Source organism: Python bivittatus, unplaced genomic scaffold, assembly GCF_059951505.1.
Source record: "Python bivittatus isolate LINGU-HERP-01145 unplaced genomic scaffold, Pbiv_v1 ctg000340_np1212, whole genome shotgun sequence".
NCBI classification, from domain to species: domain Eukaryota; kingdom Metazoa; phylum Chordata; class Lepidosauria; order Squamata; family Pythonidae; genus Python; species Python bivittatus.
In genome coordinates, this window is record NW_028277056.1 from 4,301,758 (window position 1) to 4,516,413 (window position 214,656).

Consider the following 214,656-nt stretch of genomic DNA (forward strand, 5'->3'; position numbering starts at 1 on the left):
GCCACCGGTCATTGTGGTGCTGGCAGGGGTTGGAAGGGGGTCTGAGTCAGTTCCTGGAAAATCAGGCTTCCAGCACTCACATCGAGGGCTGTTTTCACCTCCGGAAAGCTAAGGAACCACATCTCCAAGATAGCAAATAATGGTTCCTGGGATGTTGCAGAGAAGGAGGCCATTGCCAGCCAGGCCAGGTCTGTGGGCTCTGTATGTTGTGTGCACCCAACCCAGCCATCTTGGTTTGTCAATCTTAGCTTGTGCCTTAGGCTGTGGAACAGTCCTAAACAACTGTGGTGTCCTGCCCCCGCCAGCCTTCTAAGATTCCCAGATATACCCCCCCCAATCAGAAGTGCACAGGCTCTCTCCCTTTTTTTTAATTATAATTTTTATTAAAGATTTACACAGAAATGAAAGATAAGCACAAAATAATATAAAGTAGAAAGAAAAAAGATAAGAAAAGTCTGAAAAATAGGGCAAGTAAAACCAAAAAGGAGAAAGAAATCTAAAGAAAAAGAAAAGATATATAAAGAAGCCATTTCTGATTTTCTTTACAGCAGCACAAACTTCTTTTTTCTCTTCCCTCTTTAAGGTTACATCCTACTTCCCTTCTTCCCCTATTCAACCCTTTTCCATCAGCAAATCCATAAATCACCAGCTTACTTTTTCCCGTTTTCAGCAAAAAAAACCCCTAAGAAGTTTCCGGTCTTTATTAAAAAGACCTCTTCTCTGATCCCTGCCCAAACCGGTCCATTGTGCCGTTTCTGCAACGTCCCTCCTCTTCCCAACCCAGACCTCCATCGTAGGGGAATGCATATTTTTATTACCGTCACTGGCCAGAATGGCAACAAAGACACATTCAAAGTAAAAATAAAGTCAACACAAAACAAGATCAGATATTACCGCGGGTGGTGGGTTCGTCGGCGGATAATAAGGGCCTGCGTAATTTTACAGGCAGCATAAGAGCGTTTAGCTGCGCTCAAGGAGACGGAATCACACTGATCTGTGCCCAAAAAGACCATTCAAGATGCCTCATTGAAGGCTTTTCAGCACTTCCCCGCTCGTGCATCCGACAGCGCGGCTCGCGGCTCAGCGGCTCTCCGCCCAGGTGTTCCCCGCACCGCTTCCAGCCGAGCCGGGACGCTCGCCCCGCCGGCCCCCGCTCCGGATCCAACCTCAGCCCTGGTTCAGCTCGCAGCGCCGACCCGCGCCGGGTGGACCGTCCACGCAGCCTGGCTTCGGCAGCCCCGGCCCGGGACGGCGGGCTGGAGGCCCCTCTCCCCCCGGCAGGCCCTCGCCCCCCCCGGCGCAGCGCCCCCTCCCTCGTTCCGCGGTCGAGCCCCGGCGGCGGTGGCATCACAATCCCCGCGCGCCACGCGCGGCCGCAACCGCCGCCGCGGCCACGACTCCGCCCCGCCCCGCCGCGCCGGGCCCCTCCGCCGGCCCTGCTCCGCCCCTCCAGGTGCTATAAAGGAGGCGCGGCGGGCGCTGGGCTCGCGGAGACGGTCGACCCTCGCCCCGGCGGAGAGGAGGAGATCGGAGCGGCCGCAGTCCCGCGCCCCCTTTGGCCGAGTCCGCCCGGCATGGGTCGCAGCTGGAGGGCGCAGCTTTGAAGCCATGAAGACGCTAATCGCTGCCTACGCGGGCGTCCTGCGAGGTAGGCGCCGGCGGCGGAGGGGTGGGCGGCGGGGGGCGCGGATCTGTGCTGGGCGCGCAGCCCCTTCTCCGCCTGGTGGCTGCTGGAGAAATCGGCGCCCGTAAAGGCTGTCACGGGAGCCGAAGGATCGTCCCCCCAAATTTACACACTTGAAGCGACCCCTCTGAGTGTGCAAGCGAAGACCCTCGTGGGAGCAATCCACACGGTCTCGCTCTGCCTTCCTCTGGAGGGCATCCTTGGCCAGGACCTGAAGCCCTGGGGTGGGAGTGGGCTGTTCTTTTGGACGACTCGAGGTGAGGACGATGAAGAATGAGGATGATGGTTTGGGGGACCCCCCTTATTTTGCTTGCACGCGTTGGCAACTCGGGCAGAGGGCGAAAGGTTAAACGCGGGTGACCCGGGGAGGAAATGTAGGAGGGGTGAATGTCGGTTCCCTGGTGGCATTTTCTTTAGAAATGATTTAACAAAAAAGGATACCAGAAATTGGAGAACAAGAGCTGAGTAAATGTGCTGCAGTAAAACGCTGCTTTGGAGAGCCGATTTGCTTTTCCGGTGATTTTGGGTTGAGCAGAACTGGGGTGGGAGGATGATGATCCTTTGGGGGGCTCTTGGGGCTTCAGTTTCCATGCGTTTGCCTGCCCCATCTTATCCTAGCTAGAGGTTAGTTTTCTGCCCTTTCTGGCTGGTGTTAGGTTGGTGTTTATTGGTTCAGGACAGTGTTTCTCAACCTTGGCAGCTTGAAGATGCGTGGACTTCAACTCCACGCTTCAACTTCAGCTGGCTGGGGAATTCTGGGAGTTGAAGTCCACGCATCTTCAAGCCGCCAAGGTTGAGAAACACTGCTTTAGGAGCTAGACTTACGCAGGGGCTGGATTCTCTCCACTTGCTTACACAGGACTCCAGGGTGCCCACCCTAAATACCAAGCATGGTTAGTTTTGAATGTTGGTTAGTTTTTCGGGACTTAGAAAATCTTGAACTTAGAAAATGGGTTCAATCTGGACCTTAGCAAAGGGTGTTCTGTGAACTCAGCCTGGGGGAGGTATACCTGGGGATGGCCGGAACAATCCCCCCAATCAACATAAAGTATTTTTTCCTTGGGTTGTAACAATTTTAAAAACAGGTCAGGTCGTGCTGGGTGGCAATTCTGGGAATGGTACTCCCTGCAGGATGCAGGGTTGTGGAGTAGTGGAGCTTCCATGCGCTCACGCAGTCTACCTCTGATTACAGATGCTGTTTCTGCTAGGAATCCCTAGAAGGTTATTTTTTCCTAGGAGAGCAGAGGTCCGGTCTTCTGATTCAGCCAGTTTGGTCTTCATTATCTTTTTAAACCCAGTTGGTTGTTCTGGAGTTCTGTATGAAATATCTGGAAGCTATGATGAAATCAACAAGGTGTTAGTAAATGGAGGCTTATAGATAAACCCGGGGAGAGGTGAACTTTAGACTCTCCAAATCCTGTTTGACTCCCTCTCCAATTGCCCAGGTATTTGGGCAGTGCCAGCAAGGCCGGGGCGAAGATCCACTTGCCAAAACCCACAAGCTGGCGCACCGTGGTTCTCGGCAGGGGAGAAGGGTCTGATCCGCAGGACCTTTGAGTGTGCAACTGTGGTGGGTGAATCCCTCTTTGTAGCGACGCTCTTCTGCAGAGTCCCCCAGTCAGCCATTCATACAAGATTCTTGGTTACGTTAACTAACCTGGGGAGATAATTTCCCCACTAAATCCCATCAGATGACAGGAAGACTATCTCCCCCCCCCCAAAAAAAGAATCAAGCGCTTGAATAGGAGTGCCTGACAGGTGTGTTTTGGTATAGCAGAGGTTCATAGTTTGGGCAGGACGTAGATTGCATGTTCTGGGGCAGCTGACTTATGGACCTCTGCAAACATCTGCTTAGCCACTGTGCGGTCGTGGACTGCTTGCTGGTGGATCTGATCCAGCGAGATAAATGGTGTTCTGGGTTAGGACTGCTAGATCTGGGTTAGGAAACCACAGGATTGCTGGGTGTTTGTAACATGGGATAACCCAACAAAGAAACTCAGTGCTTGCTTAATGTGGTAGCTTTGGGGGATGATCAACTCAGGGCTTACTATTGATGCACAGACCCAACCAATCAGGGTTTCTCAACCTTGGCAACGTTAAGACGGGTGGACTTCAACTCCCAGAATTCCCCAGCCAGCATATGCTGGCTGGGGAATTCTGGGAGTTGAAGTCCACCCGTCTTAACGTTGCCAAGGTTGAGAAACCCTGCAATCAATAGTGAAAAAGACAGGAAAATATCTGCAAATATCGTCTTTTCAAAACCCACTCTTGAAGTGGTCCATTTGGCAGAAATTCAGCAGGGTGACAATTGGGTCTTTAGTGGGGCTGTCTGTTCTGTCGAACTGATTCTGGAGGAAACTAAACTGATCAACTGGCCTTTTTCTAGGGATTAAAAACACAGTCAGGTTTTAGAAAACACTCAGAAAAGATGATTTTCCTAGCCTCATTCATGCCAGTGCCTTGGATATGAGTCGACATGAATTGAAATGCTGCTGTTGCCAGAAGAAAAATATGTTTGGGGTGAAGTCTGAGAAAACAGACTTTTTAAAAAAAAGCAATTTCTTCTGTACTAGCCCTGCTTCAAATATCTGTGAAAACAGCAACAAAAACTATTGGAAATGTACATGTTTGCATGCTGTTCTTTTATCCTTGCATTTTATATGTTCAAATCTAGTTATGGAGAGCTTTCTCTGATAAATTTTTGCAACTCTTTTAGAATTTCTCTCTTTTAATGGAGAGGCAGGCTTAATTACGTGTTCGTGTTAGGCGGGTTAGTCTATGTAGCGAAAAATCAGAGGGAGTTTGATAGCCTCCTTTCAGGTTTTATTAAAAGGAATAGTTTTTTTTGTGAACTGCGGCTTCACCAAAGCTTTTACCTTTGAATAGAATTTAATGATAGTCTGAAAAGATGCTACCGGTTTCCTGGTGTTCAGTAAAGCTAACCTGATTCTTAAAGTTGCAGATTTCCCCAGTTGTATTGGCCTAATTCCAATAATCGTAGGATTATTTTAGGTCTGTCTGTCAGGGCCCCATTGCACTTGCGTTCTCGTTTAGAGTACTGTCTGTTATCAGCCTGGTTTTTCTGCTGTAGTCCTCCTCTGCAGTTGTCCAGTCCTTGGGCATATCTGCTGCTGCTGGAGTTGGCCTGAATCCTGGCAAGTTGATGTATGGTTAGGTAAAACAGGCAGGTGAGATCAGGTGTAACGGGCCGTGAGAATAACCTTGAGGGCCAGGACCAAGAGCCGTGGCCTAGACAACGGTAGTATTCCTTTTTCTTGGTTTTGATGTCCTGGTCTGGACTACCTTGAAGGACAGACGTCAGATAAGATCTTTTGGAGAGGGAACATTATCTAGGAGGCTTAATGACTCAGCAAGAGCTGGAAGAACATCTCTGTAACCTGGTGTGGAGGAGCATAGAGATGACCTTGGAGAAGGTGTTTGGCAATCATTAGTAAAACTTGAGCTTAGCCTGGGAAAACGGGAAAGTGTGAGGAAGAAACTCAAGATTGCCCTGCCTTGACTCGCTTTGGGATGAGTGGGAAGGAAGGGAAAACACAGGCTTTCAAGATCCTGCTATTATGGCCTAGATCAGTGTTTCTCAACCTTAGCAACTTTAAGATGTGTAGATTTCAACTCCCAGAATCCCCTAGCCAGTACTGGTGGACTTCAGCTCCCAGAATCCCCCAGGCAGCATGGGGAGTTCTGGGAGCTGAAGTCCACACACCTTCAAGTTGCCAAGGTTGAAAAACACTGGGTTAAGGTGTTGGGCTGCCATTGGGGATAACTCCCCACTGACTTTGGACCCCTTCTCTCTCACTTCAATCCATCCTACCTCCAAGGGTTGTTGTGCTGGGGAAAACAATAAAAAGCAGGACTGTTATGTGCATCATCTTGAGGAAATGATAGGATATAAACTGAATGGATAAATAAATAAATTGGCGTAGCTTGGAAGCTGTTTGGGGCAGAGGCGTGTGGGTAAATGATAGCAATTTCTGAAAACATTAAAACTTTAAAACCTGGCATGCGATGGGCTCTCTTACGTAGGAACATAAACTGTGCAGATGTTTTCTTGGCCACCTGCTGGAAGCCAAGGGTCCTAGTCAATTTGCCTGAAATGCACACAGAGACAGCGGCCTGTTGTTAACGGTTCATTCCACCTGGAAAAAAACTTGCAGAACAAGCTCACCTTAATAGCGCTTGCTAAAGATACGATCTTCGTTCCCTGGAGCTCCAGGAGAAACGCCTGAGAGCAGCTGAAACCTCGTCAGCTTTTTTCAAGACAGGGTGACTTGATTGCCAAGATTAATGGTCACCTCTGAGCTAAATGTAAAAATGCAACCTCTGGTTTTGGCTGGAGAGGCAGCTATCTTTTTCTCACCCAGATGTATGGGCTCCGAATCGCTGCCCCCTTTTGGTTCATGGCTCTGGATGCAGGCTTGGGTTTGGATCCTACCCCTTGTCTATGTGGGGTGAAGTTTGAGCGACATGCAATCTCCGAGAACTGGCATTGGACGGTGATTCTTCATGTGGCCAAATGGGGAAAAGTTAGAACCCTAGAGTTGGAAGGGACTTTAAAGGCCACTTAGCCCAACTCCCGCTACTCAGTGTAGCCTCAGTGAATGGAGGAAAGCCTTCATGATGGAGAACTCACCATTTCATGTGGCAGTCTGTTCCACTGGTTAACGGCTCACACATACAGTCAGGAAGCTCTTCCTGACATTTGGTCTGAATTTCCTTCCTCATAGTCTTGGTTCTGATCCTGCCCTCCGGGGCCACAGAAAATAAATCTACTCCCTCTCCTTTAACCAGATCAATTTGTATTTTGTTAGTTGTCATGTATTAATGTACATGAATTAATTCAAAAGATAAAATATAAACTGCCTGTTGAGTCAAGCTCAACCCTTGGTGACCTATACAGATGCGTTCAGGCACATCTAGCTGCTGCCTCTTTAAATTTGCACATGTCTCTGCCTGCCCGCCTTTTTCTTCCTCTCTGTCTCCCTGCCTTGACTTTAAGGGAGACGTTATGCTGGTCTCTGACCGTAATAAAGACTTGATTTCATTTGATTTGATTTGAAGGAAGGAGAAACTGAAGAATGACTAGAAAAAGATGGAGGGTCACTCCATTAATAATCTTAGGTCAGCTGTGCAATACGCCAGTCTTACATGCGTATTTCTAGGAAGTGGTTCCCAGATTGAAAAAGGTTTTGGAGACCGGCATGTAAATAGCCAGCTGCAACTTTATCATCATCAGCAAAGAGACCTGCCTCCTCGCCAGATTATAAGAAGGCTGTTGGATGAAGAATTGGAAAGTCTCTGTCATAACATACCCAGGAATATGTTAGTTCTAAACAGGAAATTAAAGTATTAGTCCAGTAACTGAACTACAGGTAGTCCTCAACTTATGACCATTTATTTAACAATTGTTCAAAGTTACGATGGCACTAAAAAGTGACTTACGACCAGTCCTCACACTTATGACCATTGCAGTGTCCCTGCAGTCATGTGATCAAAATTCAGGTGCGTGGCAGCTGGCATGTATTTATGACTTTTGCAGTGTCCTGGGGTCACATGATGGCCATTTGCAACCTTCCCAGGGGGCTTCCAACAAGCAAAGTCAATGGGGGAAGCCGGATTTATTTAATGACTGCAGCAAAAAGGGCTGTAAAATTGGACGTGACTCACTTAATGACCACATCGCTTAGTGACGGAGGTTCCGGTCCCAATTGTGGTAAGTCAAGGACTACCTGTGATTCCTTCCTTTTCATTTTAGTACGTTTTGCTAAAGAAATTGGTGAGAATTGTGCTTGCAAACACTCACTTTCAGTTTTAGGTAGCTGACAAAGAGCCCGACAATATTTGTTGGCTGTACACTTACTTTCAGGGAAGGCTTTCTGTACCACTGAAGCCATAGTTAATGTGTTAAGGATCATTAAAGAATGCTGCATTCAGACCACAGGGGTCCCCTAGTTCTTGAATTGACCCATTTTCATTGAAGCATAAAGTAACCAAGCATAGCCACTGTCCAACTCCTACTCCCATTAAATCCTGCTAACTATGAGCCGCTTTGCCAATCAGGAACAAACCTAGTTACTGCATTTGCACAACCTGCTAGCTAATCTCAAGTTCTTTTTTAAACATGAGTTAGTTTCTTTGTGGTTTAGTGTGTTGTGCCAGCTCAGACCGTTTTCTTAGTTTATGGCAGTGTTGTCCAAACTTGGCCACTTTAAGATGAGTGGACTTCAACTCCCAGAATTCCCCAGCCAGCTTTGCTGGCTGGGGAATTCTGGGAGTTGAAGTCCACTCATCTTAAAGTGGCCAAGTTTGGACAACACTGGTTTATGGTTCAGTAAGTTGTGTGAACCCAGAAAAAGGGTTAGCTTCATAACAAGCGTTCCGGGCGAGGGAAACCATTTTTTGAAGCTCTGTCTGCAAAGCTCCAGTTACAAACACTGCAGACTTCAGTCGAAGGACAGAGGTTTTTTGGAGCATGAGCAAATCCTCATCAGACTACATTGTCCTCTATTAGGTATTGTTTGATTTTTCTTCCAAGTTGCACGGAGAGAGTCCACTCTCTTATCTTTGTGGCTTTGTGCCACCAAAGAGTTTTTCATGATAAACACACACTGGGCAGCCCCAGCGGAGATCAGATTTCACCAGCTCCTTGGATGCTTGCCCGAGAACCAGGTGGAGTAGAATAAAGATAGCTTACTGGAGTTTATATGGGCAGCGTTAAATACGGCATGGGTGTGAAAAGGAAAGCAAAATGTGCCTTCTTGCTAACCGTAAGGAAACAGCAATTATGTCCTGGTTGCATTTGGTAGAAAATGCAGCGGCAAGACTATTGGCGGGGCAATGCCACCAGTGTGGAATGACACCTGTATTAATGGTGCTGTGTCGGTTGTCAAGTCAGCTTCCAGGTCTAGCTCAAAGTGCTGGTTGTTACCTTCAGACCCTAAACAGCACAACCATGGGCTGACTTAGCATCACCTCGCCAAGACTGAATCTGTGTGATGGGATGGAATGATGAAGGCCAGGCTCAGGGAGATAAACATTTTCTTAGTTCGCCGGAGGAGCGTGGGAGCTACAAGAGGATGAGACTGGCACCTCCCTGAGGAAGTCACAATGTTGTGGCTGGCATTACTTGGGAGCTGGGGTTTCAGTCTGGGAAGATTCTTGCTAGAGGTTGTAGCTAATAAACATAGCTGAACTGAATTTGCATTGTCTCTTGGAGTTCCTGACAATCTGCTCCCTTGCAGAACGCCTGCTCCAAGCCCCCCCTCCATGCAAGGATATGACCAAACACCCCCTCCCCAGAAATAGGTGCACCCCAACCTTGTTATAATTCCATAAGCAAGTTCACGCCAGTCCCAGAAGGTAGACCAGACCACGAAATCAGCTCCCCAGGAAGAATGAAACTACTTTTATGATAGCCAGTCTCAAGAGAGGTAGTGTTAGCTTTCTGGTGGAGCACATTTTTTGTGGGGAGGGGGTATTTGAGCAAGAGGGGTCGGCTACAGAGGTGTGCCTCATCTTGCCCGCATCCTACAGCCTTCCTGGGGGAGGGGGCTTTGAGCTGGTCTTCAGCAGGTGAGCAGATTCAATCTCGGCAAGGTGGTTGGTTGGCCGTTGGGAGAACAGACCGCTGGGCGAGATGGGCCAGGGGTCTCATCCAACAGGGCGCTGCTTATATTATGTTCTTATGGCCCACCACCTTTGACAGGAGTCATGCCACAAATTAGCTGTCCGTGGAGGGCCGCGTTATGACTTTTCGGGTCCCTAGGCACATAATCTCCATTTCCTTACAGTTTCTGAGAAGGTTTCCTGACCTGGTCTACTGCAAAGGGCTTAAAGCAGTGTTGTCGAAACTTGGCCACTTTAAGATGAGTGGACTTCAACTCCCAGAATTGGGATGCTGGCTGGGGAATTCTGGGAGTTGAAGTCCACTCATCTTAAAGTGGCCAAGTTTCGACAACACTGGCTTAAAGCTTGGGGTGGTGATATGCCTACAATGTGCTTAACCACTTCAAAGACCTAGTAGCCGCTTTTGCTTACCATGTAATCTTATCTGATTTCAATCCTGGCCAGTTTGTTATGACTTGGCGGTTGGGAGGACCAAGCCTGCTTAACTGGTTTATGCCAGGTCCAAACATGAGTTAATTCTGCAATCAGGTTGCGCGTGTTGTCCAAGAGCACTCATGACCTCAAAGGTCTTGCCTTCTCGATTTAAACAAGGGACGCGTTGCCATTCCCCTCTGCCAATCTTCCTCCATCTCAAAGTCCCAACTGGCTGGGGATCCTGGGAGTTGTTGTCCCAACATCCCTGGAGGGCATCGGGTTCAGAAGGCTGCCGTGTGCGTTTCGTTGGGGAGGAGAAAGATCACTTAGGGCATCTCTTGGGATTGTAGGTCCCCAGCAGCTTGCGAAACAATTCAGTGACGTGGGACTCCAGTTTTTATTTCTCTTTCTCATTTTATCCCTGTTGGAAGAAAGCTGTGGAATTCTCCTTCTTCCTCTTTCGTCGGCAGTGCGGGGTTTAATCAGCTGAGCATTCTGGATCTGCATGAATAAACAGCTGAGGCATGTTGGCTTGGAAACAGGCAATTTCAAAAATAATCTTTGGACAACGTGGCTGCTTTTTCTTCACGGAGCTGAGATATGGGGCAGCAAATCGGGCCGGTTGTGAACGAACGCCAGGGCCAATGGTGATGCTATGGCAATGGCTGAAACCAGAGATTGCAACCAAGCCAGGGTCTCTCTCTATTCTGGGTTCAGCTCAAACCATGAGCTGTTGGCATGGTCATCTCAGGATCTCTAACACGGTACCTGTGAGCTCCAGGTGTTTCAGCAGATTCCTCCTTGGGCACCCTAGTTTTTAAACTTCGTCAAGGTTGTTTTAATTTTTAAACAAAATTGCAAATGACTCTTTCACGCCGTGAAGCAAAACGCCTGCCTCCAGGTTGGTCCTCATCTTAAGCATGTGCTTGTTGATGTTCTTAGAAAAAGTTAGGTGGGTTTTGCTTATTTTCTCAGGAAAAAAAAAGATAAGCAGGGAATTGGTTGTCAGCATCCTGTAGGGGTGGAGTGGGTGATAGGGACGAACCTCATCAAGTTAATTCTGTAGTTCGTGTTTCTGGGGAATTCTGGGAGTTGAAGCCCACCCATCTTCAAGTCGCCAAGGTTGAGAAACACTGCTGTAGTTTGACATTTTGTGAATGAGCACATTTTCTTCTTTTCTTTCAGCATTAAGGCAGGCTTTGAGCAATCCTAGTTATGCTTGTTGACCCTTGAAGGTTGGACCACTGACAGTTGATGACTTGGGGTGTTGGGGAAACTGAGCTCCTCCAGAGGTTTTGGAAAACTTCAATCCCAGCAACCTCAGCCAACATGGTGAATGGGGGGGAATGCTGGGAGTTGTAGTTCAGCATCTTCTGGAGGGCCTTAGGATCCCTGCCCCTGTAGCTCTGAACCATGGTGTGGTGCTACATCTGAACTCAGCCAGCATTACAACTGATTTAGCTATAGAAGTAGATTTCTGCACCAGGAAGGAGTTGGACTAGTTGATCTCTGTGATCCCTTCTGATCCTTACGTTCTATGTTTCTTGCCTATTGGAGATGGCGTTTCTCCGTTGACCAAACTGGGTGAAAAGGACTGTGCAGAGCGGGCAATTTGTCCACAATTTAATGGCAGGGCCAGCCCATGAATTTTTGCCAGCTTTTCTTAAAGGACCCTGCTGGTCTCCAAAATTAATGCTAAAAAGGTGGCTGAAAATCAGGCAAGATATAGGCCTTCTCCCAGGAACTGAAATGACTGAAATGTAGTAGGCTTGGAGTTGTTTTGTACAGTGGGTGTTTGGGGCAGGATGTAATGTTGGTAAACTGTGATCATGGCTTGCTATGCATCAGTTGCTTCAACTGAGCATTGCTTGATGGGTCACCAAGGTGACATTTCTCAGCTGAGAAAGTCATTGCCCGTAGCAACCTCTCTTTCTCCTGTTCCCTGCACACTGGCCTGAAATGTGGGAAGGTTAAGTTGCATACAGTTGCAGGTGGGAATCTGAGATCTTGAAACGGGAGAGGACCTACTTTTGTGTGTGTGTGTGTGTGTTTTTCCCCTTGGAACTAACCAAAAGGCTACTAAGGGAAAAAACAGGCTTGAAATGGAAAGGACGAGGAGTGCAGAAATGTGCACCGTGAAAATGCTTGTGCAACAACGCTTGTAAATAGTCGCAAGAACAAATAGACTTCTGGCTGCCAAGAGGAAATGACATTCATTGTTTTTCTCTCTCAGCTTTGGGGTTTTACTGGTGGCATCTGAGCTGGTTTTGATGCCTTCGGTTGGCTTTTCTGTGCAGACAGCCAGCCGGGGGCTTTTCCTGAGTTTTTTCCCCAGGCACATGAACCACTTGCCAGGTAGGTGGGATTGTCCCCCCCCCCCCCGCCCCAAAGCTGCAAGGCTGCTTTTGGCCAGAGAACCTAGGACCAAAATGTGCCTTCTTGGTGTTGATCTGACCCAGGAATGCCTGCAGAAACCTCCCTTGGAGCCCACAAGGGTTTAAGGAGATTTGTTTTTTTTGGGGGGGGGGGCATTGCTGTTGCTGTTATTGTTTGATTTGATGCATTATTTTTTAACAGAGTCAGCTGGAGTCAGGCGACATCCAAGTCAACTAAATAAATAAATGGGGCTGGATGGATACCTTTAAATGTTCACATTTGAAGGCATCCATTCTACCCTGAAAATTCCTCCTTTAGCCCCGGAAACAGAGAAAGAAGGGTCTGAAAATATCACCCCCCACCCAGGACCATAGCCTGGGAGGCTAAAGAATACCCTCCTAATTTTTTGCCCCTTTAATTTTGGTGGCGAAAGAGCTGCCTGAGACAAGCACCCCCAATTCCTTAACCATGCCCCAAAATGTTCTGGGTTAGCTATGTTGCTCACTTGGGCACCATCACAACATAACAGGGCACAACAGCTGCAACCTCCCGGAAGGCCTCAGTGAAAAACAAGGTTGCCAGTTCACTGAGGTCTCCAGGGGGGTCAAAAAAGTCAAGATGGGGACCACAATCACACCATCCGCTCTTTTTTAAGCGCTGCAACTCACAAAAGCCTGTGGCTTTTAATAACGTTGGTTGGGGATATATTAGTGCTAACAGGCTTCTTCTGATTTGCCGCCCTAGACTAACCCAGCTCTCCTACAATGCAAGTGTGTAGCTTGTAAACTGCTATTTGGTTATTTTAATGTGCAAAATAAATTAAAAGAGAAAACGTACGAAATGGAGACTTTGCTTGGTTTGCGGAATAAGGGCATGGTAATGTCTCTGGGCGGATGCTTTGCTAGTTGAATGGAAGCCTTTTTTAGTTGCATTCCCAGGGTCTAACCCAGTGTTTCTCAACCTCGGCACCTTTAAGACATGTGGACTTCAACTCCCAGAATTCCCCAGCCAGCATTGCTGGCTGGGGAATTCTGGGAGTTGAAGTCCACATGTCTTAAAGGTGCCGAGGTTGAGAAACACTGGTCTAACCCTTGAGTTTTACTTCAAAGTGCAACCCCGTTGCTTTTGTATGGAATGCAAAGCCGCTTAGGTTGAGGCTGCTGGTGCAGTGCAATTGCACGGGGGCAGAGATGAAAAAAATAAAAAATCCCTTAGCTTTGAAATGTTTCTTGCTGTGTTCTGATGGATGATGGATTGGATTTTGTAAATTGGTATTCCACTTTTCTTCCTAGACATTTGGCGATGCGCAGGTATGACACCAATGTGACAAGGAATGTTGGGCTGCGAGGGAGTGGTGATTGCTCCTAGGTCAGGAAATTCGAACCCAGATCCCTTTGCAACGGTCGGAACCTCAGACCTTTGCCCTGTAATGATTTGGACTGATCAATAGGGAGTACGTTTTATAGATTGGCCAGAAAATAACGTGTTGGCTTCTTGATGTTCTCTGAGTTTCTCTAACTGCAGATGTTTCATTACCAGCTAGGTAACCTATGATTTTCAAGCCCAAAATATACCGCCAATAAGTGTTAGTTTTCAAGCAGAACACTGAGAACCCAACAATTATATGTATATTCTCCAAAATGGCAAACTCTGAAGTACAGATGCATTCTTTCAATGTCAGGGACAGGCCATCTCCAGCTTTCCCTTGCTTTAAGATTACAAAATCTTGTGTTGTTGGGGAAGGACAGAGGGGTAATTCCCCAAGGTTCTGGTTGACTCAGGACTAGAATGAATGAGTTGTAGATTTGAATGAATTGGCTGTATCCATACAACATGTTTAAACCAGGTCATTTAAAGACCTACCAGCTGCATTTGCTCTACATGCAAAGCTTAGCCCATGTTCATCTCGTTGGTTTGCTTGTTGAGCTTAGCTTGTCCAAATCCAAACTCTTTGGTTCATTTATGGTTCAACGTGGTGTGCCAACCAGAAAGTGGATTCATCCAGTAACCAAGTTAAGTGTGTTGTAGGAACCCGGCTGTTGCATATGTCTGAATACTAAAAAGCAGATAGTCCTGAGAAAGCGAGATCCTTTCAGTCACTTGCTTCAAGGAAAAAAAAATCACTAGTGCACCCCTAGAATTTACTGATTCTGAGGAAAAGAGATGTGGTGTTGCTGGTTCAAAGATGCCTTGCCAAGAAGAAATGTTGCTTGCTGCAAACACAGACAGACCTTTTTGGCCTCTTGTTCTCTGTCCCACAGACTCCCACTTCCCTGTTACAAGCCCTAATCATTCCAAAATACTTAAGTGCTCAACCAAAAGCAAGATCTGGCTTTCAGTTTGTTTGACATTTCCAGTGACTTTGGGGATTGGTCAATGTATAACTATCAGATTGTGGAGGAGAAAAAACTTGCAAACAGCCCTTTCCTATCACAGTCCATTTGTAAGCAAGTTCAGAGGACAGAGTGACCTTCTCTTCCTCTAAGGAAATAGTGTAAATACTTTGTTGGATCTTCTGTGGTCAACTTCCTCCATTCTGTACATGCTTCTAGGCTGTTTCCTTAGACCAGTGTTTCTCAACCTTGGCAACTTGAAGATGTGTGGACTTCAACTCCCAGAATTCCCCAGCTGGGGAATTCTGGGAGTTGAAGTCCACACATCTTCAAGTTGCTAAGGCTGAGAAACACTGCCTTAGACTTAGCTCACCTTGAGCCTTTTCCCATTTACATCTGAGCGTGGCACCAAATGTGAAGACGTTTCATTACCCGACTAGGTAACATCTTACAGAACACCTCCTCGCCAGCAATCAACACCCAGATAAGCAGGGATTAACACCAGGATTAACACCAGACAAACAAGCAAGCAGTAAACAACAGCCTAATCTAGGAACTACCAAGGAAAAAACAACTCCCCCACCAACATTGAGAGGGCATGCCACTGTATATAAACAGAGAGCAAACCCCACTCCCTTGTAGCACTGAAGATGTTACTTAGTTGGGTAACGAAACGTCTACAAGAAAACAACCCAGTTCAGAGAACACCAAGAACTCCTCAATGGCCATCGTGTTCATTCACAAGGGTGCACAGCTGAAACAAGAGGTGCATTGCAGCCTGTTTTTCCAATGTGAAGCTGGAATATTTGCTCCAGAGTAAACGTTGCTTTGGGCCAAATGTTCTTGACTTGAGCCTCAAAGATTGGAGGTGAATCTGATATCAGGGCAAACTGACCACACTGGCAGTCACTTGGGAATGTGGAGGGTCAAATGCATCTGGAAGGGATTGGTTGAGGAAGCCTTTGGAAATGACTCAATAGACTGACTTCTCTTCCTTTCTCCTTTCAGGGACGGGTTCCAGCATCCTTTCAACTCTTCAGGATCTCTCTTGGCTGTCCAAGTCGAAAATTGAGAAGCAACTGCAGATCATTTCAGTGCTACAATGGGTGATCTCATTCCTTGCTATGGGTAAGGAAGTCTTCTTGTCTCAAACACTGAAACTTTAGGTGTGGTGTTGTTTGAAGATATGGATGCATTGATCACCAAAGGTGCCTTCAAGAGAGAGCCCAAACACTTTGGTCTTGGTAGCCTAGTTGAAATATGGGCTGTGTTCAGACAATGCACTTAACTAGATCATAGTCTAAGATCTGGCAGCTTCCTCAAGATTAAGTATGCTTCAGCTTTTTTTGCAGCTTAGCACATTGCATAAGCCTCTGTTGTTGGTTACCTTATGGTTCAATGTCTTGTCTGAATACAGAAAATCAATTATTTCAGTAATATGGTTGAATGTGATGTACAAACCCAGCCTTGTCCACTGTCATCTCACTGAGCTTATCCCCATGATCAAATAGAGCATTGATAGGATCTTGGTTTAGATGGACTGTGTCTTCAAGATTCTCCATGTTCTTGCTTCAGATGCAGCAGCTGAGGAACAAAAGCTCTCCTGATATTAGGCTACAACTCCTCCAAATCTGTTAGTATCAGCCAGGTTGGTTGGGACTGTAGACCGGCAAGTCCACAAATTCCTCTCCTTCAAACTGTAGGTCGCCTTATGACCAGGAAACTCTGGCCAGACAGAACTGGGCTTTCTGAATTGCTAGAAAGGACATATTCCCCACCCTTCCCCTTTCTTCTTTTGCCCGTAACTATCACACTTGGACCCCTTGCCACTGCCTTCAGTTGGGAAACTAATAATGCACTGTACCTTTTTGAGGCCTTAAGGTGGACAGAAGATGACCTGGAAAATGAAGCTAAGGGCGTCCAAGAGGCAGAAGAACAGCCAAGATGGGGATGGATATTTGGTTGATTGAAATGGGAAATGTCAAGTTCTAACTCCTTTCTTCCTTAAATTCAGATCCCAGGAGATCTTTTTCCTGGTTGTTCAGCCTTTGCATTAACCCTGGATAATTATCCATGATTTCCAGGGCAGAAAGGGGGTGGGTGCCCACCCTGAGCCAAAGGACTTGGACACCTGGCCCAAGTTTTATTTACACCGTGATCCAACCTGTGAGTGTGACCGTGACTTCTCAAGGCCATTTTGTGGGGAATGGAGGAGGCAGGGCTCCACCCTACCTGGAACACATGAGTTTTCCACAGACATCCAAACATGTTTGTGAAAAACTGGCTTCATGTCCGGTGTTTTTCTCCCCAGGGGTAACAACATCTCAGTTTTTGCCTCAGTTTCAAAGGATCAAGTGTCATTTTCATGATGATGTCTTTGGGCTCTCCCACAGATCTTCCTGGGCTGAAGTGAAGTTGGATCATTTGTGGGGACCTTGTCCTTGGCTCTGCCTGTGGTGGTGTGAGCCGGACCACCAGTGTTAACCCATCATATGATGTCTTTCTTTGGGCAGATCGTAGTAGGTGAACACCCCAATTGTGGTTTGTTAACCTGGTTTGTGAACTGCACCTGTATCTGTATGGTCTGTGAGAAAGGTGTGGGGGTTAGACTGCTATGGCAAGAACTGCCTGCCCCTCCATTCCTGGTTCACATCCCAAAAGATTGCTTAATGGTGAGCCACCTTCCTTTCTTTGTTTTTTACACAAGATGCCTTGCAAAGGTCCTGGGCTGTGATTCCCAGGATTCCCAGCCAGCACGGCCTCTGCCTGGGGAATTCTGGGAGTTGAAGACTAACACTGCTTGGGGGCGGCAGGTGTATTTGTGAGTTTCGCCCCTTCCTTTGGCCAGCTTAAGTGGCCCTGTCCTTGGGGTGGGAAGATGACTCAGAATACGTGCCAGCTTCTCTGCACTTGGGCAGCCGAAGTCTTGGCAGGGGGGATTGTTAAATAAATACTGGGTCACTTCTCAAAAAATAGAATGCATTGCTGCTAGGCGATATTATTGCAACATGAGATGGCCCAAAGGAGCAGCTTGGAGTACCATCAGTGCTGGCCAAAGAGAGAGAGGATGCCCATTTAAATTGAAAAATAGAATTCTGTGCCAAGATGCAATTGGGGTTTGATAGAACTCATTCAGGGGAAGTGGGGTCTGGTGGGGGCCATGTTAACTGGAAACTGGGTGGGTTCTGGCTGGGACGTTCCCCAAAGTATTTCACTGTTGTGCTAAGCAAAAGTTTGGGATCCTCTGTTGGATCTGTTGGTCATTTGGCTGCTGTTGAAGGAGAAGGAGGCACATTTGAAGCTCCAAGGGGTGCCCCCAGATTGCCTGGCGGAAATCTGACCGCAGAAAAATTCCTTGCTACCTTTAGCAGTGGAGTATGACTGTATTGTCCCTCCACCCTGCTTCTGGTCGTCCTCTTGTTCAACAATAAATACCCCTGTATAAATCTATGGAAGAGGTATACTATTATGGAAACCTATGCATAGTACTAAAAATGATTAAATACAAATGGCTAGACAATAGATAAAATCCCTACATTCCTAAAATCTACAGATATGTCAAACTGAATGCCAGCTTCAGTTAATTTCTGCCAAGGTTGAGAAGCACTGTCCTAATGAAAGGGCTGTGAGATGAGTTGATCCAACTTCACTGTTATGACTTCGTCTTGCCCCAGCAGGGCATCAGCCACGGTGGCATTGGCCACAGGGGCATAAGAAGCCCTCTTTGAGAAAGCTGGCATTCCTGGCTCTGCCCAGTCTTCATTGAGCCCCACCTTGCAGCCTCAGATTCTCTGGGCAAGTAAACACGTTCATTGCTGCAAGGGCTGGTTTTTCCCCTTCAGGGTATAAAGTGCACATCAATTGCAGAGGAATTTTAGGGAAATTCCTCCCCTTTGCAGCCCAGGTAGCTTTTTAGCTTCAGGCACTGAACATCTACTTTTCCACCAGGCGGGTGGCGCATGATACGGATGTGCTGGTGTGCAAACGGGAGCTTTCTTATCGCTCCCCTTGCTGTCGGCTGTGCGTGGCACTTTTATTATCCTTTAGGGCAGGGTTCAGCAGAGAAAATTAATTAATTCGTTGGTTTATTTATAATTTTGACTTTGATGGCGGCCTCCTGGGATGTGCCTTTGGGTTACTGGCTTACAAGGGTTAAAAAGAACCATAGACATGAATAAGATTCAAACTAGAATAGAAATGGCCACGGTGAGTGGGAACCACGACAATTAAAAACCGACAACTCAAAACATAGATGGAAAGAAATCTGCACTCTTTCAATCAATTTCGGAAAGGTCTTTATATTGTAAAAATGAGAAGGTGGAAGGATATTTTCCTGTGGGAATCAAGATTTAATGATACATTTAAGGATTGAATTATTTTATATTAATATCGTATGGATCTTCCCCCCCCTTTTCCTTTGTTTCTTCCCCTTCTTCAATTTAGTTTATTTTAATCCCTGTAACGTTTGCATTTTTAAATAACAATTGTCACTGATGTATTCTTTCATTAGTTTGTTATTCTTCACTAATAAATGTAGATAGATTACAATTAAAAATAGAACAGAGTGAGAAGTCCTGAGCGCTTCATGAAGTCCTTGGGTTCGAGCTGAAATGGGGGCATCTGTAGGATGAGGGGATTGGAAAAAAAGATGCTTTTAACTGCGTAGGTAAGGAAAGATCAAATTCAAAAATCAGGGCCAGGCTCTGTAGAGAAAAAAGTCCCCCGGTTTTTCCCTAGTGCGTCCCTAGGGGAGAGGCGATGGGGCAGAAGTTGCTCTGTGCGCATATCTTCCCAGCATGCACTCGGGAGCTTATGCATAATTTTTTTGCTTAGTGTTACTTATGGTGGATCAGGTGTTGAATTGGCACTGGGGAGACCCAGGTTGTAGTCCAGTGTTTCTCAAACTTGGCGAGTTTAAGATGGGTGGACTTCAACTCCCAGAATTCCCCAGCCAGCCATGCTGGCTGGGGAATTCTGGGAGTTGAAGTCCACCCGTCTTAAACTCGCCAAGTTTGAGAAACACTGTTTATGTCCAACTTCAGCCATGGAATCTCCCTGGGTGATTTGGGCCAGTCCCTCTCTTTCAGTCCAACCTACCTCACAGGGTCGTTGTTCAGGGGAAAAAAGGGGAGGAGGGAACACGGCGTACACCGTCTTTTGCTCCTGTACGAAAGGCAGAATAGAAGTCTGTCAAATAAATACATGAATAAATCGACCCGCCTTACCACTCAGACCTTCAGGCACCTTATGACAGAGGACTTCCTCCATTTTATCCCGCGACCCTGTAAGGTAGGCTGATCTGAGCGTGAACTCTGTGGCTGATGGGGACGGAATCGGGTGCCCGTTCTCCAGATTCAGCTTTAAAACCACTATATTGCACTACGTGGCTTCCAGGTAGGTGGTGCTCGGGAAAGTAATCTTGCAATGGCGCTGCTGACTTCAACCGAGTCGTCAACTTGGAATTTATTCCTTTTCATATTTCATTTTGGATCTATCTCTCTTGGAGCCAAAATGCAGGCTGGGTTGAGCAAAATCAACGGTATTAGACAGCAGGATAGTCCATCCAGGTTCTTCTGGGTTTTTACTGGGACGGGAAGCTTGGAACCTGTCTGAAAAAATAGGGGTGGAGCTGTTTAGTACTGGAGAGGAGACCACCAGGAGATCCCAGGTCATAGGCTAGACCGGCAGAAGGCAATGGTAAACCACTTACTGAACATGTCCTTGTTAAGATACGCATCCATGAAGTTCACCAACACTTGATCTGCATTCAAAGGAGGCGTAATTCATTTCCTTGCTCTGGGAATGTCTTCTCTCCTTTTCCTTGATAAGCTTTTGGTAAGCTTTTTTCCGCTTACGGAAAAGGCGTTGTCTGCAATTTTTTCTTCAGGGGGAAAAAAAGCAGCTTTGGGTTTGTGGAAAATATTTGCTTGGGGAGCTGCAGATCGCTTTGGAGGATGGTTTGGGGGCAGAAGCTGCGCAGAGAACTCTCAGCCGCTGAAACCTGAAGTCAGAAAATCCAGTTTTCCTGTGGGAAATCGTTGAAATCCGGAATGCTTCACAACTTGGGTTAATTCTCTCTTCTTCTCTTTCCCTCTCGTCTTCCAGGTATTATTTGCACCATTATCCTTGTATATATACTCTGCACAGACTGTTGGCTTATAGCAGTCCTGTACTTGGCGTGGTACGCCTTTGACTGGGACACTCCTAGGAAAGGTAAGGTGGGTGGTTTTGCAGATTTTAAAAACTGTTTTAAGCTATAATGCCTTTTTTCCTTCTTTAAAAGAGTTCTTTAGCACTTCCCACTCCAAGCAAACCACAACACCTTGAAGTGGTTTACAACAGAATGCAAACAATCTAAACCAGTGTTTCTCAACCTTGACCACTGGAAGATGGGTGGACTTCAACTCCCAGAATTCCCCAGCCAGCATGGCTGGCTGGGGAATTCTGGGAGTTGAAGTCCACCCATCTTCCAGTGGCCAAGGTTGAGAAACATTGCTCTGTATGGCTAGGTTGAATCATATGTTAAAGCAGTGTTTTTCAACCTTGGCCGCTGGAAGATGTGTGGACTTCAACTCCAACAAGTTGAAATCCACACACCTTCAGGTAGCCAAGATTGAGAAACACTGTGTTAAAGGATTGAGCTAGAGGTAGTCCTCGACTTACGACGGCAATTAGGTCTGGAATTTCCGTCGCTAAGCCATGCAGTCATAAAGCATGCCCGCATCCCTTAGCGAAGGCATTCCCTGCAGTCCTGGTTGCCGTCATTAACCAAATCCCACGGTCGTTAGGTGAGGCAACTTCTGGCTGGCTTCCCACAACCAAAGTCAGTGGGGAAGCCAGCAGTTGCAAGTGCCAGGCTGGCTGGTGGGTAAGTGGGTACTGCCGGGTGGCGTAGGGCGCGAGGGGGTGTGGGAGAGGCACAGCACGGGTTGGGGAGGGGGTGTGAGGAGGTCACAAAAGGCGTGGGTTGGGGAGGGTGTGTGGGGGTGTGCAAGAGGCACTGTGTGGGTCGGGGAGGATGCACAGGGGTGTGTGGCAGTGTGCGAGAGATGCCGTGCGGGTCCGGGAGGGTGCGTGGGGATGTGGCGTGAGTCCGCAAGACTATTATTATTATTGCTGTTGTTGTTGTTGAAATTAGGCCGAAGACCTGGGTATAAGGATATGTTTTAAGCACCACTTTACTTCATCATCATCATCATCTTCATCTTACAGTACTTATAGCAGTGTTGTCCAAACTTGGCCCCTTTAAGATGGGTGGACTTCAACTCCCAGAATTCCCCAGCCAGCATGGGACTGGGGAATTCTGGGAGTTGAAGTCCACTCATCTTAAAGGGGCCAAGTTTGGACAACACTGACTTACAGCCTGCCCCGTTCCCAAACCTCACTGGACAGCGTACAGCATCAAAGACAAAGAAATCCGAAAAACCTAATGAACGACCGCCAAATCGGAACGGTGTCAAAAGTCCCCCCAAAAGTGAAGAGAAGCCCCAAAGGACATTTCCATTTAGGGAAGTGCTTAAAGCCGATCTTCCTACCCACGTATTTTAAAACCTTCGGCCCTTCCCTTATTGGCTTTTTCGCCGGTGCCCGCGTCGATGCTCGTTATTCTGTTTCTGTAATAACTGCAAATAAGCTTCATCGGCGTGACGTTCGGCTGCGCGTCCCTCGTCCAGATCCTCTGCCAACCCTTTTTCTCTCTTTATTTTTCCAAAGCCGGAAGAAGATCGCAGTGGATTAGGAACTGGGCCATCTGGAGATACTTCCGTGACTACTTTCCAATCCGAGTGAGTTGGTGGGATGTGCATCAGCAACAGAAGAGAGAGCCCATTTCACTAAAATCAGTGTTGTCCAAACTTGGCCACTTTAAGATGAGTGGACTTCAACTCCCAGAATTCCCCAGCCAGCATCCCAATTCTGGGAGTTGAAGTCCACTCACCTTAAAGTGGCCAAGTTTGGACAACACTGACTTAGGTGTTAAAGAGCTTTGGGGTTTTAGTGGGATCCGTAGTTTGCAAATTCCCAGACAAGTGTAACGATGCATCACGGGCTAACGTGCAACTCGAAATGCAGCTGTTAGTGGACTCGGCTTTTCTTGAACGTTTGGGCCTAGTTTTGCTCACCTTGTTTGTAAGAGAGGTGAACTTGAAGCAGAGCTTAAAAAGGCGATGTGATGGAGTGATTTTCCTGTCCTTTAGGTTGGGGTGCTCCTTTGCAAACCCTCTGGCCTTTCAGTTTTAGAATTATTTATTCATTTATCTTGCACCTCGAAGGTGGCTTAGGGTAAGTCTCTCCTGATTTTATCCCAACAACGACAACCCTGAGAAGTAGGTGGGGCTAAGAGTGAGTGGTCCAAAGCCATCCCAGCAAAAGGGGCTGAATTTGGATCAGTTCAGCCCCACATCTTAATCCCTGTTCCGTCCTGACTCAGATGGCTTTCTTTGTGGTGCCTTTTCCTTTCTTTGCCCTCACTGACCCTGCCTTTACTTGCTTATCCTGCATTTTCCGTCCTGGGGAGTCAAGCAACTTACTACTTATTTTGCCATTTTACAAAAGAAATGCAAGGAAAACAGTGTACAGTCACCGATTAAAAAGTGAAAGACACGTCCAAATTAATTAATTATAACTTCATAATACCACAGCAGACAAGCAAATAAGAACATAAAGCAAATGCACCAATAAACCCCCTCTAAAAATTAACATTCTAAACTGATATAAATAATTTAAATATATATTCATTTAATCATTTTATAACAATGTATCAAATTACACCTAACCATTTTGAGCCTTCTAAGATGTGAAATCTGTGGCAATATCCTTCAAGTTGAATTCAAGCTTGCATCCATCTCCAATTTTCATTACAAATGTAGTTTTTAGGAGGAATGTTTCTGCCCAATTAAAAGTCCCACAGAGAGGTTTCATCTCCACCAGCAATTAAATGATCAAAAGACATAGTACGTTTTGAAAAGCAGCTATGAGTTGTTTCATGGAGGCATTTATGAAACTGCTGATGCATCAAAACTCAAGCCCAACTTGTCCAGCAGCCTGTCCTCCCAGTGGGCCACCAACTGCCCAAGGAAGCCCACCCGTCTCCCAGCAGATGGCCTTCAGAGGTGGTCCCATGACATCCAGGCTAAGAGCCACGGATCCCCAGGACTTCCATGCATTGGTCCAACCCTTTTGTGAAGCCAGCCAAGCTCCATGAGTCCACCAGCAAGCTTTCTCCTGGCTTCCTCAAAGCTCTAATGCTTTCACGTCCAGCATCTTAGTCTATAAACATCTTGCTCAGATAGTGTCTGATTGCTGGTTGGAGCTTCTCTGTTTGTCTCCTACCCCTGATCTTTGCCTTTACTTCCAAACTGGTTGAGCAGGAATTTGTCTGGGCTTTTCTTGAGGTCATGCAAAATGGTGTCAGGCAGGATTAGCCCTTGGTGGCGATCTGCAAAAATAAGGTTGTATGGTGAGAGCTGCAACAGCTTTTTCACCTTACATCCCAATGTTCGGGGGCTCTTTACAGCCCATTGCTTATATAATGAATATTTGGAGTGGCTTATGGGCTGAAAATCCATACTCAGTGTATTGATTGACGTCTAATGCTGGGTGGTGGCTTAGCTGGGACTTAGTTGTTACTTCTGATAAGTTTACATAGGAAAAGAAATCCTCTGTTCCAGTTAACTGCAATTTTCAGCTGTGGCCCAATGATGGCTTAAAGCTGGCTTCTTCCCCTAAAGCTATGTTCTCCAGAAGGTGCATGAGGATTGCAAGATTAGGACTGGTTCACCAGAATGTGTAAACTCATGCTTGGTTCTACCATGGTTTATGGAATGAACCACAACTGGCTGGGTTCATGAAACATGCTAATTCATAAATTGTGGTTTGCGAATCCAATTTTATTTCATGGGCTGGTCCAGAACCAACCAAATTCCATTCTTGCTCAATGTGGTGAACCTATCCATTGGGCTGAATGAATTGCCTAGGTTTTGAACTTCTGCCCTGGGACTTGTTGTCACCCTTATAAAAAAAAGCTGAATTGTGACTTGTGGTTGGCTCCTACCAAAGGACATCCTTTTATCTGAGGCTTCTGCACATCTTTTGCAGCTTCTGTCCAGTTATAAAATACAGTGAACTAAGCCCAGACGTGGCTTATCTCTTGGTGACGATGGTTGAATTTAAGTCTCAAAGTCTCCAAAACAATTTCCTTGAAACGAGAGCTGTGCTCTGTAATCCTGGCCCTTCTCAGTTTGCAGAGAAACCCCACATCAGAGCTTCCTGAGGCTCAATTATTCTGGTGAACCCCTAAGTGCTCCTTAAAGGGGGTTTTCCTTCCCTGGGGCTGGTGGGAAATTTTGCAGTAGGAATAGTTAATCTTCAGGATGCCCTTCTCCTCCTGGGAAGCCTTTTCTTGCCAAATGGATCTGGCAGCCTGGAATTCTGCTCTGCCTTTGTAGATTCTGGTCCTTCCGCTCTGAGAAAGCGCGTGCCCAGAAACGTCCCGTGTTTTCTGCCCAAAGTTGATGGCTGTGAGTTTGACTCGTGAAATGGCCCCAGTCAGAGGCAGGGAGAGCCACGCTTCTCTTGCAGATGGGACTTTGATTCAAAAAATAAAGGATTTTTTTGCAACACAAGAATTTCACTTCTCTTCCTTTTTTAACTCTTGTTTTCTAGTTCCTATTTTCTAACTCCGCTTCCCTATTTTCTGTATTCCTATCGTAACTTATTTTCGGTTCTGTCCTGTCTGTGATTCCTATCATTTCTCGGCCTTCTGGCTAACATCAAGTGTTGTAGTACTACTCTATCGTTCTGCAGACTGTTATTCTAAGGTCTCCATTTTTCCATTCCTGTCTTCTTCTACTTTAACCTTGCTTTGACCTTTCCTGGCTTGATCCCTTCTTTTATTTTTCTGGGTCTTGCAGGCTCAGGTCTGCTCTCTTCAGCCTGCTCTGCCCAGAAACACTTGCGTGGCCTCCTGATCACTGGGTCCATGTTGGGTGGAAGGTTGTGGGGTCTCATTTGCTGCTCCTCAAAGGCTGTTCATCCAGGTCTTTTGGGGGGTTGGTGGCATGACATGGCCACCACTGGGGACGGATGTCTCTTGCGTTCTGCAAATGACTATCCCCAGGAGTTCAGCTGACATCATTCAGGTGCTCAATGTTCTCTACAGATATGCTACACTGTTTTCACCACTCAGTTACCTACTGTTGCTCCTTGATTGTCACCTCTAGTTTCTTCTGCTCCAAAAGCTTCTTTCTTCTTTTCTTCTCCCTTCTTCTTCCATCACCATGACTTCCTCTGTAGGCAAGACCCTTTTGAAAGGGTGGGCTTGCCAGATTAGCTTATGGAGCAGCCCTTAAAAGAGAGGAAGTTGGGAGAGACCCAGAGGCCTCCATGGTCTCACATCTTCCCATATATGTTCTTTCCTTCTTCAGTGGATCACCCAACTTCCACCTGCTAGGCCCTGGGGACAGCTAACGTAAAGTTTGTTATCTTTTGAGGACACAGAACGTAGCTATGGTACAGTTAGGAGATGGTGTGTTTCTCTCCAACCTTGTTTGTGGCACCAAGACCTCTCAATTGCTTTAGATGGTACAAAGGCTGGTAAGGCACGTGTGAGGTGGCTGGAACAGTTCACTAAAAACATGTACTCTTTCCCCGTTGTTCGTGCATGTTGCACGCGGTGGACAGCCAGTCAAACCAGTGCCAAGGACCAAAGGTTAAAGCTTTTAGCCTGTGTGCTAAGTTCCCGAGATAAAATATCTCCAGGAGGATGATGTAATGACTAGCCCTCATGTAACTTTCCAGTTTGCTGGGAGTAGGGAGGGAGCAGAGCCTGAGGGATCCCCCCCCCCCCAGATTGGCAGTCTTCAAAGAAAGGATTGGGAACTAGCAAAGTGTCCTCTAACTCAGTGCTTCTCAACCTTGGCAGCTTGAAGATGGGTGGACTTCAACTCCCAGAATTCCCTTGCTGGCTGGGGAATTCTGGGAATTGAAGTCCACCTATCTTCAAGTTGCCAAGGTTGAGAAACACTGCTCAAACATCTTGGACCTTTTGTTTTCCCAAGGAGATCTGGCTGCAAAGAAAAAGTGAGGTTATTTCAGTAAACAGGTTGTGTGTGGTAAGGACACCAGATTCAATGGGGAAGCCCTGGCCCCCCCTTGCCATCAGGCTGAGTTTTTAAACCCCGGGAGTTTCCATCCTCAGAAACAGAAAGTTCATGGCAGGCTTCTTCCCCAGCTCCTAACTGGGAATGTGGATTTTCAGCATTTGAAGCCTGTGATAATATTCTGTTTAGAAGAGTCAGGGTTGGAATAGCTTCCCCAGAGTTTGGTGTCATGCTTAGCAACAAATAGCAATGAGAAGATAAGGCACCAATGTTAAAACGATAGCAGAAATTGCTCTAGGAATCACGTCCTCTCTCCTAAACCCATGTTGTCAGCCCTTCGAGGTAGACCAGCTTAGGAAACCAAAGTCATGCAGAGGAGTGCTACTTTTATTATAAGGTTATGGTAACAGAATCTTGCAAGTCTGATTGTGCCTCCCTCTCTTTATCTTCAAGAGAACTAGGGAAGGTCAAGTCTGAGGCGCTTTCTCAGATTACATTTCTGCCTCAGACTCAACTTTCTTTTATCTGACCACAATCTGCAGGCATGGAGTTGTTATGCAGAGTGCAGCTATAAACACAGTTCATGCCAAAAATACACACCAGCGTTAGAGAGATTGAAAGAATGCAATGTCCTTTTCTTGTTCTCCAAAGAAATCCAGCCAGAAAATATAAAATATCGGGTTGTTTATTGAGAAAAATGCAAATCTACATAAAATACAAGTTTCATGCAAAAACATAGAAAAAATCACTTCTTCTCATCTATGTGGCATCCAAGACTTATCCACTACACAAGTTTAACAAAGTCTCTAGCCAAAAACTCTCAGAGAAGAGGTACACTACTTGGTTATTGGTTACTACTACATAACCCATTAAACTGATTACATGATGGCTAAAATTCTACTGAGCAGTTGGGCATGTCATCCTCCCGTTTTATTGCCACCCCTTGAGTAACTAGCATACAGACGCCAATAGGTGGCAGTAAATAGCAGTATACAGTGGTACCTTGGGTCACGAACGCTTCTGTTCACGAACAATTCGGTTCACAAACAGCTCCGGTCGCAAAATTTTGCCCCCGTTCGCGAACACCGGATCGGGTGATGAACAGGATCCGCGGCCATTTTCCCTCCTGTGACACGGTCCGTGGCCATTTTCCCTCCCGTGACACGTGGTCTGTGGCCATTTTCCCGCCCGTGACACGTGGTCTGTGGCCATTTTCCCGCCCGTGACACGTGGTCGTAGGGAGGGGGACTCTCCCTCCAAGCAATAACCGCCTTCCTGTCCTCCACGCCAGAACGGATTAACCGTAATTACATTGAACCTTATGGGAAAATTTGCTTCGGGTCACGACCAATTCGGGTCGTGACCAGAGTCGCGGAACGAATTAAGTTCGTGAACCGAGGTACCACGGTACGTGCAAACTAACAGTAATAATTGCACATGACTTGCTTTTCTAGCCTAAACAATATTTTGAAGATAGCGAGATGCATTTCTTCCCGTGAGAAACTCCTAACAGGAGTGCCCCCCCCAGCTTACCAAGTGTTCCAAACTAAGACATATAACAATAACATATCGTATGCATCGGATGTGATGCCTGAATTCCCACAACCAGCTTCGCTTGGCTGCAAATTTAACTGATTTTGTCAGCTTGCACAGTACACGCTGACATGCGTGATACCCTTTCGGACTGATGGAGAAGCTGTGAGAAAAAAGCCACGGAAGATGATTTCAGTATATGTCTCTTGCGGCGAGATTATTAGACGCACAGAGATGGAAAGATTCGACGCTACCCGCTATGGAGGAACGGTTGCTGAAACGGACAGATGATTAGACGGGGTAGATTATAGAAAGAGGAGTATCATGATGTGACTTTGGAGAGAGAGGTTAAAATATAATTGTACTTATAACTGCTGTGAAGAATATCGGAAGCCCCTTCTTTGTATCTTTTCTCTTTCTTTTCTGTTTTTTTAAACTTTTTCCTCTTTTCTTGCACGTCCTGCTTTCTCTTTGCTTGCTTTCTTTTTCTCTTTTTCTTCCTTATGTTATATTAGTTTCTATTTGTTTTCATCCTTCTTTTTAAAAGTTTTAATTAAAATCATATAAGTGGTACCTCGGGATACGAACTTAATCCGTTCCGTGACTCTGGGCGTATCCCGAGTTGGTCGCAACCCGAGGCAATTTTCTCTTCAGAGCCTTACTCCCGCCAAGCCTGCTCTGCATTTTCTTTGGAGCCATGCTAACACGCACACCAAAAACCTTCACAAAACACTGCAAAACACACCACAAACCTCACCGAACGTCTCCTTGCTACCGCGACCTCGCCCACAGGAAGCTGCGACCGCGTGGCAGCAGGGAAAATGGCCGCGGATCCGATTCGTAACCCAAGGTAAATTTTTCCTGCCGAAGCTGGTCATAACCCGAAATGTTCGTTAGTAGAGCCATTCGTATCCCGAGGTACCACTGGTACATATAAAATGTAGGATCCCCAAATCATACACAGTTCTCACAACTCGCTGTTACCAAAGTTCAATCCAGGCTTAAACTAATCCAGGCTCAGCCAGTACAGCCACCAGGTTTTTGACTGACCTGGCAACCCCTGTTGTGTGAACGAGGCCAAGCTTTTTTATTCGACCCTACTGTGATGTGTTTTCATTTATGCAGTCAACAAATGCCTAGATTGCCCTTCTAAGCCAGTTTTTTTGGTCTTCATGGTTGCCTTAAGACTGAGACGAGGAGGTTTTATTGCTTGTTTGCCCTGTTTCGTTGGTGCCTTTTTCTGTTATGAGTTGTCCTGTGTCTTGGATGGACATGCTGGAAAGAAATAAGTGGGTTGGAACTCACGGCCACTGAAGTTAATGGACGTGAGTTACCCCAATGACCAATTTCTGGACTGATTTCAGGGGTGCTTCTCAGAGCTGATCTGCATGACCGGCTTTTCCCACTGTGACTTCAGATCTTTGACCATTTCTGACCAGGACGGGAATATACAGTGTTATCCTCTACTCACCCCCGCAATGGGGAAGCAACCTCTGGCAGGCTTTTTCTGATTTCTGCCAGCTTAGGTAGGCTTCTGGCTTGGCACCCGCTCCTCATCCCCTTGTACGGAAAGCCCTCCATTCCACTTGCGTCCTGCGCACTCCAGAATCATAGACAGAATCTCTAGTTTCAACCTATGCCATAAACTTGCTCTTCTAATTCAGGGAAATGTCAGATATTCTATGGCAAGAAATGACATGCCTTAACCATGGTTCACACATCACACCAAGCCAGAGTTGGTTTTGACTGATTTGTTGAGTTGAGACCATGGTGATCAGCTGCCGTAGCTGCAAAATCACAATGGGGTGTGATGGTTGAACCCAGTCGTTATCTAGGTTTGCTGGTAAGGGTCCCTCATGACTGGTTGTTGCAGCTAACCCTAGTTCTCCTCCCCAGGGTATTCTGCAAGCTAAGATGTCTTCGAATGCCTCCATGCTTTGAAGCCTTCTTGGAGGGGGAACCTAGACAGTTAATATGAGAAAGTTCACAGAGATATGGTTGAAAAACTTGCAAGAAATAAGTCCCATGGAGCAGGGGGCTTTTCCTTTGATATAACAGAAGGCTGAAAAGCCATTCAGTTCATCCTGTTTGGTTCTCTGAGTGTTTTTCCTTACCAGCATTCAAGCTCCAATAGCTGGGGGATGAAATAAGAGATCCTTGTGAATTCTTAAGGTTGGTAAACTGAGTTGCCTGAATAAGATCATGTTGCCATGCCAGAGTTCAGGGTGTTGTTAAGATCTGCTCTTTCTTCCTTTCCAACAAAGGAGATCCCTCTTGTTTGAAAACCTAGGTCAGATTCTGGAGTTGTCGCTCTCTTCCTTCCTTCAGAGGAATAGGGGGTGGAATAGAGTGGATAACTCTAACCCCATCAAACAACAACTCTGCCTATCCCAGGTTCTTGGGAAGGACTCGATAGTTGGATGAAAATGCCACATCCAGTCTAAACATCTGGCTGTGTGACCCACCATAATAATAATAATTTTAAATTTATATGTCGCCCGACTCCCAGTGATTCTGGGCGGTTGACGATGATAAGAAAAATGAAAACTTTAACAGGGACACTGTGAAAAGATTATACAGAATGTAAGTTGCGTTTGCTTGGAGCTATATCTATAAAACACCCCACTATCTTACATGTGTGTTTTCAATTTAACACTGTTTCCCCCCCCTTCCTTCTCTCCTTTCCCAGATGGTCAAAACTCACAACCTGCCCCCTAACAAGAATTACATTTTTGGCTACCACCCGCATGGGATCCTATGCCTGGGGGCCTTCTGCAATTTCAGCACCGAGGCCACAGGAGTGAGCCAGTTATTCCCCGGGATACGGCCGTACGTCACTACGCTCACGGGGAACTTCAGGTGGCCCATTTTGAGGGACTACTTAATGACTGGAGGTAAGGGGGGAGACCCGCTTCTCATGGTCTAACGAGGCCGTTGGTCTTGGGAGCAAAGCCCGTTGAGTGGGTGGGTCTCCCAAGGTGTAGCTCTAGCCCTTTCTTAAGAGGACAGCCCTGTTTCATTTTTGTTATGGGGGGGGGAGAGAAAAAGTTGCAGCAACAATTCACTGACCTTGGTTGTTCTTGGGAAGAAGAAAAGCAAAAAGAGCGTTGGAGTGGTTCGAAAATGAAAAGCTGGAAGTGAGACTTGAAACCTCCAGAAGAACGGTGGCAAAGCCCTTCTGTTTTGTAACCAAATAAACTACCACCAAGTCTCTACCAGTTGAGCTTCGGCTGAGAGAGACTTTTTTTTCCTTAATGAACTTGGAAAATGTCCTGTAATGCCCTTAATACTGCAGTAGGTGGCAGCACGTGCTGTCCTTGGCTGACCTTTCAGAAGCTAGGGGGAGTCATGCCTGCTTAGTAATGGGATAGGAGACCACTAGGAAATTCTGGGGGTGTCAGCTAGGCTGGGAAGATGAAGATATGTTCTGGAAGAAGGCTGTGGCAGGCCCCTTCTCTATGAAGTTTCCAAGCATCAGGCTCAGCTGGAGCTACTTCATGGACGGGACAGGTGATTTTTAAACACATCTTAATTTTTTTAATAAGCCCTGCCTTAAGAGGTATTCTCTCCTCCTCATTAGATTTTGATCTTGCTACAACATGGTTCCCCTTCCTTATTTTATCCTCGCATCAGCCTGGTGAGGGAATTAATGTTGAATGATGGCAACGGGTCCAGTAGGGTCTCATCCTGGTTCCTTCTGGATGGAAGCTGCCTGTGGAACCCTCTGTGGGCCTCCCAAGAACGTGCAGCGGTGATTGCCTTGCGTGGACTTTCTCCCATCCGCTGCCCTCTGATCCCTGGCAGTGCTACCAGGGGCTTTGGAGTCCAGCACAAGTAAAGGGCCTTTCAAAAAAATCTGTTTTCTGCAGAACAGGGATGAGCTAGACGGGAATGCAGGGAGAGCAATAAAAACAATGATAAATACAGTTATCCTTTTCCTGAATAGTCATCCAGGGTCAGCCCCACGAGGTAGACCAGGCCAGGAAATCAACTCCACAGGAAGGCTAAAACTACATCTCTTGAGATGGGCTCTAAGAACAGAATCTGTGCTGGATCTCCTCCCCTTCTTATACTGCTGTGGATCAGGGAGGTGTCTGGCTGAGCCTCTTCTGAATATTATCTGTCTGTCACGTTTCCCCCCTTGTCACTTTGGTCATGGATTTGCATATCTTGCATATCCCTGTCAAGGCCACCTTTCTTACTCTCTATGTCCGAGCACCACTTGGTGCCAGTGTTTCTCAGCCTTGGCCATTTTAAGATGGGTGGACTTCAACTCCCAGAAGTCCCTAGCCAGCATGTTTCAAGATGTGTGGACTTCAGCCCAGAATTCCCCAGCCAGCAATGCTGGCTGGGGAATTCTGGGAGTTGAAATCCACACGTTTTAAAGTTCCCGAGGTTGAGAAACACTGTTCTAGGCTGTGCTTTTCTGCATACCCCTCTCCTATCATCTTTGAAGACGACCCCAGGATTATGCAAAAGTAAAGCTCGACTGCAGCTCCTTGAAATCATGTAGCAAGAACGCTTCTCCCCAATGCCCCCCCAACAGGAAAAATGTTATATTCCCTTTTTTCCTAAAGGTTGTTTTTCACTCCAAACACCCAGGTATCTGCCCTGTGAACCGCAACACCATAGACTACCTCCTTTCCAAAAATGGCAGTGGCAATGCTGTCATCATCGCGGTCGGGGGCGCCGCAGAGTCCTTGAACTGCATGCCGGGGAAAAACTGTGTGACTCTGAAGCACCGGAAGGGATTTGTGAAGCTGGCATTAAGACACGGGTAAGGAGGGTAGAGGGCCCCGTTTGCCCTCCTGGGAGCTCAGCCCTTCTCGTATGTGCCGGAATTCCTGACAAGGGTGTTGGGAACAGGTGGATGGGCGTGGTCAAATGCGCGCATTGCTTTGGCCAGGCCTTGCTTTCCTCTGTGGCACAGTTAGTGATGCTTCTGAGAGTTGAAAATGTGCCTGCCTCTGGCGTGACCTTGCTTGCCTTGGCTCTGCTCTTACGCTTCCTTTGTAAATGAAGGACGGGGACCTCAGAGCAGACTTGGGGTCTCGCCAGAGCAGAAGGACGCGATAGAAATCAAAAGGCATTGGACAGCCTGGCTAGATCAATTGCACACTCGGTCCCCACCACGCCCATCATGGTCTGCCCCCAGGATGTGATTTCTGTAGCCTTGCCTTGCCGTTTTCTGCACTGCCAAACTGTCAGGTTCAGCCCAAAGAACTCCCCGAGACAGTGCAGATACAGTTCTGTTGCATTTATTAGCTTCCACCTCAAGACAGAAATCTCCCCAGGCTGAACCTAAGTTCCCAAGCCAGCAAGCCACAACACCATGAATTCCTTAGGGTGGTGCCAGTCTCATCTTCTGAAACTTCCCACGCTCCTGTTGAGGGCTAAGGAAACGCTTATCTCCTTGAGCGCGGCCTTCATCCAACCATTCCTTCACACAAATGGAGGACAGAGCGGACAGCCCCCGCACAACACATCTTGGTGTCAGTGGTTTTTCCTGTGGCTGGAGTAGAGATCCAGGTTCTGCTAAAGCTCCTAACTATGAACGGACTCTTGGTATTAGGGAATTGTATTTATTTTGTAATTACATCTGTCACATGTGCAGCTGGCCAGCTGTCTTAGAAGCGGTGTTCCTTCTTTGCACTTGGAAACGTTTGTACCAAGGGTCTCATTTCAATGAAACTTTGCTAAGGTGTCCCTTTGCACCCCAACTTGAATCTACGTGCACTTTTGATGGTCCAGTATATCAGAGCAGCAGGAAAGTCAGCTTGGTCGGGTGGGGAAGGCTCCAGGCTAGAAACCAGGAGATTGTGAGTTCTAGTCCTACCTGAGGCATGAAAGCCGGCTGGGGGACTTTGGGCCCGTCCCTCTCTCTCAGCCCACGACATCAGGCTCGGGCGACAAGTCGGTCGGTCAATTCCTGTTGCAACCAATGGATCAACATTCAGTTGATCCAAAAAAGCGGACCCTGCATCTATGGGAAAAATGCTAGGGTGAAAAGAAAATTAGAGCAGCAACAGGGGATATATTTTCTTTCAAGGTGAGCAATGCTTTTGCAGCTGGGGTCTGCCCGTTTAAAATCTATTTTTATTATTTAGGTTTTTTTTCCCCAGCAGACAAGGGTTGCAGGGTAGTGTCTACCTTTCCACTGTTCTTTTCTTGTGGGCATGCGTTTGATGTCAGCTTTGCAAGGTAGTCCAGATAAGAAGCACACTTAGAAGTACTGGCTCTACTTTTCTTGTAAGGTTCCAGTAACAGAATCTTGCAAGTCTGAAAGGACATCTCTTTCCCCTCACCTTTACAGCCCAAGAAACTAGGGAGGGAGATGCTTGCCACACTCCCATTCCTTCTGTGGGCTCAGCTGCCTCTTATCTGACTGTTGTCTAGTCTGTGGCTCTTCCTCCTGTCTCCCAAGGTTATTTGCACATCCCATTATAAGAGCAGACCAGTTGCTTAGCAGATCTTGTGTGTGACCTTCCTCTGAGTCCAAGAAACTAGGCAGGGTCTCTTCTGAGACATTTGCCTGTCGGGCAGAGTGATAATCACAAACACTCCTGTTTGTACAGGAGTGCAGCAAAAACTCCAGGAAAATATTAGCCATGACAGCAAACACAATGCAATGTCCATTTCTTGTTTCCCAAAGAAATGCAGTCAGAAAATATATACTAACTGGTGTTTATTGATAAAAATGCAAAATTCCATAAAATGCAAATATCATACAAAATATAAAGAAAAACACATCTTCCCATGTAATGTAGCATCCAAGACTTATTAGCAACACAAGCTTAACAAAATCTCTAGCTACAAACTCTTAGAGAAGAGGTACGCTACTTGGTAATTTGTTACAACTACGTAGCCCATAAAACCTACATAGTGGCTAACACTAAAACAACTAACAACTACTCAGAGAAACTGAACATTTTCCTCCCCTTGTATTATAGCTCTATGCCACCCCCACTGGGTAACTAGCATACACACGCCAAAAGGTGGCAGTAAATAGCACAATACACAACACACAATAACAGGTGTTTTTCACATGATCTCTGTAGTCAAAATATTATTTGTTATTGTTGTAAAGATAACGGGATGAATCCTTTCCCATGAGAATGAAAATCCTGACACCCCTCTCAGCCCGTTTTCGACACAACAATACACGTTACAGAAATAATACAGACAATTGATTACAACAATACAGAATCAATTACATTTGTTCAAACCCAAGTCTGGTTAACATTGTTTCATGTTGTACAATAGGCAATGATTTGGTAAATACATCTGCAAGATTTGCTTCAGATACACAATGCACAAGATCAATGAAATTTTCTAACATAGCTTGTCTTACATTTTTGTACTTTACATCCACATACTTAGTACGAGCTTTTAAGTTTTCTGTTTTAGCTAACCCTATACAGGCCTGGGACTCTTCGTGCACTGTGTAAGGCAATGACACTTTGATGCCTAAATCAGTGAATAATTGATGAAACCATCTTAACTCACAGATTGTTTCTGACAAAGCTGCGAATTCTGCTTCTGCAGGAGACAAGGCAATTGATGTTTGTTTCTTTGCTTTCCACGCAATTGTGGATTCACCAAATTTACAAACAAACCCAGTTATTGACTTTCTGTCTCCTTCTTCTGCAAATGAACTATCAACAAAAATTACAGGCTTTTCAGGCCCTTTGGTTGATATTTTGAGACAAAAATCTACTGTACCTTTTAAATATCTCATTACCCTTTTTAATCCTTGCCAGTCATGCTCAGTTGGTTTAGCCACTTTATGGCTTAAAACCCCAACAGCATAGGATAAATCAGGTCCTGTCCATTGGGCTAGGTGAAGGATGAACCTATCACAGAATGGTACACTTCAGGTTTTTCACACAACTTTTCATATGTCTCATTTTTTAAAAAATCACATGTCATTGGGGTCTTTACAGGTTTTGCATCTGACATCCCCATCTGTGCTAACAACTGTTCTATCTTTTTCTTCTGACTCAGATAGATTTCTCCATTTTCAGTTCTATGCACTTCAATACCAAGGTAGTATCTTAACATACCCAAATCCTTCATTTTAAAACACCCCATTCTTTCTGTGGGCCCAGCTGCCTCTTATCATTGTTTAGACTGCGGCTCTTCCTCCTGTCTCCCAAGGTCATTCCCATGTTCACTACATTTGCTTTCTCAGAAAAAGTTAAAGAGGCATGCTAAGTGCCCAGAATGGATGATTTGCCACTGAATTCAGCAGTAGCTGCCCAGCGTCAATGAGGCAGATTTGAAGGAGGGGCCAGAGAGTGCCAAAAAAGAGGATCTACAGGTCACCCATCCCTATTTCAAGTGGCATATGGAGGCAGAGCTACCGAGTCAATTATAAATTCAATTGGAAATGCAGGTTATCAGCCAGCTGAAGCAGCTGGGATGGACACGTTTGTATTCAGGCCAAAACAGGTTTTGGGGGACTTGAGAAAGCTGCCTGTCAGGCCTAGCCCAGGGAACTCCAGAAGACCATGCATATTCAATCCAGCAAGGTTTATTAGCTACAACCTCTTAACAAGAATCTTCCCAGACTGAAACCTCAGTTCCCAAAGTCAGCCAGTCAACACCGAGTAAATTCCTTAGGGAGGTGCCAACCTCCTCCGCTTATCTCTTCCTCGCGCTTTGGGAGATGAAAGAGCATTCTTTACTCCCTTATTCTGGCTCCCACCATTCCAGTCCATCACACTGCCCCATGAACAGGGACCAATCTTCTTGGCTGCCTCTCTGTTCCTGTGAAATACTTCAGTGGTGATGCAGTTGCTATTTCCGTGCAATTCTGACATTTGTTGATCTTTTTTCCAGGGCAGATCTTGTCCCCATATACTCGTTTGGGGAGAATGAAGTCTTCAAACAGGTCATCTTTGAAGAGGACTCGTGGTGCAGATGGGCACAGAAAAGATTGCAGAAATATATTGGCGTTGCTCCGTGCATCTTCCACGGACGAGGTGTCTTCTCCTCCAACAGCTGGGGGTTGGTGCCTTTCTCCAAGCCCATCACTGCCGTCGGTAAGACTTAGTGGAAAAAGACAGTCCTGGTGGGCTGGTGTCCCTGTGGTCTGAAGCAGAGGCTTTTTTGATTTATAGGTAGTCCTCACAACAACCACAATAGGGACTGGAAAATTTGTTAAGTGGGGCAGCTGTTAAGTGAGATGCACCCAATTTTATGACCCTTTTTTGCAGCGGTCACTAAGCGAATTACCATGGCCGTTAAGTGAACCAGGCAGTTGTTAAGTGAATCACGTAGCTCCCCATTGATTTTGCTTGCCGGAAGCCAGCTGGGAAGGTCGCAAATGGCAATCACATGACTCTGGGATGCTGCAACTGTCATAAGTGTGAGCTGGTTGCCAAGAGCCTGGATCGCGATCATGTGACTGCAGGGGTGCTGCAGTGGTTATAAGTGCAAGGACCGGTTGTAACTCCCTTTGTTCGGCACCGTTGTAACTTTGAATGGTCACTAAATGAATGGTTGTTAAGTGAGGACCACTTGTATGTCCTTTTCAGACTGGGAAACCAACTTCAATTCTGAAATGTATTCTTTCTTTCTTAGACTAGCTAATTTATAGTATGAGTCTTAGGCAGTTTACAAAATAGGAATAATTAAGGTTACAACCAGAAACTAAGCATAATAAATAACAATAAAGTTACTAAAACTCCAGGCAGAACTGGCCTGAACAATTAGATTGCATAGAGCAAAACTGTCCTTGATCTCCCATTTTTGGGAGGTTTGGAGCTCTGAAGTGAGACAGTGCTGCTTTCTCACAGCAGTGGAACTGCCTCCTAGTAGAGACCAGGCTGGCCTCCTCCTGGTTAATATTTTGGAAGCTTTTAAAGACAGAATTGTTTCAAAGAGCCTTCCCCTGATGTTATCATGACATCTTTAATTTCTATTTTTATTCTTCCTAGTATAATGTTTGGGTAGTAGCGGTTTACTGTTTGTATAGCTGTGGCTTACTGTCTTGATGGACATTTTACTTGGTTTGCACTGTCAATGTAAGATGCCCAGAGTCTAATAAATACATTTCTGTTGGAAAAACAGCAGAACCCATTATGAAACATACATCAAGGTGTGGAATCATAGTCCAGGCTGCTCCAGGGCTTGATTAAATAAAGGCTTTCAATACTTTCCAAAAAGACAGCAGGGTTGGGCCTGCTTGGACGTCAGGGGAAATGCTGTTCCAGAGAGCGTGGCCACAGAGAAGGTCTGTCTCCAAGATCTTGCAAGACGGCACTTTGTTGCTGATGAGACCTGGAGCGAGCTGGCCCTGGAGTTAGATCTTAGTGGAAAGACCTCCCTTCATTTGGTGGGATATCAGAGAAGGACCCATGAGCATGGCCAGTTTTTAAGATTCTCTATCCTCAGTGCATGAAAGATTCACATTGAGCAGTCCAATTGAGTCCAGAAATGTACTGGCAACCTGCGTTGGTCAAGATGGAGGGAAGCACTGTGTGAGTTCATGGCCACCACATGGATAGGGAGACTAGTAGCAACTTCAAGACCAGTCAGCTTTATTTCCTCTAACAAAATAAGCAGCAAGGCTTTGAACCAGCCACCATTAATATTGGTGCTTCTTGTTGTAGACACTGTAGGAAGAGTGTCCTGTTGGTCGGTGATGGCCAAAAAAAAAATATATTACTAGCAAAAAATCAGTGAAAGCTGACATCTTTTAATGAAATTTGTGAGTTGGAAAAGGTGCGACCAGACTCCTGATTTTTTGGTAGTAATGTTGAGATGCTTTTGAGTCACTGGGTCAGTTTCTTGTTGCTAAAACAATGGACCACATTTAACTTTACCCACTTTTTCCGCTTTAGGGGAAAGGAAGCCATGACTTTTCTTGTCAGCCAGGTCTTTTAGAACTGTATTATTAATAATCCTCATTTCCCCCCTCTGATTTTTAATACTAGTATTAGACTGTTCGCTTAACAACCATTCAGAGTTACGACAGCCTTGGGAAAAGTGCTTTACGACCCCCAACAGTCACGTGATTGCAATTTGCAACATTTTTATGATGGTCTAGGTGAATTCCAGCAAAAAATGTCCATTGGGGAAGCTGGATTTGATTAACAACCACATGATTTCCTTAACGCCCACTTGATTTGCTTAACGACCATGGTGATTCGCTTAATGAACAAATCGCTTAGTGACCTAAATTTTGGTCCCTATTGTGGTTGGATAGCAAGAACTACCTGTATATTGTTAGCTCTCTCAAGTGCTTTGAGAGTAGAATATTTGATGTTCCTTTGTTGAAAGTTAGCTTTCCGTTCAGCAACCAAGGGATCTAAGGCTGAAATATTTCTAGAGTGGCTGCAGATGGTTGCCACTTCTGTGGCTAGTCAGCCTGCCAGCTGGGAATAATGGAAGTGGTGGCCGGGCACTTCTTCCACATATTCAGCTGAAAGCCAGCTTCAGGGGCGAACCTGTCTTTTTTTTATTTATTTATTTTTTATTATTGAGAAGAAAAAAAAACATAGAAAGTATTTAACAAAAAAGTGAAATACAGCTAAGAAAAGAACCCTCTTGCTGTGACCCATCACGTTCTCTCCTTTGCATTTCAGTTGGGGAGCCCATCACAGTTCCCAAAATTGATAATCCGAGCCAGAAGGAAATAGACTTTTATCACAGCCTGTACATGCAGTGTCTGGTGAAGCTCTTTGACAAGTACAAGACGAAATTTGGCCTGACAGAGATGGCGACTTTGGAGATCAACTGACGGCGCCCACAACGGCGTTTCTGGTCCTATTTGTTGGCAAGCTTGGACATCAGCGCCCAAAGACACTCTTTCTGCCAGAGTCCTCTTGCTTTGTGTTCTGGTCTGTGGAATTGGGGAAATGAGCGTGGATCTGTGGAAAGAGAAAATAAGTTGTCTAAATAATCAAACATTAGACCTCTCTAGCAACAGTGTCTGTTCGGCTGGGGACAGAGCCGGGCTGCCCCCTCAAAGCGGTAGCGCATCCCCCCACCCCACCTCAGTCACCGAGAAGGGAGGGCATTTGACTTCCCCTCTGCCACCATTCAGGGATGTGCAGATTTCCCTGGATGAGAAGCAGTGGGGACCAAGCCAGCCACCTTTATGCCAGTTAGAGGCCACGGCCTCTCCAAGAGAGGCCTGGCATTGAATGGGGACCTTCTTCACGCAGAGCAAGAGGTCCATCATCGACTTGTGCCATGTCGTCGCTTCTACGGAGAGGGAAGGCAATGGGGAAATGGATAAGAAATGGGGGGAAAGGGGAAGCATTGAGTTTCGCTGGCAGCCTGGGTCCTTCTGCATGTTTTGGAATCGCATGCCCTATTGTGCTGACCCTTCTAATAAGCTTTCTGCCTTAGGGACCTGTGTGAATCTGGAATTTCAAGGGTTCGGGGAAGGGTAGGGTGGAAGTGGTGGAGGGGGAGAACCCAGCTGAACTAGTGCAGCAGTTCTTAGGTGGGTTGGTTGACTGCAGCTGGGTCCTGCACCTGCTGGACCAGATTGGTTCGAGACCAGCTGGTTGTATTCACACCAGATGCTAAGCTTTGATTTGCTTTTTTTTTCTTTCGTGGCTTCATGGGTTGAGTGAACCCAGCTTATTGGGTTAATTGATGATTCAGGGTATTGTGCAAACACTACTGTATATAAATGCCAGGGAGAAAAGTTTTGTAGACTGAAAGGGTGGGTGGGTTGCTAGTTCTGTTTTTGTCGGGAGATGTTTATGGATAGACACATGTTGGAGAGTTTCGACAGGCTGAGTTTTCCCTGGAGTGCTGAAATCTCTGCGGTTAGCCTTACCTTTAAAGCTTCACTTTCTTTTTCTTTTTTTTTGGAAATCCTACAAAGCTTTGCCCATCCTACAGATGTCACCCCTCCAAAACAATTCTTCTTTGACTGGCTTTGTGCAACTTCTCTCTGAGATCCTCCGGCGCCTGGAATTCCTTCTCAGCAACTACAGCCACCATTCTCTCCTACTTTACTCAGTTTCCAACATGGGCACCCCCTTCCCCCTCATCTACAGCTGAAACCTCAGCCCCAGTATGATTGGGTTAACATATGCTAAACGGTAGATTGTTTAACCATGTTTTATTGGGTAAAGTGTAACTGGCTGGGGGTACATGGCTTGCTAAGCCCTAAATCATGGTGTGCTGGGTTTTCAGAAGCTAGACCAAAACCAAACAAATTCCATGTTGGCATCTTCAGGAGGAAAGGGAGCAAATTATGTAATTTGCATCATTTCCAAGGATGACATGGAAAGTAAGATGTCATTGTGGCTTAAATCAGATGCCTGTGGGCTTCACCCAGGTGTCAGCTCATCCCTTCTTTTCACCTTTCTGTTACCTTGGCCATGTCATAATTTCGATTGGTAAATGTTTGGGGTGGAGATCTGCTTTTAAAGTTTCCCTGGCTTTGCAAAGCATGCAAAACCCCAGCCGTGATGCTCTAGAAATAGTTTACTGTCCAACAGGGTTTTTCTCAGTTGTACCTCCATCAAAACAAGAGAGACCAACCTGTGGCCCCCCCACATCACCCCAAGATTGTTCTTCCCAAATTGAGCTGCAAAACAGCCAAATTTTTGCACTGCAGTTTCAGGCTGTGGGGGAGAAGAGGGTGAAGGGGGTTTTAAGGGTGGGAAAAATAGGCAATAAAACTGGATGGTATCATGCTGTCAGTGGACAGTTCCATGTGGCCTTACAAAATATTGCCCACCCCTTCAAGGCATGTAGAAACATCCGTTGCGATGTGTGTTGATCATCTAAAAAAGAGAATTTAATCCAGTCCTGTCAGAGGAAACTTTTGGGGGAAACTTTTGGGCTTGCAACTTTGGCAATTTTTTAAAGAATGCAAAAGTGATTATGACTCAATTCAGCAATCGATGTATATACCCTAGTTATCTGGCGTAATGTATTGACTGTTTCTAAATGTTTATATGCATGTGGACCGATGCTTTGTAGAGGAATATATTCAGAGCCTATCAAGCTGACATATTAAAATATGTTTAAATGTTTTGCACTATTGTATGTTTAACCTATAGCCTTCAAGTATTTTAATTGCCAATGATGACTGAAGCTCTAGATGTGCCTTTGTGTAATGCAGTGTTTTTCAAACTTGGCCACTTTAAGATGGGTGGACTTCAACTCCCAGAATTCCCCAGCCAGCCATGCTGGCTGAGGAATTCTGGGGTTGAAGTCCACCCTTCTTAAAGTTGTTTAAGTTGAGAAACACTGGTGTAATGCAAAAAAATAGGGTTTAATTAGTTTCCTAGGTTCTCAGGATTCCTCAGATCCTGACCAGGCTACATAAATATTCATTCAGAAGAATAAGAATGCTTCAGTCTTTAGGCATTTCATGGAGTACACTGTACATGGGGGTTGGGAGGGAAGATTTTGTATAAATTTATAGAAATAAACATTACACAAAAATACACTGTTTTGCTTCTTGTTTTTTTCCCAGACTTGCTCCTGAGACATTTAGCCTGTAAGCAACATTATGCAGAGTGCAGAAAGGAAATAATAAACCAAAGATAAGGAAAAGGAAATATAGCTAAATTGAGTTTACATCAACAGGATTTGCTATATCTCACCATATTTTTTCCATCTCTGCTTCCGTTACGTCGATATAGCGCTTCATACATTGCTCTTTAAGCATTTTAATTTATCTTTTGAGGCTGCTATCGACTCTGTCCAGCTACAACCTTCTTGGTCTTCCCCTTCAGCCCAGCTTTTCCATTTTTCTACCACAAGTTTTTGCAGCTCAATTAATTTTATCAGACCAAACCACCTTAAGAAAGGATTGTGAGTTCAAAATTGAGAAGAGGCAGCTAGAAATGTGTATACGCAAGACTGAATAGCAGGGACAGAAATGTGAGAAGTGCTGATTGAAGCCATTTTTAAAACCTCCTTAATAATACTATATATAAGCAGATGCTGCCCTCAGGTGGTTTGGTCAACCCAACGCCCCAATACAGTAAGAACATATCTAACTTATTTTGTTTTATTAATTAGGCTATATGTAAAAGCAAATGTTTTTGCATACTACAGATTGAAAAATGGATTATAGTGTGAGCTTTTGTCAGTTACAGCCACATCTCATTATAGCTTATGCCAATGAGTTTTTTTTAAAAAAATTTGTAAGGTCCCATCCTACTCATGTGAATGGCAGATTGGAAGAGTTGCATCTAAACCTCAGATAAATGCAAGTGTTCCCAGATATATTTTTTAGAAAGCAAAAGCGAGCAGTAATCTTCAAGTAGGTTTCCCACCAAAGCAAAGAACAGCTATTTTATTAGACGGGCAGGTCTAAAACGGGGATGGCTTGATACATAATTATACCCACTGAGTGATTTATGTCAATAGGTTGACCTGCGTCAGACTTTTGGCCTCCAGAGAAAAAGGATTTGTGCTGCCTGCTCCACGTGCATCTGATTAGGGCAGTGTTGTCCAAACTTGGCCACTTTAAGATGAGTGGACTTCAACTCCCAGAATTCCCCAGCTGGTACAACTCCTCTGGGAGTTGAAGTCCACTCATCTTAAAGTGGCCAAGTTTGGACAACACTCGATTAGGGGTTTGGTTGAGCAACCACATAACAGCCCAAAAGGAAGAAGATTCTATATTATTTTATTAACACATGTATACATCTGGGTGGTATACAATATCAACATGAAACATTCCCTTTACAATACATAAAAAGAATCACCACCTAATTAAAATGGGTGCCCCGCCCCTCCACAGCCGGGCATCAACATTTTCAAAGTTTAAAAAGATTTCTTGAACACCAGGAGTGGGGGCCGGGAGAGCATATTCCACAATATGAGCGCTACAACTGAGAAGGCCTTGGGAGAGTTCTTGATGTGCTAGTTTTCTGTGTGCAGTGAAAGATTTTCCAGGCAATAGGTCTTCCTTCCTTAAAAGCTTTATTATTGTGTATTAAAATTATTGTGCAGGTAGCCCTTGTTTAGAAACCACAATTGGAACTGGCTACTCAGTCGTTAAGCGAAGCGGTCGCTAAGGGAAACCGTGATTGTGCTTATGATCTGACTACAGCTTTCCTTTGCTTTACAGACCTGTGAAGGTTGTAAAGATGAGGATTGGTAGTAAAGTTACTTTTTCATCACTGTTGTAACTGCAAACGGTTGTTAAACAAGGAAGTTGCTAAACAAGGACTACCTGTATGGTGGATTAGGAATGCAATTAATCATGCTAGAAGCGGTGACTGGGGCAACATTTGTCATCTAAGACTCCTTTTAGCATGTGGATTCTGAGGAAATGGACAGATGTTTTCTAGCATGATCCCTGTCACTTGCAGTCTAAGCCCATGACCCTCCTGGATCCTTCAGAGGACAGATGGGGGTATGATGGGATGGATCTAGGAGGATATGCTACACCCCCTCTTAAATTGCCCTTTCTAGATTCAGCTGTGTTTGATAACTGGTTGTTGAATTTGTTAGGCATGTGGTGGGATTCAGTTACTAAATGTCCTACAGGGAGTTATCTGGAACCTTTTCAGCCTGGTTTCAGGGATCTGGGACCAAGACAGCACTGGTCATTCTAGTTGACTGGTTGATTGATTAGGCTTCTAAATTGGTTGATTATCTTTGTTGGGATCCAAATGATGATAATGCACTCCTCCTGGTGCTTTTGGACCTCTCAGCAGCCTTCAGTACCATCAACCGTTGTGTCCATCTGGACTAGCTGCAGGATGGGGACTTGGAGGCACTATTTTATAGTGGTTCTACACCATTGGATGGCTTTCCAGTGGATGGTGATGGGAAGAAGAGGTCAGCCTTGTGGCTGCTCCTGTAGGGGCACCACAAGGACTGGTTCTCTCTCCCTGCTGTTTAATGTCTGCATGAAGCCGCTGAAAGACATTATCTGGAGGTTCTAGATTTGATATCATCTGCATGCTGATGATACTCCCTTATACATTGTCACCCTGGGCCCAACTGGAGAAGCTTTTTCAGGGCCTGGAACTGTTAGACTCTGGATGGAAGAGGCTAAGGTTGGGCCCGAGCAAGGCAGAACTGCTGTTCCATCACAGCTCTATCAACCCTGGCGGTGTCTCTCAAGGAGGTAGCAATGATCTGAGGGAGCAGCTCCGCAATTTGGAAGTCCTCAGGGACTGGCCTCTATTGATGGAGGGGCAGGAAGAGGCCATGAGCAGGAGGGTCCTTGCTTAGCTTTGGCTGGTGTGTCACTTTCAGCCCTCACCGGATCAGGAGGACCTTGTACAGTGACTTGTGCCTTTATCGTTGCAAAGCATTCTACAAGGAGCTGCCTTTGAGGACCACCTGGAAACGGTATCTTGTCCAGAAGACAGCGACCTGTGTGTTATCAGGCTTGATGCGATTGCTGCCCCTAAAACTCAGGCACCCAAGTTGGTGTGGAGCTGGAAAGAACCTAGTCCCTGAATTTGAGAGAGAAACACCCAATACCTTTGCAAAGTGGCTTTTTCACCCTCCCCCTGATATTACGAACCACAAGTACTTCAGGCAAAGCAAAAGGCATTTATTAAGGGGGTGGTCAAGTCTTTATATAGGGTACAGAAACAAATTTTTCGTACATATGATATATGGGATGCATCAGAAAGCAGCAAGTCAAACAATAAAAGACATTGATGTACTTTGTTAGATGTCAGAAAAGGCAGACACCCTTAAAATAGGCTGCATCTCTTTTCCCACCCGGTTTGCTTCTTTAACATTTGCAGCTTTAATCAAGGACTTCCGAATACACTCCTTTGGTTGCTGAAAAGGCTGGTTTTCGCACATCAGAGCAAAAACATGGTTTATCACCTTTATTAAAATGGTAATAATAAAGGCTAAAATTCCATGTAACACTATGACCGTATGACTCCAGTTCGGTGGGTTCTGCACTGATTGCCAGTTGGTTCAAAGACGCAATTCTAAGTGTGAGTTGAAGCATGACACTCCTAAACTGCTTGGCATCTGGATACCACAATGACCACCTTCTCTGTCTGGATTTGGTCAGTCCGAAGCCTCTTTGCTATTAATGCCTCCAGAAAGGAAGGGAAACCAAGGCCCAGTGTTGGTGTTTCCACACATGCCTTATCTTCTGGAATGGCCTCACCTCCCAAAGCTGGTTAAAACCAAGCTTATTTAAGTTATTCCAGAGGGCTTTGAGAGTCAATTGTGACATCATCAGCACTGGTTTAAGCTGTACTTTAACTTAATTGCATGGTACTGTGAACATTTTTTTTTCTTGCACTGAACCACCAAGATGAAGCAGCTTATAAAATAAATAGATACCACAGCCAACAGAGCTCATCTTTATTCATTACGCATTTATGCCACTTAATAACAAGAGTTCTCTGTGGTGGTGACAGAAAAGCCACAAATATTTTAATTCCTGATTTGCATGGAGGCAGTGCAATGCATGATGGGTGATAGCATCTCTCTAGTCAAGCTGGGCTCAGCCTCCTTCATCTGTTACTATGGTGATGCGCTCCCCTCCCTCCAAATTGGTTTTGCCACGTGACAAAACACACACCATGTGACACCTATCCTCGGCTTCCACCCTTCACCCAATTTCATCCATCTACAGTATCACTATAAAGATCTGTCCAATCGCGAAGGGCCTCTTATATAATTTCAGGCCCGCCCCCGTAAGGGGCACGCCGACCAATGAGAGGTGAGATATGAGTTTGCTGTCCCTAGAGGCGGTGTTTCCAAATACACACGCAAACGTACGAACCCCCTCAGAAGACGGGACGTTTGGTTGGACCGACGTACTTAGGGACCAATGGGTTTGCGCCATCGCAACCTAGAGGCACGCCTTCCTCCCTCTGGAGCCAATCAGCGGGCGGCGTGTCTCCGTCGCTCCGTCTTCTAGTCGCCTCAGCCGTATTGAGAATAACAGGGCTTCGTGAAGAAGCGCGGGAGGCCTGGAATCGTTTCGGCGGTCCAGGAAAAAGCGGGCTAGAGACGTTAAAGGAAGCCCCGGGAGCGGCCGCCGGGACCTGTTGGGTGCCTCGTCGTCACCCTTAACTCTTCCGAGTCCGGCGGCGGCGGGAGCGGGCTCAATGCGCACGCGCCAAGGCCGCTCCTGCTCCCGAGCCCTCTGGGCCGCCGCCGGGTCGCCGTCAGCATGAGCCAGACCGCTGCCGTCCTGCCCCCGCCGGGCCCGACGTCCCGCTCCCTGCATGTGGAGTTGCCGTCTCAGCAGGTCGGTGCTGCGGGGTCCGGCGGATAGGCGGGAGGGAAAGGGTTAACGAGCCGCGGGAACGAGCACGTGAGAGGGGGCGGGGCATGCAGAGGGGGCTTCCATCGGGGGGGCTCGCGCCCTGGATTCGCGCGCATGCGTGCACGCGCCGCTTCTCCGGCAGCCTTCCCGCTTGGTGACTTCCGGGTGTTTGGGGGTCGCGGCTCCCCCCCCCGCGCTTTGGAAGCGCGATAGAAATAAGCATTTAGTTACCCTCCGCCAGCCTGATGGCCTGTAGCCGCGCTGCCCCGCAACGCAGGAGAAGTGAACCTGTGGAACGCCTTCCCTAAATTATGCCTTTCTGAACACCTTTGCTCAAGGCGGCTCTAAGTAACAGTTGGGGGCCAATGCACTAATATCGATAACATACGGTAGGAGCAATACCGTGTAGCACTGTGATAAAAATAATATTTTTTTGGCACCAGGCACACTGTGGCAAGTCATGAAGGCCACCCAGAGCAGCCAGGTTTTTCTGTGCTTCTGGAAGGCTGAGAGAGCAGGAGTCACCTTTGCCTCAGGGGGCAAGCTGTTCCAGAGGAAGGAAGCTCCCACAGAGAAGGCTTGGTTTTGGAGCACCACCCATTGCATATCTCATTAGATGAGGACCTTCTGCAGATGTTTTCTGTGTCCTGGGGCAGAACTGGATTAGATAAATTCACGGAGGACAGATTCCTTCCAAATTGGGGGCAGCAAGGTTCCAAAAATGCCAATTGCTGGGGAATAGTGAGAGAAAAGGAGTACTGTATGTGTCAGTGCGTTTATGAGCACCCCAGTGGCACCTGGTTGATTCTTATGTTAACTCCCATTAACTCCAGTTCTCCAATCCTGTGTTACAGTGATGGGTAAGATTGCAACTCTCATCATTTTCGGTTCTCCAACCTTGTGATAGCTGGGTGTACTTGACCCACATCTCCATCTGGTGATGTGTTGGATGGCAACCTCCATAATCCCCAGTTGTCTTGTCTGCTCTCTTCCAGATGACTACAAGTCTTGTCACCCTTGCTCAGCAGAACTATGTTCAGTGAGGGATGCTGACAATTCTAGTTGAATATATCTGGAAGGCATTGCATCTGCAAAGAGTGTGGGCAATCTCTTAATTGTAAAGTTGACAGGTCCTGGAGAGGAATGAGTGTGTGAAAGAAAGAAAAGGAGTCTGTGTGGGCTTATTTCTACAGCAATTTGTATATTGCCTACTTTAAGACTCTAGGGTCTTTGGGTTATAAAACATTAATGCATGTATACCTCCCTTGGCTTCTGTTAGAGACTTTTGGATAGAAGTTTCTTTCTAAGATGATCTGAGTAACGCTAAGAGTTAATGGATCCACTTTTAAGGAAATTGAGTCATACTGGTCTGACTGGAGTAGCTGAACATAAAACATGTCAGAATTGTCTGGGTACTTCTGCAGATAGGGAGTTATGAAATGAAAAGTTGAGTACCTGCCTTAGCCAAGTATAACTTTAGTGTTTTTTATGCTATGCCTTTGTGGCAAGGAGAAGAGATTATAGTGATTTTGCATATTTAATCTATAAAACATTTGGTAGAGCTATGAAAAAGTATTCCCAAGTATTTAAAGATTTTAACTTGCCCAGTGCCTGACCATTTAATCACCAGACATGCACTCTGAGCTGAGGTAATAAAAATTAGGATCTTGATTTTTGTTCACTTGCTCTCAAGTGTTTCCTCAGAACAAGCAGCTAAGACGTTAGAGCTTGTTTGATCCTGTTGGTGTTTGCTGTACATCTACCTGTAGCAATATTTTTGAGTTTGCCTTACAGCTTTGTTCTGGAGATGAGGTTGAATGCAGACCTGAAATCAGTAAATGCAGTGTATAATGCTAGACCTGGCTTGGACAAATATTTTTCTGCCAGATGTTGCAGTATAAGAGCATGGTCAAAAAATAGAGCGTCCAGCTCTGAAACCTGTCTGTTCATCTGCCAGAATGTGTTATGAGTTAACTTAGTTATATAAGTGCTTAGCATAAAGCTTGCTTATTATATTTAAATGGATGATTAGTCAGTTGTTAACATGCAAATTTAGATTGTTCTTTTTCCAGATAGGCACTATAAATGCTAAACCCCAGTCCTTTGGTAATTGTGTAGTATGATCTATATAAAAGAACAGGGAAGTTTATACAGGGATCCCCCATTCCAGATTACTATTTCAGCAGTAATAAAATAACTGCCCAGGGCTTTGCCAGGCTTAAGTTGTTTGACAAGGTCTGTTATTTCAGAGCTTGAAACGGGGCCCAAATTAGGAGCAGGTTGTGTTGAGCTCTAGATCCAATTAAGGTAGTTCTTCTTGTGCTTACAGTGTCCTAAAGTGATCCTCCTATATTTTTTGCTAGTAAAGACAAAGGAGTGAAAAGGGCCTTGTGATTGGATAAGAAGCTATCAAGCATCCAAACAAGGCTGGATTCTTAGCTTGTGATGATGCTCTTAATTATTGCAAGAGGTCCTAGAAAGTTCTTTTCTTAATTTCTAGCAGGTTTTTCAGAATAAAAGTTTTTGGATGGAATGTGAAGCTGATTCTTCATTACATCTTTTGAATTGCCCAACCAATTATTTCCTAACTTCTTGGCACTTGGAATCAAAGCAGGGCTGGAAAGGGTAAGCTGTGCTCTCAGATTTTGCTCTCTTAACTGATGCCAGGGCAGATAACACAGGCTGAAGTAGCTGAATAAGTTTGCTATAACCCCTTTCATTGATACTGCCAGATACAGTTACATAAGCAAGAGGATTAGAAAGTGTAAAGTTGCCTAGGTAGGCTTCTCCTTTGGCCCACAAGTTGTTAATTTGGCATCAGGCTTGCAGAGGTCAGATACTTGGGTTGTAGCTGCTGAGAAGAGGCTCCTGCTGTAGAGTAGGCATACATTATCTGCTCTGGGTAGGGATTAGTGGAGTGGACATAAGCCTCCCTCACTTAATGTAGCTGGGTCATCATACAGTTATTTCTCCTGAGTCACACCCTTGGTTCATCTATTGTACTGCTCACTAAGGATATAAGAAGGCTAGAGCTTTTTACTACTCCCACTAGGACATAGGTGTTAGTAACAAGCTAGAATGACATCCAAATGACAACACGTGTCATTACATCATGAAATATATAATTTGTATCATGATGTGATGCAGATAGAGAAGTCACATTCGTGCTGGCTGATAATTATTGGAGTTGTCATTCACTGTACTTACTATGTTGGCATTAATGTGGTATAGTTGTTTTTGTAGTGTCCTGACAGTGGTCTTTAAGGTTGGGGGGAGCACAGTGGCATTTGGCTGCTGTGTTTATGAAGATGGATTTCCAGTAATCTATGTGTTAAAAAAAAAATGTTGGGCATGGGGGAGGTTGAGCTATGCTGATTTCCAGTATTGTTTCAGAATTAAGGTGTTCCTATTAACTGGAGGAATTTAATTTGCATGTTAGAAGAAGGTTTTTTCTTATAGTTCAAGTCTCGCTAATACTGTATTATGTTTTTGGTTTTCTTTTTTGTTTCCCTGTGGAACAATTGTACAACAAACTGTTAAAATATTTTTAAGCGATGAAGTGTTGAAAGTGAATGTTTATCATTCCCTGCTCTGTGCAGGTCTGCCTCTTAAAATTTTTATATAGCAGCTTTTGAAACTCATACATTCATAAGGTTCTTATTGATCTTAATATTCAGTGGGAGTTATTTTTCTGTTTAACTGTGAATAGGCTACTTAGTTGAACAAAACAAACCTATATTCTTAGCACATTCCATTTAGTAATATTGAGCAATAACACAAGCTTAACCTTGAGAGTAGTCACACTGCCATCAGTTGGTCTCTTTGAAGTTGCTTTGCTGATTATTGATATTTGGTCAGCAGATGCAGTGCTGTTTCAATTCAACTGCCATCAGCTGTGTTTTAAGTACAGTAGAGATCTCTCTAGATTTTATTCACATAACTATCTGTGGCTGCCATTCTTGAAATTAAATACTATGTTTGAGGGAGTTATTTTGTAATGTGCTAGCTTCAAATTTAATTGTTTAAAATTTTATTTATTTCAATTTATGTAGCCACCCAAATTCATGTATTTGAGATGGGTGGCTGTATATCTTAAATGCATGACTCCAGGTGGCTTACAACAATTAAAAGCAATACAAAAATATTAAAACATGTTTAAAAAGTATATAAAACCATATGAAAAATTAAAAGAACCTTAACAAAATCTGGTGATGCATGATGCCTAGGGAAAGGTCTTCAGATACTTTTGGTATTTTGAGGTGCCATCAAATCCAAAATATAAATCTATTTGTTTAAGAGCTTATAGGGCTTATTAACCACTTAAATCAGAATAAACTCTGAATGGCATATAATTCCTACTTCCGTAACTTCGGATGAACACAAAAACAAAGGTAACAATCCATATAATTTATAAAACCACATATATAGGACTAGGAACACACAACAGTCAAACGAAGCGTAATGCCTTTCGTTGCCAGAGGGGCCAATGATACCATTTCAGCTCCCGAGGTCTGTTGGAATAACCAACTCTGACTTTCTAAGAGTCAGAGGAGAAGGAGCCGTTCGGATGTCCAGGAAAATGCTATTCCAAAGGGGGAAGAAGCGATTGAAAAAGCATGCTTCCGTGGCCCCGGAAGATGCAGTGCCCGAGCAAGGGGACACAGAAGGAACCCACCTTATTTGATGTTATCAGGCAGGCAGATGTTATTGCAAAAAGGCAGTCCTGCAGATACCCAGGCCCTGATCCATGAAGGGCTTTAAGGTGACAATCAGAACCTTGAATTGCACCCAACTGGAGCTAGTGCAGTTCTCAAAGCATGGTGTCATTCGGGTGCATCGTGGAGCGCCCGTAACTATTTGAGCCACTGCATACCGAAGTAGCTGTAGCTTCTGAATGCTCTTCAGAGGCAACCCATGTAGATCACATTGCAGTAGTCTGGCTGATTTTTCTAAATGTTCAGGAAAGTGTTTACACATTTCTTGCTGCAACTATTGAGCACTCTTAAGTGAGCCTGTTGGTGCCCTGCTCTGGCCCAGTAAACTGATACATGAAAAGAGGAAGTTTGATAAGCAAAAGATAGAGCCAGTTTGGTCTAGTGGTTAAGGCACCAGGCTAGAAAGCAGACTGTGAGTTCTAGTTCTGCCTTAGGCATGAAAGCCGGCTGGGTGACTTTGGGCCAGTCCCTCTCTCTCAGCCCAACTCATCTTACAGGGTTGTTTATGTGGGGAAAATAGGAGGAGGAAGCAATATTAGGTATGTTTGCCTCCTTGAGTTATTCATAAAAAAATTTATTTATTTATTTATTTATTTATTTATTTATTGGATTTCTCCCCCGCCCATCTCCCCCACAATAGGGGACTCTGGGCAACTTATAAAAATAATAAAGGTGGGATAAAAATCTTAAAAAAAAAAAGCAATAATAGGAAATGGGTAAGGAAAGAGTTCCATAAGAGCCTCTTCTTTTTTTTCCCCGGATGTTCAGTTGTGGGCAGATTTTTTTCTTCATGCAGGTGTGCTGTTTATGACCCAAGCTTTTGTGGAATTACATTTTGGATTATATAAAACTCAACCCCTATAACCCCTAATACGCACTAGGATTGTGAAGTGCTTCAGAGCATGCATATAGCTCCTTAAAGCCATGTCCAAAGACAGTTGTTCTAAGGTGTTGCAGACAGGGGCTCTATTAGCACCTTTTAGAGATCAAATGCGAAGTGCTGTACTACCCTAAGAGTGTAAAGCATTCACTAGCATTCTAGTGAATTTATACTGTTCTTGTTGCTGTTAAAATAGCAGAGTACAGGCAATCCTCGCTTAATGACTGTTTGTTTAATGGCAGTTCAAAGTTACAATGGCCTCGGAAAGGGTTACTTTCTGGCCATCATAAAAACATCATGCCCCCCTCCCCCAAGGTCATGTGGCTGCATTTTGGGTGCTTGGCACCTGGCTCATGTTTATGACCAGTTGTCAAGCACCCTGCAATCATGTGATTGCCATTTGCAATCTTGTCTGCCGGCTTCACCATTGAAAGCCAGCAGGGAAAGTTGCAAGTGGAGGGGATGTGGTGGTGTGCAGGAATGGACCTCAAATCCTGAAGATTTGAACTCCATTCCTTCACAGTGGGGTGAAGGAAAGGAGCTCAAATCTTCATGATTTGAGCTCCTTACCTGCCCACTGCTGGGAGGTTTCCCCTCCCCTCTCAGTGATGGGCAGGCATGGAGCTCAAATCCTGTAGATTTGAGCTCTGTTCCTTCAGCCCCAGGAAGGTTTCCCCTCTGTCCACGGAGGGGAGGGCAAAGCCTTTGGTGGGCTTTAGGAATGTTTCAAAGTGAAAGGCTGCCTGCCAGGAGGATTTCAGCTCCACCCTGAGCTGAAATCCTTCAGCAGAGAGCTCTTTCGTTCTGCTTAATGACCTAGGAGATTGCTTAATGACTGCAACTGGGAGTGCCTGGATTGCAGTTGTTGAGCGAAGCAGATGTGGGTGTCTCGCTTAATGACCACTTCGCTCAACAACCAAGATTCTGGTCCCAATTTTGGTCGTGAGGCGAGGACTACCTGTAGTACCACTGTCCACTTGTAACTCTACTTGTCTTTCAGAAAACTTTCTTCAAGAGCAAAAGAGTTCCCTGGAGGAGAAAGAGAATGTGATATCTCATTGATTCAAGCTTGTAATGAAATGATATTAATCAGAAATCAATAGGTTTTATTTAAAACAAGGCAGAACCTTTAGCTGTTGATGTTTTCCTTTTGGCTAGCCAGTGTCAGATAGTGATGCATTCAAGTTTTCATGTAAAAAATGGTACATGTTTGGAAAAGGCCTGCTCTTTTGTATACTAGTTGTGGAATGTGCAAATCCCTTTTCTTTATGATCACAGGAAACCAGATTCAGTCCAAAATGACCTCTGACTGGTTGCTGGCCATTTTACTGAATGGTTGTTCCTGTGACTGGAGGTGGTTTGTTAAAAATGTGGGTTATAGCTATGCACTGATTTGGAACAATTTTGCTAAAACTTATGGTTGCAAATAAATGTATGAAAGAAAGATTTGGAACAAAGCCAGTTTTTTTTTCAGTTGGAATTTCAAGTCTGTATAAGAACCAAACTTGCCTTTGCATCTCATCTGCAGAACTTTATTAATCTGCAGAATTGTATCAGGTTTGGGATAGGTTATTCTTAATGGGATCAGAGTGGGTAAGGAGATTCCCATTTCCCGCCACTCCGCAAGCAAAGTCAATTAGCTTCAGTGGAAGGATTTTTCTAAAAACTAAAGAAAATGAAAGAGAAAAATCTGTTGTTATAAGCACCTCTTACTAGGTATGTGAAATGTGAAGCTGAATGTAGTTTGATTCTTCAAGGTTTCCAGCTCTGCAGTACTCTTATTTAAAACTTAATAATGGAATGAATGCGAAGTTGTAAATCTTTAGTTTATTTATTTATTTGTCTATCATATTTATATAGCTGCCCATTTCACAAAATGTGACTCTTATAATTAAAAAAAAACCATGACACAAAGAGTTGCTTTGTGTGAGATGGGCAGCTATATAAATGTGATAGATAGATAGATAGATAGATAGATAGATAGATAGATAGATAGATAAATAAATAAATATTAAAGACTTCAGTGGTTCTTTCCATGTAGATTGCTAATGTAATTAATTGGATTCACTTCAGATCACTTTGGATCTTACATTATAGTCATTTTATATATTTAAAAGTGTTCTGTCATACTTCAGCCATATTTGCAGCTTGGATTACAAATTGAATATAATAAACTCTGTGTGTAAAATGTAGAAGTAGTCAGGGGGAATTAAATTTTCATGTAATACTAAGTAAAAAGAGTTGCTGAAAGAGTTATTGCTGGTTCAGTGAGATGTGTAAACCCAAGCATTCTAATTTATAAGCCATAGTTTGTAGCTTACTGTTCAGCCAATGCTTGTTTTTTTAACAATTTTTCAATAGTTCAGGAAAGCTGAACATCTTTCTCCAGATGGTTTCTATCTCTTGTCTCTATCTCTTCCTGGAAAACTGCTGTGTATTTCTTGTTAATGGGCTAAAACCATGTTACAGTAGTAGTTAATAGCCATTGAGATTGTAATGGAATTTTCTTGTTCTGAATAAACTGGATATGAAGAGAGAATTTTAGTTGGTACAGGACATAATGTCGTGTAGCAACTGTGTAATGGTATTTAACAGAGGAAGTTGTGGGAGGCTGTTTGAATTGGTGAAATGCTCCTATTTCAATACCCTTATTTCTTGTTGTTTTCTGCTGAAATATTTCTATTATTTTTTCAAGGGAGAAAGTCATATTTAGATACATCTCGTTCATCACATCTTACATTGGAAAGAGGCTTCTTATGGCCTATTCCCACTTTATGGAGTCCAAAGACACATCTGTTACTGTTAAGCAAAAGATTATGCCTATGCAGAGGATTATAAATTCAGGTTATCACTTGGGGCTAAGAGGAAGCTCAGGGGGCTGTGGGAATGTGATGGCAGAAAAATAAGTTAGCTGCTTTTTAGACTTCAGAGTTATAGAGGAAATTTTCTTATCATTACAGACCCATCAAGAGTATTCAATAGCATGCAAAACAGGGATAATTACAAATATTTTCTAACAGTCTAGATTGATTGGATTATGTGCCATCATGTCCGTGTTGACTCTTAGTGACCACATAGGTAGATTTTCTCTATGATGATCTGTCCCTAACCTGGTTTTTCAGGTCTTCCAATGGTGCACCCATTGCCACTGTAACTGAGTCCATCTACCTTGCTGCTGGTCATCCATCCCCTTCTCTTTCTTTCTACCTTTCCCAGCATCAGAGCCTTCTCCAGAGAGCTAGGCCTTTGCATAATGTATCCGAAGTAGGATAATTTGAGCCTGGTCTTTTGTGTCCCAAGTGAAACCTCTGGGATGATTTGTTTGTTGATACTTTTGTTTGTTTTATTGGCTGTCCATGGTATTCTCAGAAATCTCCAACACCAAAGTTCAAAAGTGTCAATACTCTTCCTGTCCTGCTTCTTCAAAGTCCAATTTTCGCTTCCATGGAGTGCCACAGGAAAAACCACTGCTTGCCCTGTTCTGATCTTTGTAACTATAGACTCATCATGGCATCTGAATAACTTTTCCAAAGCCTTCATGGCTGCTCTACCAAATGCTAGTCTGCAACTTACTTCTTGACTTCTTGTTCCTTTACTGTCGATAGTTGATCTTAAAAGGCAGAAACTCTTTATTGCTTTGATATCTTAATTGTCAATCCTAAGGCTGGTTGTTGTACCTGTTGCCATTCATTTGGAGATCTTTATATTTAATTTTAGTTTTTCTCTATGCTCCTTGACTTTTATTACTACAGCTTGAGAGAATTTACTTTGAAGTAATGTATGCTTTCTACATCTGTATGCTCAAGCAACACACTTAGGATCTGTAACCAAAAGTAATATACAGTCCTCCATTACAGGAACAAAGCAAGCTAAGTATGGAGATAGTGTGACAAAGTTACTTGTTACAAAAATAGAATAAGCACATAATAAACGTGTTCAAATTCGGCAACTACCTGATGAAACCTGTAAGAGTGATGTAAAATGGGTAAGTATCACAATATAGAAATGCAAAGTAGGGGAATCATGCAAAAAAGGGAAATAAGATTATATGAATCTCATACGTGGGAAGTGTAAGCAGATTAGAGGAAGTGGACCAAGTGTAACATTTCAGAGGTGAAAGAAAAAAGTACAACCATTTCTTGTCCAGGGGTTTGTCATTTGGACCTGAGTACTTAGTAGAACTTTAACCTTGTGAATTATTGATTGGCTTACCCCACCAATACAGAGGCTGTGACAGAAGCTGTGACAGAGGGATGACAGTGGGCTGGCCCTTATAGAACAAAGCTTTATGAAAAACAAAAATATTTAATACTATTTGGTACAAAGATGAACAGTTCTTATCCAGTGTTACATGTCAAGCAATGTAGCATTGGTTAAATAACTTAACTTGAACATGAGCCTTCTTTGCATATACAGAGTTTGTAAGTCACTTACACTCATCTACCTACCTAATTTCTAAGAATTGCATGAAGGTACATATTTGCACAAGTGTTAAAGCTGGCATGGAAATGTAGGATTTTACAAGATGCTGTGTAACCTTGAAGTAAGTATTTACTTCTAGATCTCTGTGAATTGGGAACCTCTGAACTGTCCACTGCCCTTGCAGACTACTTGGATTGGTTGATTAGTACAATCCTTATTTGGAAATCTGTTTGCATCAGTATTGAAACTAGAAATCCATTCAGTGCTTTAATTTGGATTCCTGGACTCAGTAAGGAGTTGGACTTGATATCTAATGTTCCGACTCTCTGATTCTACCATCCTTGTAATATTTTTAGGTCTGAATAAAATTGGCCATGAGAGCTCTTTCCTTTCTTTATATTAAATGTATATACTGTGTGTAAGACTCCTAGAGGCATTGAAATCTTATAGAGGAACAGCCTGTTCCCAAAGAGATATCTGCCCAGTCATTTGTCCAGTCCATGGCCGGATACCTAGCAGTAGCACACAACCAGTAGTCTTTGTCCAGAGAACTAAAAAGGCCCCAGGATATTGGTGCATGTTGTTTAGAAGCTCAGATTTGGATCCTCCTGCCAGTAGAAATAACTTCTGTTTTATTTAGTGTAGCGTGCAAAGAGGAAGCCCTGGCTTGTTCTGCTGCTTAAGAATACATCCCTTTTCTAATTTCAGTATTGCTGCTTCCAGGCTTCAGGTTTCGGCCCCAAAACAGAGCTAGTTGTTGATATAACTTTGGCATTTTTAGGAGTCATACTATGGTGGGTTGTTAGTCATGTATTAGTTGCAAGCCTAGGCTTTATTTTTGTTACCTGCATCTGTCCATAAGCAATGCAGGAAGAGTTTTTTGTATTGAAAGGGTTGATGGTTCCTGATGCCACAACATGATTGAATACAAATTGCTGTTTCTTAAATTTTCAATGCTAGGTCCTTAACATCTCACCAAATGGTGATTCTGAGGTAATATGATTATGCAGGGGAAGTGTCTGAAGCAATCCAGTCCTTTAAGGCAAAGAAGAAGATACCCTTCCTGAATCTTTCTGTCTATTCTTATTACAGAATTGTAGGATTTTTTAGTTGGGATTCTGTTTTTCATGCTCATTATAATCCTCCTACTATTAATATTAAAGATAGAGGAAACTTACAGTGGTTGGGAAAATATTTAAAGAAGTAGTCCTCCAAGAGAGGCTTGAAATTCATAGGTGCACGCAGCCTGATGGGAAATAATGGATTCAGTTTTGTCACTATTTGTAGGCTATCAGTTGAAGATAACCATATTTGGGAAATCAGAGTCCAAAGGGACAGGTTATAGCAATACCACCTATTCATGTAGCAGCTCCTGGATAATGACCACCTCCATGCTTTCAGGCATTCTGTTTCTAGTCTACAGTATAACCACGTTATACAATGGTTAAAGACAAGGGGGGGGGGAAAGAAATTTCAGTATGTACTAACAGTCAGAGGGGCTAGTTACTCCCACTGTTTCTAGCAGGATCTAGGTAGTAAGGGGGCGTGGATGAATTAATTTTAACATTGATTCTATTCTTCAGTTTACTGCCCCCCTCCTTTTTTTTTTTTTTTTGCAATTTTATACATTGAATCACTGGCGGCCAGTGTGTCTAGCACATAGAGATGACACTCCAGTCATTGGCACCAGGCTAACATGACAAATAATTCTGATTTATATGCATAGTGTTAATCCTAATAACATTTCTTCTTGTAAAGTTAGAACAGCTTTGGACATAATACTGTATCATATTTCATTTGTATTTGTTGTTAATATTCTATTATTGATCCTCCACATGAAGGTTTAGTAAGTTCCTTTTTTCTGTCTTGATTTGGGATGATTGTCTCTTCCAGGTGAACAGAAATGTTGAGCCTTGCTGTTCATGCCTTAAAAACTGCTGTTGAATTTCTCTGAACCCCTGTGCTAGAAGTACATGAGACGTAATTCTATAGTCTTGTCAATTGGCTTTAGACCTTCACTATCCTAAATAATAATAGAGAAGATTTTCAGATACAGTAGACAATTGGCAACTTTGCTGAGAAAGCTACTGTTGGCTGTAAGCGAAACAAATGATGTGTGTAGATTGTTCTGATATAGCATGAAATTTCAAAACTGTCACCAGTTTGCTTAGTGATAATGAGAATTATAATAAAACCACTTTTTACTTGATTACTGAATACATGGTAGATTATTGGGACTACGTGGAACTGGCTTATTATATAGCTAATAACTTCGCATTTCAAAAGTTAGCTAAGAAAAGTTACATTTCTTAGTATAATGAAACCTCCTGTTTAGATTCCTATTTAACAAACTGTAGATGCAGTGGAACAAATTTCTATCTAGTCATCCCCCTGAAAGAAACAGCAAGTCTATTTTATCCAAAGTAATCCAAATGATGCAGTAGTTTCTGTTCATTTTATATAATTTGTGGTTATTTGAATAATTTATGTCATTTGTCTAATGGTCGCTGTAAATGATGTGGTTGACATTCAGGAGTAAAGGACACCTCCTCACCCAAATTGATTTGGTAAATTCAGATTTCACTGTTTGTTTCAGTGTTTAGAATTTTGTAAGCCAGCTGTTTCTGCTCTCCGTGCTCCTTGTTGCTTTTCAGGCTATTTTCTTCATTGGGTTACTTAATATTCGTAATGTTTTCTTTTTTTCAGCGTCGTCTCCGGCATTTGCGGAACATTGCAGCCCGGAATATTGTCAATAGGAATGGTTATCGCCTCCTGGACACCTATTTCACTCTTCACTTGTGTGACAATATAAATATATGTAAAGGTAAAGAGATGTCTGTTTCTGTCCCTTGATTCTTTTCTCTTTCTCTTCTCCACCTTTAGTTTGTCTTGGGAGTCTCTATTTAGAGCTCTTTATATTCTTTATATTTTGTATAGTTGGTGACTGAGAACTAGGTTGGGACTAGATATTATGGAGGAAGATTTCATTGCTCAACAAAACAATAACTTTCTATTCCTCTTCATCATCTTTATATCCAGCACGGGAAAAAGTAACCTTTTGGGCTGATGGGCTCATATGGAATTTTTAGAGCATGTTGTGAGGTTCTCATAAATGGGCTGTCCCCATTCATCCTTTGCCTCTTCCCTGCAGGATGTTTTGTTCCTCAGTAGCTTACTTTTCTCTCTCTTTTCTGGGTAGATTAGCATAATTCCAAATAAAGTGCTACTCTTTGGCCATTTACCATTTTTATTATTAAGAAGACCTGTGGCAATTGTGTGGAAGTGAAATTGATGTTAGAGGCTGGCGCTTTGCTTTGCAGCATGCTAGTTTCTCCTTTAACTTGTTTATTTAAAAGATGCAGTGGGGGTAGGAGACACTGTGGCAGGCTCCAAAAAAGGTGTGTGTAGATACCAATTTGCCTACTGCTAGTCTAGCAATCCAACTTAAGGTAGTTGGGTTGTGAATTATCTCTCACAAGTGGAAAGCAATGAAATGATGCAAGAAAATCACAGCAGGAAAACAGCGCATGGTATCTTAGTGGAAAGGCATGGGAGGAGGTATAATGCTACTCTTTTTAGGTGCTACTCATGAATCTCTATTTGCAATTCTGGTTTGATACTGATGTTTAAGACTCAGTTTTACAGGGCTAAGTCTGATGGGGAGGAGGTGGAAGGATTGCTTTCTCCTGATATGTGCTGGGTACACATATTATGCAGTGCTGTTATATGGTTTTGCTTTATCTTGTTGGGTGATTTGTTGTTGTTGTTCAGTCGTTAAGTCGTGTCCGACTCTTTGTGACCTCATGAACCACATCGCGCCAGGCCTTCCTGTCCTTCCCTGCCTCCCTGAGTTTGCTCAGTTTCATGCTCATTGCTTCAGTGATGCTCTCTAACCATCTCATCCTCTGCCGTCCTCTTCTCCTTTTGCCTTCAATCTTTCCCAGCATCAGGGTCTTTTCCAAAGACTCCTCTCTTCGCATTAGGTGACCAAAGTATCTGAGCTTGAGCTTCAGTATCGATCCTTCCAATGAGCAATCAGGGTTGATTTCCTTTAAGATTGACTGGTTTGACCTCCTAGCAGTCCAGGGGACTCTCAAGAGTCTTCTCCAGCACCACAGTTCAAAGGCATCAATTCTTCGGCGCTCAGCCTTCTTTATAGTCCAGCTCTCACAGCCATACATTACTACAGGAAAAGCCATAGCTTTGACTATGCGGATCTTTGTCGGCAAGGTGACATCTCTGCTTTTTAATATGCTATCTAGGCTTGCCATAGCTTTCCTCCCAAGGAGCAAGCATCTTTTAATTTCATGGCTGCAGTCTCCATCTGTGGTGATCTTGGAGCCCAAATAAATGAAGTCTATTACTGCTTCTATTTCTACCCCTTCTATTTGCCAGGAATTGATGGGTCCAGATGCCATGATCTTATATATTATCATATATACCCATCTTTAATAGGCATTTTTTTCTCATTCATAGCTTCTTTCACTTCTTCATTCTACCAAGAATATATTTTCATGCTATCTATTTGAGCCACCTAAGAAGGAAAGGCTTGTTGTGACCGCAGCTTGGAACTTCCTGCTGACTTCCCCATTGACTTTGCTTGTTGGAAGCCAGCAAGAAGTTGCAAATTGCAGTCACATGAAGTCCTCACTTAACAACGGCAACAAGGACTGCTAGGATTGCCGTCACTAAGTGGCATGATCACGTGACATCACACTTTGCAACTGCATCGCTTAGCAACAGGAATTCTGGCCCCAATTACTGTTGTAACCCGAGGACTACCCGTATTTCAAATTTTAAGTTCATGAGAGTTTGGGTTCACAGGACATGATCCAATACACAGTACACAAAAGCTTCATTGTGATTTCTTTTCCCCTGTTTCTTAACAGAGATTGCCAAATTTCTTAATTTTGTTTTCAGGCAAATAAAGCAACTTATATAGTCTTTCATTAAGGCAATTCATCAAACATGATTTCTTCCTCTGCACCTTCCTCCTTAGAAGTCCAGAAAAAACCCCCCGCCAGTATTTAAAACTGGAATACCTTGCAGGTAACTTCTTTTGAACAGCATACAGAATAGGTTAATAGCTACTGAAGTCACATGTGATCTGGGCCTATCTAAACTGGGCCAAACCAGTTACAGGCTCATTTGCATTCCCTATGAAACAGCTGGGGTAGTCAATTTTGCTTCAGGGTGGGTATAGGACCTGGGTCTCTGTTTCCTTTTTCACTGTTAACAAAGTCAGAATTTGTGGGGATTGAGCAGAATTTATGCTTAGTTATGCTGATACACTTAATTCTAAGGAGTTGTTTCAGGTCATAGACATTATGATCTTTTTTATGAGCCAGGGTCACTGTTGTTCACCCAGCCCAGTCTTCACTTGCATTGACTCTTGTGTTTGTTACCTGTGTTGAAGGAGTAAAATGGTGATAGTCAGGATAGGCAGATCACACACACACTGCAAGTCACCTTTCCTGGGCCCTCTTAGAGAAGCAATAAAAATGCTAATTTGGCCATAAAACAGTTGGAAAACAAAAGAATGTTAATAATACCAAGGAAGGAAACCGGAGAAAAACTATGGGAGATAAGGCCAAGAGAGGTAAGACATAGGGAGAAATAACACACTAAACAGTAACCTTTATTCTGAAACACATAGCCTTTGTTTTCTCAATAAACCATTGTCTTTGTAGTTTTACCTTAATTATCTCACTATTCCTGACCTCACAGATTACAGGTATACTTTGATTTGCATAAACCTATATAAAGGAGTAGCATCCCTGCATTTTTTCGGTTTATATTTTATTGCAGCCTCTGGTACTGAAATAAATGCAGTGTGATTCTAAAGGATATTGCATTCCTTCCAAAGTTGCCATAAATTTCCACTTAAAATCTTCACAGACTTCTCCCTCCTTTCTAGCAATTCCTTTAGAATCTTCTTTACACTGATTATATCCTGAAGAACCTTGGTGATTTCTTTGGCTAGAACATGTTCTTTTCAGAAGATGCAGAGGTTTCTTGGTTGTTATGGGCTACCAAAGAAAGCTTGCTTTTCCGCAAACAAGAGCTCATAGGTATCAGTCACCACAGGTTCAGCTTCTATGTAATCTGACAATAAGGAGCCCATTTTATGACAATCATAGTTTGCATACCCTAGGACTTCAACTTGATTGTAGTTGTCCTCTCAGCTTGATACTATCAGAAATCTGCGTAATGTGATCCCCTAACTTTCTTTTAATTTCTTTTCTTTTTACAGAATTTTATAAGAGTGAGGTCATAAAGAATTCACTGGTAAGTTAACTATTATGGTTATTAAGGTTTTCCTTTTAATCTTCTCCTCTAAACTGTCTAATGTTTACTAAACATGAAATTGAACTATTTTTTCCCATGTGACTCCATGTGCTTGGGAGTCACATGGGACTGTCTATATTACTACATTAAACCAGAGACTGCTAATAGCTTTTGAAGAGGTTTTATGGATCATAGTATGGAATGCTTTTCTACAGAAGGCAGCCACAATAATCCGAGGGAAAGTTTGGGGCTGCTTTAAGGGGTTGCAGCCTGAGACATCTACAATAATAGTAATGGGCTTCAAAATGGTGGACATGACTGGGTGAGCAAAGCTCCATCCCTTTTTAATGTGTATTGCATGCATTGCATGGAAGAAGAAGGGATGGCACTTCAGTTGCCCAGTTCTACCTGGCATTTTGAGGCCAATGTTTGTCGCTATGGATGCTCCTGGTATAACTGGTGTAGCTACCTGGTTTAGCCAGGTATAAGTGATAAGTATTCAAGACATAAGATGAACATGGCTGTAATGTGTCCGAGAAGATAAATTTGTATTAAGGTCGCAGGGAATTATAGAGGTTGGACTAGGAATCCTTGTTAGATTTCCATGATTGTAATTGGGATGCTGTTACTGAGAAGGCCCTACTCCTTGATACTGCATTTGAGCCAAACCAACCTGAAAGACTATGAGAAGGGCCTCCCCAGCAGATCTGAGGGAACAGATTGAATGGTAATGGGATGTGTGTTAAGTCCTTGGCTCCTAGAATATTTAAGGCTTCCTAGACTAATACCAGCATACAGTGTTAGTAATAATTTGTTTTCTGTCTTTTGTATTGTGGCTTTAACATTTTTGTTAGCCACCTTAAATGCTTGTTTGAGCTGAAAGACAAGGGGTATATTGAACAAATAAAAAACCAGCACCTTATATTGATCTTGAGAGTTCACAGGTAGCCAGTTATTGTTTTTTCATGTTGTATCATGTAATAATTCGGCAGCTGTAGTCTGAATCACTTTACAGCTTCTGGACCATCTTCAAGAATAGCTCCATACTGAGTGCATTGCAGTAATCCAGTTGTGAGATTAATTAGGAAATGAATCACAGAAGCTAGTCTGTTTTGGTTCAGGTAAGGTCATAGCTGATGCATCACTCGCTAGTGAGGCTATCTCCATCTCTAATGACAGTTTGTAATTAAGAAGAGCTCCCAAACTGTATATCTGTCCCTTTGGAGAAAGTGTTTCCAGTACAGGCAGTCTTCCTAACTGAAGAGAATATATGTAGCTCAGGGTTGAACTGTGGAGTCCTTGGTGTTCTCTGAGCGTGGTTGTTTTCTTGCAGACGTTTCATTGCCTGTCTAATACCTTTAGTGCTAGAAGGGAGTGGGGTTTGCTAAATTAGGTGCTAGAGCACTGCTAGATTCAGTGCTATATTGGAAGTGGGGTAATGAAACATCTGCAAGAAAACAACCAAGCTCAAAGAACACCAAGGACTCCACAGTCTTCCTAATTCCCAGGTGTGATACACATATTCCCATTAGGCCTCTGCAGCACTTTGGATTCAGATGAAGAGGCATTAACCACTCCCTGGATGTACCCAATAGACTTTCCCTGCTGGATCCTAACAGCTCCCATGGACAAGGATCTAGAGCACAAGTCATTGGCCCGGCTCCCAGTAGCATCTTCTTTTATTCCTTGTCCTATTCCAAATGAAACTAATCCCACCAACTCTGACCAGCTGACACCCCCATAAATGTAATGGGTTCTGCAATAACCTTGTCTAACTCAGAGCAAATGCAAATGGCTTGACCTTCAAAGTTCTTTGGAAATCTGTTACAGTATGCTACTGAGCAATTGGCTGAGTCTGCATCAAGACTAACTTTGAGCAGCCCACCCACCATCTTTGGAAGCCTTTTTGGACATATATTAATACCTGTGTGGGAAAATAATCTGGAATATTTACAGTTCATTGTCTCTTCTTTCACAATGACAGAATCCAACATGGCGAAGCCTTGACTTTGGTCTAATGCCTGATCGTCTTGATACGTCTGTATCCTGTTTTGTGGTGAGGATATGGGGTGGCAAGAATGATACCTATCAGCTACTGATTGAGTGGAAAGTCAATCTAGATGGACTCAAATATTTGGGCCAGCAGGTAAAACAAAAGTGTACTGTTTCAACTTGGGTTGGATATTTAAAGATATTTTCAACAAATACCTGTTCATGGAATAGCTAAGAATTGTTGCAAGATATAAAGTTAGCAAATGCTGGACAGAATTGTGTTAGGATAATAGGAATTAATCACTAATTTTGAAAGTTGACTATCTGCAGATAGAAGTACATTGAATTTGCTTGTTCATTATCTAGCCAAATTAGTCAAAGTTCCAGATGGTTAGCTTTGGGTTTATAAGCAGTAGACTATGAATAGTGAAGGTTTAACAAATTTATTGTGACATTAGATTTTGTGGGATGACCTAGGCCCCTGAAAGCTAAGGTTATAATTATGTGTTTTTAAGATATCTTATAATGTTCGTTGTGGCCCAGAAAGTGACTCTACTCATGGGATCAAGTTTCAGCTTCTTCCTTTCCCCTCTATAGGGTCAGTGGTGAACTTGAATAACAGAAGGATGCCACAAAACAAATTATCCCTACAAAGAATGCTACTCTGAGTGCTAAAAGAACTAAAACAATGGCTTTAAAATAAGCTGACTGAATCTATGACACTGGTTTTAATTAACAGATACATGCTCGTAGCCCGAATGAAATCATTTTTGGGCTGAACGATGGTTATTATGGAGCCTTGTATGAACAAAAGGTAAGCATACACCCACTGGGTGTTTTTATATCCAGTGGAATATTTATTGTTGGGTACCTAGAGTCAAGCTATAGACTGGAATGGGCTGCTTAAAACTTCATTGAGGAAGATGACAGCCATTATTGTTAAAAATGCAGTCCTTAGGATTTGATACTGACCACGTGTGATGTTCCTCTTTTCTTTGGAATGTAGTTCAAAACAAAAATGGTACAAAGTTTTGAACATGCTTAGACATTCTAACAATTTCCAGTGATCTGGCTACAATAAATTCATGTGTTATTATTGCATACACTTCAATGGTCCACTGTCTACTATTTCCCAAATAGGGAATAGTATATGAGACCAGAGGGAGATGAAACAAATAAAATGTAGATAGTGATGATTACTTCATTGAAGGTGACTGTTCTCAAAACAGTTGTTGTGACAGATACTCCTTCATTAACATGTCAAGTATAATAAATCTTTCATCTCTTTTAATTCACAGAAGATAGAATTAAATCTCTTGATGAATTGAACTTGGCTTTTTTATGATAGGGATGGTCTTTGTAATTCCTTTGTTAAAGAATACTTACTTTGGGCCAGTGAGACTCTCTTGGATAGCCATTTCTGATGTCAGCTTTGTGCACAGGGACTGGTCAATAGAGAATGCAGTGGACATAACTACAGATGAACGGGTGTGTGAACACCTCTGTGTGACATTATCAGGTCCTAAAATAGTATTTCCAAAATATTTATTTATTTAGGAAATGTATATAGTTGCCCAGTTTGAACAATTGTGACTCTGTGCAGTGTACAATCAACAAATAAACAGCAACAAACCAGTATGATTAAAAACAGCAACAGAAATGAATTGATATTTGGGAAGCCAAATTTATCTTACAACCTTCCAGGTGGGAACTCCCACCAACTTGGTTCCAATGCCAAGGAAAAAATCCAGTTTCTAGTGCCTTTCTGAAGGCCTGTAGGGTTGGAACCAGTTGTATATTTGGGAAGGGTGGGGGGTCATTCCAGAAGAGAGCGACTGCAATGGAAAAGCATATTTCCTGCATCTCACCAGATGACATTGGTTCTTGGAAGGAACCCAAAGTATGCTCATCCTGTTACAGCATGTAGAACAGGAAAATACTATCAGGGACCTGCTGTCCTGCCAATATCACAATCGTGTGCCATGGAGGCTTTATACGTGATAACCAGCATCTAACTACCCATGCTGATGCCTTCTGGACAAATGGTAGCTTCTGGGTGGTTTTCAAAGACATGAAATAAGGTAATCTACGTTAACTGTGGGAAGGGGTGCTCCAGGATATTATAAACCTTTTGCTCCAGATAGGTATCTTGAGATCAGTTACGAAATCCAATTCAGGTGCAAAACAGTGGAACTAGAAATTATCAGGAGTTTTTAGCTCTTTCTTCTGGATAAAATGGAGATAAAGGACTCTTCATTACATTACAATTCTTAATCAGCTTACAGATGTAGATATTTGTGTAATAGCCAACACGTTTGAGAGTATCAACCAGCAATTATTATTATTCCTCCTGTGCTTCCTCTCCCTTCTATTTTATCAGTTACCAGTCCTTTCTCCCACTTGTGTGGATACATGTAAACTCTTATGGTAACAATCTGTGTGCCATTGGAAATGGATCATAGGTCATGAAATTTTTATTATGCTACCTGTTGATTTTTAAGATGCCACAAAACTCCCATGTTAACCTTTAAAGCAATTTTGGACAATAGTTTGGTGGAAGCTAGCATTCATTTCAGTTGGATAATGCAATAGCCATATTAATGGCTAATGAGGAGCACTAGAGTGCTATAATATGATGTTTCTAGCCTTTCTTCCTGTGAGGTGATCTTTCCATAGTTGCCAAATTTGATGCCATGAAGATGTGGGTGCTTGTTATGCAATGTACAAGGAGATAAATTGCTTGCATTTAGCTACTGTAACACCATGGGCTTATAAGTGTTGAGGCTTCCCTTTGTCAAGAGAAAAACAGGCGCCTTATACTTACAACTGTATGCTCCTGAGTCTGCTTACAACTTAAAAGTGGGTATGTACACTTACTCACTGGTTTTGATCCTAAAAGTTAGGAGAAGGGTAAGAAGGGTTAAGGTTTGAGGACTAGTCTGTGTCCATAACTTCTAAAAATCATGAATACGTATGACACATTGGCTTGCAGAATATCTGTTTTCAATTTTATAGAAATCAAGTTAACTGTCCAGTGCAACATAATAAATAAGGATAGAGATGGCTTGGAAATAAAGAGAGTTGGTAGGCATGAATATCACGTGTAAGGGGTGGTCTATAAATACTGTGTGTGGACGAAACACGTGAGTAGGGTTTTTGTTAGGAAAATAGGATCTAATTTCAGTGTTACCAAAACAAAAATGTTAATGTTCTGTCTCATTTGTCTTTAAGGGCCTCTCAGGAATCCAGAAGAATAATCTTCTTCAGGTGGATCAAAATTGTGTGCGTAACTCATATGATGTCTTCTCTTTGCTAAGGTAACTTCTAGCTTCCAACTAAGAAGCAGCTTAACTGAACATAGCATACTTTCCAAGAATGTTTTCCAATACTGTGCGAATCCTTAGTGATAGTCCTAAGCTCCTTTTGTAACACATTGGAAGTCTAACCTCAAGGCCTCCTTAATGTTAGGATGCACTTGTTTTTTTTTGTATACTAGAGCACACGGGGATTTTTTTTTTTATCAGAGATCATATTTAGCGTGAAAGTTGGTTTGTTTTGCCATCAGTGGAAGGAGGTGAAATGTCATTGTTCTTGATAGGAACGGGCTTGTGGGTGGTTCTGAGTACAAGATTGGCTTGTTTGTAGCAGTTGCCTGATATTATAGCTGAATGCTGTAGTCAGCTATGACTTGCTTTTTGTGGCATCTCGGTCTGTACTTATGCAATATTCTGGAAAAAACAGGATTACTTACTGGGGAACATGAGGACAGGCATACCTTGTTTTATTGCACTTTGCAGATATTGCATTTATCTTTTTTTTTTCCTGTAATACTCACTTTATTTTTTATTATAAATTTATTATTTTTTTTTAAAGAACAGTAAAAAGAAACTTAACAAAACTAGTATTAAGAGAAGACTATAGAAAGAGAATTACAGAAATAAGAAGTATGAAAGATTAAAAAGTGTGAGAGACAAAAAAAAAGAATCAGAAAGAAAAAAAGAATTGTCTTCTGACCCTCCTCACAACAGATATAAGTATCAATATCCGACTCTTACTCTAAGTTTAAAACATAACTTCCATTATTTCTATTAATCTGTATTATTTCTAATCATCAAATCCATACAACAAAGCAGATACTGCGTTTATCAAACAGCATTGCATGCTACAGAGAAATCTTTCATGAAGAGTCAATCGATGTGGCAAACTTCATTGTTGTCTTATTTTAAGAAATTTTTAAAGTAAGGAATGTACATTTTTTAGACCTAATGCTATTGCACACTTAATAGACTACAGTATAGTGTAAACATCGCTTTTATATGCACTAGGAAACCAAAAAATTTGTGTGACTCATTTTATTTCAATATTCGCTTTATTGCAGTGGCCTAGAACTGAACCTGCAACATCTCCAAGGCATGCCTGTACGCTGTTGGTCATCAGTGCTGTTATGGGCTTAAACTGTCATGAAATCGATTACCTAGGTTACCCTTCTCTAATCCAGATTGCTGGATTTCAGCTCACATAGTCTTCTCCCTTGTTGGCTGAGTTAAGAGAGCGCACTGCATCTGTAGTGCACAAGGCTTAGGAGTGCTGAGCTGGCACAGCTTCCTATAAGGATCAAGCCTATTTGTTCCTTACAGGCAGTGATTGCTGTTGGACGTGAGGATGACTTTGCTGGCAGCTGAAGTGGACTTTATAGTAGGTCTGTGCAAGGGGCTTGGATTTGGCTTGACAGAACTTTTGTGGTCCTTTTTGTCAAGACTGCATGGTGACATGCTTTGGGTTACCCTAAAGTCTCCTCCAAGATGTGCAGAAGCTGCTTCTGATTGTTGCATACGCATGACAGCAAAGCAAAGTATTGTCATTGTGTCTTTTCATGCTTAGAAGCAAGGGTGGTAGGAGTGGTGTTAACATTGCATTTTAAAGTAGCTTTTCTTCACCCTTTGTCATGGTGAAACACCCTCTGAAACCACTGGGTCTTAATTGCTTTTTAAAAAGTTAAGAGAGTTAGGACCCATCAGCTATCCAGGTGGTTACTGTTCCAGAGGAGTGGGGAGAGGCTGAGAAGATCTGATCTTGAGGTCCTGCAGATGGCATTCTGTTAGGGTTGGGACACAGTGGGCAGGCAGAGACCCCTGAGGGAGTACAGTTCTGTAGATATCCAGGCCCTGAACCATGAAGAACTTTAAAGCTGATGCTCAGTACCTTAAATTGTACTTGGAGCGAGACTGGCAGTCAGTGTATCAAGCAGAAGTGCTGCATGGGCAAATCAGCTGGTGCCCATAACTGCTTGAACCACTGTGTTCTAGATCAGCCAAAGTTTCTGGATGGTCTTCAGGTGAGGTTCTATGTAGGGCATTTTGTAATCCAAATGGGGAGTAACCAAGGCATAAGTGACAATGGGGAAAATCACTTCCAATTTCCCTCTGATTTGTCTGTGAGCAGCAGTGAGCCATGGGAAGTAGTACTACAGTTCTTGTACATGTGAGTGCACTGGCTGAACTAAAGGGTTTTTTCTGTGTCTCCAGGTGAGCTGTTGAAAATACTTAGGGGTTTCAAGGTTCTTGCTGAGATGCTTGCCTACCTTGTAAATGTCTTAAGTACTCCTTAAAACTTTCCAAAAACTTTACTTGAATTTGCTTGGAATTCGGTAAGTTAAATTCCTCTGTAGTGGGTAAACCAGCAGATGTCACTATTGCCTTGCAAGAGGAACATTTTATTCCTTTATGTTAGGATATTGCTGAACAGGCTTTAGCTGTCTGAATTATCAACTTCTGTAGCTTTCTAAAAATGTTTGAAGCTAAATTCTTAAATTCTCAAAATACCTGAGGTTATGTCATTTGTAATCAAAAGCAGGTAGAATATTTTGTAGGTAATTTGTGCTGGAGTTTGAGTTCTTAGAAGGCTGCTTATTTCTGGATAAAGCTAATCAATCAAGGCATGTAACAATCACTAAAATAATCTTTTGAACCAGTTTGAAGGTGAGTCCTGCCTAATTTTACAATCTTTTTTGCTGCGGTTGTTAAGCAAATCTGCCTTCCCCCATTGACTTTGCTTGTTGGAAGGTCGCAAGTGGCAATCATGTGACCCTGGGACATGCGACCATTGTAAATACATGCCAGTTGCCAAGCACCTGAATTTTGATCATGTGACCTTGGGGACGCTGCAAGGACTGATCAAAAGTCGCTTTTTTCAGCGCCGTCATAACTTCAAACAGTTGTTAAATGAATGGTTGTAAGTTGAGAACTACCTGTACAGTTTTAACTATGTGGCTTAATTCACTCATGATGTGATGCCAAAATCAAGCTACATTATGGCTTACAGCAATGTATGAATCCAGAAACTATAGTTAATTCATTATATGTAAAACAAACCATGGTTTAATGGGATAGGCAAATCCAATCTGGGGGTGTTTTGATGTTTTAGGATAAAAGTGATTGTGAGCTGAAATTGGAAGAAAAATATAATATTGGATTTATACTGGTTTCTTATAGAAGAAAAATTAAAAGGTGAAATAATTTGTATTCTAGTAATCAGGATAGGTAGTTGTCTATGCAATGGAAACCTTCAGCTGGCCAGGGCAGAATGAGAATTAAGAATTAAGGCAAGGTTGGAATTTGGTAATGCTGGTAATGTTTGAAAATATGCCTATCATTTTCCAAGGATCCGTTTCTCTCTCTCCTCCATCATCCTGTTTCTAGTCAACTTGCAGCCTTTCTCCAAAGAAAATACACTAAATACATGCCAGCATTTCTCAGAAACCATGATAACCATGACAGATGGTTTTGTTAGGAATCCTAAATTCTTCAAGAACCCTAATGATAAGAGCAGCCCTGCCTGAATTTAGTAACTAGCTTTTTATTTACCCAGAGAGAGAGAGAGAGAAAGAGCAAAGACATCAAGCTCTTTCCTTCATTTTCTACTTAATAAATCCTGACAGTGCAACTTTCTATGAAGTTGAGGAAGGGTGATCACCCCTGGACATCTTACACAGGATTAGATGAGGAATGTTAACAGCTGGCAAGTGAGTGTAGAATTCTAGCCTGGAGACAAAGACCTACATGAACTGTGTGCTTATCTGGGGAGAATGGGCATTAAAAGAGGAAAGATGGTTTGATTCTCAATTGGGTCTTAATAAAAACAATATTTTTAGGCAATACCTGAAATATTGAACTCTGGCACTGAAAGCTAAAGCAATTTTTATTTCTTCAGTTTTTGAACATTCTTCTGTTACTTTGAATCCTGTAGAATTTATCACTTTGCATTACATAAATAAACTTTCAATTGGATTTTCAGGGCTGGTTCATTCATGTGGCAAAGAATGAGCCCTTCTCAGGTTTGGAAAATAGCCATTCACTCCAGCCTTCCAAAACACAATTTTCTCTAGCTACCTGCATTCAATCCATGCCACCATTGGTCTTCACCACCCCTTTCTCCTTCTTCATCTCCACTTATTGTCTGTAAAATCAAGGTCTGTCGTAAAATCAAGTTCTCACGTTAGGTTCTAATTCTGATGAGATCGCTTGCTTGTTAAATCAACCTGACTTTCTTTGAGATATGGAAGATGCAAGATATGGAAGTCTTTCTGGTGGTTGTCTTTCTTCTTTAGGTGCTCCATTGTGTCTAGATAGTTCTAACTTTAATCTCTGATATTTACAAGAAGGCTGAAAAAATTGTGCCTAAAATCCCAGAGAATTGCTGCCAGTTCAATTACAATAACAAAACCAGAGATGGTTTGGTGGCCTGATCTGGCCTTAGGAATTTCTTGAGACAGCTGCTTTGAGGTTATCTAAAAAGGGCAGACGGCACTCTCCCCCTCCCCTGAGCTGACTAACCACCAAAGCCGCGCAATGCCTCCATGAGTGTCACGAAGTACAGGTATTCTCCATGTTAAGAATGCCGGGGTTACAGATGACCCACCGTTAAGAATGGAGCCTACTGTAGCAAAATTTTAGTTAAGTACACAATGATTAGAGTTAAATACACAGTGGTTCAAGTTCATTACACAATACTACTTATACAGTATTATATGATAATACTGTTCCGGCTTACGTATAAATTTGACTTAAGGACAGACCTTGGGAACAGAACTCGTTCTTCAACTGGGTCTACCTGTAGTGCATGCATTTTTAATATACTGTACAGCCTGTTTTCAGCCGGTCATGAAAGCATTGCGCAGCTTCAGCAGTTCGAGGAAGGAGAATGCTGTCCTTGATTTTACCTCGTGAATGCCCCGATATGCAAGACATACCCCTTCCGGTATGCAAGAAGCCCATTCATAAGTATGGGTTGTCTGTAAGCTGGACATTCTTAACCTGGGGACTACCTGTATATCCTTCCTTTCATTCAGGAGCTCAAGATGGTATATGTGACACACAGTCCTATACACACTCCTTATACAATTGGGTTTCTCTGCTTTCATAATGTTCATGAGTTTAAAAGGTGAGGTCAGGAATCTGAGGAGTCTGAAGGAGATGGATGGGTGCAAACAAACTGCATACTACATTCAGGGATGGAATGAAATAGCATCCCATGGAATTAGTAGTATCCCTTTTAGGCATACAGTTATTCAGGAATTAAACACATTAAGTTCATGGAGACTTATTCATAGAATCATAAAGCTGGAAGGAACTCTTTAGGCCATCAAGCCCAAAGATGCTCATTGCAGGAATCCACATTAAAATGTCTCAGATAGTTTTCTAGTCTCTGCTTGAACACATCTAATGAAGGAGTATCTGCTGCTTCTCTGGATAATTGGTTCCACCGTTAAACTGTTCTTATTATTACAACTTTGTTTCCTAACATTCAGTTTGAATCTGTCTTTGAATTTAAATCCATTATTCTGTGAGAATGGAAGAGAATAGATCTGATCTTCAAGAAGTACTTGAAGAGAACTATCATATTCCTCCTTAGTTGTTCTTTCCCAAGGCTTAACATACCCAGTTCCTTCACTCTCTCTTTGTGGAGCTAAATTTCTAGTCCCCGATCATCTTTGTTGTCCTTCTCAGAATCCAATCTCTTGAATCCTTTTTAAATTGCAGTGCTCAGAACTGGAGATAATATACTGTCAAAAGCAGAATAAAGTGGAATGATTACTTCCTGTGATTTGAAATTATACTTCAGTTGAAGCAGCCGAAATTGCATTTGCTGCCTTTGTAGCTACAGTCAGGTCCAGAAATATTGGGACATCGACACAATTCTAACATCTTTGGCTCTATACACCACCACAATGGATTTGGAATGAAACAAACACAATGTGCGTTAACTGCAGACTGTCAGCTTTAATTTGAGGGTATGTACATCCAACTCAGGTGAACGGTGTAGGAATTACAACAGTTTGCATATGTGCCTCCCACTTGTTAAGGGACCAAAAGTAATGGGACAATTGGCTTCTCAGCTGTTCCATGGCCAGGTGTGTGATATCCCCTCAGTACCCCAATTACAATGTGCAGATAAAAGGCCCAGAGTTCATTTCAAGTGTGCTATTTGCATTTGGAATCTCTTGCTGTCAACTCTCAAGATGAGATCCAAATAGCTGCCACTATCAGTGAAGCAAGCCATCATTAGGCTGAAGAAACAAAACAAACCCATCAGAGAGATAGCAAGATCATTAGGCATGGCCAAAACAACTGTTTGGAACATTCTCAAAAAGAAGGAACGCACCAGTGAGCTCAGCAACACCAAAAGACCCGGGAGACAACGGAAAACAACTGTGGTGGATGACCAAAGAATTCGTTCCCTGGTGAAGAAAACACCCTTCACAACAGTTGGCCAGATCAAGAACACTCTCCAGGAGGTAGGTGTATGTGTGTCAAAGTCAACAATCAAAAGAAGACTTCACCAGAGTGAATACAGAGGGTTCACCACAAGATGTAAACCATTGGTGAGCCTCAAAAACAGGAAGGCCTGATTAGAGTTTGCCAAACGACATCTAAAAAAGCCTTCACAGTTCTGGAACAACATCCTATGGACAGATGAGACCAAGATCAACTTGTACTAGAGTGATGGGAAGAGAAGAGTATGGAGAAGGAAAGGAACTGCTCATGATCCTAAGCATACCACCTCATCAGTGAAGCATGGTGGTGGTAGTGTCATGGCGTGGGCATGTATGGCTGCCAATGGAACTGGTTCTCTTGTATTTATTGAGGATGTGACTGCTGACAAAAGCAGCAGGATGAATTCTGCAGTGTTTCGGGCAATATTATCTGCTCACATTCAGCCAAATGCTGCAGAACTCATTGGATGGCACTTCACAGTACAGATGGACAATGACCCAAAGCATACTGCAAAAGCAACCAAAGAGTTTTTGAAGGGACAGAAGTGGAATGTTATGCAATGGCCAAGTCAATCACCTGACCTGAATCCCATTGAGCATGCATTTCACTTGCTGAAGACAAAACTGAAGGGAAAATGCCCCTAGAACAAGCAGGAACTGAAGACAGTTGCAGTAGAGGCCTGGCAGAGCATCACCAGGGATGAAACCCAGCGTCTGGTGATGTCTATGCGTTCCAGACTTCAGGCTGTGATTGACTGCAACGGATTTGCAACCAAGTATTAAAAAGGGAAAGTTTGATGTATGATTATTATTCTGTCCCATTACTTTTGGTCCCTTACCAAGTGGGAGGCACATATGCAAACTGTTGTAATTCCTACACCGTTCACCTGAGTTGGATGTACATACCTTCAAATTAAAGCTGACAGTCTGCAGTTAACGCACATTGTGTTTGTTTCATTCCAAATCCATTGTGGTGGTGTATAGAGCCAAAAATGTTATAATTGTGTCGATGTCCCAATATTTCTGGACCTGACTGTACATCATCTTCAGCTCATATAAACAGATCAACTAGTATTCAAAGATCTGTTTTTTCAAATACTGTTATCAATAATCCCCCTATACCTGTAAATTTAATTTTGGTTCTCTAAGAACTTTTGATAGAAGTAACAATAATAAAATTGTAAATCAATTCATAAGAATTTGCTTACACTGCCTTTAGCCCATTTCTCCACTGTATCAAGTTTTCTCTCAGTAGTAGTGTCTAAATAATGTCATTGACATGTAGAGTAATGTATTGCATGTTATAAATATGCAGTTCTACTCCAGGCTGCAGCTAATATATATTCTAGTGATTTTGGAAGACGAAAGTAGCTGGTCAGTCTGTAATAGTTGTGCCATTTTGTAGGGAGATTCTGAAAACTGGACTTTGTTTTGCGTGGACTTGCTTATAGACAAGGCCCAAGGTCAGCAGTTTTGTGAAAGCATTGCTACTCGGAGTACCTGCAGCTCACCTTTGAGAAGAAATGAATTTATCTACAAATTGGTCTTGCATGATTGGTAGAAGTAATTGCTCAGGAACAACATTTGATTGCATTTCAGTTGTGCTAATCCTGGAGATGTTTTTTTTAGAAATCCCCAAAGGAAAGTAAATTCTACTGAGTATAATATCCTTCCTTTTGTTTTGCTGACATTGTTGTTTGGCTTCTGGAAAAGGGTGCTGGCCAATTCTGGGCTGGATCTTGCTATGCATAAATTGGATTTTTTGAAGTTTCATCCTTAACATTTTTCTGTCTTGGGAGCATAATTCAAATAGGAGTTTCAAGTGCTTGGAATAATTAGTGCTTGTCTTCATTTTTCACCTCCTGAGCTGTATCAGCACCTGGCAAGCTGGGAAACTATCTCTGGGACAGACCATCTCTTATCCCTCATCTTTTTTCTCCTTGAGTTGTGGTTCTTAGCTCCTGAATGTTCATGCATTAGCAGTTTCTCACTATGTATAACCAATGGGTGAGGATGAACTTAGACATAAAGCTAGCATTTTACATGATTTCACTTCAGAAGTTTAATTTTCTAAGTAGTGTAATACATATTACTACCTCAATTCCCAGTTTGCCTTATTATGTATATGAGACTATCCCTTTCTCTGTTTAGAACAAGGTAAATTTATATTTAACAAATTAAATTTATATTATAAAGGAATATAAGTTTATATTCCTGCCTGGTGATTAGAAGGTGCTGTTTTGTATACAGTACAGATATTGCCAACAGAAGCCTTCCTGGCAAATGTAGGCTCTTTGTTATAGAGCTGGGGGAGATGGGCGGCATATAAATTTAATAAATAAAAAATAAAAAAATGTGCATACACACTTTATAGGCTGGCTTTTGGAGGCTGCGACTGTCCATTTGGCTTGTATGGCTTTGTGGTTCAGTTCCTGTAGACTTTGCCCATTGACCTCTGCAGCTCAAAACAACTGTTGCTGGTTTATTTGAGGTCTGTCTTGTAGCTCGGCCGCTATTTCCACTTGCCAGAGAAGCATGCTTAAAACAGCTTCTGTGCTATATTAAGATTGTGAACAGCTGGCATAATAAGCTTTAAATAACCCAGCAGTTCTGTTGTCAAAGCTTAGGAACCTATAGTTGTGCTTATATTTGGATTACAGCTAGCCATGATTTAGGGTCAGTGCAGCATGTGAACGTGGGGACAGTGATGTTTCCTCAAGAGAAACTGGGGTCTACTGTTACGCTTGTTACTATGTCTCAGTCTGGGAACCTGGCTGTTGTCCAACTCCAGTTCTGATCCTATGGAGAAGAAGTGATTCCAAAGTTAAGGTGTTTAAAATTTTAGAGATTAAGGATTTTGAGCTGATTTGATGACCTTCAGTTAAAGTAATGGAATGGTTGCTTAATGATCTCTAATTATTGGTCAGACATAATATTGAAGCATAAATACCAAGGTGAAAAAGCCTTGCATTCGGTTCCCTGTTGGTAAGAGAAGGTAACTGGCTTTTCTGGCTAATCGTAATTTAGTGTTAGCTTAAACGTTGGGGCATAAACTTGTTAAGCCTCCAATTAAACTCTCATCAGAAATGGAGACGAAGCATTCTTTTTTTTAGGAGTGGATAAGAATGAGGCTTGTACATGTTGGCCAAAAGAAGTAATATATAGTTAAAGCGTGAATCAGTTGAATTAACCAAATTAACTGTAGCTGCAGAAATAAAATTTCTAGAATGTGTGGAGCCTTCAATAACTTGAGGAAGAGATGATGTGTTATGAGGTTGCCTATCAGTAAACAGAGTGATGTTCATCAGATGTTGTCATACCAGCAAGCAAATTGATTCTTGGTCTGATGAGGCCTGCATTATGTTTGCTGTTTCTTGATACAAGCTACAGCTGGTTCAAAATGCAGCTGCATGGGTAATCTTGGGTGCCCCAAGGAGGGCACATGTAACATCTTTGCTGCAGGAGCTGCATTGGGTTCCAGTTTGTTTCTGGGTCCAATTCAAGGTGTTGGTTATGACCTTTAAAGCCCTACATGGCATGGGTCCAGGTTACCTGAGGAGCCGTCTCACCCCCATTACTTCGACCCGTCCCACCCGGTCTGGCAGAGAAGGCATGTTGCGGATCCTGTCAGTGAGAGACTGTCGACTGGCGGGTCCTAGGAGGAGAGCCTTCTCTGCCGTTGCCCCCACCCTATGGAATACTCTCCCCCCAGAGGTGAGGCGGGCCCCTTCCCTCCCAATTTTCCGGAGGGAATTGAAGACTTGGCTCTGCCAACTTGCCTGGGGCGAGGAAAGATACAATCGACCCTGGGGATGGCTGGCACCTTGACAATGTGTCCTGAGTTTATTAACACCTAATTAACATCTGCCTCTTGGAAATATTACAAAGGAAATGTGTTTTTAACATATTTTAATTAATTAATTAATATTTATTTATTTACGCAATATTTATTCTATTTTTACTGTAAACTGCCCATTGAGATGGGTGGTGTCAAATTTGAAATATAAATAAATAAATAATGAGTGGTTAGCTTTTTTCTTTTCTCTCCTTTCTTCCATTCTTCGGCTTCCTTCCCTTTCCCTCCTCTTCATTCTTTTTTTTGGGGGGGGAGGAGGAGAAGAGGTGTTTGAGTAAACTTTCTGTAATACTTAGCCCAAAGCGCATTCTTTTCTGGGTAAATCTTGGCATTTAAAACTAAGAAATCGGTCTTGGATTAAATGTAGTTACAGGTAATAAGTCAATCCATTGTAATTAATGTTTTAACCTAATATATGTATGTCTGGGGGCTATCTCTTATAATACATTCCAATTCTGAACAAAAATATTTATTCTTTGTAAGATCTGAATTGATGTGCCTCACTTGTTCCTATGCAGTTACTATCAACTTCTTTAGTTTTTGAAAGCTTAATTTTGGAAATCTCTTGGCACTTAGCCAATATATGTGAACTTCCTGGACCCCTTTGTGCAAAATTAAAGCAATTCATGACAACCCATCATACACTAATCCATGCAATTAGTATTAAATCTTGCAGTGATAACTTTCATAAGTTGAATTGGGTAACAGTTGGGCTCTTTTCCAAGGCATTACTGTTCATCAGGAGAATTATGTTTTGTCAGGAAATGGTAGAATCTGATTGTGATTTCTGATGTATGGTTAATAGTAGACCCATTTCAGCATAAGCAGAATTGATTGTGTAGCAAAATTGGGTATAATTATTGTGTGGAGTATCTGGAATAGCTTTGAAAGGTTGCTTATTTAGATTGTAATCATCTAGGGCTGAAGAGTCTTTTGTAAAATATGTGGCATATATTATTAATCAATCTATTGCTTGTGTTATTTTTAACTTGGGGAGTGCATTAGTGTCTCTGTGCTTATATTTGAAGATGGAATAAGTAAGGCAAGACCTCATAGTTGGCCTTCGGGGACAGTGCATAATAGAAGTTTAGATACTCACCAGGAAACAGGAACCTAGGCAGTTTAAAGTTTGAGGCAAATGTGTATTGAATGTGATTTTATGTGGTATCTCACTTAGCCATACTGATAGGCAAGGTTTGACCTTCATCTTCCCTTCTGTTGGGACGTGGGGTCAGTATTCTGTGTGTGTCGAAGACTGTAGGCGCTGGAGACTTTTGCTCACCCTTTTTGCAGCCCTTCTCCATGTCCAGGCAGTTGAAAAGAAGCTCTCAGCATTGAACACTCACCTCTTTTCTGAACAATGGCTGAGGAAAGGTTTTTAAGAAGCCTGCAAGAGAGGCAAAAGAAGAACAGCTCTTTCCCCTCAATGCTTCCTAGGAGACCTGTTGGAAGCAACTCTCGTTCCATTGGGAGATTCAAAGAGGGCATGATGATATTTGCATCTGCAACTGGAGGGCAAACAGATTTGATTCAAGCCACTATGAGATTCAATTTGAAGAGGAAAAAATCATGCATAGGATAACTCTTCCCACTATGCGTAACTTTATGAATACATTCTTCTTTGATAATCATGCATTTTTTGTCTTAATCATACTCTTTTTCACTGACTCGTCCTCAATAAACATTAAGGATCCAGGGAGACCCAGGAAATATTTTAAAAATGGAAATTCTATTTTCAAAGAAAGGAATGTGTTGAACCTCATTGGTGACTGAAGAATCTGTCTTAAGTGGCATTAAATATATTATGATACATGGATGCATCACCAAGAGCATAATAAAAATGAGAAAAGATGTCCTGTTCTCTTCGTTTTCAACTGCTTGCTTAGTTTGAAGATCAGATTCACAAGTACTTGCTGCCTCCAAAGCAACTCAGAAGCAAGGAACGGCATGCATGAAGCAGCTTGCACAGTTGTCTTGAGCATGTCACTACTCTCACGAAGTTGCTGCATGGTTAGAATGAGACTGTTCTCTTACACTCTTTGGACATTTTATTTTTAGACATTGGGCATTTTATTTTTACTCTTTCTGTTAGAAATGTACTGACAAATTACACAGAACTTGGGCAAACAAGATAATGTGGGTACTGCTGGAAGTTGGGTCAATACTGCATGTACAAACCTTAAGTGGCCAGATAATCATCAGTGGGCCTCAAGGTAGCATCCACCACAGAAGCAACATAGGTTTTTGATGTAAACAGCCTGTGCTTTCTGAGGCTTTACAAGATTTCTTTTTGTTTGCAAAGCCTGAGTTAAGAAACAGTTTCTGAAAAAGTATGTCACAAATTAGAACTCAAATGTAGTTAAATGATTCCTTGCTTCTGGTTTGTTTTTTTCTGTTTAATTAAACACAGGCGTTTTAAAAAGAATCTTGAAAATAAACATCTGAAAAAAATTATTCCAATCAAATGCAAAACAAATGCATGTGAGTACGTGTAACAGATTTTAGCCATGGGTGTTTGAGGAAAAAACAGTTATGCAGTGCTTTCATGCAGTAAGTATGGTGAGACCAACCTGTCCTCCACCCCTGTAATACTATGTTTTAGAGACCTCAGCTCTGCACAATGTTAGGAAATCCTTTTGGCAAACATGTTGTGTTTTTCCTTGTAATTCAGTCTGTTCTGAACAAGCTTACGGTTCTATACTAGAATGAATCAAGATTATATCCTTGCATTTATATTCTCCTTCTACCTAAAAAAACCTGTGGTATGTGGGTGTGTTTCTTTAGCGAGACAATTTGCTGTTTCGGAGTTAACTTTTTGACTAGTATGTAAGTTATTTCTTTATTTTCAGACATGTCCAGGAATATAATATTCCACAGGATCTTTGAATCCCAGTATCTTGGAATAGTTCAATATACTTAGAATCAAGAGTCCTTAGGACTTTTTGAGGTTGCCCTGAATGAGTAGCCCTTGTCCTGAACAGGGCCCTTGTCCCTATTCTATCTTTTTGCTATCCTAGACCATTATTGGTTGCCAGAATGCTACCAGGGCACTCTTTTAATGGACTAGTTTTCTGCAAAAATGCTCATTCTAGAATGAAAACTGGGCTCTGCATTTTCCTTGGCTTAATTTCAGGTCAATTAATTAACAGACTAACAGACTGACCATATCAAGCAGTCCTTATTGCCCTTCTGTGCAGTGTAAAGATATCCCATTATAGGTTTAGATTGCATGGGGTAATCCTTCGGATGCTATCAGATCACGAATTTCCTAAGTTGCAGGTTGAAATTGCTGTGTCGGTGCTGGCTGCGTAGCTGCACGTGAAGTGCTAGCCAAGTTTAGTACTTATAGACCAGTGGAGAATCACGTTGCCATGACTGAGAGCTCAATATTAGGACTGCTGAGTGTAGAATGCAATTGGGGATATATAGGGACTCATAAGGATCTTACGGAAAGCAAAAACCTTTCAAACTGACTGTATCGTGCTGCAGAAACAGAATGTAAACAATTTAGAAGGTTTGTGCAGAAAAATATCTACAACCATTAATATATTTATGTAACATCCTAAAAATGTTACTGTGGTTTTCTTCTTTTCACTTGTAGTTCTCAGTAGTCATTATGAAGAATGCTAAGGGCTTCAGGATAGGCCCAGGTGGGGCACAGGTGGAGCTTGAAATTCCTACATTAACTCACTCTTAATCTGTCTGCGGACTTGTCTTTTTCTCTCCAAATAAATACGAATTTGTTTCCTTTTTTTCTTTTTTCTTTCTATAACGTGTGTATTAAAATGTTTGGATAAATTGCTTTGAAACCTGAATGTTGTAAGAGCCCCCTGTAAGAAGCCACACATGATGGTTTGATACCTCAATTGCTGGTTGCCACTGAATAGCTTCAACATAATGGCAGGAGGAGTGAGAGGAAAGCCAGCAATACTTAGAATTCATGAATACTGGCCAATGTCTGGAAGACTCCATATACAAGTGGGCCATATTTCTGGGTCGATGTGGAGCTATGGCTCACAATTTTTTTTCAGGCAGTAGCCCCTCTTATTGCAAAAAACATACTGCTTCAAAGGTCAGCTCACACTTGGCATTCAAAAAAATTTTGTGGTGGGGAAAGGCAGGAAGACAGAGACGGTTCTTGTAATTTTATGCACGGTGCCCCTCTTGCAGTGATAAGCAATTATTACATTTGTGTTTATCCCATTTCTTACATTAAAAGGCAGTGTTCTAAAAATGGAAGTTCTCATATTTTCCATAACATGGGTTTAGGCAAACAAGGTTTTACTTCTGCTATTAGGGCTGCTAAGGTCTTCAGGTCTTAAAATTCATACCTCTTTTGGTATATTTTCTTAAATAATTGGATTATTCTGACAAAAAGAAATGCTAACAGAAATATTATGTCTGTTAATATACAGTAGTACTGAAATGTCTGTTGTGCAACTGATAGGTTTAAGGGTTTCACAGTAAGTGCACTGAAAAGGATTAGTCTCTGCTTTTTATTTCAGCCACTATACTCTTGTATGCCATGATCAAATACATTTCTGAAAGAATTCATACCTGGGTTTTTATAGACTGCAGATAAGAGAACACATAACCCTATGGGGAAGAATAAGTTTTGGGCTTGGACGTGTGAGATTCAGGTTTAAATTTTAGCTATCCTGTGAATACAATGTTACTTTGGGCAAATACTGATCTGTGTCTGTTCCTTATATATAAAGTGGAAGTGATATTGACTTGCCTCCCAGGTTGCTAAAGACAAATGAAATTAGGGTTCAGAAGCACATTGCACAGTTTAAAACACTATTATGTATGATAAATAAGTGGCTACCTCCATGAATCAAGCAAAAGAGCAGTGTTGCATAGGAAAGCCAGTAGTGCCTGTGGGTTAGCTGCCAGATGTTTTCTGGGAAAAGCCTTACCAACTTCAAATATGTCATTCAGGGATATAGCTCTAAATCTGTTGAAAATATTACATTCTTGGATGATGATGATGACAACAGTTTAAACCCTTAAAGGGCTAAATGTGTTCAGGAAATGGTGAGAAAATGTCTTCTGTGACCTTCATTAATCACAATCTGCAGATTTACACCTCCTCCTGTGCTTTAATTGCAGAACATCACATCTTTGTGAAATGCAGCTTATGGAGTTTGTTACTGCTGTAGGATAATGGATCCAAAATCTGCATCTTGTGGGTCTTACCTCTAGGATAGATCTGTCCAGAAAAGAGAGCTGCAGTGCATCAAATGAGTTAGGGGGTAATTTTCCACAGCATTTTGACACACTGTTTTTTTGAAGCGAATTGCTCGGTAGCCACTGTTGCTATCTCTGCCAAGAGCAGAAGATAGTAGTAAGCGTAGGTCCTTAGAACAGCAGGTTTCCTGCTTGCTTTATTGACTGCTAAGTAAAAACACTATCGCTGTATGTACAGAATCAAAATCTGTGGAGTCCTTGGTGCTCTCTGAGCTTGGCTGTTTGCTTGCAGATGCTTCATTACCCAACTAGGTAACATCATCAGTGCTAGTGAGTGTGAGGTTTGCTCCTTGTTTATATACAATAAACACTGCCAGCATTGGTGGGAGTGTGGTTTTCTTCTTGGTAGGCACTGACCTACCAAGTGCCTCCCAAGATCAAAAAGTGCCTGACCACTCAACCCACTACAGCACAACCAACACAAACTATGAAAAAGATAACACTACCATACATCAGAAACAACCAACAAACTATTACAACCACACAGCATCACCATAGCACACAAACTAAGTCCTCCAAAACATTTTAAGTAAACCAAAAGGCCCAGTAGCCCAAGAAGAAAAAACAGGAGTCATCTACGACATACAGTGTAAGGATTGTAAGAGCCATTATGTAGGACAGACAGGCAGAAGACTAGCAAAGCACATCCATGAACACTAACCTAGCGTCAGAAGACATGATGAAAAGTCCTCAATCTCACAGCACATGGACAGACTCAGTCGTAGTTTCAACTGGGAAACACTGAGCATCTTAGACCAAGCTAAATCCAAAAAACAGCTAGGGAATTCCTGGAAGCTTGGCATTCAGACACATCAGACATCAGTAGGCACATAGAGATAAACCACATTTACACACCATTCAAAAGAGGCAGTAAAGCAGCTAAGAAGGAAACAAAAAGACCAAAACACGTCCTGCCAGTAGCCAGTACCCAAATAAGCAAGGATTAACACCAGAGAAGCAGAAAACAATACCCTAATCAAGGAACTACCAAGAAGAAAACCATACCCCCACCAACACTGGCAAGGGGCGCTACTACATATAAACAAGGAGCAAACCCCACAGTCATTTGCACTGATGATGTTAGCTGGTCAGGTAATGAAATGTCTGCAAGCAAACAACCAGCACGAAGAACTCTACAGTTCAACCTGAGCTACATATATTGTCTTCTATTGGAATCATACAATCTATCAGTAGGGGAAGAGAAAACAGAGGGGACTATTATGAATATGTGATGAGTGCAGCAAAACTGAAGTAGGTACAGGAATACAGAGGGACCAGACAAAAATCCAAGTTAGCAGATATTAAGGAAGAGCTGGGGGTAAAATAAGGGGAAAGAAAATAGTAAACAGACCCACATTGTAAGCCCAACCAATGGTTCTAAAAGCACTGTAGACCAGACTAGATTGGAGAAAGCTGGCTTAAATTAAAGAATTATAAACAATACAGTCCATTTAAAAAAGAATAGTGAACTTTGTGTAAATACAGCACACCCAAACATTCACTGAGCAGTTTTCTCTGTGCTATAACAGAAGAGACTTCCTTGTCTTTCCTGTCCACTTACCACACTTCTGAGGTCACGAGACACAGTGTGTGGTTTCTGGAATAGTGTGCTGCTGGGAGTGAATTTGGTATTTTGTGTCGTTTTGTTTTGTTCTGTTCTAACTTTCAGCAGATCCATGGGAGGAATGATTCTAATAGAAGTGAGGTATGCAAGTTCATTCTTCCCAAGGGGGAAAAAAAATCTATCTCACTTCTGAAAATGCACGACTCTTAGCTTTTCTTTCTTCTGACAGGAAAAAGAAAACTCTGGTAAGCTCACAGCAGGTAGGGCTCTACACTTGGCAGTACCGTGCACTATCTGGAATGATTGGGTCACCACACAGCTTCATGTGATCATTCTAGGAGGTGCTGGAAAGTGTTACCTGTTCTGAGCCTGGGCATTTGAGCCAAAACCCCTAGCCATCTTGTCTTTTTTGTTAAAAAACAATAATAATTATGATTCCCTGCTTTGGACATGAACTTGTTAGAGTGCTGTCCACAGCGAAAATAAAATAAATCTGATTTATATTGATAGCAAATTCCAGTTCTGAAATGGGCTGAAGTGTCTGGGCAGCTTTATGTAGGAGGAGGAGGAACAACTGGAATAGAAATATTTTAAAATACATAAATAAGGTGATTTTGACTCTGTCCCTAGATTGCTTATGGTTTTGAAAATTAAATCAATTAGTTAGAATTGGGCGTGCAGTCAGACTGGTGTGAGTTGAAGGTGGTGTACTATAGATGGATGGACCAACCTCCGAGAACTAGGCAATTATGAATTGATTGCATTTTCTGAACTTTATTTTACTGAATTATTTGACATCCTCCTGAGGGCACCTAGAATATTGACAGAATTAGGGCTGTTCTGGAGTGCATACATATTTTGTGAAAGCACCTTTGTTTCTTTTCCTTGAATTAAAATCCTAAGAATTGACAGGTTCCAGATGTCACAGCCCCTGTAAACTAGTGGTGTTAAGCATTTAATTATGGCCACAAACAATTTTGTATATTGGAACTCCTTTTCTTGACAGGATTGCTTACCCATCAGCATCCGGTCTGGTGGCTGTTTTCTATATGCATCTTTTAGAGCAGTGTTATCCAAACTTGGCCACTTTAAGATGAGTGGACTTCAACTCCCAGAATTTGGCTGGCTGGGGAATTCTGGGAGTTGAAGTCCACTCATCTTAAAGTGGCCAAGTTTGGACAACACTGTTTTAGAGAGAAACGAAAGGTGGTTTTTTGTTTTTGTTTTTAAAAAAGCTCACAACTGGGAGATTCATTTTACAACATAATTAAATCCTCTCTGGGATTGTCTCATCTGGGAAGGATTTCCTTTAGACATTTGCAATAGAAGGATAATTTCCTTTTTCTATTTTAAGTGTACAACCTATTTTTTAATTTTGACGAAATGAACCAAGCTTCTCCCAACTGGGGTTTGTTTTGTTGGCACCTCAGAACTGGCTATAGAGAAGAATTTTTGTTTAGCTGATCTTGTTTCATGGGGGAATGTAGAAATAGCAAGCCTTTGTTGTATGTGCAGAACAATGTTGAAGTAAACATGATTGTGGATCGTTTGGAGCAAATGAGAGAAGCTGTGAAGCATGCTTAGAAATAAGTTGTCTGAAACAATATATTTAACTATTTAGACTTCATTGCTTGCAGATGGTCACCTTTTACCCTTGCATTAGATGGAATTGTCTCAGTAATATACAGACTGAATGATTTATGATACATCAGTTTGACTAGTTTATGTCTCTGAGATTGTCTTTCAGTAATGTGGACTCCATGTAAGAGAGTCCACATTTTTAAAATTCTGTACATTTAAAATTTGTGACAGGTGGGTTTTGGTTTCTTGAGTCATTCCGTTGGTCATAATATGGTAAAGAAGGTGCTTATTCAGCGGACAGTATGATCTGGCTTTAATCCTGCTGATCCTTGAAAAGCACTAATGCAGACAGAGGTGGGGTCATGCAGGGTTAATGCAGTAGGCAAGATCCAGTAGTAAGTAAGGGGTAGCAGCAGAGGAGATTGCAGTACACATTCTTGATCTTGCAATGTTTGAATTGATTGATTCTGTGAAAAAACAGTAGTGGGCAGATTTTTTTAAAAAAATCTCAAACTCGAGGGCTTGGTTCATGTAGCTTATATTATTGGCAGTAGGCTGCAGGGGAACCAAAGGAAGCCTTAAAAATGCAATAGATAATTTATTCTATGGAATGATTTGCCACATGATATCAGTGTAATAATAATCAGTAAGTGCCTTTAAACCAATGATTAGATAACTTCGAGGGGCAGGTTTCTGTTATGGGCTGGAAATTGTAATTGCTTGGATGAATCCCTTATTCGTCCTCCCTTCCTGATAGGAAGGGTAGTAGCATTTAGTGGCACTTTTGATGCGCAGGGTACTCTTAGAATAGCGATATGACTATTTATGACTTGTAGCTCAGTGCTTTAGCTGCCCAGCTTCAGCAGTCCTCAGTGAAGGTTTGCCTTGAATAATGCTTAGTGCTATTGTTTACCCCTGAAAAATGTTGAATTGTACATGCGTGTTTCTTTGCAGGCTCCACCGGGTGCAATGTGCAATTAAGCAGACTCAGGTAACTGTTCAGAAAATAGGAAGGAAGATTGAAGAGAAACTGAGACTTACATCTACAAGCAACGAGCTGGTATGTTATTTTGGTTGTGGGGGGGTCTGTCTTGGACAAGTGTCATGAAATGTTACAGGATGAATATAAACTCGTGTAAATTAAGCACAGTGGGTATTTTGTTGTGGATAGCTGCTAAGGAGGTGAGGGGGTTGAAGTTTTAATGCAAGCCCTACCCTTCCTATGATTGAGTCTCAGCTTCTTTGCAAGTTGGGCAGAGGCATGAGGGTTGGCTCTGGAGCTATAGGCCACCAGAATAGTTTTTAAAATTTTGGTTAATATTTGAGGAGGCATAGTATGAGGTAATTTTAAGTTTCCTGATTTGAACACTGACAAATATAAAAACTTACAAACAAATTCAGAAAATGTTGGGTCATGTACGTTGTTGAAAATGAAGCCCCTGGTGTAGGTTTATGGCTCAGGGACCTTTCTCTTTTTTAACTGATGGAGAGAATTTTTGGGAGAATGAAATGTAATACAGAATTTATTCTATTTTTCTCAGCTTTTGTAATGACTAGCTTCAGATGTAAGAGGACTCTTTGGTATCTATATGTAGTAATTGAAGTTATAAGCATTTCTCCAGCATTTCTACATCATGCATGTAACATAAGCTCTTTTTTGTTATTAAATGGAAATATTTATCTGGAAAGTCCAACAGCTTAATATATTGGATTAAACCTAAATTGCTGTAGGGGGAAAATGAATTAATAGGTCTCCTAATGCTCTCCAGTTACAAAGCATCTGTGGTGAGTGAGAGAGTTGCCAGGGAAAACAAACTTGCAGATTGGGATTAATGAGTTACCAGTTGAAAGAGTGGTAAACATAACCGCCTCAGCTGAGTGTAATATGGGTGATGCTCCAAGGCTTTGAGGATGAGCAACAGGATGAGCAAATGACATTTTGGGCACTGGGGTGTATATTTTACTTGCCAGCTTAGGACTGGTATTACGGATTTGGAGGAAGGCCTCCTATTGGAACCAGCTAATATCAAAGGGCTCCACTTGGATTGAAACAGGGACCAGTCTAGCTAGTATTTGGAAATGTGTATTGGCAAGGCCTGGCTAGCACCCGGTTTACTATCAGTTTATAAAGTCAAGGTTCACAAAGAAAATGAGATATAAGGACTGTGAAAATATGCTGGGGCCTTGACCAAGGAGTGAAGATTTTAATTGGATGTGGTTCTGCAGCTTTTGTAACTCCTGACAAGAAATGAAAACATGAAGTCCTTCATGAAGCAGGTTGCAAATGGTGAAGAATGTTGGAATTATTCCATTCTTCCTCTAGCCAGAGGATTACACCATTGTTTGCATGGCTCTTCCAGCACTGAACTAATCTTTCCAGGACATCGGTGTCTTGTACTGAGACAGCTTCCAAACCTTGTTGTGGGGTTGGCTTGTGGTCTAGAAACAGACTATAGCTGCTGTTCTTTCCTTTAAGACCATAACACATATGTACAAATAACCCAACAAAAGCTGCATTTTGTCACCACTTTCAGAACACTTTGTAACATGCAGAGTTGAGCCTCTTAGGCTAATTAGATTCTCATGGCTCCACCCTGATGACATTCTGGAAGCTGTTAAAGACCTGGCTATTCTCCCAGGCTTTGGGGCAGGGTGATGGTTGAGCCATTGCTGGATGGGGATTTTTTTGGGTGGTTTGTACGTTTGCTTTCAGGCCGCTTACGATTTCTTTTTTGGTTTCATTGTTTTGATTTCTTTTATAATTGTTAGCTACCCAGAGTCATTGGGAGTCAGGCGGGCTATAAATTCAATAAATAAGTCAATAAATAATTTGTGAACTGCTTAGAATGGAAATGTGCTGAGCATTTGTCTTTCTGTAAAGTAATTAAGAAGAGATAACAGTAATTTATTTCAGGGGAAAAAATGTGCTTTGCAAAACTCCGGTTTCTTTTTGCAGGCTCTGTTAAATGAAACTATAAGTACAGGTGTCATTGAGGATGATTTTGCATTAAAGATTGCTGGTGTTACGGTGTGAGTTTCCAGACTGCAGATGTATGTGGAGCAGTAACTTGAGTTTTGGATGTTGGGGTGGTGTGTCACGTGGAGATTCCTGTGAACCCTCTTCAGAGACTGCCATAATCGTATTTTCTACTTAAATGTATAGTCTGTCTTCACAGGTGGCATTTCTTCCAGAAGTGTCTATATATATGCTGAGCAGTCCTTTTTTTTTTAAATAGAAAAAAGAGAGTGAGTGTTTACAGTTGAAGATTCTGGTGCTTCAGAATGAGCTAGAGAGGCAGAAAAGAGCCCTAGGCCGAGAAGTGGCCTTACTGCACAAGGAACATAGTGCGCTACTTGAAAGAGGTAAGTGTGAATGGGACCAGTCTTCTTGTCCCCCTGCAGCCTAATGGCCAAGGAATGATGAGTTATTGGAGAGCAGCTTAGGTTGCTCCTGAAAAAATGAATTTGGCAGGTTGAGTTATTGACATAGCATCTGTTTTGTAGGCTCTGATTGGTCCTTACTGGCTCCTTTATGTTCTTGGTTGGTTGCTAAATTCTTTAATGGTGATGCTGTAGGTCACGCGAGAGCAGTTTAGTGGTTTCCTCCTCTGACAAGCCACCATGGCGGTTCAGGGTTCCGTGTGTTTTAATCCCAGATCTTCTCCTAAAATCTCCTGTTGCTTTATGAAGTCTGAAGAAAGAAGACACCCCAAATTTCTAGAATAAGATGCATTAATAAGTGAAGCACCAGCAAATAACAAAATCCTGTATGTTCATGACAAGATGCTTCTTAAAATTAACACTAAAAATGATATGCCTGCACCTGAGTTAAACAAAGAAGAGAATAAGACGGGACAAAATCTGGAAAATTATATAAAAAATAACTCTTACAAGTGTGACCAAAATGCTTCAAAGTCCATTCCTTTGCTAGGAAAAGCTACTTCAAGGTTGACAGATGACACAGCCATCCGTTGCTGTGTATCAGATGTAGTTATTCTTCCAATGCTTTTGGCCATTCTTTATGTGTGAAAAGTTCACAGTTTTTGATGTTTTGAAATATTCCAAATCCTAAGGATAAAGCCAAGAAGAACATATGCACCCTTGATATGGAGTGATCAGCCCAAAGTCATGTTAACAATCCTGTCAATTTCAGTCCGGAATGTGAACTGGGAATCCCAGAGCATGTGAGCAAATAATTCCTCTCCTTGAATTATATTTCCAAGAACAGAACAATTGCAACTAGTCCTTATTAAAAATTCTATAAAATGTCCAGTTTACTTGAAACAAAACAAAAACAAAAACTCCCCACAACTTATTTTGTGATCAGAAGAGACTAATTTAATATTCTTCAAATTAACCTTCCTGTAGTTTACAAGAACAGGATTTGAGTATGGTATTCCAAAGGTTAATAAATAATAAATATTGATTTCATCGTCTTACTTCAACTTCTTATAAAATGGCTTATTGCTTTACAAATCTCAGTTAATTTCTTCAAAACTCTAGCAGATGTAGAACTTCAGAAGCAGCAGTAGAATTTAGACTATATAGTCCAAATAACAGATGCTTAAATTGAACAAACTACCAAGAAACAGAGAGAACTCAATTTTAACTTTTATAAAATTTTTAAAAAGTACTTTATCAGTACTGAGTTGATCCAAAATAATAATTTTAGGAGAGGCTGGTTAACCCAGATGATTGGTTTACTCTGCAGTTTTTATACTGAGTTTATACCTGAGGTTCAAATCTTTGCTCAACAATGTAGCTATATAATTTCTAACTTCTCAAGTTGATTTTGAGTTACTGGCATCCTCAGAAGTTGTAGGATTAGAGATTTGGTGCCAGATAGTACTTTGTAATGATCTTGTATATTACCAGTGGCTTAACTAATAAAATAGAGTTGTTTGATTGCCAGTATTTACTACTGAAGTGTAATCCCAGATATTTTCTTCCTAAAATGATTTTGGTAGGGAATTTATTTGAAGAAGAACATTCGAAGCTCCTATTAGATAAAGAACCTCTGCAAGAATTAAGGAAGGAATGTACCGCTAAGAGGTAAAAGGACTCTCAAAGTTGGTTAGAGTGGGACAGGAAGATTTGTTTATATTTTCATTGTAAATGTACAGTTGGTGGATAATTCTCCTTTCATAAGGGCTAGGTAAGCCCTGCAGGGCCTACTGATAGAGTCCTGCAGAGGAAGTCTGGTCCAGGATCTTCAGAAATGTCTGTTTAGTACTAATAATTGTGAATTGGGGTACAGAGGCTAGATGTTACAAATTAAAATATTGGAATCCATAATTAATGTTGGATGAAGGAATTTGAACAGAAATAGTGGCTGATTTGTTTTCCTTCATTTTCATGTTGGGTTTTCTTATATACCTTAACCATACCTTACCAAGAAGTCCTCATAGAAGGAACAATTTCTGGAAACTAACACTTTTTGCTACCCTTGTTTGGACATTCTTCATTGGGCATCCCTTCTGGCCTTATAGATTCATGAGCGGAGTTTCTTCTGTGAACCAGATCCTTGGGTAAAACTTGCAGCCAGGCCATTACTTTTTCCCTAATAGTCGTTTCAGTGTATTACATGGAAGATGCAGGCTTCTTAAAGTTAGCCTTTTTAGTCAGCTACGCCAGACTTTAAATGTTAACAGTATTGCACTTCTCTAAGTGGGGTAGAAATAGTAATTTCTAGGAATAATGGTGTTGACAGCTCCTTCAGGAAGTCATCACTGGATAATTGACTAGTTTCTGTCTCCTTCCCTAGAGAGCAGTTCTTGAAGACCAATGCTCAGTTGACCATCAGACGTAGGCAATTACTTTCAGAGCTTTCCTGTATTTACCCTATTGATATGGTGAGTTACAGATTTTCTAAGAATGCCAGTTTCGGGAGTTTAGTAAGTGTACTGTTTTTATGTTGGAGGAGAGTATGAACTTTACTTATCCTAAATATATGAACTATATATGAACAAAAACTACCTTTCAGGCCTAGCAGGCTAGTATTGGAACATAATATTTTACATCCATAGTATTTCAATTCTTGGGGTCCTAAATTCAAAGGGATAATGGGAGACGCCAGTACCTGAGATATTGAAGAACTGCTGCTAGTTAGAGATTAGTGGGCTAGGTAGACCAACATGCTAAACATGAATCACAACAATGCTGCATTTAATTCTACTTTCCATCATGGGAAGGGCATCTTACACTAAGCATCTTGGGCTTTGTTTCAGTTTCCCAGCTTGAAGAAAGCCATAACGCTAAACCTGCATTGGTTTCTCCTTTTGTATTTATTGAAATAATTGAGGTCAGGGGTAGGATTCAATTAGCACTTGACAGGCATGAACCCTTTAAAGTGGAAATAGAGCCCTCTCTGCAGAATGCTCTTGGGCAAGAGAAGAGAAGGTTAGCTTGCTGTCAGAATCGGCAGTTTATCAGCAAACATGGCCCTGATCAAACCTCACTTTCTGCTATTAAATCCACAGAATGATCAAGAGGATTATTTTATTTGTGGAGTGAAGTTGCCCAATTCTGAAAACTTTCAAGGTAATTGGGCATTTTCCTGCTCGTTTTGTTATCTAATTGCACTGTGCAACCTGCCAATGGACTAGGTCAGACCCCCAAATCAGTTGGGTTAAAAATGTGATGGATTTGTTGAGACAGGGTATATTTTATTTGAGGACTTAACTGCTTCATGAAGAGTGCTCACTGTTTGGAAAAGCAGCTTAAATAACAAATCACTTTGTTTCCATATAATAATTATTCTAAGTCTACCTGCCCTCCCTAGACAACAATATTTCTTGCTAGTTCAGTTGATTTTCTTGGTTTTGCTAGCTGTGGACTAAATGCAGTCTAAAGCTCCCCCAATCCCAAGAATTGTTATCAGAGTAATGTTGGATAAAACAGAAGGGTAAACTTATTAAATACTTGATTTAGAATAATCATACTTACTACATTTAATTAACTAAATGGAAATGAAATAAAAATAAATTAGTCCTGGATCCCTGTCCTACTTTTTTGGAATGTGCTGTCCAGAATTCCATTCTAAGCCAAAGGGCAACACTTGATGCAGAAAAGTTGCCAAAAGTGGAGGCAGAGGGATGAAGAGGCAAATAACAGCTCTTTTTGATTACCTAGATTTACTTTTTATTCTCCATTGGGAAGAGTATGCGCTTATATGGCTGAATTCTGAACAGCTCTCCAGTGTACAGGTCCAAATTGTCAGTTTGAATTTATTTATCCCTTTCACACAGAGTGTTGTTATTTGTTCTTTTTTCAACTGTGAGTTGAAACTTGGGAGAACCTAAGTTGTGGCTAAAATGGAGTGTTTACATTCTGTTTCTGACTTGACAAGTCTGGAACTGGAACAGCTTTCCCCAGCTTGATGCCCTCCAGATATGTGGACTTGAACTCCCAGAATTCCCCAACTAGCATGCCGGTTGCTGAGAATTCTGGAAGTTCAAATCCATGCAGCGGGAGAGCACCCTGGTCAGGGTAGGTTGCACTAGTGCAGCGTTTCTCAACCTCGGCAACTTTAAGATATGTGGACTTGAACTCCCAGAATTCCCCAGCCAGCTTGGCTGGCTGGGGAATTCTGGGAGTTCAAGTCCACATATCTTAAAGTTGCCGAGGTTGAGAAACGCTGCACTAGAGGATTGTGAATCCTGTGCTGATTGACATCCCAGATGCCTGTCCTTGGAGCTGATTCTGTCCTTGAGGCAGTATTCTTTAGGTATTTTTCCCTATTCATAGGCCATATGCCCAAACAGTGAGGAGTCCTGCAAAACAATTGTGTGATATTAGCTTTATCTAGCATGTTTCACGAATTTGACTTGAGCAAGGGGAGATGGCACGGTAGAGGGAAATGAAGCTGTTTAGATAGTTCTAAATAGCTGGTTATTTTTTTTAAGGCTGCTATTTGATAATGCCTATGAAGCCATTAATATTTTTACAAACTCATCAAATAAAATTAAGCCAGTTGTCCCACAGTATGGCTTAAATTTCAGGGGGGAAATGAAATAGATTGCACTGAGAGAGTTGCTTTCATCTTTTTTGGGGGGTGGGGGGAGTTAAAGGAAGGAGGCTATGGAAAACTTAGATTTGAACTACAGAGGATAAAGTTAATCCATAAAATCAAAGGACTTTGAAGTAATGAAATAGATTTTTCCTACCCTCCCCTCTTTCACTAAATCTTCTTTTAATTGAGTACTTCTTTTCTTAATGTGGGTATGTTGCCTCTTGTTGCCAAAAGCTTGGCTCAAATTTATATAAGTAAAATTTGTGATGCATTCTGTGTTCCTATATTTTAAGGTCTGCTTCAGAAAATATATTTTTTTCTATACAGAAAACTCAGATTTATGAAAGACTAGACAATCTGTGACCCACTGGGTCATCATTTCAGAGATATTCCCTTACCTAAACAGAGAAACAGAATGACCAAGGGCAAAAAAGCAGTGGGAGGAGTGGGAGCGACTTGCTACCGGCTTCCCTGTTGACTTTGCTTGTGGGATGCTGGCAGGGAGCATCAGAGATCTTCCTTCTTTCCTTCTTTCCTTCTTTCCTTCCTCCCTCCCTCCCTCCCTTTGCTAACTTCCTTCTGTCTTCCATAAATCTGAGTTTTCTGTATAGAAAAAAAAAAGGGTGGAAGAAACAAGAGAATGAAAGACATGATCTGGAGGAGCTGAAGGAGATTGTGGGATAGTGAGGGCTGTGGACTGGTGGGGAATGCTGTTTTGGTTGGAAGGATAACCTCCCTTGACAAGAGGTATTTTGGGAAAGGTGTCACACAAAAGGGCTAACTGAATGAAATTAAGAGCAACGCAGGGCATGAAAATTGCCATTTGCAATACTTTTTCAGCTTTCTGTCATTGAAATGCTCTGTTTTAATAATATTTCTACCTCAATTAAGAGAGCCAATGTGGTGTAATGGTTAAGGCATTGGGTTAGAAGCTGGGAGACTGTGAGTTGTAGTCCTGCCTTAGGCACGAAGCCGGCTGGGTGCCCTCAGGCCAGTCCCTCTCCGTCAGCCCAGGAAGAAGCAGGCAGTGGCAAACCACTTCTGAAATCTTGCCACGAGAACTGCAGGGACTTGTCCAGGCAGTCGCCAGGAGTCAACACTGACTCGAAGGCTACAGATATAATATAACTACCTCAGTTAAAAATGAATCCAAAAATCTGGAGACCACAAGTATGAGCCACCCTTAAGGCTTAGATTGGTTAGCTTGACTAAATAGTGTGCCCTTGTTTGCCTTTACAGCAAAGGATGATGGGAGCATTGCTGTTGCTCTGGGCTATACTGCTCACTTGGTCTCCATGATTTCCTACTTCTTGCAAGTACCACTCAGGTATCCAATACTTCACAAGGGCTCCAGGTCTGCAATCAAAGATAACATTAATGACAAACTGACTGAGAAAGAAAGAGAGTAAGTATTTTTAATTCTTTTGCAGGGCAAGGAGGGGACAGTACATACTTAGTCAAAGCATAACAGGGTTTTTTGCTTATAACCCTGTTTTGGAATTATTTTTAACAGTGAAAAATGCAAGCAATACATTTTATGACACAAATCTCCTGAAGTTGCAATTAGAGTCTTGCTTTGCTTTTAGCTCCTGGCTTGTATTATGAGTAAACAGTACTACTGTCTAGATCTGATTCTGTGGGTTTCTTCACAATATATTTCCTTCAGATGTATTCTGAATCATGCAAACTGGGAACAATGGAAATTATAATTCAATTTCAAGAAGGCTCTGAAGAGGAGCCTGATCTAGGACATTTGAGTTAAGAGTCTTGGTACAAGGAGTTTTGGACCTGATAGGCGTCAAACTGTTAAAGTTTGAGTAATGAGTTTATGGTTTGGGTCGAGAGATCTGATTCTAATGCCATGATTCTTGTGAGGTAGGATAGCCCCACGCTCACTTTCTTGAATTCCTTGAAAAAGTAAGGATATAAATATAGCAAACTTAGCAGTTTTTCCAGGCAAACACAAACCCATGCCACATTGTGCTATTACTGCATCATAAACCATGAGGAATTTCTAAGGAAAATGGTCTCAGAACAATTTGTAGAGCCCAAACAAATTGAAAAAAGATACATTTTATAGGAAGTATTTTATTTTATTTATGTTTTGTTTGTTCAGTTTATATACATGACTCTGGGCGGCTTACAGAGTTAAAAACACAAACAATACAAAAAATTGCCAAAATTGTAACAATGAAAGTCCATTAAAACATTTTAAACATTAAAAACTATTGAAAAGCCATTAAAAAAAAACATAATCTGTGGGAGAGTGCAATCAGTCTCGCTAACAGTATGGCCATTTTGCAGGCTCTATACCACACTACCAGTTCCCCAGGCAAAATGGCAAAACCATGTTTTCAGGGCTTTCCAAAAGGCCAACGAGGTCTGGCCAGTCTGACCTCAGTGCGAATGATGTTCTAAAGGGCAGGCATGTGGCAGAAAAGACTTTCCTCCTGGGTCCCTTCTGATGATGTTTCTTAATGGACTGGACCCACAACATGCCCCTTCTGCTGGACAGAATGGTAGATGTGATTGGGGAGGGGCGGTTCCTTAAATAACTTGGCCTCATGCCATGTAGGGATTTATAGGTCATTACCAGCACCTTGAATTGAGCCCAGAGGCAAACTGGCAATCAGTACAGCTCATGGAGCAGAGGTGTAACATGTGCTGCTTGAGGAGTGCACAAAACTGCCTGGACCGCCACATTCTGCACCAGTTGGAGCTTCTAGATGCTCTTCAAGGGCAACCCCATGTAGAGCGCATTATAGTACAGGTAATCCCCAGATTAAGAACATCCAGTTTACGACAACCCATAGTTAAGACTGAGCCTATTGTAGCAGAATTCGAGTTAAATACACAATGATTTGAGTTAAATACACAATGGTTTTAGTTCATTACACAATACTATTTATACAGTATCGTACAATAACACTCTTCCAGCTTACATACAAATTCAACTTAAGGACAGGCCTTGGGAACGGAACTCGTTCTTAAACTGGGGACTACCTGTAATCCATATGGGAGGTGACCAGGACATGAGTGACTAAAGCCTCCCGATCCAGGAATGGGTACAACTGGCGCACAACCTAAAATTGCACACATTAATGATGACTGGAAGCAGATATATTAACCTGACCATGTTCTTTTCATCTCCATTGATTTCATGCATAATGAAAGCTGAGTAGGTCAAAGTTCTATAGCATGAAGTTTCTTCATTGGTATAAATTGCTTCATGTTAAGTTCATTGAAGAAAATGTAGTGGAAATCCAAGTCTTCCCATAATTAAGAGTCTGTGTTTGGCAATAGTAGCAATATTCTCACAGTGGTTCTGAATTTTCTTGGGAAGAGAATTATATGCAGCAACAGAATATGCTCACGTATTATATATCAGACCAAAACTAACATGTCTGTGGCCTGCTTAACCCCAGTATGTAAAACTTTTCAATACTCTAAACAGTGACTCGCAATATCAGCACCACTAATCAGGAATTATAGTGATTTTCAAGTGAGTCCAGATTTGGTATTTAGGTCATTTTAACCTTAGTGACCTTCCAAATACGATATATTTCAGCTAAATCTAGTCTCTTGTAGACTTGAAATAAGCCCATGCTTTCTCAATCTTCATGGATAATTAGGTCAATTGACTGAGGCTCAAGAGTTTGCCACTCTGTAATTGATTCAATTTGAGTGTAGACTATGTAAGTATTTAGCTTTCCTTTAGAGCTAAAGGCCGAATTTTTGTTGCAGGAGTCTTAATTAGTGTTGTTCTAAGAAATCCCATAACATATTTTTAAAAGCCATTTTAATTTATAGAGGAGGGTCTGGTTCCTTTCATTTGATAGGTTGCTTTGTTGGTGGTAGTTATTCTCCAAGAAGCCTGTTGTGGACCACCTCCTTTTGCATCACGCTGGTCCCTTGAGGTCAGTGCCTGCAGCTCAGTTGCATCCCCCCATTGAAGGCAGTTGCAACTGAACCACGTTGGCCGATGGACAGGAAGTGAGGCTCAAGGGCTCTGGGAAATTTCCAACAGTGTTGAAGCCGTAGAAAATACAAGTCCTTTGGGAGTGGGGTGCAGAAGTATAAATAATAGTAAAACACGCTTTCTTCTTCTTTTTTTTTTTAATGAAAGGGGGGAATTAAAACCCCTTTATGTTTCTGCAGGTGGCACATTTATGCCAAGACCTCCTTGGTGAAATGAAGTTTACTGTCTGTCTCAGGATGGTAGAGCAGCTGTGTCTAATTTGCTCAATCTATAAGCTGCTTTGTACAAGTGTCCCAAAATGTTTTAGCAGGAACGTTCACCAGATGCACTGCTGTTTACCGTTTGCTGTTTATTCTCTGACGTGGTCATGTGTAACCCTTCAAGGAGTTTTGCAAATTCAGCATATCAGACAAGGATTCAACATGAATGCTTGTCTTTGGCTCTTCTTTGCTTAAGTGTTGGAAGATAATATAAAAAAGAAGGGAATGTTAGAGGTAGTCATATATGGGTTGCTATAATTAATTTTGCCACCAATGAGCAAATTATTTGCTTTCCGCAGCACAATAGAAGACAAGAAGTTATGGAACTCAGGGCTTGGGGGAGTCAGTTTGTCATGGGCTTGCACTTTTTAATTTTTTTTCCCAGTCCCTAGAAGTTTGGAAAGAAATTACGTAAGGGGCTCAAGGATGCTGTCTGTCCACTTTTCTATCAGCACAATGACTCTGAAAATAGAATGGAACTAAATTTGGTGTGAGGGAAGAGGCTGGCAAAAGAAAGATCAAGATCAAAAAATGAGCTAGGAGAAGAAGAAAATCCCAATTTTTTCCTCCAGTAGATCTCTGTGGGAAAAGCAGTGAGGCAATGGCTTGAAATGTTGCTGACTGCTCCATTCTAATCTCCTTTCCTCTTCCTTCCTTGTTTAATGTGCAGCAGGCAAAATTGCACAGCCATTACACTTAATCAAATTATTCAGGTAGAAGAAATGCTCTCAAAAAGATTGTTCTCACATTTTTACCTTTCTGTGAATTGAAGTTTAAACCATTCTGTGAGCTGAGAGAGCATCAGCTGGTAAAATACTTCTACTCAAGACGTCTTCATCCAACAGCCTCTTTTTCTTTGCATGCTTGTGGATTTGCATCTCCTTCTTTGGGCTTCCCAAGTTCAGTTTGAAATGCAAGCAAAATGTCTGATTAGAAGAAAATCAGGCTCTAAATCACATGTTTTTTAATGTGAGATTAGAAACTGGTGGGGGCAGTTAAAAAAAGAAAAACCATTCAGTGTTTTAAGCTTAAAAAGTGGTTTGGATTAAAGGCAACTGTCTATAGATAGTCATTGGCCTTTTGGTACATGTGAAAATTGATGCCTTAGAATATGAAGTTTATAAATCACAGAACTTATCAATAAAGATGTTTAGACTTGAGGGCCTGAAAAAGCATTTTTTTTTTTTGTATCTGAAGAGGATTAAAAAAAAAAAAAAAGCCTAGATCCTTTTAACTTTGTTTTAACAGTTATATTTGACTGACCTGACAGGTCTGCAGATACATGTTATGACTTGTTCACAGGATAACTCCCATACTTGAAAAAGTCAGGTTTAGCCAAGTAACAGCATAAGCTATGAAATGAAATTAGAATGTATTTTGGAAGTGCTTATTTAAAGACAGTGGAAACAAAAACAAAAAGATGGATGGGTGAAATGAAAGGGTTTGGTGCCAAAAGTTATTTTTTTGCAGTTGTAACTATGGGGGCTCCTAAGAATGATTGTAGGAGAATCCTTAGCTGATTATTTAATAGAAAAGCAAAAAATTGGGGGAAATTTCTTGTATTTTTAAACTAAGGCCTGCTGAGGTATAATAAATCACTGCTTTTGCCAACAGGGTCTTATTATCCACAAAATAAGAATATTCACATATGCATAAAACTGAGGCAGACTAGTCCTAGTGACTTCACTACATAGTTCTCTGGTGAACTAAGCTTTCACGTCTTCTGTTTTTAATATTTCAGCCTGAGAACCTTCTTGGACAAAATGCATCACTTTTAAGAGAAGACAAGATGTTAGGAAGTCCGCCCAATGCTTCAGCTTCTTTTCTGACTCCAGAAGTTGGATATTTTAGCTGAGATATTGATAACAGTCCAAGAACTTGATGCTGAATTTTATTATATTTAGGGGAAGATGTGCAAAGTAAGGGGGATGTGCCTGCCAATGTTTGAGAAATTAGGGAAGAAAGGAGATATTTATTAGAGATTTGTATATTTATTTATTTGGCACATACACTTGCTAATCCACATTGACCTTTTAACTCCTGGATAGTATTTTAAATACAGCTTTCAGAAAGCCTGTAAACATTTGAAAATGTAAGCCGTCCTATCTCCTACTGTCACTTTCATAGGATGAATTGTTTTGGGAGCTTCCTAAGAGCAATAGGCCTTGAAAGAGCAGGACTTCAAGAAGAAATCTGGCTAGCACATACAGACAGTCCCCTACTTACAAACAGGTTACGTTCCAAGAGGCTGTTTGTAAGTCTGTTTTGTTCGTAAGTCCAACCAAGTAAGAAATTAAAAAAAAAAAGAAAAGAGACAGGGCAGCAGTGTGGGAAGAGGAGCCCTATCTTCCGCTGCCAGTGTGTCACCAGGTGAAGGAGGAGAGGGGGTGGTAGCCTCCTCAAATGCAAATGGAAGGCGGGAGAAGGCAGGAAAGGATTCGTTTGTGGTACGCTGCAAACGAAACCTTTCTCAACTTCTCCCAACTTCTGGTTCCAACTTCCGGCCCGACTTCCAGATCCAACCTGTTAGTATCGGCGAAAGTTTGCAACATGAAAGTTTGCAAGTAGGGGGCTGTCTGTATTCGTTTCTAAATTTTTTTGAGATGGCAGTTGAAGCATACGTTTCAGCGTTTGCGTACGAGACAGAATGAAATGCTTGTGTGTGACCAAACATTGGATGAAATCCAGCTAATGACCTGCCAAAAGAAGGACATTATCAGTAGAATATGAAAGGCCGATTGGTTCTTTCTCCTTTTTCCCCACCAGTGAGTTTTGCATACCAATTGATTTTGCCCACTTCTTTTAGCTGCCTCGCCTTTTTTATCTCTTCAAATGGGTGAGGGTTATCGAATGATGGTTGGCAGTTACCTCTGCGAATTTATGTATTCACACTGTAATCACAACAAGCGTATTGCACCAATCAATTACATCTGTGGCAGGCAAAAACCTTTCAGTCACAAGTTTTTAACAATAGGGGTGGGCCCCAAAAGAACAAGAGCCCACCCATTATTAGAAATTCTTGAAATGATTCCCTCCTAAACCTTTGTTTCCTATTCTGGCAAACAGTATTTCATTTCATTGTTTAGGAAAATGAATACTTTGTCCACACTAGACGACTTTTGTGTAATTTATTGTAATTGTGTCCTTTTTATAATTCAAGTCTTGTTGCAGTTGGATGAAATAACTCGCTAGATACTGAAATGATTTTTTAATGTTTTATATAATAAAAGCGGACAATGGAATTTTCCTACACTTATGTCCATGTATAATGTGTTTTACCTTTCTGCTCTGCAGACAGTTTGCATTTATAGATTTGCTAGGTAAGGCTGGGTTGTATATGTAGCAGAATGATTTTATGTTTCTCAATTTGAGGTGACCCATTAAGAGTCTGAAGTATTGTAGAACTGAAATTCTGACTTGGTTACTGTAATTACATGGATAAAACACGTCATGTTAATGGCTATTATTTGAAATGATAGATTTTGGCTTAGTTGCTATAAATAAATTGTTTAATGACATAATTTTATGCCATAGAGATTCTACCAATTTTGTAGGCCACAGTTTTAGTGACCAGGCTACTTCAATTACTACCTGGAAACTGCAGCAGGAAGCATACAAATGCATGCCTGCATGAATACATAAGTATGAAGTAATTTCTTGTTCACGTTTGTGGAAACAATGTGCACGTGCAGGTTTCCTTATTGGAGAAGTGGCAGCAAAAATGTCATTTATTGATACTGTCCTTTCTTTCTGTTCCAGATTTCCACTGTATCCAAAAGGAGGAGAGAAACTGCAATTTGATTATGGTGTCTTCCTTCTGAACAAAAATATTGCACAGGTACGTTCATTCTAAAAAAGTTATCCTTCTGTATCGGAAGAATAGAGATTGAGAGGGAGGAGGCTGTTACAGGTAGTCCTTGGTTAATGCTGGTAATTGGGACCAGAATTTCCATCGCTAAGCAATGTGGTTGTAAAGCACGATGTCACGTGACCGTGCTGTTTAGCGACGGCAGTTCAGGCAGTCCCCTGTGTTAAGCGGATCTCCATGGGTCATTAAGCAAGGACCTCACATGACCACGACTTCTGACTTTCTGCCCACTTCCCCATTAATTTTGTTTGTGAGAAGACAGCAGAGAAGATTGCAAATCACAATCATGATCATGGGATGCTGCGAACAGGTAAAAATCCAGGCTGGTTGCTAAGTGCCCAGATCACGATCATGTGACTGCGGGGGCGCTACAATGGCTGGAACTTCAAAGACAGGTCATAAGTACCCCTCGTACAGTGCCGTTGCAGGTTCGAATGGTTACTGAACGAGTGGTTGTTAAATGAGGATCACCTGTACTTTTCTATCATCATCACAAAGCCATGGGAGTTCTATACCAGAAGCATCTCCATTTATGTGTTCAGTAATTCTCTGCATATTTTGGCTACATTGGGTGCCAGCTTGGCCAGCTAAAGGTTATCCAAAACTAAGAAACTTCAGACCTCAGTTTAAACTGTTGGTCTTTATTTAAATCATTTATTGATTTAAACTAAGCTTACCAGGATCAGAAATATTAAGGCAGACATGGACTATCAATAGATAGCTCTACTGGCTGTGTGAATTATTCTTAAAGTTAACTGGGAACCCTTTATGCTGGATATTCAGTGGTCTGCGTCTTACAGATTCCTCTGGGAATGATAGGGCCGAGATATACAGAGCAGAATCATTGGAAAATCAAAACATTTCCCTGGAGTGGAGATGGAATCTCTGTGAAATTTGCAGAATAGGAACAATGAAAACCACATCTAATTCCTTGGAGAATGTAAGGTGGAATTATAAGCAGGTCAATACAATTCCTACAGATCATTATGGGCGTTGTTTTGAACTAGAAATGGTATATCAGTCTGCTCCATTTCAGCTAGCTGATAATGGCTTCCATCTGTTTAGTTTAAAAGGACCTCTCTCTTTTTTTTCAAGAAGTCATAACTAATCACATACAGCGATTCCTGTATTATTTGGAACTGAAGAGTTGCAGTTTTTTTCTGATGTAAGGCTGACTCATAGGGCAGTGCAAGAAAAGTCTGCTAAGAACTGGAGACTGATTGCAATAAAACTAAGCAACATATAATAGGAATTTGCAAAAGACAAAATTTGCACAGGTGATAGTATAAGTTTGTTTGGATGTCACAGGTAGTCAGAATACACCATATCTCCAGTATGTTAGTACTACCTTGTGCCTGCTGTCTCCTCTGATGAGTAGTTATGGCTAATAAACTACAGATGGCTCCAACTGTGGTTTGTTTGGGGTGAGCACATTTGGAATCTGGAATCATCTTGTGGGTGTACTTACAAAATGACTGCCGTGGAGACCACACAAAATGGTGCCATGGTGTCACAAAGCGCCCATTGATCATAAGGCCAATTGGTGAGGTTGCTGGTTACCACTCCCTCTAGCTCCTTGAGATGTTGTCTACCAGTCCAATCTTGCCTTTGTTTTTATTCTGGCAGGGGGCACATTTCTGAGCAGGACACAGAACTTTTTCTTGTCTACATTGTGGTTTCTTTCTGGAGTAATTTGGCCTCCAAAACTGATCTGTAGGTTGGTAATACTTTCACTGGATGTGTTCAAGTGAAGGGAACCTTTGCCAAGAGTGCTTTCATTTAGATTCCTGCATGAGACACTCAGTGGCCTTAAGAACACCTTCTAATTAATTCTGGGATTATATCTTGTGCCTGATCATCTAATAGCTAAGCAACCTTGACTTTGATATGGCAGTATATCTGTTTATACTCACCCTAGAACAGATCTTGGTGTATATAACAAATTAAAACTGGTCTCCTGTTGCTTGCTTAGACTTATGGACTTTCCTTTTGTTTCACCTTCTTGTCCATAGATCCTGCAAAGCCAGAAATAAGAAATATCGTAGGACACAGCCCAAATTTTTAAAAAATGTTATTAACTAAGAAGTAAAACAAGCAGGACATCATAGCAAAGAGAAGTTGCAAGATAAAAGTCCAGCAGCCAGAAGTAGAGGGCAAAGAATTCAATAATATTTTTTCACTTTAAAAATTGACAAGAAAGCTGTATAAGTAGGCTGATCGTCAAATTGTAGGAAATTAGGAGGAATGAGTGTTACAGTTGGATGGAGTGGTTGGCTGTGCTCCTTCGTTCCATCTGTGATTTGATTTGGGAGGCCAAGGAAGATCTCAGCTTTATTTCCAGTAGTATATTAGAAATAGGAGTGTCTGCAGTCAACACTGATTTAAGCAGCTGTTTATCTCCATTAAGTTTGTGGGCAAAACAGTTGGGTGGGTAGTTTCTCCAGAGTAGGGGAAAATTCTCCAACAGTTTTGTAGACACAGGATTGATGGTAACAGTACCATCACTGCCAAGAAAGCCAATGGAACAGCTGTCCTTAGGTCCTCTCATGGGAAATCAGGGAAACTTCAGACTGATGGAGAAAGAATTGAGCCATGAAAGCCATGATGTTCACACACATCCCTTGGCTATTTTGTCATTACACCAGTGTAAAAATACCACAATCCGTGCATAAGAATTTCTCTCTGAAATTCTTCTTTGAAATAATTTCTAAAGCAAATTCTTCATTGAGAAGGTTGGGGAAAATGCAGCATATCTCTGGCTGCTAGATTGCTGAGGTGAGGGAAAAAATAAATACTTCAAAGAGGTAATACTAAGGTGTAGAAAAAAGTGGGTTAGCCCTTTTGTGTTGAGGTTTGTCCATTGTGTCCATTTTTATTTTAAGTAATTGAAGGACAGGAAGTCCATCAATCCAATGCTTTGATGCTCTCAGGTTGAATTGTTGATTTCCCTTCACTATAGCAGACACGTCAAAGATTTCATGAGACTGGCAGGCACCATTATGGATTTTGGTATGGGAAAAACTTTAAAGAAACAGGGAGCTTTCTGCCATATTCTTCAACACTGAAAACTTGGTTAAATTCTAATGAATGAGGAACTTTTCCTCAAATTGTTCATATTTTTTTATTCTGCATGAATTATTTTTGCTTTCCAAATATAAGACCAATTTTTATTGAATTTAGGGTTTGAGGGAATTAACATCCTTGTGTTATAAAATGTAAGAAAAGCCAATTAAAGTCATAAATAATTGGGTAAAACATCCAAGATGATTTAGGAAAACCTTTTGGTTTATCAAGAGAAATTTGTGTGCTGTGTACTTGTAAGAAGAAGCACAGAGAGCCCACTGTTGAGGAGGCCCTTCACGTTTGACAGAAAATAGAAATTCAGAGCATTGTCTTCATATCATCCTGGGGAAATCCTTACCAAAATAATCCATTCTAAATGGTTCATTCATTAGTCAAATGCCATCTTGTATTTAGTGCTACTCTTGGGATCCTCATTTAGAGAGAGATTGGTTGTCATTTTAAAAATGCAAGAAATTAAAAAGTGATAACTAACATTGATGGCAATTTAAATAATCACATCTGCCCCACTGTAATGTAATGCAGAGGTATTACATTAGGCTGTTGATCTGTTGCTGCACCACAACAAGATTTTCTTGTTGGCCTTGTGAACTTTTAACCATTAAAAAAGCCTCGGTATCTTTCCCCATTGGCCTTGCTTGCTGAGGATATTGTTGAAAGATCAGTGTGGAAGGTGGCCACATAAGATTTCCAAACATTTAGTTTTGCAGCTGTCACTCTTTCAGTCACCCTGACTTCTCAGAAAGGCCAGAAGCATGATACCTCTTCCGTTGGAGTTTGAGCAAAATTTGTGTTAGGAAATGAAAAGCACTGGATAATCCTATGAAATTAAAAGGTAGGCTACAAGGAGCAGTCCAAGCAATAGAAAATCTTACAGGGGCAAATGGGGGGTGGGGGGTGGGATTTATTCTGGTTTGTTCTCTTGTTCAGGTTTTGCCTTCTGTTAGGTGTCTAGCAAAACACATAGCCGGTATTTGTTTTATTGAAGGGAGATTCTCTTGCCTCATTGGATTATTAATTCATACGCTCAGTTCAGGAGTTGATTGTGTATCAGATTGTATTGGGTTTCACTCCAGTTTGAATTTTGTTGACATCTATATTTTAGTACTAGATCTGAACTTCAGACTGCAAGAGCTTTGGGGAAAATCTTTTTTGTTTTGAATGTAATATTAAACCTTTACTTTTCGTGGAAACAAAACTTGTTTTAATTCCAGATTTTCTTGTTGGCCTTGTGAACTTTTAACCGTTAAAAAAAAAAATCCTTGATGTAACATTTAGATTAATGAGCAAGTTCCCTTCAAGTGAGATCATGTAAAGAGAATATACTCATGCAATGAAATCTGATAAACATTGCCTAATGGTATTGAAAAGTTTACATAAATACAAAAGCATAAAGTTTGAGAAGGTTTCCGGTTGTAATGTAAGACTGTCTAGCTGTAAAGAGTTAAAACACTGGTGATACAGGTTAGTGAGTTTTGAGGTTGAAACATTTAAAGACCTCACAGACCTCTAAGTTGCCCTTTTAAACATAAGTGATGTAAAATAGTTTGTTGTGAATTAGAGAACTTTAATGAGTCTACAAATAAAAGAAAAGTTTGTCTTAGCTCCCTCATCATTTTTCTCTCCAGTATTAGAAGGTAACAGGATTTCATATGAGAGAAAATATTTTACTTGAATTTAAACAAAGATCATCAGCAAACCATAATTGGCACCTGATACATCTAATAAGCACTACAGTGCACTGCTGGATCTGAGATCTGTTCCCTAACAGTTATGCGCAGGAGTCTGGTGCCTTTGCCTTCTTTTAATCTCAAGTTCAGGATTTCCAGCTGCTAGAAAGTTGGCATCAAAACGGCAGAAGTAGCCTGTCTGGTGAATGGAACTTGAAACTGAGAATTTGAAGTGTTCCTTAATGAAGCAGGAACTATGCAGGATGGAGGAGGAGGCAGAGTGCGCCAAGGAAGGAAGCATGGGAGGGAGAGAGGAAACATGATTGCAGAGGTGGGAGTGGAGAGAAGAAGGAAGGTTGTCCAGCTTTCTCTCTCAGTTTTCTAGAGGTCTCTGCATGGTGGGGGATTCAGACTTTTCTTCCACCCTCAACAAAGACACAGAGCAGGGCCAAAGCAGAAGTCATATATGGAATCTCGGAAGCCTCACATATGGCCCCAGTTCTCTGTTACTCTTACTAAGAGTAACAGAGAATTGGGGCCATATGTGAGGCTTCCGAGATTCCATATATGATTTCTGCTTTGCTTACTGAATGCTTACTAAACATTGTTTAGTAAGAGGCACAGTTATTAAAAAGAAGCACACAGATAATGTCTAGACCACTGTTTCTCAACCTTGGCCACTTGAAGATGTGTGGACTTCAACTCCCAGAATTCTCCAGCCACACACCTTTTCTCTTTGCCCCCTCTGCTGTCTACTGTCCTTGCCCTGGGATAATTAATATCACCCCATGTAATTATGCTTGGGGGGAAAAATGTTCCATTGCTATAGATTCTTCTCTGAGTTTAGCCTGTTCTCACTTTACCTTTCCTCAACTGCAACCCTTTGGAATCCTATCTGCCAAACATGGTAACTAAGCGTAGAAAAATAACTTTTTTGGTATCACCCTAACCCTAACTTTTTAAAAAAGTGAGATTGCAGCATGTGAGGAAATTTAATCCTTTCCCAGCTACAATCCCTGTTTTAAAATATCCTCCATAGGGCACAGTGGCTGTTCAGGGCTCTGGTTATGTTCTTTGGGTTCAGGGACGCTTCTGTCTTTGAAAGGTTCTGTTCTCTTGTTTTCTTACCCTTATCCATCTTAAAATATTTCTGCATTATATTATAAGAGAATGCAAAACATGCTAATCAAGTTGGTGCTGGAAAGATACAGATTATTATGAATCAGAATGGAAAATGGCTCAAGGCATTCATGGAGATCTTGCTGATCATATTTTCATTTCAAAAGACTTAGATTCTTTCCTTACTGTTGATATGATATTGGTGTCCCCTCATTGTAGTCTTCAACTTCATTGGAAGAGCTTTTCCAGTATTGTATTATAATTTATTGTTGCGCTGTCTAGTTTTTTTGGGAGGAGGAGTCTCTGATGCTTCTGTCCCACAACCTGGAAGTTCGACATTCATTCTGGGGTTCTGCTGCCATGTTGTCTTTATGATGGACATTGGTCACATTATTAGATTGCTTTCTTGCCCCCCATGTTCTTGTCCTCTGCTCCGAAGTAATGAGTGTGGATGTGCTTTTCTAAGGTTCATATTATTGGAGCAATCTATTGTCATACTGGCCAATGGGATGGGATGCTCCTGGCATTACAAACACTTTCATAACTGTAATTGTGCTTACTGTGTGCTAATCACTTTTACTGCTGCTGTTAAAAAACATCTGACTCTCCAGTGGGGTGCACTTTATTTAAAAGACGGCATTTAAATCTTTATAAGAGTCAGTGATTCCAAAGTGATACTTAAAAAGAAAGCTAAAATGATCTCAGACATGGAGCCAAGAAAGCTTTTATCTGACACTCATATTTCTTCTCTATGGTACTATTGAACGCCCACAACAGCTCTGAAATTAAAATGATGAAGTGAAAATAGTGTAAAGTTGTAATCTGTATGTAGAGAAGACTCTCTCCTCTACTGTAGTCTTCCCAGTTTGGCTAATTTTGAATTGATGCTTGCCTTCCTCAACTCTCTTAAAATTCAATTTTTTAACTGAATTAAAACCAGAAAAGCCAGGTTTTTAAGAAAAGTTGTATTGTATTGTATTGGTAATACCTGCATGTAATGTGTGTTTTTTAAAAGTAAAATTAAATAAGGCATTAAGGCATAATGCAAATGGTGTTTTGTTTGGATTTTTCTTAGCTTGCTCAATAGATTCTTTCCCCGAAATGGTTTACTTTGCCTTCTTCTTAACTATGTTTTGACTTCCCAGTCTAGTCTGCAGCTAGAACCTGCTAACCACGTTTGGCTGTTTTGAGATCAGCCGAGCTTGATGTGACTTTATTACTTAATTTTTAGTAAACGAGTTCTTGAAATAGACTTTCCTTTAGTACCAGTCTGCTGTTTGAATGACCAGGAGAGTTTTTCCTATTGAAGATAAAATTTCAGCAGGTGCCCTGTGCTGAAAAAATTGCACCTGCTGAAGCTATCTCTGCTGCTCAACTCTTATACATTTGTTAATGCCTTTTTTGTTGTCTGCCTTGCAAAAGGTGTTCCACAACGTGCAGAAACGGAGCTCTTGTGCTACTGGATTCTTGTGTCTTACTGTTTTCTTGCACTCTGCCTAATTTTGCTTGGCCCTAAAAGGGTAGAGCATGAGTACATATGAATGTGTCACTGTACCTTGAAATGGGTATTGTAGAACTAGAAAATGTGCGAAGACAAGCATACAGAATCATTGAGAACTAGATAACTGTTCTAGATGTACTGTTAGATTATCCAAATTATGAGGCCTTGAAGAGTTATGGTAGTTACCTAGAACAGCTTTAAACATGTTGGCTGCATGTTTTTTCCAGATTCAGAGGCATTAGATACTATAAACAACTATTGGAAATTTCATTTTATTATTAAGTAATAGTTCTTTATGCTTTTATTATACTTTTTTTTAACTTTTAGATTGAGGTTTTCCTTATGTGTTACTTTTTCTTTGTAATAGTGTTCTTTTAAGTAGATACTTTCTTATTGAATAGTTTGGAATCAAAATAATACATTTTGTTTTCAGTGTTACTATTTGTACTCTGTATAACATTCAGCAGAAATTGCTCTGAAAAGAAATTGGATCTTTTGCATGGAAAGGAAAAGTTCTGCCATGAAGCTTCACCCTCTCCAGGCAATAGATAGGCATTTGTCTTAACAGCTCTATTGTCTCTGTGTTCCTAGCTTATGATCTCAGTCAAAACAAATGGTGATATTTGTGGAAGTACCTTACCTTGAGATTTTGTTTTCATGGAGTCTATCAGCTATTAGCATGGATGAATTTATGCTTCTCCGGGAGGCCAAGGCTGATCTTGTCTCTTTTCTTAACCTAAATCTTAAGTAGATTTCTATAAAAAAAAATAGTAGAACTAGCCTCTTGCCAATGGCTGTACTGCTGGGATACCATCATAAAACATTTTGTGAGCAAAAAGATGTTCGGAAACGGAGCAGCAACTGTTAATGAAGGAAGTGAGATAGAGACCTTGCAAATGACATAAAGTCCATAGGGTCCCTTTGAATGAGAGAAGCAAGCATCCAGGAGTAAGCAAAGCAAAGGGTCTGAAAGCTCAGGAATGAGAAAGTTGTAGAAGAGGAGAAGGAGAGAGGAGAATGAAATGGAGCAGATGTGCAAAGGAAACCTAGGGAATGGAGAGCGGGTCCCGTATCAGTATTGCTGAACAAGAGAAGCTGAGCCGTGGACTTAGAACTGAAGAATGGACAAGCTGAGAAGAAACAAAGAAGATTAAGCCAAACATGTGATCCAGTGATGGAGAATGTTGATAGGAAAGAGCTGACAGGTAAGCAGAGGGACTGAGGGGTACAGTCCTGCAGCCTGTAAAAAGAGGGGTGTTTTTTTGTTTTTTTTTAAAGACTTTGACTGATGGAGAATATGTATAAATAGCAACCTAAGAGAGATAACTTGGCATCTTTATTCTCACCATTCATTGCTCACTGCTTGGGTCCTCATGGTGGAAATCTAGAAAGGTTTCTTAACTGAAATCCATGCTGTCTTATTTTAATCTCCACCAGCAAGGTGTCTTAAAAAATAATTATGAAATGTACCACTTTAAATTTTGATTAAGACCAAGTTAAGCAGCTTTAAAAGTAGATGGTACCCAATGAATCTCATAATCCATGGGAACATAAGAAAATAGTAGAATTAAATTTGTAATGAAAACTGCAAGATGTGATGTTCCCAGGCAGACACTTGCTAATGACAGACATTATTGATTTTCAAAGCAATATTCCCCCATAAATAGTGTTGTTCAGCTAGAGATTTCTTGCCAGAAATCCAATAGGATTCTTTTATTCAGAATCCTGAATAAATGCTTCAGAGGCTCTGGTGACTTCCTGTAGGAGAGAGTCCCTAATTATGGAATAGAGTATATATTGATTAGCGCTAATTCCTTGGGGACTTTATATAGCATCGCATAGCTATAGCAAAAGCATATTTTAGCTGGCAAAAATCAAACTACTGCTGTGATTTCTGTGGGGATGGTTCAGTAGTGGACTGTCACATGTTGCTCCAGGTAAAGTTTGTGGACTGCTGTTATGGTCACCTCACATGCACATCACATTATAGAATAGTCTGACCTTACAGTGTTTCAGGTGTGACTATTTTAGGCCTGTTTTACTGGACGGATTATGGATAGCATTCTTTACACCCTGGGACTTGAACTTTCCAACTAAGAACTTCTTTAAGTATCTCTAAGAATCTTCCAGATTCTTCCCATTCCTGGGATCTGGCTTTAAATTATATTCAGTGGTTCCAGTGGATCTACAGGGATAACTGGCTTGTGGGAATCAGTGTCAGTGTAATATAATGTTAGCATGTTTAGTCATGCTAAAAGTAATTGTGCTTAGCATGTTTAGATCATGCTAAATCTTCCTGAATCTAAGCTCCCTAGCAGCTTTGACCTCTAAACTGTGGGCCTGGAACAAAACTTGCTTACTAGTGCACTCCTCTTCCTGTTGTCTTATTCCTGCTGGTTCACCTTGCCTGGCATACTTCTGCCCTCACCAACTTTCTCTTATATTTGTAAAAACCTAGGGTGACAGGACATGCCAAACACCTTTGAAGCGTGAAGCAGTTCCTTAAACATTTCCATTATGGTATCATGTATCTCTCAAGGGGCTTACTACTGCAACCACAGAAGATCTGCAAAGAAACACATTTTGCCTAAAGCTGAGACCTCCAGTCACGGAAAATAAGTATCTCACTCTTGTTCTGCTGAAAGTAATGAGATTCCTGATAGGCTCAAGTTCAGGACACTTGTCCTTCTGGAAAAATAGAATGATGGGAGAACGGGCAGAAATATGGGAAGGCATGGAAGGCAAAATGGATAAGTCAGAATCCCCCAGTTCCATTTTAAAAAAAATGTCTAGCCTTTCTAAAAGCAAAGGTTTTTCATAAAATTTAACTGGTGGGCAGTGGTTACTGTCCCCTGAAAATCAAAATCAGAAAACCAGTCTTTTCACGTAGCTGTGCTTGAACTGTTAGAACTAAGGTTGTAGGCTTGCCCCAAAACAAGGTAGTTTGTATTACAAGTAGTCCTTGTTTAGTGACTGTCTCGTTCAGCGACTGTTTGCAGTTATGCCAGAATGGCACTTGTGGTGTCAAGCAGTTCCATGCTCTACCTTTGGCTCATCTAGAAGCAACTCTGCCTAATCTATACAAAGCATCAGTTTCCTTTCCTGACAGTCCATATTTCAGCCCTTGAACACAGATAAATCATGGCTTCTCCTATAACATCATGCTGAAGGAAATGGTAACTGAGAAGAGGTGGAAGATGAATTGCTCTGTAATTTTACAAGTCGTGTTCAAAGTAATGCTTTATCTTTGATTATGGGTGGTTGAAAAATGATTTCTTTTAAAGTAACCAGATACAGCTATGTAGTGAACGACCACAACAAAACTAAAACACACGTGCAACAACAACATCCCATAAATGCCACAGTGATGTCTTTGTATCCTGGCATTTGATGCGTGTATTAAGTTGCGGCACTTTCATGATGACATCAACAGCAGCGTTTTGTCGTTTGACCCTCGGGTGGATGCCCATGATATTATCTGTTGCTTAGTTCCTCTGATCAAAATGTTGTAGGCTTATTTAATATTTTCTATCCATTCCTGAAGAATAGCAGTGCACACACAAGTACAGTTCTGCTTGTGTTCAGCAGGAATAAAAGGGAGCAGGCTGAGCACTGCGGGCCCCCTCCGGTCTTGCTTTCTTCAGTCTGATGTGGCTTGTGCAGGATGCCTTGTTTGTCCCCTGCAAGTCAGCAGAAATTTTGTGCATCGGTCAACTGGATTTCTGAGGAGCAAACTCTCCCAAGCAGGACATGCTGTTTACTAGTCATACTAGTACTCTGTGCCCTCACCAAAACTGCAAAGGCAGTCTTGAGATGGAGAATGATAAGATTATTTCATTATGGGATGGTTCTGTCTCATCTTTTACTATTTCACTGTGCTGATGTTCCATGCTTAGCACACCTGTACTTGCTGCTTGTGGAGGTGGGTGACCTCGTTTATTTTTAGGTCAGCGTGCCACTGATATACAGCATCCCGCAGCGTCCTATACAATCTGGTTAGCTGTTCCTTTAGTCTGTGGAGCCGAGGGGCAGAGGTGACATGGAAGAGAGGTTGAGCATGAATTCTGTACCATAGCTTAGCCCGAGCACTCCTGCTCCTGTATACGGTACATTCGAATTCCTGCTGATTTGTCTGCAGGTGTCAGTCTTTGAATGTCTTTCTGTGTAAGAGTCTGAAAGTATCTCTGTGACATCTTGTGCCTCTGCCATGGATCGTTACAAGTCTCTTCAAAACATAGAGTGTCCCCCTATGTATGCTCACATACGCAAGTCAGCAGGGTTTATTTATTTATTTCTTCGAATTTATATATGCCACCCATCTCTCTATACAAATTCCCTTCCTCCTAAGTGTCCATACAAGTTCAGTTCTCAAATAGCAAAGTTCTTTCCCTGGACTCTGAAGTCCTTAATCATTCAGCTCACAACACAACCCACCTCCTCGAGGTCCTCTGAAGCATCTCCAGCTGCTTGGAATTGCCTTCTAAATTTCTCTGTTCTCTCTCCACAGCTTAGATACCAACATGGGCTGGGGACTCCAGATCTAAGGCAGACCCTTCCCAACCTGAAAAACTTCCTTGAACATGGGCTCATGGTTAGATGGTGAGTAGTTCTGTTTTGTTCTGCATTTCAGTAATGGAAAAAGTAGCTGAAGGTTAAACATTTTCAGAAAACACAGTTTTCACAGAATATGGGTAATTATGCAATTTTGTGTGCTATCTTTAATTATGACCGAAGATGCTCTTGTTGGATTAATGTGATAGACCTCCTGCCCTGCTTGCTGTGTTTGATAAGGCTGATTCTGCTGTAGCCCAGGTATGGCTTTTGCTGAGATAATTTTGACCAAACCAAAATACTCCTGATTAGCTTATAGCTCACTGCAATGTATGAAATGGGAGGAGGGGGGAGGCACTTTGAAAAATATGGAACTTGGAGGTAATATAAGGCTATATTATTAATTAAGGCCAGCATAAAACAGAAGATATGTTTTTCTTTAAACCCAAAACAATCACATTCCAGATCAGCCATGGATTGGGAATACCCAAACCCAGAATGGGTTTGCTATTCTGGGCTTGGGCCAAAGCCAAACCCACAGGGATCCTGGAGTGATTTTACTCAGTAAGTAGAACAAGGCTGATATGTGTTATCCCATCTCCCTTTCCCCCTCAGCACCCACTGACCTGACTCTCCCACATCTTCCCACTGTCTCTCCCTTCCCTCAATTCCCCAGCCTCCCCTTAGCTGTTGCCAGTATCCTTGGCTTTTACCTATTCTCTGCCTGAAGGACCACATTTTATTCCATATACACACCAAATGTTTCATTTGGGTGCAGACACCCCAAAACAGCTGCTTCATGCATGAACCAGTTTGTACCTCTCTATTTTCAGTTATGCTTCAGGCAGCTTTTCTAAGTATATCTTATTAAGATTACTTTGTTCTATATTGCTCTCATTTCTGTTTCTATATATTCCCATACTCTTATTTGCCAGTATAACAGGAGAAACTAAAGCATGGTGAATGAAGCCCTGAGCGATTTGTACCATGTGTAATCTGTTCCTGTGTTTGACAGTTGACATTCCCTTGTCTTTTTAGTTATTTCAGTAGTGGTGTTGGGTTGGTCTAAGAATTAGGATCACTTGAACAAAGTTTTCCCATTTTGCCCTAGGAATTTGGGGTAACTTAGAGAAAGCAATTTAACTTCATTTGCTTCCTACTTCAAAAGAGAGAGAGAGAGAGAGAGAGAGAAATGTGCAAGAAAACCCTGATGAAGGAAGCTCTGACTCATACTGATGTAAGCCATTATAAACGCCCGCGGCTTCAGGATGCCTTCTTTTCATTTTAATTTGAGGCACTGCTTTGCGTGTATGGGGAACATTCAGGGATTTCATCCTGTCTCCCTATGTCAGGCCCAGCCCAAGAACAACGTTGAAACAGTCCAGTTGAGTTCAGTTCCTTTATTTGCTTATGCCATATAGACAGAATCTTGCCAGACTAACTGTACTACAGCAACTAGTGGATATACCCTGGGAGATTCTAGGGAGTCGCTATCCTGAATCTTTTTCTATTCTCACGCTCCCCCTGTGGACTGTGTTGCCTCTTGTCTCCTTTCCCCTCCTGGAATGCATTCCCTCCTTCCTGATAGCCTTGATTTCTCACATCACCCTCCTCTTTGTAGATCCATTAAATCACACCCTAGCACAGGGTTCCTCAACCTTGACAACTTTAAGCTGGCTGGGGAATTCTGGGAGTTGAAGTCCACCCATCTTAAAGTTGACAAGGTTGAGGAACCCTGCCCTAGCACTTTGGCTGCAAGGTGCCCCAAATTTGTTTACTTGTTTGTTTGTTGCTCACGGCAGTGTACAAAAAGTAAAAATATAAAAACCCATAGCTGTCATCTTCTTTAAATGGGCCAACTCAAAGTGAGTTGCTCTCCAAGTTATGCTTTGGGATATAAGTAATCAAGTCTAGAAAGCAGGTGGCATTGAGCAGAATCGTGGAACAGAGGCTGTTATTCTGTTCATTTGAACAGGTCTTGAAACTGCTGTACTGCACTTTCTGGCACTCAGTATGAATCCCAGGTGTAGAGATGCCCACATTTCATGACATTACAAAAAAACAACACACACACACACATACACCCAGCCCATCAGCATGATATACTTAGCTGATTAGATGCTGCTCTGGTGGTGCTGCACCAGTCCAGTAGTTGGCCCTTTCTAATTCCTGGACTGAGTTCAAGCTCCTTGCCTGAAGGCAAAAAAATAAAATGATGTCGATTTTATTTTTTTGCAAGAGGTGTCATTTGAAAGTCAAACCCTCTTGTGTCCTAGTCCTCAGTTTGCTCTGCCACCTCCTGGCAATTGTATCATTATTCTGCATTATTTCAAATGCAGTACAGTCTGATCTTTAAAGAGATGCGATTCTGTTTTCCTTTGGTTAAGCACAGCTAACAAGATATTGGCCAAAGCGTCATTTCAGGTGGCTTTAAGTTGCTTCCATTTCTTGCTATTCATAGAAGAGCATAGAAGAGAAGAGCAGGGAGTGGGGAAATAAATCAGATGTTTACCTAATTATTCTTTTTCCTTAAGGCGTTCTTATGCCATGGATTGAAGCCACACATTTTGGCTGGTGGCCAGAAAATCATGACTTTTTTTTTTTTAATTTTAACTAGCTGTGATCAAGTACTATTCTTAAAGGGAAGAGTTTATAACAAAGGGAAGACCAATATTTGAGATTAAGAACCATATTGTCCCTTCAGAAGTGTGTGTAAATAACAAGAGAAATGGTTTTTGAATTGTTGCAATGGTTAATTTTGTTTATATCACATCTTTCCTCTTTGAACTGCCCAAGGCATTTTTTTAAATTTATTTTTTTATCTATGTATGTATGTATGTATGTATGTATGTATGTATGTATGTATGAAGATAAATAAAAATAACAGTGGAAGTACATCATCTTTATCTGACACTGACATCATGTACCAGTGAAAAGGAAAATACACCCACTTATTTTAACAGGCAACAGTTGGTTTTAAGGGGATTACTGCCTCAAAAATATTCAGGTGAACAGGCATAACAGCGTCGACACTAAGCACACTTGCAAACAAATCTGTTCCACTCAGTTTCTTCGATGGTCATCAGAACTTACTTGCAGGACCAGCCCTGAATGCCCTGCTCACTACCAAGTCTCCTTGATGACAAAAGTAAGCCCACTGCACATGTGATTATCACACGAACGTGTTCCCATAGTCAGGGCAAAGTTTACACTACCTGTACTTTACCCCCACTGCCTCACTCCTCTTCAGAAAACCAGGGAGCCTTCTGCGCTCTCCATGACTGCAGAGCAGTTGGGTTAGTGGCCTTCTGCTGTTCCAGAGAGGTTTCATGGATTCAGCAGAATCACCAAGCACGTTGTCGGAAAAATTCCCCAAGGCATTCAGAAATCCTTCATATTTGAGGGCAGACCATGTCCCTAGGTGGCCAACTCAAATCTCAGTGGGAGTTGATCTGAGGTAGGAAACTGATCTTCACTCCGCAGACCGCCAGATCACTTGGAATGATGGGAAAGTGGAACAGGTTTTGGTTAGGAGCAGAATGGAGAATAATTTTACTGCCAAAAACACTACAGAAGAAAGCATGTCGTGACTTTGTATGATTAATTAAGTGTAGATTCTTAAAGATGGGCTATGCTTCAATGGCATTTTAACTTCAAACATTAATCAAGTTTATGTCTCACTGCCAAGAGTCTTTTTATGATTGTGGCAGGATATAAATATGATTAATAAATTAAAAAATATAGATATAGATATGTTTTCGAGGCGGGTGTTCCAATTAGCCGCTTAGTCCATAGAGTCCTTATGCAAACCAGATTTTTCAAACTCAGTGGCTCCCGTATTCCTAGGGAGTCTAGTGAAAGCTCTAGTAGGCCAGGAATTGTCAGAGCTGTAGTCCTGAAGACTTGCGGCATGGGAAGATGAATGGGAAGATCCAGCTTTTATTAGAGTGTGAAATGCTCCCTTGAAGAGGATTTTATTTTCTGCGGTTAGGAAAGAGCCAAACGTCAGACCTTTTGGATTTAAAACAAAACAAAACACCTGCTTTGTGACAGTATGCGATGGAAGGGAGGGGATACATTATACCTCAACAGAACTTTAGTATTAACTCTGGAATTTATCAGAAATGGGAAAAGCAGAAGCATCTGACCTCAGGTACAATAGCTAAAGTATAAACTTATATATGATCCATGTGGAATTTGGAATATTAAAGTTGCCTGGAACTCAGGTAAAGAAGGTGGGTGTTCTGTAAATGTTTAATACATGACCACGCTATGAAATGGAAAGAAGAGGGACAGAGTATCCCCTGTCTGTTTCATTTCTAGAAAAAAAAAATCAATATCTTGTAGCATCTTAATGACAACATTTTATTAATGCATTTGCCTACTAGAAGCTACTTCTTCATACCTGTGGGATGTTTGATTCAGTCGTCAGGTGTGTATGTGGACGTGGATGGGCTTGTGGCTGGGGAAAGAGGAGGAAAAAATAAAAATGGGAATGAAATGCAAAGGGACCGCTCATTAACTTTTGAATTAGTGCTCAGAGGCATACAAAATAAATGTTCACCTTTCATCTTTCAAAATGATGAGCCATTATTGGTGATAATATGCAAATAAACCCCTCTGTGGTAGGAACTTAACTAATGAATTTATTAGAATGCAAACGTCTATGGAATGCACTCTTGCTTCATCAGTGCCAAATGAATAGAATTGAATTTTCTGATAAACTTGTTCAGGAAATGGATTTTCTTGTGAACTTAACATGGTATTTTACTGTTGTAATCATGGGTTCTGGTGTGTGGGAAAAAGAGGTGGGAAAAATTATGGACAACTTGAATTTTTAATTCAACCTGTTATAAAAAAAAAAAAAAAATCCTTCAAGTCGTGTTCTAAACTCTTTAGGTTTAAAAAGTAATGGAATTGGGCTTTCACGTAGGAAACTCATGAATCACAAAGTTCATTAGTTGCCCTAGCAAAGTTGTTCTTTTCCTCTGTTTTCCTTCATGATATTGTGAAAATGATAAGAGGTAACTTGGAGGGGTGGAGCTTTGAAGGCTTTTTAGTCCAATAAAGGTCCAGTAGAAGAACTTCTCCAGGTCATTCAGTCAGAAGGGCTGGGTCTGCTTCATCCAGGGGCTAAAGATGGCTTCCCTGTGCCTGCACTGTGACTGTGGCCACCAGATTGAGGTAGCCAGCTGGATGGAGTTGAGTCCACCAAAACCCGGAGGTGAGGTGGAGCTATTCTGTTTTCTGAATTGCAGCCCTGCCTCAGCTCAGCTCTCTACGTTCTGCACATTTCTCTAAAAGCCGGCTTATTTTAACCCTCATTCTGTTTTTCACAGCGATCGCCATCACGTTTCCAGTGCCATTCCAGTTCCAAAGAGACAAAGTTCTGCGTTTGGGGGTTTGGATGTTGGCTTTTCCAGCAACCACCCGTCTCCAGACAAGGGGCTTCGAAAACGGGCTAACTCTGAGAACGAGAGACTGCTGTATAAGACTCCCCCTCCAAGTTACAACTCTGCTTTAACCCAGCCCATCGCCATTGTAGGAGAGCCTGAGAAAAGGGGTGCATCCTTATCATCCTCCTTAGACACTTCCATCGACTTCTCAAAAGAAAGCAAAAAGGGAGAGGATTTGTGTATTGGTGTAAACGGTGAGAACAGGAGCTTGAGTGGTTCCCAGAATCAGCAGGAGGCTTTCCGGGGACCTTCTCGTGCAATAAATGGCACCCCGTTCTCCAGCGAGCACCCCAGTACTGCAGCTCCCGAGCAGTCGGGTGTGTTCCGCGGCCCTCTGGGCACTGATCTGCTTTGTACTGTGGAGCAAGCGGAAGAGATCATGGGCCTGGAAGCTATGGGGTTTGGCTCAGGAGATCAGCTCGCAGCCTTTAATTACATCCCGGTGGATCACGCGGTGGCCGTGGAATGCGATGACCAAGTCCTGGGGGAATTTGAAGAGTTTTCCCGAAGGATCTGCGCACTGAACAAGGACACCCCCACTTTCCGCCGGCCACGGAAAGGTTCTGATAAGTAGCCTTGGATGCAGTGGTGGGGCTGCACATTGCAAAGAGGACGTGATGATATGCCTGGAGTGAAGATAAAGCTTGCACTCATAATCCTGATCAGTTATGGGGTGGGAGGGGCAGTAGGGAAGAAAGCAACTCTTGCTACGGTTTGGGAAGTACACACGACCACCATTTACGACCATGTGGATCAGAATCTGCTTCCTCCCCTGTTTTTTTAATACTCACAAATTGCTTTGGCAATTCAGTTGGGTCTTTTGCTCATTTTTCCCCCCAAGTTTATTATTGAGGTTTCTTCCCATCCTTTCAGGAGAGATTAGCTCAAGCTTTTACCGGCAAGGCTCTGCGTGCCTGTCTACAGATGTGCTCACGCAGGAGCTCGTGTTCTCAGCAGCTTGTTGCTTCAGCCAGGCCTCGCAGCTTTCTGGTTCAGAGGCACGCGCAATGTTTTTGTTGTTGCTTTGCTTGGGAAGCAGATGATAAACAGTAGGAAGACCCGCCACTCGCGAAGCCTGGGCAACACTCCCATCCCCACGCCACTTTATTTCTTTCCTCCCTCCTCCTCATTACTCTTGTGGTTAGCAATTCCACGCCTGCCCCAGAGAAAAGAGTGGAATCCCATGCGTTTCAGAGGGTCGTATGCCGGAGAGGCGATCCGTGGACTGTACCATTTGCTTCCAAGAATAAAATGAATATGCTTTAAATGTCGCCCCAACTAATATGTGATTAAGGGGCCTTCTCCATTCCAGGAATAAAATCATGTTTTGCTTTGAACCAGTAGGCAACTATGCACACTCAAACCAGGCTTGTCAACGGAAGATGCTGCTTCTAAAGGATGCTCGCTTTCCTGCCTCCTTGGGGGTGATCGGATCTGCTACAGGAGTGTCTCATGGGACCATAATCTGTAACAAAGCAGCCTGTGGGCGCATTATTATTATTGTTATCATTAAGTTTATTATTCACTATTTCAACCTCAGTCAAACAGCGAAACAGTTTACAAACATGCAAGCCAGACTTTGTACACACACACACATGCATGTGTGCACATACACTCAGTGCAATAGATTTGGGATTACCTGAATTGGATTGAATTGAATTGTGCTTTCTGCAGACTTTTTCAAATCATTTGAATCTCTTTTTTTAAATAAAGGAAACTGACCAAACAACCCATATTTTTAAGCTGGAGTTGTCTTCAACAGTTTATCGACAGGGCAAATTTGACTTCAGGTGAGGTAGTTCCCCACATATTTCCGACTGCACTAACGTATGAGTGGGTTTTCTGGTCTGCTTCAGACTCCCGAGGATCTGCCTTTTGGAGGTCAAATAAGTCTAGCTCTTGCTTTCTACATTGTGTATCAAGGTCTGGGCTCAACTGTGAGCTCATAAATATGTATTGCAGAATAAAAATTTAATTTACTTCATGACCGATGGGAGCTTCTTTCCCCCGTTTACTGGTTCTACAGTGTCAAGCAGTAAAATTGAAATGGTTGTTGAGGAGTCCGTCTGTTGGTGCATTGTGAACTTTGAGCACGGAAACACATGCAAGCATTTCCCTGTGGCTGCAGCATTCCACAGCAGTGGCTTTTCCCCAGTTGCCTTGCAGTTACAGACATGATTGAAAATGTGTTCCTTTACCTAACCCAGAGTTTCCCAATCTGGGTATCTCAACTCCCAGAATTCCCTTGCTCAGACATCTAAAAGTTGGAAGTCCACATGTCTAGATATGGCCAAGGTTGGGAAACACTGATCTAACTGTGTTGCTGTGCATCTTCCGTTCACAAGCAAATGTATGTTAACACATGATTATATACACCCACCCACACACTCACATCATGCATGCATTGTTACAAAAGAGAAAAATGGGATTGATCCGTGGCATAGCTCTTGAATTTGTTTATGGTTTCTAATACTCCTAGTATAGAGAATGTAAAGATGGAGACCGGGAAATTTAGCATTTGCCAAATACATAGGGGAAGAGAAGTTAGGGATGCTTTGGGAAATGGAAGAGTTGGAAGAAAAGTGAGCTAGTGGGAAAAAGATCTGGAGAGGAAACAAACTCAAAAATTAAGGATAAACTCCTTAGCTGTACTAGATAGGCTTGAAAAAAGCTGTAGTGGTGTTTGTAGATACAAAGAGATCATGGTTGTGTTGAATGCAGCTTTTACAGATGCTTCAGTGAGTTCATTAGTTGATCTGCCTTGGGGATTGGAAGACTCAAGGATAGTGTTTCTCCCAGCTGCTCTCTGGTCAGTTGAGGCAAAGGCGCTGGTGACCTTCTTCTTGAGCCCAGCCAGCAATCTGCCTCTGGCTTCTGCCAAGCTCCTTACTCCCTTCAGAATTTAACATTCTGAGGTTCGCAAGGTTCTTTTAAATTAATTTTGTTTTAATTATATGGGCAGTGGCAAAGTGGAAAGCACAACACTAATCTTTAGCAGCATATTTCATTTACAAGAATGCCTCTGAGACCAATATTGGCCTCAGAAGTTCTCTTAAATGATTTGGTGAGTAACTGCAGCCTAGAGCATTGGAAGTGTGGCTCTCTTTAAAAAAAATACAAGGGAAATCTGGAATAGAAGTGGATGGGAGGCTAGGAATGTAGAGAGGTTTTTTGTGGCTAGCTGCACTCCCTTGACAGCAGTACAAATTCGGGATTCTAGTTGTGACCAGTGGCCTGCAAAAGTGACCAACTGTCCTGTAAGAGAAACCTTTTTGTATGTCTTTCCTTAAATTAATTGCTGGAAGAGAGCCAGGATGCCCTGGTCAAGGTACAGTATTGGACTAGAACTAGGAAGACTTGGGTTCAAGGACACCGTCTGCCCTGGACGATCCCTCACTTGCTTCAAAGCCTATGTGCCACTTCCAGATCCAAGGACAGGCACATCCCTCTCATTGATTATCATTATCATCCAATGCTAGGGAGGGCTTAGTCCTTGGAGCAGTCTTTTCTTGGTGCCTTTTGGATATATTTGACTACAACTCCCATCTTTTGTAGCCAGCAGGAGAAATGATAAACTTTGAATGTTGGACCATCACTATGGAAATGGGTTCTTCATTCAGCTGCGAATTTCACTGCATCATTGTCACCTCTGCGTGCCCTACCCTGCACAGTTATTAGGAGACCACATGTGGAAGTGAAAACCCACATGGAATGAACAGAAAAAAATGGGATATAAATGCTTTATTTAAAAAAAAAAAAAAAGTGAAATGTCACGTAATTGCATGGCAGCCTTATTTATGGCAAGGGGGCTGATTACAAAAATTCCCAGCAGATTATGCAGTAATGCTTTGGCTAAGGACGTGCCTCCCTGTAAATTAGCTAACTTACAAATGTTGGTTTGGCCCTGCTTGGATGGGTAATGAAAAAAAGCATCAACTTTATAGGCCATCATAATTGGTGTGGATACTTGCAAAAATCTTGGGAATTTCTAAATCAAAAGAATTGATATTTATGTGATATGCTTTCTTCCCCCCTTCTTTCTTTTTCAGGCCAGGTAGAAATGTTCTCACATGGGCATGCTTGTCAAGTTTTAACACTCTAGTTCCTAGAATTCCTTAGCCAGCATGCACTTGTGGACTTCAACGCCCAGAATCCCCCAGCCAGCCATGCTGGCTGGGGAATTCTGGGAATTGAAGTCCACACATCTTAAAGTTGCTAGTGTTGAGAAACACTGCTCTAGTGGGTAGGTGTGTGTGTGTGTGTGTGTGTTAGAAACTACAGCCCTAGTTTTTTAATTTATTTAACTGATATTCTGCAGGACCTATGTAAGTGGCAGGAGATTATGCACGATGCCTAGTCAATGTACATAGTTTCTGAATGACTGGAAACCTGCAGAGCGTTCAACCATCAGCAAGGTGTTTTACGCTCTCTGTGGAGCATATTCATACAATATTCCCTGGCCAATGTTTAACATCCACCGTTCAGCATAGTTTCATTATGAGTACTCAGCAGTACATACAAAACACTGTTCATCTTGTGGATGTGCCCTCTCCCCGGTTCTGAAAGTGGACATTGGCTAGTAGTTAATGCACATTTTTTAAGCTCACGGGTGAGTTGGAGAGACATATCTATATATGCGCACGGAGTAGTTTCCTATAGCAGTTCCTAGAAATTGGTGCTAGGACACAGTTAACACCATACGTGTTGTAGAAAACTGAAATTTTCCTCTAATATATGTGAATTACATGTGAAGTGAGGCCTGATAAAAAGAGGGGCTGTTGAAGAGAAGAAAATGGGCAGGGGGTGCTAGTAGTGATGGAACCAGTCACTCAAAGAATTGTAAACCAGGGCCCCTCATTCTATCTGAATTCTAGACCGAGAGGGTATAGTACAGAGAAGGTGGAGGTTCAAAGGGGTCTCCAGCTGTAGATTAAAAGAGGGGGAATAGGGAAGTTTGGGTACAAGGGTGTCAGAGTCAAGCTCTAGGTCTTCAGCCCAGTACATCTTCCAGCAGTCAGAATGGCAGTGTAGTATAATTGTGAAGATGCTGGATTAGTAGTGGGGAGACCCAGGTTCTGGTCCCTCTTCAACAATGGAAGCTTCTTGGAGGACTCTGGCCAATCTCTCCCTCTCACCTCTGGGGCTGACAGGGAGGGATTGATCAAAGTCCTGCAGGAAGCTTCCATGGCTGAAGGGGGACTAGAACCTAGGTAGAATATGGGGTAGTGGGGAAGATGGTGGACCAAGAATATAGAGATCCAGGTTCTAGTCTCTCTTCAGCCATGAAGGCTCTCTGGGGGACTTTGGGCCAGTCCCTTTCTGAGCCCAACCTACTTCACAGAGTTGCTGTGGTGGGAACAAGTAGGAGGAGGGAGAACTACATCCACCACGAACTCCTGTGCAAAAGGTGGTATATAACTCAAATACGTTAATAACTCTTTTTAGTTGAAGAAGGCATAGATAATAACAGAAGCATGATTTGGAGTGGTGAAGCTACTAGAAGTCCAGGAACCACATCGGCTTGGAGAATAATCTCAAAAAACTAAGTTAAATTGTATTCCTCAGCAAACTGGATCTTAAGAAATGTAAAGCCAAGCCTCCATATCCTCCATAAGATTATTAATTAGATTTTTATCTCGCCTTTATTGTTATATTTTTATATATAAATAAGTCAAGGCAGGGAACTTACCTAATACTGCTTCCTCCTCCTATTTTCCCCACAACAACCCTGTGAGGTGGGTTGGGCTGAGAGAGCGTGACTGGCCCAAAGTCACTCAGCAAGCTTTCATGCCTAAGGTGGGACAAGAACTCAGTCTCCTGCTTTTCTCACAGCCCCTTAATCCCTAGACCAAACTGGCTCTGGGAAAGTTATCTGGTAATGTTATGTCTAAAGAGTCAAGATCCACTTCTCTCTCTTTTTTTTCTCCCAGTACAACCAACTTGTTCCAGCTGTTTCTGCTGGAAGGAGAAAGGGGGATCTCTACTTGTGTGTTCTTGTGATTGGTTTCTATGCGAGGGAGGATCTCATAAATGGGGTGACTTATTTTGATTGACTAGATTATGTGCGATCAAGTTGATGTTGACTCTGAGTGCCCACATAGATAGATTTTCTCCAGGAGGATCTGTCTCCAACCTGTCCCTCCAGGTCTTCCCATGGTGGACCCATCACCACTGTAATGGAGTCCCTTCACCTGGTCATCCTCTTCTTCTCTTTCCTTATTTGGTTTTCTTGTTTCATGGCCTGTCAAGTCAACCTGACTCCTGGTGATGACAGGGGCAATTCTCTGCAGTTTTCTTGGCAGCATTTTTAGAAGTGGTGTGCCTCCTTCCTGGGGCTCTCACTCGGCCAGTTTCCATGCCTAAGGCAGGACTGCAATTCACCATCTCTTGGCTTCTGATCCAGTGTCTTAACCACTAGACCACTGACCCTTGTTAGCATGGGGCATCTGGCAAGTATATCCAAGTGCTTGCACATGGGTGACGCATGGACACATTTGGAGGGGAAAGAGAAAGTCTCCAAGATTGGTTTCAGATGGCTTCAGCAACCCTAAGTTGACATGTTGGGGAAGCCGGGCATGACTGGTCCTTCGGGGAAGGGGTTGTCTCAAGTTCAGGGTTGTCGTCTTTTTAGATAAATACGAGATTTGTTATTTTACCCTCAGCCCAGGCTGGCCCTAAGATTAATGGGGCCCCGGGTGAGGAATGCCCTCATTCCCTTTCCATCAACTTACCACTTTCTTTTTAAACATTATCTATGTATTCCACTGATTATTATCTTGGATGAATGAGATCAAGTGGAGGCTGGAAAGAAGAATCATATTTTCAAGTTCATATACATTCATTTTTGTACTTATTGCCAAAAACAACTTGTATAACTTTTCTTTGGTGGGAATTGGGGGGGAGAGGATTAGCAGTTAGGGTGTTGCTCTGGTCCTTCCCCCCTCTCCTTTTTCTTTCCTTTTTTTGTGCCTGTGAGTCAGTCTCGCCTCCTGGCGACTGCAGTTCTCTTGGCAAGATTTTTGGAGGTGGTTGGCCCTGGCCTTCTTCCTGGGGCTGAGATGGGGAGACTGGCCCAAAGTCCCCCAGCTGGCTTTGTGCCCAAGGCAGGACTCGAACTCATGGTCTCCTGGCTTCTAACCTGGTGCCTTGAACCACTACACCAAACTGGCTCTTACTGTTCCTCTGGTCTCAGACTAACTTACTATAGAAGCCCACCATGTAGATAATGTGCTTCCCAGCTAAAAGCCCCAGGCAAGTGTGCAGTAGATCCATCCATTGGGGCAGTCCTATTTATAGAGGTGAACATCTGGGACTCTGCAAGGACAGCCCAGTGCATAGGCGCGTTGTGGCTGGGATTTGTTTGCAGCCTCAGATTGGAAGGCAGGCCTGGAAGGAGCTGAACCTGCAGAAGACTGTGCAAAAGAGAAACTGAGGCAGGCAACACAGGGGTGGGATAGAAAAGCAGCCCTCCGCAGCCGGGTCTGCTCCAGATGTGTTGGGTGGCATCCCTCCGGAGGCTGCTTTGGCTAATGAAATCACAATTCCCTTCACCATCTTCCATGGTCTCTAACCCTCAAAACTAGCAGACAATGTAAACTGATCCATTTTAAATGTATAGATGATTTTTAGTTGGCTGATAGCCCAATTTAGCATCTTGGCTTGGGAAGTGTCTTGGCCTGCCTGAGTCAGGAAGCTGGTCTCGGGGCAAAGGCTGATTCCTTCTGGAACGAAACCAACTGGTTTTTGGATACCCTCCCACCACCCCCAGCCCTCGCTTCGCTCTTGCAGACATGCTACCCAGCTGGAATAACAAGAGTAGGAAGACGCTTGGCGCTGGCTACCACATGGGCTTAGGGGTCTTTATGAAGTGTGGAAATGGGTTGTTCACACAAGGAGGTAGCTTTTGTTAATCTCCTGACGCCCCTCCTGATCCCAAATGCCTTTCCTTGATTTCTTTCCCGTAAACCAGGGTTTCTCAACCTTAGCAACTTGAACATGTGTGGACTTCAACTCTCAGAATTCCCAGAATTCTGGGAGTTGAAGTCCACACATCTCATGCTGGCTGGGGAACTCTGGGAGTTGAAGTCCGCACATGTTCAAGTTGCGGAGGTTGAGAAACACTGCCCAAACCTTTGCTGCTGAGTTCGGAGTTGGGGCAATTGCCATCTTCGTCTGCAGATGGAGAGGGAATGGAGGGATGCCTTGAACCAAGCCAGGTAGGGAAGGGGAGAAGGGAGAATTACTGAGTTTGTTTGATTTGTTGATTAAACCAACACTGGGTGGGTTTCTCCACTGCAGTATCCAATAGTAGAGGGCAATTTCTTTTCTAGTCATGTTAATGTTAATATTAATATTGTCTCTGAGAGTTGCAAGGCTGGGCAATGAAGGGTATGGCAATTTTTCAGCCCCATTTTCTTTTTGTAGAAGAGATGGAACGGCCCTAGTTATTTTGCTTTAAAGTCTGCCTAAAACAAAACAGAAGATGACACCATTTTTTTCTTGCTCTTCTGGTAGGAAGGAGGCTGAGATAAAGGGGACTGCAGGCTGCCAGTCCCAGTTCTTGGTTAGTCAATCCCATTGGCCAGGTCCACCCAACCCACTAAGACGAAACCAAGCCAACCTCATGATAGCTTAATGCGTAATGTATGTAATATTACAATTCTTCAGTGGAAGAGCTTATGACTGTGTCAGAGTTCAGAAGCAGGATTAACCCTGGTTAGTACATGGATGAGAAACCACCAGGGAACCCAAGGCTGGTGGCTTGACTAGGGGAATGGGGGGAAATTTCCCCCAAGAAGTCAGTGGCAATCCGCTTTGTATTATTTTCAGGAAAACTACATGCCCATGTAGGAGACGCAGGAACCAAGCTCAACTCAATACAGGAGACGCAGGAAGGAACTAAAAGGAGCCTTTGCCTTTAGTCTTTTCTAGGTGTCTCACCTGAGTGAAATGGCTGGGATATTAGTCTTCCACTGGGAGAGCTCAGCTTCGATGCTTGCTTAGATACTAAGCTCACTTTTTGAACTCTTACATGGTTCCGTGAAGACCTGGACCCACCTCTAACAAGCAGAGTCAAACATGGGGCAAGTACAGCTGTGGTGAACCTGGCCAGATGTAAAACACCCATTTGCCAGAAAGTGAGCAAAGCCTTGCCCCCATCTTCAAATAATGTGCTCTACCCTCCCAAGTGGGCCAAAACCATTCTGACATATAAACCTACTAGCTATGCCTAATTTCCTGTGCTTCCTATTTCAGTTTATAAACGAAATAGCTACTTAAAAAAAAATTCAGATGAGACAGGAAACTTGCTGGGGGGGGACGGGCGGAGAGCGAGAGACTGGGGACAACTTGGTGATCATGGACAACATCTAGTATCTACCTTTGCTTAATATCAGATTGGTTTTTCCCCAAAACATAGGAATATTTTCATGGCTGCTGACCAACAGAGAAAATTCACTAAGCTAATAACCAAAGCATTGTTAATCACTATAGCAGTGTTAATTGTTAATCACTATAGCAGTGTTTCTCAACCTTGGCAACTTTAAGATGTGTGGACTTCAACTCCCAGAATTCTGGCCTGGCTGGGGAATTCTGGGAGTTGAAGTCCACACATCTTAAAGTTGCCAAGGTTGAGAAACACTGCACTATAGCATAGAGGGGAACCTATGTGACCTGCCAGATGTTACTGAAATAACATTTCTCGGCATTCCTCACTCCTGGCTCCTCTGGCATTGCTCATGGGAGTTGTAGTTCAGCATCTCAAAAATCAAGACATCCACCCCCCTCCCCTGGCCATTACATCTGAATAGCCAACAGAACAACTCAACAGGTCAAGCTGTAGACCAGCTGGTGCCCATATGGGTGGGGATAAGACGCCTTGCAGTTGAAATCATTTGAAGGGGCACCAGGTCGGGGGAAGCTGCCACAGACCATCGAGAGTGGTGTCTGTTGCTCATACTGAAATCAAAAGCGGAGGGTTAGCAACTCCAGAAACAAGAATTGGAGAAAGATGGCAGTGTGGGCCATTTGGCATTTGCAAGTCATAATGACAGCAGCTCTTTAAGATCGCTGGCATGCAGTCAAGATTTATCTGCCAAGTCTTGGAAGGAACCGAAGCCATGAGACAGGAGACCTTTATAAAACTCTATCGTTCTGTAGCATCTGGCCTTTTTTGCTTCCAAACCCAGCATGAATGGGGGGGAAAAAAACCTGCTGGAATTTGAACGCAGCAGGAGTAGATTTTGGCAAAGAAGCTTGCTTCGCATCTCTTTCAAATAATTGAGGAGTGCCTGTGGCTCTCTCCACCCCTTCAGGTTATGGGAGCCATATGTGGGAGTGCGAGCCATCAAAAATGTGCCACCTGAGTGCCAGAAAGCAAAGACCAGAGGAGGGGATGAGAAGCTGGAAGGAGGAAAGCTCAAAGTCATGACACTGATTATTAAAAGTTCATCAATGGGCTGAAGTCCAAGAGGAGATCATGGGAGACCCTCAAGAGGAACATTGACCCAAGGGCATCTTTTGAGTCATGGTCATTCTTGGAAATGGCCTTTCAAAATGGTCGTCCTTGAGTTTTTCAAAAAATCTGCTTTCTTATCTTTTTGCTGACTCTTTTTGAATTGCATTGTATTCTTTTGTTAGATGCCCAGAGTCACCTGGAATCTGGTGGTGCCTAAATCAAATAAATTAAAAGCCCTCACATAAAGTTTAGGAAGAGATAGATCAGTGTTTCTCAACCTTGGCAGCTTGAAGATGGGTGGACTTCAACTCCCAGAATTCCCCAGCCAGCCATGCTGGCTGGGGAATTCTGGGAGTTGAAGTCCACCCATCTTCAAGTTGCCAAGGTTGAGAAACACTGAGATAGATGATAGACAGACAGACAGACATAGATCACTATTCTGCCTCAAACCCAGCACTATTTGGGTATTTAGTTATTTAGTATGTTATTCGATTGATTTATATAGCCGCCCATCTTGCAAATTGTGACTCCGGGCGGTGAATGTCAGATTAAAGCCAACCCATTAAAACCAGTTGGGTATGTTGGACTACAGCTTCATTCCAGTCAGTGGCTCATGGGATTTATAGTCTGGCCACATTGGAAGATGGCTTGCTCCACGCCGTTTTGAAAAGTTGCTGAGCTGAGCAGAACATGGAGAGCAACCGGCGATGTTATCTTGGGCTGGTTTTTCAGGAGATCATGCTGTCCGTTTGCTGCTTCTCCCCTGTGATGTTGCTGTGTCTCTTCCTCCCTTCCTGACACTTCCTCATTTGCAATCTGATTTCCTCCGGGGGAAAAATTCAAGCCGCTGTCAGCCCAGCCAGAATCTTTCAGCTGTCTGATGGAGATTGCACCCCCGTCTTCGATCTTCATTCACAGCTCCTTCCCCACATTGCCCTCCAGCTGGGCCCTCGCTGCTATCCTTCTACAGCACTGGCCTACCCAGAAGGACTGTTGTGAGCACTATTGAGATGACTTCAAGATTTGCAAGGTTGATGTTAGCCCTTTGAAATAGTCCAGATAAGAAGCACAACTATGACTCGTCTCTCTATCTTTATTGTAAGGTTACATTAACAGAATCTTGCAAGTCTGAAAGTACCCCTCCGGTCCCTCACTTTTACTCTCCTGAAACTAGGGAGTATCCCTTCTGAGTCACTTTCTCCACCTCTCCTCCTTGTCAGGTTCAGCCCAAAGATCTCCACGAGACAGTGCAAATATAGTTCTGTTGCGTTTATTAGCTTCCACCTCAAGACAGAAATCTCTCCAGACTGAACCTAAGTTCCCAAGCCATCAAGTCACAACACCGTGAATTCCTTAGGGTGGTGCCAGTCTCATCTTCTGAAACTTCCCACGCTCCTGTTGAGGGCTAAGGAAACGCTTATCTCCCTGAGCGTGGCCTTCATAACACCATTCCATCACACTCCTTCAGACTCAGATTTCGTCGATCAGACCGTCGTCTAGGCTGCTGCTCTTCCTCCTGTCTCCCAAGGCCATTCCCACAGACCACTGCACTTGGGGAGCAGAGCATTACCCCAAATGGCATGGTGGAGAAGGCTGGAAAAGGTGAGCATCTTCCATGGATGGCTTCTTCCGTAGATGGACATTCAGCCTTTCCTCAGTGCTCAGTGGGTGGGAGTGGGGACAGTGTTGCACTAGGAGCAGGGAGACCCAGATTCTAGTGCTCCTCCAGCTACACAAGCTTTAATGGTCACTTTTGGTCAATCTCTCTCTCTTTCTCTCTCTCAGCCTCAGAGCCAAGGTGGGGTAGTGGCGGACATGCTGGACAAGGAGCAGACAGACCTGGGGTTCTAGTCCTCCCTCAACCACGGAAGCTCAGTATGGGCACGTGGGCCAGGCCCTCCCTCTTTGCCCAGCTGCGGTTGCTGTGAGGGGAAAATGAGAGGACGTGGGTTTCCACAACACATTGAACCCTAAATGAACAAAAACGGCTGTGTTGATGCAACGACGTCACCCATGCACACATACGCCACATCTCCTCAAACTTGAGTATATTGTGTGAAAACAGCCTTCAGATCATTCGCGGTCCTGATTAAACCTTGCCTGTAGGAGATTTTCCTGCTGATTAGCCATCATTGGCCTCTCTGCCCACTGCGCCCGCTGGCCAAGTCCTGGTTCTCACAGTATGCTTAACCAACTCCATCAAATCATAATGCAAAATACAAAAGAAGGTGAGTTTTATTTATTTGTTTGTTTGTTTGTTTATTTGTTTTTGTCCCCGGTTCTCCCGCGGCTTTGCCCATTCTGTCAATCCAGCCATTCTTTCTAATCCAGACTTTCTGGAGCAGGGCCAGAGAAAACAACTTTGCTACATCCATTAGATGTTTTATTTTATGTCTGCGTTTTATATGTCTGTACTCTGGCCTAAGACTGTAGTAAAGCGAAGTTTAAAACTTAACTTTTCTCTGTCTTTGGCGTGAGCATCTTTCCATTCCAATTTTTAGCGGCTGCCTCCACTTAATCTTCTCTCGTCTGACATGGCCTAGCATCTATGCAGTATTTATTTGTTCTTTGAATTATAGCGTTTCTATACTGGTTTCCATTGGAAAAACGCCAAAGCGAGTTACAATCCTTCTAGCAAATGCAAGCAATTGACTGAAAATAATGAAAACAGCCTACAGGTGCAGAAACAGAGCCCACACCCTCTGTGAGAGGGCTTTGAAAACCAGGACAGGACTGCTGGATCAAGGTTGAGAAAAAAGGGAACTCACATTTTTCTCCGAGCCTCAGGCTGAAGTTTAAAATTCCAGAAAAAGGGGAAGGAAAATTGAAGTAGAGGAACATATGTTTTAGGTAATATTTCTGAATAAGTAGGTAATAAGTCTGCAGTGTGAGCCAGTTTGATGTTGTCAAGCCCAACCCAAGAAGAACAGGGAAACAGTTCATCCAAATTCATTTCTTTTATTGCTTACACCATACAGACAGAATCTTGCCAGACTAATCTGTACTATTCTAACTGAGCGGATATACCCTGGGAGTGGCTATCCTAACTCTCTTCCTCTTCCCGCGCTCCTGCTCCGTACTGTGTTGCCTCTTGCCTCCTCCCCGCTTCTGGAATGTGCTCCCTCCTTCCTGAGAACCTGGTGCTCTATTGCATTCCATCACAGGTGTAGTGGTTAAAGACACCAGCCTAGAAACTGGGAGACCATGAGTTCTAGTCATGCCTTAGGGACAAAGGCAGCTGGGTGACCTTGGGCTAGTCACTCCCTCTCAGCCCTAGGAAGAAGAAGGCAATGGCAAACTACTTCTGAAATCCTGCCAAGAAAACTGCAGGGCAAGTTTTGTCCAGGCAGTTACCAGGAGCCAACATTGATTCCAAGGGACAAAAAAAGAAAAAGAAAAAGAAACAGTAGAATTTGTTAGAATTTTGAAGTTCATTTCTCTATCCCATGTAAGCTAGGTAACTGTAAGTCCTTCAGCCTCTTATGCCTAACTTACATTGTGCACGGGAAATAATTTTTCATTAAAATCTCTTGTGACTTGAAATAATAATTTCAAATCCTATTCCAGTCTCCTTACAAAAAGGTTTTTTATTTGTAGCAAACCAGCACCATCTTGTGATGTACCACAAGCATTGTATTTTCTTGTAATTCTCTTTTTAAGGAGCTATTTTCCTGTCTTTTGAATAGCTCAATATGTATCTTGTTCAAAAGGGAATGCTGGCATTTCAGAAGCTAAAGTTAAAAAGAAATGTTAGTTTATATTTTTTTTAAAAAATAGTTTGCTTTTGTTTATGTCTTGTGAGATTGGTCTGTCTTCCAAAGAAGAGCTGTAACCTCTAACTTCATGCCTCTGTAATGATATAGGGATCCTTCCTTCCTTCACTTCACTTCACTTCACTTCTTTTAATTTCCAGAAGGTTGCATAAGGTGTAAGAGAATCTCTCTTCCATGCCAAGATTAAAGGAGTGGATACCAAGTAGGAATCCCATGGAAGATAGATGTAGCAGCAGCTATCCCAAAACAGGAGGTGAGGCCAGGATGTGAAGACCCAGAGGGATTCCAAGAAAGGAGACTTGAGACCTCCAGCCATCTACTCTAACCAACTCTGGTAGTTACCACTGGGAAGAAGTAGAAACTAGAAGTAACGCAGAGTAAAATTGTTGTTTTCCTTTCTTTGAAATGTATTTAAAGGGTCTTGCTGTGTTGTATCTGGACACACAGGCTGTACTTAACCTTGGACATGTAGGTGGCTTGCGCACACAAATATTAATTTTTATTTTTAATTTCTGGATTTGACAAGATAGCTATGTTTGTGTTAGGAGTCAGAGCTCTCCCGTGTGCCTTTGAGGAGGGAGAAGACAACTTTCCCCACCCACCAGCAGAAGGCATCTTGAGGGACACACGTCACAATTTCAAAACTGTGAAGCAGCCAGCTCAATCACCCCAATGGCACCCATTGACTCACATGAATTAAAGAAATTAGAAACTCAATTGCAATTTAAAAGAATGGAGTCTGGAGAGGTTTTCAAGATGGTGTCAGCCATTTGAGGTAGGCCAATTCAAGAAACAGACACCAAGGGATGCTATTTTATTGTTGCAGGGTAGAAGAACAGAATCTTGAAAGCCTGCACAAGTGTCTCTGTCCTAACTTATACTAAACAAAATCAAGATGGGGTTCTTTTGAGTTTCTGTCTCACACTTCCTTGAGTCTCTGGACTGTGCAATCTCTTCTCCAAGTTCCTCCTTAACAGCTTTCTGATCCCTTCCTCAAGGTCAACTCTACATTTCTTTATAGTATGCTCCTCAGACAGTTTGGTTTCCAGCCTTATCATCCCACCTGGTTTTCTCTGGATGGACCCCACTTTGCTTCTAAAAATATGGTTCCAAAACTGGAAAGAGCATTCCAAGTTGTTGCCCAACTAATGCAAAATCAAGAGGAAGAGAGAATTCTTGCAAGGTTGAACATGGGTCTCTGGCCTCTTGGGTCCAAAGTTGCATTCCCCCTGATGTATGTCAGCTAGAAAGATGAAGACTGGCTTAAGGTTGCCTATAGCTAAGCCAGCTTTGCCACCAAGACTTCTGAATCTTTACCAGTAAAGCATTTATGTTGGGAACAGCATTGGAACTCTAAGAGGGTGTAGTGGGCACACACGCAAAATATCTGCCAAGAAAATGTTGTTGTTCATAAAGTACCTGGCTTGGTAGCATGGCTGGTCACAGAACACTCATTAACTAGAGCTGGACTAGCTACTCAGAAAGTTCTCTACCATCCCCAAAATATTGCTTTAAATAAGTAGGCTGGAATCTGGAGCTTTGCTCTGCACCAGGCCACATCTTCATTTTTTAAAAAATGAAAAGTTCTTTAAAAAGTTGGGTGGGGCAGGAAACTGGTGGACACATGCCAGCAGGCATCATGAAGCCGTCCCATGTTGTGGTCCAACACCTTAGCCTATGAATCACATTTGCTTTTATGCACATTATTGATCCTTTCCCAGCAATATCTTTCCTTTCCTCCCAATTCCAGTTTGGCTTCTTAGTCCTTCTCAAAAATTGAAAATAATATGTCTGTAGTGCAGTGTTTTTCAACCTTGGTGGCTTTGAGAAGGGTGGACTTCAACTCCCAGAATTCCCCAGCCAGCATTCTGGGAGTTGAAGTCCACCCTTCTCAAAGCCACCAAGGTTGAGAAATATGATGTAGTGGAATGCTTTATTTAAAAAGTTATCCACCTGCCCAGAAGAAAGACAAGGACCCTCTGGGATAGCAGAAAGCATCTTTTTGAGCCATGGAGTAACTTTATCCCTTTGCCTTTAAACAACAGAGAGTTTGCCAATGGCCCTGCCAACATCGCTGCCATTACAATCTGCTCTCAAATGTCCAAATACGAGGAAATCAGCCAGATGTGTTTGGTGCTTGTTGGAACCATCAGCCCAGGGGCAAGCATAGAAGGAAGACCATTCTAGTGTGATAGAAACATTAAGCCCCAGTTTTTGGTCCTTTCTTCCCTTCGATCTGGTAAAACTCAGTCCAGACAAATGGCCCTGGGGGCTACCTCAAGACATGATCTTATTTTTACTCTGTAAGCCAAACTGACAGTCAGGGTTAGGCTGGATGATAAATTTGATAGGGCTCGCCCCCCATAGAAACCCTCAGCCCTATGGATTTCTTTTGGATGGGTTGGAGGAAAGGAGAATCAGCCCCCAAATCAGGGGTTGCAGTGGTTGAGTCTGTCGGGAAGAGTTTAATTTTAAGAAATAATGTCAGTCTAATCCCCAGGAAAGCATCTGGATTCTAGGATTTGTTGGTGGATGGAGATGGCGTGGACGGATACAGCCTATAAACATGTCCCTTTTCTAACTCCATTGCTAATACAGCCTCTGGTTTCTCGTTATTCTTTAGTTTACTCAGAAATAAGACTGACAGCAGCTGAGAAAAATTATAACCATAGATGTTAATGTAACCAGGAAATGGGGCCCTTCACACACTCGGGGCCCCCGGCTTGGGCACATGACTAGGTCTTCAAGGCCTTATGAAAGGTCTTAAATAAAATAACTCTTTATTTTATAATAATGTATTTTATAATAAAGGTATTTTAAAATAAAATGTATAATAAAATAAATATTATAAGTATATTATAATAGGTAATATATTTTATAATAAAGTAAATAAAGTAACTCCTTATTCTGAGTTTGGATCTCCCTTGGTAAAGCTTCCAGCTGTTGGTTCTTGTCCAACCCTCTTTCCTGGGACCACCCTCCAAGTATTGGAAGATGCTCTCACATCTCCCCTCACCCTTCTCTTCTAGCCGGATCCAATTCTTTTAACCATTGTTCCAAGTGATGTTCATCTAGTTCCAAGGGCCATTTATGGATATGTATGATTTTAAACACAGGTCTCCCTGTCCCAGTTCAACGCTACCAGTTACACACTGTGCCTTTTTGTCAACCCTTCGAAGTAGTTCAGACCAGAAACCAAAACCACAAATACTGACTCTACTTTTATTGTAAGGTTACTGTAACAGAATCTTGCAAGTCTGAAAGCGCATCTCTCTCCCCTTGCCTTTACTTTCCAGAGAACTAGGGAGAGTCTTCTGAGATGCTTCCCACGCCCCTTTTCCTTCTGTGGGCTGAGATGTCCCTTATCTGACCAATGCCCTGGCTGCAGCTCTGCTTCCTCCTGTTTCTCAAGGATTCGCTTTTCCCCATAGCCTGTAGACCCTCTCTTGTCCTCATCATTAAATATTGGACATCCTCCATTTTTCTCATGCACCTACTGTCTGGCAGTTTCATCTGGCCCTTGTTTCTTCCTATAATCCAGGGGTATCCGGAGGGTCCTCTAAAGTCAAGGTGGTGACCACAACGATCGCTCAAAGCTCTGCCTATTTTTTATGTGTGTCACACAAAAAACAGTGGAGCTTTGATCACACCATTGTGGCTGCTATCTTATTTTTCGCCATGCCCTGCAGATACCTCTGCAATAATCATTATGCAGATCATCTTTGTTTAGCCTCATTTAGCGACTGTTCACAATTACAACAATGATGAAAAAGCAATTTCATGACCAGCCCTTGCGTTTACAACCTTCGCAGATCTGTAAAACAAAGGAAAGCTGAAGTCAGATCATAAAATCGTGATGTTTCACTTAGTGACCACTTCACTTAATGACCCAGTGGCTGGTCCCAATTGTGGTCACTATATGAGGACTACCTGTATCAGCCATCAGGATGATGTCATTTTTCTTCCCCAGAACTTATGAATCTAGTTCTCTAGGCTGAATCAACTCCTCAGAAATCTTGCAAATTCTTCTAGGGTCCATGAAGAGGAGACTGAAATGGTTGTCACCTAAGGATACCCATGACACTATATGTGACTTATTGCCTCTCCTGTGAAAAAAAATCCAGCAGAAATGTGATTTATTAATTAGAGGGGGGGGGGAATCATACTTGTTTAAGAAGGTGAGAAAAGTTCCAGCTAGGAGTGTCTTGAAAGGAAGTTTCAAGGAGTGGAGGCTGGGAATTGATGCAGCTTTGTAGCAATTCCTGGATTCTGTTTTCACAAATATAGCTTGTTTAGCAGTTGTTTTTAGTAAAGGCAAGGCAACGCTGGCCTGAAGAGGCCAAAGGCCATCACATAGATTAAAAAAGAGGTGGGAAAAGGAAAATAAGGAAACAGCAGTTCTTAATGCTACTTAAGATCTTTAAATGACTAGTCGGAAAGCAGATGGAAAGAAGACAGATGCAGGGCTTGGAATGGGCCCGAAACAGCTAGTCTTCCTTTGCTGCAGCCTGTCCTAAGAACCTTTTAGCGCTGCGTTATAATACAGACATGCGTTCAGGTGTGTTTTGCATGTTTTCGAGATGTGTTTTGTTCTTTTGAGATATGGAACCGCGCCATGACCGAAGAACTCCCAGGAATGTTGATTTTGGGGGAATAAGCTAATAGCTAGAACGTGTTCCTGCCGAGTGCAGTGGAACATATGGAATAGATCACCAGGGAAACATCTGAAACAGCAAGCCGAAGTGTGTTGATGAGCAATCTCTCTGTAGGCGAATCGTAGAAGGAAAAGGCATCAAGGAGAAGGCAACAGGAAGGCTGGGTCAAAATAAACCTCAAATAGCAATTTTCCTGCTTGAGAATGGATGACCCTTTCTTTCCAAACGAGATGTTCTCTGAATCAATGCATCAGCCCTCATCTTCTGCTTTTTACTTGGTGACTAGTCTGGGGCTGAATAATCCTGGGTAAGTTCCAGTTCGGTTTGCTCCCCCAGACCTTTCCCAATGGATCCCTGTATCCAGATCAGAACAAGCACACGCGCCGCTCCCCTTGGTACAGCCAGCAAAAACAGAGCCTGAGGCTTATTTATTAAACATCAGCAAACATCAGAAGCAGTGAATTGGCCAAAGCAGGATAAAAGGTAGGCAAAAACAGAGAAAGGGACGGAGACCCACAGAAATAACAGGCAAGAATTTACAGTATTTGTAAATACAATATCAGTCGTATCTGTAAATACAGTATCAAGAGCTCTCTATTGGTAGAGATGGTGGCAGAAGAGGTGAGTTCAAGGAAAATAAAATAATAAAATAATACAAAAGTTCATTCTGGTCATAGACCAGCATAAGACGAAGGGGTGCAGTCATTAGGAAGAATCAAAAAGCTATAAGAGAGCCATATAAAATGCATAAGATAAACAGTCATATAAAATGCTTTTTCTTTTTTTCTTTTTCTTTCTTTCTTTCTTTCTTTCTTTCTTTCTTTCTTTCTTTCTTTCTTTCTTTCTTTCTTTCTTTCTTTCTTTCTTTTTCTTTCCATCCATCCATCCATCCATCCATCCATCCATCCATCCATCCATCCATCTCATCTATCACAGAAGGCATAAAAGATATTAAAAGTGTGAATCTAAAATGAGTTCCATATAAGAGCCATATAAAGTGTAAAAAGTAAAAGGTTAAAAATAATGCATAGGAGATACATAGGAGCTTATTTAATTTGGGGGCTGGATTGGAATGTGCGCCACCTCTTGAGACTCAAAGAGTGCCTCCTTTGCCATTTGCAAAAAAGAGGAGGGCATCTCTAGCTTGTATTCTCCAACATCCCCATAGCTAAGGTAAGTGTGATGGTCTGTGGGAATGACCTTGGGAGACAGGAGGGAGAGCGAGATGGATGCCAGCCGCGCAAGGGAGTCCAGCAAGAAGCACAACCAGGAGTACTAGCTCTATCTTTCTTGTAAGGTTACTTTAATAAAACCTCGCAAGACTGAAAATGTTCCTCCCCTCCTTTCCTTTTCCTCTCCAGAAAACTAGGGAGGGTCCCTTCTGAAACGCTTCCCACGCCTCCTCTCCTTCGGAGGCTGAGACATGGTTTAAATGCCGGTGGTCCCGTCTGCGGCTCTGCCTCCTTCTCCCAAGGTCATTCCCACAGACCAGTACAGACACCACAGAGCGAAGGCGGGGAGGATGAGGGGATGGATAAACGAATGAATATTTAAGAATGTTTTCTTGAAAAGATGCAAAGTCGTTTCTTTCTGTTTCTCGTGCTGGTGGGTGGTGACCCTTCTGAACTCAGCTGAAACTCTGCGCAGCCATGTGATTGGGAAATGGATGAAGCCACATGATTCCGAGCAGCCAATCAGAGAGCCCCCAAGAGTCACATGATCATTCAAATATAGTCTGATACTCTACGACAGTGTTCCTCAACCTTGGCAGCTTGAAGATGTGTGGACTTCAATTCCCAGAATTCCCCAGCCAGCCATGCTGGCTGGGGAATTCTGGGAATTGAAGTCCACACATCTTCAAGCTGCCAAGGTTGAGGAACACTGCCCTACAAGTTCTCCCCATGCTGGGAAGTTTCTTCAGTGTTACTGCATAGGCTGAGGGGAAGTCTGGAAGAATTTAATTTAAAGGGAGCTCAGTTCCTTGCGAGCGGTAAAACCTAATGCAGAAATGGGCGTGGAGACTCTGGTCCTAATCAGATGCAGGAGAAGCTAAATCCCCACATGAATTCACTATCCTCTTTTCTAAAACATTCCTCTTGTATGCATACGAGATGTCCAAATAAGCTGTTCTCCTTGACCCGCTTTGACGTTCAGACTTGGCAACGGCTTGGATTTCTGTCCAGGCTCCCTTGCGGTGAGCTTGTGAGAAATGGCTATGACGTATTGGACATGACCCAATTGCTCAAATATCCATCTCTGCTATTAATCAGCCTGGCAGAGGAGACGGCTTGGAACTTCTTGATGGGAAAGCAATCATTGCTTTCCTGGCACAGGTTGAACCACGGAAACAAAGGCGAGCGGGCCGTTTGGGTGCCAAGGCGGCCTCCGCGGAAAATGAAGTTGCATTGTCTAAAGCAGAAACTGAGATGCTGGTGAGATTACGGAAGGTTCCTCTCACTGATCTGGGCTGACACACCTCCAGGTCCAGTGCAGCTTTATCTAGAGCCAGCCATGCAAGGAATGCGAGATGGTGCCAAGAGGAACAATTGACCGCTTGACCAAGGACATAGGGTGATAAAACAGATCATCCTCGTTGTCAGCCCTCTGAGGTAGACCAGACCATGCAATCAACTCCACAGGAAGGCTAAAACTACATTTATTGAGATGATTGAGATTGGCGGTTATAACACAATCTTGCATGATTGTGCTGCTGCTGCTGCTGCTCCTCCTCCTCCTTCTGGTTCATTGAATTCAGGAGATGTCTGTCTGAGCCACTTCAGTTCATTATCTGGTTGTTCTGAACTTAAAAATTATTTTAGCCCTTGTTGCCTTGGCAATGGAGTCTGCATGTCTCTATCAAAGTCATCTTCCTTACTACACTCCTGTAGCTCCTGGGTCACTATCTCCCAAGTACCAGTTCTGCCCCTTTCCCTTCCAAGTTATACGTTGCCATTAGAAATGTCCCAAAATGTAGTGTGGCTTCACGACATTGCTGGAATCTAGAATGAAGGCTGGATGGTCTAAGTGGAGTATTCAATACTTTTATTTGCAACCTTAGGTTTTAGCACAATTCGATGGAGTAAAGTCAACACTTAGTAATCTAAGTGGAGCAGAAGAAGGCATAACTCCATGTAGATCATTCTTTGGCCAAGTTAGGTAGGAATTCTGTAGCCTGGTGGCATCTGATACCAGGCAGACATAGACAATTTGTGCGTAGCTCATGCTTGAAAATGAGCAGAAATAGAATCCAAATTCTTCCAGAGTAAATCAGGTGCCCAAATTATGCTGATTAGATATAATTATTCAGCTATTATATGGATCCGCTGCTGGCTTGAAAATTATTCTTGAGAAGCTTTTATCACGTGGTTCCTCATCGTTCCATCATCGTTGGAGTGAATGATCAAGTGGGCTGCTATGAGGTTTGGCCTTGAACCCAATAAATGTCAACGTTTTTATGAACAGCTTGGACAAAGTGGTGAAGGAAATGCTTATCAGATCTGCAAATGATATAAAACTGGGGGAATGGATAATATCATAGGAAGCAAACAACATTTAGAATGGTCTTGATGCTGAAGGGAGCTGAAAATAACAGAGTGACATTTAAGGGAGAGAAATGCAAAGTTCTTGGTCTTGGGGGAGAAGATCAAGTGTAAGGTTATAGGATGGTGTTGTCTGGCTTGAACTGTCCTTTCCCTATCACTTTATTGTCCTATTCATCCAGATAGTGTTGACACATTGGAAGAGACAAATTCCACAGATACTAATTTGGTCTTTTACGATGGTGTTCCAGTTGGGACCAAGATCTTTTTGAGATCCATCTCTCTATCTTGTAGGAGATCCTCCAAGTCGGTGTGTGTAATTGTAGGCCTACCACCATCTCACTTTTTGATTAGAACCTTAGTTGATCAGAAGCTGAATATGAATCAGTGGTGTGACGTTGCAGCTTGAAAGACAAATACGAGGTTTAGGCTACATCAATAGAAGCAGACTCTCCTCACGACAGGACAAACTCCATGCATCGGATGAAGCGAGCTGTCGTTCACAAAAGCTTATGCCTTTTAATAAAACGGGTTAGTCCAAAAAGGTGCTACCAGATTCCTGATTTTCAAACCACAGGAAGTAATTGTTTGGCTATGTTTTGCACCACACTTTAGGAAGTGATTAAGACACTGGAATGACTTCTGAAAAGGAGAGCAAAGATGATCAGGGAACCAGAAAAGAAATACTGTGAGGAAAGGCCAAAGGAACGTGGTATATTTAGATTTGGAATGGAAGACAGAGTGGGAAATCATAGTACTATTGGCTGGGTCTGGACAGTATGATAGGCTAAAAATGAGGTTCACTAGATCATGTGCCAGTGTGTTGTGCAAACCCAGCTACTGTTTTGGAGATCTTCTATTATTGTGACTAAAAATTAGATTATTTATACATTAGCTAGGTTCACATGATAGGCTCCATTGGATTATTAGATTTTCTGGATTCACGCAATCATAAACATGCCCAGGAAACTGGGTCACTCAACATGCAATGCTGCAAAGCCAAATGTCATCAAAGCGACAACAACCCTTCCACCACACTAATCAAGGTTAAAAAATAACCATGTTTCTTTGCATGTTCTTTCAAAGTCGATGCGAGCATTGCAAGTGCAGCCTTTAAATGGCAGAAAGGGTGTCACAAAGAAGGAGAACAAAACCTTTTCTCGATCGTCTCAGAGCCAGGACTAGGAAAGCAGGTTCTGCGGGAATATTAGGGAGACACATCCTAACGATATGAGCAATTCCCTGAGAAGTGATGGGCTGTCCTTCATTAGATACATTTCAGCAGAGCTTGAATAGCGGTCTCTCTAGAATACTTTAATCTGGATCCTGCAGCGAGCAGGAGATTGAAAACCTAAATGGCTCCTTTAGGATTCTACAGCTTCTTCATAATTCACATTATTTAGTCTCTCCTGGAGAAGAAGAACAAACCACCGCAAAGAACTTTAAAGTCCTACACTGTGATTATTAGAAATATTATCCTGCGCAGAGAGACATCTATGCACCATTTTGGACATGTGCCCACACACTCTGTTGCACATGTAAGAAACTTGTATTAAGAAACCCCAAGGTGCTAATGTTAAGGAAAATAATGTTTTTCTCCCAAACTACACAATTCTGGCTTGAACCCACATTTTTCTGGGATCAGAGATTGCAGAACACTTGGCTAGTAACTTGACAAGTTTTCTGATTTGGGGCAATCCGTAATGACAGCAGGTAGAACAACCAGCCTTAGAATTGGCAATGAAGATATTGAAGTGGTGGAGAGCTTCTGCCTTTTAGGCTCAACCATCAACAAAAGGAACCAGCAGTCAAAAAATATGCCGCAGACTAGCACTTGGTAGAGCAGCCATGAAGGCCTTGGAGAAGATATTCAAATGCCAGGATAGGTCTGTATCTACAAAGATCAGAATCAGGCAAGCCATGGGATTCCCAGTCACACTCTATGGAAGGAAAAGTTGGACTTTGAAGAAGTGGGATAGGAACAGCATTGATGCCTTTGAACTTTGGGGTTGGAGAGGACTCCTCAGAAGACTGTGGGCAGCCAAGAAAACAAACTGATGGTTGAACAAATCAACTGAGATTTCTCACTTGAGGCACAAATCACCAGACTCAATTATTCTACTTTGGATGCATTATGGAAGACCCAGCTCTCTGGGGGAGGCTCAGATGCTGGGAAAGGTGGAAGGAAAGAGAAGAAGTGGATGACCAGCAGCAAGGTGGAGGGACTCAGTTACGGTGGCAATGGGGGCACTGTTGGGAAACCTGAAGGACCAAGTTAGAGACAAATTGTCATGGAAAAAATCTATCTATGTGGTCAGTAGGAATTGAAAACAACTTGATGGCACATAATCAATCAATCAAATCTTGAATTGTAAATGAACATGGGCTGGGTATATACGTATATTGCATGAAACTATCCAAAACATGACACAACAACCTAATCAAGGTTAGCAAGTTGTGTACATGCAACTGCAAGATCTTCAATTGACCTGATCAAGTGTGTTTTGCAAACCCAACCACACCATTTTGGTTTGTGCCTCTATCTTCTTGCTGAAACTCATAACAAGCTTTCTGCCATGCTACGTTAATTTGCCCCAAATCCTGGCATCTAAGCTAAGATTCTTATTCTCTGTTTACGAGATGTATTGAATCTTCCACAAAGCTAGAGATTTAGAGCATCAAATCCAGTCCAGATTTCTTTTGCTGCAAAACCTCCCTTATTGTCTGCCGGACAGTTGATCTTGATAATACTAACAATACTTCATCGGTGTTACTTCAAATAAGCCTTTTTCTTTCATCTGCCTCATACTTCTCACTAGCTTCCCAAGCTACTGTCTGACAAACCAATTTAGAGTGGCCACGCTGAGCACATGAACAGTGAAAAATGGCAACCATTTCCCAAATACGCATCGTGTGCGGAGAAATATTCCGTCAATGGAGGTTTTACACATTTGCAGGCCCTGAAAACATGTTAAAGACAAACGAACGAATAGCTAATTTGGGAGTTGGGAATTGAGTTGAAAGGAAATTAGATTCTTCTGGAAAAGCTTTAAATGCTGTACCAGCTTTCACCTCCTGTGATGGTGTTTGGTGCCCCTGGACCAGGAAGCAGGAACATGAGGTGGGCAAGACTGATCTGAGTTTGCAAAGTGTTCGTGCTCGGGAGGGGCCTTCATTATGCAGGATATTAGGAAAGGTGTATTTAATAAATGAAGAGAGCAGCAAAAAATCAGATTTCTTTCTCTTTTTCATTGTTAGCAAAAAGGCACTACTTTGTCAAAAATAGTGAGACGGTTCCTCTGCATTTGAACATGGAAACACAGAAAAATGGTTGTGGAAGCTTAAAAATAGATTTAACATAATTTAAAAAGGGAAGAGTAAGCCCCAAATCCCATTCCCACTTAAGAGGAGAAAAATTTACATTTGTTTCTTTTCTTGTATGCTTTTTCTCATGAGGATGCTCAAACTGGTGCATAAACAAAGAATGAGTGATCTAAAATAAAACAGTCTTTGAAGAAACCATCTTCCATAAAGAAATCTTCAACAAGAAAATAAAACAAGAGTAAAAGGGCGACATTTTGCTGTAAAGCAACTGAAATACAATATGAGAGCATTATTTTTCATTTCAACACTCCTGGGCACACCAATGATTGTGGTTCTTGACCCCCCAAATATTCCATAACACCACAGCCCCCCCACAGTCACTCATTTGAATCCTTAGAAACTGAACACATGGAAAGAGTAAGTAAACATTTTACGGGTCTGATTTTATACCACATGTCTTATACCAGAGGAACACATGTGGTTTAAAATCAGACCCGTAAAATGTTTATTTAACTGGGTTTGCCCAGCATGACCACTATATTACAATGGAGTTGGGCAATTTGGCATTTGGTTCTCTGGAGGAGGCTCTGATGCTGGGGAAGGTGGAAGGGAAGAGAAGAAGAGGAGGACCAGCAGCAAGGTGGAGGGACTCCATCGCAGTGGTGATGGGGACACCCTTGGGAGAGCTGAAAGATCAGGTTAGGGACAAATCTTCATGGGGAAAATCTATGTGGTCACTAGGAGTCAAAAACAACTTCATGGCACATAATCAATCAATCAATCAATCAATCAAATTGCATTATATATGAACACGGGTTGGGTATACATATTGCAAGAAACTATCCAGAACACAACACAACAACCTAAGAGTCAACACTGATCTGATGACAGATAATCAGTCAATCAATGCAGATCCAGCTCTCTGGAGAAGGCCCTAATGCTGGGAAAGGCAGAAGGAAGGAGAAGAAGACGTCAACCAGCAGCAAGGTGGAGGGACTCAGTTACGATGGGGAACCATTGGAAGACTTGAAAAACTGGGCTGGGGACAGAACTTTATGGAGAAAATCTATCTATGTGGTTGTTAAGAGTCAACATCAACTTGAAGGCACATAATCAATCAACCAATCAATCAGTGCAGACCCAGCTCCCTGGAGAAGTAATGCTGGGAAAGGTGGCAGGAAAGAGAAGATGAGGATGACCAGCAGCAAGGTGGAGGGACTCAGTCGCAGTGGTGATGGGGGCCTTGTTGGAAGACCTGAAGTTTAGGAGTAGGTCATCATGGTGAAAATTTATGTGGTTGCTAAGAGTCAACACCGACTTGATGGCACGTAACCAATCAGTCAATGTGGTGGGAATCTAGCTATTGTTCGGCCTGTTGTGTGAATCATGCTATCACATTAAGCCACAATGCAATTTTTTTGTATAGCATAGCATCTCCCCACCCCACCCCCCAAATAAATAAAAAATCCAAACAGGCTGGCATTTTGCACACCGATTCCTCCCCTGCCAAACCGAAGGTGGAGGAAGCTCACAGAAAGTGACAGGGTCACCCCTTTGACAGTCGCTGCGCTCGTGTGAGTCCTGCGCCACCTCCCCACAGCCCTGTGTGTTTTCTTAGATCTTTGCACATTGAGCTAAGGAACTTTTAGCTCAGCTGGCATTGCGTGGGAGATGCGGCAAAGGCAGTTTGGGAGCATTTCCTCTGGAGCTGTGAGATGGGTGGTTTCTTGTTCTGCCCCTCCTTTAGGCAAGATGGCACACTGACTTGGCCCCCTCCATCCCACTTGCTTCGAGGCGTAACTTTGCCATTCCCACTGCACAATGCCTCGATTTTTCTTATGTTGCTTTCCTGCAAAGCAAAGACACCAAATTGAAAACAAAGATGGAGCTGGCGTTTTTCACCCTCTCTCATCGGCCAGGGGGAAGAGGTCTGGCCAGCTCAAGGAGCAGATGAAACGAAGTGCTGGAGAGACCAAGAACAAAGCCGGTGCTGGGGAGGATGCTTCGAAACGAAGGCCGCCTTTCCTTAGGAGCTGAAGCTTTGGAACCAGGAGGAGAAGCTAGGCTGGAGATCTCTCCAACGTGAAACTGGATCCCCGCCGGCTCTGCAAAGCTGCACCCATTTTGTGGTTGGTTTGTTTTGTATTTGGGGTTATGCTGATCTGGCAATAAATTGGTTCAGCAGCCAAATTCAGCGGAAAACAGAGGGCTGGAGTTGCTTTTCAGCTGGCATGGAGTCCGTGGGTGGAAGGGTGCCTTGTCTCCTAGAATGTATATGCCAGTTTTTCCTAACTTCAGCAACTTTAAGATGTGTGGACTTCAATTCCCAGAATTCCCCAGCCAGCCATGCTGGCTGGGGAATTCTGAGAGTTGAAGTCCACACATCTTAAAGTTGCTGAGGTTAGGAAAAATTGATATATGCACTCAAGGACACTACTTGCAACTGGAAATGTTCTGCAACGGCATCCTGGCCCTGTGATATGCGATACGTTGTCCGCAGAAGCAGTGGCTTATTGGACCGAGACCTATCCATTGACAACCCCCAAGTCAAGGTCCGGAGGGCTGGTTGGAGCAGAGGTGGGGGAGTAGACATGGGCCTGCTCTGAAGATTGAGTAGAAAGACCTGGTATTCTTGGCAACTGAATTCTATAAGTCATGCCTGTGATAGCCAAAGCTTTGAGTTGGATGGGCCATGGACAACTGATCCAGCCTCTGAGCCTTCCAAGAGCTAAGAAGGATGGCTTAAGGAGGATTTGGTGTTGTAAGTTTTACAAGAGCATCATCATAATTCAGCTATGCAGAGATGCTCCCTGCTAAATTTCCCCTACATTCCAGACATGAACTTCTGGCTGCTTTTTTCTTCTTCCTTAATTATTATTTTGTCTTCGTTGGTTTTATACGTCTGGAGTTCTTGTCGGTTTACAGGGCACTCTTTAAGTACTCACAGCAGGGAGATGGCTTCATCCCATATTCAACTCTACCTTATTCACATCTGCCTGTCCCTATGACCCAGCCTTGTCCATCGTGACCCTTCTCGGTATGATAAAACTAAAATTCTGGGACTTCTCAGCCTGTATGTGAGTGAAGGATTCTCTTATTTGCAGTCTTAACTCATCTGCAGGACTCAAGACAGGGAGAAAGTTGACCAAGTCCAATATTCTTTGCACCAGGCTGGTGTCCTCAGGACAAGTTGGACCTTAAAAAGATATAGCATTCCTTGGGATGAGTCTTTGATGAAGAAGAGTTCCTCTTGGGTTGCCATGTTGCAAAAGAATTTCACCGCAGAACAAATGGGATTTGTCTTCACCCCTGGAAAGAAGACAAATCATTGATGGGAATAAAAACTCCACAAATTTGCTCACAGCAGCCTGCGAGCAAATTTGTGGAGTTTTTATTCCCATCAATGATCTGTCTTCTTCCCAGTGGGGTGAAAATCACTTCCAAAATCAAGGGCTGGTTCTCCTCTGCAGCACTTCCTGGACTGACTCCCTGGCCATGTGATGTCCCATTTGTGGATGGTCATTCCAGGAAGCGCTGCCAAGGACAGCCCCACATTGCTGCCCCTATGTAGGCCATTTCTGTTGTAATATGGAAAGAAAGAAAAATAATGCAGGGCTCCATGGGCATTTCTTCTTTTGTATTTCACTATTAGAAGAAGAAGAAGAAGAAGAAGAAGAAGAAGAAGAAGAAGAAGAAGAAGAAGAAGAAGAAGAAGAAGAAGAAGAAGAAGAAGAAGAAGAAGGAGTAGTTCTCCCCTGCTCATTGCCTTGCTAAAAGATGGCTGCCGTCTCACCTTCTCTTTGCAACCATTTGCCTTTTGCAGGGCGCAGACTAGGATGCTTCCAACACTCCAGGATGGAGGTCATTGCTTGCTTTCTTATAATGGTTTCCTGCCTTTCGAAGTTTCCCTCTCCCTCCCACCCTTGAAAAATAAAATAAAGCTGACAATGATCCATTATCATAAAATATACAAGGGGCCCAGGAGATCTGTAATAATTGCTACCAGTTGAGTCTCGTTACTACATCTGAGTTGGGACGGACCTCGTCCATCTTTGCTTTCCAGGGGAAAATGCTTCCCCACCTGCGCCCTGCAGTTAAGTAGCCCTTGACATTTTTTTCTTCTGGCTTGCCCAAAAGCTTCCTTGAAAACAGGTAAGAGCAGTTTATTTCGTGCTTCCAAGGGGGAGGAAGTGTGGCCCCTGTGAAGAAGCTTCGATGATGCGGCTGCCTATTGCAAAGTTTCAAATAAATCAGACTTTCCCTCCTGGGGGCAATAGGCTGCCAAATATATCATCCCAAGGCCCAGATGCTCTTATGATTGCAATTAATCTTCTCAGAACAGCACTGATTGTCTTTTCCTGGGCCACAAATTTGGACAGTTTCTTCGATAATTAAGGGGCAGCAACAGGATACCCCGTGCTACAGATGGGAAGAGGGGCCAGGGGAAGGGTATTCTGGCCCCTTGGGAGGCAGCTGGGGAAGATCAGAGAGAATAAATTAGTGTTTCTCAATCTTGGCAACTTGAAGATGTGTGGACTTCAACTCCCAGAATTCTCCAGCCAGCATGCTGACTGGGGAGTTCTGGGTGTTGAAGTCCACAGTGCCGGGTGGGGAATTCTGGGAGTTGAAGTCCACACACCTTAAAATTGCCAAAGATGAGAAACACTGGATTAGAGTGTTGGACTAGGAATGGAGAGGCTGAAGTTAAAGTCTACCCTCAGCCATTGAGGCTCACTTTGGGGCAAAATCTGCATTCATACAACATGCTAAAGCCAAAAGTCAGATTGAGTGTGACACACAGTCCCATTTTACCACCATTCTGCTAGGCTCTAACTACCTTACTTTAAGCCCAAAGTGGCTACCTTTCTGCCTTTGTGAACGTTGACATTTGTAGCTAAGACTTGCCCCAAGTTCCTACAACCCCCACAAGCTTCAAGTCCACATGACGTGATAAGCTGAAATTAAAATAGGTAAAGATGCGCGATAGCAAAGCATATCCAATGGTTAACCAGACCTTTGGGTTAGCTACCTGTGCAAGTACCTTGGACCAACCTGCAGGGTTCTTGAGAATGTGCTTCGGACTGTTTTTTTCTTTTTTTGACTTTTTTGAAAATGGTTCATAGATGGAGTTTATCTCAGGGAACTCCCTAGCATTCCTAGACTGGACTTGATCTAAAATGTCAACAGTCTCCTGGTTGAAACTGTGGCTAGAGAACCCCAAGAACCCAACCCAGTTGTAGGACATCTTATTGTAACTCTGTCTGAAGGACTGGTTGGCCCCAGTCTGGAGCAATTAATTAATTTAGGGCTTAATTAAGGGGTGCTTTTTAGGCCCATATGGGTAGTCTTTGTGCACAGGCTTCATGGTTAAAATAAAATAAAATAAAATAAAGAATTAAAACCCAAGATCTGAGCTAAAAAGTCAAGCTGACTTTTTCCTTGATGGTATTTTGGATAACAGCTAGTTTACAAGCTCCTCTTAGATGTCACAAGTACCTCTAACTCCTGTTACAAACTACAAATAAACCTCTCTTCTATTCTTCTTTTAATTCTACTTCCCCCCCTCCCCCCCAATTCCCTTTTCAGCTGAGGCTTCATGCAATTGGAAGCCAAGAGATTAAAATGAGCTTTCCTGGGCTTTGCAAGGCTAAAAGACCTTTCTCAATGGAGCTGGTTTAATAGCAAATTTTGCAGAAAGCAGAAGTTATTGTTTAGCTGGTTTCTTACAGTGGTGATCCAGGACTGTGCAGGATCACGATCCTTCCTGAGCATCGTCTGGAACAGTTGCCCTGGCAGATACCTAATTCATCTAGGCCAGTGTTTCTCTTTTTTAATTATTTATTTTTTATTACAAAAAAGAAAACAAAAATACATAAAAGTGCTTTAACATGAAAGTGAAAAAGTTCATTAAAAAAAAGTTAATATATACACAGTTCCAATTCTATATATACTCATCTAACACATATATTATTCAAGTACATATATATTTCTAATAGAGTTATATGAATATCCTGTAGGCCAGTGTTTCTCAATCTCAGCAATGTTAAGATGTGTGGACTTCAACTCCCAGAATTCCCCAGCCAGCATGAATTCTGGGAGTTGAACTCCACACATCTTAACGTTGCTGAGGTTGAGAAACACTGATGTCAGGCTTTAATACAGGAAGCTTTTAAGACTTACATGTGTGGTCTTAACAAAGGTTGGGCAGCCAACCTTTGTTAAGTCTGGGATAGACTGAGGATTCAGCCTGGACAGGGGTTGGACTAGTAGACCTCTAAGCTCCCTTCCAGTAGGATTCTATTATTATTATTATTGCTATGATTCATGAATAAACAATTGCAAGGAAAGTTGGAAAATAAAATTTAGGCAATTTGGTGGAACAAATGCAAGACAGCTGGAATTATATAAAGCTTTTTTTGTCTCTCTCTCTTCTAACCTGGAACTTAATTCCCCCCCTGCACTTAATATAGAATATTCACTGGATTGCATAAAGGAAAATGATTGGCAATGAAGGGAAAAACTTGTGAATTAATAGCCTCTCAGCTGAAACAGCAACAACAGAACATTATTATTTCCATTGTTAAGAATACTCGGCATATTTTTTCTTTTTCATGTTTGATTTTATAATACTGAATCAGAGGTTGCTGAGGAAGAAATCAATTATTTTTTAAAAATACTACAGTTCTCCCAAAGTTTAAACATGATCAAGCCATTTATTTAGCAGCATCTTTTTATAGCTGATACTATAAAAACAGAAAGGCACCTGGCTTAGGCTATTTAGTGGTATAAAAAATGCATATATAAACAGTATGTATATGTATATGTATATAAAACTGTTTCTTCCTTGCTTTTACACTGTTGGAAACTTATCAAGATAGATGGAGATATAGAAAGATGATAGATAGATGATAAATAGATGATAGAAGATAAATAGATATAGGTATAGGTATAGATATATAGATATAGATATAGATAGATGATACAGTAGATAGAGATGCTAGCTGGAGAGAGATGGATGGATGGGTGGATGGATAGATGGACAGACAATATATAATTTTAAAATAGAATATATGTAAGAGGCAGAGGTGTTAGGTGGAGAGAGATAAATAGGTAGGTAGAAAAGTAGGTAGGGAGAGAAAAAGATACTGTAGATAGATCTAAAATAAAATAAATTTAGGTTAGGCAGAGAAAAGGAAGGAAGGAAGGAAGGAAGGAAGGAAGGAAGGAAGGAAGGAAGGAAGGAAGGAAGGAAGGAAGGAAGGAAGGAAGGAAGGAAGCCTAGAGCAGATTGGTTTCCCAATCTGGTCACCTGAGTACTTTCTTAGAGACAACAGTGGTAGACCTAACCCAACCCAACTGTTAATTCTCTCTCTCTCTCTCTCTCTCTCTCTCTCTCTCTCTCTCTTAAAGTTATCTAAGGGACCAGTGAGATGTGAGGTTATTCTTCTCATTAAATTGATGGCTGCTTTTTAATAAATAGCAGGTGCTGCCAGGAGAGGAGGGGATTCCAACTGTGGGCAGGGAGGGTGCCAGGAGCTCAATCCATCTCCCACCTCCGGGCAGCCCTGGGCTCCACCCAACTGCGCACACCTGCCCTTTTCCTGGTAGCCCTTTCAATCAGCCCAGGGCTTCTGGTGGGAATTGCTGCGTCTGGCTGGGCCTGTGGGTCCTCCCCAGCCCCATTCACATTATCTTTACGCGACGGGGTCATTGGAGGGGGTTCCAAAATGCCAAGATGCCAGCCACAGCCATGTGGTCAACACCCAACCTCTTTTTCATGTGCAACAGGCTTTGACCGCACAGCTGGGGCTGCCATCTTGGATTTTTTCAACACAGATGACCCTGTAGCATGACATCCTTATTCTTGGTTAACTTGGTTTTCTGCATTAACCTACTTTGGGGGATTCAGAAGACACACAGAACCAGGAACTAGCCACATCAACAAGGTTTAAAAAAGCTGGCGGATTCGTCTGCAGTCCAAGGGAGAACACGCCATATTATGGCCAGAATTTCCCAGAAATACTTAAAAGAATCCAGACAACCAATGAACCATTGATGATGATTATTGATCATTCTTGATTGCGTATTTGTTTACAGCATTGATGTAATACTGCTTCTCCTTAGAAGAAACAGCAAACAAGATGCTTAAAAGATGAATATTAGAAGTCAATAGTTTTTCTTTTTTTATTGTTACTATTATTACTCCCTTTTTTCTTTTTTCTACTTTTTAGGTATTTTAATTTTTGTTAAATTTGCTTCATCTGTCTCTTATTTCCTTTTATCGATGCAGTACATAAACACACACACAAATATATATATATACACACACACACACACACACAATACAATAACAATACAAAGAAGATCTTAATATTAAGCAGTTAGTTCAAGACAGAAACATATATATATATATATATATATATATATATATATATATATATTACAGTACTTTGACATGAATTGCAGCGGTTCTTTTTTTAATGTTAACTTTGGATGAAAAGTTAATAATCTTATGTCTGTAATATTGATATCCTAAACTGCAGTTAATACTGGTAGAACTCTTCTCTTTTTATCTTCAATACTCTAAGCTTTCTAAATAATAGAATGTTCATAGTTTTTAATCATATTAAATAAATATTACGGCATTGAAATCTGCATTGAAAGAATGCAATGTATCAAGATTTATAGCATTACAATAAAAGGAAAAAAAAGATGAATATAATGGTGGTTTGCAGTTGTTTCCCCACCTGGCAATCGGATGGGGTTGGAAAAGGACCACCATCCCAAACTTGTCATAGATAAAATTAACCCTCTTGGGGCTCTAGAGCACTGTTTCTCAACCTTGGCCACTTTAAGATGTGAGGACTTCAACTCCCAGAATTCCCCAGCTACTGTATCTAAACAAGGAGGAAATCCCACCCTCACTAGCAGTGATGATGTTACCTAGCTGGGTCATGAAACGTCTGCAAGCAAACAGCCAAGTTCAGAGAGGACCCCACCACAGCATTTTCCCAGCAAATGCCCAGAAAATATGGTGGGAGTTGCAAATTCTGCTCCAGCTATAATAGGAGACATCTCAGTCTTGGAATACTTTAGGGTTAAGATCCCTTGGACTGAACTGGAGCTCCAAGTTCTTCTCCAGAATAAAACAATCTAATATCTCACTGGGGTGATGGGGCAGCCAGACACAAACTCACTTTCTTTCAAGTTTGTACTTTTGTATACACAAGGAGTATTACAACAAAACAGGCTCATTTATTTATCTCTTCCTAAACAAAATATTGTGCCAGGGCTCCAGTTTACCAATTCCTCTAAACCAGTGTTTTTTCAACCTACTTTAAGATGTGTGGACTTCAACTCCCAGAATTCCCTAGTGCTGGCTAGGGAATTCTGGGAGTTGAAGTCCACACATCTTAAAGTGGCCAAGGTTGAGAAACACTACTTGAGAGATACAGATGATATATCTGGGAGGCATGTTTTCACATTTTTTATTTTTATTTTTATTTTAGTGTCCCATCTTACCACCAGATGCTCAGAACAGCTTCCATGGGAATCTCCCTTCATTTTTCCCTACAACACCACCCCTGTGAGGTAGGTTGGGCTGACAAAGGGTGATTGGCCCAAAATCCCCTTGGGAGCTTCTGTGACTAACTGAGAACTCGAACCTGGGTCTCCCCACTCCTAGTCCAGCACCTTCCCCACTACCCCACCCTGGTTGAGAGGGAGGGGCTGGCCCAGTCCTGAGGGAGTTTCCAGGACTGAGAGGAGATTGGAACCCAGATCTTCCTGCTCCTAGTTCAAAGACAACCTTGTGAGGTTGGCTGTACCGCGAGGAAGGGACTAGCCCAAAGAGAGTTTCCATGGCTGAAGGGGGACCTGAAACTGGGTCTGGGGGGCTTTCTTTGGACAGTTTCAGCTCTGGGCCTCAGGCGGAACACATCTGTTTTACATGTTGAGTGTGCCTAAGAAAGGTCTTGCCTTAACAAGAGATTTTGGACTTTTATCTTAAATAAGTAACCCAAACTATGATGCTCAATGAAAAGTTCCTTTCATAATTCCTTATTTTTCCTGATCTTTGTGCCTGTAAGAAAGCAGTTTTATCCTCTCCCTCTCTCTCTCTCAAGCGTATCGAAGGATAAATATGCACCTGACAAACCATTCAGCTCAACAAGAGTTTAGCTCTTTTTCCAGATGACGCCCTCCTTGTTTTCCTTCTGCGTGCCAAACCCCACTTTCTATTGGGGTCTTCTCGAGCAGCGCAGGAAAAGTTGGAAGCAGATTTCCTCAAACTCGAGAGGAAATGTCAGACACTTTCCCCAACAGCTACCTCCACGGGGAAATCTGTCTGCAGAGCGTGCAATAAATAAATAAATGCACACTTTTCAAGATGTCGGAGCCCTCGCCTGGAGATGAGCCATCAGGACTCCCTCGGGCCTTAGAGAAGAGTTCAAAGTATTTCTGCTGGATGGTGGCCACCCTGCAGGACTTCCCCCCTCCTGATAAATCTCTTTCTGCTGGTTACTTTCTGCTCTTCTCCACATGGTGAAGTTCTCCCACCTGGGGGAGATCACAGAGGGGCACACCAAAAAGTGCTGAAGTTCAGAGAAGGCAACTGCTCCCCAAAGGCCTTTGTGCACACCCCACTCTCAGTCCGCTTAAGGACTTGAAGCGTGCAAAAGCTGAGCAGCCGGGTTCAAAACAAGACACCAGAGGAAGATCAACAGCATCCTTCTTGTTCCTCCTCAACGTAGAATGCTTAGCAAATACTTACTTGCAGGTTCCATTCAAAGGCCATTTGGATCGACTCATTGGCTTCCCAAATTGAAGCAATGGTTTGGGTCAACTGGTGGAACTGAGCTTGGTACCTACACACCAATGACATGGAAGAGCTTTTTCAAGAACTGCTTTGGAAAATGAGATCCCATTGATTTTCTGAACAGATTCCAATCATTGGATCAAATCAACAGCCTAAATAGAACAGATGATTTAGATCAGATTAGAGCAGATCCAGACAGCTTTAGTATCTACCTATTCTTGTAATGTGGACTTAAGGGGGTTCCTTGGCTTTGCCTTAGCATTGGTGAACCCAGCCAATGATGGTCATTTAATAAATCTTGGTTTAAAAAATCCTGGTTTGGAATGAACCCAACCACAAGGTACACAAAAAATTGGGTGTCAAAGGCCACTTTTTGACTTGCAGGCGTTGCAGTCCCAAGGCGGATGGGGCCGTAACAGAGAAAAGGACATCGTCAAAAACAAAAATTAAATTTAATATTGTGTTAATTTCCTGGTTTCATTAAAAATTACCATTTGGTAGCAAATTTGAAGGGGCACAGGATGTCGTTGCTTGGACACCCCTGAATTAATTGACGTAATGTGATTAATGTATTCCATGTCCAGTCTGAAAGCATCTTTCACAATAGTTCATTAACTATTAGCCACAAAATTTGATATGGGTTTGGGTGCGATGGAATAATTGAGTAGCAAACTCTCTGGGTTTATAGACCTATCTATCACACAAATGTCAGTCTGGTATAGTGGTTGAGGTGTTGGACTAGGATGGGGAGACCCACATCCAAGTCATCACTTGACCATGGAGTTCAGGAGGTGACTTTGGCCCAACCCCTCTTATGCAGCCAACCCTATGCACAGGGATGTTATTTTCAGGGTAAAATGAGGAAAACCTCCATATAACCCATGTGAGGTGAGACAAATGCAGTCAATAAATACTAACATAAACTATCATGTTTAGAAGGACCATTCTAGGGTCTGTCCCAGCCCTATTCCAGGATTTGAAAATTGGGCATTCTTCTCTACCTTTACAGGGTTACAGAAAGTTACAGCCCTTTCTAGAAGATCCAAATGAGGTCTTGATACATGACATTATAAGCAAACTGTTGTAGTGGAAGGCATACGGTGTCATTATACACCGAGGGGCATTCGTGTGTGTGGTTCGCACTCATTCATGCCTCCAGCTTCTCAAAAGTCCTCTTGATAAGTGTAGAAAACTCTTCCTGCAATCTCCGACATGTGCAAAATCCATTGGCTTGAAGGTGTGCCCAAGAAGAAAATCCCTTGCAGAGCCAGGGCCCAACGGCACAGCTTGAAAACAGCTTCATCGATCACACCACATGGGCTATAACACGACAACCCCATCATAATATTTGTGAGGAATCACTTCCTCATCAACCAAGACGTGCGCCAACGTCAACGCTTTTACAGTTGCAGTGGGAGCGTCAGACCTGTACCGTGCTAACTCGAGGTCACGGAGCATAGCAATCTGAATATATATATATATTCATTAAGAATAACAACTTGGGGTTAACAGACTGTTTCATTACAGTTTGGAGGGGAGGTGGGGGTCATGGAGAAGATCGGTAGAGCAAAAACACATCGGCCTCAAACCAGATGGATCTGAGCTTGGATGGTTGCACATGTAAGAATTATCACTCTAAAGAGGGCCGACAAAGAGCCGAATTTGTTCTTTGAAGTGTTGATAGCGCGGGTGGCTGGGGGCATTTTTCATCTGCACAAATAGCCTGGTGTCTAAAGCATCAATTGATGTGCATGGAGGCGTGAGAAGAAATTCCATTGATCACTGTACTCATAATTTCCAAAAATTGCAGCCCTAGGAATGCAAACAATTTCACCTCCTTTTCTGCATGTGTTTTCAACATTCAGGAATGCTGGGGACTGACAGAAAATGGCTAGACATAAAACATTATGATTTTGACAGGGCTTAAAATCCAACCTTTTCTTTGATTTCGCTAAACTCCTTCGTACGGGTCTGTCTTTCCAGGATATCACATGTCCAATGTTGGTTTGGAAGATGTGTTCTATTTCTGTGGGTTTTTTTTTTTCTTCCTGCTGCTGCAAACTCTTATTCTTTTAACTTTTGTGATTTTTCTATGTTGGCTTTCTTTAACTCTTTATGCTTCACCCCTTACTGTGTCAGAGAGCTCCCTTGATTCACTCTAGCTGGTAGATCAATCGGTGGAAATGTTGGTGAAGACCAACTGGTTGGGTCGATGGTTGCTTTTGCTGCAAATTCCTCACTTTAGGTTGGGAGTTATGCAGGGGAAGTAAATGCTCTCAAATGTGACTTCTGTCTGGCATCTCCAAACCAGGCTGGGAGAAGACTTCCATCTAGGAGCTACTAGAGAGCTGGTTGAAACAAAAGTCCAAGGGGTTCAAGATAGTTTCCTACTTGCTTAATCAGCAAGCCTTCTCAGTTCAAGAGTGAGCAAACCAGAAACTGTGTTTAAAACAACATCAACACACCGCATGGATCTCAAGGGGAATATGGTGTTAAGAGATATTAGAAGGGCAAAACTGAAATTTTGAACCCATTTCTTTTGATAGTTTCTGAGATTTGGGAGAGTAATTTTTTAAAAAACAGTATATTTTGTATTTCTGCAAAAAAGGGTGGGAGGGAGGGAGAGAATGAGAGGAAGGAAGGAAGGAAGGAAGGAAGGAAGGAAGGAAGGAAGGAAGGAAGGAAGGAAGGAAGGAAGGAAGGAAGGGGTCCTGAATGTCTTCATTTGGCCAGCAAATTTTAGCAGTGGGATCTTAATAGAGTCATTTAGGATTCAGGAGCCCTGTGAGGTGTCAGGTCTCTAAACAGGGTCAAAGTAGTTTAGTTATCGGATGGGAGTCCACCAGCACATCTTAGGGCTGTGAGCTGCCCCAGAAAGTTGAAAAAAGTATTTGGAAAAAGGCAGTGGCAGACTACTTCATAATACTACCTAGAAAACATTTAGGGAATTCTGGGAGTTGAAGTCCACACATCTTCAAGTTGCTAAGGCTGAGAAACACGGTTCTAGTTATTTATGCCTGGGATTCATTTCAAAGGCCCGGCTGATTTCACCATGAACAAATCCTCCTTTACTTACATATTCTTGAGAAAACCATTTTGGGTCTCCCAGTCAAACAAGTCCCCCCACCCCGATTCTTCAAATCAGGAATGACCTGAGTCGGAATACAGATATTGACACCGCATACACCTTCTCCCCCTCTTTTCTCACCCAACCTTCTCATGCAAAACATCATCTCCTTCTTGACCTGACTGATGTCTAGCTTTTGCATCACTGGAAGCACCTGGAAAATGTTTCCGTCTCATTCATCTCTGCTTTGAAATCTCAACGTTCCCCAGGAGAATCACCAATCATTTGTGGAGGGAGGCCGACGTGGCTGGTGTTAGGGTCTCCCCTCTCATGCATCTGCCACCCTCCCCTCCTTTCCCTTTCTTCTCCTTGCCTTTTCCATCCTCCCACTTCCATGATGGATGGAAGGAAGGCGGTAAATCCACCATCCACCAAAATAGCTTTTCATATTAGCTTTAACATGTTCATTCTCCTTCCTGTCAAGGTTAGACCCAAACTCTCTCCATAGGATGTGTGTGTGTGTGAAAGGAGGGGTACCTTTGAGTAAAATCATAGAATGTAAGCATTAAAAGGGATCTTAGAGATATCTATTCCAGTGTTTTTCAAACTTGGCAACTGTAAGATGTGTAGACTTCAACTCCCAGAATTCCCCAGCCAGCATGCTGGGTTAAAGTTGCCAAGTTTGAAAAACACTCTAGTCCAACACCGTGCCATGTACAGGAATCCCCTCCAACAGCATTCCCAACAAATGGCTATCCAGACTCTCTTTAAGCAGCTGCAGCAAGGGAGAGTCCATTCCTACCAAGATAGTTTCTTCCATTGTTGAAGAGTTCTTACCATCAGGAAATTCTTCCTGATATCCAATCAAAGTCTACTTCCTTGTAATTAAACCTACTGGGTGTTTTGGTTTGCTTGTTTGTTCTTTCTTCTTGAATGACTCTGAACAATTTTGTCCTACCTTCCACATGAGAGTTCTTCAGATGTCTTCTCATGTCCCCTGAAGTCTTCTCTTCTCTAGGCTAAACCTACCCCAGGCCTTGAACCTCATAGAATGCTTCTTTTCAGGTCCTTAAACTTCTTGATTGCTCTCTAATCAAGGGCATACTCCAGTTTCAATGTCCTTCCTAAAATGACCAACACAGAATAGAGAGGAACAAAGACTTCTATTGACCTTCATGCTATAACTAGAGAGTTTCTTAAAAGAAGCAGCCTGGATGATAGAGTTTGATTGCTTTCTATCTTGTGGAATCGTTCTGGAGGATAAGTCATTCTGAACAGCCAAATCCATGCCATGCACACTACTAGCTGTGGCAGACTGCTTGTTTATCAATGAATGTTACACATCTCATGATGCTTCTGATTCTCCTTCCAGAAAGGAATCACAATACTACTGGAAGGATTAATAGGCTGCAGTGTGGGGACTTGGCCTTCATTCTCCCCTTAATGGCTAGCAGTCCTACAATCTTTTTTTTAAAAAAAATGATTTTATTGCATTTCACTATTTAAAAATTTTACTCACTGTGTGTCTAGACCGTGAACCAATCAGGCTGTCATATTTGGGAAGACATCAAGCAGATCAAAAGGAGGGTGGAAAAGATGGTGAGTAACATGGTCTTATAAACCAGAAGGAATTCTTTTTCAACAGTGTTTAGCCACCATCACACAGCAAGGCAAGACTGCCAATTTTGCTACCATCTGCTGACTGAGATTGTTGTGGATAAAAATAACGGAGATTACGAGCAAATGAATTCCATTCCAAGGCTTCGTGCAGAGAATAAAAATTACATTGAACTGTTTCAGCATGTTTCTTCCATCTTGGTTACCTGCTTCCCACATTTCCAAACAGTAGGATCCATACTGATCTCATTTAATTTGTAGGCCCTTAGTAGAGTTGCCACAAAAGATTTGGAAGCCTTCTGAAAAACTCTAGGGAGAAGCTACAAGTTTTAAGTAATGTAAAGACTGGTAGAAATTCTCAGAGAGATTCTCGACACGCTGAGATTGTCACCAGATATTGGACAAAATGCAATACCCAACAAAGGATGTTCACAAGAACATTGGTTTGGCAGCTATCTACCCCACCTTTATTTCAGGAGTTTAAGACAGAGGGCATACTGTTCTGTCCTGTTTGTTGATCCCCTGAACAATACTGTTGAGGTAGGTAGGGCTGAGAGCAAGTGAGTGAGTGATACTATATAAATCACCCTGAACTGAAGGTCGCCTTCCACATTATTGTTGATTGCATTTCAGGATGAAAAAGTAGAAACAGCTACCTTAAAAAAATGGGTAAGAATATAAGAACATTCTTCCTCAGCCAAGTGATTGAGCATCTGCTGCTAGGAAGACCAAGGGAAGGCATGACATTGACAATGCCCCCCCAACGGTGGTGTCCACAGGATTGATGATTGATTACATGCCATTAAGTTGGTGTTGACTCCTAGATTTTCTCCATGATGATCTGTCCTAAACGTGGTCCTTCAAGTTTTCCGATGGTGTACCCATTGTTGTTATCAAACATATCAACCCAGAGTTCTCATACATGAGAACAAATTATGCAAAGACCCAGCTCTCTAGAGAAGGCTTTAATGCTGGAAAAGGTGGAAGGAAAGAAGAGAAGAGGACAACCAGCAGCAAGGTGGAGGGACTCAGTTACAGGGGTGATTGGTGCACTGTTGGGAAACCTGAAGACCTGGTTAGGGACAGATTATCATGGAGAAGGTCTATCTATGAGGTTGCTGGGAGCTGAAAATGATTTGATGGCATATAATCAGTCACCTTGCTGCTGGGAGACATCAAAATCAGGAACATGGTGGACAAAGCATTGCAACACAGACTCTGCCCTTTGCTATGTTGTTGCTATGTGATCAGGAAAATGCACCTGGCTGGTGCTGAGAAAGTATCCATGCCTCCAAAGCCCCTTGTCCCATCCTGGTGGTGCCTTCTGAACTCAAGTGCACATTTTCTTGGAACTGCATGGTCTACCAAATGAGTTCAGGAAAATATGCTGTTATTTTAAGGGAGGTGTTGATAGCTGAAGCTGCTATAAGGTATACCCAATACACTCTGTGACCTGCACAAGACTTTGAAGGCTGTGGTATCTGGCAACGCTGTATGAAACCGCTTGCAAGTAGCAAAACTTCAGAACAGGTTTGGAATTCTCCAGTTGCTTGGATTCCTTTAGAGGTGAATTTTTCCACCACATGGATGCACCTCTTGCTCCCCATGGATCTGCTTCCAATCCAAAGTACTACATGTCTGTCCTTTCTGATATTTATTAAGTTAAAGGTTCCTCTTTAATCACTTTAAAAATGGCAATGTTTTAACACCTTTTGAAAGGGCTGGGAGGCAATACCCAGAGATTTGGAGCTTCTGTTATTGTCCTGCATCAAGGTCTCAATTACAGACCCTCAAACATGGTTGCTATGGAGATTAGCCATTTTCTTCAAGGCTGAAGAGATAACAGTGGTCAAAGCATGCAAACCAAAACAGAGCCTCTATCAGAAGCTTACCTGAAAGATTTGCTTTTTGACAGGAACACACAGGAGAATAATCCAAATCTAGTCCAGGGTATCAAGAGCCGGGTTAGGGTTATCAGCCTGTCTGAAGGTCAGCATTTCATGACCAGAATTCACACATGAGTGTCATGCAAGAGCCGGAGGTCAGATGGTTGTTTCCAGCAAAGGGGACATGGGTCAGGGCTGCCTCTTCAGTCAGGCTGCAGCCAGCTGTCTCTGATCAAGAGATTCACTCCCTTGCTTGGCAAGGAGCCTCATAGACCTTCGTTGCTCTGCTCTCCTCCCTACTTGCCGGGTGCAGGGGCTTGGAGGACTTATGTCCTCCTCCTTCTCCTCGCCTGACTTCTCCAGCTGCTCAGGTGGTGCCGATCAGCCTCAGGTGATTCTTGGCTTGGTGTTTCCTGAGGCTGACATTCCACAGGTTCAACTGGAGCAGCTTCTTCAGATTCAGATTCTGAGTCCTGAGCCTGGGTCACGACAGTTATGTATAGGTTGCAAATTGGGTCCGATGGGAAATGTAAGCCAAACATTTTTTTTTCTCCCCCATTTTACTTATTTGTTTGCTTCTTTGTTCTTCTTTTTTAAATCTGCCACACTGGAGACTCTCGGCAGGTTACAATCTCAACAATAAATGACCATAATTCTGCATGAGTAATTTTACATAACAATAAACAATAATTAAACCACAGATAAAAATCAGAAAATGATTATTCCATTTTCCCCAAAAGCAAGTTCCAGACCTCTGGCACCACCACCTTTAAGACGTTTCTGTACTTCTTCTGCACCAGCTCAGTGGCGTACATTGATAAGGTCAGAAGTAGTCTCTCCCCAAAAGAATACACTGGGATTGGATTTCTCTGCCGCCTACTCTCTCTCTCTTAGAGGTCTGTAGAGATGTTTGTTCCCCTCTAAAAGAGCAATAAAATTCAACTGCTGGTTTTGGAGAATAGTAGAATGATTATTTACTGTAAAGGGGAAAAAAACCTGCCATATATTATTGAATCATATGCCGCAAGTGATGTTCAGCAAGGCTTTCAATATGTTTTCAATCAATTCGTATTCCAGTAAAGATGATGAACTCTTAATCAGTGGATGGAACACAAGCCAACATCTCCATGTCAACTCCCAGATTAGCCCAGCTTTCTCCAACAAGGTGTAGTGGTTAGAGTGTTGGACTAGGGATGGGGACCCCCAGGTTCAAGTCCATTCTCAGCTACAGAAGTTCTCTGGGGACTTGGCCAGTCTCTTTCTCAGAAGTTTGTTGTAGGACTAGCAGTGGGAAGCCCCAGCCATAGAAGCTCACTGGATGATAAACAGTCCAGCCAACCTCACACAGTTGTAATGGTGGATAAAAATGGGACGAGGGAGTACAGTTTTACATATGTTGCTTTGAGCTCCTGAAGAAAAGGAGGGATAGAAACCTGAAAAATAAATACTTACCCTGATAACCCCCAGCCAACATAGCCTTTAATTTACACAAGAGGTGATCAACCATTTTATGGCCAAGGGTGACATTTAAACCATTTTTAGAGGACAGATGGCCATATGCAGGCTTGGGACCTCAAGGGAACCTTTGACTTATGTCACCCCACATCATCTTCACTCTTCCCTAAAGATCACTACCTCCATGCCAACCTGAGCTAACTGGATCTCTTCCAATCAGCTGAAGTGGAGAAATACAAATATTCTTCGTCCCATCTCAGTGTCGGTCAGGCCATACTGACATTATGTGGGTTTTGAAATCTTTCCCAGGTTTAGCAGATCAGTTCTGGGAAGCTGGAAACTTCTTTGTGTGCATGTGTGTTTGTGTGTATGGCTATGTATGCTCTTAATATGGGTTTACGCACAGATGTTTACGTGGTTACAGGGATAATATTGCAATAATCTATCAGTTTATAAGGTTTTATGCCTTTTTCCCCCTTCTCCTCTTGTGGGCTTTGTGGCTTTTGAAGCAAAGGAGGTCAATTTTTGTACATGCAAAGGCAGAAGTCTTTGGAGACAAGGGTTCAAGCAGAAGCCAGGGTGTAGGTATTCAGATAGACCTGCGGGAAGATCTGGACTAGATTTGCTCAGAGCTTCCTGGGGAGCGGGCTCTATTATTTGTTTTTAAGAGAGAGCTGGCAAAGGGATCATCTTGCAGGCTTGCTCCATGGGGGATGAGCACTTCAGTCCTGGCTTTCTCCTCTGCTATAGCAGGAATTAAAAGTGAGCTCATCAACACACTGAAACTTGGGGACAGAGATTGACAACCATAAGGCCAGTGTCCAAGGGCTGCCTATCTCCTGCTTTTGCTTAGAGAATTATCTGTCCAAGGACCTGTTCCAAGTCAATTGCTGATCAGCCTCCATAGAGGGATGCCTTGCTAATATGTGACTAGGAGGAACTAAGTGTGCTTAGACTGAGAAACCCAAAACCATTCCTGCTAAAGATGAAGGATTGTCTGCTGAGCATAGAACAGAGATGCTCTTGGTTGTTTCACAGAGCAGGAGTTCAACCAGAAGAATGGAAAATAAGAGGAGGTGACTTCATCTGAGTCTCAGGAGATGTTTCCAGAGGGAGGCATTATTGAATGATGGAACAGACTTCCAGTAGAGGGGATAACCTGGGTGAAGCTTTGATCTGGAGATCCCATTGGCAGGCAATTCTCTCAGATCTCCCCTTGGCACTGAGTCACTGATACATCAAATTGGGTGCCATTGAATTAATATGTCCAATTCTCTTGACTTCTGCACACTTAAAAAAATTAATTTGAATCCAGGATTTGAATTGATGAACTCAACTTTCTGAATCGAATGGACAATGTGAATCGAATCAAACCAGAATTTGATTCAGAGCTTGAGAGTCATGCAGTTGTAGTATTTTTGCAGAGGTTGAACAGACATTTTTCTGCACTGCTACACTTAGAATCAGTCTGTAATAGGTTAGGTAGCCAAACCTGCCCTCAACACCCAACTGGACAAAGGACTTCTAAGGTCTCCTCCAGCATAATGACACTGAGGACCCTTCGTTCCTCCAACTTTATGAGATATTTGGTATCTTCTCAAAGTCCACCCATCTTAGTTGCTGAGGTTGAGGAACCCTGACATACACAACACATGTAAGAAAAAGATGAGCTTCAATCAGATAGTTGCACTGCCAACTTGACTTTTTGGATCCCCTCATGGAAGTCCCTGATAGTGGCTCTCCCTAGGAAACTGGGACAACTTAGTTTAGTTGTCCACCTGGTTTAGTCCCTACAAAATGCTCAAAATTCCAATATGATGAAATTGGACATTGTTACAAGCAGGGCTGATTGCCAGGTCATCTGTGAATGCTACATGCCTCTTTTGCACACTACAGGACAATAGGGCTGGGTTAGAGGTAGCTAAACAAATGGCTTCTTTCCTAACACAAGAAAGCGGGAAGCCACACTGTCAGGAAGCTGCAGAGAAGACCTTTGTGGACTCATCCTCTGTCCACGGTTTCGATTCATCCTCGCCTCCTGCTGCTAAGCAAGCAAAGAGAAAGGGGAGGCCATAAAACGCAGCTTCTTCCACCCCCAGGGTGACTTGAGCGCACAGCCAAACATTTGCACACTTTCCCTCCAGGTTGTCCAGAATTTCTGGGCCATGACCTTCATTCCAGAAGCAACCTTCCTGCTGGTAATTCGGTGACTTCTCTTGGAACCATACTGAGATTTAAGAGGAAGAATGTCTCCCCTGTTTTGGCCCTTTCTTCAAAGAATGAAGCAGATCAAACTTTGGGGCTCCGGACACTTCACCCTTGGGGAGCTTCAGGCCTGAGCAAGAGTGGTCTGGGACCCCTACCATCAAGAATGTGAAGGTCAAACAAGGAGGGAGTGGTAGGGTATCATGGCCACATGGAAGTTGTTCGTTGACTGCTGGAAAATATAACTCCTGTTAGAAGATCTGTGGAGTCCTGCCAACTTAGACCAAAGGTCCAACAATTTAGATTCTTCTCTGCCCCAATGGTCAGCTGGTTGCCTCTAGGGCCCAGAATTGTGGATTTTGGAGTTGGACTGTATTCATTGTGCACATTTCTATGGCTGCCTTTCTTAATGACATCACTCTGGCAGTACATGGAAAAGCAATAGAAAAAATAAGATTCCAGGTAAAAAACAAATTCCTTAATCTGTACAGGGCAAAAACAGAAACTTCCACTAACTTCCTGGTCCTAAACTCTGAGGAAAGGGCCAGTTTTTAAGGCCAACACTTGAGAGCATGTGGAAAAAGAGATATTTTTCATAAAAGCTCAGACAAAACTGAAATGAAATATATTATTTTGGCTCAGTTAAGCAAGAACTATGTTTAAAGATCAGACCTCGGTTTAACATCCCTTTACTTTTGCACTTGTAAAAAAATAATAATATTAAGACACCTGATTAAACAAGGTCCACATTCACCATTCAAACAGTTCCCAGAACACCATTATTGTGGCATGTAAAGTGAGGGATGTGGGCCAAGATGGTCATGGGTAGTAATTCTGTTTTGCCTTACAAATGATCTGGACATCTTCCACCACACTGCAATATTAGCAAGGCAAGCACATTTTGGTGCCAGTGTGAAACCTAGAAACTATGTTCTGAATTTGCTTTAGTAAGTTAGTGTAGCAATATTCAGCTTCCTCTTCAGACTCTCCCAGGTCCCTCAGATATTACTTTTGGCATTCAAGAGAATGTGCATAAACTATGTTTTGTTTTGGTGTGCGTGTGCGCGCGTGTGCATCGCACATCACAGACAAATGCACCCCTTTGTTTCCCTTGAAGATTTTCAAGAGTATTTGCAACCAGTGGAGCAACAAATATTAAGACTATAATTCTCTCCCCTCCGCACATACATTTTGGAAAGCTTTATGTTAATTCAAAAGAATGTGCTGTCAGAAGAAGAAGAATGACCACTTGGATAGCTTTAAAAACAGAGGTGACAAATTCAGGAGGCCATGATATCCATGGTGGCTACCTGGTTGGATTCACACAACACATCAAAGCCTAAACACATTTACTGGGTTCATATCATGCAATACAGTCTCTTCTCTCTCTTTCAACATGCTCTATCTTCTATTTAAAGATGACCACATGGAGGGTCAAGGGGGAAAAAATGACAATCAAAACTCCAGTTTCAAGGTAATATGTTCTCTGTTTCCTGGATAATAAAAAGGCGAGAAGTCTACTTTGTCTCATCCCACTTGTCAGCATCCTAGAGACACCAAAACAGGAGTTGACTTTCAACTCAGGAGATGGGTTCACACAAGACACTGTACTAGGTAACAATAGGGTTTGGGTATTTGTAATTCAGCATGTTGTGGGAGTCCCGTCTTTCTCTTTGTAGGGCATTTCATCTCCATAAGACTGGTTTTGTTTGGCACAACATGATATGTGAATGCAACCACGTTTTGTCAACATAGCCACAATCATTAATAACTCCCTTTTCTCTTTTTGCAAGAATCTGATGTCCTTTAGATGTAATGGACCCCAACTCCCATCTCCTTAGGCCACTTGAGGAATTGTAGTCTGACAAATTGGAGGATTGCCACAGAAGAAGGCTGAACTTAAGGGTTAATTCACTCCCTCTTAGCTGAAGTCTGAATATTTCTTGCAATTGTAAAGGTAAATTGGAAGGAGATTAAAATGCACAAAATGCCAGCTGAAAAAAGAAAGAATCTTCTGGGGAAGTACTACCACGTTACATTATTAGTTTTGCTAGGTTTATAAGTGGTTGAAGACTCTTCATGCCACCTAGCATGGTATCACCGGATGGTGAACAGACCTTGAAGAAGGTCCTTTTGTACAGACATTCTGTCCCTCTCAACTTCTTCTTGCTTCTTGGGATCTTGTCCAACTATTTCCCTGCAATTCCTTTCCCATGTCTTTGTCTTCTCTTTTGGATTTCATCCCATTCTCTCCAGTTTCTCTTATTAATTTCCCCCCCTCTCAAACCAACCAGTTGGAGCTTGAAAGGAAGGAAGGAAGGAAGGAAGGAAGGAAGGAAGGAAGGAAGGAAGGAAGGAAGGAAGGAAGGAGGGAAGCAAGGAAGGAAGGAAAGACATGCACAAGATGGAGAGAAAGAAGGATCTCTATCTAGCAGAGAAAATATACGGAACTAATCTTGCTGGCAGAGGCATCTGCAGAGGAGTCAAACTGCAAGATGACAGGTCTGGCACTGCAGTGTAAGCCCTGCCCCTTTTGTACATCCATGCACACACATATACAAAACAGTCAGGGCCTTGAATATGCCCATCAACTTACAGATTTTGACCCTCCTTCATGTAGGCACACGTCCCACGGATGCTTCTGCCGAGCTTTCATTTGAGGTTATATATCTGGGATTTTAATGCAATTTCTGGGCCGTTTTTCCCCATCGGGCAGCATTGCTGGAGAAAGAGGAGGAAGCATGGATTGTTTAGTCTGAATGTAGGTCCTTTCCACATCAGCAGCCTAGAGCATCTTTCGAGTAATCCAAAATGCTAAAATGACAATAAGGGGACAGGTTTTGTATTGCTTCTACAAGGGCTGAGCGATGCTGTGAAGACGCTATCTTTGGGGGAAATGACCTTTGGGCTCTTTTTGATGTGCTCCTAACTATGGTGGGAACACCTCATAACTGCCTTCATCACAGCCTTTAAGTCCTCTTTGGCTCTTCCAGATTTCAAGTTGTGTTTCTCCCTTACTCCTGACTCAGAAGACACCATCAAGGAGCTGAGCAGATCCCAGTTCTGACCATGCATTGATGATGTGGTTGCTGGCATGGTCAGAACTGGGATCTGCTCAGCTCCTGTTGATCATGGGAGGTTGCTGCAAGGGTGCCCCCTGCCCTCCCACGGCTGGGCATTGCATTGCATAGCCATTTTGGCTTCTGCAGTAGGAAAAACAGGACACTGGCTTCCCCAGAGGCATATACTGTCCTGAGGCTTGGCCAGCATTTTCAAAATGTCTGCTAGGTCTTCTTCAGGCTTTTTATATACCTGGGTTTAGTGCTCTTTCAAAAGAGCATCTGATCCGTGTTTTAAAAAAAGGGCAGTTGCTCTCTTGAAATAGTCCTGTGCTATACAAAAAGTTGAATTACTCTCTAAAATGGATCTGGGTTCGGCTAGCTGTTTGTGGCTTACTCTGTCATCAAGAAGTGCATTACGGGTTTCTGCTGTTTCTGTGTTGTTCACTCACTTCATTTTGCCTACTTCACAGGCTATGTCCAGGTTCTGTCAACCACCACCCAGACTCTACTTCCCTTCTAACACTAGTCGAAGGCAGATCTTGCTCATTATGAGACCTTTTCCTGCTTTACCCCACACTCTTCCATTCCTATCACCCATCAGCCATGCTGATTTTGAACATGGGTTTAGTATTCTTTGAGAAGGGCGCTAGATCCATGTTCAGAAACAGCCTAAGGGACAGGTCTCAGGCTCCATGCTGATGACCTGTGAGACAAGCAACTTGACAGCTGGTTAAGCCAACCTGTTCTTGAACCAGACTTAATCTAATTAGGTAAAGATCTAGCAGTCCCATTTGCACAAAGACTACACTTTGCTAGAGTTAACCTTGGCTAGGTTTTGAGAGGCCAAGCATCCTGAACAGACCCAGCCTGCGTACTTAGTTATGGTTCAGTGCATTGCAGAAAAACACATAAAATCCAGTTAACTGTTTTGTGTGAGAAGAATCACAAAATCTTCCAAGCAAAATAATAGAGAAGGAAAGGTTTGGAAACACATCTTTTAAAATTTTTATTTATTTATATGTCAAATTTATGTCGCTGCCCAACTCCCCCACAAGGAGCAATGCCATCTTTTTTCCCTGTGATTTTTATAGATGTAAATTCAGGTAGTCTTGCTTAACGACCATTCATTTAATGATGGTTCGAAGTTACGACAGCCTCGGAAAGGGTCCTTTACGGCCCGTAAAGCACTTCTGGCTGTCGTAAAATGTTGCACCCCCCTCCTCCCGTGGCCGTGTGGCCGCATTTCGGATACTTGGCAACCAGCTTGCATTTACGACCAGTTGCCAGGTGCCCCGTGATCACGTGAGTGCCATTTCCAATCTTCTCTGCCAGCTTTCTCAGAAAGTCAATGGGGAAGCCAGCAGGGAAGGTTGCAAGTGGAGGGGCCAGAGGAAACCTCTCAGTGTTTGAGCTCCATTCCTCCAGCCCCAGGCAGGATTTCCCTTCTGTCCACAGAGGGGAGGGCAAAGTCTTCGGCAGGCTTTAGGAACATTTGAAAGCAAAAGGCTCCCTGTTGGGAGGATTTCAGCTCTGCGCAGAGCTGAAATTCTTCGGCAGACAGCTCTTTTCCTTTGTCTGCTTAATGACCTGGGAGATGACTTAACAACCACAACCAGGAGCACCTGGATTGTGGTTGTTGAGCGAAGCAGTCATGTTGGCATCTCACTTAACAACTGCTTTGCTCAGTGATCAAGATTCCGGTCCCAGTTGTGGCTGTTAGGCGAGGACTACCTGTAAAGCAAAAATTCAGCGAATTTCTGCCAGAACAGAGGCTCAGGGTTGGGCAAATATATGATGCATTCCTTGTCGTTGTATTTTATCAGGTCCTGAATTTACACCCCCATTTTAAAAACCCACATATCTGGCATTGCATGACAGACAGAAATTGAACAGGTGCCATTCTTTTCTCATTGTGGAGATTCTGTGGTCAGTTTGGAAAGCTTTATGACTTGAATTTCTGCCTGTTAGGAGTACTGATGATGTAGCTAAGGAATGGTGAGAAGTCTGCACAAAACCTCTGACTTTTGGTGACATAAATTAGTCTGCAAATTGAGCCTTTCCCCCCCCAGAATGATTTCAACACATTTTTTAGCTGATAAAGAAAGAAAATAAACTCAGAGACTTCTGTATATGAAGCACACCTCTTCCTATTTCTTCCTGGTATAATGAGTATTTTTAGTTTCTGTAATTGTTGCAATCTTTCTTATTTTCCTTCCAAAGGTTGATTTGATCATATTTCTATATTGTTTATATGGGATTTTTAATAATAAGAAAACTAAAAAATAATAGCAAACATCAAATTTGGCAAGGACCTTCCTTCCTTCCTTCCTTCCTTCCTTCCTTCCTTCCTTCCTTCCTTCCTTCCTTCCTTCCTTCCTTCCTTCCTTCCTTCCTTCCTTCCTTCCTTCCTTCCTTCCTTCCTTTCCTCTTCCCTCCCTCCCTTATTTCTATTTTTCCTTCCTTCCTTCCTTCCTTCCTTCCTTCCTTCCTTCCTTCCTTCCTTCCTTCCTTCCTTCCTTCCTTCCTTCCTTCCTTCCTTCCTTCCTTCCTAGGATTTACAGAATTGCTGCCCAACTGTTGGAGGAAGGAAGTTGGTTTCCATTTTCTTAGGCTACAAACTGGATAGAGTTTATATGGAGGCACCCAGTAAATAGATGGTGTTTGGCTCAAAACCTACCAACGCTGATTGACTAGATTTGTCAATCCGACATTTATCCAGGCATGTCGGTTGTGTTCGAAGGGCACCAGGGGTGCTCTCCATCCATTTCCAGTTCTCTTTCAAAACAGCCCTCTGTCTCCAGCCTTTGATTCCGGCTGATCGATGGCTGTCCGGTCCCCGGGGGAGCTCTTGGGGCAATGTTAAAGAGTCACTTTTGGGGCAAGGCCCTTTTCTCGCCGGTAATTAGCAACAGCTGAAAATGTCACCAGTGAAATACAGACAGGGTTGTGATTCATTCCATGTTTCCTGTCGCTGTCTTCCTCCTGCTTCTCTGTAATACATGCTCGGGCTTCAAGGAGAACATATTTCTTCCTCTGCTGCGAGGCCCTCTCTTCCGGGCCAAGACAAACGCCAGAGAGAGCAGGGAAGATGCATCAGCCTTTTAAGCCATTCCTTTCCGACAGCAAAGCAGAGAGGGAACAAATAGGTGGCGGGGTGCTCTTCGGCTCGCGACGGGACAAATGGATTGGTAGCTTGTCAAGATAATTGAGGGCTACAAGGCTTAGCTGCAAAGCCCCATCTTGAGGTTTCTTAAGAGGAGAGACTCTGTGGGAGTCGCTGCGCATAATGTATAAGGTGATTATGAAAAGATATGGCTATCAGCGAACGCCACAGACGTTTTGACAGGCTCCATCTTTTGCCTAAGCTCACAGGGTGGGAAAGGAGGCTGAGACGTTTCATGTGTCTGGAAAAATCCAGGTCCTGTATTTTCCCAAGATAACAAGCTATTGCATCGCAGCAGCCCTTACTCGTTAGCACAAAAGCCACATTGGGAAAGGGAACGACAGGAGGAAGAGGGAGGAGGAGGAAGCAGATGGGGAAGAAACCCCGCTACCCATTTCATAGCAAAGGGACCTGTGTTTATACATCCAGTTCAAGGGTTTGTTCCCCAGGACTCTGGTCTCCTGCCTTGGGGAAGCCATAGGCACTGTCCCACCTGCTAAAGATGCCTCGGCCCCCTTCATGTAGCAAGTGTGGAAGCCACACAGCTTCATTCCACCCCACTGGCAAGCATATCGCAGATTCCAGATTGAACACAGAGTGTCTAGGAGTAAGAAGCCGGCTTGTTTTCTCTCTTGGTCCGAGTGGTGGCAGCAACAACCCTATTTTAAGTGCATTGCTTTGATTGGACTGTCATGGCCACCATCTTGGCTTGTTTGGCACCCCCTGAAGATGCCTAGATAGATAGATAGATAGATAAATAGCTAGCTAGCTAGATAATAATAGCTAGCTAGCTAGCTATAATAATAGCTAGCTAGATAAATAGCTAGCTAGATAATCTAGATGACAGTGTTGATAGAGATTAGATAGAAAAGGATGGATGGATAGACAGACAGAGGTTAGGTGGAGAAAGATGGATGGATGGATGGAAAAGTAGATAGACATAGATGGATAGATAGATGATAGAAAGATGGTAGAAAGATAGATGATAGGTAGGTAGGTAGGTAGATATAGAAAGACAGACAGCTATAAATAATAGGTAGGTAAATAGAGATAAATAAAAGAGAGAGATGGATGGATGGAGGAGACAGAGAAAGAGAGAATAGATAGGTAGATAGATATGCATACATAACCAGGTGGATAACTGGATAGCTAGATAGATTTGCTTTGATATCCTATTCTGAGCATTCCTGAGCTTTTGAAAGGCCCCCCGTCTTTCCACCAGATGTAACCCTCCTTGGGAGTTTGGGCACAGCTAGCCACTCTCCTTCTTTGATCAGGAAATAACCCAGCGTGCAAAGCCCCAAAGCCTCGGCTGATGACCCCGGGCCCTGCAGGGGAGACGGACAGTGATAAACTGGTCCTAAACAAGATCTCCTCCTGCCACCGCACATGTTTTAGAGATTCCATCCCCTCCCCACCTCCCACCCCCTGCACAGGCTGGCCACCCCCTGGGAGTCTCTTGGGGCAAGCTGGTTTCTTCCCCTTCATCCCCACCCGGGGGCTTGTGCCTTATGGAGCCTGTGGTCTTCTATCACTCCGCAGGGTCTTTTTAAAGTCAGGGGGTATAGCAAAAGGGTTGAGCTTTAGAAACCAAACAGCTGGCCTAGGAAGGCTGAATTGATAAAATGCAGGGTTGGGGGGGGGAGGGAAATTACTGCCATTAGCAAAAAAGCAGAAAGATGCCAGTTCATGTTTGTGTGTGTGTGTGTGTGTACATGGTCATCTGCAGGGAGTGGGGGGTCAAAACCTCAAGATGGAAGCACAACTATGTGATGGAAGCCCCACCCCTTTTCAGAGTGCAGTGGGGCGGGGTTTCTATCACAGTCATGGTCGCCATCTTGACTTTTTTGACTCCTGACAATGCTCCTCTGTGTGCATGTGTGTGTGTCAGAGAGGCACATTCCAAAATTTCTGTTCACCTGACATGGATTTGAAAAGCAACCAAGTGTGTTGAGGATCTGGTTATCTCCTTATTGTCTTACAAAAAAACCTCCATTTCACAAACCACATTGGGCAAAAGGGTCCCTTAACTCTGAATGACCGTTAAATCCAAGCTTGCATCATGGCATCCGTTTGCATTGTCTGATACCACTGGCGTAATTATGTAATTGGCATTTTAAAATTTTTTTGTACTGGCGAAGCTGTGTAACTGATGTGCTAATTTAGGTTGTTTTCAATCAATTAACCCCTTCCGATGTCAATGACACCAAACAGCGGTGATATCACTACATGAATGATGCACATTGGTGCAAACCACGTAAAAAAACACCAGTTATGCATCTACACAAATGACCTCAACTATGTAAATCACAAGCCACTGCCAGTGACCTAGTCCTGCAAATGACTTAAATTACATCCATGGTCCAGATTGTTTTGGAAACAGTGGACGTGTTTGAGGGGGCATCTGAACTTCGCAGCACCCCAGCTCTGCTGAATGGAGGTTTGGAGAATCACGGTTTCCCTGGATTGTATTTTGTAGCATTTCATTGGGCTGTGCAGCGCTGAATTTAAAGGCAAAAAATGCACGCACCCTGCATGGACTTCCACAATGGAAGGCAGCTGAGGGCCATATGAAGGAACATGCATTGAACACTGCAGGGCAAACCCCACCCTGCTTGTATGTGTGTGTTGTGATGTCACATGCACCTAAGTAAGGGGTGGAGCTTGTCATATGACATCATGTGGCATGTCTGGCCATTTTGACAAAGCCTCCAGATTCTTCATCTTGGAAATTCCTGGTGTTCTTTCACCCAACTATGAGCTCTACTTAGTTCTTCTAATCACCCAAGGTTGGCTGCCTTAGGAAACACTCCATAGCTAAATGACGGGCCCTGTGCCCCCAAGAACAAACACTTAATGTATAACCAAGCAAACCAAAGCTGAAGTTGACAGTCCACAAAAGTCCTTCTCGGTCCATGCATAGCTACAAAATCAGTTGATCTTTAAGCCAAAGGCTCACCCTGGTTTTCTCGTTTTGGGGCTACTCAAAAGTAGCATCCTGCTTTTGCAGCTGTTAAAATACAGCTTTCAGGGACATCAACTGACTCAGGGAGAAATTGGAAACAGCCTTCCGGTGCAAATCTGTATCCACGTGGCATGGGATTTGTTTATTATCTTGGGCTACGCAAGGATAAAAGCTAGAAGGAGATTCACAGCTAAAATAGACCATCTCCTCCAGCATCTGGAGGACCTGAAAGCAAACTGAACCTTTGTGGGTTGGCTAGTAGGCAAATATGCCTTAGTATATCACTTGTCCCCAGTGCTATTTGATGAGTAGATGTTGCTTTAAAGCTCAGGAAAGCATCACTGTCTTGGGAGAAATGAACCCCAAGAACTGAAAGAATCCAGAGTTTCTTGAGGCAATAAGGAACATCTGCCACCAAGGATCAACACAGATTAAAGTTCAGCCTCCCTGCTAAGAGCTAAAGACTGAGTCCAGCAATACCTAAGCTTGTGATGCACATCGCAGGCAACTTCCAGCTGGGTGGATTTTAGCTCCCAGAATCCTCAGGAATGGCCAGGCTGGTTGGGGATTTCTGGGAGCTGAAGTCCACCCGTCTGAAATGGAAAGGAGGGTGGGATACTACTACAAGGTAGGGAAACATCAGCTTAGATCTTTCATGCAATCCTGTGAAATGGTCGGTATTGAAATAGATATTAAGGACTAAAAACGAACGAACAAACGAACAAAAAAAACAGGAATTGGTGGTGGTCTCTCCCCAGGGAATCTGTGACAAAATAAATGCAAGTGAGAACATCTGACAGTGTAAATTCTTCCCTTTAATGAACTAATTTGTCAGCTGATCTACAGGAGTTGCATTCTGTGTGTGTATCTATGTATGTATAGACTCATGACTGTATGGCAGCCTGACTCCCAAATTATTCTGGGTGGTTTATATAATGGAAAAGAGAAAAAGATAATTAAAAAAAAACACGTATACCCAGACAAAAGCACAGATTGCGCCACCGTATTATCATTACAAGCAGACCCTGAGTTGCATCAGCCGTGACTTATCTAGACCTGGCTTTAGGGATGGGGTGCAAAAATCTAGATGTCGTTTTGCGCACGCATGGGGTACCCAGCTGACATCCGAAGCAGCTTGCCAAAGGCTTGCTTGCTTCCTGTCTCCATTAAATAATAATGTAGGCAGTCTTTTACGTGGGGATGCGGGGGGGAGGCGCTCTGATATCCTTCCTAAAAACAGAGAGCTGGCTCCAAGGTCAGCTCCCAAGGGAATGTCTGCCAGTGTTGGGCACGTGAAAAAGTTGCCCTCCTCATGTACGGAACAGTTAAGAGTGAAGCAGGAAGCATCTTTCAAAGGGCATCTCCTGAAGAGTTTAATTTCCAGGCGTGCATGAGAGTCCCTCAGATACTCAGGCACTAAATTTAAAGATGAAGGGTTTCTAAAATTAAAACCAAAAGCTTAATTGTGCCTGGAAAGGAAAAGCAGGATTGGTTTATTTGTTTGTTTGTTTATATTTCAAATTTGTCACCGCCCATCTCACTGCAAAGTGACTCTGGGTGGTTTTCAAAGCAAGTGCCCTGACTCTTTGTATCGGTTAGCAAATTGGCTGCCTTTGTGGATCACCAGGAGCTTCCAGACTCTCTTTGAGGAATGATAGTACAGGTAGTCCTCGCTTAATGACCACAATAGGGACCATAAAATTCATTGTTAAGCGGGATGGTTGTTAAGTGAGTTGCGGCTGATTTTACGACTTTTTTTGCAGTGGTCATTAAGTGAATCACTGCAGACGTTAAGCAAATCACATGGTCGTTAAGCAAATCATGCAGTTCCCTATTGATTTTGCTTGCCGGAAGCCGGCTGGGAAGGTCGCAAATGGCGATCTTTGCAACCGTTGTAAGTGCAAGCCAGTTGCCAAGCGCTTGGATCACAATCACGTGACTGCAGGGGTGCTGCAATGGTTGTAAGTGCAAGGACTGGTTGTAAGTCCCTTTGTTCAGTACTGTTGTAACTCTGAACAGTCATTGAACGAATGGTCATTAAGTGAGGACTACTGTAGTCTAAAACGGGGGGAGGGGGAGGGTTTGAAACCTTTTCAGGCTGCAGAATCTGTTAATTAAAAATTTCCTCAAACCCCTGATCCAGAAGCAAAGCTCTAGTGACAGAAAATTGGCTGCATTCAAGCGAACTTCTTCCTTTCCTTTCCCATCAAGTTCTCCTGAAATCACAGGCTCCACCGAATGCCGTTTGGAAAACCCGACGAGTTACCTTTTCTCCATTTCTTTGGATCAGTGAGACTATCCAATTCCACATCACAAACTTTTGTTTCTTTTCTTGGTATTTGGGTGGCTCTTGAGAAAATTTCTGCTGATTATCCCTGACCCTTTACAAACCACAAAGAAGGTCAGAAATTGTCCCGGAAACCATATTGCAATATTTTTTGATGCTTAACACTGAGCAGCTAATCAACTTGTTTGACTTCTGCTGGTTGTCATCAGAGTAATTTCTCCTGGTGCTGCATTGCGAGAGGAGGAAAATACAAACTGCTCTCATGTAATGGTTTAGGAAAAATATAAACTGGCATTATAGTAAAAGAAACCAGAATTGTTGTAAATTCCCAGGCAAACACGTTTAGGTCTTGGGGAATATAAATAGACTTTAGATGATTTACATGTGGGATTTTAGATGTATCCCTTTCTTATGCCACACTATTTCCCCCATTTTGCTTCGGGAAAAAAGCCAGAAGAATACATGTGGCTTTTATCTTGCAATTTTTCTTATTTCTGAGGATCTCAGTGGCCTGCCAGTTCCAATCTATCACGTCTTCCAATCCAAGGGAACTATTCTTCCTTGCACTCCTTTGAAATGATCCTGGGTGCCAACGGCTAGTCAAGTGTGAGATTGGGGATGACGATGACGATGATGATGATTTAGAATCCGTCTTTCCTCCAGGAGTTCAAGACAATGTCCTTAGCATGCTTCCTTGTCATTCTTCCCTCCACAACAACCCAGTGAGGGAGGATTTCCTGCTGGGTGAGAAGGACTGGCCCTAAACTACTCATTAATTTTGAGTTTGCATCAAGATGTTGGCTCGCCATGAATCTGTAAGGCTCTACTTTCATTCCCTTGCACCCCCCCCCCCTTGAGTTTTTATTCAACCTTGAAAAAGAAATTCACCATTGACATTCTTTTCAAAGGAGGGGAGAATTTCAATGTATTTCGCAGGGGTCAAGCCTGGACTTTTTGCATTTATTTACGAATTTGTTCAAGGGGGGGTTCTCTATCTCACCTTTCTCTAGCACTCTACAGCCTGGCTTCCCGTTAAATCCAAATCCCTCTTTCACCACTTCTAGTCCTTTTGGAAACTCAAAAATGGCAGGACAAAGTTTGGAAAGAAATTCTCACTTACTCTGAGAAGAAGGTAGAGAACCAGAAGCCCTTTTGCAGGGGCTGGAACCTTTGAGGAACAGCAAGAGCAGATTTTGGCACCAGGTTCGAGCTTCAGCCCAGGTCTTCAGAGCATTGAACTTAATGGTTAGGGGCCCACTGGATCAAAACCAGGAATAGTCAAGCTCTAGAAACCCTTCAAGAGAATTTTCAACCTCCTTTGCTCATGTTGACAAACTATGCAAAACACCACACAGAAGCCAAAGAACACCCTGCAGCAAACTGACGTGGCACCCAAGAGAATGAAAAACAGAGTCAGGAGGGGACACTCGTGTTTGCACAAAATACTTCACCAAGTCCAGAGAAGACCCATCATTTTAGCCCAGTCAAGATCCATCAAGGTGAGCTTGGCCTGTCACTGCTGAGCTTCCGGAGGTCCCTCAAGACTTGGTTATGCCAGCAGGCCTGGGGACCCCGGGGGAACGGGTGATCCAGTGAGGTGGCTCTGTTCTTTTCAGCATCCCTTTGCCTATTATTTTCTGTTTTAGTTTTTTTTTTTAATATTTCTTAGACTTTTTGATGTATGTATTGACTGTTCTTTAACCCTGTTGTACGCCACCCAGAATCTCTTGGAAAAAGTGAGATGGGCAGCTAATCAATTGTGTAAAGCAATAAATACATTCTGCAATGTGCTAAAATTAGTCAGGCTTAAGGTTGTTTCTTCTTCCTTTTTTTTAATGAATTCACCAGTTGCATGGACCTAGCCTGTTGTGTCAGTGTCTGGGGCCATGTATTGTGTGAGCCTAGAAAAAGGTTCCCCCCCCCAATAATTTATTAAAGTTTTAGATAGAACAAGAAAAGAATACAAGTGAAAAAAAGAAAAGAAAAAAAAGAGTATAAGAAAACTAAACAAAACAAGAAAAAAAATTTTTCCCGAGAAAAAGGGTTATCTCAGTAACCAGGTTAAGTGTCTTATATGAATGCAATGGCTGTGGAATAAGCCTGGATTAGAAAAGAGGTGGATTTACAGTGTTATGAAATCAGACTTGGAAAGTAAAATCTGCAATGACGTTCCTTGTGTGTGTGTGTGTGTGGGTCAAAAGAGTCAAGATGGCAGCTGCAATGGAAGCTCCACCCCTTTTTACAGGGGGCAGGGCTTCAACCACATGACTGCGACTTTTTTTGACCCACCCCTGCAGACCCCCCTGTTTTGGGCCACCCCAATAGGATTTGGGGGGTTTCTATTCATATGCACGCATTCAAGCAACGAGTGAACTTGCAAGTGAACGCCAATTTACAAACGCTGCATACAGTTACTTACTATATCTCTTTATTTCCTCCCTTCCTCGGTGGCAGAGCTGCGACAGGGAGAGAAAATAAAGCTTGGGGTCATGGTGTGCACAATCTCTGGGCCCGACTGGCTGGGAATCAGAATCTGGAGTCAAGGTGCAAAGGATGGAAACCCATCCAAGTCTTCTTGGCAGAAGCCCCGTCAGAACATCCCTCGCTGGCTGGAAAAATAGGACAATAATAAAGTCAATAACCCACCATCTGCTGCTCTTTTCTGTCTCTGCGTTTGAAGGCTGAGGCAAGCCTTGTGGTCTGGCTCGCCCTTTTGCCAATCAGTATCTCTTGGCAAAATCCACTCTGTTTCCACGGCTTCCAATTCTTTGCGCGTTCCCTTCTCTCTGCATGCCTCTTCGTTTGTTACGGCCGAAATGAAAAGGGAATGCATTTTTAGGACGTCTCCCCTCTGGACATGACAAAGACCAAGTTCAGCTTCCCCGTTTGCATAATCCCATTTTACCTACGGAAACTATTCCCTTCCCAGAAGAAAGCCACCCCCCACCCACCCCGCTTTCCTTGCTGGAAAAAATAAGTTGCTCATATTCAGAAAGGCAGAATGACATTGATGAGAGGCAGCCAAGAGCCAGCCCTGTGTGGTTGACTACCTTAGTCAACAAGGTCACTAAGCAAAATTGCAGACATTTCCCCCAAACAAGATGCCTGAATCTAATCCCATCAATGTTCCACCAAGTCTTCACAAAGGCACAACAGTCATTTCCAGCTTTCTGCTGGAAAAAGCATGCTCTTTTTTCTTCTTCTTAGCAATAAAACAGTTCTCCTTACACCAGTGTTGTCCAAACTTGGCCACTTTAAGATGAGTGGACTTCAACTCCCAGATTTCCCCAGCCAGCCATGCTGGCTGGGGAATTCTGGGAGTTGAAGTCCACTCATCTTAAAGTGGCCAAGTTTGGACAACACTGCCTTACACAATCAAAATTACTGAGTTTTCCCTATATGGACCCAAGATCCTGACAGCAAATCTGAGCTCTAGAATTTCCCAGTCAACACTTCGAAATTCTTAAAGAAGATTCTCTATTTCTATTGTTCTCTGTTCCTCTTCTTCTGTAAGTTAGAACCCACTGATCATGATCCCAATAAACTGTGTGATCTACCCCCTCAGAATTGTGTTCCCCCCCCCTTCCACGGTCCATTCTTCTTGGCCTCTTTCAGAATTTTTATTTACGTAGGCTTTCCTTTGGTTTTGGCACTGAATGCTTTTGCTCATTGGAAGGATGGATAATGAAGCTCAAGCTCAGATACTTTGGTCACCTAATGCGAAGAGAGATTTCTTTGGAGAAGACCCTGATGCTGGGAAAGATGGAAGGCAAAAGGAGAAGAGGACGGCAGAGGATGAGATGGTTAGAGAGCATCACTGAAGCAATGAGCACGAAACTGAGCAAACTCAGGGAGGCAGTGAAGGACAGGAAGGCCTGGCGCGATGTGGTTCATGGGGTCACGAAGAGTCGGACACAACTTAACGACTAAACAACAACAGCTTTTGTGTTTCTTGTTGTTCAGCTTTATCAGGATGCACATTTAGAAAAGTAATTTACTGGGGAATTCAAAAAGCATGCAAGCAACTCAACTAAATAGAAGTTGCTTAACCGGCCAGAAACCAGTGGGACTCTGGGCTCTTCCTCACAGCGGTCTCTGCAGTCCTTGGGCCAGCACAAAACTATACCAGCATAAGATCTGCTGTCCTCACCAGTAGTCCCTACGCCGCCATAGATCCACAGCAAAGAAATGGGGCTGTCCTTATTTGCAGCCTCCTGGTGTCCTGTGATTGACCTGCCTTTTTCAATTAACCCCTGGAAGAGAGGTTGCTTAGGCAAGCCGGCTCTTCCTATTTACTCTGGCAAGCTGTGAGATAACAAACGTCCAGCTCTAACCCCAATCAGATCGTCATTTCCCTCTTGTGTCCTGGCAGGACCCCAGAAAGACACTTAATCCTCATCAAGATCTAACCTTCCTTTGCTGATGCCTAAACTAAGCCACTTTGGGGGGAATGGAGGGGAAAAGAGAGTTGCAGGGCTATCCAACTTGCCCAAGGAAAGTGAGTGAGTTGGTGAGTCGAATTCCAGAGATGTCCTCTCTGGGGTTGTACATTAGTAATGGGGACAATTTAAATAAACACAATGCTGTTTGTTTCGGTCCTGGCACCTCTTTTAATGTCCTCTTGCTTCGGCATCCGTCCTGCAAATGTCCTGCAAATTCTAAATTAGCCAGCCACACAAGAATGTCAGAAAACACCTAGATATGTTAAGAAAAAGAATTGGGATTCTCTTCTCTTCCTTCCCACCTCCTCTTCCTTCCCACCTAACATCAAAAGCTAGCAGGAAAATATCTGCTGTTGATTAATCCATATCTTTAATATGGGCTGGGGCTGGAGAGGGAGGGAGGGAAGGAGGGAGGAAGAAGGGAGAGAGAAAAGGAAGGAAAGAAGGAAGGAAGGAAGGAAGGAAGGAAGGAAGGAAGGAGAGAGAAAAGAAAGAAAGAAAGAAAGAAAGAAAGAAAGAGGGAGAGAGGGAGGGAGGAAGGAAGGAAGGAAGGAAGGAAGGAAGGAAGGAAGGAAGGAAGGAAGGAAGGAAGGAAGGAAGGAAGGAAGGAAGGAAGGAGCTAGATTTCAAAGTTTTCAAAGGCTTTGGCAGTAATAGTATCATATGACTTTGATTTCATCTTGTCCGTATTTGTGTATGGGAAAGAAGATTAACTAAAGGAAAAAGAAACTCCTTGGGAAATTGATGGCCTCTCTTTCCTGAGAAATATTTAAGCTGAAGTGGGACACCCATCCATCAGGGTTCCCACAGATGCAAAATTCCTGCCCTGATCAGGGAGTTGGACAAACAGACCTTCCAAGACCATAATTCTATTGAAATGTAAATGCCGAATCCTGTTAAATTGGAGTCAGGTTCGCCTCCTTGTTCTTCCATCCTGCGTTTCCTGAGCCAAACATCCTTCTTAAATCCAAGCCTGATCTGGCTGCAGTGCAGGGATCTAATGGTAAATATTTATTCAAATAACAGAGCTCCCTTTTTAGAAAGTGAATTATGCACACCTTCCTTAATGCATCCCAGAGTGAGGAAAAACCATCCAGCTACAGACTTTATGTAGCACATCCCAGGTCCTCCTGATAGGAGCGATCTTGTGTGCAGAACATGGGTGGTAGCCAACACCAGGCAAAGCAAAGGAATGTTATGCCACATACATAATTTTTATTTTTTTTCCCCCAATCCACCCAGCCACCCACCTACCCAGCCACCCACCCACAAGTTGGGGGGAAAAAAAATTAACATTCCCTAATGGAATGGTCTTGCTTTGGAAAGAAAGTCCACAACATCATAAACAACTGACTCAGACAGCATTGTTCGGGTTAGTCCTAGAGCTGACAGAACAGTTGTGGAATTTGGAATGGAGAAACCGTGGCATGTTTCCCTAACAGTGCATAAAAGTGAGATGGAAGAGGATGGGGAGGGTCCACCAACCCTTCTGTCTCTTGCCTTGGTGCCCCTTCAGATGTATAACCTCAGCCGGGGAAGATCATCTCTGTCTAGATTCCAGGTATTTTTTCCTAGGTCTTACTCCCCAACATGCTTCAGTGGGTCAATGGAGGGTTAATGGGACATTTAGACTCCCCAAATAAATGAACTGGCTTCTAATAGCAGAAGGAAAGGTTCACCAAGAGGCCCATCAGTTGTCAAAAGGGTAAGAGGTTCATATAAGAAACCTGGAAACTGAATAAGCCCAAACTCAATCATTTAGCTATTAGTGGGGACCCTTGAGAGCTGCTTGAGTCTTTTTTCCCAGGATACAAGACGGAACGGCTTCCCGTACTGTTCCCAAATAAGGCTGACATTGCAATATCCATCTACTTCTTGAAATGCTCCAATGTCTCTCTCAGCTCCTGTGATCTCTCTAACACCCAATCAGCTGATCTCCAGGGGTAGAGAAGCCTTAAACAGACCCCTGCCTTGCATGGCCTTATACTAATTCTCCTTCCTAGTCACCAGACACTGTGTCCAGAGTGGCTGATCATGGGGTTAACGCCCCTTGACCTCTTCTAAGATTGAGACTAAGTCCTAGACAGGTTCCATGAAAATGAGTTCTCTAAGCACTTGTAAGAAGCAGAGATGTTGAAACAGGTTGACTGGTTCCCTGGACTATTGGGGAAGTTGGACATGGTTCAGCAGAGCCTCCTCCCCAAATTAATGGGGCTCCTGAGGCCCCTTTCCTACATGAGCGGAAGTGGCATCATAGAATCCTACAGGTCATCCATCTGCCTCTCTAGGACTTAGTCTTGATCTCAGGAGAGATCGAGAGGAGTTAACCCCCTTTTATGTTCTTTCCACCGAGTTAATGGCAAAGTTATAACGGATTAGGGACATCCAAACTGAAAGAATGAAAGTACCATCTGATGCTGTCAGAGTTGTTGGCCCGGTCATTTTCTTTTTTATTCCTTCCTTCCTTCCTTCAATTTTTTTTTTTTTTTGCCCACCACAATCATGAGCTTTCTGGTAGGTTACCATGTCAACAATAAAACATCCACAGTACAAATAAAGTGACATAACAGTAAACCCCCCCCCCCATTAAACCACAGATAAAACCACAAAACAACCAATGAAAAAGCAATTAAAAAAGAGGATGACAGGAATGAAGTGGAAGGATGATCTGGGGACTGACATTCAGACATTTCTGATGACGGAGTGGTGGAGGGTGGGTTTTTTGATTCACGTCTGTTGGATCCCAGCCTAAATGTGTAGTAGGACAGTGAAAAAGCAAGCCGTGCAGCTAAAGAGGGTTGGTGTCATGTTCATCTGGATTTTCTGAAGCTATTATCTCCTTTGGAGGTCAAGTGCAGGCTTAAACGGGATATTAGACCTGGAAGGCAAAGCCGGAGAACACGACGCAGACTGGGAAGGGTTTAATTCTTTGGATTTCACTGATTTTCAGGCTTCTGACTGCCAAGACCAGGTGAAACAGCACGGTCTGGTTGAGAGGAATCTCTTCAGAACTGGAGCCCGATGATTGTAGAGTGGCAGAAAGAGCTGAGTGTGGCCTTGGTTTCTGCTGTGACATTGACAGAGGCCTCCTGTTGCAGAGAGGTGGCAACTTGGCTATGTGTGTTCCTTCTTTAAGAATAATGCTTAGCCATAGAGCAATATGAAGCTGTATCACACCTCTGTCAGTAGGTGCAATAATAGGGCCTGCAATGATCTTGCTTCACTGTTAGCTCAAGGAGAAGGAGAAGGAGAAGGAGAAGGAGAAGGAGAAGGAGAAGGAGAAGGAGAAGGAGAAGGAGAAGGAGAAGGAGAAGGACTACTCATGATTTATACTTGCTAGCAAAGTCCCAGTGTGCTTGGAGAAGGAAAGACTGGATAGTTTTTGCTGTGGGAAAACGGCAAAAAACTGTGTTCACACATCAAAATTAACCTACTTATTAAATTCATCTGTTTTCCAGGTTTACACAATCCATTGAATCAAAGGAGTTTTTCACAGCCCTACTGAGCATGTTGTGTGAAGACAGCCATAAGGATCATCGCAAGCAGTCCTTCTATTGACCCACAATTCTGGTTTATCTTGGCCGGCATGTTCAACACTGACAGCTGTTCTCCAGGGTTTCCAGTAAACTTTTTTCCAGCTCTACCTTAAAATGCCAAGGTCTATTCCAGTGTTCTAGTCCACTGGTCTATTCCAGTGTTTCTTAAGGTCTTCAGACCCCCGGGGGTCCCCCAAGACCCTCTCGGGGCTCAGTGAAATCAAAATTATTTGCCAGATATTGAAGATATTTGCAAAAATTTATAACAATGTCTTCTCATTATTATTTTTAATTTGTAAAAAAATAGGTTTTTTAAGGTTATGTTATTATCTAATGGGTTTAATATTCTCATTTTACATGATTCAATAAATATTCTATGAATGTGTCAGTTTTAATTTTTAATATGGTAAATATTGATAAATCTAACCCATACAAACAAAAGCTCTTTGGGGGTCCTCCATAATTTTTAAAAGTGGGAAGGGGCCCTGAGAGCAAAAAGTTTAAGAAACACCGGCCTGTTCCATGCAAAGTTGGGCCTCTCTTCTTGACCTGGGCTATTCATTAACCTATTGGGATTTCAAAGGGGATTGATAAATTCATGGAGGACAAGTCTATCAAGGGTCATCGTTCTTAAAGACTCAGTTACCTTCAGGTTGAAGGCAGAGGCTTTCAAATACTGTTTGCAGAGGAACAGTGGTGAGAGAAGGATGCGTCTCCATCTCCTGCTTTTGAGCATCCAAAGTGCATTTTTTGACTTCCTCAAAGAGAGTTTTTTTTCTAAATGTATTTGTCTTTCCAAGCATGCATGAGGATTTCACCATCTTGGAGAAAGGACTGGAAACCTGCGAGGAGCAGTGAAAAGATCCAGGTATGTTTAGCTTGCAGAAGAGAAGGACGTGATAGCTGTCTTCAAATATCTGAAGGGCTGTCACCTTGTAGAGGGTTTGGACGACTTCTCACTTGCTCCAGAGCGGAAGACTAGAATTTATGGGATGAAACTTCAAGGATGAAGATACAGATGAGACACCAGGAAGGACGACTTGAACTGTCAATCAGTGAAATAGGTTACTGCATGGAGGGGTTTCTTCCCCTTCATTGGAAGTTTTCAAATAGAGGCTGGATAGTCCTCCAGCAGGGATGGTGTTGGGAATCCTGCTGCGTGCAGGCGGTTGGCCTTGATGACCTCTGAGGTCCCTTTCAACTCTATGACTCTACAATTCTATGTACTACCTTGACCTGAATGGTCAGACAGATTGTTTTGGAAGTGGATAAGCCTGGCTGCAATTCCATGATTAGCCTTCACTGACCAAGTGGTTGGAATGACAGCAGTGACTTTCAGAGAACCCTCGAGTGAGAATTGTCCTTTGAAGAATCCAAATTAAATCATCCCTGGTCTGCTTGAGCAGATGCACACCTAGAACCCTAAAGCTGGAGACGGAATGGTCCTTGAGTGCTAGCCTTGCGAGGTAGGCCAGGTCAGGAAATAAAATCCGCTTTCTTCCCGTCTGCAGATATAATAAAAAATACTGTTAAAGAAAACAGTCATTTACTTAAATGGAAGGCACCTATTACTCATCACACACATTTTTCTGTCCCTGAGGTGTCTGCTTTTATCCCTAGGTTCATTTACGGAGCAGTAACTCTATCTGTGAATCTAAAATATTTTCGTAAAAGACTGCCTTTTCATATAGTCATTGTCACCTTCTGTGTATAGAAGGTTCTCCGAAATTTCAGTGTTATTTTGAATTTCTACAGGTTTTTTTTTTTGCTTCTTCTTGCAACATTAGTCCTTTTCAGTAAACTGGGGTAGATCTATCATTTTTTTCTCTGTTTTTCGCTTTTGCCAATATATCAGCTTTGGCTCACCAAACTTGAGAATATTTGAAGGAAGTTCGCACTAAAATTTTAGTGCACATTTCTCCAAACATAGTGCATTTTATGTCTGAGGTGCACAGTTCTGGCCAACAATTTTCTTGACATAATGAAAACCTGCCTATTAGGGAGACTTTATTTCTCTAATAAAGCCCTAATTATTTCACTGTTATACATGAAGGAAATGTATAAACTGCCCTGTCAAGAAGGCAATGAAATAAATTGATAAAATAATCAAAGAAGCAACGCGCTTTAACTTTGCACTGGAGAAGGTGCAGCCCTCCAAATTTTAAAACGAAGACGAAAGCATTGCTTTGCGCATGAATTAAAAAATGCAAAGTGTGAGGACTTCCCATTTCCTTGCAGACGAGATAGCTCTGCCCCGACATGCCATGGGATTGTTAGCTCCGCCCTCAATATCTCAATCCCTTCCTTTTTTTCTTTTTTTTTTTAAATCTTGGGTTGAGCAGCAAGGTCCAAAGCCAGATCTTACCTGTCTCTTTCTGGGGGAGTCTTCGTGCATCGATGCAAATACAAATTGCAGATACAAAAATACAAAGCTTTTTGGTGGGAGACAAAGGGGGTGAGACCCCCATGTCCAAGGATGCTGGAGGGGAAGCCAAAATGCACAGCTTGGTGCCCAATATGCGTATTTGCATTTCCCCTGGGGGCAAAACACCTGAATGGAGCCTTTTTTCTCTCCACCGTGGGTATGTCTGCATTTGCAGCTGCTTCATCCATCATGATCTGAAAACTTTTATTGCTCCGAAGATCTCTTACTTCTTTCTGCTAGACAGCTGCACGGCGTCCATTAGTTCCACTGATTTTAACCCCCCTTTTTTTGGTTGAAAAGGATCCCCCGTATTTTATTCAGAGGTTGTCGTTTAATTCAATTTCCGATTCCTCTCTCCCCGTCTGGCTTCCAAACGTTTCTTGGCCTGACCCTCCCAAAGGACACCATTAAGAACCACAAGTATCTGCGTGGCAGACTGGCAAACTGGAGTTCTTAATCAGGAAGCTTTGAAATCGAGCCAATTCACAAGAATGCTGAGTGTCAAGCATTTGCCAGCAGACTGAATTTTTCCAAATAGTTTGCTGGTATCAAGGTTGGTAAACTAATTCATTTTTTTTTTTTAATTGTGATCTGCTTTGTGACTTTCCCCTTTTGTAAAATTTCAGAGGTGCCAGGCAGGGTTAGGGTTAGGGTTAAAGGAGGTAAGAAAATGTGAAGATGACACCATTTTTACATGTGTTGCCCCATAAAAACCAGCATGGTTTCAGTCACGCTGTTCTGTTCATCATCTTGCCTTTTTTGACCCCCCTTTCCCAGACTGTTTCTTCAGAAGCATATAATTGAACAGTTCTTGCCTGGAAGTGATAAGAAGTTTGTTGGAGTGTGCATAGAATAAAATTGATATATTTTCCCCCTATCAGCGCTCCAAAATTCCCTTCTCCTTTCGCTGAACTGAATGAGAATTGACTGAAAAAGACAATGGAGGAGGAGGAGAATTTTATTGCTTTATACAACCTGAAATTCACTGTCAGAATGTTGTTTAGGGTTCACCTTCTTAAAAAGGAATTAATTCCAAACCTCAGCATGAAATAGTCAAATCCCAGATAGTTTTAACAGTTTGGAATTATGGACTTCAAAGAATTTTGGACCGGTTTCCCCATTCCATAACAATATCCTTACCAGCCTGTGCTTGATGGATGGTCTGCAAAAAAGTTAGTGGCTTTATCAGCTGGTCTTCTTCTTCCTAGGCTGGCACCCTGAAGTTGTGTTGGACTACAGAATGGGTTCAAAGCTGCAGCTTAGCCTCCTGATCTTCTAAAGGCTGCCCAGAGCCATTCAGAGATGTGATGACATCACCAGAAGGGGAGGGGCCAGGTTGTTTTTAGCCTGATTTGTGATACATTAGGGCACCTAGCTGATTTTGCCTGATCTTGAAAAGCTTGTTAGGGACGGATGGGGTTCTGGGTATCTCAGGGCTGCCAGCTAGACTGGGAAATCAGAAAAGCAACTGCAGATATCATATTGTTAGCTGCCCAGAGTCACGTATCTGAGATGGGTGGCCATGTAAATTGAATGAATGAATGAATGAATGAATGAATGAATGAATGAATGAATAATAAACAGATTCCACAGTTGTCAAGACAGCTATATGAACATAACTTGACTGAAAGGAGCAAGACCAACGCATCCAAGGATGTTGGAGAAGAAGCCAGAATGTATCTCCACTCTTAATCCATTCAAGTTGCTCCCAAATGGTCCAAATTTGCAATTTTCAGGAACTTTTTTCAGTGGTGGGGAGGGGTTATGGCTGGGAAGGAGGGGTTATGACTTGGGCTCCTATTCCCACCATTACTTTTGAAGGAAAAAAATCAATTGCACACCCAAATCTTGCCATGTTGTTCCTGAAATCTGATGGTGAGATTTTGGGGCACTGAGCCACAAAGGAGTGCTGGGCATCACCTTGGTGCCATGGGCCTAGATCAGTGTTTCTCAACCTCTGCAACTTTAAGATATGTGGACTTCAACTCCCAGAATTCCCCAGCCAGCATGTGTGGACTTCAACTCCCAGAATTCTTGGCGCGTTTCCAACTTTCTTAGGCTCTAATGGTCTAGTATCATAGTCTTCTAATTTCAGATACTACTAGTACTTGCAGTTCATGTAATGTTAGAGTTTTACTGACAATTTTTACTCTTCATTGCTTTTGTCTTGACTTTGCTCTATCCCACCCAGAGTTCCTCGGTCTTGGGGCAGGTGGTAAATGGTGCAAAATAAAGAAAGATATATTGCTACTTAGAAGCCCGTTATCCAGGCTCAAATCCCAGGCTGCAAAGGAAAACAGATGACCCTTGTGCTTGGAGAAACATTTGGAAGTGATGGACTTCAGCAAGTTGGGAGATCCTTCAGAATGCAGAGCTGGCCTGCGATGGGATTAGTGGCCCTGTGCCCAACCATTCCCTTTTTCACTCCTACTTTCCTTTCCCAAGCAAATGTATCTTTGCCAGGAAGAGACTGAGCACAGGAATTGTAGGTTTCATCGTAGAGGCAACTAAACCTGTCAAATTGCTTTTTCCTGGTGGGATATATGGGGTGTGTAATTTCTGTAATTTCTGATGCCTTCTGACTGCATACGTCTTGGCACTGGCAGTGAGGAGAGCCGTGTCAAACGTAGCCGTAGACTTAAGGAACCTCTAGAGTCGACAATAGAGTTAGTTTACCAAGGCCAATTTGTGATTGAGAGATATGTGTCTGTCACTCATGAGTGAGCACCATTTCTTTTGTAGGCTACATTGGAAGATGGATGTGTCATCTGGGGAGGGGTCAGACCGTAACTCAAGACTCGTTCAAGGAGCTGCTCTGAAGAGTGGTTGGAAAAAGGAGAGAAGAAATAATATCTGATGGAATGTTTGCCTGGGAATTTGCACCTCAAAATGTTTATACTCCAGGCTGTTGTGGCATGGTCCTTCTCCAGGAATGAACATACACAGCTGGCCGCAAAGTAAAACCCCACTCCAGAGGAAAAATGCACAGGATAAACATCAGCTCAGATTCTTGGTATCTTTATTTTCCTGTCGTTGGCTTGTTCTGTTGACTTTATCATCTTCTCAAGTTGGTTTCTCTATAAATTCTAATGGCATAAGACCATAAGAACAGCCCTGCTGGAGCAGGCCGAGATCCAGCTTAATCCTGCAGTTGGTTTCACCCCACTACCTCTGGAGTGCTCAGAAGCAGGAGATGGAGACCTTCTACTCCTACCATAACTGCCTGCAAGTGGTATTTAGGGGCCCACTGCCACAGGTTACACTGAGTCTTGAAGACTGATAGCTCTCCACAGATCCGTCCTCCATGAATTTATCCAATCACCTGTGAAAGCCACCCAGGTTAGTGGCCGTCACCGTATAACATAAGAATGGCTCTGTTGGATCAGGTGGAGGCCCATCTTATGGAACTTGCAGAGATGGCTAAATTAACTTCCTTGATTAGAGAAAAGACATATCTACACTTATGGCTGACTGGACACCCTTATAGACTTTTTGCATGAAACAGAAAAAAATGCACTTATGATTTGTGGTTTTGATGACTAGAAAAAAACTAAATAATAGGAAAAAAGTGAACTTTTCTTTTTGTAACCATAGAGTAAGAGAGAACTTAGTAATCATTCTTGTATTTGCTGCAAAGAAAATCAGAAGCTTCTTCTCTCCATTTCTTTTCATCTTTTTTTCCCTGCATCTTTGTCTTTTTCTTTCTTTCTTTACTCTATATTAGTTTTTGTTAGTTTTTAACTTCTCTTTAAAACTTTTAATAAAATGTATATGTTATTGGGAGAGGGTGTCCCACAGATCCCAGGTACAACCTCAGAGGTCTCTGTCCAGAAGGGATAGGAACAGCTCAGATACTGCGCAGAACCCTCAGACTCCCAGGCCTCTGGAAGAAAACCTGAGATTGAGGAAGACACAGACCACCCATAGGGGTGAGAGGGGATTATATATATAGTTTGCACTAAAATTTTAGTGCACATTTCTCCAAACATAGTGCATTTTATGTCTGAGGTGCACAGTTTTGGCTAACAATTTATATATATATATATATATATATATATATATATAGAGAGAGAGAGAGAGAGAGAGAGAGAGAGAGAGATAGAGAGGTTGAGGCCCATCTTGATCCAGAAATTCGCTTCTCACTGTGGCCAGGCAGATGTCTCTGGGGTGCTCACAAGCAGGAGAAGGAGACATCCCCTTGCTACTACTGTTCTCTCGCAACTGGTGTTTGAAAATAACTCTCCCAACCTGGAGATATCAAAAAAATCACGATAATCAAACAATCCAAATGGGACTCAACTCAACTGCACCCACAGGACAGGTTGTAACAGCCCTTCTAAAAGCGAGGAGAGTTGGGGCCTGTCGTATATTGGGGTGGGGGATCGTTCCAGAACACGGGGCAATGAAAATCAAGGTTTGCAAACAAATCAGCATTTGTTTTATAAAGCATTGCAGGGAAACACCACAAACACCAGTGGTCATCCTAATAGAGATGAAACAACAAACTTGGAGTGACGTTGGAGATAGTCCAGAAGGACGTCATATAGATGCAAAATCAATAAAAGCGATTGGTTCAGTCAGAACTGGTGATATAGTCATGACATCAAAAATGATTAAAAAGCAAGGAAAAGGATTAAGAACTGGAGTGAATCAGAGAAAGGTGAGATACATGGAATTTGGCTTCAACCTCTCACAACTCTCTATGAAAAATTAGCTTTCAATTTAATAACATATTAGAAATCGGAAAAGTCAAAGAACAGATGACACCGGGTAGAACATTTCTTGTATTCATGTGACAAAGAGATATTGGCCAAAACTGATGAGGAACAAAAGATTAATTGTTGGATGTCAAAACGATACTAAAAAAACTCCAGATGAAGAAAAAGCAACTTACGAGTGCCTTGGATTGATTATAAAAAGGTGTTTGATACTCTTCCACCTAGCCGGATTCAGAAAAGTTGGGAAAAGAAGCTATGAAAAAATCGAAAGCAACTTTGGTGATAAATGGCAAGAAATTGCAAACGTAGATGTCAGGAGGGGAATTCTTCAAGGGGATTCATTGTGTCCTTGGCTTTTTACCACTTAAACGATGCCCTTTACTGATTAAATAATAAATAAAAACTGTCAAAAACAAAGTAGACAAATATTCCACCGGTTATACATGGATGATTTGGGGCTACATGGAAGAACAAAAAATGAAATTGTATCTTACTTAATACCCTAAGGATTCATAGTGATAATAGCAACATGGAATTTGGATTTGACAATTGTGCGATGCTCAGCCTAAGGACGGGGGGGAAATGAACCAACTGAAGGTGGCCCATTCTAAAACAGGAATCTCATAAAATCTTTGCCCATGGAGGAAGGCGGCAAATATCTAGGAATGCCTGAATCCAATAACATCTTGCGCAATGCAGTTAGAAAGAAAACCAGTATAAAACATGTAAAACAAGTGTAAAAAAGAAAAAATCTAAACGCACAATTAAAGGGTAGAAATGCAATTGATTCATTTCGTTTAAGAAATGTATACGGCTGCCCAGTTCAAACAGTTGTGACTTTGGTGGGCGTACTTTGAAGGAACAACACGTAAATGATTAAAAAAAAAAGTACAGTTAAGGACAACCACAAAAATGAATAAGTGACTGGGATCAAATTTGAATTACACCCCTCTAGGCAGCCCAAAGAGATCAAAGCTGCAAACACACGGGGATCCGCATTTTTCATCTTCCATTGATTGTCTTCTAATTTTTTTGTGCAAAGTACGGTCAATCGATGAGGAGGAGGAGGAGGAGGATGGGCTGATCCTTCCTTCCTCCATGCCCCACCATGAGGACAAGCCACGTATGGTTCTGGGGGAGCAGGAATAGATGATGTTGTCCTCGGCCTGCCCCGCTAGGTTGCTGGAAAGGGGACCTCTACCTACATCCCCTGGTTCTGCATCAAAAATGTTTCCCATTCTGCTGGGGCAAAGAGGGCAGTCTGGTCTACCACCTGCACGTCACTCCATCTTGCCCAAAGGCCTCCATTCCAGTGGGCACGCTCCCCCTGTCCCGGGTCTCTTTCTCCAATAACCAGGCTGCACAGAGCTGCCTCCCCTTTGTTCCCCTTTTCCGGTTGAGTTACGGCAGGGTTTTTCAAACATGGCAACTTTAAGATGGGCGGACTTCAACTCCCAGAATTCCCCAGCCAGCATGCTGGTAAGTCTGGCACAGAGCAGTTATGAGTCAGGGGGCGCGTTTTTAAACATATTTCCTCCTTCCAAACTTCCAAGTGTAATACCTCTGTAGAAAATGCACACATACCCAACTCACACACACTCACACACATGTCCATGCCGGTGGGTACATATTTTAAAATATTACCCCAAACTTTCAAGCGTAATACCTGTGTGGAAAATGCACACATGCACAACCCACACAGATTCACACACATACAAGCCAGTGGGTACATATTTTAAAATATTTCCCCCTTCCAAACTTCCAAGCATCATACCTCTGTAGACAATGCACACACATGCACTCACGCACACATACATGACGTTAGGTGGATATTTTAAAATATTTCCTCCCTCCAAACTTTCAGGCGTAATGCCTCTGTAGACAATGCATCCACACACACACACACTCGTCCATACATACATGATGGTGGGTGCATACTTTAAAATATTTCCCCCCTTCCAAAATTTCAAGCGTAATACCGCTGTAGAAAATGTATATGTATACATTTCTACATGCAGACACAGACACAGAGGGCAGGACTGAAACAGTTCAGCCATGTGCAAGGCAGATGCCGGACCACATCTTGTATTTCATAATAAAAGGCCTTTCATGAATCTCCCTGGCACCCCTTTCACACTCATTTCTTACAAACTATCTTTAACTTCATTTGTTTCCTTTCGACTTCCCACTGTCTCTCTTCCCACCCCATCGCTTAACAAAAACGCAGCTTTATATTCATGCACGGAAAAGTCTGGGGATTCCACAAGAAGAGATCTTGGTGGCGTTTCTGATGTTGCAGAGAGAGCCCACATGAAATGAGGAAAGAGGATGAAGGCTAGCTTTCCCCAAAGAGTGTGAATACCTGTGGCACGTGATCATCGGTGTGTGACATGATGCAGCCTTCAGTGTGCAGGGAACGAAGGGCAGATCCAGCCGATGGGTCAAGGACGAAGTCCTCTTGGGTCACCTTGATTTGGGAATCATCTAGCCTTTATGTATGAGCACGGACTGCATTTTATGACTGATTTGCAGATTCTGGTTTGCATTATGTATAAAAGCGCAAGATAAAAACACAATAAAAACAGGATTCAAAAATGGAGTAAAAGCGGAGTAAAGACAATTTATAAAGGCCATATTTTAGGGGGCTGGGGAAAGCAAATGGATTCGCTTATGCCTCAACATGGGACATTGGAGAGGGAAGATAAGTGTACTGGGTAGAGGCAGAGAAGGCCTGCCTGCTTTACCAAAGATGCTCTAGTACAGTGTTTCTCAACCTTGGGAACTTGAAGAGGGGTGGACTACAACTCCCAGAATTCCCCAGCCAGCAATCCCCATGCTGGCTGGGGAATTCTGGGAGTTGAAGTCCACCCCTCTTCAAGTTCCCAAGGTTGAGAAACACTGTTCTAGGGCAGTGTTTCTCAATCTTGGCAAATTCAAGGTGTGTGGACTACAACTCCCAGAATTCCCCAGCCAGCAACCACTCAAAGCAGCTGACCCAATTTAAAAACAGAACCTAAAAAGTTAAATGTCCACCTTAAAAATGCTTACATTCATCTAACAATTTTTCAAAAACTGCCACAACGTGCCCATAAAGGTGATGCTCAGAGCCAACAGTTTGCTACATGCTCGCTTCCCCATGTTTATTTTTTAAAAGAAGTCTTTGTGAATGGAGCAGATACCTTCCTCGGCAGGCATTGTGGAAGGTATCTACAAGGACATCGTTGCCTGCAGACACCACATTGGAGACCTAATGATGAGGTCTCTCTTGGACTCATTCTTGTGGCGTCCTGGGAATGTTTTATGGGATCCTTGCTAGAGATGGAGATGCTATTCTATTGATCTGCAAAGGGTTTGTTCTCTCAAGCGTTCCATAAATGGTCCCCATGTTGTCTTCTGTAGGATATGGAAAGTGATTACCTCAGTCTCTTCCCTACTTTCAAATTCAAGGAAAGCTTGAGGCATTGACCTGAAACTGCCTGGAAGAGCTCCTAATTATTCCCAAATAGAAACCACATGTCAGATCTTTGTACAAAAGGTCTCCACTCTGATGTAATGAGAACGTAGATCAATCTTTGATGTGTATCTCAGCTAGTAAAAGCTTCCTTAACTCTGTTTGCTTAATTAACTTTTTTAAAAAACTCATTTCCAGCGGGATTAAAGAGACTCTGGCATCCGATTAGCCAGGAACATTTGGTAAACTATAAGGCGGCCAAGAAATCTGTCACTTTCATTTTAGAGATCCACAGAATCTTGTTGGGTCATATCCTGGCATTGAAAGAGACTTGGGAAAATGAGAAAAATGGTTTTTGTGGAGAGAAAGTGTCAAAAAAGAGTTGTCTTCTGTAAATCCAACTGATTTCCTTCCTTCCTTCCTTCCTTCCTTCCTTCCTTCCTTCCTTCCTTCCTTCCTTCCTTCCTTCCTTCCTTCCTTCCTTCCTTCCTTCCTTCCTTCCTTCCTTCCTTCCTTCCTTCCGCAGGATTTGGCCTCTCTGCTAAGATTTTTTTTCAGGGAAGAAAAAGTGAGAGAACCATGAAACCTGAAGAATCCTTTGCAAACTTATCTTCCTGAGAATTTTATGTATTTTTTATTTACTTGATCTATATATGACCCATCTCTCAAAGGTGACTCTGGGTGGCTTACAAAATTTAAAAACTGTACAAACAATGAAATTAAAAAAACAACAACCAAAGACCAGAATAAACAATATATAATGGCAGCTGAGGAAACCAGTAATCAAACCCACTAAGCCTGAGAGAAAAGCCAGGTTTTAAGGGGTTTATGAAAGGTCAGCAGACCTGGGGCTAAACTGTTGTTAGGTGGTATGGCGTTCCAGAGGGCAGGTGCTGAGACAGAAAAGGCACACTTCCTGGGTGCCCCCAGATAACACACCTTAATAGAGGGAACCCAGAGCATGCTCCTCCTGCCAGACCTGATGGGGTGGGAAGAGACCACTGGAGAAAGGTGGTCCTTCAGTTCCATGCCATGAAAGGCTTTATAGGTAACAACCATCGCTTTGACTTGCACCTGGGACTGAGAATCAGGGCAGCTTTCAAAGCAAAGGTGTAGCACGGGCGTATCTAAGTGCTCCTGTAATTGCCTGCGCTGCCATGTTGTGGACCAAATGCAACTTCCAGATGTTCTTCAAGGGTAGCCCTATGTAGAGCGCATCACAGAAGTCCACACAGGAGGTGACTGAAGCATGAGTGACCATGGGCAATGCCTCCTGGTCTAGGAAGGAGCACAACTGGCATGCAACACAACGCTCTTGAAAAGGCCACCTGGCCACAGCTGTCACCTGCTTTTCAAACAGCAGCTGTGGCTCCTGAAGGACACCCAAGTTGTGTGCTGGTTCCTCCTGGGGTAGTGCTACCAAATCCAGAACTAATTTCCAGAACACCATGTTCTCTGATGCCAGGCAAAGAAATTCTCCAGCCTGTTTGTTTCTCCCACACCTCATTCAATCAGACAAAAAGAATTGACGTGCCAATCTTCTTTCAGAGCAGAAGGGAGTTTCAGTGACTTTTGTGCTTATTTAAATACAAGGTGGGCCAAGGTTATGTGTGAACAGCCCATTTTTAATTTTGCAAGCCTCCCTACAGCAATTCCTAAGAGAAGAGGCCACGGGCTGGTCTCCTGTTATGAACGGTTGGCTGAGACTTTTCCCCCTGGAGAATCTGTCCAAAGTTTAATGGCAAATTCAGATTTGGCAAACGGGTGCCCAACTCTCACTTCCTCACCCGAAAGGTGTCATACAACCTCACTGTGGCTAAGGGAAGAAGAATATCATAAGGATTGTCTTAAAATGCTCCTCTGTTAACATGCTTCCACCTTCTCGTTTTTACAGCTTTTGTTTCAAGTTGCAGTGAAATGCCTTCAGCCGAGCCAAGTTTAAGAAAGGGATAGTAAAAGCAGGAGCAGTTTACAAGATCCGCTTTGGCTAATATTTGGAGAGTGGAAACAGCAGAGCCTGGAACCTGATGCCAAACAGGACACCTGCAGGAAAGCTGGAGAACGAAAACGGGGGGAGATGCCCCAAGAAGACGGGCTTATCCTTAGTTTGCACAAATCATGTTTATTTATAACATGGTTGATCCTTGCACAAGGCTCTTAAAAACTCTGGCATTGTCTCAAGGAGGTGCATGCATATCTGTTTTTTAAATTTTATAATATGCAAAAAAACCAAAAATCCACAAAAGCATCTTGCATACTAAATAAAAACCTACTCTCTATTGAGTCTGGCTTGATCCTGCTGATGGCTTGGACAAATTCTCACTAGAATGATTTGTCTCCAGCAGGAACCTGTACCTCTTCCCAAGTCACTCCTGTAATCTTTTGATCCCCTTAATCTATCTTATCCGTTGTCCTCCCCTTCTTCCACTTCCTTCAACCTTGCCAAGCCATTTTTTCTCATCCAACATCTGGTTGCATCATGCCCAAAGCATGATTTCTCTTTCTCCCCGCCCCACCTCCCTTTCCATCTCCATCTCCATCTCCATCTCCATCCACTTGTGGGTGAAGCAGATGGATCCATGCCGATGGTGGACTTTGTGCCACAACGGTGATACAGAAGTCTTCTTCAAGATGAGGAAGATGGGCAGAGAGTGCAAATGTGGAGAAGTGTCTTCTGGAGCTTCCAGTAGCTGCTGTCTGTTTCCCATAACAGCAAGTGCCGGAGGAGTCAAGCAAGGCCGCTGTTTTGCATCGCCTTAGAAACGAGGGGGCCTAATCATGTTGCCTCGCCTGGCCCCTTCCCTCTCCCTCTGGCAGTTGCACTATCCAGAAGCAGATTCTGCACAGGTACGGTGTATGCGCAGATGTTTCCAGTTTTTTCAAGGTCTGGAGGAGATTTAGAAGAACTGAGGCACAACACAAATCACATCGCCTCCTTGCCTCAGTGAAGAGAATGGCCTCATTTTCATGGCATGTTGTTTTTCCTCAAGATGGACCCAAGCTGCCTTGCGTACACCACCCATGCTTGAAAACAGCACCAGGGCCTTCAAACACCACTCAGAATGGATGTTGGAAGGACTTCTGCCCCTAAGAAAGCTACTCTAAGGCAGGACCCCAGCCTGTGGACCAGTGTAGCGTTTTGAGGGCCAAAGGGTCAAGCATTAGCCGAACCCCATCATTTCTTCCTGAAAAGTCTACCTAAAGCTCTTGTCCCTCCATTGCAATTGGTTGCAGTTGAAAGCATTTATCCCTGGATCTATTGTTCAGTTCTGTTTGCTTGTTGTTTGCATCACAAGCAGGATTTGCGGTGGGTGGTCCCTAAACTATATCATTATGAAAGTTTAACTTTCAGGGCTAACTCTCAGAGCAGATGTGCATTAACTTATACTACCTGTAGGGTGTGTGTATTATTATTATTATTATGATTGGTTGCACAGTCAGCCAGATGTTTAGACTGGGTTTGGCATTTTTGTCCACCTATCGAGTCCTTCCCAAGGACCTGGGATGGCCAGATGCTGGTGTCTGATGGGGTTAAAGGTATCGTTGCAGGATGGAAGCTGTTGCAAGTCAAGCTGCCTTTTGCAATGGGCTGATGGTGATTTTGTCAATGCCGAGGGTCTTCCAGTGGTGCCCCAGATGTTTTTGGATTGCACCCAAGGCGGTATCATCATCGTCATCATCATTATTATTATTCCTTCAAGTCAGTCTTGACTCCTGGTGACTGCAAGGGGAAGTCCCTGCAAGTTTTTTGGCAAGATATTTGGAAGTGGTTTGTCCTTGCTTTTTATTTTTAGGATTTTTTTTTATCCCACCTTTGTTATTTTTATAAATGACTCAAGCCGGTGAACATACCTAACGCTCCTTCCTCCTCCTATTTTCCCCACAAGAACAGAAGCAATTGGCCCAAAGTCCCCCAGCTGGCTTTGTGCCCAAGGCAGGAGTGGAACTCACCATCTCCTGGGTTTGAACCTGGCGTCTTTAACCACTACACCACTCTGGTTCTCATCAGTAGATGACCAGGCTGCAGAAAATACAGACCATCACTAGATGGCAGCAAGAATTAGAGTTTTCCATACCTCTTTGTTGCCCTCTGGTGGAGGCCAATTTCTTGCAATCTAAACACGTTAGCCCTACTGTAGATACCTCTCTGAATAGACGTGGGACTGCCTCATCAATCTGAATAATACCTCTACAGATGTCCATAATCCTGCATCATCTGTAAATATTTTTGTTTGGAAGCCCAACCACATCATTGTAAAAAAATGTCATGAGATCAGAGCATCACCTAGCACTGTCTCAGCATTGGCCAGCCATAGCATCTTCTCTAGGGTCCATCCTTCCTCCAACGACTCCACCTCTGACCTTTAAGGGTCCACCCCTTTTCAGACTCTGGGGAGGCCCAAACCTTTACCTGGAAGCAAGTCTAGCTGGATCCAGTTTGCCCAAGTGCTCTGTATAAGAGCAGAGACGGGGTACAATTACAGGTAGTCCTCACTTAACAATCATTCGTTTAGTAACTGTTTGAAGTTACAACGATGCTGAACAAAGGGATTTATAACTGATCCTCACACATACAACCATCACAGCACCCCCGTGTCACGTGATCATGATCTGGGTGCTAGGCAACCAGCTCGCACTTAAGACAGTTGCAGTGCTTAATGGCCACGTGATTCGCTTAAGGCTGCAGTGATTCGCTTAATGACCACTGCAAAAAAGGTCATAAAATTGGGCGCAACTTGCTTAACAACCGCTCCACTTAACAATGAATTTTCCGGTCCCTATTGTGGTTGTTAAGTGAGGACTACCTGTATAGGCAGGTAGACCTGATGTGTTCCTTTGGGATTTGACAATGGTTGTAACCCCAACACAGCTATTTGGAGTGTGGCTGTACGTGTGTGGATAAGTAGGTTCCTGTTTTCTCCTAAGGCGAGCGGCAGCCTTTAGGGGGCCATGGGATGGACCACACTTGGTCAGTTTTTGAGAATGAACAACAAGTGGGTGGTGTGATAATGCAAAGTAGGTGACACTTTGCAATGCGTAGAAGCCGTGGTTTCCTAGTATGTTTCCTGGCCTGGGGAGGCAATGGGGGTGTCTTTTTTTAAAGAAACAACTTTAGGCATAGACTAGAGCAGGGTTCCTCAGCCTCAGCAACTTTAAGATGGGTGGACTTCAACTCCCAGAATTCAGCATGGCTGGCTGGGGAATTCTGGGAGTTGACGTCCACCCATCTTAAAGTTGCTGAGGTTGAGGAACCCTGGACTAGAGTTTTTGCATGCTTGCTTCCCATCTTAAAAGGCCAGGAAATTGTGCCTTGGATTTCCAAGAATTCTGTCAGTGAAGCTTACAGAGGCTGCAAAAAAAAAAAAAAAGTTGGGGGGGGCTCCATACATCCCTTCTTTAGGGATTTCCATAGTGCTCTTTAACCCTTCTGTCCCATTTGGCTGTTTGTTCAGTTGGGAGAGCGCCAGGATGCTAGCTAAGCTCTAGATACCGTCCTCTGCAAAGAGATAGCTGCATTCTAAATTCAGGTGGAGTGTCTGAAATGTCAGTGGGCGAGTTTCCATTACAGACAGCCCTGTAGACCATATTCCTCTCCTGATTCAAATACCAATTGCACCTGTGGAATGGAGGAAGCACATGGGGCCACTCTTTATCCTTTTAACTCTATAGATAAGTTTTCCATGCGTTCTGCAACAAACTTTATGTAAATCCTAAAGTTTTTTTCCCTCTGCTTCTTGACTCATCCTTTGTTTTTTAAAGGCAATGTTTCATCAGTTGAGAAACATAATCTTGTTAAGAACCATGAGGAGGAGGAAGAGGAAGAGGAAGCTTGTGATTCTATGATTCTACCTGGTAAAAAAATTTGGCATGCTCAGTTGAACCTGGAAGGGACTCCAGAAAATAAAAGAGTAAGGTGGCTGGTGTACCTTACTCCATAAAAGTCTCTGTTCAAAAAATGGGGGGAATGATTGAATTATTTAAGCTGAGTGACTATTGCATTATGACAAAGAAAGACATAATTTACTTCCTAAACTGAAAACAAATCACTTCTCTAAAGTTAAAAGTGCAAAGATCATATTAATTCTGTTTTGCTCAGTGGTTTGGAACTTTCGTGTTCCCCTAATGACCATGGCCACCTGGCCACCAAAGCTGTTTAGAGAAGCAGAATTTGAATTGGTTGCACAATCACAAAATTGTGGAGTTGGAAGGGTCATCTAGTCCATCTTCTGCAATGTGCAGGAGAACCAGTTCAACCATCCTCAAGAGGTGGCTGTCCAGCTTCTTCTCAAAAATTTCCAGAGATGGACAACCCACGACATCCATTAGTAGGATTGTTTCACTGTTCTACATATCTTCAGTAGTGGGAACAGTCTACCCATGGAGGCTGAGATTATTCCTCACTTCCAGAATGTTGTGATATACTGTAAAATAGACCACGATGAAGTGAGTTGCTTTGAGGTACCTTCTTAATCCCAGCCATTGCAAGGATTCGTCTGGAATCAGAACATGAGATTGTTCTATCTGGATGCTTTGAATTACACGGTCACAAGTGGGCTGGCTCGATTTGGCTGCTCCCTCGGTTCTCCCGGGAAGGAGCTCTGTGGGTGCAAAATGGAGAAGACCATGGTGATGTGCCAAGCGCCATCAATCTCCCCAGCCCTGCCTAATTCTTCTGGAGCACAGGCTGAATTGTCATCAAGCTGTTTCCATTGCCATGCTGGCCAACCATGACGTACGCATATGCAAATAATTCTTATGGGTTTGGGTGGGTGAGCGAGAAATGCTTTAATCTCTCTTCCTTGATTTGATCGCACCACCACATCTGTTTTCTCAGGGCAGCGCAGCTCTTTTGCATCACATCATCTTCGTTCTGGGAGAAAAGAGCACCTAGGCCAGATCCAAACCATCTGTGTTCTTGGGACATTGTATTCCGTAGCCAAACCATCTGCATTTTCGTGGTTTTTTTTTTTTAACCCTTCCACGCCAAAACGTCTTTCGGCAAGCCGGCTCAATAAATAAATAATAAATAAATAAATACAATCCAGGCATGCAATGGACATGTTTCTGATCTATCCCACCAATGTGATGGTGTGTTTGCAAAGAGAGAGGGGAGAACAGCAGCAACAACATTAAATTATTTCAAGATCTAGGCTGGAAGACTTTTCCACGGCTAGTTTTTCCTAAGCTCAACCGGATGAGGTCCTGCTTGACTTGGGTTAGGATAACACCATGTTCTCCAAACTGGTATCCTTCAGATGCGTTGACCCTAGATAGATGGCCCCTATTCTTTAACTAACTCTGAAATATACCCATCCCTCATTTAATGCCCTCTCTCACAAGCACCCCATTAATCATTCCCCATTCTCCCTAAATAGCTTCAGAATAAATGAGGAACATTCATACTATTCATACCACCTGTATTGTTCGATTGCTAGTTTTAATCGACGATTCCTTTTTGCAATGAAGAAGAAATACTTCTTTTTTAAAAAGTCTGATCCAAATGAAGAAACTTCTAATAGGGATGTCCAGGGATTTTTTTTGGGAGGGGGGAGGGTGGCTGTGCATGATTGAAGCCCCACCTCTTTTACGTGTGTCATGTGGGCAACGCATGTTAGAGAACGATAGGCCTTCAATCATGCAATCTGGAGCACCATCTTGATACATACACCCCGTGGGTGCATTCAATTTGCTGAGTTTGGCTTGAATTATAAATTTATTGAGTTTTAGAGTTTGTGTTCCTTGAAGCAGGATGTAGGAATAGGTTCCAACCAAAATGATTTAGGAATTTGGTCTGTAACAAGTTAAAAGGTGAAGGTTCCCTTGAATTGATTCCTGATGATTCCATGGCACATCCAGGTCCTTTTGCGGCAATGCTCTGGAAGTGTTTATAATGTCACCTTCTTATGGCTAGGAACATTTTAAAACCCACATTTCACATCTATCAGCAAGAACATTGTTGTGTTCCTAGTGTATATGTGCATTTTGTATAGAACGTTGTATGCAGAGACAAAGGGATCTGTATAAATCCAGTTTAGTTTTCCATCCGTGCTAGTAGACAGGTATTCCAACCTATTTCTTTCTTTTTTAATGGAATGTTTAAAATATTCGGTAACATTATTCTGGCTCCATTTTCCTGTGTAACTTTCCCTTACTATTTTTGTACACATCTTGATATATATTTTATTTTATTTTATTTATTATTTTCAGGACTTATATGGCTGCCTATCTCATACAATAACTCTAGGCCAGTGTTTCTCAACCTTGGCCACTTTAAGTTACGTGGACTTCAACTCCCAGAATTCCCCAGCCAGCCATGCTGGCTGGGGAATTCTGGGAGTTGAAGTCCATGTATCTTAAAGTGGCCAACGTTGAGAAACACTGTTCTGGGCAGGTCACAACAATCCATAAAACATAGTTAAAAACATACCCTTCCCCCAGGTACCAAACCAAACATCCTCCCAGTTCAACCCTCATCCTGGCCCAAGGCTTGGGGGAAAAGCCAGGTCTTTCTACCTCTCCGGGAGGCTAAAAGGGGAAGGGTCCCTCTGATCTCGGGTGGGAGGCTGTTCCAAAGGGCCAGGGCGCCCTCAGAGAAGGAAGAATTTGTTCTGTAACTCCCCGGTCCCATCAGATGCCAACATTTAAGGGAAGGGACCTGGAATGCGCCCACCCTGTCACACCTAGTAGGGTGGGCAGATACCCTCAGGGCGAGGCGGTCCCACAAGCAACCTGGCCCTGGCCAGGGAGGGCTTTAAAGGTGAGAAGCAGCACCCTGAATTGCACCCAGGAAGCAACGGGGAGCCAGTGCGGCTCACCCAACAGAGGTGTTACTTGGGTGAACTGCAGAGCACCCCAAACTGTGCCCGCCACTGCCTTCTGGACCTGCTGCAGCTTCTGGATGGTCTTCAAGGGCACCCCATGCGGAGCGCATCGGCGTCATCCAAACGGGAGCTGACAAAGGCACGAGTGACTGGGAGCAAGGCCTCCCAGTCCAGTTGCTTTTGCGGAGTAAAAATATCATCCTCATCCTTGTCCTCCCTGCATGCATGAAGCTGTGAATGTAACCTCTGAGAAATCTTTTTTTAATGTAAATTTCCCCAGAGTTGTCCTCTGGGCTGGCAATTTTCCTACTACAAGTTCTGCTTTGTTTTCAGCACACAATTACCACTTTCGGCCATCCATGTTCAGAAACAACCTTCTTTGTTAGAGGGGTTTCTCCCAAAGCAACAATCTGGTGTGTGTGAGTATGCTCATTTTGGACCAAAGAAAGCAGGGGTGTCCACAGGGAGGGGGTCAAAAGAGTCAAAATGGTGGCCGCAACGGTGTGATTGAAGCCCTGACCCTTTCTATGGGTGGCCGGTGAGCTTAATTAAAAGCCGCTGTTGCAACCGGATCCATCGGCATTCACGGTTTTCTGGAAAGAACTAAAAACCTGGCTCTGCCCGCTTTCATGGGGCAATAAGAATTTTAATCAATCCTGGGAGTGGCTGGCACCCTGAGCTATTCGGCAATCCCATCATTTCTTGGAATTTATTGATTATTTATTTAAGACGGCGTTTATGTTGTATTTGTAGTGATCTGATCTCCTCTGTAAACCGCCCAGAGTTGCTTCTTAATGAGACGGACGGTGGCAACGTTGATATATAAATAAATAAAATAGAAGGAATCTGCTGTCCTGGAAATCCGTGGTAGATTTTTCTTTCAGGCAAACCTGAAAATGGTTTGTTCAGTTCCTGAGGCCGTGAATGAAAAGAGTCTGTGTAGCAGATCTGGAAGACCCTGCAGACCCACAACATGACTTAGAAGACGTGGGGATTGGCCAACGACCTTATAAAGCAGTGTTCCTCAACCTTGGCGGCTTTCAGGTCGGTGGACTCCAACTCCCAGAATTCCCCAGCCAGCTTGGCTGGCTGGGGAATTCTGGGAGTTGGAGTCCACCGACCTGAAAGCCGCCAAGGTTGAGGAACACTGTTATAAAGCCCTAATACTATGTAACATAATAGGGAAGCAGTAACTCCATCCTTTGCTGCATGCCTCTTACGTAAAATAACATTATACTATTCTAGTTTTTCATTTTAATGAGTTTTCAGCATCCAGCCGTCAACCTTTGGCTTTTCTGCCCTTGTTGTATTAACCTTAAAGTCTCTCTTGGACAAATTTGTTTTCCAAGCCATAAGCCACATCGTGCTTGGTGAAATCTCTCCTGGGATACAGCTGAAGCATAAATCGAGAGCTTACTTTTTAAGAAGGGAAGAAAGAAACAATAACCAAGGAAGACCCTTGATACATCATGCCATGCTGTTGCCTTGACCTGTCCTGCACGTGGGGTAGATTTGTCCCCAGGATAGAGAGATTCCTAACATCCCAGATTCATTAAGCGCACCAGGCAACTTACATGTGCTTGGTTTCCACTGAACTAAGCTAAGAATCCGTTAATTAATTAAATCACATGAGGGGGCCACAACCAAGAAACAGAATGGTTAGTTAGACATTCCTCCAGCGGCATCTTCTGAAAAATAACAACAAACTGTCAAATCTTGGTTAACACCTGACATCTTGAGGATCTTGGCCTCACATGTTTCCAGCCTTGGGTGAGTTCAAATGGAAGGGTGGTTTTTCTTATCCCACCTCAAAGGATTGTGTGGGGCATGATGGCCTCACTCTGAATTGGCTTCATTTCCCCCCAGTGACGGGGTCAGATAGCCACATCTAACTGGGTACATTCACATTATGACATTGTAAGGTTCGCTAGCCTGGATTCTATGATTTCCAATGAGACTCCAGACAGAGGTTTTTCCAAAGCAACTACAGCTTTTATTTCTGGCCAGAAGAAAAGGAGGGTGGACCACACTCTGTCCGGCTGGCAGAGAAAAGATAGAGAACAGCCACACCCAGAACAGTTTACAACAGCTTTTATACCTTTTTGTCATCAGGAAGCATCTAGAAGGAGGGCCACACACACGTGTGCCTGCCTTCTAAGGTTGGCATAATGTTAGCCCAAGCAGCATAAACCAATAGTCAAGTCTCTAGTCCTCACTTGTTCCAGGGGTTCCTCATATAAGGCATTGCTATCTAGCTTGCCCAAATTGTGCAGAGGGTGTGGTTGCATAGTGTGGTTAAGAAGCAAGAGCAGGTGCAAAAGTTCATGCATGCTCAAGAAATGGGTCTAGGAGCTGGCAAGACATTTGGCCTTTAGCTTAACCACATCTTTCCATTTCCTTTTGCAACTCTTCAAACTGTTAAAATGTCCCTTTACAATCGGCATACCTTTTATATGCTTAGCACCTTATTACTTTTATAAGATTCCTAGTTTCTTTACCTGACCTTCAGCCAAACAGTTCCTATGTCAGCAGAAGCTTGAGGTACAGAAGCAAAATAGGTAGTTCATCTAACCATTCCTTACAACGTCATCACATTCACAAGCCCCTCTCAAACAAAGGCGACCGCTCCAACTTGAGGCCACATCCAGCCCACCAAGAAAATGACTTGATGGCGCATAAGCAGTCGATCCAGCAAACAAAGGCATGGTTTCACATAGATGCACATACAGAGGTGTGATGTGCAATAATACAGTTAAAAAAGTCAAGCGTTTTGAGTTTGAAACAGCTGTTCCAAGAGCTCAGAATTCTTCCGAAAGGTTGGAACAACATCAGGACGCTTCCGATAAAGTTAGAATTCCTATTCTGAACTCTGAATGTTTCAAATTCCAAACATTTTACATATTCCTAATACAGACACATGTGACTAATTTTGTTCTCTGTAGGCAAATTAATTAAGACATCTGTGACTCTGCTCTCCACCAAATAAAGTTACTGATCCAGCTTATGGATCAATAAGAAAACAAGACTATCCTTGTCTGTCATATAATCTTAAAAATACAACACAGTTAAAGGGAAGGTTTGATATAGACCAGTGTTTCTCTCTCTCTCTCTCTCTCTCTCTCTCTCTCTCTCTCTCTATATATATATATATATATATATATATGTATGTATATGTATATGACATGAATAAAACATGAAAAAATATATGAAATAAAGTTAAGAAAAAGTAGAAAGATAAAAGAAGTACAAGAAATGATACAGATAAAGACAGAAGAAAAAGATATTGATATAGAACAGTGTTTCTTAACTTTATCCATTTTAAGATGCAAAGCTCCCAGAATTCCCCAGCCAGCGAAACTCCTTAAAATGCAGTTACCCTGTTAATATTTATAATCTGTTTAAAATTTAGTATCCTGCATTTTTATGTTTTATAGACAGGTACTTTGAGAACGAGTTCCGTTCCCAAGGTCTGTCCTTAAGTTGAATTTGTATATAAGCTGGAACGGTATTATTGTATAATACTGTATAAGTCAGTGTTTCTCAACCTTAGCAACTTTAAGATGAGTGGACTTCAACTCCCAGAATTCCCCAGCCAGCCATGCTGGCTGGGGAATTCTGGGAGTTGAAGTCCACTCATCTTAAAGTTGCTAAGGTTGAGAAACACTGGTATAAGTACTATTGTGCAATGATCTCGAACCATTGTATATTTAACTCAAACTTTGCTACAGTAGGCTCGGTTCTTAAGTACGGGTCATCAATAACCCAAACTTTCTTAACCTATATACCTCATGGAGTAGCAATGACAAAGGTAGCTCCTTAAGACTCTCTTTAGCATTTATATCTTCTTCTACCTAGCTTGGTTTTAATTTGTGCAATCTGTTTAGCAACGTTTGGTTTACTGCCTGAGCTTTGTAACTTGGATACTAAAAAAAATAAAGTCAAAATCAAAAGAGGTGAGGTTAAAACCTTCCTGACTGAGTCAGGCTATCGGTCGGAGCAGTCTAAAGTAATTTGGTGAGACTGAAAGCAGATTTCTGAGGTCTTAAATAGAAGCTGTAGCTCAGGTCAGGGGTTTAGCTTCCAAAGCAGCCTTGTTAGAATAACCCACAACTAAACTCATCCTTGTCATTTTCAACAGGCTCTAAGCATGCAATCAACTTTCTTTGAACCACAGCCATAAATCAAAAGAAAAAAAAAATTCCATGCATTCATTTAAACGTATACATACTGATACAATTATTAGACGCTTGAATGTTTTTTTAAATGCACAAAGAAATGTAATTCTCTCTCTCTCTCTCTCTCTCTCTCTCTCTCTCTTGGCAGCCCCCCAGAGACCTTAACTTAAAGTTATCTGAATGTTGAGAAGTGTTTAATGCAGGCGGAGATATATAGCCCGGTGTCTGCTTCCATTCAAGTGTGTGGAATATTTCTTCTTGACTGAAAAGAGGTAGAAGAAGGCTGATATACTTCAGTCATCATTTCTTGCTAAGAATCTTCATCTTCTCCTTCTTCTTCTCCTCTACCACCTTCTTTTCCTTCTCCTTCTTCAAGAAGCAAGGGAAGTTGCACAACCAGGAGTAGAAAGAGAGAATCCAGCGTGCCGAGGCTTAACTCTAATTCCAGGAGTACATAAAATAAGATGGAGTGTAACCTAAAACCAGGAAGGAAGAGGGAGGGAGGCCCTGAAAGAGAACGTTGGCCTTCTGATTCTGGACATTTGATCATTGGTTTTATCCTGGGCAAATTTTGGGGTAGGGCAGGACAGACTCTGACAAGAAGAAGATGGCATTTCCTTCCCCACAAAAGCCAAAGTGGGAGGGACAGTAGGTGGAAACTGAAACTTCTCAAGAGAAGAGTTGGTGCCATTTGCAGGGGTGTCCTCAGGGTGTGACCCCAAAAATCAAGATGGTGGCTGGGTTGCACCACTAAGCTGCCATCTTGACCACACCTGTGGACAACCCTGGCAAGATGGGGTATTTATTTTGCCGGATTCTGGGCAGCATGTAACTTCAAACAGAACCAAGGAAAATAACAATGGTAATAAATAAATTCAAATAAGCATCAAGAATAGAAGAGCAAAGATAGAACCCAAGATAAAAAACCAAGATGAATGTCTACTGCAAGTCAGCTGGGAGCAAAAACCCACTGTTGGATCACTCTGAGCTTGGTGGTTTTCCAGCAGATGTTCCGTAACCCGGGTACGTAACCTCAACAGTGTAGGGGAGAGTGGGGTTGCTGGGTGTGGGTTGCTAAGCAGATAAGCAGGAAACAGCTTATAGAAACAAAACCTAATCTAGGGTAGAAACAAACCCTCATCAAGGAACTATTGGGAAGCCACATTCCAACCAAGACTGGGAGGGCAACCTACTATATATAAATAGCCAGCAAATGTCATTCCTTCATGCACTGATGATGTTACCTAGCCTGGTCATGAAGTGTCGGCAGGAAAACCACCAAGCTCAGAGAACACTAGGAACCCAAGAGTCCCCGTGCTGGCTGGGGAATTCTGGGAGTTGAAGCCCACACATCTTCAAATTGCCAAGGTTGAGAAACGCTGCTCTATGGTAAATTAATATATACTGTATGTCTCTGTATATCGTGTAATATTTATGTTGAACTGGTTTCTATTTAGCATTTATTTGTGTTTTTTATTGCTACCATTTGATTCTGGTGTCATCTGTTTTAAATTACTGTATGGATAAATAAAGACCTTATGCTATTTATCTGTGTTTTTAAAAGAGTTCAGCCTCAGAAAAACACTTGTTGTTTGCTTAGGAAACCTGCTAAAGTCTGGGACAGGTTTCTTCCCTGGTTTAAGATTATAATCCATCCAGAGAATTGTAGAGTTATGAGAGTAGGAAGATGGTGCAATTAAGGCCAGAAAATTATGACTTTAATGCTCAAGAAGTCTCTAAAGAATCGGAGGAAAAAGCAAAGAAACTGAGATTTTCTCGATCATCAGTATAAATGGAAAATGCCCTCAGGCTGCTTCTAACAGCTGGAATGATCTGATTTATGAGTTCTCCCTAAAGCTGGTAGATCTGAGTCTAAGGGCATGAGAATATACTTAAGGATTGATGTCTTGCTCCAAATATTGCCTAGTAATATAGTTGAAGATCAAGACAAATGCCCAAAATTCAGCTTTCTTAGCCAGTCACTTTTAGGAAAGGAAAGTGAAGGCGAGAGATGACGCAAGAAGAAAGAAGGCATGTGAAAGACACACGAGAGAATGATGACTTATTGGAAAATAGTTCTGAAGATATGTGAGTCCAGGTGCATCTGGCAAAAAGCAGGTTCTTGGATTGTTTTGGCAATCCCAGGTCATTGCGCACCCAGCTATGGAAGTGAGTAACAGGTGGGGCACTCAACCATGAGTCAGGGTCTGCTTGCAAGAGAAGACCATGGAAGGTCTCCAGAGGATTCCAGCAGCACTTCCGCAGGCCAAGCTTGCTTCCCTTGCATGGCTGAAAAGCAATTTTGTGGAAACAAGAGAATGGCATTGTGCAGTCCAGCAGCTGAGAACCTGAAGCGCCTAGATGCTGCTCAACTACAACTCCCAGCATGCCTAGGAGCCTGGCCAATGGTGAGTGCTGCTAGGACATGTAGTTTGGCAACATCAGGGTGTAATTGTCTTAGACTTGGAATGGACTATCAGTTTTCCCCTGTTCAGGCTGACCAAAGTGACTTCTGGCCCATAGCAAAGGTTCTTAAGCAAGAATCTGGGGTGAAGGGCATAAGCTGAGCCTGGGGTGGTTCAGTCACATGGGTTGGGGCTTCACTCACACAGCCATGGCCAAAATCTTGACCTTTTGGACCTTCCCCACCACACAGATGCCCTACTTGAGCAAAGATCCAGGGCAAGAATGGGAGAATCTCCAGAAAATCAGTAATGTAGTCACTGTGTCCATACAACATGGTAGACTATGCTGAAATGAGGTTGGGTAGTTTTTAGTATCGTGTTTTGTGCAAATCCAACCTTCGTCTTAGCACAAGGATTTGGAATTCTCATCTAAGAGCTGTGGCCTGCTCCCTCAACCATCCAACACTTGGTACTTTCATGATATCCTGGACAATTATTTCCATCAATTCCAAGCTGGGAATGATGGGAGTTGTCACCCATCTCCTCTGAGCATGGCCTGATGGGGGAAAGCTGTTCCCCCAAAAAGCAATACTTTGCTCTGGAGATGCTTTGGGGCAAATCTTCTGCATGTTACCCAGTCCCCAACAATGAGATCTCAATCTGAGCAAGTTCTTAATCCGGAACTTGCTGGTTGCAGACCACCCCACCATGTTGGCTTTCCAGTATCAAAGCTGCTGAAACACTACAGGCCCTGTTCTGGCCCAGGTTTCACCAATCTTACTTCGAATTCACCCCGTGAGCATATAAACCAATCAAAGGCTGATGAAAGCACAGGAAGGTTGTTATCCCTGGATCGCTGATGGTATAAACAAGTGTCTTCTTGGTGGCTTCATCTTCTGGAGCACCAGCTATGCACATCTGTCCTGAGATTGAAACATGGCTTTGATGCAGACCTTACTCAGGTTATGAAGACCCAGGAGTATTTTCTTTTCATTCTGCTGTTCTCTCACTAGCCTCCTTCTGCCACACTGCTGCAAAAGTCTGGTCTCTGACCTTTGCTAAGATGGCCTCTTGGTCTGCTCTGTCTCTGCAAGGTGCTGATATCTTTGCTTGGGCCAGCCTGATTGAGGTGGAAACTTTCTCTGCCTGTGAGCGATCCTGACAGCAGAAGTTCACAGGGCTGAGTTACGGAGGAAAAAAAGCTGCTCAGGATGGCACTTCTATCGAGCAACCGCAAGCCATCCATAGGCTCATCACTGTGGGTAAGTAAAGATTCCTTTCGGGTACCTAGGAGGAGACAAAGCTCTTGACTGTGT

General features: G+C 42.7%; 2 protein-coding genes across 2 annotated transcripts; both read left to right on the forward strand.

The window, feature by feature from the left end:
- Positions 1-1,469: 1,469 nt before the first annotated feature.
- DGAT2 (diacylglycerol O-acyltransferase 2) lies at positions 1,470-42,510 on the forward strand. Its single transcript, XM_088140456.1, has 8 exons — positions 1,470-1,648; positions 15,460-15,579; positions 20,557-20,664; positions 22,165-22,235; positions 30,772-30,976; positions 32,685-32,859; positions 36,924-37,126; positions 39,674-42,510. Exons 1-8 carry the CDS (start codon positions 1,609-1,611, stop codon positions 39,826-39,828), a joined length of 1,077 nt encoding a protein of 358 aa, XP_087996582.1. The 5' UTR covers positions 1,470-1,608; the 3' UTR covers positions 39,829-42,510.
- A 4,040-nt stretch (positions 42,511-46,550) lies between these two features.
- Positions 46,551-123,076, forward strand: UVRAG (UV radiation resistance associated). The gene is made up of 15 exons (XM_007436422.3): positions 46,551-47,262; positions 60,004-60,121; positions 63,551-63,585; positions 65,570-65,731; positions 66,317-66,391; positions 68,809-68,894; positions 88,555-88,660; positions 90,837-90,963; positions 92,568-92,652; positions 93,365-93,452; positions 94,080-94,140; positions 96,851-97,016; positions 103,610-103,688; positions 115,597-115,688; positions 120,980-123,076. Exons 1-15 carry the CDS (start codon positions 47,185-47,187, stop codon positions 121,668-121,670), a joined length of 2,049 nt encoding a protein of 682 aa, XP_007436484.1. The 5' UTR covers positions 46,551-47,184; the 3' UTR covers positions 121,671-123,076.
- The last annotated feature ends 91,580 nt before the right edge of the window (positions 123,077-214,656 follow it).

Bases quoted from the DNA above. Each gene is read 5' to 3' on its own strand.
- DGAT2 (XM_088140456.1), top strand. From the start codon at position 1,609: ATGAAGACGCTAATCGCTGCCTACGCGGGCGTCCTGCGAG. The intron at 15,580-20,556 runs GTAAGGAAGTCT...CTCGTCTTCCAG, and splicing joins GATCTCATTCCTTGCTATGG to GTATTATTTGCACCATTATC. The intron at 22,236-30,771 runs GTGAGTTGGTGG...CTCCTTTCCCAG, and splicing joins GTGACTACTTTCCAATCCGA to ATGGTCAAAACTCACAACCT.
- UVRAG (XM_007436422.3), top strand. From the start codon at position 47,185: ATGAGCCAGACCGCTGCCGTCCTGCCCCCGCCGGGCCCGACGTCCCGC. The intron at 90,964-92,567 runs GTAAGTGTGAAT...TGATTTTGGTAG, and splicing joins TAGTGCGCTACTTGAAAGAG to GGAATTTATTTGAAGAAGAA. The intron at 97,017-103,609 runs GTAAGTATTTTT...TTTCTGTTCCAG, and splicing joins CTGACTGAGAAAGAAAGAGA to ATTTCCACTGTATCCAAAAG.